Genomic DNA, 257,254 nt, shown 5'->3' with positions numbered 1-257,254 from the left:
AGCCTATTTCGAGAATGAATCATTTATACAGGTTGCACGCTGCGCTACAAATTTTAAATGTGTAGCATATCTCAGTGAACTTAAGTGACTTTGAACGTGTCTATCTATCTATCTATCTATCTATCTATCTATCTATCTATCTATCTATCTATCTATCTATCTATCCATCTATCTATTTATCTATCTATCTATCTATATATCTATCTATCTATCTATCTCTCTATCTATCTATCTATCTATCTATCTATCTATCTATCTATCTATCTATCTATCTATCTATCTATCTATCTATCTATCTATCGATCTATCTATCCGCACACTTCTTTTAGCTTTCAGGGCTGTTTCAATAATGGAATCTATACCAAATTTTCTATGGCAAAACATTACTGAATGACGAGCATTACTCCTAACATGAATGTCATGATACTTACATCATGTAATATTTGCATTCGTCGGGCCATTACTGTTGCTATCAGATTTTTCCTAATGCTGTTGTGTTAAATTACCTATGTCTTTTCTCGCCATTCCCAAATAGACATAAACTGTCGGGCACCAGTGGCACATACCTGCATACCTGTGGCCCATACCCACCCGTGGTATGCAGGTATGTGCTGTGGCACATACCCACCCCTTCCATATGGATAAGTACCACACGTGTCTGGAAATGAGGGTTTGAAGTAGTACGTGACGAGATTGTCACATTAGTCATGTCATGACCAGTGAGTCCTATTAGTCAAACAATTTTACCCTCCCATTCTGATTCTTGATTGTTATGTAAGGTTTAACGTCCCAAAACCATCTTATGATTGAGAGACGCCGTAGTGTAGAGCTCCGGAAATTTCTATCCCCTGAGTTTCTTCAACTTGCACCCATATCTGAGCAGACAGGCCTGCGGCAGATTCACCTCCATCGAAAATACAGCCGCCGCTGTCGGGAATGCGTCCCTCAACCTGTGGTTCAGTAGCTGAGTACCTTAGCCTCTAGACGACCACGGCGAGACCCCATATTTTTTCTGGTTCACCGCAATTTAAGGGGTAGTCCCGAGAGCACCCAGACGTAGATGGTTGGATAGATAGATAGATAGATAGATAGATAGATAGATAGATAGATAGATAGATAGATAGATAGATAAATAGATAGATAGATAGATAGATAGATAGATAGATAGATAGATAGATAGATAGATAGATAGATAGATAGATAGATAGATAGATAGATAGATAGATAGATAGATAGATAGATAGATAGATAGATAGATAGATAGATAGATAGATAGATAGATAGACGCTAAAAGTGTCTGCAGTACACCAAGAAACGCTTTGCATTTAAAGAAAGCGTGTGCACTAGGAAAGTCCTTCTTGTTGTATATTTGTGTTAGCCGTGTGTTTTTTTTTCATGCCTACCCTAATGAATAAACGTCCACCATTGGAATGGTGGATTCCACCATTCACCATGTTGGTGGATTATGGTGCTGGAAATGCTGGTGGCACGTGGTTTATGGTGCAGCGGAGGGTGGATGGCGCGCTCCAGCTGGCATTGCTGGAGCGCGAAGCAGCTCAGAACCACCGTGACGAGCTGCCACTGATGAAATAATAAATATATTTGTATGAAAACGATGTAGAAAGCACCCGTAGAAAAAGGTGCGACTGCGCACAATCGAACCAGCCACCTTCAGATATTCAACTGAGCACACTAACCACTGCGCCAGGCCGCCAGAAGGCAAGCGTGGTGTTAAATAGGTAGTCAACTGACAAACTTACTGTTTAACTTCAGTTCTGTTTGTCGCTTACTCGAGATGCAGGAGATCTGCACCTGCTACTAAAATTTGCGCATTTGATAAACACAAACACCTGCTGCCTGTAACAATTACCACTGCGATAATGGCAACAGCGCTATGTTTTTGTTACAATTTACAACTGAAAAAAAACTCAGTGAACTGAGGAGCAGGTACAGTTTATCTGCGGTTACTGCCAAGTTTAATATCTGCTTCTTGGTCCTTCCAAAGGGCGATATCTGTGCATGCTTTATTACGCTTCTATGCTCATTCGATAGAGACCCAACACAATTGATTGTAATGTTTTTCGCGCAACGCACAGCGCAGTCATGCCAGCGCACCACTGTTGCTCTGTCCTTGGGAACAACTACACAATGACTTGGTCAAAACGAATGAAATGTGCCAGAAACATTATGCTATCATATTGGTTCAGTAATCATACGAGTGGACGAGTCTGTGTTCTCGCACATAAGTCAGTGAAGTGCCGGCGAGTGCGACCGGCGGCTGTCGTTGAGGGGAGGCGTACATTTGGTGGAAGTGCTGCAAGCGCATCGCATCGATGTTTGTCGCTTCTTGCGCGGACGCCGTACACAATAAAAAGGCTTTATTAGGTTAAATGATGCTACAGCTGTGCTTTATTGTCATTTTTATTCATCAAAATCGTGTATTTTGAAACCCAGAAGCCCCTCTAACACTTGTACGGGCTCGGTTGGTAGGACTAACTTTTGGTGGAAATCATGGTGGTAGAACAGAAGGGAGAAAGTCAAATTCCCTGGGACTCGTCTCGACACATGTCGAAAGTGAAAGTCTATGCATATTCGCACGCACTTTGTTAACCTTAAAGTACGGCTCAAGCAATAGAGTGTGCAAGGATTGCCAGAGTTGCGCTTCCAGTGTGGTGACATCAAGTGACCGCTGTGTTGAAAAGGGCCATTGGGAACTGTAGCTCATTTATTTCTCGACAACTGCACGCGGATGTAAAACATTTATTGTCACTGTTAACAGTGACACCTCTAGTCTTCTAAACATCACAAAAAAGAAACACATCGCGGATATCAAACTGCTGTAAGTACTTGCGCTCAATATAAACATACTCACGACCACATATTCTATGCTCCACAAAAATTCAAGCATTGTTGACACCACAGGAACAAAAAAATAAACGTGCTAGAAAGTGTATTGAGCAGCGTTGGTTTCTTTCGATTGTAAACATATATCTCTGCGCATTCAAGATTGAAACACTACAAGTAAGCGATTTCACATACTGTCATGTGCTTTTTCATCATTCCACTATCATCCACCAAGCTTCCATCACACCAACGTCGCCCACCTTTCTCACCAAGCCTTCCACCAAACACGTTTTGCCTCGACAGCATCAGCTGGCATTTTTCACCGTCAGCACTATTGGCTCGCCATTACCACCACCATCGGCAACCATTTTTTCCACTCTAACCGTCATCAGCTGGCATTTTCCACCGCCCTCACCATCGGCTCGCCACCAACACCATGATATACTATCATTTTTTCCACTCTCACCGTCATCAGTCATTATGCCCACTACATTTTCCACCATATCCACCAATATTTCCACCATATCCACTATTCTTTCCACCATATCCACCAACGATTCTAGCAACCACCAACCCTAGATTTTCAATAGGGTAAGCTCTACCTAACCAATTAAGTATGAAACTCAACGTTCTCATTCTTCCTCGAATGAACAAAATATATTCTGCACGCTGTACCACACCTAAATGTAACCCTAGATTGAAGCATTTATATTTTGCTGAAATTGGCCTCGTTTTTTTTCTAAAAAATAACAAAAATGCGTGAAACACTAAATATAAAATAGACGCGCGCTGGACCTTCTGTTAGGTTCGGTGCTTGAGCCGAAAAGGGGAGCGGAACTCCGCGTACTGCGAACGAGTCCTTGAGGGGCTGCTAGCCTGTAGAAAGCCGTTGCAGCCAGGTACAATCAAGTATTGTACTAGAGATCCATTCCATGCCTCGATACTGCTTTGAACAACGACACTAATCAGGCGTAATTTTGGCGAAACTTAATGGCGCTTGCAATGCTGATTATACAATTTACCAACATTACATATTTACTCCTACAATACCGCCGTCACGTCGGGTTAACGTCTATTGTAGTCAAGCGCCATCTACTGAAGTTGTTTGATGTAGCAGTGCCCAGGGCTATCATCTTCGTGAGCACAAGCGCTACATGTCAGCCTACCTCTTCTGATGTCGTGAACACGGAAGTTGCTGTTGGTATCGTTACGCGAACTTAAACGGGCCATGCAACACTTTTTGAGCATGGTCATAAAACGCGACCGATTGGTATTAGAGGCTCCCGAAAATACGCGAGCCAAGTATTATAGCGCCGCATGTGGCCTTGAGTTCACAATAAATGATCAAAGTCACCTAGCTATGGCTTTCTCTTCTTTCGAGATGACGGAAGACGCTCAAAAATTGTGCGTAAAGGGCCATCTATCAGCCATTAGCTGATCTGAACATTGCACGCTCAGTCATTACAGGAATCGCCGCGGGAGGCCGCGACTTGTCCACGCATGTGCACGCGATCACACGGAAAAAGCCACGTATTCGAAAAAAAGCCAAATTTCTCAAGGTCACGAGGCGCACGTGACGTATTTTCTTTGCTTCTGCTTTCCGTCCCTGCTTAGCCTCCAGTGCCTTCGCCGGGACGAGAGAAAAGAGAACGCGATTGCAGCTTGTTACAATTCTTTGTAACACCGCTCGTACTGGATGAATTCTTAAAATTTTTGCAGGGTTGAATTCATGAGGCAATACACGTTGAAAAAACGTTGGACCCGTATTTTCATGTTAATCTGCAAATGTCATCGAAGGACGATCGTCTTGCGTCTGGAGTGATTGAACAAAACGTTTATTTGATGTTCTGCGCAAGAACATCGGTGAATTTTATTCTGGAGGCGCTGCGTTAGAGTGCCTCGAGCGTGCAGTGGAGGCGAACGAGCGCACCAAGTTACGTCACACGTGAGAGATGAGCGCTATCTGGTAGTTATCTTGGAAAGCGAAGCGCATGGCGTGCGCTCCCGTCTCGGAGGTGATAAGGTGTCGAATGCAAGACGATGGGTAGGTGCCAACACCGTGTCGTCTTAGCAAAGTGTCGGAAACACTTCCCTTTTCGTGCAAGCGTTACGTTGTCAGTGCCGCGTGATAAACGCTACAGTTCGTAGAATAACCCATGTATGCCTTTTCTGGTAAAAGATGCACATACAGAATATATACGTGTTGGTATGGTGCCTCAGATATGCGCGATAATTGCTTTTTAATTGGCAATCTTGCTTTTTAATTGGCAATCGTACAAGTATGAATGCTAAAGCTTGAGCAACAATGGTGGGCGCTGCGAATGGGGTCGGCCGTTTGAGATATCCGCTGATGCCATTTAAAGTACCCGGTACCGTTAAGGGTAGACAGACAAAGAGACAGACCGACAGACCGACCAAAATTTGTGCGTCGAAAGTCCCCAATATAGACTATCGTCTTTAAAAATGGAGTGACGTTCTCTCCATTTAGGGGGAAATGGCTATGTCCCCAACGTTTGTCTTTAAATGGAGAAACGTTGCTCTTTTTGCCACAAAGAAACATGTTTCTCCCCATGAGAATTAAGATGGCTGACCACAGGTTAGCGAAGCAAGTAGGAATTGCGAATGCATCAATTCTCGACTGATAAGGAGTACAGGGCGCTGACAATTACAAAAAACGGTCCCACCGAGCTTGATATCGAACGAAATAAATATAAAAACAAGCAGACGAATCTGCGGTGATGAAAACATCGTGAAACAGAGCGACGGAGCTAGTAGGTTTTGTTTAGCCAGAGAGACGACGTTCACTTTGAAAGACACGGAAACTGTGGAGTCCTCATTCGAAGAGTGCATGCTAGGCTTGCTGTATTATTTTCTCGCAGATTCACATAGTTTAGTGACGTTAGTCATGCGTTTACGGGGCTGCAGGCCACGAGATGTGCCTCCAAACCGTAGACTTGATCGCAGCGAAACCATTCCGACTCAGCAGTGCAGTTTCGATAGATAGATGTTGAACGTTATATAAGTAGCTGAAGGTACGAGAGCGTCACAGCCGTGCACGTTAAAGAACCCCAGGTGGTCGAAATTTCCGGAGCCCTCCACTACGGCGTCTCTCATAATCAAATGGTGGTTTTGGGACGTTAAACCCCACATATCAATCAAGCGTCACAGCCGTGAAATAGGCGGTAGCTGGCGCCATCTGGAGGTTCTGAAGAATGCTAAAAAAAGTTGCCTGCGGTGACATACGTTGACATACCCACACCCCCCGGCTCCCCAGCGGATAGTTGATTGGTGAGTTAGCTCATTCTTGGATTACTCCCTGACACCGCGGACGCCTAATATAGGCTGATGCACTGCATATTGCTACACAAGCACACAAGGACACATACATACATTAAAAGTGAATTCAATGAACAAGAGTACAATTACCAATTCCTCACAGCAGCACACACTTCGACGTGTTTACTCACACCACACTACGAAAGCTCACAAGCCTATACTGCAATGGATTTCGGCTGACCATAGTGGCACAAGTGACAAGTGAGCTTTAGTCAACTTTTTTTACGTCTCGTGGCCGTACCACCACATGTGCACACATAAATATGTTGTATCTGATTCTGAGACAATCGGAAGTTTATCAATGGTTGCACAATGATGACCAGAATAATTACTAGAGCTTATCAGGTTTTCGCGAAAACCATGACTGCAAGCCATGTATGGATGGTCAACGGCATCCCGAAGGCTGCGACATCTCTCAATCACTACCAGAGACGAAAAAGTGTGTTTTGAATAGGAGCTACTTCTGCTAACTCCAGCGTATTTCAGTGGCAATTTAAGTCTGTTGATCGGTTTTTGCTGCTCCCTTGGAGGGGATGGATGTAGACCACGCCGGGCGCCTGCCGGCACCAGCGGCGTCAGCGGCAGCCGCCTCCAGGAAGCGGATTGGACAAGCAAGCGACAGCGACAGTGAATATACTCATGCCTACTATCTCAGCAGTGATGACTTTTCAGATGACGGTTTCCAACCCGTGTGGAGCCTCGAAGCGAAGAGGAGAAATATGAGGACATCCTCATCCTCAAGTATTCAAACTGTAAGTGAAGCGCCAAAGTCGAACACTTATACCACCCTGTTTCTGCCTTCACTTCCTACCATCAGCATGAAACCCCTTAACAGACAGTCTGTGTCGAGGTCTCTGGAAGCGCTCGTGTCAATGAGATCACGAACATAAGAGGGAACGCCAGAAAGAATATACTGGCTGTTTACGTTTTGCACGCAAGTGCTTTGGGCGTTCTGCACAGTGTAACTGACCTGGACGGCAATCAGGTGCGCTCTCATGTTCCCTTGTGATGTGATGTAGTAACCGGCGTGATCTACGACATGGATATGGCTATTCGAAATAATGACTTACAATTTCTTGTCAAGTCAACAAATGATACTCCAATTGTTGATTTCACCCGGCTAGGCAAGTCTCGCTGTGTGAACATTGCGTTTAAGAGCACATTCCTCCCCTCTCATGTGAAGGTGGGATACTTCAGACATGCTGTGCGGCATTTCATTCGAAAGCCTCTGCAGTGCCGTAAACGCATGAAACTTGAACATGTGAGCAACGTCTGCGAGAATTCGCTGGTATGCCACCGCTGCGCTGAGCCCCATGCAGCGGATAAGTGCGTCGCTACTGTCAAGAAATGCTGAAATAGCAGTGAAACTCATGATGCCACATCGAAGGACTGCCCGCGTATTCAGAAGGAAATTGCCATTTCGAAGGAGAAGGTGCGCGATCACTCATCTCATCGAGAAGCCGCAGCTAAAGTCAGAAGGCATCGTTCACGTCGGCGTTGGTCTTCAAGGACACCCGCTACCTCCTCGATGCGTTTGTCAGCTCCCTCATCATTACCACCTTCTTTACCTCCCAGACCACATGCTCTGGGAAAGTCTGTAAAGGACAAAGCTAGTGAGCATACCCTCACTGTGACAGAGTGGCCTGCACTTCAAAGGGAAGCAGCATCAAGTCAACCGAAGGAGTTTCATGACGGCCAGCTCGCGATGCCGGTTCGAGATCTTTCCAACCAAGACAGGCAAGTGACTGCAATCGTGCAATCATTGATTGCCTCGATTCGCACGATACTGAGCAGCATACAATTTCCGTCTGCTAAGAGTGCACTGCAAATACTGGATGCAATGAATCCAGTGCTTGCTAACATCGTATAAGCACAATGGCTTAACAAAATCTCATCTTCCGCACTGAAGCTAAAAGTGCGTCGATTTTTGAATAGAATGCCAGAGGCATGAAGTCCCGTATCTCGGACTTTCGCCAATTTGTTCGGGCCAATCAATTCCCTATACTTGTCGTATGTGAACGAAACGTATCAATGCCTTATGGATTGTCCGGTTATGAAGCTTATTGTTCAGCCACTTGCGAAGAACGAAGAAAAGTAATTGTTTAAATCCGCACGAACTTGACTTATCTTTCACACTAAATAAGTTCAAATGACGACAATCAGTATGTGTGTCTTCGTGTAAAGAAGAATGCTGTTCGTTCACACTTATTGGTGGATATATATCTCCGTCATCGCGATTTGAATGCGACAGTTAAAGGCATTCTAATGTGGACCGATGGGCCTTGGATCATCACCGGTGACTTCAACACCCATCACATGCTTTGGGGAAGCACTAGGATGAATGCCAGGGGCAGGAATATTGTTACATTGACTTCAGACTACGACCTTTCCATCATGAACGATGGTACCCCAACATATCTGCAGGGTCTCACGTATGACAGTTCCCTTTACCTGACATTGGTGTCACGGTGCTTCTCTCACAAAGTTAAACGGTTTTGCGATATTGAGACTCATAGGAGTGATCACATACCCACCTACGTGAAGATCGATGGTATCAGAGAAAATGTCTCTTCTGGTGTCGTATTTGGCACTGACTGGTCGATGTTTACATTGCGTGTTGAAGACGCTCGCAAAAGAGGCCTTGCCTGCAGCCTGGAAACTACCATCGAGGAAGCTATGCAAGCGTCCAAATGTAAATTACCATTCTAGTCTAAAATAACACAGTTTGACATCGAACTAGAAAGATTACGAGCTATACGAAGGCGTGCTGAACGACGATAAAGACGCACAAGATCAATTTATGACCTGTGGGAAGCAAGACGGCTCCACAAAAAAGATTCAACGACGCATTTACAATCTGGAGAAAGAACGCTGGAAAGCGTTCTGCGAATCTCTAGACCCTCATAAACCGCTGTCTTATATCTGGAGAACAGTTCGTGGTCTTCGCTCCTCTCTGCAACAACGGTACCCTTTTAAAGCTTTGGCACTCCATCATGGAAAAACAGCACTCGAGGTGGCTGAAGAATTTTGCACGAGAGTTGCCGGGAATATTATGAACGAGAGAATCGACGCCGTGATCGTTCCTGAGGACATTCCATTCACCTTGGAAGAACTGGAAGGTGCGTTAGTCGCTTATAAGCACACGTCATCGTCAGGTCCTGATGGTATTACTTATGGTGCGTTGGGACACCTTGGACAAAAAGCCAGAAGAGAACTTTTAACATGCTTCAACAACTCCTGGCTCAGCGGCAGTGTTCCCCGAGAATGGAAAATAAGTCGAATAATACCACTTCTGAAATAGGGAAAATCACCATTGGACTTGACAGCGTATCGCCCTATTGACCTCGCAAGCTGCCTCGGAAGAGTGATGGAAAGAATGGTTCTATTTCGTCTCGAGAGAGAGAATAAACTTTATTGGGTATAAACTTTATTGGGTATAAACTTTATTGGGTGTTTCGAGTGGTACTTGGAATGATACACCAACTACCCTTCCTGCATGGCAGGCTTCCGTCGGGGCCGCTTTTCTATCGACTGTGTCCTTGGCTTACCGACATTTGTTCAGCAAGAAAAAAGTCGCAAGCGTATATCAGTGGCACTCTTTCTTGACGTAAAGGGTGCATATGGTGATGCAGCTCACGATGCCATCCTAACTTCTCTCACAGCAATGGGAATTGGTAGACGAATGTTTCAATGAATGAAAGATTATATAACTGGCCGGAATTTTTTTTGTGCAAACAGATGGGGGTGAAACTACTGAACATTACACCTACTGCGGAGTGCCTCAGGGAGATGTTTTAAGCCCCACATTGTTCAATGTTGCCCTCACTGGTCTGGCGAAGGTTCTGCCAAAGTCGGTGTGCCTATCCATATACGCCGATGATATTTGCCTATGGAGTGCTGCAGTTACTCGCCCTCAGGTGCGTGCACGAATACAGCGGGCAGCAACCCTCACAACAGCCTACCTTCAGAAACAAGGCGTGACTATATCAACTGTGAAGGGTGCGTTGATGGCGTTTATATGCAAACCAATCACGCCATACCCTGTTTACATCAATGGGCAGAGTGTCAAATATGGACGCACGCATCGTTTTCTGGGCATAATAATCAATAGAAGTCTTTCGTGGAGCCCGCATTGTGCGTACTTGGAGAAGAGACTGCTATCTATTGTGCATATAATCAAATTCATGTGCGGGAAAGCATGGCGAGCTTCTGTGGCCTCCATGCCACAGCTGTACAGGGCCCTATTTTTGGGTTTATTGCGCTACAGCTTGCCAGTACTGACTAACTTTTGCAAATCCAATACTCATTCATTGGAGAGTTGGCAGGGTCAGACGCTGTGTATCTGCCTAGGACTGCCCCGATGCGCTTCTGCTTATGCCACAATCGTGCTTGCCAAAGACCATCCGGTCAGGACATATAGAGCTGTGGATTGCCTCAGAGTGCACATTCGACATGCTAGCCGTGTCCCCGACAATCACTTGGCCCTTCTACCCTCCGAAAGACCACGTGCTACGTTTTCAGACGTCATAGCCAAGCATCTAAACAGCAATCCATTAGGATATACGCCAGCTACGAGAATTGCATGTCCTTTGTGGTGCCTCGACCAGCCGCAAGTACGTCTAGAAATTTCGGGTACCAAAAAGAAAAGCAATCACTCCAGAGTAGCATTGAAGCAAGCAACACTGCAATTATTCCATGAGTTTTACTTAGACCGAACGCAGGTATACACTGATAGGTCCGTCTCGTCCAGAAGATTATCAGGTGCCGCTTTAATTCCGGCTGCAGCAATAACAATCAAATTTAGGTTGTCGCATATGACTACATGTATATGGCAGCAGAGCTTGCTGCTATAAGGGCTGCTTAACAATATCTCGTTCAAAAGCGTCCAGGAAAATGGGTCATACTCTGTGATTCGAAGGCAGCACTTCAGAGTTTGCAGTTTGCCATGCGTAGGAGGAATCATGAACAATTGGTACATGGAATAAGACATTGCCATCATGAAGCTCTAGCACGAGGGCATGATATTATATATCAATGGCTGCCTGGACATATCGGTATAACCGGAAATTAATAAGCCGATGATGCAGCCCGCTCAGCCCATGAAGGAACCCGTGTGGTCCCGATTCCTGTATCAAGGACTGATGCAGCAAAACAACTTTACCTGCTGGCTCGAGATCTCACACGCACGTTCTGGTCGTCTACCAGCTTCCAAAGGTGTCACTAATATGAACTGGATTCTTCGCTCAAGATGCAGCTACCATCACAACTTTCCCGCTCCGATGCGACACTGTTATGCCGCCTTTAGTGGGGTGTTGCATTCACAAAGGTGTACTCCTTACGCATTGATATGGCAGACACCTCTAATTGCGACTACTGCGGAGCTGAAGAGACCATTGAAGAAGTCCTGTGCAGCTGCGCTTGCTACGACACACAGCGATGCCAGCTCCGGATGGTTTTGAATCAACTTGACTCTAGACCATTCTGTGTGCAGAAGATTCTGGCACCTTGGGCATCTGCCTCAGTTGCGCAGAAAGCGACTAAAGAACTCCTACTTAACTTAAAGACAACAAACCTGAGCGACCACCTGTAGACTGTGTGTGCTCCCCCTAGTGTGCTCGTGATTGTGTGTACTTTGTTATCTCTCTGCAACCTCTTTTCTCCCCTTCATACCTTCCCCAGTGCAGGATAGCAAACCGGATGTGCGTCTGGTTATCCTCCCTGCATTTTCTTGCGTCTTTATCTCTCTCTCTCTCTCTTCAAGCCTCCGAGAAGGCAAACGCTTGCCGCATGCTTGCCATTTGGAGACCACGTCTTTTTTTTATTCTACCACTTGTTACTCGGAGAGGGCGCAACATGCAGGCCAGACTTGGTCTCTGTCGTGGTAGGTGTTCTGTGGTTGCGTCGACTTTGTTTAGTTGTTTCGTGTTAACGTTTGCGTATATTCTTTTTATGGGCTTACCACAAGTGTGACCGTTAGCCATTGATACAGTACACCGCTAGCCCTTCAATGACAATGTTTTTGGGGGCGAAGCTCCTTAAGGCGTGGGTCTGTCCATCCCTTGTACGTATGTAGTAGTACGTAGCCACCAATGGCAAATACCCGCTCTAGAGTGGGTATGCGCCACAGGGAATGCAAGATGGGAGATGGCTGTTCTTCGAGTGTTTACTAGATGGATGCGCGGACGGATGGACCGATAGACTAGCAGACGGACGGACGAATGGATAGACGCGTGGACTTACGGATGGATGGATGAGATCACGCAGGGACGCGTGGACAGACGGACGGACGCTTGGATGGACCACGGATGGTCTCAAAGACGACGGAAGCAAGAATGAACGGGTCGGACGGAAGCACGGATGGGCTGACGGATGCTTCACCCCACACATCATTCACTCCGTGGATATGCTCAGATTTTTTTTTGATGCGGTAACGATCATCTTAGTGGTGTATACGTACGTTACAACGCGGGTAGTGCGAGAGAAATGAGAGATGTCCTCGCACCCGACGGTGTTCTTTCCTTTGTGGCTTTGAGTGTGACCCCACATCGACTTACGTGTACATAGAATGAGCGCCATATTCCTAGTTTCTGCAAGGGTGGAGGAAGTCCGTATTCATTATTTTTTTAGCAATGCGAATGAGCGGTTGGCAAACAGATACAATGTTATATACAGGAAACCACGCCTCCTTAAGACGATCAATTTGCAGCTGTAAGCTATTCGCGACTCCAAAAAATGCTCCATGTGCTGGCACCACTGAACAAAAAAAAACAAGTATGGCTACGCTTAACAGGGTCAACGCGGCACTTTCACTTGGCGCTGTGCTGAAGGTTCTTCACTGTGGCGTCGAATCGCGTTGCTTCGTCCAAGAAGAAAGGGTTCTGGCCACGGACCGCCTCATTCTCATCGGCATAAAGAATTTCATTGACTAAACAGCAAAAATAGTTGCGCGGTTGGCGCAAACACCCAGCCTCTTCGGCAAACCATATCAGACCTCCCTGAAAGGTGCTATAGCACTTTTGCACTGCGTTTCTACACCGCTACAAACAGGTCTTGACAGTTTTCAAGGTAACTACGCTGCGACTCGCGCGGTCGATTTTATGTGACCCAATGAGTTCCGTAGTCTCATCAAAAGCTGTATACGCATGCTGTTCCCTTGATTACTGAACAGAGCTGGGCCTTGGCCAGTGTATCTTGAGATGAGGATAATCGTAGTTTTGATTGTAATAGGAGCGCAGGAGCGCTTCTTTTTTTTCCTCCTCCAATTTTTGTTATTAGAGTTCTAATAAATAAGGTAGTGTGATTCCGAACATTCACATTTTCGTGTTGGCACTGGTTGATATTCAAAGCATATATATATATATATATATAAATATATAATGTGTGACGCTATGATGACTGGGCGACGTGGCCTGGCTCATACGCCATGTTTATTCGATTCTCACTTTTTCTCGGCTTCTACCAACTCCTAACCATCACTACCTTCTTACGTTACAAGATTTTCCCTCCCCCCGAAAGAATGCGCGCGTTGCATACTACAATGCATGATGAGCAAGCAGTCTTAGAACACACACACAAAAAATGTTCAAATGGGCTGTAGTTCGACGTCAGATTGAAGTTCCGTAAAGTCGCTCAAAGATTTCACAGGAGAGGGCAGCAATCTGGGGTTAGTACAGCTCTGGTGGGCGAGGCTAACCTGCGTTCTAGAAAACACAAGTACACCTTGGGCGTAGAAACTGATGAAATAGCTGCCATTATTGCGAGGAGTGGGCGCTGTTTGAAAGCGTTGCAGTAGATCGGTCTTCGGCGTCGTTGTTCTTTCTGCGTGCATGCTCGTTGTCGTAAACTAATGGCATGGTGTCTGAATCCTTGCGTGGTGGAACTGGTGACTCCTTGTTTTGTTAGGTGAATCCTGAGTTTTCGGAGCTGTAATCTTAGGCGCAGTATTGATCTTTTGAGCCAAATTCGTTTCTGGCGCCGATCCCTTATGCCAAGATGCCTCGCTTCTTGAATTTGTTTTAAGAGGCTTGCTTTGCGTCGTCGTCCATGTTGGTGTGTCCGTTTTAGTTCCTGGAGTTTGTGGAGTTGCCTGTGTTGAAATTGCTCGTCTTGTTGCGAAAGTTGGTCAGATGGGCATTTTTCAGGAACATTTGTCTGCTTTTCTTTGCATGGTGATGTGATCAGTAGATAGCTGGTAGTCGATACTGTACTGCTGGGCTTGTCTTGCGATGAAAGCATCGTGACAGACTGATGAGAAATCTCCCAAGATGGTTGTGAGTCATCATTGATTGTAAATGCTTCTGTCAGTTGACAATGCGCCGGCGTTGGTGAATTCGAAATTCCTGCAGTGCTTTGACTCACATGTGTATTATCACTTGACGATGAGAGCACAACAGACATGGCTTCGGGTGGTTCTGATGGCATATGTTCTTCTTTTTGCAGCGTGATTAGGCTGAGGATGTCTGTCAAACGACCCTCGTCTGGAACGTCAGGGTATGGGCTGGTATTGTGAGGATTCACCAGCTCGTCACGCGTACATTCTGTCGCACGTTCGAAACCGTCTGGGCCTTGTGGGTGATACAAAGCATCAAGGGATTCGGGTGGTTCAGTAAAATGTGAAGTGTTGTGGTGCAGTGAACACGTTGAAAATGCCGACTTCATTGCTCTTTGGAAAGCCATCTTTAGGTTTAGTCTTTTGGCGAAATGGTCTAGATTCCTTTCGGTATACGGAGGCTTTACCTTGTCTGTTGCGACGTGCAAGTTACCAGTCCGTGTCCGAATACGTGACGTTTTTTCGGAAGAGTCATATGATGGTGCAATGGTGGTATATTTTCTCTGAGGTCTCGTTTGGAAAATAGGCTTAGTGCGGGAAGACTTCGCGTAACTGTGATGGGTGAGTTTAAAAGCCTTCAAGTGATGAGGGATGGACAGATCTTCATCGTATTTGAACCAAACGATCATTTCTTGTTTGATCTTTTCCCATGACTCGATGTTTTGAAATATGTGGGTGAGGTAGAATTTGAAGGCCTCACCGGAGACATAGTTGGTAAAGTTGGCGACCATCTCCCGTTCCGACCAGTATGCAGCGGTAGCGTGGAGCTCGAACAGGTCAAACCAGTCCTGTACAGGTCCATCGTCCGCTGCTCCGGTGTACTTGGGGATGGGAAGGCCTGTCGATGGTTCTGTCATGATGCCGGTAACTGCATGGCCTGAGATCACCTCTTCTGTGGTCGATATTCAGTTGAGGCGTACTGCCGGTGGCTTTGTGAATGATGTGAGGTTGATGAGCGGTGGCCAGGTCTTCATCCTGCCGACTCGTGTGACGCTATGATGACTGGGCGACGTGGCCTGGCTCATACGCCATGTTTATTCGATTCTCACTTCATCCTCCTCGGCTTCTACCAACTCCTTACCATCACTACCTTCTTACGTTATATTTATATATATATATATATATATATATATATATATATATATATATATATATATATATATATATATATATATATATATATATATATATATATATATATATATATGGGATATGGCATAACGGGAGCGTTGTCAACAAGGATAAATATATTTATTTCCCAACAGTTTCGGGAGGGGTCCTCCCTTCATCAGGGGATGAGTTATACTGACATAAACTTCCAAACATCGTTGCTGCCGCGTCCCTCTCGCCTTGAAAGATGTTTGCGAGAATGAGAGGAAACTAAAAAAAGGAAAAAAGGGGGGGAGAAAAAAGACGAGAAAGAAAAAGAAAGAGAAGAAAGAAAGTAAAAAAGAGGAAGAACCACTGTCAGCACTGAAAACGAAACCAACTGTCCGTGTACGTCCACATACGGTTCTCATCACGCGCTGTTCAGTTCTCGACGTGTGTCGGGCCACCCAAGATTGTCGCCGCGGTGTCGGGAGGGTCCGTGAGGGCGTGCGTAAAGAAAGGGTTTCCCCGTAATGGGTTGGTCGGCGTGAGGCGTGCGTAAAGGAAGGGTTTCCCGTTAATGGGTCGATCGGCTCTTTACCTTTAATCTTCGTCCGTTTCCCTTCAATGGTCATCAAGTGGTAGGCGAACGTAAACACTTTGTATGTGCATGTGGAAAAAAGAAAAAAAGGAAGAAAAAAAAACAAAAACAAGGAAGGACAGTGTACACGCACGAGTCAGTCAGAAAAAAGCATGGTCTCTGGCTATCAATCTTTGTCACCAATTTTCTCCTGGCTTACTTCTCGGAGGCAGTTGAGTTTTCCGGGGTCCTCGTTGATTCCGGCTACTAATGTTTGAAATTTGAAAATAAAATATGCCTCACGCTGTTCGCACTCGCGTCTGTCTGAGAAACCGGACTGCAAAAGAGTTACGCTGATATTTTCAAAACTGTGGTTTGGCAGGCGCAGATGTCTAGATAAAGGTAGCTTCGGCAGTGAAGTGGCGTGGTACCACTGATTATTGAACCGTAGATGAAATGGCGTGTCTGTTTGGCCGATATATTCTTGTCCGCAGATGTTGCAATGTAGCATGTATATTACGTTACTGGAGTCACAATTAAGGCTTTCAGTTATGCAGAATTTGAAATCCGAGAAGTTCGCTTTGGATTCACATGTTGTGACCATCTGTGGGCATACCTTGCATCGAGCTTTTCCGCAGGGATGGCACCCTGATTGAAATTTGGGAGTGTTTGTTTTTGCTCTGACAAGAAGGTCCTTCAGATTTTTATCCCGGCGGTACACCACGTGAGGTGGCTTCGCGAAAATAGAAGTTAGTCGTTTGCTTTGCCTGATTATGTTGAAATGGCGGGAAAGTATGCTGTTGATTCGTGGCGCTGATGAGGAGTAAGTTAGTACAAGTTAGTACTAACTTACTACAGTTAGTACAGGAGTAAGTTAGTACAGTGATGAGGAGTAAGTTAGTACAGTTAGTACAGTTAGCACAGTGAAGAACCTTCTGCACAGCGCCAAGTGAAAGTGCCGCGTTGACCCTGTTAAGCGTAGCCATACTTGTTTTTTTGTCCAGTGCTGCCAGAACATAGACCATTTTTTGGAGTCGCGAATAGCTTACAGCTGCAAATTGATCGTCTTAAGGAGGCGTGGTTTCCTGTATATAACATTGTATCTGTTTGCCAACCGCTCATTCGCTTTGCTAAAAAAAACAATGAATACGGACTTCCTCCACCCTTGCAGAAACTAGGATTATGGCGCTCAATCTGTCTACAGGTAAGTCGATGTGGGGTCACACTCAAAGCCACAAAGGAAAGAACACCGTCGGGTGCGAGGACATCTCTTATTTCTCTCGCACTACCCGCGTTGTAACGTACGTATACACCACTAAGATGATCGTTACCGCATAAAAAAAAACTGAGCATATCCACGGAGTGAATGATCTGTGGGGTGAAGCATCCGTCAGCCCGTCCGTGCTTCCGTCCGACCCGTTCATTCTTGCTTCCGTCGTCTTTGAGACCATCCGTGGTCCATCCATGCGTTCGTCCGTCTGTCCACGCGTCCCTCCGTCATCCCGTCCATCCATCCATAAGTCCGCGCGTCTATCCATTCGTCCGTCCGTCTGCTAGTCTATCGGTCCATCTGTCCGCGCGTCCATCTAGTAAACACTCCAAGAACAGCCATCTCCCATCTTGCAATCCCTGTGGCGCATACAATCACTCTAGAGCGGGTAGGTGCCATCGGTGGCTACGTACTACTGCATACGTACAAGGGATGGACAGACCCACGCCTTAAGGAGCTTCGCCCCTAAAACATTGTCATTGAAGGGCTAGCGGTGTACTGTATCAATGGCTAACGGTCACACTTGTGGTTAACCCGTGAAAAGAATCAACCGTTTTTCATAAAGAAAAAACGATCTATAAAAAAACCGTCTTTCTTAAAGAAAAAACAAAATAAGGCGGCTGCCTTTCTTATATTCTGGCTGCCATGGTAAAAGGGTTGCCCGCCAAACGCAACTGCTCATCCAACGGCGGGAAAATTGACCTGAGGGTGACCAGCCGTACAGCTTGCCCGAAGCGTCGTTGTTTGGTGGTGTCATCCAGGCCACTGCCGATGACGCAATACGGCAATCTTCAATTATTCATGGGCATTTCATCCCTGGGATTACACAGACATACACACAACCACAGACACGGGAGGGCACCCTGCCCGCACTTGAGACACATCGAGTCTGAAAATTATCTAAAACCAACGTTCCTCAAGTATTATAATCAAACACAAAGCAGCAATCGAAGCGTTTCTTTGAGCTTATTTTACTCAATCTCCCGATTCCAACACGAGAATAATCTTCCGCTAAACTGCTTTCAAGGAAATAAACACCCAATCGATGCGCTATCTGTGGTATACTTGTGTGCCAGCCTTATTGATCCGTTGTAACCCACCAGGCCTCATACTCCTAAAATAAAGTCTTTCGGTTCACGCTGTCTTTTAGTGCCCAAAATTTGTGCCGCCAAAGCTGGTCGCCGATTTCCTTTGAGCAGACGAAAAAATAACTGTCGTGCTGCATCTGCATTAGGAACATCCGCATTACGCTTCCGCGAACGCATGTTCTAGTGATCCTGCGTAGATCAACTGCACATTCGGCCTGGCGGTTCCCGTCTTCATAAAAGCTACACAATGACTTCCGAACCAACAAACTCACTTTCTTTATTTCCACACTGAACACATGCGAAGAAAACCAAAATCAACAACAAAAACTTTCGCATGAATCCTGAAAAAACTCACAAGGAATATCCTTGCAGCTCCTCGCTCACTCAAAATTTGTTTCAAACGTTGTTCTTATTCGACAAACACTGTTAGGCGTGTCGTTATGCAACTGCACAGCGCTTACCTTTAAAAGCAAAACATACACTGCCTAAGAAATAAACAAAGCCTAGAACTTGTTACCTAAATGATAGCTCAAAGCCTAAATACATACAAAAGTTTCCAAAATCAAAACCATCTTAAACAGTCAAAACAGAACTTTAAAAGGAAAACAAACAAATTCACTAACGCGCCTTTTTAAACGCTTACCGCTGTCACTCAATTTTGAGATGAACGGGTGGTGGTCGAGCCCTGTGGGCCTTTCTTGGCGAACGGGGAGGAGACCCATTCACTTCGCCTCCAAGCCCCGCTAAGCTCCTCAGTGGTGACCTGCATTGTTCCCCTCGGTCACCTACTCCTTGCGAGCCAGCGACCTTGCACTCCCGTCTCCCAGCAAACGTGCCGTGGATAGAACTACGGAAGGCTGACTGCCCCATTCCTTCTGTATGCATTTTGGCACGCGCACCTCTGCGCAGCGCACTGGAACTCATAAATTCTGAAGAAAGACTAAGTAAATGAGCCGTGTTTTTTATTCAAAACCAGCGTTACAGTGCCTGCTGTCAGTTCTCCGACGCGGATGCCACGACAAGTTGACCTACCAAACCGTGAAACTTCACCACCTCTTAATACAAGAAGGCCACGACATGGTCTTTCAATGGTTACCTGGGCATGGTGGAATAAGCGGAAACGATTCTGCAGATCATGCTGCTCGCACGTCACATGAAGGAAGAAACAGCGCTCCAATTCCGCTTTCAAGAGCGGACGCGGCGAAGCAGATTCATCAACGAGCCTGCAGTCTCACACTGATTGAGTGGAACACACCAAGCATACGAGCTTGACCCTTCACTACAACTCCGGCCTCCACCCGGCCTACATCGAAGTGAAGCTTCGCTTCTCTATCGCCTTTGGCTTGGAGTTGCTTTCACGAAATCTAATACCACGGTAAAGGGAATAACTGACAGTGTGGCATGCGATGCCTTCGGCACCGATGAAAATATCGAACACCTGCTGTGCCACTGTCCTCGATTTGCCTCTGACAGACATACTTGCCAACGCAATGCGACAACTGGATGATCGGCCTCTTTCTGTGCAGGTGCTAGTAAAGCAACGTCCACATCCCTTGACAGCCCATAAGGCAGTGAAAGACCTGCTGTGTTTCTTGAGAAAGACGGGTTTGTGTGAACGCCTCTTGCTTACGGTTGAAATCTACACGCTGCCGTGAAATTACTGTTAGTCTCTCTTTTTTCTTTTCCCTCTCTTCCCTCTTTCTCATCTTTCTTGTCCCTTTCCCAATCCCCCAGGGTAGGGTAGCCAACCCAATGCTTTCTGGTTAACCTCCCTGCCTTCTCCCTTTTGTTGCTTTCTTCCTTGGCTAACGCACTCGTCTTTTTCTCTTCGTCCAGCAGCTCAGACGCATGCAAACCAACTTCAGCGCGGATAACAAAGACCTCATTTTACTTACTATGCCCCTTTTTTCTGTTTGCATGATTGCCCAGCGCGCTTTTCCTTTTCATCTGGTCGCTTGGACACAGGTGAAGCAATTCCGGCGCTGACAAAAAACGCCTAATTCTGTTAACTGCCCTCGAACGTTTACTAACTTTCTTCCAGCGGGCTGTGCTTGTTGTCGCACTCTTTGTTTTACGACGCCGCTTCCATCGACGCTTCTTCTTAAGGGGTCTTCCTGAGCTTGCTGCTTGCGCCTCTCGCTCTATAGCACTCTCGCTGGTTTCATTAGCTGTCTTGCCCACACCGTCTAAATTATTTGCGCACAAATCATCGTCTCTCTCACTCTTCAGACTGCCGGACGGCTTAACGCGTCTCGTAACACTGCAGCTGTTTCATTAAAAAAGCTTGCTCACATTCCAGGGAGCTGCCTACAACTACATTGTCCTCACCCAACTCTATTATAACTTCATCTCCTGAATTCACTCCGGTGTACTTCACAGGCGGGTCGAAATCCTTTTGGACACCGCATGCAAGAACCACCGTTGTGATGGTCTCACATGGACCAGGTTCACCTACCTAGAAGCTGTTCGCAACTACTCTACCCTGCGCTACTTCTGTACACTCTGCTCGCCCTACGTTGATGTTCTTGCCCAGCGGGTCGAAATTTCCTTGGACTCTGCGGGCAAGATTCCACATCGGGACACTCTCACGTTGTATCTGTACCAGGCTGTCTACAACTATCTTAGCTGTTTTAGTAGAATTCCCCTGACTCAGCACTTCACCACATTTACTATGGCCTTCGTTGGCCTCTCCTCTTATCGCCGCTTCTTTCGCAGCTGTCAACCTTGGTCCATACATGAACCTACTGCTACCCTCGTAGTTGCCAGCTTTTCCTTTGGCTCCGATTTGCACCGCACTGAACTGTTCCTCGCGCTTCTCTTGTGCTACCTGTACTGATTGACCACTCCTCTGCTTCTCATCTAACCTGCGTTCTAGTGTTTCACACTCGCGTTTGAACCTTTCCTTCTCCTCAGAAACTTCATGCATATTCTTCCCGTGTTCTTCCTCTCTTACTATCTGTTTCTGTATCCATCCGTGTTCCAATGAATACATATTCCCGAAATGCTCAATATCGGCCGTGTTACTTCTACTTTTGTGATATACCTCACGGAGTTTATATACAGACATATTGTCCTCGAATTCTAGAGCAAGATCCCAACACAGGTTTAGCAAGTTATCTCTCGTCAACCTCATCAGGTCGATGGCAACTAACTTTGCTTTGGCTCAGCTGTAAAAAACACAAACCCACCAGCGGTTCAATTCTGGGTCTGGAGAAATCGAAGCTAGGTGAATCCCACAGTGGAGACCGAAAGCATAAGCACACAAGTAAGCACAATGTGGCCAACCTCCCTCTCTACATTTTTCCTATTTCTTTTGCACTGATTTGCTCTCTTCAACTTCCCAAAGCTTTCCCGCAACGTACGCTTACAACACCCGCAAAACTCACGTACCTACTGAATTACATAAGCTTTTTTGCTTAGCCCCGCCGCAGTGGTCTAGTGGCTAAGGAACTCGGCTGCTGACCCGCAGGTCGCGGGTTCTAGTCCCGGCTGCGGCGGCTGCATTCTTGTTGGAGGTGGAAATGTTGTAGACCCGTGTGCTCAGATTTGAGTGCACGTTAAAGAACCCCAGGTGGTCGAAATTTCCGAAGCCCTTCATTACGGCGTTTCTCATTATCATCTGTTGGTTTTGGGACGTTAAACCCTACATATCAATCAATCATCAATCTTTCCTGCTTAATCTTCTTGCTCAGATAACCAGCAAGGGCTGCTCTGTACTCAAATAACAACCACAGAGCTAGGCAGCTGTTTGTTATAATCGTCTTTTTACGGGTATAGGCTAAAAGAGATACACTTCAAGCACAAAGCTATATAGGCACTGACTCGAATACGTGCGGTCGTGGTACGCTGTGTTGATCTGGCCGAATTCCAGGACTAGGTATTTCGACTGACCTCTGGTCCATGCTGCTCTCCGTCGCTGAATCTGATCGCACCGCTTCCATCCAGTTTTTGCGACCAGGTTTTGCGGCACCGGAGATCCGCGATCAAGATGTCGAGGCAGGAGGAGGTTGAACTTCGTAGAGAGGGTTTATTTACATTATTTGCATGGCACAGGCTCTCTGGCCCGAAGCTCTACATTGAAAGCTCTACATTGAAAAACGTTGTCTAGTAAACAAGCTCCGTGTACCACCTAAGCAGCCCGCAAGGGCTGAATAAATACAGTCTCGTCTCCCCAGATCCCTAGATCGGGAAGCGGTTCATACGGCACTGTCCGATAACATGTTCAGCACCACACATGCGTGTCATTATGCTGGCACCGCCCCCAACAAACACACATACACAAACCAAAAACGTGTATGGTCCCGTTGATGCTGCCTCTTCCGGCGAATCTTGCTTCCAACGAGTTTGGTGAAACGTGCTTGTCATCTCGCCACTCGCGCCGACCACCCAAGTTTTGTCGAACGGCGATCGCTCTCCAGGCGCCTCCGAGGGGCCATACCTGGACATCTGGTAGTGATATGAGCGTCGGCGGCTCATCAGTCAGAGACGCACAGCGTGGTGGTCGAACGTCCGTAATCGGTGGAGGCTCGACATTGTGGCTTTTACCGGGGCACGAAGACGCCATGTGTCGCATCTCTGCGCGGACCCGAAGGACAGCGATGCTCCGTAGAGTTATTTCAGCCACGCAGCGCCCGGTACATGAAAACAGCAGGGCATCTTGGTGCTGCTCTCTATCTCCACAAAATAAGGCGCTGCCTTTCTTGCATTCTGGCGGTCATGGTAAAAGGGTGGTCTGCCAAACGCAACAGTGGACTCAATTGGAATACGTGTCTCTGCTACCTCGATGACATTATTATATTTTATCAACGTTTGCTCAGCACCTGAGGCGCCTGGATGACGTCCTAACATGCCTCACCAGCGCGGGTCGGCAGCTCAGCACCAAGAAATGCCATTTCTCCACCAAATCTATCAAGGTTCTTGGTCATGTCATAAGCAAGGACGGAATTCGCCCTGACTCCAAAAATATCGCTGCCATCCATCGTTTCCCCATGCCCCAAAGGGCCTAAGGATTTGTAAAGTTTTCTCGGCCTCGCATCATATTTTGTTTCATACGAAATTTTGCTTCAATAGCTGCGCCACTTAACAAACTACTTGCTTCTGATGTACCCGTTGTGTGGTCCGAAGAATGTCAGTCGGCGTTTGACCTACTGAAGGAAGCCTTCACATCAGAGCCTATACTCTGCCAATCTGATGAGAGCACCCCGACACTCCTGCATACCGACGCCAGCGGTGGCAGTATAGGTGCTGTTTTCCTCCAACGCGATGACTATGCACAGGAAAGGGTCATCGCATACGCAAGCCGAGTGCTTACTGCTACTGAGAACAACTATACCATCACTGAGCAGGAGCGCCTCGCTTTGGTTTGGTCCGTACAGAAGTTCCGTCTTTATCTGTACGGCCGCCAATTCACCAACGTAACGGAGCACCCCGCCTTATGCTTGCTTTCTACATTGAAGATCTTTCCCGGACACTTGAGGCGTTAGATTTTACGCTTACAAGCGTATCAGTTAGAGATTATTTATAAATCTGGCAAAAAACATCAGACGCCTACGCTCTTGTTGCCCACTACCTATGGCTTTGCTCATCACTGCCGCTGCCATCTCCAACACCAGTTCAGAAGTGACTCCCACTTCTCTTGCCTTGCTCGCCTAGCTGTACCAACCACCCATCGACGACGACGAACCCTTCGATTTTCGCCAGCAGGCTGACCCGTGCTGTCGCCATATTACAGACCACCTCTGCAGGAGCAACGCGTCCACCCTATGCACAACTTCGTCGACAATTCGAGCAATTAAACCTTCAGGATGGTGTGCTGTATCGTCGCATTTATCATTCTGACGGTCAAAGCCAGGTACCTGTTCTGTCACGCTCTCTTCAGCATTATCTACTTAACGCCTTTCACGAAGATTTTTCTGCTAGCCACCTCGGCGTTTAGAAAACCTACGACCGCATTCTGAGCCGCCTATATTGGCCTGAACTTTCTACCAACATTGGGAGGTACGTGGGTTTCTGCTCTCCGTGCCAGCTTCGCAAACTTTCGACATCTCTTCCTGCGGGTAAATTATAGCCAACTAGGGGTCAGCGCATTATAGGGACCGAGGTTAGGTCCTCTATAAATATGCGTGTGGTGGCGAGCTAAAATAGAAGGAATCTGTTTAGGCCGATGGCGGGAGCAGAACTGAGCTCTATTTCCATTGAACCGCACAGCACTCTGCACGAGGAACGAAACACAGGGGCATTCACATACGTCTAAGCGCGCCAAAATAATATTTGGCTGATGATGATTATGATGGCCACTAGAAGGCTCCCCTCTTTGACGAGAAGCGAAGTGAAGCACTGGTTCCCAAGAAACAGTCTTAGCGGTCTGGCCATCGGGTTGAACCTGCGTTTCAGCGGTGGCGAAAAAGTTCAAAGCACATAGTTTTGCCTGTGTCGCTAGGTAGGCGGGTTTCACTCTGTCGATCGCCATGACCTCTTTACGACCATGCAGCTCGATGGTGACTGTTTTTTCTGTTCGGTTGAACATCTTCAATGGGCCGTCATACGGAGGCGCAGAGGGTTTGTTGTGGCCAAGTCTTTGCGTAAAGATACGTCAGTCAACGAAGCCTCGCGACTGCGGCAAGGACGCGGGCGTGAGAAAAAGAAACGGAGCTGTTCCACGTAACTGTCTGGGTCGGTTGTGTGACAGTACCTTGCGCTAAAAATTCCCCAGACATACGCAGCGTCGTACCATAGACCAACTCCGCAGCTGTGCAGCCGAGGTCTTCTTTGAAAGACGAGCGCATGCCAAACAGTACGAGAGGAAGGTATTCAGCCTAAGACGAGCGAGCATGGCGAGCCATCAAGGCGGCTTTAAGTTGACGGCGACGGTGTTCAATCATTCCATTCGCCGCTTGGTGGTATGCAGTGGTATGGATATGGTGGACTCCGAACAGGTCCGTGAGTTCGCGGAAGAGATCGCATTCAAATTGTCAGCCGCGATTGTTGGTTACGACGCTGGGGCATCCAAAACGTGAGATCCAGCCACTGACGAACGCTGAAGCCACGATGAATGCCAATATGTTGGCGAGAGGAAAAGCTTAGGGCCAGCCGGTATAATGGTCCACACAGATGAGGATGTCGCGAGCACTTCAACATGGTGGGAGTGGGCCACCGATGTCGATATGATTGTGATCAACCCAATCATCGGGTGGGCGAAAGGACTGACTTGGCGTTTGGTGTGTCGGGTCGCCTTGGAGCGTTGAGAGCGGAGGCATTCCCGAGCCCAATGCCGTACATCAGAGTTTACACTTGGCCACACAAAGCGGGTCGTATTGAGACGCTGAATAGCATGAACTCCTATGTGACTGGTGCCATGGAGCTTGTCGAATACGTTACGGCGATGTTGGAGAAAGACAAATGGTCGAGTTCGACCCTGTGACACGTCGCAAGTTATGGTGCCCGACGAAAATGGAAGGGGAATGCCACTCAGTGCCAGTGATGTGGTGGATGAGCGGATGTCCCGAAGTTAGACATTTGTTAGTTGTGCCGCGGTGATTTCTTCGTAGTAAAGTGTGGGCGCTGATATGGTATTGATACAGGAGAGAGAATCTGCGGCCGCGTTGACTGGGCCTTCAATGTATCGAACGTTCACGGCGAATTTGGAGATAAAGGTGAGGTGTGGTATTTCTCGAGCGGTATAAGTGTTATTATTTCCGCGAAAAGCGAATGTCAAAGGCTTGTGGTTCATGAGGACGTGAAAGTTTGAGCCCTCCATAGGTGTCGGAAACGACGAATGCCAAAGTATACCACCAACAGCTCACGACCAAATGTGCTATAGTGTGCTTCTATAGGCTTTAGTTTCTGTGAGAAAAATTCGAGTGGATACAAGGATGTGCCTTGCAGCTGCTGTAACACGGCGCCGACAGCCACACTAGATGCATCGGTGATAAGACGCATTGGTGCAACATGCAGATGATGCACCAGCGGTGGGCCGTCTGCCAGTGTGTTTTTGGTAGCATGGAAGGATGATTCGGCGTCAGGCGTCCATGTCGAGGAGGATGACGGCGCTTTGGTGGTCTTGAGTAGGTCGGGGAGCGGTATGAATATGTGGGCGATGTTGGGGAAAACCCGGCGGTGGCAGTTGAGCAGCCCAAAGAACTCGCGGAGTTTTCGGATAGATGTTGGGTGAGATAAGTCGCGTAGGTCTTTAGCATTTTTGTCCATCAGTCTAATGCCCTTGCTAGTCACACGATGTCCGAGAAACTCGGTGTCTTCGACACCAAAGGCCCACTTAGTGGGGATGATGAAAAGGCTGTGTTTCTGGACCCACCACGCCTCTACCTGCGCGCAGCTTATGCCTACCTCGAGCCGTGCGAGAGAACAGAACGAGTTCACGCCCCTGGGTTGTCGAACGCTGGCAGCCAGCACCGCTACGTTCAGCGCCTACGAATAAAGCGGCGAGTTCCGAACGGCCCCGTTGGCCACCTTCACGACGTTGCCTCGCGTCTCTTTTCTCGCCGCTACGTTGGTGACCCGAAGGACATGCCCTTCGACGAGCTACTGGCTGCCATGCTTCCGCTACTCAGCCCACCAGTGCCGCATTCCACCCGACCTTACCCCAGGCATGGTTCATGCGAATCGACGCCGTTCTCGTTGTGAACGGCGTCGCTGATCAGCCACTTAAGCACGCCTTCTTGCTTGACGCGCTTCCGGCAGAGTTTTGCCATCTTGCTGCCCAACCACAAGCCAGTGGCCATGGGATGTGCTCTGCACTGTACTGCTCGCCTGCTACGTACGGCCTCTCTGTTCCACCCGCTTCTGGGGTCCCGCGATTTTAAGTGTGCGCTGCGTCACAACCCGCCCTACCAACTGGTACGCAACCCTCTATTGACCATGACCTCACCACCCCCGCTACAACTCTTCCTACCTCATATCTGGTCGCAGGGACAACAAATCCTGCACATGACTACGACGATGAGGCAGCAGACGCTCCCACTTCGACTGACCTCATCACCGTAAGGTGCGTCCCCTTGGAGCCCGTGTACGCCCGTCTCACATGCCTGATGACTTCATGCCTTCTCCGACATCGACGGCACGCGACACCTCGGTGTGACCAGACTCTGTGACAGCTACCTTCCCGCATGCATCCGACTCTGGCGCAGACGTCGTTTCACCCGCTGTTTGCCACGCGATTACAGAGACATCCCCGCCCACGACGTCTGATGATGGTGCCCCATCGACCTTGCCAATCTGCGCATCTTGCCGGCGGCGTCTAGCATCATCCTCAACGAATCCCGCTGAGGAAGTTTGAGGCCCCCTGAAACCATGGCCGATATTGCAGGACGCGGCAAAAATGACTGACGTACCAGTGGACGACGTTCCTCGTCCACATATGGCAGAGCAGAACACGCATGTCACGCCTGATATGGAAGCAGCCATCAACAATGCAGACCTTAACACTAACCCTTGCACGCTGACAGCCACGGGTCTTTTAACGAGAACACATGCGCCATCCAATCCTTTGGCAGAGCCCACACTGACTGGGCTCCACAACCATTCCCTGGAGCCTTTGACGCCAGATGGCAACCACCAGACGCGTGTCCGCGACGCAGGCTCGTTATTGACAACAGCAACGATACCCGTTCCGGCTGCATGTCTACCACCCAAGACACGATATCGGCAAAGTCAACGCTCTACGCGTAAAACAGAGCAGTGATTTCTGAGCCATCCTGCTACGCAACCACGCGTTGCAGTCATAGCCCTCAAGACGACACAAGCGCCTAGTAGGTTTGTCTGACGCTATGTACAACCATTTGCCGATGGCATGACGTCCCACAGTGAACGTGGCTCCGTTATTCAGACACAGCGTTTTCGTGTCCGTCGACTCGACCACCCACGCCGGCACGAGAACCGAAATGAAACGCTGGTGTGAGTATTCTTTCGACGCCAACGTTCACACCTGCATGACCGACCCACAGCTTCTTTTCGACGGCCATGTCAGCACATGTGCGTGGTCGGGAACGTTGCCAAGGTTCTTACACTTCTGTAGTCAGTCGTCACGCATCTGCGTCGATTAACCCCACCGTTTCGCCCACGTCGCCAGCGTGGCCTCTTCGACACCTTCTCGCAGCTCCTCCTGCAGCTAAATTTGCCAGCAGCAATCTTTCCCGACACTGGGTGGGCTCTAAAGTGACCCCACCCGGTCATCATGGTGCCCGCTTGCCTGTGCCCGCAGGGTCTTGAAGTCTTCTTCAACCTCTGTACTTTCCCAGTTTTTCCCGCCAGAGACCTACTGTTGTCCGATAGCTCCTTTCCGTTGACGACCTGGACTGCTTACGGACCCCTTTCGTTCCATGATCCGGACAACTTTGTCCCCGCCATGGTGGCTGAGGATCTCGACTGCTGACTCGAAGGTCGCAGGATCGAATCCAGGCTGCAGCGGCTGCAGTTATGATGTAAGCAGAAATGTTGTAGGCCCGTGTGCTCAGATTTGGGTGCACGTTAAGAACCCCAGGTGGTCGAAATTTCCGCAGCCCTCCACTACAGCGTCTCTCATAATTGTATGGTGGTTTTTGGACGTTAAACACCACATATCAATCAACCGGACAATCTTGTACATACCCTCTCACAGCTTTCATTCGTGTTCAATTCTGCAGGGGGGATTAATCTGCAGTGCAATCATTATCGCCATTCATCATCATCATCATCACTTCGAGCCACCGCGTCGTGACCCTCGCGCAGCTCACTCCTAGCTCAAGCTGCGCGAGAAAACAGAACGAGTTCAGACGTTTGGCTCTCTGACAGTGGCAACCGACGCTGCTCTGCTTCTGCGCCTACAAATGAAACGGCGAGTTCGGCACGGCCCCGTCGGCCGCCTTTATGATGTTGTCTCACGTTCCCTTTCTCGCCGCTATATTGCCGTGTCCTACAACATATTTCGAGGTCGTCGGTGTCGATATTTATGTGCCCCTTGCTGTTACTGGCACTGGCGATGGATAGATATTGACTGCCCTAGATCATCTGACTTGCTACGCCGAGATAACTTCGGTAGTTACTGGTTCAGCATCAAAAGTTGTTGACTTAGTCCTTCAGGCCATAATTGTGCGTCATGGTGCACCTGGCGTAATTCTAAGCGACCGTAGAAAGGTGTTCTGATCATATATTTTAGAGGAAGTCCTGCGCATTTATCGCACTAAATATACATGTATACACACAAGACAACGTCCAGCTACCATATCCAAACAATCAGTCTAACCAAGAAATTTCATCGAATCCTTGCCGACATGATCACCGTGTACATTCAACCGATTCACAAAAAGTGGGTAAACTTGTACCGTTCCTTACTTTCGCTTACAACAGCGCCTCAGTACACAACCAGTTACTCACCGTTTTATCTCGTTTACAGACGTTCACCTACATTCTTTATCGACGTTTTCTTCTTCACCAGCAATGGCCCTCCGTCACCATCTTCAATTAAAGAATATATTTCTCGCCTTGTCCAGTGCCGCCAGTGCGGTCGTATGAACACGGAAGCTACGCAACAAGCAAGGAAGGCCGTCTACGACACCCCTCATCGTGTGGTATCATTTGGACAGGGTGACGAGGTGCTGCAGTCAACAGGATTTGAACCCATGAACTCTAGGCATGCGACGAAGATGCTGGCCACGCTTTCCGCTACACCACTGTCATATATACGAGAGGCTTTACAGAGGTGCATGTTATATCTCACACTTTCCTTTCACTGTGGTCTTGGTCCGCGGAGTGGTCGCTCTGGGAGCGCTAAAGGGGAGTTATACATTACAGTCATATATAGCCTCCGCGTTTGGCTCCTGCAACGCGTCGTTGCTACGCGTCCGTTCATTCGGCACGTTTCTAATAACACAAGTGTGATTTGGTCAACGCCTTGGCACACCGCGAGGTGGTGACCTTAGTCTAAGCGTCAGTCTCACTCATTGCATCCAACCATGCCAAAAACGTATAGAAGCTCCACATGCTGTGAAACCTGAGGAAGTACATCGCACGGGCACCTAGTGATTCCCGTTCGTAGAGTTCTCAGTGCTCCGTTTACCAAAGCTTCAATAGAGTCTTCTAGCAAGTTACGGCAATTGGGCACGCAAATATGGTGACGCAGTACGGTAGCGCTTCGTCTTTTCAGTGACAGCGCGTCTAATGGACGACAGGTCCCTAGATAACAATGCGTATGCTGACAGGCAACAACGAAGTGTGGCAACCCCACAGTAACTTTTTAAGAGCTTTTCTTTTGTTCGGATGCCTTCACTGGTAAAAGGACAAGGACCGGGAAAGGAGCAGTGCTCCGGTAATATTGTACCCTATTGGCATAGCGCAGTTCCGTAACATGATAAAATACCCAGTGTTTTTTTAACATCAAGAATATGGTGGAAAAATTGTTCACGTTTCTCGAAGCTCGAAACTTGTCCTGGTAATTTAATTTCGTTGCCACAAAATTTTGCTCCCTAGTTATGTGAGTTTCTAGTATGGCGCCGACTGAGCTGAAAGTTGCCAAAGAACAATTTTTTTTCAAAAGTTGCTTTGAATCGCACTCAATAAATAGCATTTCCAGCAAGGTAATGAGTGATCTAACTAAAAATAATGACGTACTTATGTATATCAATTCTTTCAGAGCTTTTCCTGTGAGCAATATTGAACAATGTTGCCAGGTTTAGGATTTTTTTCTGTAAACATGGCAAATTATCAAGACACAAAATATGTGGTGGTGACCAGTTTGACAAGCTATAAATAAAGATAATTTATGCACTGAAGTTTAGCAGACAGTCTAAATAAATTGTGAATTTCTTTTTTTGGGAAAAGCTCTGTACTCAGAATCAAAAAGCTTGCCTTGGTGGTCGGACAAAAATTATGCACAACATCTCATTTTAAGCCCTATGTACTACCTCAATATAGGTCAAGTTACTATAGGGTATTATTTTTTTAACTCGAGAAGAACTTTTTTGAAGTTATGTATCTCCACCAGCTTTAGCCCTACCTAACTCAAGCGGCATAAAGCACTAGCAAGGGCAATCTTCAACAGACTCCCACAGACCTGAGGTACACACAGCAAGCTTGATGCGGAGCAACTGAAATTGTAATGGGACTATCATCTGCATTCCATTGCCAACAGAGGTGAGCCACAATGAATGTCGCTAGAGTGTGGAGACCAGTAGCGTAGCAAAAAGGTATTTTATGCGGGAGGGTGGTGTGTGAGCGGAAGGCGACTTCGGTCATACTTTATGTATATTCTTGTGTGTTTGTATGTGTGCATGTAGGTATGCACATGCAGAACAAAGAAAATCATAACATATCTACAAAGTGAATGATGATGTGTGGGGCGAAGCTTCAAAAGGTTTAATCGGTAACTGTTAATCGGTCTGTCTGTCTGTCACTCACACTACCACGGCTTTAAGATAAAAAATACCTTGACTGTGGTGAGAGGGGGGGGGGGGGAGGGAAGCTAGGCAGCACCTCGTGCTGCCTTCCTGGCTGCGCCACTGGTGATGACTCTCAGATGAGCCATCAAGCCGTTAAAAAGTGTACAGTACACAGTTATCCCTTACGCACACCATAAACGCCACTATCGTCTTGGCTACCAGTTGTTAATTAAAGTTTTTTTCGCTTCTGAATTCATATGACAGGCATTGGGTCTCAGGGAGCAGGGTGCTCTCCTGAAAGCCAGAAAAATGAGAAACGGTTGTTTTACAATACCGTTTATCAATGTACTGCATCAATGCTTCTAGCATGCTATAAGACATACGTACTGAATACGACTAAATATTTTATAAAGTGTTTAAAACACACCTACTGCATGTGCGGAACTCCCCAGGAAAGTAGGATGTCTGACTTTATATCTATGAAGCTGCATGGCTCACCTGAAAGTCACAACACTGAACCCAGTTATTGTAGCACCCCTCCATTGGCAACGAAATGCAGATGATAACCCTGTCCCCATTTCAATTACTCTGTAGAGAGCACCAAATTCGCTCTTTTTATTCGAAGCCAGTGGGATTCCGCTGAAGATTGCCTTTGCGAGTGTGTCATGTCGCTTGAGTTAGGTGGTACAGATACATGTTTAAAAAATGTTTTTCGAAATTAAATATAATACCCTTTAGTATTTCAACCTATATTTCGCTTGTCTATAGAGCTTTAAAATGAAATTTAGTGCATATTTATAGTCCCACCACCAAGGCAAGTTTTTGATGCTGAATACCGAGGTTTTCTCAAAGTGACACTTACAATTTTTTTTCAGAATATCTGTGACAACATCAGTGCCTAAATTACTTTTAATTTGTAGCATGTTGACAGGCCACCAGCACATATTTTATTTGTGTCCTTGGAACTGGCCATGTTCCGGGAAAAAATCCCAATTGTGGCAGTTTTATTCAATATTTCTCGTGTGAAAAGCCCTCAAAGAACTGATATACATAATTAAGTAATTATTTTAAAGTTAGAGAACTTCATTAAGGCTTGTCAGAATTGCCTTTTTTCGAGTGCACTCCAAATACGTTTTTTTGAAAAAAAAATGTTTCACACATTGTACCTTACTTGGCGCCAACCAATAGGCTCTTTTAAAGAGGGGAGAAAATTGATGGCACCAAAAATTAATGAACCGGACGAGTTTCGCACTTCGAGAAATATGTGGACGTTTTATCAGCCATATTCGTGATGGTCAGAAAAACGTTGAATGATTTGGCATGGAATGACTCATTAGAGAAGGCATCTTCAGATAGGTAATACCATTATTTACGGCAGTAATTATGAAAATTAACACAATTATCTATTTAACAAGTGGTAATAGCTAGTCGAGTGGAATGGGCAAATTAGGCCCTTTCTATGAATAGTCCATAGCCAGTTTAAAAGTTAGGAAAAGCGGCCACTGGTAATCACCGCCGAGCGATGCATTCTGCTCAATTTAGCTGGCTAAACCAAAACCGAAGCACCAAACAGTGCGTCTACCATTCACTTCCACAATGTCCTCCATGGCGCCACTGTTTCTTTTAGATTAGGCGCTCAAAAAACACGCCCATCTGCCGTGCCAGTCTGAACTGAACTCGCTTGGACTGAGGTCAGTGCAACCAAGCGTTGAAAATGATATGCTTTCTGCAGTTATGGATAGATGTAGCGCGCTTTGGTTTCACTGGTAAATTTATGTTTCCAGTCTGCCTGACCCGCGAGTCGAATGCACTCCCTTCGCATCCCAAGCTTGCCAGTTTTCGCTCATGGCTACGCACCCATGGCGTTCGTTGTCTTATACGTATCTCGACAATGAATCATTGCGTGTGACAGCTTACGCACCTTTCGTGTGTGAATTCGCGGGTGCTGATCAAACGGAATCACGTGTATAAAAAGCAGAGCAAAAGCACGTTCAAGGTGTTTGTAAAAGTTGCAGAAATCTGAAATGCAGTGGCGTTGTCCACGTTCTGATTTTTAATTTTCAGACAGCGTAAATCGAACTGTTCTTGCTGCTGGGTTCGCGCTGCACGGAAGACGTGGTCGTGGAGCACAACGTTTTTGGGGGTAAGAATATCTGGGGTTTCGCGTCCCAGAACCCCGATTTGATTATAAGATGGTAGTTTAAGCAAATATGCGATAACTACGCACGAAAATTGATTTGTTTACGTTGTAGTCACGCGTCTTTCTTGCTGAGAACACGCACGAACGTTGTGCTCCATACGACATCTACTGTGCAGCGTGAACTTAACAAAAAGGCACAATCTAAATTATTAGAACAGTTCAGTGGACGCTGTCTGAAAATTATTTATTCAGAACATAAACGCCACCGCAATTGAGATTTCTTTATTGTGCAACAATTACAAACGCCATGAACGTGCATTTGCTCTGCTATTTCAGTGTGATTGCTTGATGCAAATTAAAACTCGTAAGGTGTGTATGCGGTCACACGCAATGCTTCATTGTCGAGATAAGCATACAACGAACGCCATGGGCGCGTGCGCGATAACGTAGCCACGATAGAAAGGTGGCGCAAACGGGATCCGAAGTGAATGCATTCAGCCCGCCGGTCATGCAGACTGGAAACAGAAATTTACTAGCAAAACCGACGTGCGCTACATCTATTGTTAACTGCAGCAAGCTTATCATGTTCAACGCCGGTTCGCGCTGACCTGAGTTCAAGCGAGCCGAGGGCACGCATCGAAGCGTTCGAGTTAAAGCTGCTGACGGCTGCATATTCAACCGGCGACAGCAACACTGACTCCGGCATTCTTTTCGAATTTCTCGCATTGAGATACATGCAGGTGCGTACGGCCATATCTAGTGCTTTAGATATAATATTATTAAACAAACGCGACATATTTTTAGTTTTGTGCTCACCGGATGCAAACGAGCAGCGCGTGGTAGAATAGGGGCTCGCTCGGGGTAGACACTTTCCCAACTATGCAACGCGCACCCGCGGGGTGTTCTGGGTTTGCTTGAATAAGTTCTATTAGATTTTTTAAAGTAATAGGGAGGGTGACCTGGAGAAGATTACTGCATCTACAGGGTCTAACAATGTTGTAAATATATCTTTGTATTCTAATGTTATCATCGGCTGCGCATCCTTCAGATGTGTTATAGTTGTTTTAAATTTTAAGTTCGTACTTTTGTGCCTATGTGCATTGCTTGCTACTTCCCATATTTTTATTGAGTGCTTCGGGAATAAATCAATTTTAGGGATATTAGCGCAGCGTCCACGTCGCATCTCTGCGAAACTCAAAAAGAGTAGGCGAACAGGTAGGGAGCATGATCCGCCCTGTTGCAAGCAAGCGTGGAGGCCATCGGGGCAGGGACGCGCTTCGGCTCGCCCATGCCTTCGCGACTAGCGGGATCCTCTACGCTGTGCCATACCTTCACACTAAAAAGCAAGAACGCGAAAGAATCGACGCCATTATTCGCAAAGCTACAAAGAGAGCTCTGGATCTCCCGGTTGCTACTTCCAAGCCCAAGGCTTTGGGTGTGCTCAACTGCAGCTAGGAGTTGCATGAGGTGCAGCTCACGAATCACTATACGCGGCTTATGCCCACGTTCCCCGGGCGCCGCCTGCTCAACCACTTTCACAACCAGATACATGCTTGCACTCCAAAGGAATAGAAGCATATTCCAGAACTTTGGCGCCAGATGCTCTGAGTCTCTCCACTCCCCACTGACACGGGCACGCACACGCATGAAAACAAGTGACAAGTGCAGGGCTCGGACGTTTGAAAGACAACCTGATTCCCGTCCTGGTATGTGCTACGTATACAAAGCAGTGCCGACGCCCAAGGAATTGTACGCGGCTGCTGTAGTTCACCAGAGAATGCACGTCAACAGGCTCTCCATCCAAGCACAAAATTCGGAGCGGGCTGATATAGAAGCGATAGGGCTTGCTGCTACGAAGCGCAATTCGAAGACAATAATAACGAATTCGAAAAAAGCACGTCCTCATCACCTAGCAGTGGAGATATCCCCCTTAGCTAGCCATATTCTAATACGGGCTGTCGCTGATCTATCCCCGAAACACGTGGTCCTGGCCATCGTGTGTTAGGAGGAAATGAGGCCGCTGACGGGGCCGCTCAAGCGCTTACCCACCGGGCTCCTCATCCCAGCTCTCATGGCTCGGAGGCCAATGGACCACTGCAGCAGTTGATAAAAATTATTTTTGGAGACTTCTTGGGGACCTCCGACGAAAATTTTTGGTCCTGTTTGTCAGTCTGTCTGTACATTTGTCTGTTTGTCCGCCCTAACGATACCTCAAACGGCACCAAACGGCCAACCCCATCGACTGCGCCCACCAATATTGCTCAAGGTTTAGCGTTCATAGCTGTGCGATTGTCAATTAAAAAGCAATTATTGCGAATATCTGAGGCGCCAACACAACGCTTCGATCTTTTGTATGTCTGCCTTTATACTAGAAGAGGCACACACAAGTAACTCTAAGGAATGTAGCGTTTAAGGACGCTGCGCTGACAGTGAAACGCTATGCTCAGAAAGTTGTTTCTAACGCTTTGCTACGACGTCACGATGGTGGCACATGCCCGTCGCTTTGCGTTCTACACCTTATCACCTCCGAGACTGGCGCGCATCTTTCTCCAACTTTTTGCGTGGCAGCGGCCTATTGTATAGACTGTAGCACCCTAGCTCCACCCCCCCCCCCCTTTTTTGCGCACGTCCATTTCTCTCTTCGCTTTCTTTCCCATCTTTCTTCCTCATTCCCCCTTCCCCTAGTGCAGGGTAGCAAACCGGATGCTCCATTTTCTGGTTAACCTCTCTGCCTTTCCCTCATTTTATTCTCTCTCTGCGCGGGCTGCACGCATTCATTTTCGAAGATAACGGCCAGATGGCGCTTGTGTCTAACGTGCCTCGATGCGCTCGTTCGCCTCCGCTACATGCTCGAGGCACTCTACCGCAGCACCTCCACAATACCATTCACCGATTTTTTTGCGCAGAACATCAAATAAACGTTTTGTTCACTCTCTCCAGACGCAAGACTATCGTCTTTCGACGACATTTGCGGTGTTACATGCAGATTTAAAACCAATTTTTTTTTTGTTATCGCTATACTCGCCTTTTCCCGGCTCCTGCAAAAGGACTGAGTGGAGAGGATGAGTGAACTTTAAAGCTTCTGCAGACAGGTACTCTATACTCCGTCCTGCAATTATCGAACACTTTGACCTGAACACGGATGGGCAGTGCCTACACTGTGGGCGACTTGTGACGCCTTCCTCGGGGTGTGGCCATGTGCGAAAAATCCCCACCTGCCCCATTTTTCTACTCCTTTCCAAGAGACATGGGAGACTACCCTCCTCAACTGTTCCTCGCTGGAGTCTCAATGGACTGTGGTGAGACGGGTGCAAGTCGGGGCCTCGTTATGTGGTGTACCGAACTAAGGAAGCCGACCACGCACTCTTAAAAAATTTAGTAAAAAAATCTCACAATCATGTCGCGTACGTCGTCAAACACTTCCTGCCAACAGTGGCACATACCAACGAACGGGTATGTGCCACTGGTATGCGGGTATGTGCCACAGGTGATTGACACTTAGTATCTACCCAGGAACGACGAGAACACACATGGGCAATTTTAACACGTGAGCGTTAAGCATTACCCAACATCGGTAACATCGACCCGACGAAAGCATAGAATAAATGTCAGTGTTGCAAAAAACCTGACATAGCAATAGGCAGCGTTGACCCCTCGACGAATGCAAATAATAAATTTCAGGGTCCCAGCAGGAACCGAACCCAAGCATTTTGCTTGGCAGTCAAGCATTCTACCACAGAGCTACGCCAGGTCTCTGAACTACTTTTCAAATAGACACTAATCTTCGTGAAACGTCCATAGTGATTGTAGTGCTGCCTACCCAATTTCATAAACGCAGCATATATACTCCTTTCATACAGCCGTCACGTGGGGTTAACGTCAATTGTTGTTAGTTGCCATGCACTGAAGCTGATTTATGTAGCAGTGTCAAGGCCAGCATTCTCGCGAGCATCAGCGCTGCTTATCAGTTTTTGGTGTTGTTAATACGCATTTTCCAGTTGGCATCGTTGCGCAAATGCAGAAAACTTGTTATATAAACATCTGCCACTCTTCAACATATGTCTGTGAGTGCTACATCTGTACGAATATTTAGCCTCATTTCATGACGTGTTGCTCAATAAAAAAGTTGCTCCAAGGTCACCTTGATTTATGATTCATATGTGGAGTTTAACGTCCCAAAACCACCATATGATTATGAGAGACGCCGTAGTGGAGGACTCCGGAAATTTCGACCACCTGGGGATCTCTAACGTGCACCCAAATCTGAGCACACGGGCCCACAACATTTCCGCCACCATCGGAAATGCAGCTGCCGCAGCCGGGATTTGATCCCGCGACCTGCGGATCAGCAGCCGAGTACCTTAGCCACTAGGCCACCATGGCGGGGCACCAAAATCACCTTCCCTCCACATGTTTCGCATAACATAAATTCCCAGGTACGTGGGATCGGCCGATTTTTTTTTAACGGAAATGAAACTGGAGCGGAATGGAATGTGTTGAACCAGGAGCTGAACCCGAAATGAACCCGTACCTTCTTTCGGTTCGACACCCCGGAAAATATCCACCGGAAGAAATATCATATTGTTCAAATTAAAATATGCGATCTCATAGTGTGAGTCTGGTACTTTTTGGTGCCAGCTCCAGGTGTCCCACTTTAGCAGTTTTTGGCCCTCCTAAGGCGGCTACTGCAAGTACAACTGCGACGTGACGATAACACCATTTTGTGGTTTAGTGCAGTACCCACAACGCGGCTGAAAGCCAATACGCGCACCTAGGCAACTACATAAGCCATTGATACCTTGTTGCTTACGCTGTTGCTGATAGTGATGATCAAATATGTCTCAACGCTTTGTGAAGGGTGGTCTTTAAAACCACTCACTCATTGCGCAATTCACATGTTATGTGTGGTGCGATTCTACGGTTCTACCACGCAATATTACATTATTTAACGCTACGCATAACTCGTCATCACACCTCAGAAAATTTTCTTTACTTTTCATAAAAGCAGTTTCATACACAGACTTTCAAGTAGAACACCTGACTGCCACGCAGAAGACCTGCGTTAGAATGCTAGTCAAACCACCGATTTTTGTTATTTGATGTTTTATTCTTGACAGTAATTGCAAATTTTCGCTCACAACCAACGATGCTCCCAACCAACTGCCCGCTGCCAGCGGCTGCCGCGTTCCACCCAGCGCACACTCGATCGTCGTTGTCCTCTTCCTTCTGTCATTGGCCGGCTCGCGGCGGCCGCTCCCATAAGCTTCAATACAAAAAAGAAAAAAAATATTGCAGAGATATAGATGCCAACGGGATGACATGAATATGAGACACGCCATGGCAGGAGAGTCTGGGCTAATTTTGAACTTCTGGGGTTCTTTAAGGTGCACCTTATTTAACGTTTCCGCTGAGACATTTTTGTATTTCGCCCCGTTGAAATGTGAAAGCCGCGGCCGGAAAGTGCGCCAGCGTACCCCATTCCATGATGGATAATACTTCCCGCTGGATTTTTAGAGTTAGCATAAAGATGCATATGCGCATCACATAAAACGTTAAGTACTCTAGTACAGCAGTATTATGTAGTTGCCACATGATTGGACGCGCCTTACTCAAGTCATAATTTTTCCCGAAGAAGAAAATGCGGTCACTGACAAGTCAAGGTAAAAGCGCACGAACATTTCAGGACCCGTACGCGTTCCTCGATAACACTCTTGACTTGGTCACCTTGAATTACTTGATTCACCTCGATTCACCTTGACTTGGTCAGTGACCGCACTTTTTCATCATAACGTTACTTCATCAGACGAACTCTCCTCAAACCCTTTAGCATATTATGCTTTCTGTTGTATAGCTCATTACGGTTATGTATGCAGCGACGCGCTGTTTTCGACACAAACGGCTGACTTACCCATTCACGATTCTTCTGCTTGTTCTACAATTGCACATTCCTTCTCGAGCGGGTTCTTATTGTACACCTGCTACAATGTAGCACCGACCACACGTGAGGTTCACCTACACGATATGCTTTTCTGGGGAGCCCGCAATTTACAATTCTTCGTTTTGCACTCTCGGGTGGCCTACTTTTTCAGTCCCTCACTTTTCCTGAAATAGACATGATTGCCATTTGAATCCACATGCTGCGGAAAAGAAATAGCCCTTTCCCGCACCTTGTGAGGCACTTTTCGTGTAACACTGAGTCATATAATATTGGCAGTGTAAGGGATTCCAGCAGGTTACGACGCCTTTGTGAAGTCTTTGGTTTGTGCACTTGTCTTTTATAAATTCTAGCATATTAACCGGCTGGAACCCTTCAGGCTGTCATCATGTTCAACTCACCCAAAAAATCCAACTGCTCAAGAGTGAAAAAAAAGACAAATGATTATGTGGTGCATTTACTGTGGAAAATCGTTCCTTGCCCGTATAACCGTGAACGCACATGTCACCTCGAGTGCATGCATACTTGTGCAACAAACAGTAGTGAAGAATAGAAGACACCAACTAACCGCGAAAACTAAGGTGGGGTTTTGTAAAATTAGCCCGAATTCTTTCCCCAGTATCTCGCCTAGAACTGGATGTGTGGCACACCACTGTCGAATGTCGGACAACTACTCGTCGGGGTTGACCGGTATCTACGACGTTATGCTGGTTATCGCTCCACACAGGATGGCTTACTCGCTACAACGTCATCCCATTCTCATGCGCTCGGTATTTCAGAAAACACGCAAAGCGCTTGTACATATACTCCATGGCTGCTAAAGAAACACAGATGTTATCATAATTCCTGGTCGTTTCGCATCACTGACGTTTCACATTGCTTTGGAGCACATCATTGCCCTCAATATTATTTTATTTTTTTATTTTCTTAAGCAAGTACATAATTGAGTTCTGAAGTGGTCCCGCTGCGTCGTGTTTTGTTTATTGTTTTTGTAATTGTTAGTAGTGGGACAACATGATGATAAAGATTTCCACGGCACTACTAATGTAGTCTATGAAACATATACAAAAACCGCGTAATGGCTGTCTCTATAACATTTCGTCTCGAATACTTTGCCCCACCAGATTCATCGTCTCACCTGCTTCATTTGTTTAACAAAACCGAAGTTTTCGAGGATCGACTCTCAAAAAATAAAAATAAATCACTCCTATTTGACACAATAATGGAGTTATATGTAACGATGTGTTTTGTGCTACAACATGAAAAATTTTAATATCTTCGAGATACGTCTCCATAGGTGGGCGAAAATTGTCGAGCTCTCTCACTCACTCATGAAATACTTCTTTCGCATAAGGATTCCTCAGACTCAGACTCACTGAAATTTCCAGAGCAGGACTCATTCGGACTCACATTCACGAAAATTTTCTTCCATCGGACTCATTTGGACTCAAGCTCACCAAAATATTCCTCACCCGGACTGACTAAAACTCAGAGTAACGGCTCAATCTCAGGCTGAGTGAGCCCGAGAGAGTCAACTCGTGAGTTCATTAGCCTAGGATTAGCTTTTTGGTCAATGTTTTCAATAATTTTAACACCAATATTTCACGTAATCGGTGATATATTAAGCGCCTTTTGATAGAGTACCTTGGAATGCGAGTTTTGAGTGGGTGCGAATGAGTAACGACATTTTTCTTAAAATAGATGACAACATACCATACATTTATCGAAAACTTTACTCGAAGAGTTGGCGAGGGGATGTCAATGCCCCCACCCCCACACGTAACACCTGTAATTAAGAAATGCCGAAGTGCTGTAAAAATGTTAGTGCTCAAGATTACGTGTTAGTAGACGTGAGTATAAACGTGAATTTAGGTAAGGCTGATAGTATTGCTTAAGACCAGTAGATATGAGTCTCGTGCCTTCTTTTTCCCCCAATTATAACGAGACAAGAAAAACTTGAGCTGGGAGGGTCACCTGACGTGTTTTCGACGAGCTTTAATGTCTCGCATTGTTTAAACTTCGCACGTGGTTTGAAGTGAATGATTCCTGTCAACATGGCACTTTCCTCCCCACGGTGTTTGCACGCCCATTGCGCCTGCATGCCCCTCCCTGCCCTCTCCTACGCTCCTCCCTCTCTCGCCTCACAACACCGACGATGCCAACGTCTGATAGTCTGCGCTTGTTCGCGCTCTCTTCTCTAGGCATCCTACCACGAGGCGTTTACCATCTCATTTTTCATGCGCGCGCCTTTCGCTCTTCTCCTATGCTTTCTCCCTCTCGCCTCACAAGGCCAACGCAGGCTGCGTCTGCTAGTGAGTTTCTTAATAAAAAACAAATGCTCGTGCTGCACAGCCGTAAACTGGCCATCCCGTATATATAGGCACTGGATATTGACCTCCAACATAGTGCCTAAAGGAGATTTCTGCTGTGCGTTGTTGAACGTTAAAAATGTGTACCGTGCGCGTTAACTAAAAGTGGACCGTGGATCTCTGTGTCCAATTGGAGTCTTCTGTCTCTCATTTCCCATTATCAGTGACTGGCATGTTCCAGTAGGAAACATTCGTCCATCACTGAGTGTTTTGCGCCTCTCTAGGTTTCTCTCCTGCGCAACGCCGCAATGACCACCACGGTCAACGCCACCACCAGTAAAGGCATTAGCGCCCACTGCTTCGCATGTACACATAGTTCCTTTTAGTGGGAGATAGTGTAATTTTTTAATGTGGGTGTGATGTTGGTATCATAATAAAAGTCATACACCACGTCAGCACTCATCGAACAAAGGTTAGCGCAGGGGCAGTAAAGTTATTGTGTCACGTGAGGCAGTTATTTACGTAATACATAAGGTTGTTATCGGAAAGGCGACCATTAAGCGTAATATTTATAATGAAATTCAGCCGATCGAGTTGGACAATTACCAGACCTGTAAAGGCATGAAGTGAAAATCGCAAGATTCATTTATGAAGCGAAAATTACATCCTTGCCTAATCCTGTGTAAGGCCACCCTTCCTTTTTTCTTACCTTTCCATCTCCCCTACTCCCGTCCCGCAGTGTGGACAAGCAAACCGGATTTTCAGTACGATTAGTTTGTCTTGTTTCGCCTCCCTTTCTGACATCACACCAACAAAAACCTGATTCAAGTTGGACAGTTCAGTGACTCAACACATCATAGCCATTCTGTCGTATCCCATCATGCGTGCAGTCTCACATTTTATGGGTAGGTAACCGCACTAGAATGAACCAAGAACGTCATATTTCTTGGTTCATTCTAGAGCGCGTACACCACGTTCAAAACGCAACGTATCTTATAAACATAGGTTCCGTGAACGTAATTTATTTATGGTACTTGGCCTCAACGTTGTTGTTGATAGCATCAGTTTTTGTTGTGAAGCAGGTGCACAGGGCAACCTGTTACTATCATTTTTAGCACAGAAGCCGTTTCTTCTCACCTGTCACAAGGGCTATGCACAAAAATTAGGGTTAGAGGTAAACAGCCACGTGCTTTCCACCATAGTAGAATCTTACCTTTCGTAGAGCCTTTCTTCTGGACCCGTATTCAGCAAAGTTATCCTACGTAAGTGTACTTCTTGATTGACCGGCGTTTGGGAACGCAACAATCGACAGTGGTCCGCATTGTGACGATGCCTTATCCGCGCCAATAACCAATCGCGAACTGCACTTACGTGGGACAAGTTCCGTTAATACGGGTTCAGGCATCATCTTGTGCGCTTCCTTGGCTCACCAGTTGAGAAACTCCGAAAACAGTGGACACTAAATCTTTCCGTAGCTCTATCTTAACCCAGACGACAACGAAGATTTTGTTGGTAGTTACATAAATACTCACGGCACAATTTATTAAACGCCACTTATTTTACACATCAGGGCACGCCCTACCACGCGAGACAATCTACGAACACAGCACCGCAGCTCAGGTCCGATCATGCTGCGCAAGGGCATCCCCCCCTCATAAAACACACATAGATATGTACACGAGCGGCCCCACAGGTCTCCACGTGTTGAATGCGAAACTAGCTATCTTAGACCGGGTGGGTGTTCCTTTACGTTGCTTTATTTAGAGCCTACTGGTTTTGTGTTCACAGAGACAGGAACGAAGCGCCTAGTAGCCTTGTCTATGTACAGGAGACTAGTAGTCATTATGAGCACCGCCGATCCCACTCGACAACATTGTTGAGCTGTAGAGGGGACAGCGCTCTTTAAGATTATGGTGTGGTACAACTTGATTATGAATTAGAACAAAAAAAAGTGTCCGTAAGCACTCTACTGGCACTCGAGTTAGATCACCAGGACTGTCGGAGAGTGTAAGGTTTTGGCGCCAATCGTAACACGTTTTTTTCGAAATCGACCAAAAAGCTTTCTCGTGAGGGCTAGCACACTACGCACATCTGCGTCAGACAGGCATCATCGTCCGTCTTCAAAGCAGAAATAATGCGTTCGATTTCTTTGGTAGGGCCAGTAAGTAACGTTTTCACAAATCAATGAAAGATAATGAAAATACGAGTGAGTTAAGCGGCTGATTGGGGGTGAAATTTTAGCCTAGAGTTCAAGCATCTTCTGCAGCAATGAAAATACAACACAGTACCACCTACTTTTCCAATCACGACCCCTGCCATCAGCTACACAAGACACGAATCTCTGGTTAAGCAAACTCTAGAATGTTGGATTGATTCTGGCTAATGTAACGTTCGTGGTGACAGGGAAATTTCGTGCTTTTGAAGAGCGGCAGATATCCTTCCACTTGCACTGCAGTTTGCTGGACTGGCGCGTGGGCTCACCTTAAAATGTGTGCCGTATGGCAAGCGCTCTACTAGTCCGAATGTTACAAATTGGATTTTCGCCTTGCTGACTTTCCTCATACATGACGAAAAATATTGAATGGAAGGAAGAGCTCTCTCGAGAAAAATAAACTTGCGGGCAAGTCTGTGGGATGAACTGCCGCATCTAGATAGTTTATTTTTACTTCTGTGGCGGCATCCTGTACAAGTGCTGCACGCTCTGAAATTTTGAGCGTATTCCTAAATTATATTTACGTAACCTCAAACGCTCTGCGTTTTATACAAAACAAGATTAAACAGCACTCTTTAGACTGGTTTATTGCGAGTAAACCCATAAAAAGGCGCTCAAGTCGCTACACATCTTTGTCAGAGGGCGTGAAGTGCAATGGCGCTGCGCACAAAAAAACAGAGGCCTTGTAAAGTGACGACTAAGCTACCTGATCCCTCACTATATTACAGCTACGTTGATGACTTGTTCGTACTGTGCTTGCATTACACGCGCTGTTTTTTGCTCGATAAGTATGTAGCCGTGAATAGCTGTCGTATATATCTTGCCAAGAAACTACCTAATTATCCTAAATTTTTGCTTTAGGCCACATAGAGAGAGAGTGAAGGATATTGTCTACTTTGTAATCTGATAATATTGGCGTTATTTTATTTCTGCCCGTTTTTTTCTTTCCAGTGGTATGTTTTAGAAACTCGAGTTTCGTTTCGTCAGCAAAACAAATAAATCCTGGCAGCTGCTTTGACGCGCGGAAACCATGCGGAAAAATCTTTCTGGCCCTGTCGAATATGCCCTTAGCCATATTTTATTCACTCTTACCTCTACAAGACGCATTTCGTTTCTTAAACTACACTGGCGACTGGCCTATGACCTCCTGTACCCAACCTAAGCTACCCATTTAGATACGTGCTGGCATGTTATGATTGTTCTCTTTTTTTATTATTTTCGTTCACAACAGCAGCGGAGCACTTTCTTGTCTTCATTCAGCCAAAGAGAGGGGCGTTTCGACGCACCACCATGTAACAAAATAAATAGACCGACAAGCACACCTTTGACTGGAACATTGTCAGGAAGAAGATAACAAGAAACAAGTGTTGAGTTAAATAGGCGCCAAGATTACTGTTTCTAGATGCTTAGAAAATTAGTTCGTTCTCTGGAGGGAAATGAGCGGCACATGCATCAGTAGACGTGTTTTTCTAGAAAGGGCCTAGAAAGCAGAAAAAATAAAACCACTTTGGTGAGTAAAGCATCAGGGGCATAGAATACCACTGCTGTAGCTGCGAGGTACCCCAAAGAAAGTTGAGAGCGATAAAGTTGCGTTTCGTTCTTATAACTGTCGAGAGCTTTTAGGCCTGCTCTGGTTATCTTTGGTAGTCAAAGTATTGTGCGTTTGCAAAACAAAACGTTTCGTGTAGAGGAGTCTGCGCAGGGTCTCCAGAGCAATATGTCCCTTGTCAGTTGATGGGACTTGCTGAAAATACCATGCCTGGTTTCAGCAGCGCTTGCGGTCTAGCGCTGGGTCACTTTCCACGACGATTAGGAACGCAGCCCACGCCGGGCACAAGTTGCTCGTCTGGCGTAAATTTTGTGGATGATGTTATTCTTTTCCAGAAATTTTAAGAACCACACCGCGCAGAAAAAAATCAACAAAAAGAAAATATTTCATTAACAAAAGTGGACTAGTATATAGACAAAGGTGCAACGCGTAAGTCGTTTCTCCTCAAACGCTGAAGTGTGGTTATTGGTGTTAAACAGGCAAGGTGTGCACGTTTTCTTTTTCTTTTGTGAAGTTGCTTTGAGGGAGAGATGCTGATCCTCAAAAGAGCCGAGTCGATGTGTTGGCACACTGTGGAGAGAGAACTCATCTGACGAGAAATCTTGGCTGATCAAATGCTGCCTTTGTGTCCAAGTTGGAAGACGTGCGGTGTCACTTAGCACTACGCGCACCAGAGAGCGATGTCTTTTTTTGTTTGCTTTTGTTTAGATACATGAGGAATCCGGGTGACGCTGCCTGTATCGCCAGCCACCCACAAGGAAATCGAAGGAGGCACTCCCCACCAGAGACGCTGGTTCTTGAGGTCTCGCGGTGCAGGTATCCACACACATTCGCACGCACATGCACTCCCTTCTTCGCATACACACTGGGACTGATCCTAGTTTCGAGGGTTAGTTTACGTACACGCACACAGACTGCGTAAAATAACTTTGTGGCTTCAAGGAGTGAGACACCGGCTCCGTGCCGATGGAGGGTTGGCGAGGCAGTCAGTCCGAGAGAGGGCGGGTGAACATATTTACAAGGGGGAACGAGTTCCAGGCAAGAGGCGCAGGCACATCTTGGTTGAGGTTTTCTGCGTCACACCCGGCACAGTCGCGATCACTTGGTGGCCATCCAAACATGGGTCAGTCACCCGAATAAAAAAAAATGAAAACAGGCACGGAGGTGTGGTGCTTGTTTTCTCCGGAGCTCCGATGCGACTGGGGAAGGGCCGTCCAGGACTTTGGGCCGGTGCTGTCTTTACCGTGGCTATCACACGTTCCCCGGTGATCCGAAAGCTCTGCATGCTGGCTGCCTTACTTGGGGGGCGCTTCGAAGAAAGCACGGACACTGCCTTCGCCATTCCGTGACTCGATGCGATGGAGGTCTGCTTTTTCGAGTTCCGCCCAGGAGGTCGTTGCGTTGCACAGCGAGAAAAAATACGCACTTCTTAACGCGGCCTTAACCGAATCTTCAGGCCGTGTTTCGACCGCGTCACCAGTTCCGCCACAAGGTGAATTTTATCCCTGAAGTCAACGGACTGGATGCAAAAGTTCCGCAGTACAGAACACAAGACCACCTTCTCCTCCATGAGGGCGAACTTCTGACCTGCGAGCAGAAAAATGGATGAGCCGTTCGCCTTACACATGTGCTTGCTGCTCGTGCACCATGAGACGCTCCAGAAAATTTGTTGCGTAGCTCGCCTTCGGTGTAGCGAAGTGGAAAAATGTTTGGCATGCGTTAACTGGGACACCGGGAAAATGGTAGAAAGATCTCAAAGACGTCGTAATAAAAAAGGCAAAAAACAATGCAACAATTTTTTTCTCACTCAGGAACTAGCAATATTATCGTATAATGACTCGCACAAATGCATTTCGAATCGTAAACATAATTGTTTGTACAATGTGATTGTGTGTGTTTCTCACTCAATATTTCATAGTAAGATCCATGAGCGTGTACTAACCAGCAGCTACAAGAATGCTTCCACTTGTAATAAAATTTACAACTCTAGTAAGAAATATTTTCATTACCAGAATACAAATAAGCTTGTCCCACTCACTCACTCACTCACTCCTTCACTCACTAAGACGATGAAATACACGACTTTTATGCATCTGTGGTCTAGCATTCTTCCAATTACACATCTCATGATAGTTGTGGTAGACTGCATTCACGAAAACGTAATAATCGATGCTTTCCGCTTTCCTGGAAGATAGAAACTATACATTTTCAAAACGAAATCTATTCATTTAGGTGTGGCGAAGGCTAGAAAAACGGTTGACTTTTATTGGATTATTCCGGAGCTTGAGTGCTCTGCTTTCAACTGAATGTACGAACATCGCAACCTAGATGCAATTACAGCGTAACTGTGGAAGCGAAAAACAACGAAAAACAAGGATCGCTTCCGCAACTATACGGAAGCAAAAAACAAGAGAATTTCTATCGTCGTTTTTCGCTTTCGCAGTTACGCTGTAACTACTTCTAGGTTGCGCTTCTCGTAGATTCAATTATGACCTACCAACTCGCGCAAGTTTTCATGCTTCGTAACTCTGGTTTCAGCTTTCTTCGGCCTCAAATCAGTACTTACCTATGCAGTTGCGCGGTCCGGCCGAGAACGGTACATAGGCGAATGGATGCCTTCCAACACAGTTCTCGGGCCGGAACCTGTCTGGGTCGAACACCTCTGGGTTGGGAAATATCTCCTTGTCTCGATGGAGCATGAATGTGAAGAGGAAACACGTCGTGCCCCGGGGGACCGTGTAGCCGTCTGGTGGGAAGCGAGCGAAAAGAAAATGAGCATACTACCTTCAGCCTGGGAACCCAATGTTTGCAATCGACGTCCATCGACTGATTGAGCTATGCGATACAAGCGGCAGCAACAGGCTCAAACTAAATTTGGCATACGCAGCAATCAATGTAGTCCTCTTTTTCAGATATCACGAGTAATTAAGTTCCACGTTGACAGCTTGCCTTTGATATATTGTGAAAGTAGATCGGTTATTTTCCTAAATAGCATGTTGGCATTTCGCTGGCATGGATCATAATCCTAGAAATCATGTATCAAGTAACGTTATGGAGTGAACTTTTGAACAACTGGCATCTCTGGTTGCTAACTTGTTACGGTGAGTTATAAACCAGCCCCTCTGACATAAACACTCGCTCCAGAAAGTGACCTCACAGCAATTCATGACGGCCGGAGCACACTAAAGGCATGGCATCTGAGTTTTAGTTGCGGTGCGCAACTAAAATCGCCTGGATCTCGAATAAGCGAGAGTGCATATTAACATCAAATGGCTACAAGCACAGCAGATTGGTAGGAAGTGATATTACAGTCACAATCTCGAAATGGGTATAGTGCATGTTTGCAACTGCGCACCTCACGCAATGAAATCTGATCAAACCATATTGGGCCCTGCTCTATATACATTGACGCTATTGTCTCCAATCACGCTGTGGGGGAAACTTTGTAGTTTGTATTGCGTACGTGGCCACGGTGTGACACAAGCCTGAACGTCCACACGTGGAATGCTGCTGCGCCGCACAGAGTTACTATGACTGTAGCACCAAACACAGCCCGGCCCGATCTGTCGAAGAGGCGGCGAAACCAGCACCGTTGAATTGCCCATTGCCCAGATGTCTCATTTTATTTCCGTTGGAGTTCCAAAACAACTTCTCTGGCTTTTATTTTACCATCACTCGAAGGTTGCCGACGACGAGAGCTAGAAGCACTTTATGCTAAACACTCGCGCCCCTGCACTCGGAGGCTACAAAATGTTGTTGCAGTTGCAGGGCATCGCTGAGACGTATGAAAATGCATAGCATTCATAAAACGAAAATTCACGAGTTTGGGTCTTCAGATACTTCAAGGTTTTACCAGGTGAACTCAAGGTCTTGTGCGTTCATTTATTTCCTTCTCTGTTATTGCTTTTCGCCATCAGCGATGACGGCTCAGTGCAGCTGGGATCTGCGTACCACGCACTACACTTAAACTTCAACGACGAACCCTATTTTTGCTCTTTAATTACGCAGGTACAAAAAGAGGTCATGTCTGTAAAGCCAACAGATATTTTTGATATAGATCCCCCTAGCACTGATTGGCGTCAAATAAAGTTGATGATCATTTTACTATTTATGATTTCAGAGGTTGCCTTCCAATTCTGTTGACCAATACCTTCGCGATTCGAGTGGCAGCACTTCGTAATGACATTTCCGGCTGATGGATCAGCTACCTAGGACCTGAAAATTGTGTACACGTAGCCCTGGTCGACCCACCTATGGATTCTTGTTTTGTGACAGGACCGAAAAATAAGTTAACAAGTTAAACCAGAAGACCTTAAAAGTCTTCAACGTAATATCTGCGAGGTTTTCGCAAGTGTCTCTTTTGATACCGCGATAGACGTTTAGTCTGTTTAAATAGTGCGCGGAAAATTCGTGAGCGTACAGACGTCTAAATATCACCTTATTAAATAGCAACCAAATGGCATTCCCCAATAATGTATTTGTTGGCAATTAAACTGATCGATTGTCTGCTTTTTGAACCATTCATTGCCAAAAATAAGGTATTGGCTTTCTATACACTCCGTCTAAGGAATCAAATTGCGTGTTGTTTTAAAGTCACTTTTGAAAAAGATAAAGAGGTAGTCCATAACCACCGTATTTTGTAAGAATACTGAAACTTCTCGCCGATATAACTATATCACACTATTTGAAAACCCTTTCGTGAGAATTTTCAGGTTGACAAATTATCTGAGACATTAAAATATTGAGAACACAAACGAGGAAATAATGCTTCTTTGAACCAGGATATGACTTTTACTTTTGTATTCAAAAATGAGCAAAAGAAAGCTGAAACTGAATATCAAAACTTCAGAGTCCAGTAGAACACTAGTCAGCCTCACGCACAATATTTTTGTATTAACAGAAGGTTTGTGATAACGCTGCGCCATTCGTGAAATGTAGCAGCTATTTCTTATTTAAACGAGAATTCGTGAGTGAAATGCTTCTGCACTATATTTTATAAAACGTGTAAATGTGCATTTAGGAACAATGGCCACTTAAATAGCACAAATTGGACTTCGTGTCATTCAAGTAAGAAGAAAAAAAGATCTACTTACTCACTACCACGTCTTCCATTAGTTCTCGTCCAATGAATGGCACTGATGGAAATAGTCGCTGTGATTCCTGAAAGGCGAAGAAAATCGGTGCGAAAATTACCCCTACGTGTTTGAATTTAGAAGGCGATCTGAGATTTAATGCAGCTTAGTTGTTACAAAATGCAAATAGAGATTTTCAAACAAATTGACTTTTGCTATCTTCCCTTTTATTGGCTTCCAAGTAGAAGGGAAGCGTCCAGAAACTGCGAAAAGAAAATTCTAAAATCATGAATTATGCCTGTAAACTTGGAGTTCAGTGCCTGTAAACTGCTTTCCTGTGGCAATGTGATGAGACTAAGTACACAAAGTTGTGCGTTAGAAATGAAAATAAATGCAGCTGTTTTTTACCCTTTTTGGCAGTGGTCACATTTATAGATATTAGATACTCATGAAAGCCTACTTTGTTTTTGCGTAGGAAAAATATAGCGATAATCTGCTTCAGTCACGCAGCGTTTGGCGTTGAAATTTCTACGCTGTCGATTACTATGGTTAGAACCACTGTTGGTCCCATTTCTGTAGTTTCTGACTCATCGAGTGTAGTAGGAACGTACGTTAAATATTGCATGTTAGGATGGTTAGACTTGCGGGATAGTCCGACAGAACAGCCGTGTTTCTCAATTTTGTGACTGACGATTTAGGAAAAGGTCTTGTTTACGTGCACGAGTCTTGCAACTCATAATAAAAGAGATTACAATCAATAATAAAAACTCAATAGTGCTTAAATAAACGCTGACTACAATGCCTAAGTGAAAAAACAAAATAAGCAAACAAATAAACGGGCAGGCACCTTCAGAGCACACTCGAGGTACTTCATTTCTTTGAGGTCGTCAGGTGTGATGGCACGTTCTCTATCCTCTCCGAAGATTGCATCCAGCTCCTCGTGAATCTTCTGCTGAACGTCCGTGTAGAGCCCAATAAGGTACATTGCCCACGAGATACCCATGGCCGTGGTGTCGTGGCCCTGACAAAACGAGAACAGAGCGAAGCGGAGAATGTCTACCACTGTACTTTTTTGTCAGTGCAAGCGTAGAATAAATAGTGTTCGGTATGTTATTCAACACCATCATAGCCCCTTCAGCCTGTAGTGCAGCGAATGTCATGGTATGTTAGAAATCGAGCACCGATTCGCCCGCTTCCAGCTCATCACGGAACGCATCTAAGGGATGCAAACCCTTACTAAAAATGAGGCAGAACTTTAGGAACGCTTTTGCTCATTTGTCAGCTCGCGGTCAGCACTTAGTTGTTATTAATAAGGTATACTCTCAAGAAAACAGTGCAGGTGGCTGCAAGAACTGCCTGTTAAGTTGGCTTCCCATATTATGCATACGAAAGGGCTGGTCAGACAAGGATTCAATTTGAACGGGACATTCAGTTCGCAGCAATCTGCACTTTTATATTGAGAATGTATTTCTTAATCGGGCTGTGTCAGGCGTCCGTCGGGATCCGTCCACCGCTCTCTCCTATAGCTACAGCTGCGGGCGCGCGCGCTTATCCTCCCCCCTAGCAACCGGAGCATGTGGTGCGAGAGAGTGTAGAAGAGGGTATAGTGGAGTGCTTCGCCGCTCCTTCTCTGACCCTTCACTCTCTCTCCTCTCTGCGCCCTACTTTCCCATCAGCAAGAACATTCGGAAATGTGTGCTCGAGACGCCGCTGTGAAACGCCAACGGCAAGCCGAGAACACTGTTTGCTTTGTTCACTTCATAGTATTTTTTAACCACGCGCGCTAGCTACTAGACCTGAAACGCATACCGCGTTTCTCGCGACAGAAAAACTCCACGTGCGGCGAACAGTGCTATTGGCTGCATGGTGCAAGAAAAAAAAAACTAAAACGTTATTCTAGTAACGCTTGGTTCTCACGTGCGAAATGCCGTTATGGACGCTACGCAATGCATTCGCATTTCTTCACGATTCCCTTCGGGGAGGTGGTGGCATCTTTCACGTACTATAAAACTTTGGAGTCTTTCGTTATTTGCACCAACAACGCCCGTGGGTCGGTCGGGGCAGAGAGGTACATCTCTTTTGTTTTCTTTTTCAAGTGAAGTGTTTCTTTTTTTTGGAATACCTATTTTAGGTGTAACAGATAACAGTTGAATAACTTTTGATGCAAGTTAGTGAAGACATGCATAGGAAGCCGTCTCAGTTGAATCGTTTCACCCAGGTCAGACGTCTGGGCGAGATATCTGAGCAATGGCTTCCTGTTTCGGTATAAGTGTGCCACAATAAAAAAAAAACAACCTAGGGGCCTTATTTTCTCCGTGAGTGAAGACCTGTAGTCATAGGATGGAATCTCAGCTACTTACCTCGACGAAGGCTCGTGACTGCTTCGGGTGCGTCATGCCATAAAGATTCGTATTAGTAACCTTTAACGCGGCACAGTTATTACCCATAGTTTTGCGCACTTGGTGATAAATGACAGCTCTACTGAAAATGTGGCCAACTTCCTGACGGGTACCTCAAACATGAAGGTGTCTACTTCTTCCCGGATATCCTCTTCTGTGAGGCTGCTATCCTGAATGTGATGGCTGAGCAGGAGGTCCAGGAAGGCCTGCCGCCGTTTTTGTCCGATCACTGGTTCTCCGATGGTAAGGCCGTCAATGACCTTCTGTTCAAGCAACTCAGCCTTTCTTTCGCGTATCACCTGCAATATTTGGGTTCTTCAGGCACAATGTATTTTGTCTGCATATTCACCATAATATACATAAATACTCTCTCATTTCCTATATACTTCGCACATTTGAGTCACATTTGTTTAGAATAATACAACAGAATATAACGACGAAAAATTCCGATGTCTTGTATTTTGGGATATGACATGCTGTTAACCTATCATCTGTCATATCTCATGAGGCTCTGTTTGGGCTCCGTTGTGTCAACAGTTCTGTGCTCTGATACAGCACGTTTGTCGTGTTGCAACACGTTTCTCGCGTTATTTCAGGAGCATTTCTGTTGTGACAGCACATCTCTGCTATTCTACAAGCGTTTCTTATAATTCGCTAGCTAATTTGTAACAACACACAGACTGCTGAATTCAGCTCTGTTCTCTCAAAAGAAAACGTTTGTCACGCAGCAAGAAGGTCCTTTGCGGGATAAAGAAGCTGTGGTAACTGCAAATAAATTTCGTTGTAACAGCAAGTTTAGGCATTTCGATGACATGTTATGTTGTCAATTTCGGCTGAGATAAGTTCATTACCAAAACAATCGAAGCCCTTCAGCACAAACAACAATTGCTGATACTTCAGCGACTACTGCAAAACATATCAGCCCGGTCGTCCTAACACAAGTCCATCACACAGACTACTCGCTTCAACATAATATGAGTACATGACAAAAAGAGAAGTACGTTTTAGAGATGTCATAATAGGTTGTGCTATCTCTGGAATTGGACGTGACACTAAAGCAATTAAACACGGATTCGTTTTTCATAGTGTTACGAAAAGATTATTTTTCACTTATATCAAAATGCGCCCAGCCTTGCTGGCATATTGTTACGGCATGTGGATGATAACTTAAACCTCGCTTGAAGTTGCACAGCACTCAGAACATACTTGTTGCGAACTGGATGCCAATATCTGGTTAACCTCCCGGCCTTCCTCTTCTCTCTCTCTTTCTCTCTCCTAATTGGCGCGTATTAATTATTTGGCGCTTATGACATGAATCATGTTACCGTCGGCGGGTGCCTAGTTCTTTCTCTCTGTACTTACCTTCCTTGTGAAGTTGTGCAGCTGCGCAAGGTTGTCTTTGAACTTCCTCCCGAACGAGGACATGTAGAAGACGTAGTTTGGCCATAGCCATGGCCTCATCACTCTCGCCATGAAGGTCTCGCCCACTCTTAAGAAAAAGAAGCACGGCGTAAAAGAAAGAGAAATCTGTGGTCACATCTCAAAGACGAGAACTGCACATCCTCTCCGCAACCGTAATCTCGTATATTTCTTTCGTTGTTCAGAACAAAAAAAAATAGATAGCCGAGCAGTAAAAAAGGTTGAAACATATTTTATCTCGCTAAACACGGGAAGTTGATGCAATCTGATTGAAACAGCAGCGTGAATGATTAAATAAGCTGTTCTGTCATGACCAATTGACGCTTGAAATACTGTCCCTGTTTAAATTCAAACTAGCTACGGGCGCTTGTTGGGGCAATGTCGAACAAAAAGATAAGTGGCTTACAGGGTTAACTCAATTTAAGGGATTACGTCGTAAATGCAACAAGAAAGGCTTGAATTTTATGAGCTAGTTTGACCCTCATTAGCGACTACTGCCAGACATAACTGCCGTACTGTACTCAGCAGTACAGTACGGCAGCATTTCTCTGTATGAGTGAGATTTTATTCACTAATAACGAATAACGTAATTCACTACTCCCAAGAGTAAAAAAATATAAAACGTTTTTTTTTTTTTCGCCACGAGCTTGGTCTCTTTTTAGTAACGTGCCACCCCTTCGCATTTAAAACTATTTAGCTGAATCAACCTTTTTGAGCATCATCTATGTGTCAACACGTATTGTTGCATCGAAGGGTGCTGAACAATGAGGTGCTGCAGCAATAGAGACGCACTGGTCCCATATATGTCGACTAAAGCTGATATATCGAATGCCATCTCAGTTATTATCTCTATTATGCTTGTGATTTGTGTTCCCAGACGAGCGCCGAAGTCTCTGTTGGTACTTGTTCACTGTTTATTCAAATACACACACTCACACTTTCACTCACTGTAGACGCACCCTTCTGTCATATTTACGCGCACAAAAAAAAGCAGAGCTCCAAATAATCACCTTCAGTTCTGCTGATAGTTCTGTGATATTGAAACAAACGCTGCATACATGCCAATAAAAGATGCTGAAGGAAGTGCTAGGCCTCGTGCACCGGTTCTACGCACGAAGGCAAGGAAATGAGGTCAGGTTTCCTTTCTTACATGCAAGAACCAGCATATGCGCTTCTGTTGGCTGTTTTCTCCCGGAAAATCATTATAGTTTTCTGAATCATAATTACTCCTTTTTTGTTCTCTATATTTTCAGAATATAACATTCGGAGAGATGACATACTTCCAATCTATGGTAACTGGAGAGACGTACCGTTATGCGACTCAGTCCTCCAGAATCCAGACTCCAGAATTTAGGCTACTCAGCCTCCAGCTGACTAGTCTAAATTGTAATTTCGTAAAACAAATGACACCGAGAAAACGGTGATCAAAATAAATTGGTAACACAGCTATTTGCTCACACGTCTACGATCACAACTACACATTGTCACAGTTAAGCCCCGTCGGATTCCTGCATACGTTACGAAATCGCTTCATATGAAGGTTTACTAACTTCAATTTTCTGTCACGATTTCACTCAGTGAACATAAGATAACCAAGTCTGCGGCACCCTAGAAAGGCTGAAAGAAGTAACTCTCACGTGTTCAATGCTTTATGAGGTTTTTGTTGCACAATTATTGTTTCCTTCCAACGTACGTGTTTTTTTTTCGATTACGCATATAGGCTGGCTCAATTTCCCGCAAGTTTACGTTAAAAAGAAAATACAAAGTGAAAACATGCAGCTAGTGCATTGAAATACTCACTCGTACAAGGAGCGAACGTAGTGAGAATTACTGTTTAATTGAGCATCAACCTTCACTCCCATTGCGGTCTCTGAAAAGAACGAAGACGAAAAGTCCGCATGTAATCGTTGCAACGATTAGAAAATGCGATCTACCACATAATGCAAACAAACAGCAGTTTGTTTTTTATCCGTTAAAAGAAAATGTTGTGGCGCTCTAGACTAATTTAAAATTTGGAACACTCCAGAAGGCTTCAAGGGCTTCTGCGCGTGCATTGTTTATTTTCTAGGATGTAGAGCTCTCGCATATAAAATCTAATGTGGCTTGTTGCGCTTTGTATGGGACACGTATTGCACAGATTACAATACGCTCTGCGTCGCGGTCTCTTCCTTTCAAGTAACTACGACACAAAATGTGACGGCGAGATTCAAAGATGGAATGATTTTTTTCAGGCCGTCAACCACTTACGCTCAAGAAACGTTCACACGGCCATCAGTACAGCCACAGGGACAGCACGTGTATATTTGAGGGTTATTTCTTTTTGTCATTTTTGTAGTAAAATACAAATGTCTTAGCGTTAAATTTCTGAAATATTCATGTCTGTATACAACATTACAATTGTCTCGTTTTAACAAGTCATAAGCGTGCTTTTGGGAACTTCAGATTATTTTACAACGTCAAGTGGTTATGCTATGTCGCTTCCCAAGTATTCACACGTTACACGTACGTTACACCTCAGACGCGTTCACATCTGTGCTTGTCTTCGGACTCCTCTTTTCTACTTTCATTTCTTCACAAAAGTGTATTTCTCACTGTGCACTCCTGTTTCTCTGAATTCCTGCATCAAAGGTCCTTGTGCACCCATTATGTTATTTGAGGTGGCCAAACCTATTTTGGAACCCTCCATTACAGCTTCTCTCATGACGACATCTCGCCGTTTTCGGATGCTAATACGACCTGTTATTTTAATGCGTTATGAAGCGTCAGAGCTTTTTAGGGGTTCTAAGAGTGAATTCATTGTTTCATTTTTATTCTTAGCTTTCAATGAAGAGTCAGCGATGCCTCCTCTGGAGCCGAAATTCTGTCTTTCAACCTCATATAGATACATAACACTATATACCTCCCGATTTTCTAATTACGTTTGTTGCATTCCATTTATTTCCATAGCTTCAATAGCTTCAACGTCGTCAATAGCTAATTTGAATTTAAAGGAAAAAGCAAACTATGGATTCATTTGACGCTCCTGCTGTCTTTTTAGTAGGAACGAGAAACGCGTTCAAACTGTGACTACAGCGACGATGGTCCAGCTCACCGCAGATGATGTCGAGCGTGCAGAGTGTGACCAGAGGAACAATGTCGATGTACTTTTTGTTCTGCTGCTCCTTGAGGTTTTTCACGAATATCACGGCCTGCTCATTGAATACTGGAATGAAGTCCTCCAGTATCCGAAAATGGAAGGCCGGCGTTAGCATCTTTCTTCTCCGCCGCCATTTGTTGCCTGAACTGGGAGACCACGAGGCACATCAGACAACCACACTTTCCGCACACATACGCCAGGTCTAATAAATTTCAACATTAAAAAAGGCGTTGTCTTCACTCTGGCTGAATGTAGGACCGACATTCTCAAGTCATGTATGATAACGTTCTGTTCAATATCTCCAGGGACACACAATTAGACTAATCGACTGCTGATTTTTGAAGCGTTGTTATGAGCTCGCCTATTTTGTTTAAACTAATCAATTTTGGATGTTGTAGCTCGATATAAACAGAGCACAAACAGACTTAGTGGTGTTTATTTTTTACACAGGCCCCACGCTCACGCCCTTTGCACGTGGTTCGAGAAACCGCAAATCATTAATCTATTCCAAATCTTTTTTTTTTTTCAGAAATCTGCGAGAGAAAAAAACGACTGTGCAGTAATATGCAATCTCAAATAGAGGATCAAAGAATCATTTGTACACTCACTCCTACTATGCATTACTGCTGAACACCATGAGAACGAACGACGCACCAGAAAACGAGACACAAACAACTTAGAAGGAAACACCAACTTTGTGTCTTCTTCTCTGGTGTTTTATTTCTTTTTTGCCCTGTTTCTCAATGAACTATTACCAACTTGTTACCTAACGCACCACGATCCCGAAATAGATGCTTTTTACGTTATTTCTTGCTACGGGCTTTCTTAAAGCTGCACCGTTAAAAGTGAGAAATTAAAAGCTCGATAAGTAAACCTAGTCAGCCAACTCAGGGATTCTCAGCTTTCGCTACCATGAGCTGGCGGACATTTTAAAGAAGCGCCTCTGGTATGGCTATTCTGCATGCGATTACACCATACAACCGTACTCTTCGTTTATTGCGACTTTCCCGAAGCGAACATCAAAAGAGCGCTAAGAGTGAGAATTATATAAGTTGAACCTAATATATATTTTATTTGTGAGTGTGTTATATAATTCATACTAGTTCGTTTATTATTTTGTTATTGCGTTTGAAGGTATGGAAGGAAAAAAGATTTCTCACCTTGTTAATAAACCTGTGCCCAACCAGGGGTGTAATAATGTGTAGTCAAAAGATTTATCTAAAACGGTATTACTACTTAAAATGACCTGGAAAAGTAGAAGTGAAAAAAAAATGCACGTTAGTGAATCTACTCGTGCAGAGCAGACAGCGACCAGCACAGTCGCCTTGAATGTTCTAAATGCACGCAACTCACCTCTACTGTTTCTGCTTTGAAGAAAGATACCACAGGCCTGAACCCCAGCCAGAACCTGAAGATTCTGTCTTTGTCGTGTATTTGCGCTAACCCGCACATGGTCTGCAGCAGCACTGCAAAAAAAAAAAAAAAAACAGAAGCAAAAGAGGTGCCATTAGAGCAACTGATGGGTGGAATAAACGTGCGCATTGAAATTCAAACTTTAGGTGACGACATTGAAACGGCTGCACTACGGAATAAGGGATAAAACATAACACATTTAAACTATGGGGAATCCTCGTGTCTCGTGGCAGTCTGAACAGATCGAGATTGCAAGAAAACGTAGCATTCGCTACAATCTTAATACAGGTAGTAGGTACATGTATTGCCTGCTAGCCCACAGTGTGGTTCACAATAAGTTAGCTCAAAGCACGTGCTTTATCTGTGCGAATATAAGTCTACAAGACGACGCAGCATAGACAATATCGTGTCTCTATTTTTGTGTATCGTTCATATCACCACAGTAAGCTCCTCTGACCTCGTCCCAGTATTCAGTGAGTTCTCGTCACTAATGCACTTGAAGAACGCCAAATGTATACTTCATGATGACAATGACCTGCTTGGATGTAATGCACGCTATCATGACTGTCTGCCTTGGTGTTTTTTTTTTTGTAAAATGCATCCTGTTTATTCGCCTTCTTGGGTGAACTCTCCTCAGATTCGTGTACACGGCAACCACGATTATTTTCTTCTAAATATCCAAAACGCTTCCGGAAAGTATAATAAATATTGTTAGTCTATTAACACAGCGGAAGGAATAAACTATTGCTGTATAGGAGACGTTTTCCGCTCGCCTAAAATGGCAGTGGCATTCAGCGTAAAAAATTTAACATTTTACAAAACTGAAGTGTACGACCTGCAGAGAACTGTGCTGCTTCTGACACAGTGCTTCAGGATGCCTTTCCATGCTGTTTGCGAACACATTTCAACTAAAAATCTTCCACAAGTTATCATCTTCTATGAAGAATCTCACTTTAACTATTGCACACTGCTCATGCATTACGAAAAACAACAGACTCCTTTTCGAGAACTCTTGGGAACGATATGCATTTACCTCCGTTCGTTCAGTCAAAACATGCAGGCATGCTTCATTCGGTTTCGTTCAGTGCCACATAACCTACGTGCAGGCAAAATCAATCGCCATTGGGAAGGGGAAAAAAAATCCTGCTCGTTTTACGCGAAAAAAAGTATTCATTCGAATTGTCGTGTTTCTTTCCTGGAAACAAAGCAAATGCTCTTACGCCAGGTCTAGCCTGCTTCTGTGAGAAAATATAAGCAATAAAAGACAGCGCCTGCCACGATGACAATTACGTTGTAATGCTCAGCAAGAGGTCGTGGGATTAATTAATCGCTACAACGTCTTAATTGAAAAATGGTAGGAAAACTTCAGTCTACATGCACCTAAGCAAAAGTTATACGTTCACAGTCGGCCGGCATTATCTCAGTGCACCTTATTCTATGTTCAGTAGGCAGAACACCGTGGCACCTATATAAGCCTCCACGATAGGTCCAAACGAATTTTCAATAGCGGCCGAAAATTGTGCATCATATTAAAGACTGGCCAAAATATGATATTGTTGCTGTGTGTCAACGCATAACAATCACATCATGTAAAACGTCATTGGACATTAGCATACGATCCGGGACTTGAGATATCGTGCTTTAGTGCGCTTAGATGCTGCCGTCCCCGACTTCTAGCAAATCTTGAAGCTTGTACAGGCATCGCATGCACATTTCAAGCTGAAGTTGCCGGAAGGAGAGCAAAGATGGTCGCAATCACTATGATATGATGTACGTCAGCGGAGCCATTATGCCTTAGCTATGCATCTGACAAGCCGAAATATGAACGTTAGTGATAAAATGAACATATACTTGGCTCCCTACTTGGCCCGAAAGCAGAGGAGCGAAGTGACAGCACTTACTGAGCAGTGTACAGTAGCGATCAAGCGAATACCAATCTTTGTCATTGTTCCAGTTAGCACTTGACTCGGATTGCTAACTAGGGAGCAGCGAGACGGCAGTCCGCGATATCCTCTCTTCGACGACTACTCGCCGATAGGTGCCCCGTCCGTGGACTTCTCTAACCGTCCCCTCTGGAGGAAGGAATCCTTCCTCCGTGCCGTCTCCCAATCTTTTACTTCTCTCTCTATCTTTACTTCTCTCCCTATCTCTTTTAATTCCTCTGCAACCATTCCCTTCTGAACTACTACATAGGTGTCGCTTTTTGCTGCAGGCGGTTGCAGTGTTCACTTTTCATTTTTTTTATTTAAAATCACTTCCACCCCTATGGAGCAGTAAACCAGGTGATTAGCCAGGCTGCTGTGAATTATTTCGGTGTATTATTTGTGTGCACTCTGTGTGAAAAGTAATCATAGTGTCTGTGAAGCAGCGATTTTTCTTTTTTGCCAACCTCGTGGGTCCAGTCGACACTGCTACTACTCCGTGCACATGCCACCTAGCGACTGCTCGCGACGTGAGCACGATGTATTACTTGCGTGTGCAACCAAGGGATGGCGCTAAGAGCACTGTTGGTAAAATTTTAAAAGATGAGCGGAGTTATCAGACGCAAAATGTAATGAGAATTGGTTATAATATACACATTGATTATTGGTTGCCGAGAATTGCCCCTCTTGTGAATTTCGTGGTCAACAAGCTGGGAACATTGCTGTGGCTGTGGAGCAGATAGTTACGCCACCGCGCTCTGAGCAGTAAACTTGTTTGTCTCAGTCGAAGCTGTTGCATCTCAACCACCGGAAAGACCTTTGCGCAAAGATCTTGTGCGAAAAACAAAATGTTTACGAATGTAGCACGTTTATGCCTTACAACATTTCAAGGAGCAAACATGCCGTACGGGTTACATCTAATCACATTTGATTTCTGGGTTACATACAGGCGTACCAGCCAGGGAGGGGGGAGGGCAAGGGGGGCACGAGCCCCCCACTTTCGACAGTGGTCTCTGTTAGTTGCACGCTCTCTCTCTCTCTCTCTCTCTCTCTCGATATATATATATATATATATATATATATATATATATATATATATATATATATATATATATATATATATATATATATATATATATATATATCAGCTGACGAGTGATTTAGGTTTGCCCCCCCCCCCCCCCCCCAAGCGAAAGAGTTGGTGCGCCCCTGGTTACATAACAGGAATCAGAGCTCCGTCTGATTCACCAGAGAAGTCGGCCTTGGAAGTCGGCCTTGTCTCATTGTCAAGGCGAAATCTTAACACGTTTCATCAAACGCTGTAATTAACCGTCGGCGCCTGCGGCTGCAACACTAGTGATGAAAAAAAAATCATCACATGATGACTCAGTGACTTTCACAGATAGCCTTTATTGGTGACCTCATCATAGCGACACACGTTGAACAACGTTGTGTGTCGCTATGATGACGTCACAGCGACACACAACGTCCACAACAACGTTAAAAACAATAAGTAAATTAGTATTGCCTCCAAGGTCGGGCAGCTGAAGCGTAGTCACTGATATTCCATAACATCATTCCGAATCTTGATCTCGGGTATAGAAGTACGCTCCAGTGGACTGCCAGAGATTCTCGGAGACTGCTTTGAAACTAGGAAAAGTATATACTCTTACGCTAGGAGTTGACAGCACTTTCAAAGTTTTTAAAGCGCAGGTGAGCGAAGTTGCGAAAATCAAGTTGGTAAATTTGTGCGCAGATGTAGTCAGCAGTGATATGAACTAGGATAGTGATCACTCAAAGTGAGAATACTTGTATACGTGGTTGTAAACCGATGAACGCTAAGATATACCTAGAAGTACTGCGTAGCACTTTAAGGGTCCGGCTTCTCGTCCATCCATTGATCTCTTGTGATGTGATCACGCAAACAATCAAGTGGTCAATACAAGTCTAAAACAAGACTAATATCATGCTTAAAATCTGGTTGAAGGAAATGAGCAAGGTCGCAAATACTTTAGTTAAACGAAATAGCTAATAAGTAATCACAATATTTACTTAAAATTGCTAAAACACTTCAAAAACATGCGACGGACACCCACACCACGCAAGAGAGGGCACCACTATCCCGACATGCACGTGATTTTTTCTGACCAGTGCTTCACCGGCACCTTCCACCTACGTCTGACGAGGGAAATAACCTGACGTAACTCGATGTACATGACCCGTTTCTCAACTGCCGTAAGTGGGCATTCGATAAAGCGCAGCGAAAAGTAGCGTCTATGTGGCACAACCAATTTGGGCATCCACCCAACAAATCTGTACCCTCATGCTGCGGAATAGCTACATGTTTACCTCCAACATCGACGTCATTGATGCTTTGGTAGACAAGCAGCAGCAACAATACAAATGGCAATCACCGGGTACTCGTGCTACGTACTTCCCCAGGTTTCGCTGTATTGAAGCGGCATTTAGTGCTGTATATAGAACTACACCAACCGATACATAAATGTGACGTTAGCCCGAAATTTTTGTAGATCGGGCCGCTTACGTAATTTGTATTGCATTGTCTTCCTCGCACCTTCAGGTGCGTTCGAAACAATGCAATGCGAATCATTAAGGACACTACACAGTGAGGCTGCTTTGTTCGTCACACTGATGTTCGCTACAACTTTTGCTGAAAGCATTTACGGACCTGGCCAACTGCAATGAACTAGAGGCAATCGCCCATATAAACAAGCTCGTAAGGCACATCAGCGAAGGTAGTCGTAGTTTGAAACGAAGAATAGTAGTTACGTACAAGTCTAAATTAAATGAATGCGGCTTCAAAAACACCCTCCTACCAACGAAAGCTGTACCTGCAAACTCTGCATCGGCCATGTGTCGCCGTATAAATTATTCGACAATGGCCGTCATTCTCATATTTTCATTACTGCGTGCTTCTGCCTGCCTTGAAAACCTCATTCAGTATGTTGCAGGAAAAGCTGCCCATGGTGATGGAGGTGGGCGTGGGACAACATTTTGATTGAAGGTGTTATGTAGCAGGTCACTTTACGCAGCAAGCAGCTGACCATTAAACTTTCCTGTGCTACTTGAAGGCAGGAAACCTATGATTGTGGAGACCCTCAATGTGCAGAGAACGAGTATAGGCGAACTGAGGTGCCATATTGTTATTCTTGTTATCCCCGCATGATGACAATAAACATTGAATGTAACCTTCCTTTCAAGTACATGCATATGTTCTAATATTTCAAGAGTTCATTTAATATATTAGTGCAAACGCTAGGTGCTATTAACTGATGGGTGCACTCAGAGCGTCTCCATTCTGTTTCTATATGTCTATGAGCAACGCTTCAACAGAGTTTGAATGCCTTGTCTGATACACTTCAAACGTCAAAATCATATAGTTGTCGTGGTGACGTCTCGCATCAAATGCACCTAAATCTTGGGAACAGACAACTGCGACCCATTTTGTTAAATACTATTGTTTACTTTTTTAACAAGTAGTTCTAGTAACAAACAGTCACATGACTAATTAAAAATCTCAGCAAGAGGTTCGCGAGGCAACAGAGTCGAATAGTAAGGCCATAATTGCAGGACGCTTTGAGTCCCGAATCAAAAGAACAAATCTACAGAGTTCCTTAAACATTCGCCTAAGACGACTCGAAGACGCAACCCATCTTCTCTCTCTTCTCAGACGATGTACTGATCTTCCAGCGCCCCCAAGAAGGCTTCCTGCACCTTGCATGGTCTCGCATCGCCTCCATGATTGGCCCACATTTGACAAAGCGATGATGTCATGCGATGCCGTCATCATGAGACGTCACGTTATTTGACGACATGATTACGTAAAAAATGCTGAGATGTGTGACGTCATCAAGGAATGTTGATTTTTCGAATTCTTAATGTCGACGCCACAGGTCAATTTTCTCGTTTCATGAGGGAAAGAGGCTTGTCACGAAACAGCATTGCGACTCCAAAGAGCTCCTGAACTGAGGTATTAGGGGCGTGTATATGAAATATTTATGCGTAACGTCTTCGCATCGCAAGTGCCACTGGAGTGCCTTTCGGGAAATGTTTTCCCTTTTTGATGCAGTTTACAACACCACAAATTGCTTCAATTGACGGACGCATGAAGACATCTTTGACCGTTTCTCAGTAATGCGTTTAAAAAGACGAAGTAATTGTCGCGGCTATCTTTCTTCGCTCTATACATAAATGCCGATTGGGTAAACTAAGTATGGGTGTTTTCAATGCTTTCGAACAATGGAAATAAATTTCAATGGGCTATAATTTTGAAATACAAGGGTTAATTATTGAATTAAATCTTGCAAGTAAAATACTATAGTCTAAGAAAATTTTTACCCACGACCTTGTATAATTTGATTCCAGACAATGTTTCTGGAAACTACGTGGAACGGTCTTGTGCTACGATCTTTCCTGTGGTCTTCATTGCGCACTATGAGGTAAAACTACACGTGATGAAAATTTTATAATAAATTTCCTGGAGAGTATCGGCAACTTAGTGATATATCTGATATCCAGTATTTGTCAACGTGCTTGAAAACCAACTGTTGGAACTGTTGCAATCGAGACCTCAACATGTTCACAGCATCAGGGAATAATAAGATTGGTTAAATATTATTTTGCAACATTTCTAGATTATTACATACACGCGGATAGAGTGTACCACAGCCGATGCTAGTAGTGCTTTGTTCAAAAATGTCATCATCATGATTTCGCAGTCATAAAAAAATTTGGCTAATCCTTGAAACAGATAGTATCCACCTTTCGGCTTTCAGAGGTTCAATTTGCCGTCATGTGCGCTGGAGCAAACTTAATTCCTGCCGGAGAGATGGCGTTACTATTTATGGTAGCAGCATAATCAGGTACCATAAGTATGGCAGAAAAAAAAAACAGAAAGAAAAAGGCATCCCGGTAGATCGGCAAGGAAAAGTGACCAAACGCAGCAAGTGGCAGCTTGATTTGTTTCCAAGTAATTGCAAGTATACTTGGAGTATTTCAGCGTGTGGAAAAGCACCTATGGCTCCTGTTTGTTGTGTGTTACTACATATATTTGTTAGATGTGAAGCAGCTCTTTTCCTAGCCTGTATAACGCTGTCCCTCCGTCCGCACCGCTCCTCCTCACCGCAGGTGTTAGAGCGGTGCCAAGTGGCTCACGCCCTCCTAGTAGTGCGCGGTGACGTCTCTCTCCCTTACCCGCCACGCGCTTGCCGCGTGTCAGCTATCTCTCGGTTCACTCTCTCCAGCGCTCGCCACGCTCGAGCCCACTTCTCACGTAAGCGTCATCTCACCCTCACCATCTTTCTCCATCTTTTGTCGAGAAGAAGCCGTGAGCCAGCGGGTGCGCGCGCTGCACCGACAACGTGGACAGCGCGATGCTGCTTCCTGCGCGATCGTGCCGACGGGTGGGACGCCGTCGCGGCATGCTTCCCGCTAGTGTGCGCGTACCTTCCCCGGCTGTCACCGACGTTGCACAGGTTAGCGTAGCTGATCGCGTTCGCGAATGGCGATGTCAACACCGAGCAGGCGCGAGCCAGAGATGCCGAACGCAAGCGTCTCGGCAGTGGAAGACCAGCGACACCGACGAGGTGCGAGCCAAGAACACCGATCGCGCTCGAGGATACAGACAGCGCACTAGTAACACTGACGAGACGCGAGCCAAGGAAGCCGAGTGCAAGCATCCCGCCTCCCACGTCTTTGCGTTTGAAACAAACGTTTAGTCGAGTAAACGCTACATTGAGTTCCGCTTCAAACCTTTCTTTCAGCACCCACGCCGACGCCCGTTACAACCGGGTCAAAGTCGTGTGCACCGCTACTCTTTCGCATCCCATCACGGTTCCCTTCAAGGAGATGGTTCATAGTTTTTATATAATGAGGCACGATTTTTCTCAGGCTTCTCTTTTTGGTGCAAACGACACCATTTTCAAAGCCATTGTAAGGTGCTTGTGTGCAGCTATGACGTTATGAACACCTACTACCAGCGTCTTAAACACTTTTATGCATACGGTAACTTCCCTGAAGAGTAAGCTTTTAACTCTGACGGTGACTTTTTTCACTGTGTTGAAAGCGAATGGGCAACCTGACAGTTTTCTTGAAGGCTTCTCGCTTCAAATTTTCCGTGGTCTACTGCTTGTGGCATGGCATAGCTATTTCACGCTTCTGTACGTGTATGCTATAATATACAAATAAGCAGTATTGTTATAAGATATAGTAGACGTGTTATTAATGGTCTTGCAAAAGGTAACTAAAGTGCATGCAAACGCAGCTGCCGGTAAGCGATTGCGGGTTTCACTGACAAGGTGTAAAGGAAAGAAAACGCTATTTCGTTCAAGAGAGAGAGAGAGAAAGAATTTATTTACCGAAAGGTAGAGAGGTCGGCCTGACCTATAGTTTGCTCTGGCCTGCTACTATAGACTGGGGAAGGGTGACTGGGGAATGAAAGAGTGATGAATGACGATGGTATGGTAGAGAGATGATATGTTCTTATTAAGCTGGGTAACTCTACAGACGTGCATCCAGTCCAGTGGCTTCTAAGAAAGCGATGACGGCTCGTATAACCACATATGTGCTGCTGGCATGAGGCCAAGGACCTAACACGACGTCATCGGTTAATGGTCGACTAATATATCGGCCAATCGAAGATATCAGTTGCTGACGTTCGCTTGCATATGCTGGACAGTCACAAAATATATGTTCGAGCGTTTCTGGCAACCGACAGTGGCCACAATTGGGATTTCGTTCAATATTTGCATGGAACACAAAGATGTATGTAATATGAAATTGTACTTTCGCAACCACAACAAAGTCCCGCAATTAAAGCTGGTAATTTGCCTGATACCAATTGACACAATACAGGAGCAGCTTCCACCATTTCAAGTAGATGCATTGGGATTCGATGGAGCTATTATCGAGGCCACGTCAATGGTAAGCTATTCACCGACCATCTTTACACCCATGAGCAAAAAAATGCTGCGCGTGGGCAGTCATGTATAACGTGTATTCACGAATTTGCCATTTCTCGAGGTGAGAAGGCAGCTAAAAATAAAACCGTTTACTTTTGGCTTATTAATTATCTATACATTCCAAATTGTGTCTATAATTATACCTACATTATGCTGCGTCATCCTGGAGAAAAAAAGAAACATTGCCACCTCCCTAAAAGAAATAATTTTATGGAAGTCTGCTATCCGCGACCCACAAAAAAGGATTTCCAAACGTGCGACTGATGCATTTCTTTGGCCGAGAGCCTGCGTTCAAAAAAAGGCAAGCGCATGAAGGTGAACAGTAAGCTATTCTGGCTAGAATTTGCCTAAAGCTTTACGATGTTTATAGTTATACGCCGTAAATACCTTTCGGTTTCGCTAACTCACGTCGGCTGCCAAGTTATTAGTTATGGTATTCATCAATCACGCCCCTTGTCTTAAAACCTGTAGATACTTACTGTAAGCTGGGATAATTACGAAACACGCTTTTTTTTCTGGCGTACTGGACTGATATATCAGGTACCTGTTCCTTAGAGCAAGACCTCTGGTCGTGCTAACAGCTGGCTTTTGTTACCACGACCGCGAGACTGCCTGTACTTTCATTGTAGCCTATATGCTGCGCCAGAAGGCTAAAATGGCAGCGCAGCAGGAGTACAACCTTTTCAAGCGAGTCGGCGATCCTGCATACCTTACTCAACTGTCACAATAGCGACTGTGAAAGTGTCCAACCGCGTCCAGTGACCATCATCCACGACCATGATAACCTCATCCGACTGTTAGTTTAGTGCTTCAAACAACTCCTCGAGCATAGTAAGCTCGTTTAAGCAATCAATTCTAAGTGCTACATGACACACTGCACAAAAAAGCGTTTAGAAATGTATTATCAGGCAATGTGTTAAAAGCGAGCGCATCTCATATTTTGAAGAAAGACAACAAAAAATATCGCTCTGTGGCATCTGTGTGGATCCATCCCAGTATACATTGTAACGCGGTAATGCTGACGACCATGGTCGCAAGGCACTCCTGAATTTTACGTATCGCTTTGGCCGTACGCAATGCAGCAAATGAAGATTAAGTGAAATTGCATACGTCTCGGGAACTAAGGTGCAGGATGTGGAGAGGAAACTGAACAATTCAACACAAATTACGGCAACCACGTAGACACGACGAAGAATACAACGGCTGGGGATTCTAGATAGCTATTCCACAGCTTCTTACGTGTCTGCAACAATATTAGAGAAGGATAAAATCTAACCGAGGTAACAGCATAACCCATAGCATCTACAACATTCCCACTGAACAATAGGTATCATGACTGCGTTCTTTTTCCCGCCATTCAAACATTTCTCAAACACTTACACTCGTTACGATAACTTAGCTATATGTATGGCGAAACCAAAGAAAGGTCACGTCACTTATCAATATAATGTTAAAATGCATTTTAATGCCTACCGGATAAGCCTAGAAACACACGACATAAAACTTGACATTCCTAATTCATGGTTGGCGAGTCATGGGGCAGGCTTTAACATGACTATGAGTGGTTCGGTAAAACTGACATAAAGGTTGACGCTTCTTTCAATGAACATACAATAAACGTTTCATTCATACTCTCCAGATACTTTAAAAGCTCTGATAAAAGCAGAAAAATATCTGCAGTACTGAATATGTAGTGACGCTCCATGTGACATCAGTTTAGGTCAAGATTTGTTGCTATTGTTCTTATTCGAATGCTTTCATTGCTTTCAGAATTCATAATACACGTGTGCTACACTTTTTTCGCACACACGTGTAATATGCACATCAAATTATTTTCCTTGCAAAAAATACATGCTCCCAAATTTCGGAATATGCTGTACTTCCCTTAATTATATTATGCCTCATGTCTACATCAATGAAACAGATGACCGGATGCAAGCATGTATGTCGACGGCTAACATCCTTAGCATGTATTTTATTGAACGAGCTGGGGCTGAGCTCAGTGCGTGCTTCGCGTCGCAATGCTAGAAATGCTAAAGCGGACATGAGCCATTTTCTCCATCCTGCTTAACGCATCATGCTATTGAGAAACATTGCCCGCCTTCTAAATCCGCCTAGTACGGCAATAATGGTAGTTGTGAAAGTTTATGGCCTTGTGTACGCGAGTGGTCCTTTGTTCTCTCGATTTTGATATATCGCCCAGGTGGCGTTAAGCTTCCCCTCTATCTCATCCTCCAAAAACAACTAGAATTAGACACCCTGAAATATGCCTGAGACTTTCGTCATATTGTACAGTTCATAACATTCAGGATGAACATTATGAAAGACCCAATGCTCTCATTAAAATTCGAGAATTTTCAATACATACCGCGCAGCGATCTTTCTGTGAAACGTTTAGTAAAAAGCAAAATATCGGTGACGTAATCTTTCGAATAGAAACTTCACCGCCATTGGATCTCCTCAAGTAGCCATGCAACATTATAGCAGCACGATTGTAATATGCTCCCATTCGTAGCCGAGGCTCCTGATAACATGTCAGCCTAACGATCAGCACAGCACACGGCCTGGCAGTTACAATTAACTATCAAAGTCAGCCATAAATCATGCGCTTTTTAGGAATGATGCTTCAGTCCAAAATTACCACATCGTAAACGCAATGTCCACGGCCTTTAGCGGATTTGAGTATCGTGAACTGCCTAGACACCGCAGCTGCTAAAGCTCTTCAAGGCAGTCGAGTCGTAAGGCAATATAGCTCCCTTTATGGGGTCATTTCATGTTTACTTGAAAGAGTGCTGCAGGGCCCCTTTAAGTGCATTGAAAGGGGCATTTTCTTATGGTGCTTTTATTCTTGTACTCAAAGATCCCATGGGGGCAACCACTGTTTTCCGATTCCCTACTTCAAACAGACGTGCCGAAATAGATTTACCATCTGAACCGCACACAATGGTTAGAAACGCTGCATTCTGCAATACATTACGCGTTTTGCACTGCATAAGCTTTTTCTTCATGAACCACTGTGGCAATTGCATCGTCAAGTGACACTATATTCCGCACGATAAGTTCACAAAGCACAAGTGGTAAAAAATGTTGAAAATTGTAGCGTCCTTTTATAAAGGGCGCGGAAAGCGACGGCAGGACGGTGTGCTTCAGTTTCTTCGACCTAGTCCCTATTGGTGCGCAAAGACATCGCAATCTTTCTCCACCAACAAATCCAATCATAACTCTTTTGATGCAGTACAATAACAGTGCAGGACAAGGCGTACACTGAGGTTTTTTTTTTCTATTTCAGAATACATTCCAGATATCTTACTTAGAACAGTTGCACTACAACCAGAAGAAAGTACAGTACGCGTTGGTGTGAGGAAACGAGTGCGCAAACAAACACACACGCACACACACACACACACACACACACACACACACACACACACACACACACACACACACACACACACACACACACACATATATATATATATATATATATATATATATATATATATATATATATATATATATATATATATATATATATATATATATATCTGACTAAATCATTTCTTAGAACCAATGTAAAGCAATATATTTACTCGAGACTGAAGTAGGAATTTGAATGCGGTTGGCTATCTACTAAATAATTTTTTTTGTACGATAGAAAACTAAATGATTATTTTTGTGAAACGTAACGTTTTTGGTCATTTAGTAGGTACACCGTACACAGCTCACAAGCCATGCTGAAGTGCAAGCGCCAAATTGGGCTGATGCGCTGTGTTAAGTGTATTGTACAATGGAAGTTGCCCCAAGAACGAATGCAATGTATGATGCATCTCAAACAAACGGAAAATTGGCAGATCCCGCATATGATAGGAATCGATATTATGCCAAGCGTGGGGAAGGATAGTGACTATGGTTCAATTTTTTACTCAGCGAGACTTTACAAAATGAGGATAAAGATATATTCAAATGTACGCACCGACATATGTAGAACAGTCACATATGTTTCACATAACCAGTTGTTTGCAGTTCCGTAACAATACCAAGAGAAACATGGGTATTACCAACACCAGAAGTGGTAAGTCGATATCTGCCGCTTGTAAGTACATGTGGGGATGGTAACCCTGTATAGTGCTACGTAGATTAATTCAGGTTGATAGCGCTTGACTGAATTGACTTCAACCGGCCGTGAATCGTGTGTTATAGGGGTACATATGTGGTGTTTAAAACATTAGATAGCCAGAACTGCAACCACTGTTCGCGTTTCAAGAACATTTCGGCAGCTTAAGGTTTCTTCCGAAGCAGTTCCAACACCTGGCATGTCTCTGTAATGGAATACTTTATTTCCACGCAAAATTATAGGGTTCAAATCCAGCTGGGGTGCTGATATTTTTTCTTTGCATTCGTGTGGTCATGCTGCCCATGTCTGTCTGTCTGTCTGTCTGTCTGTCTGTCTGTCTGTCTGTCTGTCTGTCTGTCTGTCTGTCTGTCTGTCTGTCTGTCTGTACATTTGTCTATTTGTACGACTTTAACGGTACCTGAAACGACACCAAACGATACCCCAAACGGCGGAGCCCATCCGCAGCGCCCACCAAATTGCTCAAGCATTAGCGTTCATACTTGTGCGATTGTCAATTCAAAAGCTATTATTGCGCATATCTGAGGCCCCCAAACAGCACGTCAATATTCTGTGTGTGTGTCTGGATACTAGAAAAGGCATACATAAGCAATTCTAAGAACCGTAGCGTTTATCGCGCTGCACTGATAATGCAAAGCTTGCACGAAAAGGCAAGTATTTCCAACGCTTTTCTAAGACGACACAGTGGCGGGATCTACCCGTCATCTTGCGTTCTACACCTTCTCGCCTCCAAGACGGGCGCGAACGCCGCGCGTTTCGTTTTCCAAGATAACTGCAAGATAGCGCTCATGTCTCACGTGTGACGTGATTCGATGCGCTCTTTCGCCTTCGCTACACGCTCGGGGCACTCTGACGCAGCACCTCCAGAATACCATTCACCAATTTTCTTGCGCAGAACATCAAATAAACGTTTTGTTCGCTCTCTCCAGATGCAACGCTATCGTCTTTCGAGAACATTTGTTTATTTATTGATTTCTTACATACTGCTGACCTGTTTACCAGGTCTTAAGCAGGAATGCCGTGTTTGTACTAAACAGAAATGTTTAGTACAAAAAACGTAATTGACATCACACAGCATACTGGCAGTGGTTACAATTCAACACCATTGTATTAATTTACAAAAAAATAAAGAAAAACACTACAACAATGGCATAGCTTTGGTGACTGAAACGTACTAAAAAATGGAAGCATTGCGTAACTCTGGGCTGCATGACTGTACAAAAAAAAAAAACTTTTTGTGGTTATTTAGAGCATGTAAAAATAAATCAACTGTTGGACACCGTACAGCATCGGGTGATAGGCAATTGCACTCACGGCTAGTTCTTGGAAAAAATTAATATCTTAACGTGCCTGTGCTGTTTACGTAATCTAAAACTTTCTTTGAATGATGTGAGTGCACAGCATATTCACTTATTTGTCTAATGTGCACTGTTTTGTTATTACGAATTTCGTTGTGGAAAATGAGGTAAAAAAGCTTTGTAGTGTAACATACGGAGATGGGGCCATTTTTTTAGAAGAGCATGTATTCGCCGGCATACGCAAACCGATCGACTAAGCCGACCAAGTAAGAAGTTAAGGTAATGCCAGTGGAATAGCGAAAAAAAAAAGAAGGAATAGCTTTTGAAGTACGGAGGGCATGGTAGGCTATTGCTCGAGCACGAAGAAAGATGTCGAGTTGTCGCGAATTTCTGATGGCTTGCTTATTAATTTGCTGAGCACCGGTTATCGAACATTTGTAGATATGTTCTTGTACGTTTTCTGACCACAAAAAGTGTAGAATTATTCATTGCTTTTTGATCAGCGGTGTCGTGGATCGGTGAATGGGGCTGCAACTCGCGCAACAAGAGACAAAAGACAAAAGAAAAACAAAAAATCTCCGGCAGATACACCAAAATTTGTCAGTAGTTAAGCTTAAAAAATATTTATACGTATTTTGAATCAATGTCATGAGAACAGAATGAGCGATTTCGATTCATTTGCCACTTGCGCAATTCTTGACGCCCTATTTGTCAGTGTATTTAAGTGCTAGTTCACACGACCGTATGGAAGTCGGAAGTTGATATACAAGTTCATGTAGAGATAAATATTACAACATGGTGGTACAGGTTTAGCACTGCGCTACCTCTCTGGAACACGTGAATAGTCAATACCAACGTGACGGAGTGGTCCACAGGACTTTATTTCCCGAATCTATCTGGTGATATATATGCTTCGTAGATGTACTTAGCCATGTAAACGTTCTGCGCAATCTTCCTCTCCCCGCCGAAGCTATTTGGGAGAACACTTATTAGTTAAGATACAGGCGCTGTATTGGGCGATGAAGATATCGGAGCTAGTGGAGCGAGCTAAACATGGGGAACAATTATGCGGCAGCAAAGGGATGATTGTTATAGGATTACTCTACATACACTAATATTTCTAATAAACAATGATGCACAATTGCAATGCAACACGTTTTTGTCAATCAAGCCACGAAGTCTGCGTGGTTTATAACACTTCCCAGTATTATAAATAATTTTCTTTGCAATAACTCTATCCGCCACTTGTACCAGTGAGTAGCGTCCATTGCTGTTGACCCGGAACTTGCGGGTACGATCCCGACCGCGGTGGTGGCATCTTGGTGGAAGCGAAATGTTAGACGCCCGGGTGAGCTTGACATCAGTGCACGGTAAAGAACTCCAGAAGGTCAAAATTCCGGGAGCCCGAAGTGAACTCTCTCTCTCCACACGCAAGACTATAGTCTTTCGACGACATTTGCAGTGAAACATGCTGATACGGGGCCAAGTTTTTTGTGTGTTTGGATCACTTGTTTAATTAAACCCTTTTAACTAACTGACTTAAGAACGAGCAAAGATGGGTCAAAAAGTTGATAGAAAAACTTATAGATTGGTTTACAGAACATCAGGTTAGAAAGTGCTGAAGCTAGTATCCGTTAATTATTATTGTTTTTCTACTAACTACGAATGCCCGTGAAATACAAAAAAGATGTGCAGAGACTACGTACAGTGGGAATCGGTGATATGCGAAGCACGATTGAGATAGTTTGATATGTCTCTTTAAAGTGAGCACAACGTTACGATGCGGACGTAAATTATGCCGTACATGATTTCCATGTCATGAATAAATGACGACCAAGTTAAATGACGTGTCATTTACCTTTGTCGTCTATTCACGTCCCGTAATACCAAATTTGGTATATGTGAAGCTAGCGAAACGACCGCGAGCGCACCACGAGCGTGGCGTGTATTCATTCATTCATTCATTCATTCATTCATTCATTCATTCATTCATTCATTCATTGTTTATTCAAACAAAAAAAAGATTGCCTAGGTTGAAGATATTAAACGCAGATCTGTCTACGCTCCCTCCACCCATACATTTGCTGAGGTGAAGTGAAACAAAAGACACAATTTTTTTCTTACTTTAAATGAGTGGACACAAATATCAAATTAAAAAAGCATAACAGATGTCGAAACATAAGATTTAAAATAACGCGTTACATGACAGGAATGTCATGATTTATACGTTATGGTCTGTCACTTACATTCGCCATGCAGTCCTGTCATATCATGCCAGTTTTGCAACACATGTGAACAAAAGCACCGCAAGAGCAGCAAGACCATGAATTGTAAATCATCACAGTCGGCATAAATTTCATAATTTGCATGCTATGATGATTAGTCACTTATGCTCGTCATACAGTTATGTTATGCCATACCAATTTTGGTATAGATAGCATTATCAAAGCGGCCAGGAGAGCTAAGAGTCACAGATAGATAGATAGATAGATAGATAGATAGATAGATAGATAGATAGATAGATAGATAGATAGATAGATAGATAGATAGATAGATAGATAGATAGATAGATAGATAGACAGACAGACAGACAGACAGACAGACAGACAGACAGATAGATAGATAGATAGATAGATAGATAGATAGATAGATAGATAGATAGATAGATAGATAGATAGATAGATAGATAGATAGATAGATAGATAGATAGATAGATAGACAGACAGACAGACAGACAGACAGACAGACAGACAGACAGACAGACAGACAGACAGACAGACAGATAGATAGATAGATAGATAGATAGATAGATAGATAGATAGATAGATAGATAGATAGATAGATAGATAGATAGGCTCAATGTCTCCGAAGTACGTTGAGAAATGCTTTGCATTTAAAAAATACCACGTGACAAACCCACTGGCGCGCCTACGGGCGCCGTGATCTTGGTGCTCTCTACAAACTATACGCTTCCTCCGCACCGGTTCATGACTGTGGTAAGTGGTCACAGTGGTTATCGCTTTGGTAGCTTATAGCGAAACATGTTCATTGCAAAACCACCACTATCATTGCGGCCTTGTCGAGACAGTACAATAGGTCAAATGGTATGGTCGTTGTACGCGGAGTACGGAGCATTATCATCATCGTGCGCACTCATGCACAATGATTCTAGTGACTACAGTGCTCGGCCGCTGATGGGGCTTGTTAAGTGGTATTTTTTTTTTCATTTCGCGGGTATTTGCAGTTAGCAGAATAACACTAAAAATTAACAGATATAAAGGTACAAACTGTCCAATTGGACGCAATGCGAAGTGATGAATAACTTTCTCATTCGAAGTTCTGGCCCTTTTTCGTTGCTTAAAAAGTTAATTCATGAAAGTGATGTAATCAGACAATCAATCAGAACCCGAAGAATATTCTCACTCCAGGCAACAGTCAGTCACATGCAGTTGATCGCGTCTTCATTGCGCGTGTTGGCATATTTCTAAATTCTGACCAAAATAACTGGGCCACCTAGTTTAATACTCTCATTCGTATATTTTTCGAACAAACTTATCATCACGCAAGCGAATATAATAAAATGATAAAACGTATTTCCACTGCAAATTTTGCAGCGTACTATCGCCTACCAACGCCATTTTCCGAATCCTTGCGAAATGGGCAGGCAGGGTATTAACAACGAACAATTTTACATCAGTCAATAATCTATACCTAATGCATCCATGGTACGTGATGTATTCAATGCTTACTCGTTTCACATAATTCTTCGTCCTTATGCGCAAAAAACATCTTGTCAGACATGCGTCCTCAAATTCTAGTGAACTGTGATACTAATCGGCTTTCTTTCTTCGTTCTGAAGTCATGTTACACCTGAAGAGGATTTAGGAGCGCAGCAGAAGAACGAGAAGGAGCGCAGATATGGAGCCCTGAAAAATAACGGTGTTATAAGTAAATAAAAGTGACTTAAACAAACTATACGTTGTTTACTACACTGATTTTCATTATTCCAGGAAAGCTGAGAAGTGGCAAATGACGGAGTAGCATACAGTTAAGGGCCAATTTCTATCAATGAGATTTGGCAACCTTAATGCAACAGTGCCCACAGTGATAGGCTGCTGACCCAAAGGTCGTGGGTTCGATGGCGGTCGCAGCGGCCTGCTAATGATGGAGGCGTAATGGTAGAGGCTTGTGTACTGTGCAATGCCAGTGGACGCTAAAAGAAATCAGATGATCAAAATTTCCGGAGCCCTTCAATATGGCGTCTCTCATAAGCATAGGGTGGTTTTGTGACGATATATCAATAATCTATCGTTATAATCAAAGCAATTTACGATAGCCTGGCGTGACACTATAATAAAGTTCCAAATTTTATAACGTTGCTGTAAACTTCAGACTGACCAACGCAGTCTGTCAGTGGCTACGACATCCTACTGTTAATCACGAGATCGAGCTCCGATATAGCTGTTTTCGAAGGGGGCTGAAGGATTAAAAAAAATAACTTGATTTATAGGCACGTCGAAGAACGCCAAACTTAGAAAAAAAAAAAAACAAAGATCCCCACAGTGCTGTCGCTTGAAGCCTGTGATAATAGGCCGAATACCTGTTTTTTTTTTTTTTTGATATCCCGGCCAGTATTCAGCTTTCATCACTATTAACCGTGCACCATCACTAAAAACGTGATCGAGCGGTACGTTACCATCAGGACGTGAAATGCAACTTCTGTCACGTCACATGGCGGGAAAAAAAGCGACAAAAATGAAGCGAAACTAATCTCGGTGTGAGCCGTCCGCACTGTCCAGGCGTTGCGGCAGACGTGCAGTGTCGGCGCAGGTTAAGCGACTTGTCCTCGCCTCAGGGCCGCAGGGCGTTGTCTTCGGGACGCGTGGCTGCATCAGTGCCAGCGTCGGCCAGCATGTGTGCCGCCCCCTGCACCGCAGAGCATTCCGGCCTGCATGGAGCATACGCCGCTGCAGAGCCGCGCCGTGCGCTTCCTAGAGCAAGGGGCCCCATTTCCAGCGGACCTGCTTCCCGGGTTCTATTTCGGGAGGCAGGAAGGACAGTTACGTGGCCCCATGGCAGCGGGGAGCCTTCCAACGCAGGAGGAAAAAAGCGCGCGCACGTAACACTGACCTCGGGGAAAGAAAGGGAAAGCGGGTCCAAGGAAAACGGGCCATCGCGCGGGCCAGACAAGCGCCAGATTCCATCGGCCGCTTTTCTTTTTCGTGCTTTCTTTCGGCTCCCGCGCCGAAGGAGCAGCGGCTTCCGGGCGCCCCGCTGCTGCGTCCACCGCGGAGAGCGCCCGGTAGTACCCACTTCCTCTGACCTTTTGCGCGACCGCAGCGCCATGTGCGCGCGCACGTGCCACGCCAGTGGAAGCACCGCGCTTGGCCACGCACTCGTCGTCACCGATGCAGCAGGCTGTCTTCAAGGCAGCCCAGCTGGCCGATATCTCGCCGACGGAACTCCGTGTGTGCCAGTGGCCGCTCCTATTCTACGGTACAGCACGGTAAAGACCCCCGGTGGTCGAAATTTCCGGAGCCCTCCACTACGGCGTCTTTCATAATCATATGGTGGTTTCCTGACGATAAACCCCACATATCAACCAATCAATTCTATGGTACAGCACGTTCCCAAAGTGCAATACGAAACCCAGTGGATTCTGACTCAATTTCTAAGCCTACATTAGGAAGTAAAGAGTCCCTGGCTCTAAAAAAAAACCTTTTGAAACTCTGCTTTTTACTTAAACTTATTATTGCACTGAACATTATGTGGTGTACCAATACCGAGTAGCATGCCAGCAGTTACAGACGACGGCAAAAATCAGTGTTTGTACAATGAAGAATCTTTCTCTCTCCCTAAGGTACAAAACGAAGTCCTACAGTGTTACCAAAGTATCTATGCTAGGCTTGACAAAAGGCATTCTAGTACTGTGTAGACAGTTTTTTTTTTCACATAGCTGGTTATCCTACTGAAGCGCAGAAATATCAGCCACAGCAATAATAATAATAATAATAATAATAATAATAATAATAATAATAATAATAATAATAATAATAATAATAATATTATTATTATTATTATTATTATTATTATTATTATTATTATTATTATTATTATTATTATTATTATTATTATTATTATTATTATTATTATTATTATTATTATTACTATTATTATTATTATTATTATTATTATTATTATTATTATTGCATGAAAGAACCATGAGAAATGTTCAAATAGACATTCATGATGTCCCCCACCCCTCGATGCATTGCTTCACGCTATATAATAATGCACAAAAGTTTTGTTTTCTATTTGCATTTTCAGAAAAAAACTACGACACCGAAATTGATTATTTACAATACTTTGTTGGATGAGTTCAATCACAGAATATCAAAAAGATGTGAAGGACACACAAAGACACTATGCGCGATGCTGGCTTCCAAGCTACCACATCACAAAGGATGGGGGGTTTCGAGGTAATGAAGAAAGCACTGGCAGGCTCACCTCATAGAAGAAGGTTACACCGAAACTACAATCAATCGTTGAGGTTTGTCGACTTCAGCAACTCTTGTAATGCGTGAATACATGCTGCATGCTGTGTGAGCATGCAGCATGTACTACTGTGTTGAAATAGAATGAGAACTTTTTCGTTGTAGGCATTTTTAAGTATACAAGAACGAAAACGTTGCTCTGTTGGTCGTCCAACGTACACGCTTGGATGAGAAATAGTGCACTCTTAAAAGTAAAAAAAAAATGTTGCGTTCTGCCCAGCAACACTTCAAGAAAAAGAAATAATAGAAAATTGCTAGGTAGTGTTGTGCGAAGCTTATACGATACACCCAACTCAGAACTTTAACATACTTAGCCACTCGTCATTCACGTATTAATACTGAGACGTTGTAAAGCTTGCAAAACTATTACGTGGGTATGACTCCAAAATTCTTTTCTAAGTATTCAGACGCTAAGGATATTTTCTGAGCTCACATAAACAACAGAATTCGCTCCACATAACCTTCAGACTCATCCATCATACATATATGCCGTAAAAGATCTCACGAATACGCAGCTTAAAAATGTTTAAATCCAATTTTGCTGCGCAGTTATGGAACACCGAATTTCGTATGTAATTTCCATTTACCTAATATTAGTGTTGTACGCATTACCAATACCATTCCCGAAAAAAAATTAACAGACGTTACTTTTGCCGTTACTTCTCAATAAGTTCTGAAACATGTGTCTTTGCTGCAGAAACAAACTATAAAAACTTGTTCAATCTGAAATTGATGTTTGAAACTTAGCTACTAACACAAACAAGGATAATGCCCCAAATGTCTGTTGAACGAAAATTATTTGTAGAAACGTACAAGACCTTAGCTATATTTTAGAAGTTTAAAGATGCCTGTAGAGATGGCTTCTGATTGTGTGGCGCTGGGTGTAGTCATTTTGGAGCCTTAATATGAGATTCGATTATAAACGCCATGCGCTAAGAAAACGTCACGGGACTTGTGAGAAATTTACGGCAATTGGCCATTCCTGGCCCGAACGGCACCTTCGGTGGAGCTCGTCGAAATCGGAAAGGGTGGTTTGGCCTCCGAAATGGCCCACCGGCCGTCAGTGGGCAATCGCGGAGGCCTCCATTCGTGATATATATATATATATATATATATATATATATATATATATATATATATATATATATATATATATATATATATATATATATATATATAAGGAAAAGAAGCGTAGACCTAAGGGCTCCTTTTTCCGTGTTTTGACACAATATTAATGAGTTCTAACAGACAGTAATGCCAAGGAATGTAACGGGAAGTCATTAGAACCAATGAAACGTAAATAAGAAGAAAGAAAAGTGGGTGAAAAAATAACCAGCCGTGAGCAGGAATCGAACCTACGACCTTCGAATAACGCGTTCGATGCTCTAACCACTGAGCTTGGTTAGGTTCATTCACGAGGGTCTCGTACTGGCAGACTTAGTGTGATTAGGTTGTATACGAGGGACTATTGATCAGCTTCCCGCTCGTAATAAGTTCACGTGCTACGTGACGCCACACATGCGCATAAAAGAGTGTTTCACACTCGCCGCTTGGCTTATAGATGGCGCTGGCTGACACTCCTACTTCTAAATTCACATATAAACCCCAAAAAAGTGGATGGAGGGAAGGCCGCTGTGATAGCTCAGTGGTTAGAGCCACGGTGTAAGAAGTAGCTTAGGTGAGCGAGCGCGCTCGCTGGGCGCGCCGCGGTAAGGTTCTGCTTCCAGATAGCGCCAACAGATGGCGCGCGAAACTAATGCCCTTTAGGGTGCCTTGATGCCCGCGCGCTCGCGCGCATCGAGGCACTCTAATGCCCTTTGGCTCTGCCTCCCGCATGCCGTGCGCTTGCGTCCCGTTCGCGGTGTAGGACCGCTCTGCCGAGGGCAACCGAAGCGCTGTCAAGGACCTACGAGCGGTTTTTACGTATTATGAGGCCTAGTCGTTGACTTATTGTTCACAATGGGTTGCCCAGGAACGATTGGCGATGTGCGGTTCACTTTGGCTGGAGACTGCATATAACTGATTAATTTTTCTTAATAACGTAAACCGAGGCCTGAGCAGTACGTTGGAATCGACATTAAGCTATGGCATCATGGAACAGGTTCTGGTGCGACCACGCTTTGTCGCAATCGCATGATTACACAACTTAACGTTTTTTTTTTGTTTTTTTTTAGTGACGTATGTGCTGTTTTTTCATCAGCTGTACCTGGCGCCACTGGTTCAAAAGCCAGGGGCATCTCTCCTTGCTATTCCGCTTATATTGCCGCGAAAGCTTTGTACTGTTTGTTTTGTACGTGTTCCTCTGACCTATGGTGCAACGCACCTCGGGGGATAGGCCATGGATCGTTCGCGTTGAAAGTTACCGCCACAAGACTTTATCACTTTTGTGCGCGATACGAGATGTCCTAAAAGTAACTACAAGAAACTGGAACAGTGTCTTCGACATTGTTCCACATTCTTGTCGTTACTTGCGGGCGCTTATCTCGAAAGTTTTTTACGGCTTTTAAATTGAGCACGGCCTAAAGCACCAAGCACTCTGTTCTTCGACGACCGCCGTGCACGTTTGTTGCTGTCGCCGGCCCCGAGTTGTACGGTTCTTAGTTGGCGCTAGTCCGCCTAATGAACACTTTCTTTTAGAAGCGTTTTGGTTCTCTTCCTGACCGTCGGACTGCCGTCATCACTACGTGACAATACGTAGCATAACTTCACATCAGGACACATATACCATTTATTTACTGACTTTTAGAATTTTCAGACATGAAATCGATCACACAAGAGGACACACAATATGTCCGATAAAAGAAGTTCATGAAACGCATATAAGCAAAGAAAGTCGCATTGAGTCCGTGTAGCGGTCGTGCTCACACAAGCTTTGCCATTTTTCGCAAGTCGTGGCTCTTTTTTTCATGTCTATTCTTCAATTGCCTACAGTACTGACGCATACGTAGGCAGATATAGTAGTGTAGCAACTTCGCAAGCATTTCTTCTTTGTGCGTACCGCAAGGAAATGTGAAGTGGAAATTCTCCAACACGGCATCAGTAGTTTTGTCGTATGCATCCCTGTCCCCTGCATACTTGGCAAACTGTTCCTCGGTGTACTTGAAAAAGTCAAAGAGGTGCATATTTGGATGCGTGAGCCAGCCCCGGGTTTTACAGTTCACGAGATCAGCTTCGGGCACGCTTGCGAGACCTTGTTTTCCTTGAAGAGCGTTCTTGCAAATGGAACAGGTTGTTCCATTGCGAAGTTTTCTGGACACAAAACCTGTAACGTAGTAGACAATGCACTCAACTACTGTTGCGTCTGTGTCAGGGTCGTCGAAATCGAAGACATCATCGCACTCCCAGCTTCCTTCGTCGATGAGCCCGTCAAGCTTTCGCTTTAGTTCATCCAACTTTCCTGTGCGTTGCGCGGCAGAACCTTTATATATTTCCCTGATATCAGACAAAGTCACAACGGCTGCTTGTCTTTTATCAGGCAGCGTGCAATTCCCAAACTTTGGTGGTTTTACCAAAGAATATAAGCTGAGCATACGGTACAGCTGTAGGAACGTGGGAAACGTCGGGTGCTCATTTTGCCCACCAGCTTGCCTGATTATTCCAAAGAAGCGCTCCAGCGGGTCTTGGTTCATCTTCGCCGTCAATACATACTTGAAGTCACAGTCCTTCAGCAGGTAAATTGACAGCTCCCGCACTGATTTCAGGGTTACGCGTAGGCCTTCTGCAGTCGACTGCGTCAGAAAAAGGTCCTTATGAATTTCCCCGCTCACGACCTGTTGCTCCCATGAGTCCAGCCACGCGGATGCAGATTCTAAAACACAAAAATCTCTGCCTTCTAGTTTTAAGCCTTCTGCTGGAAAACGTCGGTTTAAAGCGTCAAACAGGTCATTTAAAAAAAGTGTGAACTCGACCGTCGGCTCAACATTGGTCAGACGAGACGCGCCTCTCTTTGCATAGAAAAGAATACCTTTGGCTACGGAGTTGCTAAATATCTGCGTGGCAAGCTTCACCCTCATCCTCAGCATTTTGGAAGGGTTGATGTGGTTGAATGTTATTTTAGGGCACACCTTTAGCTCTGCTTTGTTCTCGTTGTCTGCAACGTACAGGGCATCGTAGCACGACCATTTTATCAGTTTGCCGTCTTTTTTAAGAACCTTCTTGTCCAGTAGCCTGTTTCTGATGCACTTGAAAATGTGAGGCGTATCAGACAGCACATAAACATTTCTAGAGCTGTCCATTGGGTGCTCAAAGGAATTACGGACGTGGCCAAGTGCACCAGTAATGCCGAGCTGCTTCCACATCGCGCGATTGGTGGATGCACCATCACACACTACTCCGTCTACGAACAAGCCGGCTTTTTCTAGGTGCACGATGCACTGGATCAGGAGTTGCGAAAGCAGCGTCCCCTTAGTTGGTCCTTTTGACGCAAACACGGCTACTGGCTGTAGGTAGGTTTCACCAAACGGAGCAAATGCAAAGACGAGGCCATGATCTGCGAGTTCCTTGCTCTGATTATTTTTCTCTCCTTGATCAACAAGGCCAGTGTACGTCATTGTCTGCGAGTTGACAGCCATTTCCTTTCTTACTTGAATTTCGTCCAAGATCAGGATTCCCCGCCGCTGGAATGCGGTCTTTCCGGCAACTTTTATCTTGAGGGCTTTGAAGAAGTTGTCGTCGAAACCGCACTTCGGACCAACCATGCTTATGTACTTTCGCACTGTGGTAACGCACGGCAAAGGCAGTATATCGTTGTTTCTCAAGAAAGAGTAGGTGGCCGGGCTCCGTATGTGCAGCAAGAGGCACAACAAGATCCAATCGTCTGTGTATCGCCTGCTTGTTTTTGATGCGCACCTTGCGACTGATACACATTCTTCTATCAAAAGAAGCTGTGCTGGCGGTATATCAAATCCCTTTAGCTTCTCCTTGATATCTTGCTCCTGCAAATCTGTTAGCTCTTTCATCGCTGCTTGCAACTGCTCCAATAACAGCTTGTTGCGCTTGGCCAGTCGTGCTCGTGACCGCTGAACAGCTGATCGTGCATGCCGCAAAGCAGAAAGCTTCTGTTGTTGGGTGGGCACCACCGATAACCTGAAACGCTTGAGAGGTATTCCCTGCTTGGCTCGCGCAGCTCGGCGATCAGCATGTATTCTAAGGGTGTCAACGAGGCCCGAACACAGGCGACAGATAGCACCTCCAGGTGTCACCAAGAGACATTTGTTGTGTCTCCAGCTTTTTTGACAGTCCACAAAGGCACATTCAGGGGACACATCAGGGAAGTCCTTTAAACTAGGCCCTCCCCTACACACATCTATGCCGTCAACAACTTTGAGCATGGATTCAACTTCAAGGGCAGATGTGGCGAAGGGACTTACCCCTATTGCAGCAGAGTCGATCAACTTGTCTAAGATGTAGACTTGGACTTCCATGTTGCTTTTGACATGCAGAGCCTTCCTGTTAAACAGCACCGACGATCCGTCGCTTGTCCTATGCGCAACCGCAGCGTCAATAAACACGACGTCCCTCACTCCAGCTAAGTTGATGAGATGCGCCGCCCATGATGGCTGTGGCAGGCTAACGCAAGATACTGCACTGAAAAGCCGTTCGAACACTGAGTCACATGAGTTACTCTCACCAGTCTTAGTCACACAACAGCTGTCGTCAGACGACGTTTCCATATTGTCCGCTGGGGAGACTTCTATGTGGCTAGCTGTCGTTGGCAAGTTGCTGCTATTGTTGTTACAGCTACTCACCGAAGCAGCCACAGGAAGCGCTAGCCGTTTCACTTGCTTTCGAGGGCTTTTAATCTTTCTGGACAGGTAGCTTGGCGCCCCTTCGAAAATTGACGGCACAGCGTCTTTTGAAAGGCCCGCTCTTCTTGTTCCAGACATCAGCACATGGCCGTCAATTCCCGCAGACCACGTCTTCAGGATAAAACGGGAAGCGAAATGCTTCTCACAAACGCGATCCGTTCTTTGGAGCACGCGGTCCTTACGAGGAATGGCTCGTCTCCATGCTTCCAGTCTTGCTTCATCGTTCGGCGGCTTGAAAAGCGAGAACTTTTCTTTGCAAGACTTGTAACCGGTGTTACAAAACGGTACGAAGCACTTTCCCATTATGCAGGCTCATGAAAAAGTTCGAAGGTTGGGAGCTACCTGGCAGACAAATGAACAATGCTTTGACAACACCCGGCGAGCAGCAACAACGTGCCGTGAACAAAGCTGCAAACGGCTAGTGCTGTCTGAGAGCGCGAAGCGAGTGAGCGGGCACAAGTTTCTAGCGCCCTCTCTTGACGAGCGGAGAAAGGAGAACTCTAAGCGTGCCGCAGTGGCCCTCGCCCAGCGCGCGCCGTTCAATCACCTAAGCTACTACTTCTTACACCGTGGTTAGAGCATCGAACGCGGCTTTATTCGAAGGTTGTAAGTTCGATTCCTGCTCACGGCTGGTTATATTTTCATCCACTTTTCTTTCTTATTATTTACGTTCCATAGGTTCTAATAACTTTCTCTTACATTCCTTGGAATTACTGCCTGTTAGATCTCATTTATATATATATATATATATATATATATATATATATATATATATATATATATATATATATATATATATATATGGTTGGGAGGGGCAACTTGCACGTTTGTGACACCAGATGAGCAACCTAAAATCATTGTCACGTGCCTCACCAACGCCGGCGCGCGCGGGCAGGCTGTCTACGCGAGAAAGGCCCATTCTGACAGCGTGCTTGTACTAGCAAGTAGATGTGCTAATATTGTAGTAGTAAAGAAATGCTTTGATTAGTCTCATTCGCTTAGAAGCCTGAAAGCCACCCACAACGCTGCATTCCAAATTTCTCAAAATATCGTTTTACCTTTTGGTCGTCGCACAAATAAAGTTCTCACTGCTGCGTGGAAATCAATAACCTGAAGTGCAGCTGACATTACACTGAGAAAGAAGCATTATTTTTTTTCCAAGACAGAGTTGACAAGTATTACCAACTTTGTAGCAACTGTTATGTAGCAACTGTAATAAAATGTCGCATATTGAGTCATTTTTCAGAAGTACTTTTCTTTGTTTTACCAATTTTCAGACAATGTTACTTTACTATTTCTTGCACATACATTCCATACACAAAATTCTTCTTTTTAATAGTGGTGTGTTATATCTTCATGCACTTTCGAGAACGACGAGTAATGAAATTGGTCCCGTGTTGCATATATTCGATATTTTTGTATCGTAAATTAAGCACTTAGAAAGAAAACAAGGTTGCTTTTCGGGCTGCTCGGTGGCAAGTGGGTATAATATTTAGAATACTCAACCGAATGTAAAATATCAATTTTCGTATTCATGTCGATCTCTCATGGAATCACCCATTTGCGATAACAATGCACGGTTAGGAGATAAACGGTGGATATGCTTGTCATGTGGCTATAGCTCCCTGTAACCGTGGTTAGCCATCGTGTTCGTGTTTTGAGTCTTTTATTCCGGTCGTGGGGTCAGGCCAATCACCCATGATGTCCGAAAATCCGATGACACAGACTCGATCGGCAGTGCACCTGTAAACTTGTCGAAGTTGCCTGCTGCGTCCTGGATGGCCCAGGCTTCTACGAATAGCTGTTTGTAGTGTTTGGCCTCCAAGTCAGCCACGCGGGAGTTGTCAGATTCGATCCGGTGGTTGTTCACCTCGCTGTGCTCAGCCAGAGTGTTCTTTTTTCACTAAAACTTCCGGACGTCGTTTTCATGTGGCCGCATTCCCCCGGGGAAGGTTCCCCTGCTGCTTCCCCCCCTTTGAAGAGCCACAATTAGCACGTAGTATGGAGTAAACCAGATGATGCGCTTTCCCTTCTGACCTTTTAGACACGGAAAAGCGCAAGTGACAGCAGTCCACTTGCTACCATCCATTTCCAAGAAACCACCATGTCCGTACATGCTCCCATAACAGATTCCAAGACTTTCTCTAAGCTTTTTGTGGAGATGGCTGATCCCTCCTCCCACAGAGTCGGTGCGTCTTAAAAGGGCCCTGCAACACTTTTTGAGCTTGATCAGAAAGTGCTGACGATCGGTAGTACAGGCTCCCGACAACACGCGAGTCAAATATTATAGCACAGCACGCGGCCTCGAATTCACAACAAATTATCAAACTCAGGTTAAAATTGCTTTCTCTTCTCTAGACAAATCACAGAATAAGCCTAAAAATCACACGTAGTAAGCCCATCTATCAGCCATTGGCTGATTGGAACATGGCGCGCTCGGTCGTTACAGAGATTGCCACGGGAGACCGCGACTTGTCCATGTGCGCGCACAGGATCACACTGAAAAAGCCACGCATTCGATAAAAAAAAAAGTGCTCTAGATCACCAAGCGCGGGTGACGTTTTTCTTGTCACCTGCCATCCCTCCCTGCTTATCTTCAGCGTTTTCGTCGGGACAAGAGAAGAGAGAATGCAATCGCAGCACGCGACGGATCTTTGTAACTCTACTCGCACTGGACGGATTTTAAAAATTTTTGCTCTGTTTGATTCGTGGGGCAATAAGCTTTTCAAGAGATTTCATTCCATGGTTACTTGAAAAAGTGTTTCAGGCCCCTTGAAGAAATTTCCGCAGGCAATTTCCACAAAAAGTGATTCCGCACGTCCTTTCTTCGCCCAGACCTGGTAAACAGACAGCAGTCCAACGCTGCCACAAAGGAATTTGTTGGGACGAGATCTACGGAAATGGCACCTACAAAAGAAAAAGTAACAGCTAACGTGACACGATACGTTACCAAAAATGGTAACGTAAATACGTTAGCCGTTACAGTTCCGAAATGGTAAATAGTACGTTACCAAGTTGCCTAAAAAGTAACGCGTTACCGGTAACGGCGTTACTTGTAACACGTTAGCGCCAACACAACCTAATATCAACCATAGTATCACGATATCAACCATTCGGAGGGCCTAAACAACAACCATTTTCACTACAGTGAGTTGAACTTACCGTTGTAGCTACCCCAATAAATAAACGTTGAACCAATATATAATATTTCAACGCTCATAACGATGAGGTTTAAAGTGGAGACAAACAAAAGTTGGAAAACACAGGTGTGATGCCACCACGAAGGCTGATACCGAAGCAAACTTCTACGCGCTGTTGTATATTTACCTCGCAATTTATCATGCGGGAAGAACTTGTGTGATCTGCAGCGGAATACAAGGCAACGTCCAGGCTGATGACACCACCAACTATGGACATGCCACGACAGAAATCATCGAGATTTCCTTCTCAAGAAAAGACGCGGTAACACTCGTATTGGCACACGCTTTACGTCTCCAGTGGTTCCTCTGGACAGACGCTAGTCCCCAGTATGAGTCTCTTTACACGATCGATCCATCGTGCTACTTGGATATGCGGCAAGACCTCTGCAGACAAGATGAAACATGCTTACACCCTATCAGATTAAACGTGGCGTACACTAACTACGTTAAGAGCAAGTTTATACTATCGGACTCACCGCTGTGGGTTCAGTGTAACGTCTCAGAAGATCTGAATCGTGTTCTCTGCGAATGCAGGCTTTAAGCCTCAGAGAAAGAGAGAGAGAGTCTCTGAAGGCAGCCTTACGTCTTTAATAAGACTTTAACATCTAGTGGCAATAGAGTCTGACCCCGTGGCGAACCGCACCTCTGAGTTACGTGCCACAAAAGTGCTGTTGACTTTCTTGCAGGCCACGATACTGAACAAAACTTTGTAAATAATGCAGTCTACTTGTGTGTGGGTTTATGTGTTGTGCATTTATCAGTGCATGTTTCGCAATCGTCACACAGCACCTGGAGTAGCGTATCAGACGAATACCAAAGCAAACATACCAATATGTGGGGTTTTACGTCGCAAAACCCCGACATGATTATAAGAGAGGCCGTAGTGGAGGGCTCCAGAAATTTCGACCATATGATGTGTTCATTACCGTGCACTATCATAGCACAATACGCGGGCCTCTTTATTTTGCCTCCATCAAAAATGGGACCACCGCGGCCGAAATCGGACCCGCGACCTTCGGGTCTGCAGCCGAGCACCTTAGACACTCATACACTGCGGTGGACACCCTCAAAGTGAACAACAGCAGATTTCCCTTAAAATATTTCTCTCTCTCTCTCTTTCTCTTTGCTGCTGCTTTGCATATATCAAAGGTCAATTTATGACCAGGCGTGATCAAAACGTCATTGGTCGAACTCAAGTTTTTGAGCATGCATCATTCGGTCTATTAGTTTCTTTTTCATTTCTTTTTATGGTACACCTGGGTGGACCGGCCAGTACCTCGGTGGGGCATCACAATCTCCTGATAAATCTTTACCCAAATACAAAGTGGGTGACACAAACAAATACATAAAGGCAGAGATTATATCTTTCTCCCTAGGGCGCAATTATTTTCCAAGAAACCTTCCGGCAGTTACTTGTGCCATTGCGACACGAGGAAGCCAAAACTTGGTGTAGATACGACAAGTAGACAAGCTTCTTCTTTTTCTGTTGTTTAGTCGTAAAAATTATGCCTAGAAAGATGTGTCTTCTGCGCACATGAATCTGTTGTTAAGGCTTCACGTATAATGCCTCATGAATAAGAATAAGAACACAATTGAGAAACAACCTCAGAATGTTTACATGCTATGTTTCACCCCGCGGGACAGCTTAGCGCACTTAAGTACTTCAGTATTGAGGATACTTCTCCCGCCGTATTGTGACTAGAGACAGCAATTATCAAACTTTGTATTTAGCACTAAAGCACCGTGAACTCTTAGCCAGGGCAATACGTGGACGGTTATTATGTCCACAGGGAAGCACCTGACATTGGTATTGCTTACACAGAGTTGATGAGCTGTAAGGAGGATCCGTGAAGCGGGAAGAACCATACCAGCACGCGGCTTTATATGGCAGGAAAGAAAAGTTAGCGCCTGTATTTCTTGAGAACTAATAACGCGTAACTTTTTTCTGTTAAACCAGCCTCCGTTATTACCTCAACCTTTTACAAATAGCCATAGATTTGTACAAGTGCACATCAGAAAATATCGCTGGCCACGCACTTACTGTTGTACAATGCAGCTTGCCTTCGTTTGTAATATTGGGATTAGATGGAAGCGGATCTGCACGTAAACGTATCTGATTCCGTCCTAGGTACTGCGTAACGAATTAAATAATATACCTGTAACATATTGAAAGGACAGTGGAAAGTAGGTTAGCACGAGAGGTGACATCAAAGACAATTTTACTTAAAAGAATGTGGTATAATCAACTTTCTTTCGTTCGTCACTGTATCTGTCAGCCTCATTTACCAATCGGTTCACCCCCATGATCGGGTGAAATAAGCTCTTCGAAAAAGTTTCTCTCAACGAAGTTTTATATGTGTGGTGCCTGGATATCATGGTTACTATGCTACCTCAATATGGACAAACACAATACTCTACATTGACACAATGAAGAAACCTCAGCGCAACAGACCGTAGGAGCCTCATCTTACAGTGACCGTTTTCTAACTGTGTGGCACCGTGCCTATTCTACGATGAAAATCTACCATGTACCTCAACTGGCAATTCCGCTTTCCGTACACAACGTGGAACACACCATCCGATCGCAATTTACACAGCCAATCAGTAGATCATTGGGAAAGGTATTAGGCCATGCCGTAAAGTTCGTTTAAAGTAGAGTGACTTTAAAGCCATTTTCGATAGTTGATTTGTCTTCTTACTCCTTTCATGCATAGCCATTGTTAGTCCAACCATTGCGAAAATTTTCTTGCTCAATTGCGAAAGTATCTTTCTTCAATAAAATCTGCTGCAAATTCATCTGCGCCTAAGTGACAAAACTACGGCGAATGCCACCAGCCATAATTTTTTTTCTGTACGAAGGGCATGGATTAAGGATAAACGCAACATCCCTTCAGTGTCTTGTGGTGTGAAGCTCGACTTCAAGAGCAAACGTCTTTGCTTTGGTCTGATTGTTTTTAAGATACCTCCCGGCCTTTCATTTTTTTTTTCTCTTTTCCCTCTCGCTTCCTTGAATCCGTCAATAAAACCCCTGCGTTTATAACAGTACTGGCCAATTCTCAGCCAACACTGGCTGAATAGACTCGAGCACCGCGTCAATAAATGTACGCCAATCACGCGCAGTGTTCTTCTGTATCTTGCTCTCGTGTATCTTGCTCGCGTGTATCTGCATCTTGCTCACGTATAATTTTGTGCAAAGTTCAAGTGCTGTGCAAGGCAGAAAGTACCACCCTGTATGCCTTGATGCGGACTTTAACCACCCTGAAGAGGTATAGGTATTGCCTTCAAGGTTGCCAGATTCGGCCACTTTCCACCGAATTGGCAACTTTTCGAAGCTGCTGGGGATGAAAAAAATTTTCAATAGCTACTTCTGGGCTAGCTTTGCTATAGCTAAGATTTTGTGAAAACTGCATAAAAATATGCGAAGCCCTTATAGTGTGGCAACATCAGCACATATTTTGGCCAGCCTATCACCACAGCGCTTGAAATAATTTCAAGCGTGTCCATCATGGTTCTAAACTGAAACGGGTGCTTTCATTTTAGCCAATGTATCCAGAAATTTTCAATAGGGCAGCTTGAGCTGCAGCGATGGCTAGGTACTTACAAAAGTGAGGTATAAACATGTCAAATCAATGGTTGTTTTTGGACGAAGCTATGCAGTCACAAACATCTGTATGGAAAATACCCTATCAGCGTTTTCCAGAGAGGGCAATGATGCGGCTTGTCGCGCCAGTATCAAACTTAGTAACCCAGTGAGTTTTCTCAGTGAAAACCCCGACCCAAACTTACCTTCAAAATAGGATGTTTAATGGTATGCTACAGTTTTCATTCCGATCATCCTAACAGATTCATTTTTGATGTGTGCAGCTCTGACAACCTCAGAACAATCTCGAGCTCTAGCAGTGTTCCGCACATAAGCACCGCCGCATTTAAAACCCCTAAAATTAGTGTGGGTTCCAGGTAACTGCCGATTACATTTAAATAAACTGGCAGATGCCTTGGCACGGGCATCACTTGATGGACCATTAATTTCGGTACTTCCAGAGTTGGAATACTTAGCAGCTGTTAGACATAGAAAATTTGCTCTTTTTACAGATGGGATGGAATATATCACAAAATGGACAGATTATCATTACCTCAAATATCCATGTAATTCTTGGTGCAGTCCGTCGGAAAACTTGAAGTTATTATCCCCGAATTCTGGTGCCGTGTTTGCCAATTAAATTTTTATACACAAAGAGCTGGTCTGACGCTCTCCCTTCTTTGTCCGTTCTGCGAAGAATCATAAACTATTAAACATTATTTTTGTCTCATATTGTAACTACACAGTAATTAGAGAAAGACTTCTAGCTATTCCGTTTGCGAAGCTAGATTTAAGTTTAACTACAGAAACTTTTCTAAATTTTGGTGCCTTCGTTTTGGGAATTGCCACAGAGATGTATTCGATGCGGTGTGTAATTTCATTCAAGACACTAAACGTATTTCAACCTAAGGCCCTCTTTAACAAATACTCGAAAAAACGGATCGTGAAGTAATTTTCGAAACGTGAATAAATATGAGACATACACCCAAAATTCATCGAGTTTGGCAAACTCGGCTGTCTGGTCGGCTCCCAAAATCAAGGTATAGTTATTTTATTATTGATTGTTTTATTGTTGTCGTTTTTTCTTACTCTAAATCTTTGGTTGTTTTAATATTCTGTCTTCCTTCTAAATTTTTTTTTCAAGCAGTAGTGCAGTTATTGTCCATAGGATATTATATGTTTTTTTGGCCGATCCCCCAGGTCGGGTATATGGCATGGATTCTAGGCTACAAACAAACAAACAAATAAATTCCTTATGAAAGGAGGTAACTAGTGTAGACACGGCCATAAGAGAAGGGAATCGGCGTAAGTGCAGCCTTTATCTTTTCTCTTCTGTCCTTGCCTGAACATATTAGATTTTTCATGATATCTAGCACTCCCGCATTTTTTTCTGGGAGGGGGGACGTTAAACGCCACATATCAATCAGTCTCCTCACATTTTCGTCCTTTTCTGTACATGGAGGTTCTAGCAAACTGTAAGAAAATATCCAGCTGGTGGTCACCGTAAGACACGCCTATGTGAACAAGCTTGTGCTAGCTAACTTCCCTTCATGGTTATCGTGAACGACATGCTCTTTTGAATCATCTAATGAGTTTTGGCTCGCATATGAGAGAACCTGATAATAATAGATGGGCGCGCTTCGTGATAATCGTGAGCAACGCCGCTGTCTAGCTCTTTTTTTTTCTGTGACGTGGTGGTCACGAGGCTTTTCAAGGGTTATGATATCTTTTATAGGAAATCAAAGAGTCTCTATCGTCAAGCGGCACCTAAGTGCTACTGAAGCAGTCACTTACTTCCCTTAGAGAGAACTTGAAGCATCTATGGTACGTCCAGCTTGGTATAACCAAAATCACTTTTATCTGCAACGCTCCGCTCGATGGCAACCACGTTCAAATAAAAGGCACTTCGGTGGTTTTACAAAGCAAAGGTGGGATGACCACGTACTCCCGAAGCATCACCATTCTTTCTGCCTGCCTTTATTTTTTACCAGAACTTAAACAATTTCTCCTTTAGAATGGCTAATGTCACCTCAATGCCGGCACTGCATCGGCGTATCATCCGTTTACTTTAGCCAGTCATGAGCGAAAAAGCACTCTGTGGCGCTCCATCAGCACCACTGACCCTTTCCAGTTATTTGATGCCGTTGCTACGACTGTATAAGCTTCCGTTAACAAAAACTATGGGAAAACCGAACATTATCGTTTATTGCGCTGATATGCCCAAGTGCTTTACGCAGCGGTCATCACCTTAGCTCTTTCACGCACAGAACTGATTTTTGGCGTAAAATATAGTTTTCTTTAAAAATGACAATCTGTTGCAGAAAGTGATATTCTCGAAAGTAACGAAAAATTGGCACTTTTAGCTCAAACGTTATGACGTGGTCAACTTAACTGACCACCATGCAGTATGGGTCTACTGGTCACTATCGGGGAAAGTACAGTTCTTTGTTTCTAGAGTCTTTAGCGTTACCTTCTCATACGACATGCTCTCCTGCGCTATCGAGATTGCAGGAACAGCGCATACTTGGATATCTAGAAAAATATACCGGGTCCACCATCTAGCGCGCCTTGCGGACGACGGCAGCCAGAAGAAAGAAAACATCACATGTCACACTGGAGCCCAAACGATGTAGCGTTATCTCTGGCAGGTTGCCGGAAGTTATGATTTGATTGATTGATATGTGGGGTTTAACGTCCCAAAACCACCATATGATTATGAGAGACGCCGTAGTGGAGGGCTCCGAAAATTTCGACCACCTGGGGTTCTTTAACGTGCACCCAAATCTGAGCACCCAAATCTGAAAAATGCAGCCGCTGCAGCCGGGATTCGAACCCGCGACCTGCGGGTCAGTAGCCGAGTACCTCAGCCACTACACCACCACCGCGGCGAGGCAGGTTGCCGGAAGTTATAAAATATGTGAAATTTAACATCTCAAATGCGGGGCTCGCGTGTTTTAAGATGAAGAAATGAATAAAACGTGCTTACTTAGGGTAACCATCGTAATGGAAAGAGTTTACTCGCTATAGAACGTGCTTTCACCGGTCCGACTCTCACGTACCTTCAAGTGGGAACAGAAGGCGGAAACACTCGTATACCATGATCTTTGTGCACGCGATGTAACCTTAGCAGACAAAATCATCATGGTATCCACACAAACCCATCCGTCCGTCATAGCCTAACATTGATTAACTACATGAAGCCATACCAATCACCTTTCAGTTTAGTGTATTAAAAAAATAATTTTGAAAAGACATGCGCCTTACACATGGCGTTGAAGGCCACAATAAAACCTATTAGAAGTATTAAAAAGGTCATTCACATCTGAATTGAACTTAATCTCACTCGTCACCTCAGATCTTGCATGCAATCATTACTCATCGTAGTACCTCAACGGCTGAGCTGTTGCGTTGCTACGCTCGTGGGCGCAGATTTGCTTCCTAGTCCCAGAGGCCGCATGTCTATGGGCGCAAAATGCAAACACTTAGGTGCATCTCAAAGAACTGAAGTAGTGGAAGTTTTTCGAGAGTCCACTATTATGGTGCACTCTGCAATCACATCACTGTTTTAGCATCCACAAAACGTCGAAATGGCCACGTCTCTGCTCTCTGTCTCTGTTTCTGCTGCTCTGATGTTTTTCTATTTTGACGTTTTGTGGTTTTTGTAGGTAAATAAGTATGTACCAACTTGCCCAACGAGCAACTTTCCTGTAAGCATGTAAAACCTCAAAATAGTCTGTCCCCCTGTACATCGCGCGCGCGTCTGCGGGGCTGCGTGCGTACGTACAACTGGTGCTGCGTGCACAACATGAGACACATTCTTCATTATTGGAAGTTGCAAAAGCAAAGCCACTGTAGGCATGTTAAAAGTAGACCACAAGGCTGTTACACCATACCATTGTACTTTCATCACATCTCTTCTTGCGCGTCTCCACTGCTTTGGGTAACTTTCTGTGTTTCACCACTCCATAACTGTAGAAAAAGAAAAGGGGCACCCGCTTAGTATACGTGACCAGCGGCACGACTGGCAGCCTGCGCCGCCCCCGCTGTGCTCCTGCGGGCGTTTCGGAGTGGCTTGGCGGTCGTCTCGCTAGGTGCAGCTCATCAGCCGGCACATCGGGCACGCTGTCAGGGTAGACAGGCCGCATCTCATTCGCGGAAGGGCCGCCACACCAGCCCCGCTCGTGGTCGTTCCCAATCCTTCAGGTCCATCAGACCCGGACAGGCCGCGGTCTCAAGAGGCGCGGCCATGGCAAACAGCTGGCCTATTTGGGTCGAGACCGAAGTGCTATTTTTAACGCGAATGCCACGCAAGGCCCCCGGAAAGCGACTTCTCTATTGATTGCTTTATCTGCCCTGGTGAGCCGTGCAAAACTGCTCGGAGTCAATTCCAGTTCCGCCAGGAGCAGCCTACATCCTTCTCTCAAGTGCACCGTCGTCCTTTCAAACGCGACACACGGTACCATCCTTTCAGTGCACTCATCTCTCTGGGCAGCATTTTCATGGCGACGATGAAACGCACGGACAGGTGCTGCAGCATCTTTCGCAATCACACTTTGCTGTCACCTGCTCGACGCCGCTTCGATTGATAGTTACGAGCACGAAGCCTGCATATGACAACAAGTGGGTGTCGAAGTGAAAAAAAAAACTGACAAGCATTTTGATGTAGGCGTGCGTATGTAACTGAACAGAATGCCACAGCCGAACAGCAATTCATTGCTATCATTTTTTTAGGTATTTATATTTTCTAAAATGTCAAGTCAGATGTACCAGTATGAACGAATAGTGCCTACTATAGATACAGAGCTATGAGTGAAAGAGGTCACGCGAACGTCACAACATAAAAAGAGAACAGACGCAAATGTGAGTTCCCGTTCTGCGTTCTGGTCGTTAACAAAGTTTGTTTTGTACATAATAAGCCCACAAACTTGGGCTCACAAGTCCGAATTCGCTATATTTTATACGCAACTAATCAAGGTTGATTTCGAGAAAGGATTAATAGAGCTAAGTGAACTACAAATGTAAGTTTCATTCAATACCTGTGGAACGTCAATCTTATAAGTGCACCCGTTTCTTGTCGGTATAAAGTAAAACGCGCTTTAGAACTAGATAATATGTGAATATATTACATAAACTGACTAAAGCACACTAATTATTCGTTTGCTATAGATTTGATTGATTGATATGTGGGGTTTAACGTCCCAAAACCACCATATGATTATTAGAGACGCCGTAGTGAAGGACTCCGGAAATTTCGACCACCTGGGGTTCTTTAACCTGAACCCAAATCTGAGCACACGGGCCTACAACATTTCCGCTTCCATCGGAAATGCAGCCGCCGCAGCCGAGACTCGATCCCGCGACCTGCGGGTCAGCAGCCGAGTACCCTAGCCGAGTACCACTGCGGCGGGGCTCATTTGCTTAAGAGAGACACCTAACTACACACAGTATACTGTCATAGAAGGTGACACGGCTAGCTACAATACCCACGCACATAATAATTTCGAGTGCTTTTAGCGTCGAGACCACTATATCTTCGTAAGCACGCCACAGAGAGGAGAAAAAACCGAAAGAATTTCGACCTCCTGGAGTTCTTTAACAAGCCCTCATGGTTAAGTACACGGGTGTCCGTGTATATCGCCTCCAGTGAAGCGTCATGGCCGGTAATTGAACTCGCGTCTCAGAGCTTAGCAGAGTAGGCCCACATGCATTGACTTCATTGTTAGTACAAAAGGCGACATTGAAACATGTGAAACCTTGCACAGCGGATATTTCATAGGAAACACTGCTCTTCAAGTTACATCATTGGAAAGTTGTGAATTCATCAGGAGTTAACTGAGCTAGCACTTTAGGACCGACAAAATCGATCGTATACGGGTTTACGGGTTCATGAAATATTCACCGTTGAGACGATGACGTTAAGTATGACCGTCTCATTCAGACAGGCTTCAGGGCATCATTTCGGGTAGTCGGAGGAAAGCAACAAGTCGTGTGCGGCTGACACGAAGGTATGATCTGCATTCCTTCGTTGTGGAGAAGCGATGTGTACCTGACGTTCACAAGCACACGTACTTGTTAAGGTATATCGATGACGGAGGCGAGACCTTTTGGGTCAACCTCCGGGAGCCCTGCTCTCGGAATTCTCATCGCCTGTGTCCGTCCCGTGAAAACCAAAGAGAGGGGAAGTACGCAGTTTGTCTCAAAAAGGCTCCAGGCCCTAGGAAAGAATAATGCCGACTAGCAAAGGCTTTGTGAGCCCGGGGACAAGCGCCCATCGAATTTCCGCATCGCAGGAGCTAGTTTCCTCTTGTTAGAAATTCTGATTTTTGTTCCCAGCTTTCGCTTCTCTACTTTTTCTTTTCACTAATTGTTTTTCATGCACCACATTGCGACCGCATGGAGCTTGCTTTAATCTTTGACCGGTATTCTTCGATCTTGCTTTATTCTTTCACAACGCTGTTTGTGAAACTCACGCTTCATGTTGTCTTAATCGTTTTCTTTTTTCTGAGCGCCATGCTCACATACGTCCACTAACTAAACGCATTAAATTACATGCAGAGTCATATGAGACTCTCGTGACTGTAAAATCACGTTAGAATGCTTGATCTCAGAAACAAGCTTTAATATTGTGGTGAAGTAGTGGGCCAGACTTGCGTCTCGCTAAAGGTATTACTTCAGGTCATCTACTTTCAAAAAATGCCCCGCCTTGGTGGTCTAGTGGCTAAGGTACTCGGCTGCTGACCAGCTGGTCGCTGGATCAAATCCCGGCTGCGGCGGCTGCATTTCCGATGGAGGCGGAAATGCTGTAGGCCCGTGTGCTCAGATTTGGGTGCACGTTAAAGAACCCCAGGTGGTCGAAATTTCTGGAGCCCTCCACTACGGCATCTCTCATAATCATATGGTGGTTTTGGGACGTTAAACCCCACATATCATCATCATTTACTTTTAAAACCTTTTCCCATGATGTAGCTGTGTGCTAGGAAACCAACGAATTCGACTTCTCATTGAGCCACATGAACGTCCAAGAACCAGCGTTTATAATCCATCCAGCCGCCCTCTCTTTTTGAAATGCATTGACCAAACGCAGTGCTTCTGTTAACAGAGAGGCATGCATACGAATGCATTCATCACCAAACAGCGCAATATATTATCTCTCTTGTTCTTTTGTTTCCTGGGTTTCGCGTACTCCGACGAACAAGGAATTGAGGTCAGAGTCATGGCTCGATATCCAAGACCATGCAGTGGCGTAGCACACGACATTCAGTGATCACGGAGAATCCCGTTATGTGGGCGGGCCCGGCTTTTCTTCTCCCTCTTTTGGCCCACTCCACCTGGCGAAACCTCGACCTTCCTTGCAAGTAGTACGCGAAAAATAATACAATAATAACAAACCACACCGGGGTCTTTTCGGTCGCTAGGCGTTTCGCTGTGACCTCTCCCATTTACTGACCTCCGACATCTCGCCAACGAGTGAGGCTGTGCCACTTCGCTTTCGAGATGCACTTCGTTGCCCGCCCGTCTTGTGTCTCGAACAAAGAGCCAAGGAAACAAAAAAGAGGGACGTCAGTCTCTCTTTAACCATGGCACTTGGCTCCTTTTCCAACGCAGTCGCAGGCGGCTCGCCCACTTTTCGTGAGTGTGCAAGCGTTTGGTCTACGTAAACGCGATATGTCTGAGCTTCTACTCTGCACATTTTAGTCACTGTTGAATTTAACGCCGCTGTGTAGTGGTTTCTTCCCAGCGGGGAACCCCGCCCTTCTATATATTTCAAAAAATACGCTATGAGGGCATTCGATAGGCGTGCAAAGTAGCGCAACTTCCTCTAAAAACTCACAAAACACACAGAAAGTCAATATACTGAGAACATTAATTTGTCTGTTTCGTAAGTCTTCCCTTTAAGTGCGGAGCACTTTAGGGGACTGGCTTGTAGTCGATCTATACACCTCTTGTGGTGAGACCACGCACGCAATAAAACACTCAATTCAGGTCATAACGAGACTAGAAATACTAATACCTAGGTTTAATTGAAATAACGATGTCTAAGATATTGTAATTACCATAAATAAGCATGACGTTGTGATCTTACCGCTCGCGCAGTAAAACGTTCAATTCAGGCCATAACAAGAGTAGCAATTGTCAAACCTTGGTTTAAATGAAGTGACATTGTCTAAAATAATATACCTAACAGAAATAAGCATTCCAAAAGCTTAATGTCGCTAAAACGTTTCAGACACCTCGGACTGAAGTCGGCGTGGTGCTATCGCCTGGTCGAACGAAGGAATTCGCCTCCCCTTGTGTCGGCACGGCGTCGCCTAATGGCCACATCTGATAGGGAAAACAACCTGGCAGAATTTGTTGCAGACGACGCGTGTCTCGATTGATTGATTGATATTTAGGGTTTAACGTCCCAAAACCCCCTATGATAATGAAAGACGCCGTAGTGGAGGGCTCCGGCAATTTCGACCACCTGGGGTTCTTTAACGTGCACCCAAATCTGAGCACACGGGCGTACAACATTTCCGCCTCTATCAGAATTGCAGCCGCCACAGCCGGGATTCAATCGCAGGACCAGCGGGTCAGCAGCCGAGTACCTTAGCCACTATACTACCGCGGCGGGGCGTATCTCAACTGCTATAACAAGCAGAAAGTTGACAAAGAGGAGCAATAATTCGCGCACATGTTGCACGCCAAGTTCGTGAATCTACCTAACAAGGTTCTACTTGTGCCACGTAAGCCTTATACGTGCTCATCCCAAATATTGGTGTCATTGACGCTTCGATAAAAGGACTACTGGGAACTTCCTGAACGGCAATCACAGGTTGCTGCGCGGCGCACTTGCTCAGGTTTCACAGCAGTAGAGCTGCCATAAGTTTTTTTTTCCTTAACCCACACTCTCGTGGTTGGCTTGTTTGGTGTCGCGGTTTCCTGATTCCATCTAAATGGGATGACTTTCATTTCCTACCATCCTTCTTGGTTCGAAATCAGTTTTTAAGTGAGGACAACAAAGCAACGAAGATGCAGTGAGAAGACGCAGATGTAGGAAACAGCTATTGTAACTAAGGAGTACTAAGCCAGACTAAGTAAAGTATTCGCAAGTCAAAGCACCGACTGTGAAACTTGACAACTACTGATCATACAAAAGTTCTAAAAGAGCAACATGCAGGTCACCGAAAGCCAGCTCACCCTAGAACAGATCAACAACTGTGGAGAGGGTGCAATGTGATAAGATCACAACTCGCTGGATCAGACGGCACGTTTTTATTGAAACAACGCGATGTTTACTGTAATCAAACTTCCGGAAATTGATAGCGGGCAACATTGAATACACGGATGTATGCTAAATAATTGTCAGATTCACTACGAAGACAACCAAGTACCACTTCGTTGCTTCCACTTTCGGCTGGAGAACTTCATACGATTTCTTTCTGTAAATTAACCGTAACACTCTTTGTTCACTGTTGGTGTTTGTCTTTGACTATTCGTGATATAAGTAAATCATCCTGTTAAATACATACTGCACATTGCCCGCGAGATTGCTGTCCATTGATGATTTCCCTCCCTCCGGGATAACAAGCAGCATTCTTTTGACTTGGCGGCCTCCAAGCACATGGTCAGAATAGCTTAACTTTACAATAGCATCAACCCCTGGTGGTCATTCCGACCAGCTGGTATGATGATCGGTTGGACAGTTTTTACCACCATGGCTGATGAAGTAGACACATAAATTTTAATGGCTACCGAGTCGGCGTGGCATCATCGTTAACGGAAGCACGGACCGAGCAGCTGGCTTCGCGCTAAGAGTTATAGGTCCGCCGTTTTCCTTGACGAGGCCTAATTAAGCTAGTCAGCCAGCTCACCTATAGTTTCATGCCACAATGCTCTAGAGCAAGGGTCGGCAACCTTTTGATGTGAAGGGCCAAGTAGCATCATTGAAGCCGAGATGGCGGGGGCCGCACGGTATATTGAGTTTGGCAGGAGCGGGGGGGGGGGGGGGGACGACGCTTTGGAGACATTTAGAAAATCACGACTGATTGACGAAACTGTTTTAAACTCGAATAGGAATACATGAATGATGTCTATTCAGCACACAAATCACACCATTCAAATTAACAAGCGTAAGTTACAAGGGAAAACCCCATTCGAGGTCAAAACCACCTTGGCGGCTCTCAAATAAGAAGAGACAAGGGAAGGGTTCCAACGTCGGGCCGGTGGCCGCCCAGTACTTCCTCGCAAAAGCATGCGGCCCGCAGGCCCGAGTTGTCAACCCCTGCTCTGAATCAAGCAAAGGGATTCCACGGAATGCACCAATTCGTGCCTCTGTACACATGCCTTCGGCTACTGCTGGTCCACCTCGACGCTACGCAGTCGTAGTGCATCGCTTGAGATTAGTCATCGTTTAGCGAGTTTCACTTCTAGAATTTCAACCAGATTTACGCGCAAAAACTAGGATATCATTATGAGGGACTGAGCTAGCACAATCGCTTACAACTGCTAACCGCAGAATCTGCGAAATTGGTCGTATATTTCTCAAAATGCAGCCGCACAAAGCGTACTGCTGAGGTTCTCCAGGGTTCACCTTCTCGATCATCTTCGCAGGTGTTCAGAGAAGTGCTCACGACTGTTTCTTCGGGGGTGCGGAAAATCACATGCGTTTGTGTCACTCATTAGCGCGCGTGGCGACGCCGTGTTTTACACCATGGTGCAAGCTGGCGCCGCCTGCTGTCACTTGGCTGCGAGAAAGTGGAATGGCCCTTACCTGGCCAATCCCAGCTTCCCAGGGCGGCTATAAAGCGAGCGAGCGGCATCGGGCCGAGACGCCTAGCCCGGGCTGGAGAACGCCGCCGGTAATGCAGGAAGTGAGCAGCCGCAATCGCACACACACACACATCCTCCAGGACGGCGCACGGAACAGGCACAGCGATGATCAGTGTTTCCTGCTTCCAGGCGCAGCAGGAAATCCAACGACAACCACCGCCTCCGATTAGGAACCCAACGAAAAGCGGCGCCATCGAGGAAAACGTTAGCCTGCTGGCGCGTTTATCTCGCGCTGAAATTCTTGGCGTCGATCTCATAAGCCAAAAATAAACAAAAAAATGCGAGAAGATTAGTGCAGGTCAAAGGTCACGCAATCTGACCGGGCGCAGACAGAAGAACTGCAGAGTGTCATGCAGGGTAAAAAAAAAAGCGGAACCGGAAGAATGGCCATTTATAAAAGCCATGTTTCGCCTTTGGAAGATTCGGTCTCCGCAAACGCGGGACGTCAGCCGGAATGCTCGGGTGCTAGACTTTGCATCTGAAGCAGTGGTGCTGTTTTTTTTTTCCACGGAATAAAAGTTAATAAAGAGTTACTTGTTTGACTTTCATGCATCTACTTTACGTGAAGAAGACAGCCGGAAAATAAACTAAGTATACAGACCTGCACGCTCCTTGAAGCGTTCTTAAACCACGCTGAGTTGAAAGACGTGAGAGTAGTTTCTTTCTCACCTTCACTGCACTTCCTACATGGGCTATCTCCTCCTCGCCACTTAATTCTTCCTAAAGCACATGATATGTCAGCTCTAAGCGTCGAGCTAGTGAGAATTTCGCGCTTTTAGGCTACACGCACTGCCGCCTCCGGTTGCGCAGTCAAAAAGGCAGAAAACGAAGTGAAATCAGTTCATCGCGTCCGATGGTCAGGTGATAGAAGAAAGAACAGGTGGGTGACTGCAAGGCAAAGCGGAGTAGGAGACAACTGAGAAGAGATATCCCTCACATATCGGCCAATGAAAAGCCTAATTCATCCTGACGTCACATGAGCGAACTGTTGAGGTCACATATTGTGCCGCAAAGACGAGAAACGCCGAGAGAAAATGACGTGCTCGCTTTTTGTATATTCAGAGGTTGTTTAGGGGCTCTTTATTTTACGAGAATAACCTCAATTATTTAAAAAAAAACACGCATTTCGTACGAAGAAAACGAAACCGACATTGAGTACTTGGGCATTTCGAGCGGATCACCGTATTTTGCATTTATACGCGTGAACTTTCGTAATTTGACTTTCACGTTCTTCAATCGATGGTGTTGAGGGACACAACTACTGATCGCAATAACAATAAAAAGTCACAGCTTTGCCGCAAAGGCGAAGCAATGAACGCGATAGCAACCAATGGGAAGGTCACGTGCAGAATAGAATGCAGACCGAAACGTGCCCCACGTTTCTCACACACAAATGGCGCACAAAACGTACTCACAGGTACAGGTGCACGCACATATTCATGTCATTTGTTACTTCGCAGTGTCTGAAAAGAGTGTTTTTCGCAAACGGAGACTACAATGACTGCAGTGACCTGTGTGTGCTTGGTAACTACAACAGAATCGTTCCAGGTAAAGCCCGAGGCCAGTCACGACAAACGATTCTCCCTACTGTGAGATAAGGTGCGCGAGAGAGCGTCGCCCCCTCCTCTAAACGGGAACAGTAAGCGTGGATGATTAGAGCGTGCGCCACCGCGGGATGTCGCGACGCGCGCTCATTGCGCCATATTGCTGGTAATGCTAAAAACACGATAATTCTCCCCCCCCCCCGAGATGCCCATCAGCAGCGGTAAGTGGTAGATATAAATAGCTTGGCGTTTGAACGGTGAAGGACGTGCTCCTCGATGGCGCAGTGGTTAACGTTTCACACTCATGTTGCAGAGGACCCAAGTTCAATTCAGCGTGCTGGAGTCCTGGATTTTTCTCTCTTGCATCTTCATATGTATAGATGCGTATATATATACGGTGAGTGACGGCTACACCGAAATCAGCATCGATGCCGGCGGCAAAATCCAGCTAAGAGTGCCCATATAATTTTCATCGAAATAATATGTGGAGTTTACGTCCCCAAACCACCATATGATTGTGAGAGACGCTGTAGTGGAGAGCTACGATATGTGTGTGTGTGGCGTCATCTCAAGGTGACAAGAACGGCGTTCTGCCTTTACTGAATGGGAAGCGGTCGAAAAAAAATCATACCTGAAGAAGATAGCTAGTTATTAGAAACGACCTTCAGTTATTTGCAGCAGAAACAAACTAGGACATTCTGGTAAAATTGTAGTATCACAGTGCAAAGCATGCGGCTTCCAAGAGCGATTGAAGCCCGCTCATAGGATACACATGGGGCTCAAGTGCTAAATATTAAACACCCTAGGAAGCCACAGGTTTGCAACATTACATTGAAATATAACCAGTACGTCTCAGTGGGTCTCCGCTACGCATAACCGGGAGTTGTTTTTGGTACCTGGCTTTTTTCGTCAGATATGATTTTTGTCTGGTATTTACCAATCAGTTTCGAGCAGCCGCTGCAGTAGTCGACAGAGACAGCACTAAATGGACATGTTCCTGAATCCCGGTCAAGTTTATCCCTCATCTTCCTGGTCATGCTTTCCATTCGGGCAGTGTAAATCGACTTCATCCCTTGGATTATTGACTTTGATGTCTTCTTCGTGAAGGCGCAGTTTTGAAAGAAAAAATGTTGAACGTTCTTCATGTCTCGCAGCACTCGTTAAAATCAAATTAAGGCCACAGGCGGGAACCTACGCTGCTTGGCTTTATTGTCGTGGCGTATCATCGCGCTGTACAGAACATTTGAAGGTTCGAACGTATCCTATGTGGTACCAAAGAGCGTTAAAATAAAGCATTCGACGCTTTCATTGTTATTGTCTTACAGAAGAGTTCTGATTGACTAGTCGCGTGTGAAACCTGTATGCATTTTGTAAAATACGCGTATCTTCTTCTTTCAACTAGTTTTACACTATCCGAACCGTCAACTTAATAGTTACTTGCTTCAAAGTTTTTCTCGACGCATCTCTAGCACGCTCAAGAATTGAGTGGGGAGTCGAGAACGTTGAGTGCTTCACAAGAACTTATAAACTGTGCGTATAGCCTACCCGGCACTGCGACTCTACTACTGTGGCTGAAAGATTATTATGGTAATTTTCGACGTTTACAATGCAGTACAACATTATCTTCTGAATCACATCACAATTCAATAAAATGATACGTTTATTCGACATTGATACCCATTTTTCTCTGAATATGTATACAACAGCAATACTTATTACCTGGCTCCACACATGTCCTGGTGGTTTATGCAGTCCACGAGAGAACACTCTTATCGGCAGTAGAGAAGTAAGCCGATGTAAAGTGTGATGAGGCAACGTATGAGGCGTAGTTCAGTAAGTAGAGCACGCGTCTTTTTTTAAAGGCACTAAGTATATATTAAGACGTAGACGCAAGCACGTTATGGTCTAAAGAAAAAAAAAACAGCGTGGAATTGACGTGGTAGACGCTGCAAAAACTGAAGCTAGTACTTCGGGAAATGCAGCTCGCCATAGCCTCCCGCTTTTGAGTGGAATTTCGCTCGGACATATACTTGAGATTTTTATTCTGCTAGGCACTGAATTTTTCTCCAGCCTCGACCTACGGTCTGGTTATTGACAAGTACCTATGCACGAAGCATGCAAACTTTTAAAAACTGCCTTTGCAACACCAGACGTGCTGTATGAATTCAATGTCCTGCCATTCGGTTTATGTAATGCCCCTGCCATGTTTGAACGCATGATTGACGCAGTTCTACGCGGCAGTTCTACGCGGCCGGAAATATGATATCTAGATGACATAGTCATTTTCTCCTCTTCTTTTCATCAGCATCTTTATCGTTTGGAGAAAGTTTTTACGTGTATTTCAATTGCTGGACTTTAGCTAAACACAAAAATGCCATTTCGCAAACAACAGCATCAAGGTGTTGTGCCACCTTTTCAGCAAAGATGGCGTTCGGCCAGATCTTGACAAGATGTGATACACTTCCCTCGGCCAGATAATGAAAAACAACTACGAAGTTCTGGGGCCTGGCATCCTACTTCCGCCGTTTCGTAGGTCATTTTGCTGCCATAGCGTCGCCACTGCACAAGCTGCTGACATCAGGATCTACCTTCGCTTGGAACGACGACTGCGAACGCGCCCTTCAAGCCCTCAAGCATGATATAACATCTGGCCCTGTTCTGTGTCACCTCGACGAGAACGCACCTACATGTCTGCACACTGACGCAAGCGGCCATGGCATTAATGCAGTTCTTCTACAGCGGGATGCCACTTCACGACAAAGAGTTATTGCGTATGCAAGTCGTGATCTTACGGCTGCTGAACAGAACTACTTCATAACTGAGCAGGAATACCTCGCTGTCGTTTGTGCAATACAAATATTTCGACCATATATATCTTTACGGACGCCACTTCACAGTTATTACAGACCATCACGCCTTATGCTGGCTATCGTCTCTGCGAAACTTGTGTGGTCCCCTCGTTTGTTCGGCGCTCCACCTACAATGAGTACAATTTTGACGTCATCTACAGGTGCGGCAAAAGACACCAAGATGCAGACGCCTAGATGCAGATGGCAATTTAAGCTCGATGACAATGTGCCCCATCGTTACGTTTACACTGCTGATGGATACCACTGGGTACCAGTACTTCCGCATTCTCCACATCACCAAGTCCTCGAAGCCTTTCTCGACGACCCATGTGCAAGCCACTTGGAGTTTCACAAAACACAAAGCCGCATCAGGAAACGTTTCTTCTGGCCTGGCGTCTCTACCTACATGGCCAAGTACGTTGCATCTTGCCATCTGTGTGAACGATGGAAGCGACCAACTTCTCGTCCTGCTGGCCTTCTGCAACCCATCCCGTGTCCCGAGGCACCTTTCGCCATCGTTGGCAAAGACCTACTTGGACCTCTCCCCATGACGCCAGCAGGCAACCGTTAGATTGTGACTGCTATCGATCACCTGACACGGTATGCAGAGACTGCTGCACTACGCACAAGTTCTGCTTCAGACGTCGCGGACTTCTTTCTGAATGCCATTGTACTGCGTCACGGTGCACCTCGCGTATTCCTGAGTTATCGTGGCAAGGCGTTCCTGTTCACCATAATTGAAAACCTGGTCACAGCCTGTGGCACAGTACATAAGACGACGTTAGCCTACCAACCCCAAAGTAATGGGCTGACAGAGAGATTTCATCGGACACTAACAGACCTGCTATCGATGTATATCGCACCAAACCACGACAACTGAGATACAATTTTGCTTTTTGTGACGTTTGCCCATAACACAGCTGTTCAAAAAACTACTGGCTACTCTTCTTTCTACCTCACGTACGGCCGTTCACTGACATTCCCCATCGACATCTCTTTTCTAAATGTTCCAACTGACACCTCGGCAACCGTATCAGAACAGTTCATCTCAAGGCTCGAGGAATGTTGGCAACGAGCTCACCTTAATACAGAAGCCAATCAGCAAGATCGCAAGCAGCGCTATGACAGCTTTCCTCACGACGTCTCCTTCAGTCCGGGGGAAGTGTTGCTTTCGACACCCATTCGTACTCCAGGACTGTGCGGCAAGTTTCAGTCACGCTTCATTGGACCATATACAGTCAATGAACAAACGTCACCAGTGAACTGTTGTGTCACTCCCACCGACCTTTCTGCGGATTGTCGCTGTCGTGGTTCGGAGGCTGTCCACGTACCACGTCTGAAGCCATTCATTCGACGTTCCGCAAGGCGCGTCCGAGCTAGCCGCTCAAGCGTGGGGGAAAACTAAGTGTGAATATTAGTCACACACGTCATCTTATGATATGTACGCACTCATCATCATCAGTCTGACCTGTGTTGGGGGCAGAGGCTCGGGAGTTAAAAAAGTGTCTTGCAGCCAAAACGTTGCCTTACCATATATATATATATAAATATATATATATATATATATATATATATATATATATATATATATATATATTATTCGTGAAATATGGACGAGGACATTTTGTTGAGGACCGCTTTTTGAGGTGGCACGTATCAGGGAGTGAACGTTTAGGCAGACTGAGCAAGTCGAAACGAAGCCTTCAACATGCATTTGGCTGTGTTCGTCGGTGAGATAGTCCCTGAGAGCCACAATTTCAAGGTTGTGCACCAAGTTCTCGTTCAGAGCAGCTGCGGCATTTATGCCAGCACTTTTAACGTCAAGCCAGCCCCGTCTGTCGTTCACCCGAATATTGCGTGCGTATCGAGATTTCTTTTAGCCTTCACCCCGCTTTTGAATAAAGGTGAAAAAAGGTGTCTTGCTTTTTTACTGAAACCTATTTGGAAGGAGTGCAGATAGGCGGGCTACTTAGTATATATTCGGTTGAACTATTTCGAAACGCAAACAAACAGCACAGAGAGCGGGACACAAGCAAGCGAAGGCTGAAACTGTCATTTTATCACCAAAAAAAATTTACGCAAGGAAAATGCTACAGAGATGGAAGAAAGATTAACTAAAGCGCTTTTTCGCTGAACAAAATCTCGCTATTTAAATGTGATGTGGATGATTATATCACACAGGCATCACTGATTTTTTTTTCTGAAAAGAAAAGCTTGAGAAATTTGCTCACTATTTTAGTTACGAATAAAATTTAACTGAATTAACCTTTCTCTTCACACACATATTCCTGTCGCCAAAAATTTTACTTGTATATATTTCTTGCTTGAATGAATGGCAGTTTTAGCCAGCGCTTGTTTTTCTCGCTACTCTGTACTATTCGTTTGTACTTTTGAACATTTGCAAGGAATATTCGAAAGGCTAATTATTTATTTCGAGTACCTTTCGGTACATTTTTTATTTAAGTTGTATTCGATCTCAACTATTATACTTTGACAACTTTCTAAGATATATACTGGGATGAAATAAAAATTGAATTGAAATGATATATTGGCCACTTCCCGTGAGGCAGAAAATAATATTAATTTTGTTACAGTCTAATCTCGTTATTAATTTATAGCCGTTTGTTTGGTTTTTGGTTTTTGTTTGTTTGTTTGTTCGTTACGTTGTCTGAGTAAACTGGAGAGGTGATGAATGAGGCGCAGGGATAGGGAGACACACTTTGGATCTTACTGCGTCGATCCAGGCACCTTATACTGCGATATTGTGAAACACAGACTACTGAATATTCATCAATATATTTATTTATTTATTTGTAAAAAAAGATATGGGAAGGTAGGCTACGTTAGAGCCAGGTACATACATGCTAATTGTAAATAAAATACAGTCTGAGTACGTTCCTTGGATGGTATAATCACTTCGGGAAAATCAACAACAGTCCGTTCGTTAGGGATTATTGTCGATGTTATGCAGTAAGCATCCCTGTTGTGGGGCATACGTTATTTCGTAATCGTTAATTCAATATTGGTTGTGGTTTAGTGGACAGTGTTTAACTTAGCTCTAATGAAGTATAAATTGCCTATTCGGCCCACACCCCGACAGACCAGGGATGAAAGAAAAGGTGAGGAGCCAGGCGCGAATAAGTATTCTACTTACTAACCGACACAAGGAAACACGTTAGAGAGATTAGGTAAATAAGAAAAATGCGGAGAAAGAGAGACATACAGAAACAAGACACATGAACACTCACAGTAGAGTACTACACTCAGCAGTGCTAATCAGAGTTACAGTCATGAACCTGCAGACACTCATGTAGGTTAACGCGGAAATCGATTATCGGTCTGGTGAAACGCTCGACGACTGGTGCTGCCTTGACAGCCATCTGAACGGATGGGAGATAGCTTGCTTTATCTACTAGAGAGAGTCTATAGTACTGGGCCTAGAGCTCCCAGTACATTCAGTGCACACGGAGCAGTTTCTCTTCTCAGGTTTGACAGGATCATTCAAATGGAATCCATGAGGTGGCGCAACATTGGCCCAACTTGACGGTCAGCTTCTGAACGGCCGTAATAGTAGGCACAGTGAACAGCACGTGCTCATCCTCTTCGTGAAGCTGTCAACTCACAGGGGCCATCCATTTTTTTTTACAAAAGAACTCTCTCATTACACGTTCGATAGCTATCGAGCCCTTTTGCGGCTTTACGAGATGGCGTATGACCTACAGGAGAAGACCTGTTTTCCTTTGAGCCACCACCTTCTTTAACAACGTTCTATGACGACGAAGGCTACGCCATGCAGTTCCAGAAGTTTTGCTGTGTGACGAAGCGCACCTGGGAATTTGTTTTAGAGCCTGTAAATCCGTCATTTATATCAGAGCCGAGATTGGGCACCATGGCTATCATTACAACAGTGCTGATTTGGAACAGTAGCGTGGCAAGTGTTTGCAGCGTGATGTTCAGGGCACCAGGAACAAAATAGTGAATATATAGACTATTACCTCCAAGACATCTGGGGCACCGTAGTCTTGAATTGTTAAGCCGATGTTTTCTTGTTCTTGTATATCATGATGTGAATTAATACCACGATGAAACATCGTATGCACCAACCCAACCTTTTTAGTGTGAATGCATCTACCGTATCACTGTTCGTTTAGTTTTTAGGATGAAAAAACGCAAAGGTTAACAACCCATTATGGCTGTCCTTAAAGTCATCCGTAAAATAGTCTATTGTGGCAAACACCATTGACATCTCAGACAGTGAAGCACTGAGAGCATTGAAGTAGCCTTGATAGGAATAGACGAACGGTGGGTCGCAAGTGACCTTCTTTGGCATAAGGTGATGAACAGTATCCTCTGCAAAATCGACTTCAAGCAGCACGTGTTACACACTGATGACCAACCCTGTGTTTGCTGGCTTGATAATAGTTGTCATCGTCGTGTTGTAAATTACCAAAGCAATATGATAAATTACACTGCTGTGGCAGCATTGCCTTTGCGAGGAAGAGATGGATTTTTATGCCACCTAGCACCATGATTCGGCGCAATCTATTGAGTGCACATACGAGAATAGTACGAACTGCGTGGACATTTTTCTGCGTATTTGCCATGGCATCCTTAAACTTCTTACACTGTCGACTTCCCAGGCAAACGAATAGTGCTTGCCTGTTCTGCATTCGAAGATTGCTTGGGGGCTCCTTGGACACGATGATGAGGGGAAGCGGTCTGCGTTATCATGCCTCCAGATGAATGTACCTTACCCTGAGTATACAGCTTGGTGTCTTCGGTTTAAATGAGCAAGCTTGCCCCCTACCAGCTGAGGTCAGCCACGATGATTTCTCGCAGTACGGACCTCGATGAAGCTCCGTATCGAGGACCGCAAAACTGAAGACCAGGTTCCCAGGAATTTCCTAAGATATTGCCCAGAACATAGAGAACTAGCCTGGTGCCTTATATTCAGAAGACACACTTCATCTTCCAGTGAAACAATATCTTTACTACCTTGGACAGTTGCCAGCAGACACGTAGGGGGCCAAGCTAGCACAAAACTTTGACAGTACCGCGTAGTGGTTCTATATAGATAAAAGGTCGTCAAAGTCCACTGTTAATGTTACTTGCATTAGTACGTAGTAGTATCTGAAATATTGTTGTACTTTAAACTGTCAGTGGTTTAACGTAAAATTACAGCACAATTGCAGTGCCTCACTTCCCGGTAACCATAGTCCATAAATTAGAAGTTTCGTAGTGCAGCAGGATCGTAGACAGAATTTTTTTTTTTTGGGTAGTGGTATTGGGGCAAGGCCGAATTGTTCGAAAGAGTTTTCATGGCAAAACGGAAAAAAATGTTGCCGTCGGAGAATATGGCCGACTGGACGAGTCTCGGGAGGGGGAGGGATGGGTTCTCCCTTGCCTACGTGCCTGTAGTTCAGTACGCCACTCTGTAAGGAAGGTTTTTCTGGCTAAACCGCTGTGATTCTCGATTATTACAAAACAATAAATATGCGGATGAAATGGTCATTTTCTTCGAAAGCAAGAATAAACTATGGTGATCTTTCGTTGTGTACACTGTAGTGAAACCTTGATAACGCCCTGAATATACGAGTTATGTCATGTTTTAGCCTAAATTAGGGTGCAACGTTAGTCTTTCTCTTTACTGTAAGGTGTTAGGACATGTTGGCATCTTTATATAGAACCAGCTAATTCTTTAATTAACAATGCAACACAAATGATTCTAGAGACATGAAAGCATCCATTAACATCACGCTAAAGTTCAGCTCATATAAATTACGCAAACAATCAGCAGTAAGGTCTTGTCATAAGGCGAAAACACTGGAACACGACATGCTTACACATATGTGGCATAACTACAATAAAGACAAGCACGCATAAAGCACTCAGTGTATTTACATGATAGCGCATTACGGAGTTCCAAGGAAGTTGTCTGCCTAGTGTAAGAAGAAATTTGTGGTGATGTGAAGTATTTGAACAGCGAATGTCACTAGAGCCTACATTTGCGTTGTTATACGGTGTCAATAGCTTGTTAGGTTGTCCTTGAAGGCACTGGGGAAAGTCATATCATTGTCTTCTAATTAAAGTTAGCACAGACGTCCTAGCGTAGGGCTGTTTCTTTCCAATGTCATCTCAAAAACAATGAAACTTCACAGGACGTCTTGCAGCGTTATGTCCAGTGCAAGAACCAGGGGCCCGAATAAAAACATCTACAAATGAGTCATCTAGTGCTGTTTCTTTGCTTAGTGGATAAAGGATAAAATATATTTATCAATGAAACTTTCAATGTACCTAGTACAGACGTACACAAGCTGACGTCTACGTATACAGTGACCTTGAGTGAGCTTCTATTATCGCAGAAAAGCGTGCACTCCCAAATCTCGGAAGCATGAGCGGATCCAGTTGATGTGACATTTCTTTGATCATTTAGGGAGGAAAGTAGGCCACAACTCAGACCCTCAAGCGATGCTCTACTGCACGCTCATTCACCTCCGCATTGCTTGCCTCAGTGAAACCAGATAGAGAGACAAAGAACTCTAATGAGGTCCTGAGGGACTAGCTATGAAGGACCCGCTGAGCCCTCGGCACGCGACTGGCAGCTCCGATGTCGATATCGCGACGCCATGTCTTTCCGCTCTTACAGGGGCCTTCAGGATAGCCGTTGACTGATTATTCAGTGCAGAGAGACCTCTTCTTACTGCTGTAAGCGTGTGTAAACGCCAACCTGCACCATAGTCCAACCGGTAGCAAGACTCGCGCTTGCTGTATTAGCGATGGCGTCTAACCAGTACTGTTCATAAATACATGACGTGTACCACAACGCAGGACCCTGCCAGAGCTTGTCCGCTAGAGTGCTCAATGCCTCCTCACAATTCGGGCACTGTAGGTCGATATCACTGTTAATGCAGCTTAGCAAGCCTCAAGAGGCACATGACCTAGTCTGAAGCATCCCAGGCGTGATCGCTTGAGCTTTGCTTATATTTGGGTGTGGGGGCGGGAAGCGTTTGCATTACTCTCTATAGTGCAAAACAATCTCATGAAAGGATAACAAAGGACCTCGGGAATTTAGGTAATTTCAAGACACACGGAAAAAATAGTGTGCCCACACGCGCGCACTGATTTATCTAAAATAAATTGAAATCCAAGACAATTTCCTTCAGTAGTTCATCAAAGTAATGGACAGTCTATTGCATCCTCACCCAGCTAAATTCAGTGAGATAAAGAATCGTCTGAGTGTGTCGATTGCAGCAGCTGCCATACTTGAGATTATGGCTAACTAAAGCGGCTACATACAAGATGATTTTCGGACCAGAGACTCCGCAATGTTGCCATAGGAGCTTCTGGAACAATTAATACAAAGCTAGTTTTATGAAAAATTATGATTGCTCAACGTACAGATGATGACAGAGAATTGCAACTTAAAGCTGGTCAAACTGTCGGGTGAGATTATGGTGGAAGTAAAAAGACAGGCTTCAATTTTCTGGAGTTCAACGGAGATGTCAACACCTCATCAAAAGAATAATGAAACCCATTCCGCATCGAAGAGTGCCTAAAATTGCTCACTGCATCAGTTTACTACGAAACGTGTATATGTGATTTTGTTAGCCACTTTACGGACTCAAAATTAGGCACGCTTTCAAGGCTAGCTCACATTTAAATATACTAAGACCTCAACCTTAGTATGAAATACACTGAAGTGGAAACTTCGTAATAATTTTACCCACCTGAGGATCTTTAACGAAGATGGAATTCACTGTCTACATATGCGCAGAACAGTGGCGTAGCCAGGGGGGGGGGGGTCGGGGGGTTCAACTTTCCTCTCGCCATTTACCCATCTTTTCTTTTCGTCACGTTGCGCTGACATGATTTAGAAATTAAACGGTGCTACTATCACAATATGATTCCTAGGTGATCTTACAGTGAATAATGTGTGCAAGACATGTGCGCGTTTTTTTGTTGGCAAAGAGCTTCCTTCTGATATTTGGAATACACCAGCCTGGAATGAACTGGCGCTCTTTGGCCATCAAATAAAAAACACCATATATCATCATAATCATCACCAGCCTGGAAAGCATTTATTACCTGTGAGGAGCGAACTTCACTCAGCGCTTATTAACTGAGGAAAAACTGTAGTCAGCGCATGGTTTCCATGGCGTAGCAAACGTCGCCTATTCTCGTCGTCCTGCAACTCTTAGAGTCTTGGCCCGCGTTCAACACATCAAGACCAATGTCGTTGTCAGGAATCGCGGTTTCCGTGCATGCATCATGCTCCAATCAGTTTTCAGTTCTTTCTGCATACAAGTGGTATTCAGGCAGTGCAGAACTACAGCTGGGAACTGTTTCTTCAGCTGCTGTACATTTTTCACCAGTTGTCGAGTGTGCACAGGAAGCAGCGTCGCCTTTCGAGAAATATTCATCAAGCACTACTTTACGGCGTTTTAGCACGGCCATCTAGTCTCATAGAGGGGCGCTGATTGACACCGAACACGAACTACATAGCAATACGCATAGGCAGCGTATTTAAAGGGGCTGACTTGAGATTGCTAAGAAGCGACGTGCTCAGCCAATTATGGGCAGTGACATTGAATGCGAGAAACGAGTGCTTTGGCGAGAATACATGCTGGCTGGCAACGTTCCACCTTAAACAATAGCGCTCATTTCTCCCTAGCAGAAATATTCGCGGATATGCATCTCCTCCACCTCCCTTCAAGTGCCGGTAGGGTCATGCTCGCGCAGTATCTTAGTCTGCGCTTGAAACGTCTTGCGCCTCTAGAGAAGGCTGGTAGTATCTGTTGCGTAGCGATATCATACCACAAACATGAATGAATGCGAAGGAATTGACGCCAGCAGTGAAATTCCCGCGACTCACATCAGATTGCCCGAAACAGGCAACCAACAGGCACGAATGGGGCACATTACAGCGTGAGTAAACTCGTGTTGCATGCTCTGGAAGTTCTCGTTGGAGTTGACACGTTCTAAGAAATTGATTATGGTGAACTATGATCTCAAGAAGACCGGAGTTCATCCCTTCACAACTAGTGAACCGATCACTCGAGATTTTGTGTGGTACGAGGCTTCTCCTGTTCCCGACGGCGTACGTAAATTCTGCGAACATCACTGCACCTGCTAGTTGAAACAGTGTATACATGGAATATCTATGATGCAGGATGAATCTGTTGACGTAAAGGAAAATGTCTGCTGCACGATTGCAAACAACGGAAGACACCTTACCGCAGTGACATCGTTTCAGAGAGACTTTTATATACATGTACACAGTCTGGTCAAACTACCGCTGATAGTAACGTCACCGCGAAAAGCTGATGCCTGCCCCCCTCCCCCCCCTTCGCTGGGGTGAGTGTGAATGCCCCTGCCTGCCCCCCCTCCCCCGAAATTTTTTCGCCAAGGCATAGGAAGAAAAATGGCCATCTCAAGGAGGTGCTCTCCCCGAAATCAAAACGCCTATAGTGTGTGTGTGTTTTTTTTCAACATCTCTTCGTTATATTTGTAACATCAATACGAGTAGTCTGCTCTTCATATTGGGATGTAAAGAGACACAATCCTTTCAAGCAATCTTCCCTTCACAGCGAAAAGTAGAAATGCTGAATAGCGGCATCTGGCAGGAAAAAGTCTATAACGAATGTCAAGGAATACACGTGGATATGACTCGCCTACGGGTATTCTGTCATCCGTACGGACTAAAGAGTTTCGATTTTTTGCATTTTTTATTTTTGTCTGTCACAAACTATGCAAGTTCGGGAATATCCATTATTTTTATTTTCGCGCTGTCGTAAATCTTTTACTGCAAGTAAGCTATCCGGTGCTGTACAAATCAAGAAGCGAGCGGCGAGGCACGGGAGAGTGTCCGTCAGCGCGCGTGTCCATTTCGGAGCGCGTCGTTGGACGAGACTCCGCCACGTTGCGAATGTCCGAACGGGAACGCGCCGCCGGACAAGGTCGAAGACATGCCTGGCGCAGAGCGGCTTCTAAACTCACTTCCGACGGAGCGGCTTCAACTTCCTGCTGCCGACGTGTCAACCGAACGGTGCGGCGAGCTTTTGTTTAATTCTTCGCAAGGACGATGCTCCCCCGAAAGAAGGTGAAAAACCGGTCTCCGTTATTAATACCGCCTCCTTGTATCCGGATCCCGATTTAGCCGTGCCCTCGCCCGTCCTTCTCTCCGCTGTGCCGGCGCGCAGCAGAACGCGCAGTCTAGACGCCCGTCTTCCATCCATTGTCCGCACTGCCCTCCCGTATGTTTCAGTGCGCGCGCCCGTGCGCCGTGTTGTGCGAAACGCTCGCATTCCGCATGCCCAGCACACGTTCCGCAGCTGGTTCCCCTATTTGCCACTTCGCCTCCACGGGCGCTCCGTGCCACCGGCCGCGGAGCATGTGGCGCAGGCTTTTCCGCTACTGCTTTCGGGGAAAAGAGCCTCCTCGGCCCATTCAAAAAAAGAAAAAGAAAAGATTGCGTTTAGTCGCTCACTTTCTATCTACCGCACCCGCCTTTCAATTATCGATTGTCCGAATCTAAATTGCTGGATCACAGCACGACAAAACAAAAAAGCTCAGCGATCGTCGCATGCATCTCTAAAAGGCCACATCTTGTAAAGAATAACGCAGGCCATCCACAATACCTCCATTCTGCGTTGATTTGAACTAAAGCCCAATCAAGCAATAAATCAGTCAAGTCTCACTGTCGCCTTTCCACTTACATTATCGGCATGATTAATTTCGCCCTTATATATAATTTCATCCCTCAGCGCGGCTTTTCCCCACCCTTTTTATTTGTGGTAATTGAAGTTAGTCCTTGTCATCATGCTTCTAATTAATGCAGTTATCAGTAGTAAAGAAATATGTTGCAACAACACCCAGAAAGCACAGTTCAGGGCACGGGAAATGTGCTCCTAGCATACGCACGAACCGAAGTATTTTTGTCTGTCAGACAGTGAGAACATACATACATACATACATACATACATACATACATACATACATACATACATACATACATACATACATACATACATACATACATACATACATACATACATACATACACACATACATACATACATACATACATACATACATACATACATACGTACGTACGTACGTACGTACGTACATACATACATAAATACATACATACGCACGCTTCAGCGAAAACGCCACACTTATCTGATAATATTTGAGGCCACTGCCTGTAACGTTTCCTTAGCGTTTGTCTTCCCCCATTCTAAGGTTATGTAGTCATTCAATCAGCAATTTAGCGCAACGCTTTATTCCGTCGTATAACACAAGCTACCTCGCTTTTGAAGTCGGGAGATATCGCTCCGGAAAGCCTTCTCGGCTACCTTTTCAGCCACCATATAGTGGGTATTTATAAGGCACTGCATCACTTGGATTTAAACATCATAACACGGTGTTCTTCATCTTCATCGTTTTTTTTTTTTATTTTGTGGGGAGGGGAGCATCCCTTGAGTTTGTTCTGCGCCCCATGCCATGTTTTCCAGGCGAAGTAACAGCGTGTGAATTAATACCTCGCAAGTTGTGTAGGGGCAAAAATAAAACTATTCGTATGGTACTGTATCATGGAATTTCTTTATTATTGACATGGCATAATCGAGTGATTTCGTCTTATTCTACTGCAACTACCCAACCTTCCTATTAGCATAAACTGGTTCGCCTGGTAAGAAGGAGGCAGGATAACCATTCACGTGCCCTATTTTTCTCGTTTGTATAGCTCTAGGGCTGTTTCCCAACAACTTGGTGGACGACTTGCGTTGACCCTAAGCCGAGAATTCAAGCATATATGTTCGGTTCTGTTTGAACCACTTTGCTCTGGACAGGTTGAGGTTTATGAAAAGGAGTTATTCATTAAAGAGACAATAACGCTTCTGCGTTTTAAAAGTTGCGACAGTTGTGTTAATTTATTGGCGATTACACCACACCGTACTATTTTTTTGTAACAAGCATTACTAATTTTCAAAAAAGTAGCGAAAGATCTCGTTTGAATGAAACATTACGTGACACGACTGTATGACGAACATAAATTACAAGTGGTAATATGGAAATTGTCACATATCACGCGCAACATGACTTGCATGGTATGCTCACTGAACGACTTTTCCGGCATTCTTTATGTCGACGTAAGACATATCTCTATTTTTCCAAAACTACTCGCTTGTTACATTTTTATTGGCAAAATTAGTAGTAAACTCTGTACCATTAGCATTGGTAAGAAAGAAAACTGCACAAACTACAACACCAGCATACCAAACTAAATTTCCGTTCATTCATGCTAGACAGGAATAAGTTTAAACTAGACAAATTAAAAAATATAATATTTTAACGCTGAGACTAAAATACTGCTCTCAGTGACATTGCTCAGTGTCCTCGTTAGCACAGACGCTTTGTTGTCCTCGCCAACGATTAAGATGTCATTGCACTGCATTTCAAGAAAGGTGTTGCTGACGCGCCCACCCAAAAAGTCTTTAAAGTGCAGAAGCTCTCAACAAACAGCAAAGAACGCTTCCCCTAAAGTATACACTATACACCTTCTGATAGGGGGACACATTACTCAAGAGGCTTCTGATGTCGTGTGCTGTGGTGCCTCAACACGATTGGCAAGATAACCAGCCTAATACAAGGACATAACTAGAGGTTCCTATACTCTTTTCCCAGTTGAGAGCACAGGTGTGAGCCCACGCGTGAATAGAACTCTAGTTGAAACAGTTTTGGAACTGAGTACAGAAAAACTGGCAGATCCCACGCATTCTGGTAATTGATGTAATGCGAAGAAGCCAGCAAGAACAAAATCATGCTGTACACAAAATTCATGTCATAATTTACACATTATTACACGTATTTATGTTTGTCATACAGTAAAGTTGCATAATATCAATTTTAACGTATATCAAGCCGGCGAACTGACCGTGAGCTCACCATGATTGTGGCATGCAAGTCAGACTGTACATAACATGAATGTCGTAATTGTCCTATTACCACTTGTCACGCATGCTCGTCATACAGTCAAATCTCGCGAAACCAATTATGGTGTGTATCAGGCTAGCGAAACGGCCGCGAGTGTGCCACGAGCGTGGCATGCAATTAATGTTGCACATGAAATGCCATGCATTTCATAATACCACTTCTGATTTATGTTCTACACACCCATAACTAACTTTGGTTTGTGTCAAGCTAAGGAAACGGCCATGAGCATGGCAAGCAAGTCATGCTGTAGCTGACATAAATCTCATGGTTTTCATATTGCCCCCAGTCAATGATATTAGTCAAACATGTGTCTCGTGATACCAATTTCGTTATATACCAAGATAACGAAAGGGCCGCAAGAGCACCAAGTCCATAACATGCAAACCATGTCTTTCGTAGCAGATAAGTCGTGATTTTATTAATATGACTTATTATTTATGTTTGTCATTCAGTCATGTTATGCCATGCGAATTTAGGTATACGTCCCACTAACAATATGGTCAGGAGAGTTAAATGTCGTAGGCGGCTAAGATAGATAGATAGATAGATAGATAGATAGATAGATAGATAGATAGATAGATAGATAGATAGATAGATAGATAGATATATAGATAGATAGATAGATAGATAGATAGATAGAGAGATAGATAGATAGATAGATAGATAGATAGATAGATAGATAGATAGATAGATAGATAGATAGATAGATAGATAGATAGATAGATAGATAGATAGATAGATAGATAGATAGATAGATAGATAGATAGACACGTTCAAAGTCATCGGAGTTCACTAAGAATGCTTCGCATAAAAAAAAAATAACGCAGTTGCGTAAGGCTTAGGCACAGCGTAGCTGGCCGCCACTAAGCTGGTCCTGACATGACTATCAGTCCCGAGAAGTTGGGGTGGCGCCACCTGGCGGGCGGCCTGAGTGACGTCACGACACGGACAAGGGTGCCCGCCTCGGCGTGCCTACATTAATGATGCGCTTGCTTCGTGCGCTGTTGCGCTATTTGCATTTGATTTTTGCTTGTCTCAAGCTGCAGATGAATGTCGAAAACAGAATAGGTAATGTTGCTAATGAAACGATAAAATGTTTATTTTTGCTTTTGTATGCACAATCGTGCGCTCGGTAGTGTGAAAGGGGTGAAAAGGTCTGTGTCAAGCTGCTAACCTCTATGCCTGGCCATGGCAGTCACATTCTGATGAGTCCGAAAGCAAGAACACGCTTTTACTTAGGTACAATGAACTCACTGGCGCATAATCATGTGATTTTGAGACACAAGGCACCAAATTTACATTAGGAGGTTGAGTTCTTCATGAGTGATCCCTTTAGGAGATATCAGGGTTTACCCTCCTCTAGAGTTATTTGTATTGGATGATCTATGAACGGTGCTTCCTTTGGTGTGCCAAGCCCCGCGCTCGCATGAAATATCGAGTCAAGAAAAATATCTCGAATGCGCTTGCCCTAGAACACCACCGCCGCTGTTGTGTGTGTTTTTCTCGCGTACTCGTCCATTCAACTTGTTCTAAAGTTTTTATATATCTCTGACAAGAGCTTTGGAGCTTCGTTTCGCCAAAATTATTGAGGTAAAGTGCGGTTCAGTTTAGACGCTGAAGGTCTTATTGCTATCAGATTTTGTCTTCGTGAAGATTCGTAGTAACGATGCTGTCGCGCTCGTAACTACCAATTAAGACCTCATAAATTAATTTTCCTTGCAATTCATTACCTTTAGGTGGACATGACGTGCGAGACCATGTCGCCTTATCGAAGGAAAGTTTGCTAAAATATTACTTGGACCCCGCTGAGTGCGCCATTGAAAGAGTTCATTTCGACTTTGTGGCGTTTGTGTTGGAATTGTTGCTATCAGTGGCGCTCCCACGAGAATTGAAGCTCACCATTTGTGACGTAGAGGTAGATGGGCCCACTATTACACCCAAATCAGGGTATACGACTACATAATATCTAGCGACTCTTGAGAAGAGAGCTGTATATGTGATTCGAGTAAACGGACATATCTAAAGGTTTCCTAAATGGTTGTGTGTGCGGCTGTATTATTATTTTTTCGAATATGTTGAGTGAGTGCTTATGACAGTCAGATTCAGGTAATGTCTCCAGTTGGAGCAAGCGTAATTCTGTCAAATCATTTAGATGATTCGCAGATACAGGTGTAACGTGAAGTGAAAACGCCCTGATTTCACTTGGCATACTTTGGTTCACATATGTTTTAACCTGGGCGTTTATGCCTAGTAATCACGTTAGCACCACACGGCTTTTATTTCTAGCACCCATTTTCTGGTACACGCGACCGCAACAACAGCGTCTTGCTGTCCTGAATCACCATTTTCACAGTAAATCTTACGTTCTCACGGGAGTCTTCCTATTCTAAGGTGAATTACTAAAACATTCTACAGCTTGGATAAATTTTACTAGTTGCGAGACCTTCCACCTTGTACCTAGAGAGATTTTCGCCACGAAATTAGCAGTAATCGCCAACGTATTGCTAAACTGCGGTTACACGGCGGGCGCAGACAAAGGCGACAAGCGGCGGCGGAGTAGGTGAGCGCTTGCCGTGACGTCACATCGCCGCGACCGCAGCGACGCCAGTGTTCGTACTCGGGGCTGATAGGCACACGTACGTACACAACAATACACGAAGTGTTCAAGTGATTATATTGTAAATCGCGATTATCGGCTAGGTACTATCTGGGTTCAACAGGGAATCACTTCGTATACACTGCACCAAAGGCCTTAATTAATTAAATTTTTTTGTTGTCTGTGCTTACTTCTATATCGTTCTTTCGAGCGTTTCGTTTATTTATCTCTATTCCTTTTCCTGTATTTTTTTCGATTCCTTCGTCCTCTTTAACTTCTATGTCTCCCTTCGTCTTTCTATCTCTTTCTCCCTCTCCCTATATTTTCTTTGTTTTTGTGTAAATCTGTCTTCGTGTTTTTTTCTTGTCTTTTTCTGTCTCTTTCTTTCTCTATTTTGACATCTTTATTCTATTGATTCCTTTTCTTTATGTATACTTCTGTGTTTCTATCGATCTATTTCCTTCTTTTTGCCTTTCGCTGCGTCTTCCTTCGCTCATCCGATTCATGACATCCCCCGCGGGAAAATTCGGCGCAGTAGGAGACGCGGTGAACAGACGTGTTCGAGCAGTGCAACAAAATATGAAGAAAGTGACAAATAAATTGAGGAAAAAAAGGCGTGATAATGATTATTCCTGTCTACACTACGAAAGGAACAAACTGTGGGAGTAACAGCCCTGCTATAAAAGTGAATGAAAATAGAATTTGAACATTACAGAAACTGCTCCCCTCTGAATCTAAAATTCCTGCATTGGCTTATAGATATGCTTTGATGTTAGAGAATGCGCAGCGCCTCCTCTCACTAACAGTTTTGTACAGGGATGGCTGCAGCCTGTCACCATTTAACAGGGATGCCAGATATATTTATGTATTAGGTCGAGTGCAAGTACCGTGGAAAGCATGGCAATACATGCACTTTCTTCATCAAAAATGATTTTTGAAGGTCTAGTTGGTGCTTGATAGATGAAAATTTTAGAACGCGACAAAGACACGGAACGATGGCGCCTGTCTCGTATCTGACCTTCTCGAGTTGTGTGTACGGCTTTTTTTGTTTTCCGTCATGAAAAGTAATTTAACATTCATTGAAGTGAATGAAAGTTCAGTTTTATAGTTAAGATCGTCAACACCACTGCTGACCAATGAGACACGCCTAAATAAGAATTCTAAACTGGCCAAGTTTTGACCACCTGGTGTTCTTTAACGTAAACCAAAGTATTTGAGCGTTCTGCGCGTTGTTCTTATAGAAATAAGGCCACTGACAATGAGCCTGAGTCTCTGAACACGAGCTTATCAGGCGCAACGCGAGCGTAGGCCACCGCGGCGTCTTTAGTTTATCCGCTTCAAGCCAATCTGTCAGCCTGCGGTGCGTTCTGCTTGTATACGCGATAGACGGTTGACTTCAAAGCATTAAAACTTAACAAACTTGTGCGGTAATAGGAACGGCATGAAATGTCAGAAGCGTGCTCATTGCATGTAGCCTGTTTAGCTCATGCAGGGCGACCATACGTGCATGTGATTTCTTCTCGTGCTACCTTTTTTTGATTTTTTGATTTTTATGTGCCACTCACGCTTCTTCATTTTTGCTACAGTGAGTAGAGATTTGTTCACATTTTATGCGCGAGATCCGCGTTATGCTTCTCTTTCATTTTCATTTGTAGTAGGTATACTCGAATGCGATATAGCCCTTGTTGCCAAAAATGAAAATAGCGGCAATGAGGCAAATAGTACGTAGTCCTCACAGACATCAAATATCGAAAGCGATTCTTTTCTTTTTCGGCACGTCAAGCGCTTTCCACACAGATGAGAATGTTACCGTAGAGGCAAGCATGCACTCCACTTAAATTTGTATCCCAGATCTTGGTTTCTTTGGGTTACATGGTCTAACTGTCTGTACTGGCTTATCCCATCACCGACTGCAGATAACGCCGCCATAGGATTCGGACTACTTGACCTAGTTTCTTAGATGGCCACGATATCAGTGTATTCAAGCTCTGCCTCATATCCCTTGCGTCACTATTTGTAAAGACCCACCGACTAAGAAACCTAACGAGAAAACTTCTTCAAAAAATTTTTAGAATTGTTCTTGACTACTTTCTAACGTCAACATTCGGAAAGCTCACAGGGTCCCCCGATGCATTCGTCCAAGACAACCTGAAGGTGCAATTAATTTTTGTTTTGTTTTTTTCTCAGTCATTGCTTTTATTTTCCCTTCCCCCTCCCCCGTTGTCCGAAAACGTTTTGCACTTAACTTGTTGTTTTACTCGCTCCACGATAGGTGGAATAGCGAGAGTTTCGCATCACACCTCGTTTAATTGAACTGAGTTGAAGTTTATTTGTCCTGAATTCTTAGAGATTAGGAAACAGAGGCTAAAGTCTGGCTATGTAGTCTGGCAAGAGGCCTGTGCTGCTGAATAGTTTCGCACGCACGCGTCTGGAGATTCCGCTATAAGACAAATGTTTACTGATATTACGTAAAAGTAGTGAAAATTGGCATAATATTGTTACATAGCATGAAACAAAACTTCAGAAAAGAACTTCATCTCATAGGAGAAATATGTACATAAGATGTGAGAAATTGAACAGAAACTTCAGTAAGCATACTCAATATCATGGTGAGTTGACATAGACTTCATAATAGTGTTAGAAGGCACGTAGTTGGAAGCGATTATGTTGTGTAAACTATTTAACATTGTAGGTATTTGATATTTGACGTGTTGTTTGCCATAATTTGTCCTCAAAGTCGGACTTTTCCGGCGTTGCTGACAAATGTTATAAGTATTCTCAGGCGTGTTCTGATGACCCTGGTGCTTGTTTTGTTTATACCATTGCAGAAGTTTGATGTAAGATGTTTTTGTTATTTACAGCAATGTACTGTCTTTAAAAATGTTAGCGCCATGGTATTGCTCGAATGCTGGTAAAAAAGTTTTTTTTTTCGGAGAAGTCGTATCCTTATGTTTTGTGTGGTACTATATCATACCAAGATACAGTACGTGCTTTAGGAATAGTAATGTGCATATTACCATTTTATTTGTAACAATTTCGTTACTCTCGGCTAAGCTTGTATAAACGTCCAAAGGCTTTATTGAGTTCTACGGTGAGTTTTTTTTTTTTCACAAGTGTATTCCATGTCAAGCCTCCAGTAAACGCACCTAGAAACTTCACATTTGTGACCTGCCTTCTCTCTCTGCCCTGAAATAAAACAGTCGGGCGGTAGTTACGGGGCTTATTAGGCACGACGAATATACTGTATTTCGTTTCACTGACATTTGTTTGCAATTTATTTGAACCAAAAATAACCAGACAATTTTTGTAGTAATGAAGCGCACAAACTTGGGTAAGCTGGTAGGACGTAACTCAATATACGAACAGCGCAACCTTGAAGTAGTTACAGCGTACCTACGAAAGCGAAAAACAAGGATAGAAAAGATCGTTGACTTTTAACAATGATTTAATAGCGTAGGGGTGTACATACATAGGTGTAAAAAATATCGGCATGATTAGAAGGGTGCCGTTAACAACCAATGCGATGCGATATCAGCAAAATTCTTGTCTCTTGATGATTGATCTAAAAACGAATATGCAACTTCAAATGATCGAGATACGCAATCTCTTTTTGCAGGTAGTGGTTAACCTCATTTCAAGCTCTAGAATGGATGTGCCGCTCATCAATATGTTAGTGTCGTCTGCATACATTAACCTGAAAGAACATGGGGTATCACTTAGGTAGTTTGTATAAATTCGGAACAATGGAGAGCCAAGTATTGGCCCTTGCGGTGCTTCTCTTGTCATGTTTATGCAATGGGACGTGCTGCATATGCAAATGTATTGATGGCACTTTCTTAAATGGCACTTCATTAACTCAACAATCACACACCACGTACGTCGTACTAAGTTTACAGCTTGCTACGTTATGTCATATCAAATAAAGTGCCATCCTAAGTTTATAAACAAATCGAGCAAGTACGTACACCCTATGTTTGGCGTTTTATTAGTTCATGTTTAATGCATCATTGAACTACTTCACAAAATGTATTTATTATTCCTTCAAAAATACACAGAGCCTTGTCGATCACGCTCTACTTGTTAAATATTTCTTACGAACGTGTTCTTATTGCATTCTCAGATATAATATAAAAAAACAGAACGAACGGAAATTAGCCTGTAGTTGCTGAATTGTATAAATACTGTGCATACATTCGATAATATCAGGCAGTTAAAAAAACGCCAGTTTCGAATATTTAGTTTAATAAATAAACAATGATTGGAACTAATATATTAGCTATGTATGTTAGTTGCCTTGATAGTGTTAACTAGTTGCTGCTTTATTCTTGATCTGGGTTAATAATTGTTCTATTTTTGTGGGATTGGGTAGAGAAACACGAAGTTTGTAAGCCTGTATTCTTTTAATGTAATAAAAGGAACTATATTGCTGTCGTTTCTTGTATTCGGCACTTGTCGCAAAATACCCATTCATATTATGCGCAGCATCACTGTCAGAAAAGACACTTGTATCAGTCTCAATGCATATTGATTGGGCTTGTTTTTTACCTGACATTAGATTCTTACTTGGTCTCACATGTTCCTAGACTCAATCTTTTTGTTTTAGTTTTCGCAAATAACCTTTCATAATATGTTCTCCTCACGCATTTTAAGTCGCCGGTAAACTTAGCTTGATAGTTTTGAAACTCCAACCACCCCTCCAAGTTTATCTACTGAACTAAAGCAAGGTACATTTCATAATTTGTTTGAATTGTTTTCAGTAGCCTTCCAACAATCCACAGCTTTCTTGTACGTTTGTGTTTCCCATTTCACAAGGTAATTTAGTTTTTTTTTATTCCTACACGCTCTAGATTCGTCAAGAAATACTTTATATGTTGTATTAGGGTTTCTGTGCTCAAACACGCATGCACAATTGATTGACTAATTATGTTAGCGAAAAGCATCGAAGCCTGCCGCTGTGATGCAGCGAGATAGAGCTTGCACTGTGATTTTGCGTTTGACTTGCGTATTTGGCAGCAAACAAAAGAAATAGGTTAGTAGGTGCTCGCCTACATCAATTGTTAGTAGTCCAGCAATACAGTCTCTTGAATGAATGTTAGTTACATATGTTGAGTGAAGTAGCACATTTCTCTGTTAGTCTTATGGCTTCCTTACTGGATGCCGACAATGCGGCAACTTGGTGCATGCCCACAATGTGACAGTCGGGCTTAACTTGACTGTACCAACATCGGAGCGGCCTGCTGCGCGGTGAGTCGTGCCAATCAGAGCTTCATATAGAGTTTCACATTCATCTATTCGAAGAAGTGCATAATTTTAACAAATTATTTAGCTGACATGTCTCTTGATATATTTATAGACCTCCCTAATTATTACAGAAGCAATCGATAATCAACTTAAAAAAAGCACATGCTTCGTGTAGTCACATAAACCCAGTTTGTGGCGCATTGGTGGTCGTCACATAACTAAAACTAATAATTTCGTTAATACACTGACATGCAATGATTGCTATGAATTTTCATTGAAAAGCACAGAAAAAACTATTTAGTGCCTAATTGACTGTTTAAAAAGGTCCTGCAACACTTTTTAGCGTGGCAAGAAAACGCTGCCAATCGGCAGTAGAGGCTCCTGAAAACACGCTAGCCAAATTTTATATTGAAACACGTCGCCTGGAATTCAAAATAAATTATCAAAGTCAGCTAAAAATTGCTTTCTCCTCCCTCGACAAACAACGGAAGACGCTCGAAAATTACTCTTAGAATGCCCATCTATAAGCCATTGGCTGATTTGAACATGGCGCGCTCGGTCGTTATACAGATCACTGGGTGATGCCGTCACTTGTCCACGCGTTTAAGCGCGATTGCACTGAGAAAGCCACGTATTCGAAGAAAAAAAAAGTGCTGAAAGTCACGAGGAGTGCGTGACGTTGTTTTGTTTGCCCCTCCCTTCCCTCCCTGCTTAGCTTCCAGCGCTTTCGTCGGGACGAGAAAACAGAGAATGCGACTGCAGCGTGTGACAAATCTTTGTAACTCCACTCGTACTGGATAGATTCTTAAAATTTTTGCGGCGTTGAATTTCTGAGGCAATAAGCTCTTCCAGTGAGTTAATTTCATGGTTACTCAAAAAAGTGTTTCAGGGCCCCCTTAACATAAATTGCTAGGTTGCCACAGGTACGCTTGACCACAAACTACTATTGTATGAGTAATCATGGAAATGCGGTGAGTTCTCAGAATCTGTTGGCCATGTTTCTGTGTACAGTAAAACATAAAAGACGTGGGTGACCAAGGCATAGAAGTCACTGAGTTATTGCTCGTTATTTCTAATGCTATGCGTGTTTAGTTGTAATATTAGAAGCCATTTAGAAGCACATAGAATAGTTTCGTTAAAAGGGGCGACATTGTACTAGCGGCATGCTTCAGAACTGTCCATTATCTATGGGACTGTCTACAAGTACACCTTTAAGAGACCACACCTTACGCTGCTCGGTTCATCCTATTACTATCAATGCATGGATACTTTAGCAATCATGAGTTTTCATCTTTCCTTGCACACAGTTTGTCTCCTGCAGTCCACACAAATTTCTATCGGAATTCCTTCTTCATTCACTTTGCGGCACCAAGTAGCTTTTGCCATAGCTGGTTAACTGTTCCTTCAATTAAACTCTAGGGCGATGACCGCAAGCCAAATGTCAATGCGAAAATTTTCAATTTATTTGCTTTGCTGATTAAGGCATTTGTCTTTGTTTCACAGGTGAAGTGGACAATTATGTTTGATTCGTCGTGCTGAGCAGTAAGCTCACAATGAGAAACATCAATATAGCCCTTCATTACTTCCTCCTGTATGATTGCGCTAATTTGTTTCATTATAGCGACTAGTGCGCCCTCAAGTTATATGCCCTTCATCTCAACATTGCAGGAACGCTGGTGCTTTTCCACATCTTCTAGTTTGTGAGCTTCATATCTTGAGCATAAAGTTGACCATTTTTTCTTCAGTCTTTCCTGTAACTGCTTCGAGATTTCACCAATGGCCTGCCGTTTTTCTTTAGAGCCCCTGATTTCTAACCTAAGCTCACACCTAAAAACTCCGAAGTCATTGGTCGTACCACGCACTCTTTTGGTCATTGCAGCAATAAACCAACAGCAAGCCAACGGCAGCGGTTATAGAAACAAGACAAGTAGAAAGTCGTTCGGCAGTATTGCTTCCGTGATCGGTACATTTTTCACCAATGTTAGGTGATGTGATCGTAGCATGACGACATCATTTCACGTCACATAATCCCATTGACACTATCATGTAATGTAGTTTTTTTGTGACATCATGTGTTGATGATTTTTGGCATCCCGTGGTTTTGAAGCCGCCGATGCCGGCGATCAATTTTTGCGTTTGATGAGGCATCTAAAGTTTTCGTCTATAGAAAGAAAAACAGGTTGACAAGGAGCGGGTTTGAGCTAGTTGGCACTCCATGATCAACTACCTGCGCAAAATTTATTGCACAAAAGACCTTGCGCCGGTCCATGTGCGTTTTGCCATTTGTCTAAGAAATTTCGCGTCTAAGAAGTTTTGCGTAAGATGTAGTTGATCATGAAAAAAAAAGTTTCGCCGCAAGGGCGAAGTAATGAGGGCAATAGCAACAACGTGGGAATGATATACAAAGTTAAGCTAGCAGCTCTTTTGGATCCAGTCTTGCGTAACTCTACGAAGTGCTGGTGTAAGGGAAAACAGCCGCTCCAGGGAGGAAGCAGCTCTCTTGCTATCTGTCCTCTCAACGTGAAGTATACGAGGTTGCAGCACAGGACGTGAATGGGTTTACTTGCTGTGCATTGAGATAGCACGCGCACCGGTGCTCGCAACCGCGCCCTATTGATCAAGGTTCGCAGTTGCTGCTCAAGCGATGCCACCTACCCTCTTGGCCATTTCTTCACCAGGGCCCCATCATGCGCCTTCGCTTAACCAAATTACGGGCAGGAGATTTACTCTCTGTTTGGGGAACCATCGTGGGCAGGGCTCGCACGCTGGGTGATGTGATGGCATGCGTGCGACAGAGCTAGCCGGCTCACTTCATCCCTGATTGTCCCGCGTTCGTTTCTGGTGCTCTCGCTTTTACTTCGTGCGTGGAACTGGCATACGGTGCGCGGGGTGATGTTATCAATAAGTACTTTATACGGAACATGAAGGTGACGGCAGAAAACTCACCGAGGCTGTCCGCGTCATTACTATCACAACAAAAGATTGGGGTGCAGCGCGTGCGCAGTAGTTGACATCTGATAAATGCAAAGCATCACGTGAGTCGATGCACCACGAGGCGCCAACGCAGATCGAAGTGATGAGGCGCCCCGTTCGTGGAGGAATCTAAACATGTCAAGCATGTTGCCGTTTTTTGGCGACTCGAGATTTGATTTGACTAAAGTCTCCAAAAGCGGGTTCCAGGACCTAAAATCTAAAGTTAAAGTCTCCATGAACAAGAATCAGCGCCGACTAGGGAGGGTCTATTGTGGTGATCGGTGCACTGTAGTCTGGAAATCCCATACTTAATGAAGCGTCCCAACAAAAGAGAGAGAATGACCGTTGCTTGAATACTTTCAGCCCCCATATGACGTAAGAGTACTTTCTTTATAAAGACCAGTCTCCCGCCGAAAATAGACACAATTTTGTTTCTGTTCTTCAACGTGTATTTGCTCGAATATTAGTACAGGGGCTAGTCAAGATATTTTACGCTGGAAAACACACACACACACACGCACACACGCACGCACACACGCACGCACGCACGCACGCACACACACACACACACACACACACACACACACACACAGAAACGAAAACCCCTAGATTCAGTGACTTCGTTAATTCAAGACACGTGGTTCTTGACTAGCCCCTACTGTTAGAAACTTCAATGCTATATTCAGAAGAACAGCACGGTATTTCAGGAACACTCAAAATCCATACTATGCATGAGTTCTCGTTGTGTTTCGTGATTCATGACCGAACTCCAGCTGTACATATCTGGCGAAGTAGGAAGCATCCTGAGTTCATGAAGCAATCTAAATGAGAAAGCAGTAATGTACGTTTAAAGAAGCATTTACGAATAGACTGTGACGTCTACTGGATTACTTTGAGGCTTTTGTCTGAAACCTGATTTGCAGATCATTATGATAACGGCTTCCCGAGACGACCAAAATGCCGCCCCAAAATGTTAGCCATCGCAATATAGCCACATTTTGCAACGTGATACTGTATGACAAATGATGATACAGTATACATGGTCATAACGGAGAATTTTCAGCAAGAAGGGCACAAACTGGCTAGTAAGATAAAGACAGTCTCGTCGGTTCTACACGGGCACGAGCCGCACGTTGATTTTGTCTTAGTTCCACTTTGATCTGCTCCGTGGGCACGCCATGATTTTTTGCACCAACAGTTGTGTCATGACAGTAATGTTCAAAAGTGAAGACTTCCGGGCACGACGCAAAAATGTAGCGACCAAGTTAATTTCACTATATATTTTATAAAAACATGTTCGTTGCTCTGCGAGACTTTCTGAAGAGGACAGGGAAACAATAACAGTCGCGACTAATGACATCAGAATAATTTGCTTCTTTTTGGCGTGAATGGTGTATTTCAAAAAGTCTTAGGTGGTGTCAACAGCTACCCAAGGTGTTATATATATCTGAGTCAAGAACGCAGATATTGTTCCCGATCTGTCCAATCTAGACCACGCACCCTTTTATTTTTGTCACGTGAGTCCTCCACAGCTGATTGGTTATTTGGTCGCTGCATTCCTGCCGGTGGGTGGCGCAACGGATATGCCGCAGTTGTCGGGGCAGTGGAAACTAGCTACAAAAGAGGCAGTAATCGAGAAAAAGCATATTCTCCCCAAAATATTCGGACTTGTACGAGCAGACTAATCCTCCTCCATCCCTTTTTGCATTTCAGACATAATTGAACGCATAATTTGGTTTATTTTTTAGATTGGCATAACAGAATGTATGTTTTACCATTATCAAGCTGGGGGAATGCTTATTCGAATTGTTATTGCAAATATCGCGTTCTTGAAAACTTAGATTCAATGTTAAACACTGAACTTATTGTGTTATTCACAGTAGAAATGTTATTTTGCTTTTCCATTTTGTCCAAGTATTGACATCATGCCATCGTGTACGATGTATGGCTGTGGTGCTTTTCCGGACCTGTTGTGCCTCGAATGAATATTGTTATATCCTTTCGTCGGCACTCGTTCATTTCCAAACTGGCCATAGCGAATGAAACATTCATTCATTCATTCATTCATTCATTCATTCATCCATTCATCCATTCATTCATTCATTCCTTCATTCAACTTCGCCAAGACTGTACTGTAGGATGTATATACAAATATTTTCACTAAGGTGTGTGCTCAATAGTGGCTTTGCTCCGGACGGAGAGTAACTTGATTAACTGATAAAGGAGCCAAAGAAAGCGTCAGTGGTCTTTTTAAAAAAATTGTAGATTTGTAACCACATGAGCCCAAACCCAGCGTGTGATAGATCACTAAATCAAGCTTAACACTTCTATTAGGACACCACGCGGCAACCTTCGGTTTTGTACTGTTGGCAATGGAGTGATCTTCCTTAATCCCCGAGTGCAGGGCAGCCAGCCGGGAGTTTCTGCAGTCAAGCTCCCTGCCTTCTTCTTTTCTGTTTCCTTCCTTTCTCGCTCGAGTGAGACAAGTAATGGCTGTTGATGAACTGGTGCAAATCGTTATTTTCTGACGTCTACACTCTTGCCACCATTTATCGCAATGCACATGAGCTGGTTTATGTTTCAACTTACCGGTGTAAACGAAGCTCAGCTAAGAATATAATACGAGCGGGTTAGTTTTCTCCGTTACTTTTCATGAACCCCCCTCCCCCCCACACACACACGCATGCACGCACGCACGCACACAAAGCTCGCAATGACACCGACTGCAAATTAGTTGCCGCCATTTTTATGCTTACTCGTGCAAACATGTGATCTCGCAGTAAACAGAAAAGAACAACTGCCTCGAACAGTGCGCACACGGATTCAGTAGCATCGCAAAAAAAAAACAGCACCAAGCACAAACGCGTGTAAGTGCTCTAATCTAACGAAGGCACATACGAGAGACATCGCTCGCGGGTAAAAGTAGGAATTAACTTGATGCCCTGAATATTATCTTCACACCCATACTCTCCACAAAAAAACACACATTTCACAAAACAGATTGATTGATATGTGGGGTTTAACGTCCCAAAACCACTATATGATTATGAGAGACGCCGTAGTGGAGGGCTCCGGAAATTTTGACCACCTGGGGTTCTTTAACGTGCACCCAAATCTGAGTACACGGGCCTACAACATTTCCGCCTCCATCAGAAATGCAGCCGCCACAGCCGGGATTCGAACCCGCGACCTGCGGGTCAGCAGCCGAGTACCTTAGCCACTAGACCACCGTGGCGGGGCAAAAATAATAACCAGCCGTGAGCAGGAATCGAACCTACGACCTTCGAATAACGGTTTTCACAAAACAGCATGCTTAGAAGATTGACAGTTACAGCAAAGGTAAAGTCAATCCATATCTGGTCGTTCAGATCGTATTCTCGACAAACACTGCCCAGGATAACTCGATAGCTCGCGCCACAACAACTTCTTAATGTCGCAGTAGAGAAAGACTAACGGACTAACGAAGTAACGTAGCTACAACACATAAACAATCTTTGTATTTTACCTGAAGCAATATCTTCTGTTGGAACAGATTAGGTTTTAATTGAAGCGCTGGAGAAGTGGCATCCGTGTTTCGTGCGAAAAACGACGCAGATTAGGGACATCTGCAAATATTGTATCAAAGTACCACCAGTTAAGATGTCTTCCTAGAGGCGCTACGCGGGGAGGTTGAAGTATTTTCATGATATGTGGAGTTTAGCGTCCAAAAAGTTTGAGTATTTTGAACTATAAAGATTTGATGGCAGCTCATTTCATCAGTTACATAAATGCGATATATAAAGCGTGAATTTTCGTACCACGTTCACGCATGTTCTAGGTAACAAGATAATTTCACGCAAGAAAAAAAAGTGAGAGAGATACCAATGTTCCCTAACGTTGGACAACAATTGCCCCACGGTATATGATGCAATGATATGCACATATGCTACGACATGAGTCAGCCGACGTCACAGGCTTGGCCGAACACTGTCACATCGGCTAACTTCACGAAAGTTGCACCCAGAATTTTCGCTTCCACCCCCTTAACGTTTGAGCTGTTCCGAGACAAGGAATAGAGTAATAGAGAAAAAAATATCTCTGCCATTCATCACGAAGTAAGCAGGTGTTATTTCATAGCTTATGTAATCATAAGGTCCCTGAATTTTCCAAATATCAAAACTCTCCACCTCTTTGTAGTTTTAGGCGTGCCGAAAAATTTGCGGGAAAAGTGACACGAAAACATATGGTTGTAGTATATTACAGTCAATTTGTGCAGTAATTCAAGTAACTTGCGCATGAACACTGCACAAATAAACTGACCTTCATTATTATAAAGTTTTATACCTGGAGAGCTTCAAAACTGGAAAACTTAGGAACAATTTTGATCATTTGATATTTGTCAGACAAATTTCATTGCTATTTGCAGCTACTTCGTGATGCAACAGAAGCCGCCTTCCGCAGAAAGCGAGAAATGCCTTCCACTGTCATTCATTCAAGGATGCATAACCAAGAGCTTAGTAACTGCTCATTGTGATAAATTCCTGTTGCACAAACCTATAAACGTAGGCAGGACGTGTTTTTTTTAATAGATCAAAAGAGGACTTCAGGTATGTAGGATGGCTGCAGAATTCAATGCATGAGGGGCTCGGAAATCTGCTTGACGAACTACTTTTCTACTCCGTGTTGCAGTTTCATTCTAGATAAGATTCACACATATTCCCACAGAAGAAGCAACACCGTCCGGAATCGTGCCGTCAGCTGCCAGACGGGTAGCCCAATATTAATGGGACTGCGGTCGCAGAACGACAGTTAGGGTTCCTTCGAGACTTATGCGATGCTGCGATACCTATAGAATTGTGAGTGCCTTTATAAAGCTGCTGCTTCAGTTGCCACACTTACAGTATGGCCACTACTTTTCACTGTGAACTAACATACGCCGGTAGCGAACGGCTATTTTGGCAGAAGTTGATAAAAGAGCATGTTGGCCCGCATCAACGTTCGTACGTAGTCTAGGTCGGTTCTGGCTTCCTGCTGCTTCCGCGCAGGATCTGATCTTTCGAAACGCTAAGCTCATAAGTTTGTTGCGGCTGCGACTTCAAAATATTTTTTTTCTTCGTTGATTCTCATCTCCCTCCACTTCAGCATCTTTTGTACCATCACTAAATGTGAGCGAGGTGTAGCAAGCAAAAAGATAGACGAAAAGAAATAAACTCAACAGCGAAAGTTCGCGTGGTACTTTTTCCTCCATCCGTGTGCGTTGAGGGAAAATCTCCAGGCCCTTTATATTGCCGACGTCGCAAGTTCGTGAGTTGTGTGTCGGAAACGAAGCTTGGTCACCTCCCTTCTCCTCTTGGCCTACTTGTACGCGCACGTTGCTGGCGCCGGCCAGCTGGTAAGCTGTGTATTTGTATACACTGCTTGGTCCTAATTCTTCGCGCTCTGAAAATAATTCGTGGCCACCGCAAATGGGTAGTTCTCTTATTGAGCGCACTTACGCTTTTTCGACCTTCTCAAACGCAGACTTAAACCCATCGCGAGCATTTTATGGGTGACAAACTTTCAATTTCGCCTATTTCCGCTTTATCAGTTTTGCGGTTTTCTTGCTCAAATCATAGTGCGACGATATAGTAGGCTGATTAACTTAGACTACTCCACCATTGAGCACTGCTTTAAACATTTCGTGGCATTGTTCGAATTATCAATATTACTACATAAATAAGTGTAGCTTGCGTGGTGTCATTGCGTCATTGTATTAGTAAAAGAAACATAGCCATTCGTTGTGACACTGTGCACATAGCCGCTTAATGAATGGTTTGTTTAATAAAAGGACAAAATGAAAGCAAACGAGAAATGGAAGCTCGCGTTGACGAATATTTCAATGTATATGTGAAGCTGCAATGCGAACGAGAATGAGACTCGTGAAGGACACTTTATTAAGGAAAGACTCGTGTTTGACGTCAAAGTATAGCACCCTCGAAAGAAACTTTACCGTCGTTGTTTACAGCTACCACATCTAGCAGGACGACCTATTTGACGCATTTCGCTTGCAGTTTCTCGCACTTTGTCTTTAGTTTTATGTTTAGGTTGGTCCGTGTTTCCTCACCTCTTGTTTCTGCTAGCATGTATTGGCAGCAGATATTCATGATATTTTTTAAAAGGGTACCGGACACGCGTTCACTTGAGAGCTTACCTATCTTGAGTGGCACTACTACAAACTTCTAATAAAACTGCGCGTGACAAAACAGTCAAAGCATGGTACTGAAACAACGGCGAGTGGCGCAATATACACATTGAAATTAGTAGCTTTATTCAAAATCTATATGCAGCAACTCGTCTGATAAAATATTCGTTGCACTCTCTGATATTGATAAAAAGTAATCGTTTGCTCCGAAATCAACTCAATAATCTCCTCAAGCTCAGCCACCCCGAAATTCTCCATCAGTTATCATTCTGAGTAGCTCAGCAGTAACGGCTACATTAGAGCAAATGAGGTAAACCTAAAATCAACTTCGGCCTTAAATTTATCTTCACATATGATATTCATTCACATCTAGCATGTTCATATAGCATAGTGGCTAGTGAATCTGCAGTACCTCAGAGTGTATGAAAATTCTGAATTGAAAAAATTTTCCATCAGACAAAATTGTGACTGCTGATAGGGGGGGGGGGACTATTGGATATTTCCGAAGATATTTGACACCAAAATGACACAAAATGTCAAGCCCCGCCACGGTGGTCTAGTGGCTAAGGTACTCGGCTGCTGACCCGCAGGTCGCGGGTTCAAATCCCGGCTGCGGCGGCTGCATTTCCGATAAAGGCGGAAATGTCGTAGGCCCGTTTGCTCAGATTTGGGTGCACGTTAAAGAACCCCAGGTGGTCAAAATTTCCAGAGTCCTCCACTGCGGCGTCTCTCATAATCATATGGTGGTTTTGGGACCTTAAACCCCACAAATCAATCAACACAAAAATTCAAGGCAGCTATCGCTACCTCATGTAACCTTGAAATAGTTTATCCATACGTCATGATTACTTCTTGCACTTTTGAATTCCTCGTTCAACACGCTATGTGAAAGCGAAGCGCGAGACCTGGTCAAATCTCGCGCTTGGCTTTATTGGCGTGACCCCCGTAAATAGAGTCCAACGACACTTACCGAATGCTCAAAGCGCTGAATTAAGGGATAGGACAACAAGTTTTCCCAATCACTTTAAAAGAAGCGTCAAAGTTGAGCTATATCTGACATTAATGAACTCCATAGCGGAATCGAAAATACTCTGGTGGCGCAGAAGAATAAAAAATCTGTTTAAGTAGAACGACAAATAGGGAATTATAAAACCACTGACCAATTCAATAATGGCAAAAAACAATTGATTTTCCAAACAGGACCAAAGTGCGCATGCACTGGAATTCAAAGCTTCAAGTGTCATGAAACGCATCTAAGTTTCAATCAGGAAAAGTCATCTGTATGCGTAAGGAATGTTCCGTAGTTGTCGTTACGTAAGACGTGGCAAGTGGCAAATGAGAAAGGGGTAGGAACGGAATAGTGCGACGAACCGCAAAGCTCGGACCCACTACTGCGACAGCTGGAAGCCTCGTGGTGAACTCGAAATTGCATCCTCGTTACGTCACATCACTCACAACCATTCAAAGAGCAAGCCTCGACGGTTACCAAATGCGGCAGAAAAGACTGCTATGCGTAATGCTTATCTTATCGACATGATCTCGCTTCCCCGCAGCCGTGTCCTCACCGGAGCGTCAAGAGCGCTTTGCGTTACTTCTCTCATAAAGCAGCTAAGCTGCTCCACCTTGTTGCCAGATTGGCCACCGCGTGCCTCTTTCCGCGACGGGAAGCTTGAGCGCCGAGATGCCAGCAGCTATAAGGCCGATGGAACGGCCTTAGGCGGCCAGCGTTACATGGCCGTAGCTATACTCAGCCGCCGCATGGCCCTTTCGTTTCTTTTTTCCGCCCTCTCTGCGTGGCCTACATTCTACGAAAAGGAAACCTCCGGGCGAACGCTTAGCGACAGAAACTCTTAGCAGGAAGCGCACTGAAACAACAATAATGACAAGAGAGTGAGAAAAAAAAAGAAAACGAAAGGACACAATCAACACCGCACGTTGCTTCCAGCGGAACAACATCGGTGAAATAGTTTCTGTGCAGCGGAGGTGAAAGCGCGAATTCGCTGAGGAGGAGAGTGGTACGGCCAGTGATGGAACGATGCGCGTCGGATGCTATGGGGATAGAATCGAGGAAAAGGAGCCGGGAAGCGGGGCTTAGGGAACATTAAGGCCTTGTGCAAAGAGAACGGCAATTTAGAACAGCCACCTCGAATATATACCTTGGTTTTTCCCTTTGAGGGACAAAAATGTGGCGTTGCCGGAAGCGTTGCCAATAACCACTGAAAACAAGAATCATTAACGACTAATGGATTTCCAAGTGAGGCTATCGCAAATTTATATCACCTGCAAGCATGAAATGTAATCGCTATGAGTACTTCATTTACACAGTTTTTGGGGCGGTCGGTTCCTGAATAAACAACGACGTTTCCGCTTTACTTGTTATTGCCAACAATAGACAACAACAATAATTCGCAAGAACTAGTATTTACTTATTTGAGGACCTAAACTGCCCTGTTATTATCTATTACATATCATTCCGAAACAGCAGTAATGGGACACAGCCAATTGTAGGTGCGGCAGAATCATGGCACATAAAGCCATCAGAAATATGTGGTGAACCAATAGAGACAAAGTTCTAAAGCACTGTCTATTATTTACTGAAACCTTTCGGCACCGAAGTTTTCAAAACCAAGGTAAAAAGTTTTGCGTGTGATGGTATTTTTGTGCAACAGTTTCTTTCTCTTGTATGCCAATACCAAGAAGTACGATATTTTTTGCTCCAGACCTTTCTGGCGGAAATGATTCATTCTATGATGTTCCGTCAAAAAATACGTTCGACTATTCTACAAGATCAACAATAACAACAGAATACTCAGAAATATAGACCAATGTAGCTGTTCTGTAATAGAGGTCTAAGATGTAACAATAAATAATTATTACATCAAAAAGTAAAACAAAAGTAACATAGCTGAAGGGCATACCCTATGTTGTGTAATTATGCCACTGTGGCCGCCACGATTGCGTAGCAGGTGCTTCGTCATGGCGCACCCACATTTACTTCCATGTCGAATAATCGCACCCAATGAAGCAGTATTGTTACTCTGTGACAACTTGTACCCAGTGTGACAATATCACGCCTTGAGCGCTCTAGCTTTACCACGTAGAAATATTTGACAGCACACCGGTACCCCCCGAAAATTGCAGACTTGTCTATCCAATTTTATGAGCAACGCAATGACTGAGAAAACTGACTAAATACTAAAGAAACATTCTTAAGCGTACAATATTCGAGCTGGCTTCTGCATTTCCTCAGAATTATCCCTGGCGCAGCGTACTCTATTCGCCTACTCTCGCACACAGCTACTGCACTTCAGGCATTGCGCTGTGTCTCCTTACGGCAGACAGAAATTAGGAGCGTTCCTTTCTTTCTTTAAGAACCACTACCACCACTGCTAGTGCACTTCAGTTGACCTCCCACGTTTTGCGTTGCTCTTCAACTCAGCTGGCCTACAGACTCTCCTCGCTTGACAGCGTTCGCTGGAGTGGAGAAAAAGCAGCGCAGGTCTAACACGCAGCGCAGGTTCGTTCCACTGCCCTCCCTGGAGAAACGAAAAGAGCGCGGTGGAGGGGAGCGCTTCTAGACGTCAAGAGGCGGCCATTCCTCTAGCGCCTCACGAGCTTTTCTCTTTGGCCTGGCCAGCCTAGCGAAACACCGCCAAGGAAGAGAAAGAAACGCAGCACTGCAGTCGCTGGGAAACGCAGCGCTCCATAAGGCCGAGGAACTCGTTTCGGCCTGAGAGTCGTGAACGCTCTGCAGTGCGCTGTCTGCTCTGTCCTTGCAGCTACTCCACGCAGCGGGCATGGCAGATAAAGGCTGATTTTTATTGTTTGTGTTGTCGCTCTTCGCCTCACAGAAGTGTTTCACGCGGGGCCGCTTCCTGCTTTTCTTCTCCGCGAGAGCGGATCCCGTGCGGCTGGCCGACCGTCATGCGTATGACCCGAAGGCAACTGGGTGGCTGCCGCCGAAATCGGGACACCGCGGGTATCCGCGAGGAAGTGAGCGCCGCTGTCCGCTTTTTTTGGAACCGACGGATCCCGGCGCGCGGCTCCGCGCGCCGGCCTTCTTTTGCACTTTTTTTGGTGGCGCGCTCCTGGCGCACGTGACTCGCTGGGGACAAGTGAAAGTGAGGCGCGTTTTCGTAGGCGGCACCGGAAACTGATCGCGCGGCCTTAGCGTTGCTCGATGCACTGCATGCGCTGCATGAACGGCACTGCTGCCGTTCACGCAGGCATGCACGCACCGGGGAATAGTAGCAAATCGCGGGAAGCCCCCGCGCTTGATTTCTTTTTCGAGCACAAATTGAACCAGGCACCAATGGGGGCTTCTCACACGCGTCCACGTGCACACACTCCCGGTTCATGCACATAAGCATTTCACGTCTCAGCACTTACGTATATGCGGCGCAAGAAGGTGCCTGTACTTTTTGAGCTCGTACAGCACGTCCAAGTTGCCGAGGATTGGGTGCGCTGCCGTGGGCCCCGGAATCTTTGAAATGAGCTCGGCGATGCGTCGACGCCGCGCGATGTGCACAGCCACGGGCACGATACACGAGAGCAGTAAGGTTAGGGACCACAGGACTCGGTGCGACGAGAAGGGCAGAAAGCCTGTCAAGGTCATGGGAAACAGGGTGGCTTCACCGCCCGCCGACATGGTTGGCAGTGTCCGCCGGCCGAGGAGATCGTCCGCTCAGGCCGGCTCGTTGCTGAAGAGGTGGGCCGCTGCGCTAGTCCGGGAGCACCCAGCGGACGCACATGGTCGTCGGCCGGGAGTGACGCGCCGCTCGCGTCCTGTGCCAACGGGGGTGGCCGTCACATGGGCGCCGAGTGGTCGTCGTCGCGGGGTCCTAGCAGGCGTATGGGCAGCCGAGGGCAGAAGCAGCGGCGGCGCGGGGGCGCCGGCCTCCGGGGCCATGCTCTCGGCGTCGGCATTGCATTGGCTCCTCCAAGCCGATAAGGCATGCGGCCCCAGGAAGTGGAGCGGTTCCTGTGCGTGTCCCAGGCCCCCCAGACAACGTTGCACGACTACACCACCAGCACCCCGAGGAAACGCACCGGGGACCGTACTAAAAGCATTGATGTAATCCCCGCAAACGGGAGCACTGTCTGTTCGAGACGACCGCCTGCCACGTGACCGCGCCTGGGCCAATGGGGCCAACCGGGCGTGACGTCACCGCGAGGACCTCTCTGTGGAGGGCTTCCTCGTTGACTCTCCTCGCCGGCGTCCTGTTAGAACGCTGCACTACGAGGGGCATAGAGAGAGAGAGGGCAAAAATTCAACATGGTGTTGCGAAGAGGGGAGGGGAAGCCTGCAGGGGGGTGTACTTTGTCTGTTTTGGCCCTTTTACTCTTGGTTTCTTCTTGGGCAGCTGGGAAGTGCCCAAAAATAGAAAGTTGGCAACTGCGAGTTTCTTTCCTCAGGCTATAGGCCAGCGTGATTATCCTTCTCTTGTTTCCTCTTGGCTCACTCTTTCTTCTTCCTTTCGTCTGTTCCCTTTTCTTTTCTGCTCAACCTCTGCGCTTATCCGGCCCTTTACGTTCTTCGTTTATTGGTTGTGAAAACCAGTCGTCTGTTCTACGACGTTCTGCACCTCCATAAGCTGAGTCCTCCAGTGTGAATATTATTCGCTCCCTTGCCACCGAGCTGTCTCTCTGCTCTGGGGATCACTTTCATAGGGGCTTGGAGTAGCTGACCCGCACGTGACAGGGTAGTTGGGACGTCTACGAACCCTAGTATTACAGGGCATTGTTTTTTTTTTTGCCAGAGTTGTCGGCATGGGTCATTGGTGCATTGTATCCTTGCAATGCCTCCGTCAAACGAGCCTCTCTATTCTCACTCTCGCCGAGTCAGAGTCTGCGCAGATGCTGCGTCCTTCCCAGATTTTTCATGGTTGTTTGTTTTTAAAGCGGAGGCCGGTCCACGCGGCTCTCCGGCGTGCTTCGCTCCGGACGTCTGAGCTCGTTTTCCTTTCTTATCTACTGCGTAACGCTGTTATCGCAAAATCCTTTGCGCAACTCGGGTGCTCTTATCTCATTTGTGCCGCATGCCACTGAAAAAGTTTGTATGTATTTAAGCACCAAAAACTACCTGCCTGCCGGGAGCGAGAAAGCATACGGGTGAAGAAAAGGCGTTGCCACTGGAAGACGAGCGCTGATGAGCATGTAGCAACTCTCAGATTCGGAATGCAGATTCGCGTGATGGTCGCTATTGTAGTCGCTGGCATGTCGCAATTACATGCAAGGGCAGCTTAAGTCTGCCTCATGAATGCATGTGCGGTATCTGTAGCAACAAATAAGCATGAAAAATTGCATTTATTTACAAGCTTGACTCGTCTGTTTTCAACAACAGAAAGCTTTTTTCATACTTGCTTTTGTTCTCTTACTAGAGCAGATGGATTCTTCAGCCTTACGTAATGGCTGCCAAACATTGAAGAAGCGTGACAAAAAACAAACGATGCCAATTCTCCGAGAAAATAAAACTTTCGAGATGTACTTTACAGAATGCAATACAGCATATAGTCTTGACCTAAATATGAATAACGGATGTCCTAAGTGTCTCCTAGCTGGAAGTAACGCGCAAAGAAATCATTTATCGACAAGACCTACACATCAGAGCAGGTGAAACATCCTACCGTTTTCTTGCTCGTCAGTAATTATTTAGCTGTTTTTGGCAAGGAAACATTTTTTGCACCTGTCACCTTACCTAAGCAATGTTCCCATTCTAATGTCACACGCAAAACTCATCTTTCACTCAAGCACCGTGAAACTGCATGAGAAATAAATAAATAGGAGATTAAGGATGGGGTGGATCACAGTCGGCAAGCATTCTCAAAACATGAATGGTAATCTGCCACTAACCCTCAAGAGGAAGGTATATAACAGCTGCATCTTGCTAGTAATGCCGCGCCCACGTCTGTGTAGAGCACGCGAGGAGCCGGTTATCGCTCTGCGGGGCAAAACCTCGAGGTAATTTCGGGCTATGAAGTGCTGTATCAGAAGCATGTGCGGCCTAGCTCTCAGGCTGATCAAATCAGAGCCCGAAACTGCCTCGAGATTTCACCCCACTGAGCGAAAACCGGCTCCTTGCTGGCTCTACACAGACGTGGCCGCGGCTGTACTTGCCAACGGAGAAAAAACCTGCATGCTTACAAACAGGGTTCAGCTTACATTGAGGACGACACAAACAGGGATCAAAAGGAAAATGATAGGTGTAACCTTAAGAGACAAGAAGAGAGCAGAGTGGGGGAGAGAAGAAACCGAAGTTAAAGATATCATAGTCGAAAGAAAAAAGCAATGGGCATGGGCCGGACACGTAGCGCGTAGGCAGGATAACCGCTGGTCATTAAGGGTAACCGACTGAATTCCCAGAGAAGGCAAACGCACGAAGAGGAGAAAAAAAAACTCAGGTGGGCCGATGAGATTAAAAAGTTCGCGGGTAAAACGTCGTCACGGAAAGCACAAGAACGGGTTGATTGGCGGATTATGGGAGAGGCCTTTGCCCTGCAGTGGGCATAGTCAGGCTGATAATGATGATGATGAATCACTCAATGACATAAACGCCTCACGAAGGACTTGAACCTTAGCTAAATTTTCAGAGGTTTTTGCTATTTATACGCATCGTTGTGCTGCTGGCAACTACTATAGTCACACCGTCAATATATGACCACCAGTAAGCCATGTTTAACGCAAGATCTTTAAGCTCTTCTCGGATATTCACTGTGGCTTCCCAATTGCCACCTAACCATCTTGTATACCATCTGAATTACTTCTTGCTCGAGTGAATTGGTGCAGCTCGCATTACACAGCTAAACCACTTCCTTAGTTTCATTAGATGGTCGTGGAAAATACGCAGGTAATTTATTTATCTTAAGACCGAGTTAATTGTTCGTTTGGATATGCATATGATTGTCAAGACTGCTAGCAGCATAGCTCAAGTAAATCTAGCCATTTTCTTTCACATTTCCGCAAGGCTCTCGACTGGCGCCCATACATTGCCACAGAAACGAGCAATGTGTGATGCATTGTAGTTTTACATCTCGCATCTTTGCCGTTAACAGTCTTTTGTAGTCTATCCCATTGCCAGCTTTACAAATAGCATATTTTATTGTATTTTGTACCACTGCCATCTGCATGTCTTCTGGATCCGAGGAAAACGTAGAGTTGTACAATATGATGTCTTTATGTATCTGAATGCCCTGAGCTTGAGCTGTTGAAATTTAGTTTTCTTGACATCTGGGAAGGAGATAAGCCTTTTTCTTTTATTGCTTTCATAATGAGTGTTTTCAATTCTGGTAAGCTTCTGCTACTGACGTGCACTTAATGATGTAGTGCCACCTGCATACCTTTAGTTGGTTATGTTTTTCTCTTCCACCAGCGGATTTGCCTCTGCATTCCTTTGAGGACTTTACTTATTTCCCCTGTAGCTACTCGTAGGATGTCGGACACCTGTGGGCTATTATTGCATATTACGATGCCATCCTGATGTTTCGGCTTCTGTACAGTTCTCTGTACATCCGATTTTTGCCTATGCACAAGTTTGCCTTCGCAGCTTTTTACAGCCTGGTCGATTCACTTCATGTTATACTTTCTGATGTCGGATACCTTGCGCCTATTTATCAACTTCGAAAGCTGTACTAGCTCTATATGATCTGTTGCATTTGAGGTTTTCATGGTTTGTCATCTCCTAATTAGATTTTTCGTGTCCTGAAATGGTTGGTCAGTGTCCTGTCTGGTGACTGTACCTTCAAATTCTGTTGTACACTCTTTGATGATACTAGTAAGATTATCGTTCATTGTGTCAATGCTAACGCCGGTTACCGCGTTTTGAGCATAGAATCTATTCTGAAGTGAAACTCTGAATTCATGTAATTTCCCTCTCACGCTCATTAATTAGCTTCTTGCGTATCATGCCTTTAAATCTAGGTGAATATGAGCTTTTACCATTCTATGGTCGTTGCATCGGATCTTGCTAACTACTTTTGCATCCTGTACAATGCCTGGTTGTGCACACAGAATAAAGTCAATTTCATTTTTAGTTTCGCAATTAGCACTTCGCCACGTCCACTTATGGTTAGCCCGTTTTCTGAAGAAGGTATTCAAGATACGTAAATTATTAAATTTTTTTGAACTCTACTTATAAGTTTTTGTGGCATTTCTAGAGCCGATGCCATATTCTCCCACTGCATGGTTTCCGGCCTGTTTCTTGCCTATTTCGGCATTAGAAGTGTGAGCAAGGTATACGTAAATTGGCAGCGTAACTTCCATAGAAGCCCATGTAACCAGTAGTGAGAAGCTCGTTGCCACCATCACCGTCTACGTATGAAGGGGACAACTGACAGCAAAAAAAAATAAAAAAAATAAAATATGTGGTTCCAACTGGAAGCGGTAGCGACGTCATGCCCTACAAGGCACTAAATTGAAATGTTTCCTTATTGCTGACGTTTTATGTGGGGATTTACACATGCAATTTTATTGCGCCTTACGGCTCGCTAAATATGTGCGTGAGAGAAAAGAAAGAACCACAAAAAATATTTATGAAGCATAGTCCTTTATTAGCCACATGATGTTTGCAATATACACCGAAAACTTCGCAGGTGCAGTTGTGACACAGCTGTTTACAGCAGTTCGAAAAGTAACGTTGCTCAATCGTGAAAACACACTGCAGCGAGACAGCAGCTTTGACAATATCGCTTGGGCAGCCGGAGAGTACAGCGCCTCGTTGTTTAGCGTGTCGCATTCACCGTAACCAAAGGAGAGGGCGCATCGGCCGTGTGCCAGCAAAGGCAGTAGGCAGTCACAGGAGCGGCTATCTACACATTCTGTGAGCTATTTCAGCTCTTAAATGTCCAGCCAGTAAACAGCACATAAGTATATAAACTACGCAAAAGTAAGCGATGGCTCGTCGACCAGGAAGCGAAATAAACATAAGCTCTGACAGCAGATTGCCTGTATACGTCCCTATTTATGGCATTCGACCATAGAATGACGAAACGAGCGATTTGGCCAAGTGTCAAATAAACCGTAAAGTAAATTTATAATTGAATTTATATAATAAATTACGACTATTTTTTAAAAGTTATATTGGGTTTTCGGCTTTGGTTATTTGCCAACCCTTCCCACCTAGCCGCGCTTCAATTGTCGTCGGGCGTTGATGCCTATGGCAATAGGTTTTCGACACTTTTCGTTCCAAGTTTAGCGACCCATATAGCTTGACCATGATGTGAACTCCCACGAGCTAAAAAATTCAGAATCGTTCACGTGCTCGTGTGCCTCCTGGAGAGGTTGTCATTTGTACTTACATGTGTAAATTGCGTTGCATGCACTTTTTTTTTCGCGCACAATTACGAACATTAAAATGAAACTTTTCCTGTACGTTCATGCATGCTTCAAAAGTTTAAAGGTGCGTCACGCCAACGTCACAATGATTGCGCGACCAAATTTATCCCGCTGCGATCAGTTTCAAGTATTAACAAATGGTGTCTTTTCTCGAAAAGACATTTTCGGGCAATCAACGACTGCTCGATTCTTTCCTTTCTTTTTTCAGTCTCACGACTACAGTCGCAAACATTTGACCAATCAGCGGCACAGGGGCAGGATGTCCGCTTATAGTAATCAGGTGATTGCCTGGTATTAACGACATCGAACATGAGGTATTTACATAAGGTGACCGTCTGGTCACACTCGTCGTTATGATCAGCACTCGCCTTAACCAAATCTTAGCTGCCTTTCGACAATGATCACCTAACTTTTGTTATTTACCAGTTTTGATACTCCTTTAAGAGGCAAGTTACCCCGCATCTTAGCCCACTGAGACAACACGGAACAAAACTTAGAGGATGCCTGAGTTTCTCCTGCAAGAGTAGAACTGGATGGCGTAATTTTTCCCTGTGTGCATTGCCATCCACCGTGCCGCAAAAAAATAGAATATTTGTGCACGTAACATGGGCTGTTTCAAACTATTTTAGAATGCCTACTGTCCATCGTGCTGGACCAGTGACTAAGGTGCTTCGCTTTTGACCCGACGGTCGCAGGTTTGATCCCGAGGGCGTTATGGTGGAGGCAAAATGGTAGAGACCCGTGTACTGTGAAATGGCAGTGCAAAATGAAAACCACCAGATGGTCGAAATTTCCGGAGCCCTCCACTACGGCACCTCTCATAAACCTATCTTAGTTTTGGAGGTAAAACCCGAGATTTATAATTCAAAAAACGCCTACTGCTGGTACAGTAGCGAAGTGCTGACTACGCCATAATTCTTACTTCTGCTAATTGGAAAAGTACCCACTAAGCGTCCATAAGTTGTCATGCGCACTTGCGCATGGCATTTTTGCAAAGTGTTCTATGAACACTTTCCAATGGGTAGGCAGCTTTACACCACCCTCTCGTTGTGCAATTCGCATGCTTTGAGGCCTGGGTGGCTCTACGTTCCGCAATATTACATGTGTTGAGCAGACAACTCCCATCAAGTAATAATATAATGTTATTATTATTCATAATAACAAAATAATCTTTGTACCACTTCGGTTCAAACACAGCACTATGGTTATGAGAGACGCCGTGGTGGAGCACTCCGTAAATCTCCACCGCCAGGGGCCTTTACGTGCACCTAATCTAAATGCACGTGCCTTAGCGTTTTAGCATGTTCCTTCCACTACGTGAAATTCTTATATAATATTTTTGTTAATACCAAAAAAAGGGCGTGGCTCTGCAGTATAGCTCTTGCTGGGTCTCTCTCAGACTGAAGTTTCTTTTTATTTTATTTGATTATTTTCATATATCCTAAATTTTCCCTTACGCAGAACGCCATCTTTTAACGCCCTGGTATTAGAAAGCTCATTCCTCAGAAAGTCTTATGTCAGTATCGGTTGTAAGCGGGAAATCAACGTTGTACCTAAGAGAAAATTCGAGATAGACGCAAATCGTTATGTTAAGGGTCTTAGGTTTGAGTGCGTATAACACCGAGCCTTTCTTCGTGGCAGGCAGGTGTTGGACTACCGAGCCACACGTTTGCCTCTATTTCTTTGTGAAAATAATGCTATACGAATGAATTGCGAGGAGTTTCTTTGGTGCATGTAATAGTGCGTGGCAGAGGCGTAGAATCGCGCCAGGCATCAAAGCATGCGAATTCCACAACTAGTGGGTAGTTGAAAGGCCCTAGCTTCACAAATCACTTAGATATAGTTAACCCTCATCAGCAGCAAAGGCATCAACAAAGAGAGCAGACGCGCGGGACCACGTGTTGCCTTACGGACGCGTGGTGAGTACTTCGAGAATTTGCGAAAGGCAGAATTATGGTGTAGTAGGCGCTTCACAACAATACACTTGCGGTGAGCATTCTTGGGCAGCGTGAAACGCACTATGTAACTCGCAATGGTCTTGTCCTTCTAGAGTGGTATGTGACGAGAAGTGACGCTAGGCAAGTGATTTAAAAGGTGACGCACCGGGGACCTTATCGTGCTATAGAGCTCTGCTTTTGAGGCGAAGGCCGAGCGTCCTTTAAATTTTCGGCCGCAGCCAATGACGTTGCCGCCAGAGACAACGGAACTTACGCGGAACGAACACTTTAACCTTGTCGCGTTAAAACAGACGCTTCCTGCATGCTAGCGTAAACTATAGAAACCAATACCAAAGCAAGATTTAACTTCCGAACTTTGCTGTAGACTAAACCAAATGAATTATACAAGCAGCAATATCCAGTGAAGCGGCCAAAAGAGTTATAAACGGCTATCTGTTTTGTCTAAAACCCCAAGAAGTTATGTGCGCCATGTCGTATGATGAGGTATTCTCTCAAATGGAAGAAGAAAACCACTAGAATAATAAAAAAACACCCTTCTGCCAAAGACAAAAAAAAGAAAGATAAACACACCTAAGCCTTTTTGTTTCATATTCTGAAATTGCACAGGAAGCCCCGATACGCTACATTTAAAGTAGTGTCAAGGAGTAAAACAAAAATATACTCGAAACCTGCGAGAACGACATTCTTGTGACTACAAAATATCTTTGTCCCCTGCAAACGCCCATAAAATTCAATGTATCTTGCATCTTCCTATAACGAAATGCTGCTAAACTGCAATCCCGCAACAACGAAAACTGATGAGAGGTTTGTCTGCATATCGGATCCTACAAAATCAGCAGCTCCAGAGTATGGTCCAATATATGTACTTTCTTCGCCGCTCTATCATAGACAAAAATTTACGTAAAGAGCAGACACTCCCGTTTATGGCCCTCCAGCTAATCTACTGCACTGCTTTTAGTGCCACGAGCGGCTGGTTGCCCCGCCGTGGTGGTCTAGTGGCTAAGCTACTCGGCTGCTGACCCGCAGGGTGCGGGTTCGAATCCCGGCTGCGGCGGCTGCATTTCCGATGGAGGCGGAAATGTTGTAGGCCCGTGTGCTCAGGTTTGGGTGCACGTTAACCTGACGTGCACGTTTGGGTGCACGTCAGGTTGGGTGCACCCAAACCTGAGCACACGGGCCTACAACATTTCCGCCTCCATCGGAAATGCAGCCGCCGCAGCCGGGATTCGAACCCGCACCCTGCGGGTCAGCAGCCGAGTAGCTTAGCCACTAGACCACCACGGCGGGGCAACCAGCCGCTCGTGGCACTAAAAGCAGTGCAGTAGATTAGCTGGAGGGCCATAAACGGGAGTGTCTGCTCTTTACGTAAATTTTTGTCTATGATAGAGCGGCGAAGAAAGTACATATATTGGACCATACTCTGGAGCTGCTGCTACAAAATCAGCAGCTCCAGAGTATGGTCCAATATATGTACTTTCTTCGCCGCTCTATCATAGACAAAAATTTACGTAAAGAGCAGACACTCCCGTTTATGGCCCTCCAGCTAATCTACTGCACTGCTTTTAGTGCCACGAGCGGCTGGTTGCCCCGCCGTGGTGGTCTAGTGGCTAAGCTACTCGGCTGCTGACCCGCAGGGTGCGGGTTCGAATCCCGGCTGCGGCGGCTGCATTTCCGATGGAGGCGGAAATGTTGTAGGCCCGTGTGCTCAGGTTTGGGTGCACGTTAACCTGACGTGCACGTTTGGGTGCACGTCAGGTTGGGTGCACTCTTTACGAAAATATATTTAGCTATGGCTAATTGCGTAATGTGCAACCCCGTTGCGCTTGCGCAGTCGCCTCCATCTCTCTTGATAAAATTGGCGTGGTGCTGGAAACACATGCATGTGCCGGACTTACTTGTTTAGACTGGTTTTTAGTAGTGAAGCTGTTCAGCGAATCGATACTGTTTCTCCCCGTGCTTCACACTGTTATCATCATAAACGAGTATTCACCACGAAAACTGGATAAATCACAGTAAACACACCTGCCACTAAAAATAAATAAGGCAACAGTTAATTCCTAAATCGGGGGATCCTTAAAGTTCGCCTTTAAGAGCTGAACGCGATAGGGATATACAGTTCCTAGTGAGAACTTTTACCACTTGGTGCATAATTTTATGTCACAATGTTGATAATGATATGTGGGGTTTAACGTCCCAAAACCACCATATGATTATGAGATACGCCGTAGTGGAGGACTCCAGAAATTTTGATCTCCTGGGGTTCCTTAACATGCGCTCAAATCTGAGCACACGGGCCTACACCATTTCCGCCTCCATCGGAAATGCAGCCGCCGACGCTGGGATTCAAACCCGTGACCAGCGGGTCAGCAGCCGAGTACCTTAGCCACTATAGACCACCACGGCTGGGCTACTTCATAATGTTACTCGAGAAGTTTAAATTGTTTACAATGGAATCAAAAAATGGAAAGTGGCTTGTGTCAGTGAAGCTTTCGCACGTGGCTGCACTCTCTGTAAAGGGTAGTATGCCTAAACAACGAGCAATTATGCACGTGATATGTTTTATAGAACTTGCGATGCACTCACTACGTGGTCTTAAGGGATTATGCGCAGTAACTTGCATGCCTTTAGTAATGGGTGATCAGCTTTAAACTACAAAGTCGTTATGATAATCATATGTTCTTACACCTAGTCACCTGTACCACGCAATATTACTGCGATATTGTGTGTTTCATTGTATTGTGAATGTATACAGGGAGCATGTGTTTTAAAGTTTGAAAGTTATTTCCACTGCATTTCTAAGCAGAGGAAGTTATTTCCACTATAGTTCCAAGCAGATACGTAGCTGGGTGGTAGAACACCTACTTTCCATGGGAACCACCTGGGTTTGATCCTGACACGGACCGAGAAAGATTTATTATATTATTTGCATCTTGCTTCAATTTTTCCGTCACGATCAAGATGATTTTTCGCTCACATCCAAGGATGCCGCCGCCGTAATTTCTGCGAAATGAGCTCTTTAACGCTCTCCCGTTAATATTAACAAATATCTGCTAAGCGAGAGTGACGAGCCGAAGACCCCGAGTACGTACATATACAATGAGAAAATACTAGAGGGGAAGGCAGCAGGGCTGCGAGAAGACGATGGAAGGCCTAAATTGACGACGACGTGACCGTGTCACGTCTGTGACTATCTGCGCTTCAAGTCGAACCTATCTGCGTTGAGAATCAACTTGCAAACCACCTAGCATCAAACATTTAAGGCCTTGAAACAACGTAGAAGCGACCAAGCTAATCTTCAGAATCGTCCAGTTTAGCCATTTCTAGGCTTGCACTGCTCAGTGCATGCTTCGCAATTTTTTTTAATGTTACGGGCACTTTAGGGGCATGAAAAGCCACGTGTGTTTTAGCCATCTTAGCATAGTCATTTACATTAAGGGGGTGGCAAAAAGAATATAAGTTCAAAAAGAAGAAAATGAGGAAGGCTGTGTTAGGAGGAAGGCCGTATCATATGTTGCGATCATATGCTGCCATCTCATGTCATCACTCAGTATCACTCTCTCAGAAGAATGCATAACCTAGATGGTCATGTATAGAACAGGCGGATAGGAAAGAGATGTGAACGTTAAGAGGAAGTGAGAGTGTAAAGTATAATGTAATTATGTAGCCTTGTGTGATGTCACGCGCGCAAAACCATGTATGGCATAGCCATGTATGGTATGGGATAGTAGAGGTGCGATAAGGCAAATGAGGTTCGGAGAAAAGAAAGGAAGTGGAGAAAGGGCAAGGCATTGAACAGCTATGTGTAGCTTCCCCCCTGTGAAGCAATACATACCTATGACCTTATAGCATAAAAAGGGCAGGAAGGGGAAGGGGGAAGACAGAAGCTTGCGATAAAAAATGTGGCTGATCTCTTTTTTTAGGAATCGGTATAAAACAAAAGTGAAACGTACCTCTACAGAGGTAGTTGAGCGTTTATTGTCCATTGTTTCACCCCAAGGGAGAAGGCATGAATGTGACCGAAACAAATTGCAAAGTCACGTTAAAAATGGTGAACGGCTCGAAACTTACAGCGCACACCTTAAGCAGAAAGCACGCCCGAAATGAGCATACAGTGGGCGAGTGCTGACTAACAATTGCCGTAGCTCGACACTTGTAGCACACTGTTCAACCAGAAAGATGAAAAAAAGTAACACAGACGCTTACACAGGACAAACGCGAACAACTGTCAATTCTTACTTCTTGGTATGTGAGCAGCATGCTCCTTTTGTAAACGCGGCTGCGGCAGCGAGCGAAGTGACCTTTGTGCTCTCCCAAATCAAGAGTCTGACAAACGCGTACGCAGGAGAACCACGCGGCGTTCAGGCAGCTCTCATTGGAGCGCGAGAAGGGAGGGCATTCAGAGCGCGCCCAACGCAAGCTAGTCACGCCATCTGGCTACTGATGGCGCAAACACACTGAAGTTGCGGAGCTCTGAGAACAACTGAATGTATATGTCGTGCATAATTAGCTTGCCGTTAACAAACTCTACAATTGTACGTTTCGTGGCGCTGCTTGCTACAAATCGAGAAGTTGCTGGTTCGACGCCCAGCGACAGAAGTTTTCCTTCCCGTTTTTTCTTGTTTGCAATCTATTAGCATATATTTCACATCATGTCCATGACAGAAATCCATTAGTAGAGCTGTGGTGAGTCACGGAATAAAACACTTTCGTGTTAAAAATCCATACGCAGGGCTTGAATGCTCAAGCTGACGTTTCGACAAGTGGCCTTGTCTTCTTCAAGGCTAAAACTCTTACAGTTCTAACATTGAGTGATTAATTGATTGATATATAGGGTTTAAGGTTCCAAAGTCACCATAATAATATGAGAGATGCCGAAGTAGAGAACTTCGGGAATTACGAGCACCTGGGGTTCTTTAACGTGCACTATATCTGAGAACACAGGCCTACAGCGTCCTCGCCTAGATCGAAAATGCAACCACTGCAGCCGGGACTCAATCCCGCGACCTGCGGATCAGCAGCCGAGCACCTTTGCCAGTAGACTACTGCCGTGGAGCTCCAGTTCTAAACTTGAAGAAGACAAATTTCAAATCTAGTCTTGAAGGAGGCAACTCAATTTATCGAAATGTCGGCAAATGGACTTGTCACCTATACCGTAGCTATGTGTAGCAGTGAGAGTGACGAAGAACAATGTGATGTGTTAGCAGGTAGGAAAGGCTGAAGCACAGCATAGATGTACATAGTATAACAAGCTGTGAGAAAGAGATGAGGAGGAGGGCGATGCCACGAGCTGTGCCTTTTCCTCAGTCTTTGCGCCACTAGGGCCTACCTGCACCAATTCTCGAAAAACACTCCGAAGAAAGAAATCCGCCTCTATTCAGCCGCATCGTCATCGCCCTGCTAACTTGACTTATGCTTCTGATAGCTGCTGCCTCACTGGACGGTGCCTCACGTCACCTCACCAATGATAAGCGTAACGTCCTTGTACCCCCAGTAAACCACTTCACAACCTTTGTAGTTTGTATAAGGCGCATGGTAGGATAAGCTAAGAAATTGTAGAGGCCAATAAAGTTGCTACATAAGAAAATATGGGCGTAAGTAAGCTATGATACTGTATCCAGTATCATAGCCAGACATATATTTTCAGCGGAGAGGAATTGATTTGCAGCATTTTTATGTATGTTCGGGCGTGTATATATACACCTGCCAAATCGACAATCTTGGGAGGGAGTCCAGCCTCTCCCCACTTCAACCCCCCTCCCGCACCCCAGATGCTTCAGCGACTGTCTATGAGTGCCATGCAGTTCATTGCTCTGTTGTGGTAGCTTTGCCTTGGTTTACTATGATTTTGTTTTGCGCACGTGTTCTTAGTTCAGTGTATGCATACTACTGAAACATCACATTTTTTCTCCATTACCTTCACTATTTTGGTATATACCGCAATGCTATAGTGATTAGGGTGTTTGGATGTCGACCCGAAGGTGGCGGGCTCGAGTCCGGCTGCAGCGGTCGCATTTCGATGAGACGAATTGCTAGAGGCCCATGTGCTGTGCGATGTTAGCACACGTTAAAAAAACGCCACAGGGTGAAGATTTCTGGAGCCCTCCACTATGGTGTCTCTCGTAATCGGTGTATATATACCGGACCTTGCGAAAATAAAACACTCACTTGAAAGTAACAATGTATTGCCTGTCTGCTTGCTTCGTCTTCGTGGGGTTCCGCTTTTTTCACTCTGTTATATAAATAGCCCAACAGTATGTTTTCACAAACGATCAGCTCCTTTCGTGCGCAGCAGTCATCATACTTTAATGTTATTGCCACCATGTCTGCGTCATTACACAAAGCCGCAATTGTTATCACAAATGAAACATTGTTTGTTCTTTGGTATCAACTTTAGTTGTCTGTTGCTAATATGCAGTTCGTAAGTCCAGGACTCTTATCCAGAGTAAATATGATCGCGGTGGAGCCGGTCAAGTCAGGATCTTTCAGTGATGTCTGTATATTGTGATCTTGACATGTAACTTCATATGCTTATAGTCTACTGCTATGGCTGTGTGTAGTTTATCACACTATTGTTCTGGTTTTCTTCGAGTGAGCACGGTTAATAATTGCGAAATTCTTGGCAAAACCAGCTTTTGTATTATTACTCATGATTGATAATGACTACGACGGTATTCGAAGGCTAAATTGAGCAGAATGCTATTGCATTGTTTATTTTAAATCGCGTAACACACTCACACTCTAGTTCGGTGTTCACTGGTTTTCGCATGGGAAACATCTTGACAGTATTTTAGCAGTGAAAATTCAAACATGGAAAAACATTTGCCAGAACAATGAATCAATAGAGCAGTGAGGTTATACAGTGGGATTCTGTTAAAAAAAGAATATACTACCGCTAACTTAACATCAATGTGAGGAGCGATCGATCTAAACGTGTGATATCCATTGGAATTGCAAAAAACTTGGACAAAATGTGGCAGCAGAGTAGTTGAATTGCAAGATATCTCAGTTCCATGTGGCTTGTATTACACTCTACACGAGGTAAAATATTTTTGTCACCTTTAGGCGCAGTTTCGGTGGGCAAGTACAGTACTTACTGTTTTTTTTTTCTTCACGCACAGAATGCGTCTTTCTCAAACTACTTCATGCCTTTTTCAGTTGCTACGGCAGATTGTTTCTCGAGGAACCAAGAAAGCACGACATCCGATGTGGTAATGCGCAAAACAAAGGTTAGCATGACCTCGCCTATCGGCGTAAATTACATTCAACGAGGAGAAAAAAAAAAAACAGTCGACCATTCAATGTTCGAATGTTTGCGGCTGTGGTTCTTCCTGCACAAAGTGCGTGATGCCTGAATATGAGAGCTTTGCATGCCCTCAGGAATGCCTCAATCACGTCCTATGTTGCAGTAACGTATTTTTTTTGCACTGCCTAATCGTATGTATTCTCACCGCGCCAGCCAGAGATTACTGGTAAGTAAGGGCCCCTCACCCCTCAACTCGGGAGGTGAGGAGCTTGACCACGCGCCCCTCTTTTCGCATCGGTTCTTCCGCTCGCGTGTTCCCTAGTGGCCAGTGCCGCCAGTAGCGTCCGTGAAAATGAACTTGACGCCGGCGCACACTGAGGCTGCCGCGTCTGCCTGACCTGGTTCGTCCGCAAGCGGTGTACCGATTCGGCCGCCTGGACGCTTTCTCCCGCGGAAAGAGCCCTTCGGCCCGTACCGCGGCTGGCGGCCCGCTGGAATCTGGAGCGTGACGCCAGGCCGGACAGGAAGTGGTCGGCTGAGGAGCTTGGCAGCCCTGACTCCCAAGGAACGCCCTTGCGAGTGCCGTCGGCGTCGTCGCTTGAGGGAGGGAGTCGCCGCTTCCGATACTCCGCTTTTTTTTTTCTAACCATGACGTCATTCGCGAAAAGAACGAAAGAACCAACTGTGCGTCAATTTCTGCGTGACTCCATGCACGTTGGTGGCCGGACGCTTGGTGTGACTCAGCCTAGCAGTTTTGAATAGCCTGGCGTATCTGGTCTATCCACATGCCGCAGTCAGTTTAAGTATGGCGCGATATGCCTGGAATAGTTTGTATACGCGTAGGAGACCTTTGTAGAAAATCGGATATGCCGAAGATTGCGTCAACAGCATACGCCGAGTTCCCGTCAGTAGGGTTGGGAGTGGCGTATAGGTGTAATCATGTTACGTAAGAAAATGTTTGCTTATTTGGCTTGAATGGATGTTACACTTTCAATAATCATGACCTACTCGGCTTTGAATTTTAATCCTCTTTTAATTTTTAAAAGGGCAAACCCTATCATTACACGTGCATCAAACACATGAACAAACAACACCTGGTAAATATAGGTGACGCAGGTCTAAATTCACAGTATACATTGTTGCACCGATTCTCAATTTTATGTCGCGTCTATATATGTGATCTGTATTACTTTTTCTAAGCTCTCTGTGCATCTCTGCATATACGAAATATTATCGTGCATTATGCATCACAAAAGCTGCCAGATACAGTAATATATTGCTGCGATGATGTCTTTCATTTCATTATATGTATTATTTGGCCACCTGTTTATAGCGGTGTCCTGGTTGTAATATGATACATCGTAGGTTCTAAACCGGCATACCGGTTTCTTTTTTTTACCTCATCTTTTAGTCTGAATTAAGGAAAACATTATTTTATTGCTGACACGATGACGTCAACACGAAACAGCTGAACACGGTGGCACAAATGGGATGTACACTACTTGGAAGCTTCTGTAAACATTGATCGTGGTAGCTGTCCTTGCTCTTAACTCCCATAAAGAAGCTTCAAAGCCTGGTTCTGGTAGTGAATATATGAACGTTCAGGGTGCATATTCACCATCGATGCTGGCCGACTGTCAGCGGTGCATCGTCTGCACGTTACTAGTGAGTGTAGACTCTCCTTATTGAAGCGAAGTAATAGAAAAATTATGAAGCAAACTGAAAGTGGCATCAGCGGAACAGATGAATGGGCTGTTAGAAGTATTCGTTAACTACTGTAGTGCCAAACTGCTCGAGAACAACATATGATGCAACTTGTTCTACTGTCAGTAACGTCCACATTGGTGTTAAATTTTGGTTGTCATGTCCTGGGCTAACGTAATTGTAAGGCATCGCTGATTTTCAACTCACTCGTTTAGGCGGGGCAATCAGGACAGCGTTTCGCCTTCTGACGATCGTATGAGTGTCGTACACATTTACGCCTTTAGTCATGCTATAGCATTCCTGCTGAAGTTATGCGTGTGTACCACGCCTATGTGTACCACTCCTACGACCACACCTATAACCATATTTGCGCTGCTGACATTAGGCCACAACCTCATCGGTTATTCGTCTGTCTTATAAAATTGTGCAACCCAGGAGGTCTGCTTCTGATGTTCTCGTGCGTACGATTGACAGGCTTAAGGTAGCTGACAAGTGCTTAAGGTAACTGACACTGACTGCTATCGGGACATGTGTCACTGCCGCCGATCAAGCAGGCATATATGTCTTGTGGAGGCCACACCAAGATAAAGCCGGCGAATTACACATTTTGATATGTCGCTTCAATTTGTGTGGCATACAGAAACTTCATTTCTGAATTCCATTAACTAAGTCGCCTGTTCTATCGTTCTGGCTTGCTCCAATGATTTAACGAGGAGTCACTCAATACGAGACGAAGCAAGACGTTAATATCTGTTAGTAAAAACGCAATGAACCCTTCCAGGACATTCAAAGCTATATTTTAGTTTCAGCATCAGACTCTTCATTCACAATTACACCACAGCGAGCAGGTATTCTCTGGTATGCTACATGACGTTAATTTTTCGTAGCAATGCCAAGCAGCTGTGAAGTTTTTATTGATAAAGTATGATACGGATACGGGCCTTGTCTCATGACGCAATCGATGGTATGAGGAGCAAGCAGCTTCGGCATCGCAAAATATCGTTCATCTTCGAGTGGGCTCTGCGGAAATTAATCGTATTGTCTCGCGAATTGCAGCAACTTCCGCGACACTTGATGAGCTCTTGTGATATAATCTTATGGTCGTCAGGAAGATGACACAAGATGCGGAAGAAACACATGACATAGCAGGTCCTTCGGTGTATACGTGTGCCGCACCACCGTAAATTCTATAAAAGTTAAGAAGGGTAAGTTTTTTGAGGCCAATAGATGGTGCAAGGAACTTCGAAATCCTAGGGAATTACAAGAGCTATATGTGACAAGGTATCCCAGAAACACACGAGGCAGAGAATCTTAGTGGTATGGTGTTCTCGTGCCGTGATGTTTCTCTTAAATAACCGCAGCCTGGTTGGGTGGCAGGGAGTGCCGATAGGGAACATCGCTTGTGTCGAGTCAGTGGGCGAATATGGACTCCAAGAGCCTCTCATGGCATATATACATTGACGGGGCAATCCAGAGCTTTCTCGATAGTTGCATTGGTCGATGTGCAGTCCACGGTCACCGTCACATCGGCATTGTGAGACGCCTGACAGTTATTAGGCGACTTCTGTCCAATGGTAGTTGCTTTGGATGCTGAAATCTAGGAATCTGTTCCACTCGCATAGGAATAGACCACAGTCTCAAGACTTCAAGCACAATACGGAATCTTACTATCCCTTTTAATGTTTCGCACTTATTCCTGGGTGAAGCAAAGAGGTAGATTTGGTATCACTGAGCTGTTTATGATTGGAATCTTGTCAATGAAGCAATTCCTGGTTTAACTCGTCAGAAGACTGGGCGTAATCCTCTGAAGGAATATCTTCATCTGTAACTTACGGCCAAATGCACCGACATTAGACATAGTGCAATACGGAACCGGTAGGGTGATGGCAACTTCTGCTTTCCTAGGAGAGAAAAAAAAAAAGCTCAACAGCATGTTACACTTTCTTTAAGTGCGACAGGTAGGACCTATATGGCCCACGCATTTCCGGTAATGTTGAGGTACCCTTTTCTCCGTGACTAAAAAGAACATTCGCATAATCTACATATCATTTTCTTCGAAATTCGCTGCTCTTTTTATATAGGCAGATAAATAAAAATATGTTTGATGTCAGTATTTTTGTACATTTTTGCCACAAAGACCTCACGTTTGAGTTAATTGGCATCTACGAAAATTTGTAACACAAAAATTGCAAAGTCCATACCTTCAATTTTGCTACAGTAGCTGTAGATATTTAGTCAGAATACAAAAAAAATATAATGAACGGGTTGTCTCGGAATACATAGGAAATACTGGTACCCAAGTAATGAAAAAAGATAATCACATTCAAAGCTAGAAAATGACTTAAAATCAACTACGCTTTGTCACAAACACTGCATAGTCTGCGCGATACAGCTGATATATTAATCGTGCCGCTCGATGTTAGTACTGCTCCTCGGCAAAAGCAAACGCGGTGGGCGTACCAGATCTTCGCCGCGGGCGTCTGTCAATGAAACTGATTGACGCGTGAACTCGGATACAAACTCGTTAATTCTGCGAAGGCCCGAGTTGAACTCGTGACTGTGATGATTTCGATGTGACTGTCAATCGTTTGATGCGCTGAACGCTAAGCGGAAGCTTCTTTGCATATAAAATAATTTGGTGAGCTTACACTACTTGTGCAAGGCTGGAGCCATAGAGGAGCTCATGATAATCTTGCATCATGCAGCTTTTTAAGTTGGTCGTCTACTCATGTGCGTGGTCGGCCTCGAAGTGAAGACCGCATCATCTCTGTCTTAATTTTTATTCTACTAATTGACTGATTGCTTAACGAAGACTAAACTGATGTGTTTTGTCTTATTTATTAAGGTTTCAATTAAAACGCAATCATTTCGAGCGCAATTAGCAAGGCCATGATAAGTATGGAAGTGTTAAACGTAATCCTGATTAGCAGGATACGAACTTGCATCATATTAGTAAGAGATAGTGAGCGTGCTTTTACTTGGCGTGCTCATAATTAACGTCACGTTAATTAGTTTAACTTAGCTCATCAACTAGCATGCTTTAGTCAGCCTGGTCGTAGCTTTACATGTCTTCATTGACACGGTCTTCTTAAGATGTGGCGTAATTACCTCGGCCTTATCACGACTTGGCGTAATCAGCTTGGTCATAGCATGTCCTGGCCTAACTAGCAAAGTTTACCGTCCAGCCAAATAGCTGATTATCCGACAGCACGTGCTCGCGTGCTAGCGGGTGATGACTACAAAGAGGACGCTCACCGGCTGAGCAGCGCGCTGGAATGTACAGGCTGACCATGATGATAACCACGTGGCCTCAAGTTTAGCTGCCGTCACGATGTTGTAAGATGCTCGGCTGGTATTGATCTCGGAAGCCGCCAAGCTGTTTTTCTAAAACAGACTAATTGCAGGCCATAAAAGTTTCAAAATAAGTTCAAACGCATGTGCCTGTAAAAATAATCATCGCGAAAAGTTTCGTAACACGTTTATTGCTTGGATGCACTTCTGCACTCAATCAAACGACAAACAAATGAAAGATGGTGCTTGTGGTTTGAGAACACCGCCCAATTTAGTCGACCATCCTTTACGCGATGACTGGTTTCATCGTAACCAATGAAACGCAGCGCGCTGAGAGGTGGCTTTGACTTTTTCGTACTGGTTGGCTCATTCATTAGGGGGTGTCGCCAGAACTCGGAAAGATCACGAGTTTCGCGAAAACTGGGCGAAACTTGGCCGATACTGCATAGCATTCCGGAAAATATTTTTCTAGGTAGCATTGGTACGGCTCGTGGCACACCACGCTGTCACATTTCGATTTCGCCAGCCGAGAGGGTAAGGGTAAGTCTTATACCATCTTTGCTTACGTTTCTGCCCTCTTCACAAACTAAACGCCGCACGCAACAGACAGATTTGCGCTGACCCTTACCCTCTTGCTTGTGTAATCATGCGAAAAACAATAAAACTTAGTAGCCGTATATCACGGAGCCCTGGCGGGCTCGAAAAATTATTCCAAGTGAGACTGCATCAAGTGAAATTGTGTATACAGTTTCGCTGCTTTCAATGCTCCCATTTTTTTTTTCATAACAAACATGTCAACTAACTGCAGTGTGTAAAAAGTTGATTACATTTTTTTTGTTAATTCAGCTGCTCACTGCGATAATTATCATATCACTTTGGGTCCTCGTGGCCACACAACCTTTCGGAGAAGTTGCCTTTGCGTGCTTTCCAGCGCCTAATGTAAAAAAAATCGATAAAGAATAACCTTGAACACTCGGTATACTACACCCTTTACACAGAAGAAAAACGATTCACGTTCACGGTGCTACTTGTTGCACCTGCACAGCTTGCACACACCCGCGTTCACTTTAGCGCACACAATTGAAAGCTGTAATGATTGATATGTGGTGTTTAACGTCGCAAAACCACCATATGATTATGAGAGACGCCGTAGTGGAGGGCTGCGGAAATTTCGACCACCTGGGGTTCTTCAACGTGCACCCAGATTTGAGCACACGGGCCTACAACATCTCCGCCTCCATAGGAAATGCAGCCGCCGCAGCCGGGATTCGATCCTGCTACCTGCGAGTCAGCAGCCGAGTACCTTAGCCACTAGACCACCGCGGCGGGGAATTGACTCCTTTAATGAACTATGCACACAGTGCAACATCAATGCCGACACGCTTTGCACTTTTTTTTTAACGTAGTGACTAATGTTATGAAGGTAGGGAAAGACAACAACCTCCTTTCTTCCATGCGCCACACGGTCAATAGCATTACAGTTATTTTTCTTTGGTCTCTTTTGCAAGCTGCCTGAAGCAATTGGTAACCCGTGGCGGAAAACGTGCAACTTGGATAACAAACCTTTTTTAATGAAGTGCTAGTGGGGCTTTAATAAAACAAAAGGCCATTATTAAAACACAGTTTGATAATAACCCATTTCACCAGCTTCGAAAAGGCAGGTAAATATGGAAAGAGGAATTTTTTGCCTCTCAGCTCGTAACACCCACAGATCGAGTAAAGACCTGGGAGATCCGTTGACTGGTGCTCTATATTTAAAAGGAGAGGTCTGAGAAACTCATTAAAACATAGCGAACAACCGATGTCACATCGATTAGCAAACCAGAGTCAGAGTCTAATGAAACCAGGAAGCCCATTTGTCGTCGAAGTTTTTGGTTAAATTCAGGGCATTAAAGAAGGAAGTTCAGACTATTTGCCTTCTATTGCTTCCTGAGGGAGGCGGGGGGGGGGGAGTTCTTAGTGTTTTATAACGCAAATACTGCCTTTCAACCTTTTCTCTCTCACAAATATATGTTACCTTTCCAAGAGCGTGCAGTGACGAACAATTGTTTTTGTATTTACATTCATTTTAGCTGTATTATAATATACCTTCTCGTGCATTCAAGTGACCCAGTGTCGGTAAAGGTCATATTTTCACAAATTAAAAAAATTCAATAAAATCGCCAGTTTTTTTGTTGTTTACTTGCAGATTGAAGCAACAATTGAACTGGAAATTTAGGCTTACGCCTGGCAAACATAATCTGTGAACGGCCGTTTAGCTCACCAGCAATGAGAGCTATTCTTGTTTCTTTTCTTAGCACGTCCGGTCGAGTGATTTCCACCACTTTTTCGAACATTCAAAAAGGTGATCTATAAAACACAAAATCTGTATGAATGTGGTGTTTCTGGTTTGAAGTTAACAGCTGTGTTACATGCACGTGATATTGGAGCGTAAGTTTATTTCAGATAGGGGTCAATTAAATCCACTAGTAAAAAATAAAGGTAATTGAATTTTTTTGAAACAATTAAAAGATTGTTACTCGTGAGCAGCTGGGAGTGTCGCAGAACCTGGTGGTAGAGATTTCAAGCACGTACTGCTTTCTATTTGACCTCTGAGATCCGATCTGGTGGTGCGACGAAACACACAAAGTATACCCAAGGCGTCAAAACAGCCAGGACACATGAATCCCGCAGGGCGAGTGCCGCTACCAGACATTTAAGTCAAGCATTAGGGTCACTTTCAACTTGTTAATTTTTAAAGATTCTTGATGTTTTGATGTATGCTGGAATAAAAAGAGAAATTTTAGAGCGTATTTTCACACCAGCGAATCCCCAACGTCGTGCACTGCACCAAAGGAGGTGCAAAATGTAATCTAAATGATGCATTGCAGACAGAAAAAAAATTCCAATCGCCCCTACGAATACCATTGCTTGTCTCTACCTCTAGCAGCCTCTGAGCATAATAGGCACGATTTTGTTCAAGCGGGTTTCCCACACAGATTCTTGTTTCCATAGCGGAGAAATGCTTCAGAGAACTGTGACCTGGCCATGGTCTGATTCAAAGCATGGAAAGGGGAAAAAAACAATGGCTGGCAGTCAAGCCTAACGTACGAAACATTTCACGAAAGCTAAAGCAAGTTGCTCGCAAGCACGACGAGAGTGTAGTGTACTCAGCTTCAATAAAGCTGAAATGGCTTCGTAAGGGACTGAACCAGGACGACGCTAACAAGTGGCGAAAAGCTAAATGAGAAGTTTGACTCTGAACTAAATTTATTGAATAGTCCGTTGGCATGGTTTACCACATTCCTCTGACATGCAACAACAGCTACATTGGAGAAACAGGCCTGAACACCAGACTGCAAGAACACCACTCTGCGTGCGGACAGATCAGTGGGTCACGAAACTTAGCCTCGCATTGAAGAAAGAGCGGATGCAGAGTGTTGTTTGAACAGACCAAGGTTTTGTTTCGCACGAGCAAACAGCAGAAGAGGGAAATACAGTTGAGGCCTACAGCATGTCCTCTGGAGAATTAGGCACATGCGTAAGTACTCTAATTTTGTCGCTAACAAGAGTAGAAATGGCGCCCCGCCACGGTGGTCTAGTGGCTAAGGTACTCGGCTGCTGACCCGCAGGTCGCGGGTTCGATTCCCGGCTGCGGCGGCTGCATTTTCGATGAAAGCGGAAATGTTGTAGGCCCGTGTGCTCAGATTTGGGTGCACGTTAAAGAACCCCAGGTGGTCAAAATTTCCGGAGCCCTCCACTACGGCGTCTCTCATAATCAAATGGTGGTTTTGGGACGTTAAACCCCACAAATCAATCAATCAAGAGTAGAAATGGAATTCCTAAGCGGCAGGCTCTAGCCTTTGCAAATGCGGGCGAGCTGACAAGCGCTGCGCAGCACTGACGCGCGCACCATGTAGTGCACTTATCTAGTTTCATTTATGAAACTTTCATGTTCACTCTCCCCCTTCACTTGTTCTCTTTCTTTATTTCGCGGGGCGGGCCCATTGCAAGTGGCACCGCATGAAAGATTGAAAGTTTTTAGTTTGCACCCGCCAGTCCTGGTTGTATTTTTTTTTTTGTGCTCTGTTAGTGCACCCCCACTCCCTTTTGCGCTCATGCAGCGCAATATTCGGCAAGATATGTCTGTACTTGATTGTGTGAGTGTCCTATGCCCACCCACCCGTCTTATGGCTAAGGTCTATAGTGGTCTAGTGCCTAAGGCAGTCGCCATCTGACCCGCAGGTGGCGGGATCGAATCCGACGGCCGCGGCGGTCACGTTTTCGATCGAGGTGAAAATGCTTGACGCCCGTGTGCTTAGATTCAGGTGCGCGTTAAAGAACTACAGGGTGTCGAAATTTCCGGAGCCCTCCACTACGGTGTGTTTTATAATCATAGGATGGTTGTGGAACGTTAAACATCTACAATTATTATTATTACTTGCATTAGCTTACTATCTTTTCCTTTTCGGGCAGTTATCTGGGCAGCCTCTCTACTGGCTTGTTTCATAAATTTCTAGTAACGTGATTGGCTATAGACCGTACCAGTGTTGCCTGTACAGGTACGTCGTTCAATAAGGATTCGATTCTTAAGAGCCAGCATGCAACACGGTCGTCTGGTCCCTTATTGTAGCATAATCTTGTGTCATTTCTCATGTGTTACAGCTTCAACATCGGCTTCTTGATCAATGTTGGATCAATATACAGAGTGTTTTGGTTTGCGCTAACGCAGGAAACGATCTGCGAAACGTTGGACATTCTCTAGACGTTCCCCTTAGTTGGAAGAAATTTTTTTAAACACTGCTACAAGGCAATGTTCAGCGGAGTTGTATGCTCTAAGACTGTGAGTGCTTGAAATTATCGACACTGCATGAAATAGGGGAGCCATTGTCAACTGTCTTCCTTCTGTTAGGGGAAGCAAATTAGTTTTGCATTTCCTTTTTTTTTACCAAACTTTCTCTCTTTTTCCTATCGGATGGACAAAAGCAGCAAATCATGCAGCCTGTTACTTTAGTTGACATTAGTTACAGCGAGGCTCTCTTTCTCTCTCTCTCCATGAACAAGTGTTGCTGCAGCCACTATGCAATGTATGGATGCAGGACAGATACTTTGCGCGCCTTCATGAAGCGACCGAGCCCTGTGTGACGCAACACCTGCGATCTTCTAAAGTGTGCCAATTCATCCGAGCCGCCGCGAATCGGAAAAAGCTGTGGCACTGTGCCACGCTCAGCGTTTTGAACCGTTAGAGGGCAGCACGGCGAGGCGCACTCCTGGTCGACGCAAGTATTACATTGGGACTCTGGAAAGAACACAGAGCGGCCCGGGCGGTTACAGCCGAAGAGAGGTGAATTAATCGCATGCCCGCGGCGGAGTAGCGCGTTTATCTTTCGCCTAAAAACGTTCTTTCCACGATTACGCCCTCAGCTCTGCGGCCGAGGCACGCGTACCGCGTGCGCAGGAAGACGAAATGCCGAACGAAAGCGAGAAGGAAGCGAGGAGTGAAGGGGGCGAAAGGAAGAAAGAAAAAAAAATGAAGTAAACGACTGCGGTTGCCGAAAGTGCCGCGCACATCGGATCGGCCAGGTAAGGACCGCTTCCTGCATTCGGCGCTGCACGCCGGGTCGACACGAGGAAAGTTGCCGCCACCGGACCCCCGCGTGCCACCCAAAGTGGGCGGCGCGCCGATGTCACAAGACCACTTCCTCATGCTGCAAGTGTGACGAAAGTCGTGGTGCAGGAAACGCGACCCCCCTTCCCCCCTTGGCTACCCTCTCTTCTTCCTCCGCTCAAGATCCGATTAAACACTCCTGCTCGCGCGCACACACATCTGTTGCCGAGCAACCTCTCTTTCCCCACCCCCGAAACCCAATGTGTGTTTGGTAGAAGGCGCGATTGCCCTTATTTCTTTTACCGGTATGCTTACTAAATTTGTTGAGCCGGAGCTAAAAAAGAAAAAAAAACAGGGGCAAGATCCATGTGCACGCATAGACATGCTGCTCCCGCGCCCTTCCCGGCGTAACAAGCAAATTTCTATGAACGGGGCGCGATGCACAAAGAGAAAGACATACAAAAGTGAGAGTGCAGCTAACGAAAGTAGAGAGGGAATAACCTTCGAAGCCTTACTTCCTTTTTCTTTCTTTTTTCTTCCGCAAGGCTCTTGCTTTTGCTTCTAATAGAAGACTACAAGCCACCTCAAATGAGCATGCCGCCGAAAGAAACATTGCTGACTCCTCCTAGTTAGTCGCCTACTTCACAGCATAATGATTTGTTCTCGGTGTATATACGTTAAATATATTTTTAAACTATAACATACTTAGTTTACCTGCAATAGGGTGAATGAATATTTTATTCGAATATTATTGTTATTTTTCAAATTTTTAACCTCCTCACCTTCGCAGCATTCTTCACTGCTTTTGCCTTTGTGAGCCAACGCATTTTTTTATAATTGAAAAAGAGGGGGAAAGGGCTGTTTGGCATGATTTGGAGGTAGTTTGTGGCAAAGGAAAGGGCAGACTTTGGGCAGAGTTGGCGATACTTCCAATATAGTGTTTCTTTGCTGAAGGTATTCATCTTATATAGCTTGGTTTTGAAACACGCGAGATACACAGGTAAATAATGCTACGCGGTGCGTGTTACGTGAAAATTGGCGGATCCAGCGCTTCGTTTCCAGTATTACCGCACAGATTATAGCGGTTATTTCTTCATCTGGACTAATAAAGCAGATATATTCAAAGGGCTTTATCGCACTTGCTTGAAGACTTCGAGAGACTGCATAAGATTGCAATGGCTTTCAACTTTCCGGTGGCTCAAGAATTTGCATTCATACTATAGAATTCCTCTTATGTTTACTCGCTCTACATGAATTTCTTGGTCTTTCTATTTTGAAATAATCGTGAGTAGTCTGCACGAATACAACATGCAATAAATTAAAAAAATGATTAAGACCATGGTTGGTATGTGGGGTTTAACGTCCCAAAACCACCATATGATTATGAGAGACGCCGTAGTTGAGGATCCGGAAATTTCGACCACCTGGGGTTCTTTATCGTGCTTCCAAATAATATTAGGGCCTTGAGCGAGGATGGAAAGAAAACTAGCTTTTCCAGTTAAATTACCCCCCTGAAAAAAAAACTTTAAAATGCGTCTAGGTACACAGACTACAAGCACAGACAAAATTCATCAAGATTATATGAGCATACCCTTCACAACTTTATCTTATTTTAATAGCGCTCAACCAACTGAGGGAAACTTTTGTTTTGTCCCGTTCTTTTAATTTTCGGTACACGCAGAATCTCCGCAACGTGACATCACTGGTGCCTCAACGTCGCATTCTTGTGCGTGTCCTGACAGAAAAGAAAAAAAAAGGAAAAGAAAGGGCAACAGGAAACAAGGGAGACCAGAATGTGAGGATGCTACTTTCTCGCCAGACATGTTGACTTACGTCAGCTTTCGCCCTACCCGTATTCGAGAGGAAACCGGTGCAATCAGTCGGCGGCGTACACGGGGGACGGCCGCGCAATAATAGGGAAGCCGGTGAACAATATCCGATAACGGGCAAGCGGGCCGCTGTTACTGCGCTTAGCATTGAACTCGATTCAGTTCAAGACCGGCCACGTGATGAGCACGCCGCGGAGCGCTCGCGATTGCATGGGTGCTGTGGTCAGCAAGGCGCTGACCGGTCAACACGCTTAGCGCGAGAAGGCTGCGTGACCAGATGGGGAACAACCGCGGCGGAGACGAACGCGTCCATCGTGCACTGTATTTCAATGAGGAGACCGCGATAGGCAGAACTTGCGGGTTACCGAGGGGGCACCTGCTAAGTCCACTCTCGAACAAAAGAAAAAAAAAAGGAGAGAAGACGTTGCGCGTGTGCCTCGTGGAAGGACGTGTTTACAAGGGTGCCATTTGCACTTTGCCAACGTGTCAAGCACCCGTTCCTCGCTCTTACGGCTTCTTCCGATATGCCTCCCCACAGACGCGGTGGCCGGGTGTAAAAAGAAGCGCGGGCAACCAGAGAGGGGAGACGCGACTGGAAAAATACCGCGAGAACGTGCGAAAGCGCCGCTGACCCACATAGCCGAGAATCGGAACCGACGGCAGAACGCGGAAGTGCATGACCTCCATATGATGTCAGCTGAGGCACCACCACCGCCGCCGCACGTATGTGCGCGACGTTGCTTCTGCTAACCAGTGGTGAGCTGGGGAACGGTGCCGGACACTCAAACCGCGGGACCCGCTGCGCCGAACTCATCGCGTTGACGGACAGCGAGGCCACCACTTAGGGCACGCAGTTTTCGCGAGGGTGACCCACCGGTGAATGTCGCTGCTAGCGGCACGTGCATCAAAGGAGGAAGAGGAGGATAAGAGTCCTTTCTCGTGGATATGCGTGGGCTACATGTTCTCTTTTCATCGTTCATACATACTGACCGCATCCTTTCACACTTCTCAAGCTTGATGTAGAAGAAGAGATTGCCCGGAATATACTTCTCGGATATGGAGTAGTCAGATGTCAGATGCTTGCGGAGATGTGCACAATTACTCGTACCTGCCATTTTGTTTCGAGAATATTAACACGACTTTGATCTAGGCAACTAGACCAATAGATGGCCGCGTATGACAAAAAAAAAACGAGAAGAGGGAAGAGACGAATCCCAATTGCAGTATCTCTACATACTACTAGATGACGTGAAACTTCAAGGTGCATCATCAATACGGAAGCCCACCCACGACATTACATCTGCATCGCTGTGCCGAGGTAAAAACAGGCTTTTGCCATAAAAAAAAGCAAAAGGAGTCCAATGTGGAAGCAGGTACGTGCAGATGTAGATTTTATTATTAGGTGCATAGACCCTTAGCCTAAGAGATTTATGGCCTACGCCTTCGAGCTTCTGTGAGGTACAACAGTGAAAAAGTTTTACTGGTCTTCTTGATACACATCGACCTATATGAACGCTTCTGACGAACTGAATGCTGAAAGCGGACTTGTGCGTGAATGTTATGGCAAAAAGTACGTTTTCTCTCCTCCTCCTCGCCAGTCTGCCTCCTTTTCCAAACGCAAGATTGCCAACAGGGTTCTACCAGCTTGATCTCGCCGCCATTGCCTCATGTACCTCTCTTTCACCGTGTAATAAGTAATAAATACTATAAAAAATTTCCCGATTGACTGATTCTCCAGTAGAGGTGAAAATCGTAGACTTGAAAAGCGATTACAGACATGCCTTTGCGGCCATGTGAACTGAATAGATTTATTATGAGCTCCAAGACAACAGCCTCTGGCGTAAGTCGTAACTGAAAAGTGCGCTGCGTTATGATATGTTCTTACAAAACTCGCCGCAGAAAGGCTGTGTATACTTGTAGGAGTTTATTTTATGTTGTTTGTGAACTTGTTTAGGGTTCAATAAAGTGGAAGGCTAAGCCAGTTGGTAAAACATAATGTGGAAATATATGAGCGCACAAGGTAGAAGGAAAAACACTTGACAGGAAAGACGCTCACTCACAACTAAACTTTTATTAGACAACATTCATTGCACGAGAACACAAACGCACGGGCGCAACCAACTATCAATTTAAGGTTCCACCCCCCTCCCCTCTCCCCCCAAAAAAGAAGGTATACGTTTATCTACTTGAACAGCTCAAAAAAGATACCTCTTTTTCCCTTATTGCTACTGAAGGAACACTTATACACGTGCTTGCGTTCGCCCTAATCTGTTCTGCTTCCATGATTTTTCTGGTCAGTTTGTGTTTTGATTTGCCCAGAATTCTCGTGCTGCCAAACTGCGGTTTGCACCCACAATCCCTGCAGTGCGTTGACAAGTACGTGCCACCTGCGAGAACCTTCAAGGACGTTGCATGTTCTTGGAGTCGATCATTTAAACAACGACCCGTCTGGCCGATGTACACTGATCCGCAGCTCAAGGGGAGTATGTACTCAACCCCTGAGATACACAGTGCAAACAGCATGGCATGTTTTTTTAGTGCAATCGCTCTTGTTCACCCTCCCACGATTTCCTATCACGGGGCACAGTTTTGCCAGTTTGCAGGGAGCCGTGAAAACAACGCGTACTTCGTGCTTGCACCCAATCTTCATCAAGGAGTGCGAAATTTTGTGCACATACGGCATAGCTACAACCGTAATTGTTGGCCTTGTTTCCGCCATGTTGGTGGCACCTAACCTCTTTAACTTCTTTAACATGGTACTGCCTACTGCAACAAGCAAGCTGTCCGGGTAGCCCTAACTGAGTAGGCGTCTTGCTTGATTCCGCAAACTGCGTTCCATATTATGTGGACATGATCTGCTGAGTTATGAACTAAGGCAGGAATTAGCTATCACCGTTTTCACTAGCTTGCTGGGAGAAGAGTCAAAGGGTAACAGGCCCTTCTTTGACCGCGGGGAAAATTCCCAGCAAACGTGACCAACTGCACTAAAATCAATGTTAAGATCTAAAAACTCCAAAGCCTCTCTGGCTGGTTGTTCATGTGTGAATGACAATTAACTTGTGTATTGTTTAAAACAATCCAAAATGTTGGTTACTACTTAAGTGGGTGAACAGTTATCCTCTATGTTTAACATAGAGGATAACATAGGCCCAACTATGCTATCGCGAAGCTCAAGAATCCACCATTATTATTATTATTATTATTATTATTATTATTATTATTATTATTATTATATTATTATTATTATTATTATTATTATTATTATTATTATTATTATTATTATTATTATTATTATTATTATTATTATTATTATTATTATTATTATTATTATTATTATTATTATTATTATTATTATTATTATGTGGTTGTTGTTTTTGTTGTTGTTTTACTTTTGCATGCGCCTACACAAAGACCTCACGCTTGCTCCTGCACACGTCAAATAAATTATTGATTGGCCATTTGAGTATAGTTATTATTATTAATTTATTCAGCTGCAAAAGTTCACAATCAATTTCTGTGGGGACATCGTAAGTCTGTACCGGTCGAATACTTACATACGACATATCTCGTTCTGTTGGTGATAAGTTTTACTCGTCATTTGAGCTAACGCTTTCTGTGTCAATCATAAAACCGAACTCATTAGGGGACAAGTCCCCTAGATTTGCTTTGAAACGAGGTGATCGCACTGGCCTACACCCTGACTTGTCCACCACTGACCAGTCATTGATCAGCGACAATGTCGATGTCTTTAACTATGTAAACGCCTCCATGAGTGGCATCACTAATCCTATAATTTATTTTAAAAAAAACGCTGTCCTACTATTTAAGTTCAGGAAGCACACTTTTGAGCAAAATAATCCCAACCATGGAAGTGTGGGCCAAATCTGGCGTCTGCGCCATCTAGCGGTGAGCCGTCTTTCATTGAGAGCCCTGCGCTGCCGAGGGACTCAGTGCGGTCAGACGAACACTGTCCAATACGAGACACTCGCCCCTTTAAAAGGAACTGCTGTTTTCGTTCTAGGATCTTTTCAATTTTCGTCATGGTCATCACTTTACTGCAGATATCCGCGCATATAATGCTGCTTTTGAAGCTTCTTCGCAGTGTCATAACCAGCCCCGAACTTCTCGGTTGTATTACTTTTTTTTTGTAGTTCCGCGTAAGCTAACCAGGGACCGTAGACATTTCGTTGTACCGGCTCACCTCTGCAGCCACTCAACTGTCCACGGGACGCAAAGTCTTTAAAATGCCTACTTTATTGAGCTAGAGTGTTTTCATAAACCGCGGTCATTGGCATAATCAGGGAGTGACGCACCATGTACGTGAAAGTCCTCGTAATTTCTGGCATTGGGTACAAACTACACGAGCGAGTTTTTTCGGTTTGCTAACATGCACTGTGGAATGAGTAAGTGGTGATGGTAAGGTAAGGAAGGAACAATACGAGATAGAAGGTTAACAAAAAATTGGCAGATCACACGTACAGTGGGAATCGATGATATGCAAAGCAGTAATGAGGAAGGTTCATATGTCATGTTTTAATGAGCACAACATTAGCAGGCTAACGTAAAGTATGCCGTACAAGACTTCCATGTCATGATTAATATTTCTGGACGTGTCATTTACCTTCGTCGTCTATTCACCATCACAGTATAACAAATTTGGTATATTTGGGGCAGGCGAAACCACCACGAGCATGATGAGCATAGCATGTAGTCAAGTTTTACATGACAAGCATGTCATGAATATCATGTCATCAATAACATCGTCCATCCACGTCAGGTAATACCAAATTTGGTATATGTTGAGCAATCGAAACGGTCGCCGGTGAACAACGAGCGTAGCATGTAGTCATGTCGTTACATGGCCCACATCTCATGATTATCATGTTTGCACCAGTCACGTGCCTTCTTCATCCAATCACGTCCCGTCAAAATTTGGTATATGTGAAGCTAGCGAAACGGCCGCGAGCGCATCATCGAATGTGGCATGTAGTCATGTTCTTACATGATACGCATATCAATATTATTTTGTTCGCACCAGTCATTTATTTTCGTCATTCATCATTGACGTCACGTAACACCAAATTCGGTATATGCAAAGCTTGGGAAACGACCGCGAGAGCATTATGAGCGTGACATGTATTCATGTTTTTGCATGACACACATGTCAGGATTTTCACATGAGGGCCAGTCACTTAAGTTCGCCGTGCAGTTATGTCATACCATACCAGTTTTTCAGCCTGTAATGTGAACGAAACCACCGCAAGAGCAGCCAGATCATGAAATATAAATCATGACATTCATGCCATACATGTCATAATTTTTTGTTATGACTAGTAAATTATGCTCGCCAAATAGTTATGTTATGCCATACCAATTTTGGTATCGATTCCATTATCGAAACGGCCAGGAAAGCTGGCCGTTTCTCAGGTGGCTAGATCGATCGATCGATCGATCGATAGATAGATAGATAGATAGATAGATAGATAGATAGATAGATAGATAGATAGATAGATAGATAGATACTCTCCAAGTCACCAAAGTTTTCTAAGAAACGTTTCGCATTTAAAGATCATTAGGAAAATAAAAACAATGCACTTACCCTCAAGCACATAAGTGTTATAGTCGTTCAGCAAGGTTGGTTGACACCAGAAATTTTAGCAGCGCCTTCGTTGCTTTCTTGTTGGAAGCTCGAAAGTCACGGCACTCTAAATGTAATTGTTCCTAAAGCGGCTGGTCACCGAGAAGTGCTAACGCGGCTGAGAGCTGTTGTCTCTGGCATCTGTATCATGGGCGATGACGCAGCACGTGCGCAGTGGTATCTTCGTAGAAACAAGTCACCACTGAAAGCACTGTCAACCATTCTGATTTAGTACGCAAGGAATGTCGTTTGTGAATGACACGCTAAGCTACACGTTGCACAGAACTGTTGTTTCGGATAGGGATAGTCCGGAAGCAAGTTGAAGTGACGGTTCCAGACGAGAAAGGTGGGTATGCAGGAAATCACACGTATACTCCTCATTGAATACGTTACATCACGCGTGAGCGAGTGAATTTTTGATGCAAATATAGAGCACAAAATGCTACGGGAACACACTGGCCTCTGTCTGCTTGGCCCCTCCTTTTAGATCAAAAACCCCCTGTGACAGCCCCCCCCCCCCCCCCGACCCACTTTTCCCGAAACAAAACTGATACCTTCGCAATCGCTTGTGGTCACTATTCTTTTTTCTGAGCTTTACGCTTTTGCAGCATCACATCACACGATACATAGGTAATTATCCTCTTTGTTTTTCAGATTGCCGTTTGCTTTGTTGTAGTTAGGCTGCTTTTACCATTCTGCGCCTTCATTGCTTGTGTTGTGTAAACTTATGTTGCCCTGTTCGCCTGACGTTTTGGTTTTACATATTCATATTGTTGTATTTTCTTGTGTAGACTGCTTTCAGTATGTCATTTATTATTCGTATGTTGTTTTGCAGGCACCAGTACGATTACATATACCGTTATTGCATGTTATATCAGATAATAATAATAATAATAATAATAATAATAATAATAATAATAATAATAATAATAATAATAATAATAATAATAACGTCCCAAAACCACCATATGATTATGAGAGACGCTGTTGTGGAGGGCTCCGGAAATTTCGACCACCTGGGGTTCTTTAACGTGCACCCAAATCTGAGCACACGGGCCTACAACATTTCCGCCTCCATCGGAAATGCAGCCGCCGCAGCCGGGATTCGAACCCGTGACCTGCGGGTGAGTAGCCGAGTACCTTGGCCACTGGACCACCGTGGCGGGGCAAATACAAAATCTCTATAATGTCGACTTTCTTGATATTATTGTTTTTCACAGTCCACTGCTGCTGTTTTTATCTCTGCTTTGCACTGCCTTGAGAAAGTTTTTAACAAGGTACACATTTTTCGCTTTTCTGTTTTTCAGCAATCCTTCTACACAGTTGCGTAAGTTCCCCTTTAATTTTCACTGCCATTTCACAGTTCTCGACTTGCCTTTTATTCTTTCCATTTTAGAGCTGATTTCTTTTTGTCTGTGTTTCTCGCTCTTTTTATTTGATTAATTTATTTATAAAATTTTTCTGTGGATTGAATTTTATTTTTATTGTTTATTTTTGTGTGCGCCTGCTCTGTGATTTCATGGTTGTTCCAGGGCACGATAAATAAATATTTATAATAATAATAATAATAATAATAATAATAATAATAATAATAATAATAATATTATTATTATTATTATTATTATTATTATTATTATTATTATTCTTATTATTATTATTATTATTATTATTATTATTATTATTATTATTATTATTATTATTATTATTATTATTATTATTATTATTATTATTATTATTATTATTATTATTATTATTATTATTATTATTATTATTATTAATGGTCAAACGTCCTCCTTGTACAAAGTAATTTGCGGGGTACGCCCCTCAAATGTCGGTGTTATGTGCAATCATATTTTAAATTTAGGTTAACGTTGTTTTGCCATTTGCCGTTCTTCTTTTCACCTCCATGCTAAAGCCCTTTTATATCAGAAAGATCACATACTCAGCAACATTGAAAATAAGCTGCCTAGAATAAATATATGTAACGCATGAGACACGGCGTCAGTCAGAACACCAGTTTACTCTGATCTTCGTCTTCCTCATCTTTTTTTCCCCCATTCACCCGTGAAGCGTCACATATATTTGTCGACTATGCTGAGGCCTTTGAATATATTAACCATACTATACTATTAGGAAAGCTTGACAGCTATGACATCGGGAATTTAAAAATAGGCATTCCGCAAGGCAGTATTCTAAGTCACCCGCTCTTTAATCATCATCATCATCTTCATCAACCTGACTACGTCCCCTGCAGGACAAAGACCTCTCCCATGTTCCGCCAGTCAACTCTGTCCTGTGGTTGCTACTGCCAATTTATACCCGCAAACTTCTCAATCTCATATGCCCACCTAACCTTCTGTCTCCCCCTAACCCGCTTGCCTTTTCTGGGAATCCAGTTAGTTAGCCTTAATGACCAGCAATTATCCTGTCTACGTGCTACATGCCCGGCCCATGTCCATTTCCTCTTCTTGATTTCAACTATGATATCCTTAACCCCCGTTTGTTACCTAATCCACCCTGCTCTCTTCTTGTCTCTTAAGGTTACACCTACCATTTTTCCTTATATTGCTCGCTGCGTCGTCCTCAATTTGAGCTGAACCCTCTTTGTAAGTCTCCAGGTTTTTGCTCCGTAGCTAAGTACCGGCAAGATGCAGCTGTTATATACCTTCCTCTTGAGGGAAAGTGGCAATCTACCTGTCATGATTTGAGAGTGCTCAGTTGCCAAATGTTCTCCACCCCACTCTTATTCTTCTAGTTACTTCAATCTCGTGGTTCGGCTCCGTGGTTATTACTTGCCCTAAGTAGACATAGTCTTTTACAACTTGAAGTGTACTATTACCTATCTCGAAGCGCTGCTCTCTTGCGAGGTTGTTGTACATTACTTTCGTTCTCTGCAGATTTATCTTAAGACCCACCTTTATGCTCTCCTTGTCTTACTCCGTAATTATGAGTTGCAATTCGTCCCCTCCGTTACTTAGCAGTGCATGTCATTGGCGAATCGCAGCTTACAATGGTACTCTCTATTAACTCTTATCCCTAGCTGTTCCCATTTTAGGCCTCTGAAAACCTCCTGTATTGATTGATTGATTTGTGGGGTTTAACGTCCCAAAACCACCATTTGATTATGAGAGACGCCGTAGTGGAGGGCTCCGGAAATTTTGACCACCTGGGGTTCTTTAACGTGCACCCAAATCTGAGTACACGGGCCTACATTTCCGCCTCCATCGGAAATGCAGCCGCCGCAGCCGGGAATCGAACCCGCGACCTGCGGGTCAGGAGCCGAGTACCTTATCCACTAGACCACCGCGGTGGGGCTCTGAATACCTCCTGTAAGCACGCGGTAAATAGCATTGGGTAGATTGTATCCCCCTGCCTTACGCCCTTCTTGATTGGTGTTCTGTTGCTTTTTTATGAGGCAATATGGTAGCAGTTGATCCCCTGTAGATTTCTTTCAGGGTGTTCATACATACTTCATCAACGCCCTAATTCCACAGTTTCAGCATGACGGCTGATATTTCTGTTGAATCAAACGCCTTCTCGTAATCTATGAAGGCTATGTATAGTGGTTGGTTGTATTCTGAGCATTTCTTTATTACCTTATTGATAGGGTGATTGTGGTCGATTGTTGAGTAGCCTGTTCGAAATCGCGCTTGTTCCTTTGGTTGATTGAATTCTAATATTTTCTTTACTCTGTTAGCAATTACTTTTGTAAATAGCTTGTATACAGCGGAGAGCAAGCTGATCGGCCTGTAATTCTTCAAGTCCTTGTCATCTCCTTTCTTATGTATTAAGATGATGTTAGCATTCTTCCATTACTCTGGTACTCTTCGCATCAGGAGGCACCTCGTAAACAGGGTGGCTAGCTTTTCTAACACAATCTGCTGTTTATATATATATATATATATATATATATATATATATATATATATATATTTATATATATATATATATATATATATATATATATATATATATATATATATATATATATATATATATATATATATATATATATATATATATATATATATACTTAGTTGTATCACAAGAATCCTCAATAGCAATAACATCTACCAACATCCATAAAACACTATTATTCGATCGCTTCATATATTTGCAACACACATCAATTACGCACACCTTGTATGGCGTACCACAACTGAATGCACCGTCAGAAATATACACTTACTACAAAACGAATAATGCGTATTATAGCAAATGCAATGTACCAACGTCAGTACAGCATTTCCATGCAGTACTGCATTTCCAGTATCTTTTCCTTTCACAATAGTGTCCTACTTTCTGTACGTAACTACAATATAAATACAGAAAATAGCGTATAATCAGACTAGCCTGTCTGCATGAAAACACAGCAACATATACTACCTGTTACAGGAAGTATGATCTATACCTTAATCACGAACAAATTATGAAATACAAATGAATAAAAAATTACCAAGATTGCTTTCTTCATTGAAAATGCTGGTTTTATGACCTCAAACGTAACACAGCCTCAACGGGTTGCACTTATTGTGTCACTCTATTTATTTATTTATTTATTTCTAGAAGTTACCACTGCCTTTGCGAAGTGTGTGCTTGAACATGTAGTAAGATCGCATTGTCTGAAAAAGGCGGTTTTTTCACCCACACCTATATTTATGTACTGTAATTTATATTGTATTTTTGTTTAATTGTATGACTACTCAATTCAACTGTGTTACTTATGCTACCTGCGCCAGTTGCTGCCACCCAGAGAACTGGAATCAAAAGCTTCTCCAGCTACTGAAAGCAGCTTTTTTCTTGGCGCCTACCATTGTATAGCAGGGTTTCCGATGTAAACAAATAACGAATGAATGAATAAATGAATGAATGAATGAATGAATGAATGAATGAATGAATGAATGAATGAAAGTCATCTGCAGCATTAGGCATTTCCAGGAGTATCACTCCAACCGTAAATCTAGTAAATTTGATATATATACCAGTTTGCTATCGCTCACTCAGTTCCGAAAATATATTGCTCGTAGACAATCAGTTTCTTGTGTACACACAATTTATCATCGCACTCTCACTTTCCATTTTCTTTGAAAATGAGGCCTAATTTTTGTCTGCATATTCTAGATTTTTTACCTTGTTTTTGGAAATAATAAAACTTAAACTTGAATTCTTGATCATAATAAGCTTTGATTGTCTTCAGCTTTGGACAATATTTCACACTATTTACCATACAAAGGCTAATGTGCAAGAAAATTAGCTTCACGGAAAGTATAGTTCTGACGCTTTTTTTCTATCTCTTCCCCTCCCCCTTAAAACAAGAATGAGAAAAGTAAAAGAAAACAAGATCAGGTGGTTGGTGTGCACATCCAAGGCACACACGGGTGCGCCTAGTTAACTGTCATGGTCATCTCGAGTAAGGAATGCATTATGTTACCGCTACGAAAGAAGATCTTACCATAACGGACACAACAAAAACGAAGCTATTGTTCTCAGCTTTCGATAACACATCAAAAATTGATGGTCTTTTGTAAACGAGGAATGAACATACGATCAGGTTGGAATAATATAAATATTTATAAAACAACCAATGTAGCAGGTCTATGATGTGAACGTTAAACAAAAAGACAAAACGCTATGACAACATAGCTTCCATAACGTTAAGAAACGTTAAGCATAGTATGGTGAAGAACACTGGGACGTTACATGGAGGTATGGTACAGAATTTACAGTAAGTCAAGTCATTATCTGGGCAGTTATGTCAGTTGTCAGAGACAAACTGTCAAACTTTAAGATGATGCGAGGAAATAAAAAATACATCGAAAAGTTGATTTTGTTTCAACGCGACCAGAAGCTTCATCTAAAAGGTGTGAAAATTATCCTTATAGTCTTAAATATAGTCAAAAATGAAAAGGCAGCTTTTTTTCGAGTAAAATAAAATATAAACAGTTTGCCTCTTTTGCCACTGCTGCTATGTTAGTATGTTGGGACCTTTATTGAGTGAACACAAATGGATAGTCAATTACAATTTATATCAAAAAGATGAAGTGAACGGGCTTACGCTGAATCTATCTATCTATCTATCTATCTATCTATCTATCTATCTATCTATCTATCTATCTATCTATCTATCTATCTATCTATCTATCTATCTATCTATCTATCTATCTATCTATCTATCTATCTGCTTATGTTTGGGTGCTCTTGTGGTCACCGCCGAAATGTTTGGGTGCTCGTATGTTTGGGTGCTCTTGTGGTCACCGCCGAAATTGTCATTTTCGTTTACTGCACAACTGTCGGGGAATAATATGATATGACCTGGCACTATATAACTTCATTCCTGTGGTTAGTCAGTGTTAAAGAATACTGCTAGTATAAAACACCATCCTGAGACATTCAAGTAGTAACAGGTGGCCCTGAAAAACAGTATCCATGAAGGCTGAAAAATTGGCCACGATTCCACAACAGCCATCCAGTTAAGTATAAAAAGTAGTTTGACTAATTAGTTCTAGTTAGTAAGTGTGGACTTTTTTCGAATAAGAAAACAATTCAGACGCTTTCTTTAAAGAAAGCAAAGACCACATCAACCTGGTTTAACTTCTCTAGAACGTGACCAATACTGTGAATTATACCGGAAGACTGTCGTTATCGGTAAAGAACTGGTTTACATCATTGACTAAGATGTCTTGGCCAGTAATTTTTTAATGCTTGCGCCACAATTTCATTTCTTTGTGCAGGAATTACACATGCAGAGCGGCAGTCTGTAGTAAGGGGAAGGAAGTCAAAAAGTCAAATGCGGTTCCTTGAAGTGAAGGAATAGTTCGCAAGAAAATGGAAGCTCTTGTCAATGACTATATTTTATTAGGAGTGAGGCTCCTTAGGCCTGCACCCCGCCGTCGCCATCCCCACCGTCGAAGCTCCCCTGCACTGGGCAAGCGTGGTGGGCAAAACAACAGGTGCGCAGCTCCCGGCGCGGCGGCAGATGAATCGCGCTGCACCGCGCGTGCCGCACCCTCACTTGCACAGTGGTTACCGCCACCGAGTGCAGCAGACGCTCTAGCCACCCTACTGCCTTGATAAAAGCCAGCAGCAAGATCAGGCGCATAGTAGTTGGCGTCCCATTTCCCAGAGGGCTTCGCTCATCGGTTGAATTCGAATACGCAATGACTGCTAGTTCTTGGTAAAGCTTTGTAAATATAAAGTTTGCGTGCATAGAGTTGTATCAGATGCCGAGAGACAGCGGTAAGGAGAGACTGGTGGTACTTGGGTCCCTGGTGGATATTTGTAGTAAGCAGATGTTGGTGATGAAAGTGTTGGGCAATAGAAACTTTTCGTACAACAGGATGATGTGTGTTGTAAATCATTCCACGTTATAATGTTTTTGATTCCATGGTGTTTTGATTTAAGATGACACTTGTGGGGTATATGAAGGTGACTTAACGGTAAATTTTACAATTCTGCGAACTAATCGACAAATTTGTATAAGCGATATGCTAATCGATTGTGCTTCTCTAAAATTAGGTGGAAGTTGGTTGACCAGGAATTCTCGCGAAAGGACGCTGTTTAATAAAACGCATGGGACGTTCAAAAATGTGTGAACGCCTCAAATTTAAAATGAAAAACCAACTTTCAGTTTATAAAAGCCAATGCCTGACATTAAAAAAAGCTTAAAGTTGTCATTAGTTGAGAGTTTTTGGACGAAGAAAAGGTGACAGCTTATCACAGCACTCATAAGATGAAGGCACATTGATTTAAGGCTAAGTAAAACACGTACTTGGAAGTCTACTGGCTTAAGTTTGTCCTAAATTGGCGTAAAATTGGCTGGTACACTTACTTCAGAGCTTACATCACATATATTAGAGAAATTGGTAGCGATATGACGCGTTTATATTGAGTGACTGCGGATATCACTCGTTAGATTTGAAGTTTTGATGTGACCTTTCTTTACGTGGGCACGTTACGTCAAGTATTTACGCCGACGGCACAGCCGTGTACAGGAGCGATGAAATTTTGTAACATGTATTTATTTTCTCCAAGTTGTATTTTCTTCGATAATGAAGCATGTTTTACGGCAGGATTATTGAGGAAAGAATTCGAAAAGAGTACGCATCTTTCTTCATACTTCTTTCAGACTCCTTCATTACCATTTCTTTCCCGAGGGTCGGGTAGCATACCAGTTATTCCGAGCTGTCTAACTTTCCTACCTTCTCTCCTGCTTTTTTTCTTGCAGAAGCGTGAATGTCTGCCCTAGCTTTACCACTTTACATCACATGGCGTAATACTTTACATCTCCGCTAAATTTATTACTCATGCAGCTTAGTTGTACTCGATGCAGTGCTTCTACCAATGCAGAAAATACTTGGGAAAGCGAATGCGTGTAAAAAAAAAAGAAAATCTTCTTTGTCGTGAGTTTGGTATTTGCTTTTTTGAGGGTGCTACCTTATCTTCGGCTCTATTTCCGTAAACGCACACCGGCGAATAGCACACACTTTATTGAGGGGCGGGTGGGGGGGGGGGGTGGGGGGGCAGATTGAGCATGGCTTAAATAAAGAAGTCTATATCACGCAAGAGCCGCGAATTCCCTTCTCACTTTCACATTAAAAAAAAAAGCTTGCAGCGTCATTGCAAGGAACACTGGAGGGTCAACTTTTGGTATGGAGGCGTGGTTTAAAACCGACTTAGTATTAGGAGTATGAAGCATATTCGAGCTATGAACTTTCCCCTTATCAGGCCCGCGCACTCACATACGCACTCTGCAAATGCACACTAGCGCGTTCGTGGCTGAGTTTCGAAAGCAATACGCAAAGTTACGAAAATATAAAAAAGCAAAATCCGACGATCCGAAAGTAATTACAGCCGACTTTGAACAGCCTGCGGCAGCGATGAAGTACGCCGCAGGCTGAGCGAAAAGCACGCATATACGTAGATGCCGCAAATGGTCTCGCGAGACCCTGGATGGATGGACGAGTATGCACAAATGGTGGAAGAGGAAGGGGCGAAGACCGGCAGCGGCGAGGAAGCGAGGAAACGTCAGGAATTCTTTTTTTTTTTTCTCACCGATGAGAGACCTTCGCCAAGACATTGGACCGCGAACCAGCGTGAAGGCGAGGATGGTGAGGTGGAAGCGGAGGAGAGACCGACGACCTCAATTCCTTCGGCCTAGTTTCCTAGATTTCGTCTCGCGCCCACATCTGCCTGTCGGAGAAAGTGCGGGAGCAGCTGGTTGTTCCAGGGCGAGGGCCAAGAATGCGGCTGTGCGTGCTGGCTGCTGCTGCCAACAGCGCTTGACAAGAGCGCTGGAAGGTCCTCCCAACCCCGACGCCTTCTTTCTTTCTTCCGAGACGGCGTCTGCACGTCCCCATCGCGAGAAATGCGGGGGTCTCCCTCTCATCGCGCTTGCCGCGATGTCGCACGGATACTCCGATAGCATCAGGCAGCTGGCCGCACGGCTCATTTGTTTCAGCGCGTAACCAGAGGTTCCGGCGCAGCGGCCTTTTTCGCAACCGCTGGCGCAGATGCACGGGCAGGGCAAGGACGTTCTTCGGTCACTATTTGAGGGGTCGGTTAAAGATTCCGACAGCGATAAGAAGCGTGTCAGTATAACGTTTCGCTTCCAGTAGACATTTCTCCGTTCTATGCTCTGGCTGTTCTGCCACGCTCACTCGCGAGTTTACCTAGGACATTACATCGCTCTCTAATGTTGACACCAGGACAACCCCCGATGCTCGAGCTGTAACCTTTGTCGTAGTACGGCTCAACACGCCAACCACTCATCACTAATATGCCTCATGGTTTTGTACTACTACTTCTGGCCGCTCGTCCAATATTTCACACTTATCCCCTCCTTCCGCTATACTTCCGCTATCTACAGCTCCTGCATCTACTACCAAACAAAAATAAAGACTACGCGAAGGTGAAAGCCATCTTGGTTTTGTTCTCAATTAATGTAATGGTCCTCCCCCACCTCCCGTCGAAAGCATTCTGCATCCAACGTGGTTTTTCATTGCCGTTAAGATTGGAGGCATCGCACGCTTTCTGTGCGCATGTCAATTGAATTTAACGCGGTAGCGTTAAAGGGCAAGTTTTTCAGAAATTCTTTCGTCAACTTCTGCATCCCTTCTGGGAGCAATAAATTAGTGCTTTCTGCATATAGGCGTGTGCAAAAAAAAAAACATAAAGGAAAGGGAGGGAAACCCGCCGCTTTCCTATAGCTGTTCATAAACGAAAGCTCGAGATAGGTGCAAATATCTAAATAAAATCGTTCGGTTCAAGTAGGAATTCCATGTGGCAGTAGTAAGTGGTACAGGCCTTCTAAGTGGCAAGCAGACGTTCTACGACCAGTGCACGAAACTGTTCCGCGAAAGAAACCGTGTAAAAATGTCTTGTAGTGTGAGGAATGCTTTTAACACTTGTAATATTCCGTAGCAGAAGCTTGGAACCATGACCTACGTTAAGGCGTGTCAATTGCATAACGAGTTGGTGCCTTCAAAAGCTATTGATTACGAAGCGTTAATCATCATCAGCAAGAATTGAGTGGTAGTCCTTGCGGTAAATCTTCAGGCAAATTGGAACAGTCAATGTTACGTGCACAGACGTTCCTTTCCTTGCGGCATGGTAGAAGAGTGGACCGAAAGCCAGGCTAGCATTTAGGAAGGCAGTGCGCACGAGGCCAGATTACGCTATTTCTTTCAGCTTTTGAATAAGTTCAAGCACCTCCGTTTTTTTGCACCCCATCCGTGATAAACCCGCCAATAACCAAGCGACAACATCATGTGATGATTATGTCATCCTTTGACGTAATAGTCTGTGACGTCACATTGGCGTCACACACTGTCGTCACATGATGAAGGTCTTTTGAATCGTGTCGACGCACACGCCGCAGGACACCCCATCGGTCAATTTTTGCATTTGGTGATGCGCCTATAAGGTTTCCGCCTTTAGAATAAAATGTCGAGTCTTTCCCCAACGGCGAAATGGGGTCAAACGACGCTTGGGGTCTATTTGGCGGAGCTACTACAGTTGAAACTCGATGTAACAAAATGATGATATTCGCATTATTTAGTTAGATCGGTAAATTCTTAACCTTGCCCCGCCACGGTGGTCTAGTGGCTAAGGTACTCGGCTGCTGACCCACAGGTGGCGGGATTTAATCCCGGCTGCGGCGGCTGCATTTTCGATGGAGGTGGAAATGCTGTAAGCCCGCGTGCACAGATTTGGTTCACGTTAAAGAACCCCAGGTGGTCGAAATTTCCAGAGCCCTCCACTACGGCGTCTCTCATAAGCACATGGTGGTTTTGTTACGTTAAATAACACATATGAAATAAATTCCTAACCTTAATATGAGAGTTTTCCTACCCTTTGGAATAATAACTCGTGAAATCCAAAACCAACCATGACATTCTACTTGCCGCTTTTACATGCTTGCGCGCGTGAATGTGGTCCGTACATGAAGCTTTCTTTGTGTATATGTGATGCAGGCCCGGTATAACTACACCAGGGGTTTCAAACTCATCTCTGGCAGCGGGACTCAGTCCAAGAATTCAGTCCTGCAAGGGCCGGGACAGGGAAGAAGGTAAAAAACATAATAGGGGGGGGGGGTAGTTCATAAACGTTGTCTACAAAAGTTATCACTAAAGAGGAAACCTCCATATCTCAAACGCGGGATATTTCTGCAGATATAGGACCAGAACATCACGCAACAAGATTTCGATACCACTCACAAAAATGAGCAAAACCTGGACGCTGAATCTGAAATATAGTTTTCTTTCATGGTTATGTGTGGAGATATAGTTAGTGGTCACACGGGGTGCCTCACGCAAACGTGTGCTATAGAACAGTCGCGCCCGTGTAGTTCACGCACGTGCTCACTATAAAAATTATATATATATATATATATATATATATATATATATATATATATATATATATATATATATATATATATATATATATATATATATATATATATATATATATATATATATATATATATATGGGACGAACATAGCCATGCACGGGCCGCACACGGCCTGTGGGCCACGTGTATGAGCCCTTGATATAGACGGTCACGTGAAGCTATAGCAAACTGTCGATAGTCAAAAACCAAAATAAAAAAAACGGGGAGAGCTCTAAGGCAGCCATTGTGCGAGGAAGCCAAGCAAGAAAGTTGGGAGAAGACGATCTGTTCCATCTCTCTCGTAAAACTACGAAATAGCGAGAACTGCCACCGTGGTGTTCCTCTGGGAGAATTTGCAGTGACAATAAAGCACCACCACCCTTGTAGCCATATCGTCCGAAAGAGTGACATGGAGTCTTGAAGGCATTATTATGTTCATGGGCGAGGCGTGCAACCAGTTGAGCCTTATCGAAATGAAACCAGGGGCGTCACTAAGAGGAGTAGACTTTTTAACACGATGATGATACATGCCCGCAGAATAAAATACATGCCCGCAGAATAAAACTCGGTAATGCCGAAATTAGAAAGATAATACCTACATGTAAATCGTTTATTTGAGAAAGAGCTCCGTTGAATCGGTTTTGTTAGAAAGTTAGTTTAAATATTTAAATATAACATTGGGTTTTTGGGTACCCGCCACGGAATCGACATTTTGTCGTTAGATCGACAACTCTGTGAAATCGGGCTCCGATAGATCAAGTTTTAACTGCGCTTTCTTCGTAATTATTTTTGTTTGTCTTTCTTTTTTCTCCGTCTGAAACGAAACGGCTCCAAGTCGTTCTAGGCGCGGAAACGCTGTAGGCCCGTGGGCGCAGATTTGGGTGCACGATAAAGAACCCCAAATGGTCGAAATTTCCGGAGCCCTCTACTAAGGCGTCTCTCATAATCCAGTGCGTTCGTTCTTGCTTCCGTCCGTCCGCACGACCATTCGTGCGTCAATCTATGCGCCCATCCTTGCGTCCGTCCATGAGTCCGTCCATCCGTTGGTCCGTCTGTTCATGCGTCCATTCGCCCGTCCGTTCTTCTGGTAGTCTATCAGCTCGTCCGTCCGTGTGTCCATCTAGTGAACACTCCTAGTACCACCATCTCCCATCCCGTAACCCTTATGGCACAAACGCACTCTAGAGTGGGTACGTGGCACCGGTGGCTACGTACATACATACATACATACATACATACATACATACATACATACATACATACATACATACATACATACATACATACATACATACATACATACATACATACATACATACATACATACATATGGAAGAGTGACAGACCCACGGCATAAGGAGCTTCGCCCCTAAAAAATGGCCGCGTATTTGCATGCTTGGCTGCAAATGTCGTTGAAGGACGATAGTCTTCTGGTGGCTGCACTATACGAATTCTGGTCTCATCCACAGCCATAGATGTTTCGCTTTGCCTCAGACAAAACCTCTTTTATGTTGAAGAAGCCACATTTGGCTGGCATTGATAAAAAGACGAGGCACTTCGTGAGATATGGGCGCCATTTGGAAGTGGTGTAGCGAAATATAAACTTGTGCAGAAGCCAGGGCCAATGCCAGATGGCGGCACGGTATCGTCGGCAGAGGTCTTTTTTTCGCCCATAACGCTACATTTTAAGCGCACGCTAATAAAAAGTACGTTCTTTAAAGTTACTCATATATGTATTTTCTAGTAAAGGAACATACTTATCTACTTATATTGCAATTCAAATATGCGTAATACTTGCTTTTTGATTGAGAGTGTTCGCATGAATGAACGAAGCCACCAATTCAAGATTACAGAGCTTTCATCAAGTGCCTAATCTTTGTCTGTCAGATGACGCAATCATCTGGCCTTACCCCGCCGCGGTGGTCTAGTGGCTAAGGTACTCGGCTGCTGACCCGCAGGTCGCGGGTTCGATTCCCGGCTGCGGCGGCTGCACTTCCGATGGAGGCGGAAATGTTAGAGGCCCGTGTACTCAGATTTGGGTGCACGTTAAAGAACCCCAGGTGGTCGAAATTTCCGGAGCCCTCCACTACGGCGTCTCTCATAATCGAATGGTGGTTTTGGGACGTTAAACCCCACAAATCAATCAATCATCTGGCCAGACAGACAGACAGACAGACAGACAGACAGACAGGCAGACAGACAGACAGGCGGATGAACGGACGAACGGACGGACAGACAGACAGACACAAAAATTTCTGCATTCACTTATCCCAAGAAAAACTATTGTCTTTAATATACTGTGTCTAATATGACCTATACCACCTGTTGTACTGCGGGCGAATAACGCACCGTTGCATTTTATGGTGATGACTGAGCTCTGTATTTAACTGTCTATGACTAGGATTGGTCTGTGTCCACGAGTACTTTGTTCCCGCTTTGCTCGTTTTACTTTGTTAAAATGGTTAATTGGAAGATAAGAAAAGTAGGATGTTGTTTACTTGCATTTACGTTTATTTATTTTCCAAATTGTCGTCTTGGTCATTTTTTTAAATCACGAACTCTACGCTCCATTCATATATTTTATTCAGATGGGCATTTGATCCATTTTAAATGTACAGGTAGCTTTTGTTTTAGCGTACTTCCACTAATTCCAGAAACAATTATGGCGATATGCAAGAAACAACTTTGTTTATTGGGAGTTTTTTTTAATTCGCCTCTAAATAAACTAGTTCTCCCTTTCATTCATACATTTTATTAGAATTAAATGTTTTAGCCTTGCACTATCTGCCGCCAACGCCCCGAATCAGCCCAAGTCATTAGCACCCTATGACGTCGTGTCAGCAATAAAGACCAGCAGTTTGTTTTCTACACTTGTAAATGCTTCCTCTGAATGCATCGACCAAGTCAAGCTGCACGGTTCACTGTTTATGTAGGTGAGTGCGCGCGTATTTCCACGCCTTAACGCTTCCGGTCGCCGTCACATGCGGAAGAGTTACGTGAGTCACGGTGGTATGACGTCATATATGGCGTCGTGCCACAGCCAAAACTTGAAAGAAAGGGACAGGTTTTGCCTAGCATCGCGTATATAGGTATCACTAATATAATGGTTGGTCTGTGTCATAAGGGGGAGGGTTATGCTTTGCGGATCTTATTTTCGCAGCAGCACTGCTGCCAGAGTAACAGCGATGTGTCACTCTATCAATGATTTCATTCGTGGCGTTTCTGCTCTGGTAACGTAAATATTTCACATGCGACGAGAGGAAGTGTAGCTACTGTGCTTTTTATGGTGCGAAAACGCGCTGAGCGCGCCTCTCCTCCTCGAACTGACAGACCGCTCGCCTTGCTGGAGCAGCGGCTACGGTGCTCGGCTGCTGACCCAAAGGTCGCGGGTTCGATACCGGCTGCGGCAGTCGCATTTCGACGGAGGCGAAACAGTTGAGGTCCGTGTACTGTTTGATGTCAGTGTACGTTAAAGAACACCAGATAGTCAAAGATTCCGGAGCCCGGTCGCGGTGGTCTACAGTGGTCATGTCGCTCGACTGTTAACCCGGGAGTCGCGGGATTGAATCCCGGTTGTGGCGGCTGCATTTCCGATGGAGGTGGAAATGTTGTAGGCCCATGTGTTCAGATTTGGGTGCGCGTTAAAGAACCCCAGGTGGTCGAAATTTCTGGAGCCCTCCACTACGGCGTCTCTCATAATCGAATCGTGGTTTTGGGACGTAAAACTCCAGATATTAGACTACGGTGTCTCTCATTATCACATGTTGGTGTAGGGACGTAAAAGATCAGATATGATTAGCTCGACACTCCGTTGCGGCTCCGCTTGCTTTTCGCACGGCTCAAATAATATGTGGCCCGAGCACACTATCTTGCCGGTAACCGCTTACTCAGCAAGAAACTGCCAATTATTCTCCAGATTTACATCGACTTTGTGTAGAAAGCGGATGTAAATTTGGAGAATAATTGGTATTCTGTAAATATGGAGAATAACTTAAAGGCATGGTCATAGCCTTGCCTTTAAAGGGCCCCTAAATCACTCTGAGTTCGAAGACAAGAGAGTGGTTTCTCTCTGTCCTTAACTACCTTTCCTACAGGTGCTATTGCCTCCTCCCACATATTTATTTACTAAACACGCGGACAAAATCAGCACGAAGAGTCGTGCCTATCAGCACTTGGAGCTTTCCAACTTCGCATTGTTATCTCCGCTGACACATTTGAAAACACACAGAACGAAGGGAAATCAGTTGATAAAATCAGTTGATTGCGCATGTTAATCAACCGGAATGTGGTAAAAGTGTGCGACTACGTGGCGAAGCGTGGTAGGAAAACCGTTCAATCCTGATGTCACTCACATATTAACCAATCGAGAGCTCATTTCTCCTGACATAACGTGGACGAAAGATGACAAGAGAACTGACAGGAAAGAATAATGCACTAGTTTATTTATACTCTAGTAGAACTCACTCTACTATGTATTCCCTTCAATGGTCATCAAGTGGTAGGCAGACGTAAACACTAGTATGTGCATGTGGAAAAAGGGAAACGGACGAAGATTAAGGGTAAAGAGCCGACCGACCCATTAACGGAAAACCCTTCCTTTACGCACGCCGCACGCCGACCGGCCCATTACGGGGAAACCCTTTCTTTACGCACGCGGTCATGGACCCTCGCGGCACCGCGGCGACAATCTTGGGTGGCCCGACACACGTCCAGAACTGAACAGCACGTGATAAGAACCGTATGTGGACGTACACGGACTGTTGGTTTCGTTCTCAGTGTTGACAGTGGTTCTCCCTCTTTTTTACTTTCTTTCTTTTCTTTCTTTTTCTTTTACGTCTTTTTTCTCCCCCTTTTTTGTTTTTTTTTGTTTTTTTGTTTGTTTTCCTCTTTTTGGTTCCCTCTCACTCTCGCAAACATCTTTCAAGGCGAGAGGGACGCGGCAGCAATGAAGTTTGGAAGTTCATGTCAGTATAACTCATCCCCTGATGAAGGGAGGACCCCTCCCGAAACTGTTGGGAAATAAATATATTTATCCTTGTTGACAACGCTCCAGTTGTTCCATATCCCATACCTCCACGAAGACTAACTGGCCCAATGAATAATTACTCCCACTATATATATATATATATATATATATATATATATATATATATATATATATATATATATATATATATATATATATATATATATATATATTTATATATATATATATATATATATATATATATATATATATATATATATACATATATATATATATATATATATATACATATATATATATATATATATATATATAAAGAGAGAGAGAGAGAAAGAGAGAAAGAGAGAGAGAGAGAGACCTAGCTTCACCCGCTCATGATCAACTTAGGGGCTGAAGTGGGAATTTTTCTCTTTTGTTTAGGTTTGGGGGGGATATTTGAATGCCGGTCACACTAGTTGTCCCTTGGTCCACACCAGTTGTCGAATTTCTGCCACCAAACATTATGGCGTATACTTCATCGACCGTGGCACGCATGATGTGCCGTCTAGCTGTGTATATAAAAAGACCCTTCTAACGTCGTGCTTGCACTTACAAAATCGATGCGCAAATTTTGTAGTGGTAAAGAAATGTATTCCTGGTGGAATTGCGGAAAGAAATATTGATCTATACCCATTTTCTGTTCACTTTAGCCTATATATTGCCACAAGAATTGCGAGCGTTTATGCGAGGGTGCGCACGATCGGCCTCGCTCGCATTGGAGTCTAATAACGAGAAACTTGGGTGCAGTAGGAAAATTTGTATTCAAAACAAAGTTCACAAGTCTCATCAGTTGTGTAGCAATTATTGTGTAGCAATTAAAAATATAACCTGGCATTTTATGACATTTTTCGGAAATAGTTTCCTTAGCTCTACAAGTGTGAAACAATGTTAATCCACTGTCAGTTGCACCTTCATTTAATACACAAAATGTCTTTTTGTTTGTAATGGTAGTATTCGGGTGTCACATTGTCGTGAACCTTGCGCTTTTGCCTCCACATCCCCCCACCACACACACACCATGGTCAAATTATAGGGGTCATGAAACTTAGAACGAAAACGGGTGAAAACTTATTACCCAGGTATCAACACCCGCCTACGATTGAAGCGCGACTAACTGAGGAGGGGCAAAGTTACCAAAACAAAAGACTAAATATAATTTTTGCAAATAGTGATAATTTTATATATATAAGAGTTTCGTATCAATTTACCGTTTACCTGACACCTTGCTAAACGGTTTATTTCTTCAATTTTTCGTCGAACACCATAATTGTGGGGTGTATCCAGCTCAGTATAGGTGATCAGCTATCAGACATGGTGTTTATTTCGGCGCATTGCTGGTTCAACGAGGCATATCATTCACTTTTTCGTGAGGGTTTCGTTATATCTTACATAGATCATTTATTTGCCGATGTGCTTCACTGGCGTGACATATCCGAGGCGAATTACTCACAGAATGTGTAAATAGCCGCTCCTGTGACTGCCGACGGCCTTTGCTGGTGCACGACCAGCGTGCCCTCGCCTTTGGTGACAGTGAACGCGGAAAGCTAAGCAACGAGGCGACGTACTCTACAGTTGAAAAAGCGTTTTCCACGTTTGGGCGACGTAGGTTTGCGAACGATTATGCTACTGTGCACGTGAACAGTTGTATCGCATTTCATCTGCGAATTTTCCGGTGTATGTTGCAAGTGCACGATTTCGCTTAAAAGCAACTTTGCTTCTTCAATATTTCTTGCTGGTGTTTGTTTGCTCTTGCGCACGCAATAAGCGAGTCGTAAGGCGGATTGAAACCACGTATTTATCACGGCACAAAAAAAGATAAGCAATCAGGAAAAAAATGTAGGGCAAATGCATGACATCCCTACCGCGTCCAGTGGTGACGTCATATTTTATTTTTTGTTCGCTTCCCTAATTCCCCCATGCTGAGTCGCGTACCGGATGTCGGTCTGGTTAACCTCCCTGCCTTTCCCCTTTTGTTGCTTCTTTCCTAGTTGGCCCCCCCATACGTTGATGGTGACGGTGGCGCCAACTACTGGATAAATGTGCTTCTATGGAAGGGACGCTATCAGTTTACGCATAGCTTGCACCCACTTTGTTCATAATGGCATGTAACTCGTCCACCATGCAAAGCTGAGGGTTCATATGAGGTAGGACAATCCAAAAGAAAGTTTTGCAAAAAAAATTGATTTTGAGGTGTTCGTGTGGCTTCACTGGGACTAGCAATGATAAAAGCAGAATGAGTGAGAAAAGCAGTGTGCAAACGAGAAATCTTGATTGAATTACAACATTGTAAGAGTGCCTTCTTCTAGATTTTCGCTGAACAAACATTACCCCTCTATGTCCGATATTTTTTTTAAATGTTCAAAATTTTCTGCCTCAAAATTGATGCAAAAAAAAAAGAAAATACAGTTTTTTCTCCCACTACTTGTTGGTATGTGCATAAAATATAAAATACATTTAATAAACGTTTATTTCCATCTGTGGTCAATGCAAACATGAATCCGCCATTTGCGATGACCACGAATAGGAGCCAACGGCGGTTATAACTGCCTTGTAGCAACCTATAACCATGGTTAGCCGTAACCATACTTAGCTTAACGGTGGTAAAGGCAAGTCGTGTGACAGTGGTATGAATGGGCTTTGGTAGCGAGTAAAATACGTGATCAATAATGACCTCTTCTTGAATGCGTACTATATATATATATATATATATATATATATATATATATATATATATATATATATATATATATATATATAATAATATATAAGGGGAAGAAGTGTATACCTAAGGTCTCGTTTTTCCGTATTTTGGCACAATAATAATGAGATCTAACAGACAGTAATGCCAAGGAATGTACAGGGGAAGTTATTAGAACCAATGAAATGTAAATAGGAAGAAAGAAAATTGGGTGAAAAAATAACTAGCCGTGAGCAGGAATCGAACTTACGACCTTCGAATAACGCGTTGGATGCTCTAACCACAGAGCTACCACAGCGGCCTTCGTCGTCGCTTGGCTTATAGATGGCGCTGACTGACACTCCTACTTCTAAATTCACATATAAACCCAAAAAAGTGGATGGAAGGAAGGCCGCTGTGGTAGCTCAGTGGTTAGAGCATCGAACGCGTTATTCGAAGGTCGTAGGTTCGATTCCTGTTCACGGCTGGTTATTTTTTCACCCACTTTCCTTTCTTCTTATTTACATTCCATTGGTTCTAATAACTTCCCCTGTACATTCCTTGGCATTACTGTCTGTTAGATCTCACACACACATATATATATACCAAGAAGTGGAGGACGGGTAAAACGAATACTTTTCATTTTTCCTACGTTTCAGCCGGGGACCGGCCTTCATCAGTTTTCCCTGATGAAGGCCGGTCCCCGGCTGAAACGTAGGAAAAATGGAAAGTTTTCGTTTTGCCCGTCCTCCACTTTTTGGTATTTTTCCACTGGATCCAAAGACACCGTCTTTTTCACACACACACACACACACACATATTTAAATAAATATATATATATATATATATATATATATATTTATATATATATATATATATATATATATATATATATATATATATATATATATATTGGATTGGAAGAGATTGGATATAAGGATTGGAAGATTGTTAAGGTGATTCCCGTATTTAAGTCCGGTGACAGGCACTCGCCCCGTAATTATCGACCCAATTCACCTACATGCATCTCTTGCAAACTACTTGAACATATCGTGGCTTCTCATATCTACGATCACCTTGAATCACACAACTTCTTCTTCTCCAATCAGCATGGCTTTAGAAAAGGCTACTCATGTGACGCCCAGTTATTCTAATTCACGACTGACCTTCACTTTAATATGAAAGCTAACGAACAAACCGATTGCCTCTTCCTTGATTTCGCCAAGGCATTCGATACTGTCCCTCATTGTCGGTTACTCTCTAAATTGGCCGCACTCCGTATTGATTCATTATTCCTGTTCTGGCTACAAAGCTTCCTCTCTTCGCGTGAGAAACTTACGATGATCAACGACATTTCATCTAACCTTTGCGACGTCACATTCGGTGTTCCCCAAGGCAGTGTAATAGGTCCGTTACTTTTTCTAATTTACATTAATTATTTGCCCGATAACTTTTCATCCACAGTTAGGTTGTTCGCCGACGATTGCGCCATATACCGCAATACTAAATGTTTTAATGATCATTCCGCTCTCCAAAATGACCTTGACCTAACCTTCCGGTGGTGCGAAACTTGGCAGATGTCCCTTAACGCCTCTAAATGCAAGTTAATCTCGTTCACCCGAAAGCATACCAATTCAACATTTCACTATAAGATTAATAACAGCGTTGTGTCAGCTACACCATCTCACAAATATTTAGGCGTTCACCTTACATAGGATCTATCCTGAACTACGCATAAAGCAGCTGTCTCATCGAAAGCATCTCAATCTCTCGGATATCTCCGCAGAAACTTGCGCAACGCTCCTTCTAACATACGCGCATTATCATATATTACTTATGTTCGCCTACAGCTAGAGCATGCATCATCCACATGGTCACCATATCAAGATTACTTGGTACATATGTTGGAAGCCGTCCAGAATAGGGCAGCGAGATTCATCTCCGGAAACTACGCCTATCATTCAAGTATAACCCTAATAAAACAAGACCTTGAACTTCAGTCACTAGAAATACGCCGCAACATTGCTCTTTTATGTCTGTTTCATAGGTACATATATAGCAACGAAATTCACTGTTTGCCACTTTATTCTCCTGCGCGCACATCCCAGTGCATTCACAATGCACGTAGTTTTATGCGCATTCATGGTCACACGCAGGCATTTAACTTATCATCACTACCTCGAGCCATTGCATATTGTAACGGTCTTCCGGATCATGTTGTATCTATTTGTAACCATGAAATTTTTCGTGACAACCTGATTTTGTTGCACTCTAGTATTGTATAACGCTGTTGCACCTTGATTTTTTTAATCTTTTATATATGTATACATTTTTTCCTCTGCTTTTCTCCTTTATTGTTATTTTGTTTGTATACTTACGCCCCCCTTACTCAATGCCCTTCAGTGGGCCTGTAAGGTACTTTGAATAAATAAATAAATGAATATATATATATATATATATATATATATATATATATATATATATATATATATACTGCGAGTAATAGCCAGTTACTCTTCGTAAATGTATGGGATATGGCCCAACGGGAGCGTTCACAATAAGGATAAATATATTTATTTCCCAACAGTTTCGGGAGGGGTCCTCCCTTCGTCATGGGATGAGTTATGCTAACAAGAAAGTTCGAACTTCGTTGCTGCCGCGTCCCTCTCGCCTTGAAAGATGTTTGCGAAAGTGAGAGAGAACTAAAAAAAGAAAAAAGGAAAAAACCCACTGTGAACGCTGAGCACGAAACCCGACTGTGCACATCCAAATGTCGCTGTAAGCCCACATTCAGTTCTGATCCCGTGCTGGTCAGTCCGTGCTGGCCAAAAGCGGATTTGGACGCTCCCACATATATATATATATATATATATATATATATATATATATATATATATATATATGGTGGGGTTAAATTCAATGGATCCGGTGGGAATTGTGGTAGAAAAACAGGTCGACAAACGTGCGAAAACACAAGTTTACTAACGTTTCGGTAGATGGGCCTGCCTTCGTCAGACAGTCTTACGACGGCAGACTCTGCCGAAGGTTATATATATGTATACATATATATATATGTATACATATATATATATATATATATATATATATATATATATATATACATATATATATATATATATATATATATATATATTCATGTGTGTGTGTGTGTGCAAAGTTCTCAAAAATTAGGAATATTCGATATTTGTTTGATGCCTTCAGAATTACAACTTCTGTTGCCACGTGTATCTTGAGATGACAAAGAAAAACGTTTAGTACCATAATAAAAAGGTAACCTACTAACATTTTATTAATGAAGTTCAGCAGTTATGTGAATTGAGGTAATTCAAATCCTTCTTGCGAAAAAAACCAATGCAGCTCTGAGATTTTGTAAAAGCGGCCTCTATTATTATTATCGAGGTAAGAAAATTCAACCAAATTCAGCGGCGAGAGACGCTGAATTCGGTTGAATTTCATAGCGCAGAATTGTAAAACAATCGCACCATCAACATTCTATTCTGCTTGCATCTTCTAATCATAGCAGACAATAATTTAGTGGTATATGGATGACATAGCATGATATTGGCACCTGTTGCGTGAAGTGATTGCTGGCACTTATCAGATATACAAGGCCCTCGTGACGCGCGTTTTGAGGAGTCTTGTTTTTCATTTTTCACTTGTTTAGTTTTATTTTTTCTCTATTTTTAGCAACAAAATAATAACCACGCTCTTCTTGGGAGTTAAGGTTAAAGCGAGGGCATGGAGAAGGGTGCTAAATTCAAGGCTTAGCATGTGAGGCTGAATTGTCCATTTCCAAGGGGGGCAACTAGTGATTACACGGCATCAGGCGACACTAAACAAACAAGGCAAGAGGAGGCACCATCCTGAGTGCCGTGGTTCACATCCAGGAATGCAAGTGCTGCGACCTTGGGCAGGCAGTGATTAATGACATAAGAGCTAGTTTTAAGCGGGGGCCGAGCAGATTAACTATAGATGCTGCGGACAGCGGGATGCTGTAAGAGCTCCTTTATTCACGTGACTGAAGATTTCCTTGCGTGATAGAGGGCGTCACGTCACTGGACACTCTGGTATTAAACATGAAGGAACAGCCGCTTAGCTCCTCAAAGGAATCTAGGTCACGTTCTTTTCTGCGTCTGCTGGCTTCATGCCTCCCGTACGGCTCTGTACGGCGACGGCGACGCCCTCTCGCCTGCTGAAAGTGAAATGATGGGCAATTTTCTTTTTCTTTGGCACCCGCTGTTTTATGGCTTCTCACTGTGGTGCGGCCGTAACTCAGATTTTCAGCAACTGATCCAAAGAAGCCTTGGACGGCACCATGCCCACAGGGGATATTGAGTCATGCCATCCGGATTCATTTTCACCGTATTGGTTTCCTTCACGCTCCCTTAACTCTGTATAATCGAGTTCCATCGCATTCCATCGATAATGAAGTGCGGTTAGGAATCAAACTCACGACCTCATTCTCAGCAGGTGAACGACATGGGCACAACGCAATCTCTGGTGGCATGTCTTAGGAAGATACTGAGCGAGCTACGAACTCAGTCTCCTCTTTCGTCGACTGTTCGTTCCATTCTTCACATCATCGTATTTGGTTTATTGCCTTTTCAGAGTTGTCATGTTTCGCCTGTTTGATGTTAAACGGTTTCAGAAATAGAATGGTCACGTTATCTAAAGCACCAACATTTAAAAATATGTATACTATGTGAAGGACATGCGTCTTATGCCTACTTATGTGTTGGGTCTAATTACACTGAGGGCTTCTAATGGATTCTGATATCTACCAGAATACTTACTGTTTAGCTGAATTCTGCGCCGGCGTTTTTAACATTCATGAGGAAGTTTAGGTGGTATAACGCGGGTGACGGTGACACAAGGCTACGTACAGCCCGTGTCACCTTGTGTACGTCATAATGTTACTGTCATGCCGCTGATTTCCCAGCACACCCAATACGTAACAAGGGAGCCTCACGCTTGGGCACTTAGGTTATGTAGTGACGTATATCGCAAACTTCAGGGAAGTAGCTCGCTGTCTGTGCGAGCGTGTGTCCGTGCGAACTAGCGCTCTTGAAGCTGTGTACGTCCGGTGCGTATACGCAATACGCAACACCTTGCTTTTGAGGACACACTCGACGGAAAGGAAACACAGATATGCTACTCAACAGCGCGGCCGCAGCAAAGAAATAAAAATCATAATAAAATGAAAGAACTCAGGTGACACACTTTTCTACAAGCGAGTCGCGCTGGTGTGTTGACATGATGCGCATATTATAAGGTGTGTACATAACGAAGCTTGCGGAAGAAATGTAAAGCAGGCTTTATTTACATAAACATGGTCGCTAGGAACTTGCTTTTCCAGGCGGTCTTTTCGCTTTTATGGAAGTACACGCTAGAACCCCACGACAAGAGGAAGTGTCCCTCTTCGCCCAGTGTTAAGCTTCTTGAGCAAGATCGTTATGCCTTTCCCGGGTGTGATGGGACGCATCAGCTAGCACGAGTAATATGTTTCATTAGTATTCGCATAATAAATACAGCGTCTCCTGTGCCTGCGGTGAATAACACCCAAGTTTGACAGCTGTTGCAGTAGCGCATCTCCTGTCAGGGAGGAAAGTTTCCAGCTCCGAAGTTATTTCTTTGTTTTCCTTTTTTTTCCTCACGCTCCTTGCGTGCGTGTTCTTTAAACATCACTCAGATGTAAGCTGGCTGAAATGGCGGGAAAGAGGTTATTTTTGCGCACTCAGCGACCGAGGCGATGAGAAGTATGACATGCCGTGGGTTCCCAGCGAGACGATTACCAATGGGCCGTATGCGACGCACGGCCAAGCCGCACCCTATGCAAGCACGCTCTTCCTTGCTGGGTGAACTCCGCCGACGGATTATCTTCCGTTCGCTTGCCTGTTCCTCCTCTTGCATACGGAATTCTTCCGCGCTTTCTTTTTCTTCGTTATTCGGCACGCATTATTCCTCGATAAAGTGCGAATGTTACCGACAGTAGAAATGCTGAAAGCCGGTCAGCTCTTTGATGCGCTTAAGAAGCCGAATCTGAGGGCAGGGTCGTACCGTAGGTCGACTGATCCGTCATCAGCAACCGCTAGGAATGAGTTTAAAAAGAAAACAAAGGTAATAAAAGGGCACGTACGCCTCTGGGGGTTGAAAAAAAAGTTCACTTTTCTTCCTGCTGCTTTGCACGAACGCGTGCGAAATAGTAATAGGCGACGACATTGCCTCAGCCTGAGGGGTCGCGTGCATATATAGTTCGCCCTGTATCGTTGACCGCCTTTACTGGAAGGCACGCTCACGATGTTAGTGCGCTCAGACACAGAGAGACCACTTTAGAGCCGTCTGCCGGCACTTCGAGAAAAGTGCGAGCCCTTGCAGTGACAATGTTTCTTCTTTCGTGAAGTTATTTACTGCGGTCACGTATAGTGCCCCTCAAATATGGCTTGGTTAACTCGGCAACTATACGGCAAGATTATAAACGACGCGTTTCCGGCATCGCTATAGCTTTGTGAACAGGAGAAGTAAGTGAAAAGTTAGGTTGCTGCGCTGTTTTACGCCAAGGGCTACAGTGGTGGCGTAGATAAGGTATAATCGCGGGGCTTTAACAAACCTCTGGCGTTCACGAGGCTACGCTTTCTTGACCGAAACACTTGCTCGTAAAACGCTGAAACGCATTGAAGCTCGCATTTTTCAAACACGACAGTCAACTGGTTCCTGCAGCTAACACTAAGGTGATAGGCGAAAGTAGATGTTCTATGAGGCGCTATGAGTTAACTTGATTTTAGTCCAAGTACTGTTATTTAATTGCTGAAGTATACGTTATTTTAATGAACGTTAAAATGAAAGACACATTATAAGAAAAGCCGGTAGGCAGAAAACCGGTCGTGTTCCACATTTAATGTGTCATGTCTTTGCGAGCATGCCAGTATTTGATGCTTGCTGCATCGATTCTTGATATTGTAAAATGCCTTCCTGCACGCCACTTTCTTGAGCATTGCTTGAGTTATTATTGGCATGTTCGTTTCCATCGATGCACAGTGTCCCGGAAGCCACTGGAAAATGATGTCATGTCCTTTGTTTTTTAGTGGCTGATAATTTTTTTCTTAATTCGTGTACTAGTTTGTCTTGTGCGTTACGATGAAAGGTAACGACAGATACTGCAGGGCTGACTTGGAGTCTGTGAACATGCCCCAATTTATTTTTGACTATAGTTGAATAAGTCAAACTGCACTGCGTGATGCCGCAAGCTCCATAGCAGTCGATATAAATCTATGAGCCGTTCTGAATTGGTAGGTTTTGACTTTTTCGGGGGATTCAACAGCTCCATTCGGACTATGGTGATCCAAAACAACTGTCATCTGCCACCTCTGGTTCGCAGTGTCATTCGCGAGGGACTTTGATTATGGAATCGGAATGGCAGACAGTGCAACCTGTAACTACTGCGGCGGCGAGAAAATCATTGCAACGGTCCTTTGTGATTATCCTCATTACAGTTTCCAGAGACAATAACGTTCTTCAACGATAACCTACGACTACAGATGACCAGCCACTTTCTGAGCAGTGAATTTTGGCGTGCTGGAAAGTTCGAGCTTTCAACCCCCCAAAAAAAGTTACGAGGGTGCTGCTGAAATTTCTGCGGTCAACTGGACTCGCTAAACGACCATGACGCTCCCGTGCTTGAGTGTGTGCGTACCTTCTCAAGGCGATAGTCTTTTGTGATATTTCAGCGCCGGAATTTTGTTCTATCTGTCTGTTAGCCTGTTCTTAGCACGATTTGGCCACCTGACGATACTTTGAAGTTTCTCCCAACGCCGAGCCATCTTGATCTGGTGACTGTGTTAATACTTTCGAACATTGTCGATCAAAAAGCAAATAGTACGTATATCTCAGGCCCAACATCAATGTGTAAGTATTATGTACTGTGTGTTTTTTAACAGAAAACACATAGATGCGTAATTCTGAAGACCATAGCGTTTCTTACGCTGCGCAGACGGTGGAACACTTAAAAAAAGTGGGTGTATTGTTTCCTGAGCTCCGCAAAGACGATGCGGTGCTGCCGCCTACCAGTGTCTCTGCGTTCCACACAAGCTTTCGTTGCTTTCATTTTCTGGCATTTATTTTTTCCTATTTTCCCTTCTATCAATTCCTCTTTTCTGTTTCCCTCCTTACATTTTCATTACCCTTTACCCGTTCCCCAGTGTAGTGTTGCAAACCTGGAAATTATCTTCTGGTTAACCTCCTTGCCTTTGTCTTATTCTTTCTTTCTGTTTATTGTGATGTGTGGCGACTCCTCTGGATTCACTTCAATTACTTTTAATTCTTACTTAAGTCCCCATATACAGTCTTGGGTAACACTTAGGTCACTGGATTTATTCTTGATGTGCAATTTATTCTCTGTATTCACCGTTGATTGACCCTAATTTACGTTGATTCACTGTTGATTCATTTCAATATACATTGATTCACACTTACCTCCTTTGATTCATTTCTATTATTATTATTAGTAAAGCTCTTTATTCAGTAACATACAGTGCACGTAAAAAGTTGATATAATACAGAAAGAGGTCCCAAAGTAAAAACTGTCAGGAGGACCTTCTGTGAATTCATGTATAAAAATATAGAACAAAGATTGGCAACTAAGGAAAAAACATTTATTTTTATTTGCAGTCTCTGTATTCTTGATCTACCTTATGTTAATTCACTCGAGTAACTTAACTTATTTTTGGTTAACCTTTGTCACCTAATGTTGATTCACACATCGGTCGTTCAATCTATTTTTATTCGTGCTTTGTTATCTCTTGGTTCTCTTTCTTCATTCCTGATTCACATTTTTCTTTAACTTGATTCACACATAACATAACCCACTTGATTTATTCTTGGTCCATCCTTTCCTCTATTTTCTCTGTTTTCTTCCTTCCTCCCGAAAGAGTGAGCAGGCGTTGTGTCCCTCCAAGTGGCAGTTGCCAGCTTGCTCTCTCCCTCTTTTCTGTGTGTCCTTGTGTATACATGTATGCAAATCAAATAAATAATAAATAAATAACTGAACAAGTTACTTGATTCACTGTTCAATTGCACACCAGTCACTTGATTCATTTTTGGTTCGCACTTCATTCACTCTTAATTAATCCTAATGTACACTGATTTATTTTACATTGGCGTTATATTCACTTTGCGTTCACGTTAATTGGTACTCCAAATAATTTCGTGTCATTACATGTGTATTTAGTGCCACAGCAATTTTTGGTACCACATGTATTCACGACACCGCTGGACACTGGATTTCGCAACCAATGAACTACATAAAGATTTCCCCGGAATAATTGATGAGAATAATAGGGCAAGTGCTGACCGATGCATTTCGAACGATACGTAGTGGACGGAATCACCTGATATCGTTTCGGTTAACTGCAAGCAGAGCAAAATCACCGCTTAATTTTAGTGCGTTAGATCATTAAGTAACTCTACTGATGTTGAGGTTTCACTTTTCGCTGTCATGTAGACTAAGGCATTCATTGTAGATACTATCTTATGGATGGGTTTCAGTGCGACCATGCTGTTTTTGTAACATAGCCGTTGCGTATTTTTCGCAGCTGAATGAAAGCTGCTGCATTACACTATACATAGAAAAACGGTTGTTTTGGCACACTAAACACTTGACGAGCTTGGTAACTTCATGTGAAGACATGCAAAAACATGAAAATATTTCACATCCCGAGATGCGTACCCCTGCGTCGGCCATAAAATTATTGATCGAGCCTCTTTATACATAAAGCTATGGCATAAAGCTATGCGCATAAAGCTATGGCAACTTCTTCACTTATCTGTCAAAAAAGAAACACTGAAAGTATTTGGCAAGTCCTGGAAGCAGGCTGAAAAGCAGTGGCTATAGAAAATGCATCGGAGTTCAGGAACACAAAGCGGCCAAAACCACGAAGCGAAAATTTTCCTTGTCGTCAGTCTCTAGACTCAAGCAGACAGAAAGATTCTAAATACCTTCACATCCCTATTGTTTCGTCACCTCCACAATGCATGTGTGCAGCATAAAAATTGCCCAAATTTCTATCGTACCAATGATTCTACCTTAAAGCGTTTTTGTGACTTCAAGTCATGGCCTCTTACGTTTACGCACAAAAAATAACCTCTCACAGTGTATTTGTTTGTAGGATAAAATTTCAGCTAATGCTAGTTCAAAACAAATGACTTAGAAACGGCTGGCCAGCGCACTCGGAGAAGAAATAAAAATCGAGAATAGCGTCCCGCCTAAAGCATAAAGTCGACAGTTTACACCTTAAAGCATAACCAGGACAGTGTGGTGGAAACATCTTAACTAAAGATAATGGGGGGAAAGTGAATGAGTAATATAAAAAAAATATTGCTGTAGTGTTCATGTTACTGCAGGTGAGGTTAGTGCGGTAGTAAACGATAATAACTTATCCGCCTATGTTTCTTGTTAACAAACTCTGAGTGAGTTATTTACAAGTATATTCATTTATCTTTTATACAAAAGCTGTTAGAATGTGCGACACCCCCTTCAGGTTTATTCACGGTCATTCATCCGTTCAAAACACACACACACACACACACAAACAGAGAGAGAGAGAGAGAGGAGGAATTCATCTGTTGGTTTTGGGAACGAAAGTGCTGTCAGGAAGAACTGAATTGATCCTTAGCACATTGCATGTCGCACTTGTATCAAGTTGCTGAAGCACTCTCCCCTATTCCCGAGCTCAAACGCTGATGCTGGAATGTAGACCAATACTTTTTTACAGTGCAGGGAAAAGGAGAAAACAAGAGTAAATAACACCCGTTTGTGGATCTTTGTTGCATTCGGTTTGGTATGCACTGCTTGGGTGAAAGGCATGCATTAAAAAAGGAATTCGCAACATAAAAATTACATGCCCTGCCATGATGGTGTAGTGGCTATGGTACTCGGCTGCTGACCCGCAGGTCGTGGGATCGAATCCTGGCTGCGGCGGTGGAATTTCCGATGGAGGCGGGAATGTTGTAGGCCCGTGTGCTCTGATTTGGGTGCTTGTTAAAGAACCCCAGGTGGTCCAAATCTCCGGAGCCCTCTACTACAGCGTCTCTGATAATCATATGGTGGTTTTGGGACGTTAAACCCCACATATCAATCAATCATGGAAATTACACTACTATTGTGAACTGCCATGCGAAGCTGTCCGAGGTGTCTGGCCTCCAGCTGTTTCAGTTAGCTCTGCAATTTTAGTTTTCACTTTAGTGGGACACCTAAAGCGTTCTTGCGCTATAATTTAGGCCCAGTAAACACTAGGCAGTCAATTCAGGCAAAGTGAATGACGTAATATATTAGTGGAGTATTTCGGGGTCCATAATCTACCAAATGCATACACCATGAATCAGTCCTGGTAAAAACAAACAAACAAAAAAGTTTTGTGAGCTCTTGCGTTGATACGGTGGTCTACTCGGGTTAAGGTACTCGGCTGCTGACCCGCAGGGCGCGGGTTCAAATCCCGGCTGCGGCGGCTGCATTTCCGATGGAGGCGGAAATGTTGTAGGCCCGTGTGCTCAAATTTGGGTGCACGTTAAAGAACCCCAGGTGGTCTAAATTTCCGGAGCCCTCCACTACGGCGTCTCTCATAATCATATAGTGGTTTTGGGACGTTAAACCCCAAATATCAATCAATCAATCTTGCGTTGATAGTAACGTTTCGCAAAGCTTTTAAATGCTGTTGAAGAAGAAGCACTGTGAATTTGTGTGTTGGCGAGGGTTCAAGGTAACCACCTTTATTACGACTTCGCAACAGATTTGAAGGCCTGGAATTTATTGATTTGCAATGCCTTAATGTGGCATATTTATTCAGAACGAAACGCCAGCATTCGTGTTGTGCTTGCGATTCGTCTTGTGGGACCATTCGTGTTGAGGTTGCCAACTTGCCACCTTCTTCCACCCCCCACCCCCCTCTTCCACCAGCCTTCCGATGGCGCAACCGTATTATCTGGGCGTGCGAGCGCATGCCCGAGTATCGTGTCGTCCGGAAGGAAAGTTATGGCGGCCGCGCACGACACCCGCAGCCATATTGTGTGGCGGCGCGGTGTGCGCCTTCTCGCGGGTGCGGCGGCAGGCAGCTCCGGGGAGACCTTGCCTGCGTGTTCGGCGGTGGCGGCGGCAGCCTGTACTTCCCGTCGGGGCTCTTTAATTTGGCCCTAGCGCGCACTCAAGCCACCCACCCCGCATGCCGCCGGAGGCCACGGCAGCTTCGGCTCGCTGTGTGTGTGCACTGCCTTTCGAGCCATAGCGCTGGCTTCCTGATAGCGGCGAGCGCTTATCGGCGGAGGCGAGAGTTCTCCGATGGCCGGCGAGGGGGCTTGGCCCCCTTCCTCGTTGTCCCCGAGGCACGTAGGCCCCGCCTGACCCACTTCGGCGTCTCTACCCGGAGCTAAGTTTAGGCGCTGCTCGCCACCGAGTCTCGTGCGCTCTCGCTTGGTGGACGGTCTTTTCGGCGCGCTTATCCGGTTTGGTTTGTTTCCTAGCTTGTTCTGAATGAATGAATACGAACTGCGCCGGGGCCGCCGAGAGCAAAACAGAAAAAGAACGTCGCCGGGAGAGAGAAAGGCTCGCGCGGTAGAAAGAACTTGCCGCCCCAGTGTCGGCCACGCGCTCAGCACCCCTTGGATCCCCGCATCCGCGCTCCGCTCAGCGGCGTGCCTCTGAAACAAAGTTGTAAACTTGGCCAGCTGACTCCGGGGTCAGCTAGCCGTCCAAGAAAGGGCCTCGCAGGGCGCGCCGCTGCTCGGTGTGCGGGCGCTTCGGTTCGCCGGGGATGGGCTGGAGCAACGAAGCGGCGGCGCCTCCACTCTGCCGCCAAGAAGGAACTAATTGTGACATTGAGGACACGCACCTTACCGCCGCACGCGCTGTAAGATACGGCGAAGCCATTCAGGCGAGCTGTGTACAAGAGCAGCGGCTCCACTGGGCCCTAATTTAACTGAGTAAATCACAGGGGAAACATTGTCAAGAGCAATAGGGCTACGCGATACACTTTCAATAGAATTTCATCTCATGAGTAACTATAGAGAACTGGTGAGCGGCGTGGGAAATGCAATGCCACACCGCATGGGTTAGCGGTTACCATACTACAGCTTATTTAACTCTATGTATATAACTTTAATATAGTACACATTTCTTTGGTACACTGAAAACTTCCACGGTGCGTTCAACTTATTGTTGGAGCTCTGACTGCACCGCTAAGAGCATCTGAAGCGCCTGCACCAATAAAGATCAATTTAAAGTCAGCTGAGTTTATAGCACAACCTGGCTTGCCGCGTGGGCCCCCTCACAAGTGCGCACCTTGGAGAGTGTGTCCTTAACAGGATGTGCCCCAAGCCTCACTGAGCTCTGGCAAAGTAATTTTTTTTTGGAGGGTGAAGGCGAGGGAGTCATTTCAGTGTGTGGTGGTCGTGTCAAAGCGGGACGTAAATCAAATTAGACTATACAACAGGAATATTTTGGTACATTGTATGATACTCGGCGTGAGCGACCACTTTTATGCGAAAGCTTTACTTCGTTCATTGTGTGACCCTGACGTCATCATGAGCCCTTGGCAGGAAAACTGCACACTAACTACAAAAGTTCTAATTAAAAAAAAGAAGACATGGTGCCGGTCTGCCCGTCTCCCTCACCACCACTGCGTGGCCGATACATTGTGTCACCACAACAGCAGGCATTATTAATACGCTCGTGCCTGTCCAAGTTCCGCTGTACAAGTTTGTCCGGCAAGCAGTCCACCAGATAGCGCCACCTATAACACAAAATGTAAAGCAAGCGGCTGCGGAACGAGCTCGATGAGTTGCAGAGACTGTGGCGAGGTGTCGTGCACTTCCCCGTGTATCTGGACAACGCGAAAGGGCAACGCGAAACCAAGTAGAGTTTGCTGACTATTTCCTGGAGTACATCACACTATTTTTGTGTCCTTTTCATAGTGAAGCCCCTTGGGGCCGAGCCTTGTGATCTTCCACGTCCGTAACGCTTCATAAAACTGAAACCGAAACTGAACACTTGCACAACGAAAAACGATGCATCTGTGTAGAAATCCGACTTCATTTTATGTAATCATAACCAGTAATTAATTAGTAATTTATATATTTATATATTTTGTTACCTACTGTCGATGTTACGAGGCCTTATTTAAATAAATAATTATTTAATAATTATTACCTATTTCTTTTAATAAATAATTATTTATTTTGTTACCTACTGTCAGCCTACCACGAAGGCCTTAGGCTGGATTGAGGCATAAATAACACAAGTTCGGAACAAGAAAAAAGTAAACAAGGAGTACACGAAGGGAAATAGTGACATCGACAAATATGCAAAAACAACGAGATCAAACAAACTTTGTGACAGTAAGCACTCGCAAAACTCAAACCACCCATATTACAATAAGCCACAGAGCATAAAGCCCATACAAACACCGATCCCATACTCACATAGCACACGAAAAAGTGTCAGCATTCATTAGAACATCGCGAAACAAGGAAATACATGACGTCACATTACGCCCCGCCAAGCGCAGTAGCGTATGTGTACATAAGACAAGCATGTGATAGCACAATACATGATCACTTGCGCCTTCGGTCCGTCCATCTTTGCGTGCCACCGTCCATCCGTACGCCCATCCTTTTGTCTGTCCCTTCCACTAGTCGGCGACATCCACGAAAACATTATGGACCTTACCACCTAACCTAACCCACTTGTCATCATTCACTTCGTGGACATGCATGGATTGTTTCATTGACTACTGATCAGTCATGTTTAGTTAACTAACTTGTGCAGCTATATTGAGGAAAAGTTCCAAAAACAAAGTTGTATATCAATTTGCAAAATGTCCCATGCGGTAGTTTAGAATTTCCTATCTATTATAGGGCCAGTAAACGATCCCAACGTCCAAAAATTGTTATGAAGAGAGATATCTGCACTTCACTTTTGTGAACATGCTGCCACAAGAATTTCGTGAATACATGCTATATTAAGGACGTTAGCGGGGTTAGAACATCGCTTTCAACTGGTTTCGAATTTCGCGTGGTTTCGCCACTCTTTCCCCTCAGAGGGAGGGGAAGGCGCAGCCCATTGTCGTGATTACGCCATCTTCGGCAATGTGACACGACGTCTGCTATTGCCGTCATCGGCGAACTCGGTCAGTAGCAAACCACTTCCACTTGCTGAAATTTCTGGCTGTTTATTGTTCACCCGGTGCCAATGTTTCTCCGCCGCCCAGTTGCTCGATTCGCAGCCGACAACGATTTGTAACGAAACTGCGTTCCGAAACCCGGACATGCAGTGGGACCGATTTTACGGGAGTTAGCACACTGTCGTGCCCTCTGGGAGCCACAACAGCAAACACAAAAACTCATTCAATACTAAGTATGCTGATCAAAAGGTGGTCACTCCCAAAAACAGGGCCAGTGACTGTCCAAATTTCGATACATGGAGCGTACGGTGAGTTTCGAAACTCGTATGATTAAACAACTCTGTTGTAGCTGGGGGAGAGGCATACCATGGGAGCAGTAATTGTCGTTGACTTTGCTACTGCTTAAGACCTAGCTGGTTTAGACCAATCGGCAAGTTGCGTCCAGCGTCGACGATCGCAGAGTTGACGTCACTGCTCTTGGAAGGAGGTTCGTCAGGCGAAGAAAAGATGCGCGGGAAATGTTTTTTTTTTTTTTGAAATGAAGGCTCTGCGTGGCGCGCAGCTCTTTAGTATTCAGAAAAACGTGATCGCTGAGGTCTACTCTGCGAATTTTCGAGCTTGTTTGGGGGGTGTAAAAAAAGTTGGAGCCTGTTGACAGGCCCTTTAAGTACGCTTCTCTACTTATCATAAAAGCCTACGAAAAAAAAAATGCCAGTCAGGTGCCTGTTTCCGCACCGTATCGCTGTGCACCCTAACGTACCAACAGTGACGAGAGACAGAATCTGCTGTCGCGGAGTCCCATCCGTGGCCGCCGCTTGTTGCGTCGCGCGTTTCTTGAAAACTAGAAAATATCGCTTGTTGCCCGGAAGCCAGCGTCGACCCCTGGTCCTCGCTTCGGTTGCAATTTGCTCTCGATGCTTGTTATTTGCATGCACACAAAGGGGTCGACTTTACACGTTATAACCCGATAGCGTTAAAGACTTTGTATTGCCGAAATTCCGGCGTCGGCGTCGTTGGTTGTGAGTGCAAAATTCACCAAACTCACCATTCACCAAATTCACCAAACTCACCATTTTGAGTTGACAAGTGCAACGCTTAAATTTCTGCTCGTCTACTAAGAGGTACATGGCTAAGTACCACGCAAGAACCTCAAATTTGAATTGAATGTCGTCTTCTCGTCTACTCTTCTTGCGGGAGCCATGCTGTAAGAGGTGGTGATGACGTATGACACCTAGTGTAGCGTAAAGATGCAGTGCTGCGCAACAAAGAGCGTCCGGTGTCCTCTTAGTCCGCCGCATAGAGCGTCGAGTGAGGACACCAAGCCTCTGCAGTACAGCGTAAACTGCACAAAAAGAAGGACGTCGCGTCTTGCACACGCACCGGGACGTGGGGAACTTGTGATCATCCTGGCCCAGTATAGCAGAACACAGGGACGAGGTTTAGCTTCCGAAGCATACACAGAATAAATGACAAGGCGCTAAGCTCACCTCCTCACATCATGGTTGCGCGCCGCGCTTCAAAATAGTTATTTCTACATTGTAAGGAACCAGTGTGAAAAGTTCAGACTGTTCAATGCTCTCTCTGGGGTTTTAACAAGTTCCAGTGCTTAACTAAAATTCTCTATGTGCCCAGAGGAGGAGCCATTTCAGAATATTTATTACAATATTACTAATGACTCATATTAATGTATGCAATCGATTCTAACAGTTTCAATACCTTGCTTTGGCGACGTTGTAGTACGGACATGCGTACAGGCGTGGTATGGTGTCTATGAATGTGATGCACTGCGAAATGTAAAATGAAAGTATAAGAGCGCGGCCTCAAGAAGACTTGTTCTCAACAAGGTCACGTAAAGAATGATCACTGTGTTTCTCAGACTTTACAGACAACAAAAGCAAAACGAACGAAGAAAAAAAAGCCTGCATGTCCTCTTCAGCACGGCAGTACACTGAGACGGCTGAGAATTTGGGCGAAAACCGCGGATCGTCTTTACAACAGTTGTTCCTGTAATGAGGAGTGAAGTAGGCAGCTTTCTGTGCACTTTTACATGCTATTTTCTTGCCACATTTCTCACTTCCTGTTGACTAGTGGTCATCACCACTCGGGCAATCCTCGCATGTCACTAAGTGAGGTAGTACAATTGCCGCCTTCGTATTCATTGCCGCGGATTGGCTGCCGTTGGCTCCTTTTGGGAACTAATTATTATAGCTTGTGTATTCACAATAATTCTGTCCTTTACTACCCTTTTACAGTAACATGCTGTGGTAGCTTAGAGACTCTGGTAATGTGCTGCAAAGCTTGTGAACGCACGTCCGATTCCTACGGCGGCCGTATTTCCATGCGGACTATATGAAGAGAACCCCCATATACTTGAATATAGCGGAACGTTGAGAACCCTAGGTGGTCAAAAATCTTTCAGCTTCATCACTATGCAGCGTGCATCATAATCATATCGTGATGTGTGCGCAGAACACCCCGAAAACCATTATTATTGTCTCCCACGAAAGCTCATAGCCTTCGCGGTTATCTCGTTATTATTCTCGTCGCTATCATTTCTGGCGAGTCACCGAGTGCCGGCTAATCAGGACGGTTTTATTTCGGTAGCAATTATATGGACACTCCCGGCTCAATTTTGGTGCTGGCATCGCTGTCATTCACCGTATACGTATATGTATCTCTAAATATGTGAGTGCATGAAAGTAAAATAAACCACAAAAAGACTCCGGCGTACGGAGTCGAACTAGGGACATCTGAACCGTGAGTGCGAGACGTTAACCACGGAGCCACGGAGAAGCACATGCTTCAATGTTCAAACGGAAAAATATTTACATCTACCACTTACCGCCGGTGATGGGCATCTCGAGGGGAACTATCGTGTTTTGAACATTACCAGCTAGATGGCGCAACGAGCGCGTGTCGCCACTTCGTCACGACGCGGTGGCGCGCGCTCTCATCTCCCACGCGTGCTTTGCGCCGCGGAGAGGGGCAGGGTGGACGCTCACTCGCACGCCCTCATCTCGCGGTGGGGAGGATCGTACGTCTTGGCTGGCCTTGGGCTTTAATTGGAACAATTCTGTTGCAGTTACCAGGCGCACAATGTTCACTGCAATCGATGCACAGTCTCTGTTTGCGAAAAGGGTGCGCTTTTCAGACACAGTGAAGTAACAACTGAGACGCTTATTCGCGTTCACCTGTACCTAGGAGCAAATTTCGTGCGTCATTTGTGCGTAAAAAATGCAGGGAACGTTTCGATCTGCTTTGCATTCTGCGTTTGACTTTCCAATCTGTTACTGTCGCGGTATTTAGAGCTGCAAAGTTGTGACTTGTCTTGACGTAACAGTGCTTTTGTTGAGTACGTTGTTTGGTAGGGCCTAACAGAATGTAGTGTTGAACGTTCCATCTGTGACAGATTAGCTGCTTATGTTTTTTTTGCTATCACCATCCTATCAGCAGCTAAAGAACCCTCATAATAACAACTTCTCGGGTTCTGCCTGATAAAGCCAGGATATAATTGTGAGGCCCAAAGTAGTGAGGACTCCGAAAATTTTAACCACCTGTAGGGCTTCTTGCGTGCACCTAAATTTGAGTACTCGAACATCGAGCATTTCGCCTCCGTGAAGCATACGACCATCACAGTTGGGATGGTACACGCGGAGACCGGATCACCTGACGAGCGCCGTAAGTATCCCAACGGCAGCTGCGCGTCATCGATGTCAGGCTCGCATGCGATTAGTAGATGCGAAGCAGCTCTTTGACTAGCCTGTGTAAAGCTGTCTCTCCGTCCACACCACTCACCCACCGCAGATGTTGGAGCGGTGCCAAGTAGCTCGCGCCCTCCTAGCAGTGGGCGGTGACGTTTCTCTTTCTCGGCTTCCACGCGCTCTCCGCGTGCCAACTCCTTCGCGTCCCCCTCTTTACCACTCGCAACGCTCGAGCCCACTCCTCACGTAGGCAGCATCTCAACCACGCCACCTCTCTCCATCTGTCAGTGAGAAGAAGCCGCGAGCCAGCATGTGCTCGTGCTGCGCGCGCATCTCGCGGCGCCGTCAATGTGGACAGGCGGGATGTCGTCGCGGCATGCTTTTCACTAATGTGCGCATTCCTTACCAGCTGTCGCCGGCGTTGCGAGGGATAGCGAAGCCGATCACGTTCGCGGATGGCGACGTCAGCACTGACAAGGTGCGAGCCAGGGAAGCCGAACGCAAGCTTTGGCGCTGGAAGACCAGCTACACCGACGAGGTGGCAGTCAAGAACACTGATGGCGTTGGAGAATACACACGGCGCGCGAGCCAAAGAAGCCGAGTGCAAATGTCTTCAACGCGTCCCGCCTCCCGTGTCTGTGTTTCAAACAAACGTTTACTCCAGTAAACGCTACACTGAGTTCCGCTGCTTCGAACCGTTATTCCAGCACCCGCATAGACGCCCGTTTCAACCGGGTCAACGCCGTGCGCATCGCTGTCGCTTCGCATCCCGTCAGGGTTCCCTTCGGATAGATGGTCCATAGTTTTTTTCAAACTCGAACGTTGACTTTATGGTTTCATCTAGTATTATGGTTTAACATGCAATAGGTACTTGAGGCAGCGTTTAATCTATTCACGGAAGTCTCAATTCCCTAAAGTTTTTTTTTTGCTGAATCACATGTGAGTTTTGTGACGCAACTGCGTCGAAACTTTCCTGCTACAAACTACTCCCTCTTTGCTTGTTGTGAAATTGACACAGAATATTACGCGCCGAATGTCTCTTCTTCCCCCCCCCCCCAAAATGCTTCCTTAACACTACGCGTTTGCGCTCAGCAGGTTCCTTGTAGAGTTGCTGTGAAATTGTGATGGTTCTGGTATGAACTTCGGTGGCTGTACTTAAGCTGTATTCCGATACATTGTGCGTAGGCAATGCCTTTATCGAAGATTGTTTTCCCTGATTGGTTTAATGTTTTAATTCTCAGCCAATTTCACTGTTTCTTCATTTCCTGTTCTTTTATGCCTAATATATTGTCACGAGGTTGTGATACACGCAGCACTTGAGAGGAAGCACGCAGGAGTCAGGGCGGTCTCAGGCGAACTGTTTATTGGGCGAACTTGTGCCCAGCAAAACAGGGCCAAACACAACTCACAGCAACAGCGGCGTGAACAGTCGTCAGCCGACAGGAAAAAAAAAAGACTCCCGAGTGGCGCACTGCGCCGGCTTTTATACACGCGTCGTAACGCGTTCCAGAGCGGCATACAAGACAAACGCGGCCCGCGTTGCGCTCAACAGAAAGTGACAGCGGCCTCCCTCGCAAACCAAAAGAACCACACGTGTCAGTCTTTTATACACGCGTCATAACGCGTTCCAGAGTGGCATACAAGATAAACGCGGCCTGCGTTGCGCTTAACAGAAAGTGATAGCGGCTTTCTTCGTAAACCAAAAGAACCGCACGTGTCACTACCCCCCTCTGAAAAAGCATCGTCCCGATGCTAAAGACAGAACATAAGAGAGAGTACATGCAATAAATTACATTAACAATGCGTCACAGCTAATCAGCGCGCGTAATAAGGTTTAAGTCGCACCACGTGTACGACTTCGGGTCGTGCACGGCGTCGTTGGGATGACGTTAAGCCATCGGGCACGACCTCATAGTCCAGTTCACCACGACGTCGGACTACCTTGTAGGGTCCAAAGTAGCGTCGCAGGAGCTTCTCAGACAATCCCCGTCATCGTATCGGCGTCCAGACCCAGACAAGGTCGCCGGGTTGGTATTCGGTGTGGTGTCGTCGAAGGTTGTAGTGGCGCCTGTCGACCGTCTGTTGGCTCTTGATACGCAGGCGGGCTAGCTGTCGAGCTTCTTCAGCGCGATCCAGGTAGCTGGCGACGTCGAGGTCTTCTTCGTCGGTGCCGACCGGTAGCATGGCGTCAAGCGTCGTTGTTGGGCTCCGTCCGTAGACGAGCTTGTATGGAGCAAACCGCGTCGTTTCCTGCACGGCCGTGTTGTACGCGAAGGTTACATACGGGAGTATGGCGTCCGACGTCTTGTGCTCGACGTCCACGTACATGGCCAGCATGTCGGCGATGGTCTTATTTAGACGCTCGGTGAGGCCATTCGTCTGTGGGTGGTACGCGGTGGTTCGGCGGTGGCTTGACTGACTGTACCTCAAGGTCGCTTGCGTTAGGTCAGCCGTAAAGGCCGTACCTCTGTCGGTGATGAGGACCTCGGGGGCTCCGTGGCGGAGGACGATGTTCTCAATGAAGAACTTGGCGACCTCGGCGGCAGTGCCCTTGGGCAAGGCCCTTGTTTTGGCATAGCGGGTGAGGTAGTCAGTCGCTACGACAATCCATTTGTTGCCAGAAGTTGACGTCGGGAACGGCCCCAGTAAGTCCATGCCGATTTGTTGGAATGGCCGTTGAGGTGGTTCGACGGGTTGCAGAAGTCCGGCTGGCCTAGTTGTCGGCTTCTTGCGTCGCTGACAGTCTCTGCATGTTTTTACGTAGTGGGCGACGTCGGCAGTGAGGCGAGGCCAATAGTACTTCTCTTGTATTCGTGACAGTGTGCGGGAAACACCAAGATGTCCGGCTGTCGGGTCGTCGTGTAATGCTTCCAGAACCTCTGGACGTAACGCTGAAGGCACCACGAGGAGGTGGTCGGCGCGGAGCGGCGAGAAGTTCTTCTTCAGGAGGACGTTGTTTCGCAGGAAAAACGAAGCCAGTCCTCGGCGGAATACTTTCGGCACGTCGGCGGTCTTGCCTTGCAAGTCGTCCATGAGGATCTTGAGCTCTGGGTCAGCTCGTTGGCGTTCCGCGAAGTCGTCGGTACTTATGGGTCCCAGGAAAGAGTCGTCGTCCTGGTCATCCTGGGGCGGCGGATCGACAGGGGCGCGAGACAAGCAGTCGGCGTCGGAGTGCTTTCGTCCGCTCCTGTAGACGACGGTGATGTCAAATTCTTGTAGTCTGAGACTCCACCGTGCGAGGCGCCCTGATGGATCCTTCAAGTTAGCTAGCCAACACAAGGCGTGGTGGTCACTCACGACTTTGAAAGGCCTGCCGTACAGGTAGGGGCGGAACTTTGATGTAGCCCAGATGATGGCAAGGCATTCCTTTTCTGTCGTGGAATAATTGGCTTCTGCCTTCGAAAGTGACCGGCTAGCGTAACTGATGACCCTTTCAAGTCCGTCGGTCCTCTACACGATCACGGCGCCGAGCCCTGTGCTGCTTGCGTCCGTGTGAATTTTGGTGTCAGCTTCTTCGTCGAAGTGCGCCAGTATTGGCGGCGTTTGCAGGCGTCGCTTTAATTCTTGAAATGCCTCGACTTGCGGCGTTTCCCATTTGAAGTCGACGTCGGCCTTCGTGAGGTAAGTCAGTGGCTCGGCGATCCGCGAAAAGTTCTTCACGAAGCGCCTGTAATAAGCGCAGAGGCCAAGAAATCGGCGTACTGCTTTCTTGTCGGTGGGTGCAGGAAAGTCGGTGATCGCAGCTGTTTTCTGTGGATCAGGGAGCACTCCCGACTTGCTGATAACGTGGCCAAGGAACAATAGTTCCTCGTAGGCGAAGCGGCACTTTTCTGGCTTCAGGGTAAGTCCCGAGGCTTTGATTACCCGAAGAACAGCTTCAAGGCGCCGGAGGTGCTCGTCGAAGTTGGAAGAAAATACGACTACGTCGTCCAAGTAGACGAGGCAAGTCTGCCACTTCAAGCCTGCGAGTACTGTGTCCATAACCCGTTGGAACGTCGCAGGCGCCGAGCGAAGACCAAAGGGCATGACCTTAAACTCTAATAGGCCGTCTGGTGTTATGAAGGCAGTCTTCTCTCGGTCTCTCTCGTCTACTTCGACTTGCCAGTAGCCGGTTTTGAGATCCATCGACGAAAAATACTTGGCGTTGTAGAGTCTGTCCAGAGCATTGTCTATCCGTGGGAGGGGATACACGTCTTTCTTCGTGATCTTGTTCAGGCGACGATAATCGACGCAAAAACGTAGGGTTCCGTCCTTCTTCTTCTCCAACACCACGGGTGATGCCCACGGACTCGTAGACGGCTGAATGATGTCGTCACGCAGCATTTCGTCGACTTGTTGCTTGATGGCCTCGCGTTCCCGTGCAGAAACTCGGTAGGGGCTCTGACGGAGCGGACGGGCATATTCGTCGGTTATGATGCGATGTTTCGCGAGAGGGGTCTGACGAAGCCTCGATGACGACGAGAAGCAGTCCTTGTATTGGTGGAGTAAGGCTTTGAGCTCCTTTTGTTGCTGCCTGGAAAGGCTTTGATTGACGTCGAAGGCGGGCGCGGACACTGCTGTCGACGTTGCGGCTCCCTGAGAATCGGTGAGGGCGAAGGCATTGCTCGCTTCCACAAATTCGCTTAGATGTGCTACCGTCGTGCCCCTATTCAAGTGCCTATATTCGTTGCTGAAGTTCGTCACCATTACCTTGGCTTCGCCGTTATGAAGCTTGGCTATGCCTCTTGCGACGCACATCTGACGGTTTAGGAGCAGGTGTTGGTCGCCTTCGATGACACCTTGTAAGTTGGTAGACGCTTTGGTGCCGACGGAAATGATGACGCTCGACAGTGGCGGGATGGTTACCTGCTCTTCTGTCACATTCAAGGCATTGTGAGCGACGTTGCAGTCTGACGCCGTTGCATTATCCGTGGACAGCGTGATTGACCTGGATCTTAGGTCGATGACTGCGCCTTGCTGGTCCAGGAAATCCATGCCTAAAATGACGTCTCGCGAGCATTGCTGCAGGACCACAAAATTCACAGAATACGTCTGGCTGTGAATCGTGACTCTTGCCGTGCAGGTTCCAGTCGGTGTTATAAGGTGGCCCCCTGCTGTTCGGATATCCGGTCCTTCCCATGCAGTCTTTACCTTCTTGAGCTTAGCGGCGAAGAGACCACTGATGATAGAGTAGTCGGCACCGGTATCGACTAGGGCGGTGACGCTGTGGCCGTCGATGATCACGTCGAGGTCGGTGGTTCGCCGTCTGGCGTTCCGGTTAGGTCGGGGCGTCGGATCACGGCTGCGTCGGCTTGGTCCGGTGCTGCTATGTCACGTCGGCGGCGAGGCTTTGACGTAAAGACTCTGCTCAGGCGGCGTACTGCGACTACGTCGGGAAAGTTCGTGCGTCGTGGTCGTCGTCATCGGCAGCGGCGGCGGCGGCGGAGGAGGATCTTCGGCATTGCGTCGTGCAGCAACCGCACCTCCATCGGTTGCTGCCTTTAGTTTCCCGGGTAGGGGCTTGGGGATCGGCCCCGGTTAGGGCCGGTGTACTGGCGGCGATCCGGGGAGACGTAGCGGCCAGGCGAAGGTGAACGGGATGGTCGTCGTTGTTGCCACTGCGATCCGGCGATGTAGTCGGCGATGTCGCGAGGTCGCTCACCTGGGCGCGGACGCGGCGCGTTCACGTCGAAGCCACGCAGTCCCATCTCACGGTACTGGCAGTAGCGGTAGGTGTGCCCGGCTTCGCCGCAGTGGTAGCATAGTGGGCGGTGGTTCGGGGTGCGCCAAACGTCAGTTTTCCTCGGCGAGCGCTGGATTACTGGCGAGCGGGAAGGCGTCGGGGGTGGCGGCAGTGGCTGGCGACGAAACTGCGGAGACGTTGGGTCCTGGTGTTGGCGAGGAGCGGCGACAGGTCGTCGTGCAGTAGCGGCGTAGGTCATCGCCTCCGGTTGGGGCTGTGGCCGTTCAGGAACGCTCAGTGAGCGCTGTAGTTCCTCGCGGACTACGTCTTCGAGAGAGGCGACTTGGGGCTGAGACGATGGCAACATGCGGCGCAGTTCTTCACGAACAATAGCGCGTATGGTCTCGCGCAGGTCGTCGGGGCAGAGTCCTCGGACTTCTGCGACGTCTGGCGACATGCGCCGATCGTATTGGCGGGTCCGCATTTCAAGAGTCTTCTCGATGGTGGTAGCCTCGGAGAGGAACTCTTGTACCGTCTTTGGCGGGTTTCTGATCAGTCCGGCGAAGAGCTCCTGCTTCACTCCTCGCATAAGCAGGCGAACCTTCTTGTCCTCAGACATGTCGGCGTCGGCGTGGCGGAAAAGTCGCGTCATCTCCTCCGTGAAGATCGTTACGTTTTCGTTGGGGAGCTGCACCCGAGTTTCAAGCAGTGATGCGGCTCTTTCCTTCCGCACGACGCTTGCAAAGGTGCGCAGGAAAGCAACGCAGAAGTCGTCCCAGGTTCGAAGCGTTGACTCGCGGTTCTCGAACCAAGTCCTTGCGGCGTCTTCCAGGTAAAAATACACATGACGAAGCTTGTCGTCCGGGTCCCACTTATTGAGGGCTGCGACGCGGTCGTAAATGTCAAGCCAGCTTTCCGGGTCTTCGTAGGTTGATCCGCGGAAGGTAGGCGGCTCTTTGGGCTGGTTGACGACCACGGTTGCCGAAGACCTTGCTTCCGTCATCGTGGATGCCGGCTTCGTAGCAGCCTTTGTTTTCTTGTCCTTGTCGGGGAGCGGCAGGTATTCGGGCGGTAGTCCTTGTTGTCTTCGGCTCACTCGAACGACCGGGTCGGCGTCGTCCTCTTGGCGGCTTGGGCTTGGCTCACGGCTGGACGGGGGCGTACGGTACATGGACCGAGAAGCACCTCCACCAGATGTCACGAGGTTGTGATACAAGCAGCACTTGAGAGGAAGCACGCAGGAGTCAGGGCGGTGTCAGGCGAACTGTTTATTGGGCGAACTTGTGCCCAGCAAAACAGGGCCAAACACAACTCACAGCAACAGCGGCGTGAACAGTCGTCGGCCGACGGGAAAAAAAAAGACTCCCCAGTGGCGCACTGCGCTGGCTTTTATACACGCGTCGTAACGCGTTCCAGAGCGGCATACAAGACAAACGCGGCCCGCGTTGCGCTCAACAGAAAGTGACAGCGGCCTCCCTCGCAAACCAAAAGAACCGCACGTGTCAATATTGATAAGAAATGAGCGCATCAACTTTCTGTGCATGATTACTAATAATCTATCTTGATTGAATTTTAAGTGCACCGTCCGAATGCCCCGTCCAGTGATTCGTGATTTCAGTGGACTAAAAAATAGCGCATCGTTCTGTCAAATTCTCGTTACGGCTGTCTATGTTGCTCTTGATTGCCCCCTTCCCGTCCCCTTATCGCCCCACAAAAAAGTTTTGCCAACACCTTATTAGGTTGTTTGCCTGATATCTATGGCCACAGGCAATAAAATATTGCATTATCAACAGTAACCTCGGCAGTCTTGTGGAGTTCCTTTCGAATTCTGTCTCTCTCTTTTTACACATGAAAGTGTTTTATGGCGGCGTCCACCATGGCTCACTGACGTATTTACGTCCCATATATGACGTTTTGAAATATATATTAACAGGTTGCAAAGAAAAAAAAAACGACAAGGTAAGATTGTCTCACGCGGCGTCGAACCAGCAATCTCTCAATTCGCAGTGCGCGGCGCCGACCACTATACCACGTTAGCGAGGATGTGAACGGCAAGTCATTTCTAGAACCCATAAACCGTTTGGGGGTCCTCAGAGCTCCGAAACTTTTGCGATTTTAGTTATTAGAAGCGATATGGCGCGACGGGCTTGGGTTGGGTGTGCTCTAAAGGTCGCCGCCCCAACGGAGCGTGGTTTCTCCTGCGCCCACGCTTGTCAGACTCGTGATTCGGGAGGGAATGAAGGTCAATTCGCTCGCTGCCAGGGCTGCGTTTACGAAAGGAGGGTGCTGCTGACAAACGACGAAATAAGAATATTGACTGGTTCTGCACGCTGTCTTGTGTATACTTGTGCGCTCGCTTCGTGCGTCTTTCTGTCTGTTTAAACAGCGCGACGTGTCGAGCTGTGACAGTGGATAGTCCACGCTCGTCATGTGTATGCTGATTTCGCGCGTGATTTCTGCTTGAGGTGTGCGTTGAAAATTTCAAGCTGCTTGCCGTTATTCACGCGACTTCGGAATTGGTTGCTGTTGCTGGAACAATGCACAGTAAACGCTCAACTAACTCTGGAAAGACACGTTTCCCTTTCGTGTTATAGCGATTCCTAGATAGGGGGATCAGCCACGTTTTTTTTATTAGTAAGCGTTGTTTTTATTAGTCAATAGTCTCCCCTAATGATATGCTAGATTTAGTCAAAGGTTTGTATCTAGATTCACAACGTATGAATGTTTCGGTGAATGCATTCCCAGGTGTTGGTCAAACCACCTCTAAGGTAACGATGGAGAGGTTGCCCGCCCCCTAGTCGTGCTGATATTTGGAAAGGCATGACAATATGTCAGACCTTTTATTCCAACAACCTCTGCCCTAATATGACTTCCCTTGACTATCGAAAATTGTGATGCGACAAGAAAGGACAAATTACTAAGAAAGTCATTTACAACGCAGAGTTATCACTCGCAAGCTACATGCTCTTGATACTTAGATATTTGCTATTCCCGTTATACCTAAATACGATGAAGGGGCGATTTCAACTTTCATATAAAGTAATTATCAAAGCGTTGAGAATGATCGTCAATGAGAGAGATCCTGAAAAAATTACGAGGTAGGTTAGGCTGAATTCCCAAAGATGAAAGGCGCACACCTTCTACTCTTGATACATAATCTGACCTTCCGCTTCACTTACTCATTGTTTCCCGTCTTCGTGCATGCATATGTGCGTGCGTCTGTCTTATGTTTACCTAAAAATAAAAAAAAAACGTGTTGTTGATATTTTGTAGAAGCGATTTTATTTGTATTACTATTTACAGTCCCCGAGAACTTCTTTATTAAATCAGTAGTGCAACAGTTTAAAACTTTCCTGTCTTTTTTCCAAGCATAATGTGGTAGGAGTTGTGACGTTATCGTGTCCCACTTAGGCGTTGTTCAACATTGAATGAACAACATTCATTTGGGCCACTCAGGCCAGCAATTCCAGCGTGGAACATCAACAGAAACAGATTGCATAAAATGCCCTACCCACAACACTAACACTTGAAGAAGTGATGAAACCCTATAACAAGTAAAAATGTTTTTCAGACAACATCATTCTTCTCGCGTTCACAATTCTTCATCTGTAGTGCTTTCTACTATACTGTTACAACTTTGCTTAAATAACGCTTAATTTCGCCGACAATGTGTAAAAAGCGTGAAAATAGCGGGATGATAAAGACAACGAGAATGTTGAACAAATTACCGCCGCAATAATTGCAAAACGTTTTGCGGACAAAAAAAAAAGTACTTTCAGCGTGCGGTAGTGGAGCAGCGCGCCATCTATTTGCCACCGACCTTAATAACTCATTTCATGTGTGCAGCTCCTCGCAACAGTGCAGAGGTGGCGCCACATTATCTTTAATAAATATGCCCCTCGTTTTCGTTTATCAGCTGAACTGATTATACCTTGCAGCTTACAAATTTCTCTTCCACATAAAATAAAGCCAACAGCAGCGAGTACTACGAAAGTCTCTATGCAAAGCTTAGTGTTATACAAGGGTACTTGAACTATGCAGCACCAAAAAAAAAAACATTACAAAATGCAGTGATAATAGAGTACATTTACCTGTAATTTGGTGAACCATAGGTTCCTTGAGAACTAATATATTGATCTTAATAATAAAAAAAAAGAGACTAGAAAGAGAAATAGAAAGATGACGCACAGTAGGTTTCATAATTATTTTGCTCGATTATCACGCGGATGAAGCAGTTCAGGATATCTCTTGGGAAGTAAACCTCTAGGCTTCATCACGATACAATTCAGGCAGATGGTGAGCGTTGATTATTGTGCCACAATCCATCGGTAAACTTCTGCGGGATGATTCGTTGCAAAGGGCACGGCCGGCGGGGGCTCTTTCTTTTATTGAGATGATTAGATAGGAGAGGTTGTTGCCGTTATTGTGGTACTGGCTACTCCTTCTCAATTAGCAGACAATATGTCCAATAAAATAATAGGGAAAAAATATTCAATACAGTATAGCCCAAGATGTGAAAATACAGCACAGCCGAAATCCACATGGCCGTTTATTAAAGAAATGATTGGGTTCATATTGACACAAGTACTGTGGCACAAGTTTGGAGCTCAAATAAGAAGAGTCAGTTCACATGTAGGCATTCTAACTGTGCGGCCTGGCATACCGAATACCGCGAATGAAAAATCGAAGTGAGCCTGAGAATTTATCAAAAGTCTTATTCTCAAAGAATCCTAAATGCGGTGCTCGCAGTCAACGCGTTGTTTCAGTTGACTGCAGAAAGAGGTTTTTGCACAAACATTCACCAAGCAAACAAAATAAAACAAGTGCCGAATTTTCATGATTGTAAGTCAACTCAAACATAGGTGAACCGCCTCCTAAACTGCACAGCAAAACAAAAGAAGATAAACGTGGTTGATCTCTCCGTAATAAGAATCAGTACAACACAAAAGTGAAACGTCTCATTACAGACGCAGTTGAATGTTTACTGTACATTCAATTAGGCTAGTTTGCACAATATCTACTGGTGTTTGGCTGCTATATCACTATTTTATCAAGGTGCAGCCACGTTGATGGTTGGTGATATATCCTTAACTCTAGATCTAACGTCCATGATCAACCATTGAACAAACCCATGTGGTAGCTGTTGTAGGTAATTGTGAGAGCGTAATCAGAAAAGGTGGTGCAACAGCCAGAAGAACGTCGCTGATTTAACGCAGAACTTGGGCTAAGGTCACCATCGCAAGCAATGTAAAAGAGTTACATATAGACGGAAATTAGACGGAAACACCACGCCCGTTGTCTTCCATGCAGCCTGGCCGTGATTTTTTCTTGGGGTGAAAGTAAACGCGATGTCACAGCCTGCCGAGGGAGTTGTGCGTCACACAAGTATTTTATTTTTGTCAACGACTGAACACACCGTGACGAGCGGACCTTAGCCCAAGCGTTAGCGCCGACAGACGCACAGAAACGCCGCGTTTCAGGCGCCAAGCGTGGAGGCCACAATCATGGTGCATTACCTAATTTTACCACCCCCAGACCGCGACACCACTCCACCGACCACGGTCACTGTGACAATGAAGTGTGACATACTGAAATGATGTTTGTAAAGCCTCCAGAGTGTGTGACCGTGACGCCGTGGATAGCGTGCCATCTGTTATCGCAGACCGAGAGGTCATGGGTTAGTCTACCAGTGACAGAACACATGTTTTTTCCTTACCCAGCTGATCACATTCTTTTTTGACTTCGTTGATGCGAAAGAAAGTTGTCACTGAAGTCTCCGTGGACCACGTCATAGAACACTTTCATATTTAAAAAAGAAACACGCAGAGCGCAATTCATAAAGAAAATTTATCTACGTAGTCGCTCGACTAAACGTGCTCACGGATCATCATGGAGCAGGCCCTCTTCACGAACACTGATTCCCAGGACCTACTGGTTTTGAAGCGTTTCCCCGGCCTTCCGGTGTCCGATTCGAATACGCGGGCTTCTTGTGTGAAAGTTTGCCATACCACCAAAAGAAAACCGATCAGTGTGCAAAAGTGGCTTCATTGCAATACTATAAAACTATGCAGTGAAGAAAGCTTCGCGGACGCGCGAAGATTATTTATAGAAAAATTTTCGGAAATCATTGCGGAGGGTGCAGATTGTACATGAGAAAGTATTGTACATGTTAAGGTAGGACTAATTATGAAATGGAAGCGCACAACGTAGAAGCAGACGGAAAGACAGGGACAAGCGCTAACTACCAACTGAAAGTTTATTCGGAAAAAATATGAAATATATACTAAAAGATGATACAGTGTCAAGGCACATACGATAACACCAAAGCACAGACCAAAAATGGCAACACCGATAGAATATCTTAGTGCGTCAGCCCTACCTTACCATCGCTTACTGTGCTTTACATTGATTAGTTAACTTCTACGGCATCTGCTAATGTTTAAAAACGCTAGCTCCTTATCGGACAAAGCGATCGATGGTTTGCTGACGCAAGCCCCGTGTTCCGCTATGTGTGCTGCTTCAATTATAAGCCTTGTGCGCTCATCTTTGTGCTTTTGGAGAACTACTGTCTTATCAAATTGTACTTCACAGCCACATCTAGTGACATGCTGGGCAAGAAAACCATCATTGCCGCTACGAACATTGCACGCATGCTCACGCAACCTGTCGTTGAGGCATCTTCCAGTCTGCCCAATGTAACAGGCACCGCACGAAAGTATGATCATGTAAACTACGTCACTAATGCAGTTGACAAAACGGTTCCTGTGCTTTGTTTTACACCGCTGTTCCCTGTGTCTAGCGCCACATGTCAGTCTAGCCAGCTGAGAAAGCTTGTGTGGTGCAGAGGAAACTACACGCACTCCCATGCGCTGCCCCACCTTTTTCAGGCGGTGGGTAACCTGATGCATGTAAGGGACAACAGCTACTCTTTCTCTTTCTTTTTCGTGGGTCCTGTTGTCACGTCCTACTGCACCATGTCCCTGGCCATCTTTAGCTCTCCGTTTTCTACGGATACTTTCGGCCACGGACACCAAGACCGCCTCAGGATACCCAGCTGACTTAAGCCTAGCCACCTGATTGTGGAAGCTGGCCTCCATTGAATGCATACAGGACCGGTCAAGTGCATTAGTGAAACACGTACTCACTATGCCTCTTCTTACAAGTTTGCTATGAGCCGACGTGTACGGCAGAAGCGGTTTTCCCGCGCGTGGCTGGAATTCCCAGCAGGTATGTTCAGCCCTAAACGTGAGCCTGAGATCAAGAAACCTGATTGACGAGTTTTCCGGCATTTCATGGGTCAATACAAGTGGACCAAGGTATTTCTTAAAGAGAGACAACACATTATTGGCATGAGACACAAAACCTCGAGGATCACACTTCACTATGACTAAAAAATCATCAACAAATCGAAACACTTTCTTCGCTGCAGTGCTCACTAATTCTTGATTAACGGCCCTGTCCATTTTCGCCAACAACAAATCACTCAAAATTGGGGCCAGACACGACCCAATCGACACGCCTTGTTTCTGAAGATACACGTTGTCATTCCACTCTACATATGTGGAGTTGAGATACATGCCCAATAGGGAAAACCGCTTCTGCCGTACACGTCGGCTCATAGCAAACTTGTAAGAAGAGGCATAGTGAGTACGTGTTTCACTAATGCACTTGACCGGTCCTGTATGCATTCAATGGAGGCCAGCTTCCACAATCAGGTGGCTAGGCTTAAGTCAGCTGGGTATCCTGAGGCGGTCTTGGTGTCCGTGGCCGAAAGTATCCGTAGAAAACGGAGAGCTAAAGATGGCCAGGGACATGGTGCAGTAGGACGTGACAACAGGACCCACGAAAAAGAAAGAGAAAGAGTAGCTGTTGTCCCTTACATGCATCAGGTTACCCACCGCCTGAAAAAGGTGGGGCAGCGCATGGGAGTGCGTGTAGTTTCCTCTGCACCACACAAGCTTTCTCAGCTGGCTAGACTGACATGTGGCGCTAGACACAGGGAACAGCGGTGTAAAACAAAGCACAGGAACCGTTTTGTCAACTGCATTAGTGACGTAGTTTACATGATCATACTTTCGTGCGGTGCCTGTTACATTGGGCAGACTGGAAGATGCCTCAACGACAGGTTGCGTGAGCATGCGTGCAATGTTCGTAGCGGCAATGATGGTTTTCTTGCCCAGCATGTCACTAGATGTGGCTGTGAAGTACAATTTGATAAGACAGTAGTTCTCCAAAAGCACAAAGATGAGCGCACAAGGCTTATAATTGAAGCAGCACACATAGCGGAACACGGGGCTTGCGTCAGCAAACCATCGATCGCTTTGTCCGATAAGGAGCTAGCGTTTTTAAACATTAGCAGATGCCGTAGAAGTTAACTAATCAATGTAAAGCACAGTAAGCGATGGTAAGGTAGGGCTGACGCACTAAGATATTCTATCGGTGTTGCCATTTTTGGTCTGTGCTTTGGTGTTATCGTATGTGCCTTGACACTGTATCATCTTTTAGTATATATTTCAAATTTTTCCGAATAAACTTTCAGTTGGTAGTTAGCGCTTGTCCCTGTCTTTCCGTCTGCTTCTACGTTGTGCGCTTCCATTTCATAATTAGTCATGTATCACCAACTCGCCCAATCAACCATTTTGACAAGTTAAGGTAGGAGCCAGAACGCAGTTTTGTAACCATACCACGGCGTTCCTGATTTCTCGTTTTGAACCACCGTAACTGACGCTACTAGTTGCTGTTTTGATCCTAAATCCTTTCGCCTCCCTCGCTTTCAAATTATAAATTTAGATAAAATCGGTCAGCCAACAGTCGTGTAAATATGGTGGGGTCCCGATGTTATTTATTGGTTGTGGGCCTTTTAAAGTTCTATGGTACACTAGAAAAGGCTTCGTAAACGGGTTCTTGGAGAGCACTTGCGCACTTTTTCCCACACGTTGTGGCCCAGGCTCCCTCGCATTCGAATTGAGCAGCTGCTGTTTCAGAGTAATCGCGAAAATCAAACTGTAATAGATAGATTGAATGATAAGTGCCTGGGGTTTGGTTGCTCCTTCAACAGCAGCAAAAAACAGATAATAACGAAAACAATAATAATAACAATAAAGAAAAGAAGAAAATTAGGTAAAAGTTAAGCGTATAGGCTAGTATGTGGAACCAATACTTCATCTCAACTGTGTAATGAGAATAAGTGAATTTGAGCTTATAATGACGAGAATTTATTTATTGGTACACCAAACTAAGTACAATTATTTGTCTCTTTATGTGTGAACTCCTTACGATCATTTACTCGAGTGACGTACCTTGCTGCACGGCCGGCGTATTTTGATTGTGTTCGAACTACGTACATTTACATATTGCGCCAAAATGCGCTCCTGACTACAGGCCATTGACCTATTCCATTTTTTTTTCATTGATAACAGAGATCTATTGTCCACATTTTTCAAAATACATTAGCAATACTGCAGAACACAGCTATATATCGCCTTGGTAAATGTAGTAGTAATGATTTCCTCCCTTTTTAAGCGAGTATTTGGATGTCTCTCTGATTCGTCCATGAGCAATGAAAACGCACTGCAGGAAAGCCAACTTGTCTACACATCTGCTGTAGCGATCAAGCTATGCCTTGACTCAGCGGGTCATTCGCCACGCCGGACCAGTGCCCAAAAAGATAGTCTTGCCACGGCTGGACGGAGGAAGCAACAGGGGCCGACTACACGAGACGGCGCCCTCTGATTGACAGCGGCGCCAACTGCGTGGAATGTTGCCAAAGAGGGTTATGGAACCGCTGCTCTATCTCCCGCCTGGGCCACGCATCACGTTGGCGCGTTAACCAGTAGACGACGACGGCGCTGGTCAAGGGCTCTCCCCAGAGGATTCAACGAACGTGGCAGCTCTCGAAAGGGCGCGCTAAAATCTTCCCGTAGAAACGCAGCGCGAGGCCGGCACCAAAGGGGTCGAGGCGCCCGTGGGTCTTCCGCTCTCCCCCTCCCTGTTCTACGGCAGCGCTGCGACTAGTGGCAAGGGTGTGTGTGTATGTGCAAGCCAGAGTTATGCCTCTATGAACATACATTACGGGCGGTACTTCACTGAGAGGAACTTCCACATCACCATTGGTCCGCATTGTTTTGTGTAGTGATCCCCAACTTAGGGACCTAGGGAACGGGGGTCAACAAAAAGGGCGTGCAGCGCCTCGCCCATCTCTCTCTCTTCTGTCTTCATCTCGACAACTCACTGTAACGATGTAAATAAATCCGTTAAGTTTGCTCAAAGCTCTCCCCTAGTCTTTGGCTCGACGGAGCGATGGCGACCGGCCCCGCTACCCGCTGACTGCGGTCGCCACGACGCGCAACACTGCGTACACTATAGACGAGAGCACGTCTATCTCGCACCCAGGCGCCTTCGGCGGTATACTCTCGCTCCCAGAGACGCCATAATTTGTTGGGAACTGCCAAGGCGTGCCTCGCTTGCATGGCAAGCAGTGGCTCTGGGACTTTAAAAAGCGAAAACGCACCTGTTCAGGCTGCTCCCGCTTATAAAATGCAATCTGGGTACAACTGGGCTGTCATCTGATGCGACAACAACCAGTGCAAGAGGAAGAGATTGCTGAGCACTGCCTGTGAAGTTCACAGCGTATCGCGGGAATGGTGCCGGTGTGGTGTTTTGTGATTGTGCAAATTGCCGTCCACAACAAAAAACGCTGAGCTCCACCTCCTTAGAATATAATCGCAATCCACGTGAAAAACTACGAGCCCCGTAAGGAAAAAAAATAGAAGGAAAAAAACGGCGGGGATGTTAAACAGCCTATAGACAGCCGGATTGCTACCCTGCGCATGATAGGGGAATGGGGGAGACTAAAGATAGAGAGCAGAGAGGGAAGAGAGAAACACAGCACGTTCGGCAGGACACGCGCGCACTCTCAGTCATAGTCCAGTCTTGTCTTTCGCGGTGTGTGGCATTGCTGTTACAGCCGCTTGTTCAAGTCCGTGCCATGCAGAAACTTCAACAGAGCTTTTGACGCCTTTTGTTGCAATGTCTTCTCTTGGGCACTTAACCGAATAGTGTCCACAGACATTTGACTGTTGTCGATGCGCGCAAGAACGGACGCCAGTGACTGTCTCTGGATGTCATACAACGGGCAGTCGCACAGGATGTGGTGCTGCGTCTCTTCGCAATGACAGGCATCGCAGAGAGCGTTGTTGGCCGTTTCTTTGACAGAGGAATAAGAATTTGTAAATGCCACTCCTAGCTATAAGCGGTGAAAAAGGGTGGCTTCTCTTCAGTCGAGTCCAGTGTGCATGCGGAGAGCCATCAAAGAGGCAGGGTGATGTTGACGATTCGTCTCGTTGCTTGCTGGGCACCATAGTGAAAACGTGATTTCACGCGCAAGTCGTCAAAGAATACTGGCTGCATCGTTTTGCGAAAGTGTTAAGGCTTCTTCTCGTGTTCCTTCAAGAGCTGCCAGCGCGGCAGTATCGGCATGTTCGTTCCCTATGACGCCGCAGTGACTTGGCGGCCACTGAAACGTCACATGATGTCTTTTCTCGTGTGAAGTGTGGAGAAGGCATCGAATTTCGAAAATGGGCTGTTCGTACGGCCCACGACACAGTGCTGAGAGCGCCGATTGTAGGGCAGCCCTTGAGTCGCTGAAAATCGACCATTGTATAGGTGGTTCCCGATTGACCACACAAAGTGCAGCGCGCAAAGCAGCTAGTTTCGCTGCTGTAGATGCCGTGGAGTGGTCAGTCCTAAAGCTGATGGTAACCCCTCTTGCTGGGACAACTACTGCACCTGACGAATACTGGTGGTTCGTGGAGCCATCCGTATATAAATGTACACTGTCTGAATATTTCTCGTGTAAAAGAAGAAGATACAGCTCTTTCAGCACGGGCGATGAAAGCTCAGATGTACTCCGGATCCCTGGTATACTAAGATGCACTGTGGGTCGAATAAGTCACCAAGGGGGTATCGATGGGTTAGATGCAGGAGTGAAGCCCGACGGAAATTTCTCGTTGTATTTCACAATCATTTTAGCGAACGATGCTTCACGCCTCTCTGAAGGCAACAGTGCAAGGTGATGACAGAGAGCACGTGCAAAGTGCCTGATGTGCGTTCTGAGGATTTCTAAACACTGTGAGTTTGTATCGGATAGTCACCACCAATTGCAATTGTTGCCTCTGTTGACGTACATCTGGCCAGACCAAGGCACACTCTCAGTGCTTGAAGTTGTACTGCCTGTAGAACGTGAACATTGGTATTGCAGGTATTTCTAAGCACGGGCAAGCTAAATCTCAGGAAACCGAGAAACAATGCTCTGTAGAGTTCCATCATTGCGTCTATTGACATCCCCCACGTTTTTCCGGCCAGGAACTTGAACAATTGGGAAATAGCGGTCAGGCGCTTCTTCATATAGGCCACATGAAGAATCCAACAGAGGTCCCTATCAATAATGATGCCCAGAAACCGGTGGGTTCTGGCGTAATAAATCGGTCGTCCGCAGATTGAGATGACATAAGGGGTCATTGCTTTGCGAGTGAAGGCCACCAGCGCACATTTTTTTGGTGATATGCTGATACCTTGTTTTAACAAGTAGTTGGCAATCAAAGTTGCTGCTCCTTGAAGCCGAGAGCGTATCTGAGGATGTGTGACTGCCGAAGTCCAGACACAGATGTCGTCTGCGTATATTGAGATTTTAATGGTACTTGGCAAGTATTCAGCAAGGCCAATTAGTGCAAGATTGAATAGCGTCGGGGTAAGAGCTCCGCCTTGAGAAACACCCCTGGAAGTATAGCGTCGCATAGTTGGGCCATCTTCTGTTAACACAAAGAATGACCTTGCAGCCAGGTAACTCAAAATCCCCCAAAAGACTCGACCACCAAGGCCAACCACTGCAAGAGCACCCAAAATGGCTTCATGTAGTACATCTTCATACGCGCCTTTCACATCTAGAAACAAAGCTGTAGATAGTGTTGTGCCACAGACATGTTTCTCGTTCGGGAGCACGTCTCACAAGATCGAGCCCTGTTTCGACGAACTGTCTCCCCCCCCCTTCCCAGCGCCGCCTTCCGTGCAGAAGAACCGTGCAGTTCCGGGGATAACGTCGCTTCCTCCGCCGAACCACTTTGCAGTTCCGGGTATGGCTACGTCTCCCCCTCCTAGCCCGAGAACTGGTCTGAAAGAATGGACCAAAGATGCTATTTAAGGCCTAGCCGGCCCCATGTTAGGAGATTTTGCCCCAGCCGACGTTGTCGTGCTGGCCGGCTCTGTACAAACAACAACCTGCTACAGTAAACGCTACTTTTGTTACTGTTTTCAAAACGGATTGCCTCCCTGTTTCGCCTTCGGGCTAAGGCTTCAGCGAAGTCCGCTCGACGGCTCACCGCTCTTCGCCACCGCTACCATCGCGACAGAGCAAATTCATAACAATAGTCACTTACGGGATCTTTCGTGCTGAGCGTACGAAACTAGATCAACGACATTGAATATGGAGAGTGGTCGCGTCGGAAACCAGCCATGAAATTCGGATACATCTTGTACTATCCAAAATACTACCCCGGGCGGCCTAGTATCATCCATTCTATTATCTTCCCTGCACAGCTAGCCAGTGCTCTTGGGTGGTATGAGGTGAGTTCGAGAAGGAATTTGCCCTGCTTCAAGATGAGCAAGAAGCGGCTTACTTTCCAGTCGTGAAGAACATTGCCATCTTGCCACGAGATGTTGTAAAGGCTCAACACTTCTCTCCTTGCACCTTCCCCAAGGTTGCACAAGGCTCGGTAAGGAATACCATCTGGGCTCAGAGATGTTGAACGCCTGCAGAGAGCTAGTGGCGCCTTGAGCTCCTTCATTGTGAAAGGGAGGTCCATGTGGTAGTCACAGGAACGGGGGACATCACCTCTCACTGGAGAATCTGGGCAAGTGGCTTGGTTGGTATTCTGCACACAGAAATCTTCTGCGACATCAATGTCTCTCCTCCCTTTTATTAGCGCGAGCGCTTTGAATAGAAAACGCTGTTTCGTAGGGTGACGCAGACGTTACACCGTTTTCCAAATGTGTGAGAGTGGCTTGCAAAGGTCTAGTGACTGGCAAAATGTTGTTCATCGTTCCGACGCTAATCTATCCATGCGACGCCGAATCTTCTTTTGCATCCTCCTGGCTGCCGTAAAATCGTGAATTGATTTTGTACGCCGATGCCAACGCTCCGCCCGGCGTCTAAGTGCTCGTAGTCGCTCCAACTCTATGTCAAAGTCGTTTCATGTGGAAGATATCGTCACCGTGCGAGTGGTGTTTTTAATTGTGCTCTTAATTGTTTGCTCTAACCCAGATCGTAGGCCATCACTGCAAGAATCTTCCATGTCAGATTTGAAGTTGGTCCATTGGACTGCTCGAATGGTAGTCCGTGGACCGCAACTACACAAGCCTTTCATGTTAAAGTAGATTGGAATGTGATCACTTCCTCGTGTCTCAACTTCTGGAAACCACTTGACGTAACTTGCGAGGGAGTTGGAGACAAAAGCAAGGTCGAGACAGCTGCCGTATGTCACCCCTCGAATAAAATTGTGGCTACCGTCGTTCAGGAGAGTAAGGCCATAATTTTAGGCGATGTTTGCTAACCTGCGTCCTCTTGCATTTGTCCGCGTACTTGATTTGATTGATTTGTGGGGTTTAACGTCCCAAAACCACCATATGATTATGAGAGACGCCGTAGTGGAGGGCTCCGGAAATTTCAACCACCTGGGGCTCTTCAACGTGCACCCAAATCTGAGCACACGGGCCTACAACATTTCCGCCTCCATCAAAAATGCAGCCGCCGCAGCCGGGATTTCAACCCGCGACCTGCGGGTCAGCAGCCGATTACCTTAGCCACTAGACCACCGCGGCGGGGCTGTCCGCGTACTTCCGCATGCGTGATGGTCAGCATTGAAATCACCTATGATGACGCATGGTGCAGGACACACTCTCAAAATGTGCGCTAATCTCCTGGAATCGTGATTATTCGACGGCGATATATTAACGCCTATGAGAGTAATCATGAGTTTGTTCTTTTTCACAGTGATGCAGACATACTAATTGCCGTGGTGAGGTGCAACTGGTTGCACAACAAACATCAGTTCATGACGAGCAAAGGCGATGGTTTTTCTGCATGCACTGTTTATTAAAGACATGACAGCTTAGTACCCCGAAAGTCTCATTGGTTTCGACAAATCGGGTTCACAAATGACGATGAGTGGAAACAGGTTGCTAAACACAAACTGACGAAAATCTGAAAGGCGTGATTTTAGTCATCTTGCAATCTATTGGATAACGGATGCAGCCTTGACTTCTTTACGAAATAATGAGGTGTGAGTAGCCATCTTCCTAGTTGAGAAATTCAAGCACTGGGCTTAGGGCGTCCAAGACTCCATGTGCGCTTCGAGCTGATGCTGTCTTCATGTGGAATAATATCGCTCGGATGGTTTCTATGAGGTAGCGCAGCACTGAGATCATTTAACAATCTGCTTTAGGCAAATCTTCCATGACTGGAGACGGCTCTGGTGTGGCCGCAACCTGCTGAAGTTCCTTGGCAGAAGAGCGGGTCGGGAGCGAGGGCCGTTCCTCCCGAGAAGGAGGCTTCTCCGCTTCTTTCGTAGAAGTGGTGGGTCCTTTCGCGGCACTACTGGGTAGAACCGCTGAAGAGTGGGAACTAGCATCTCGGGAATGTGCCTTCTTTGAAGACTTTCTATGATGCTGACGTCGACGCCGACGCCGGACTACTTCGGCTGCCTCTCTGTGTGTCGAGTTGTTTCGGGCCATTTGTCTGAGAACCGTGCGGTCCTTTGGGATTCGAGGACGGTCTTTCGACGAAGCAGCGTGAGGACCGCTGCAGTTGTCGCAATTCAGAGTAGTCGCCCGACAGGCGTCTTCGGCATGTGGTTCAGCGCAACGGGGACACAGTCGTGAGTTGGAGCATACGCCCTTGACGTGTCCTAGCCTGAAGCACTGATGACATTGAAGTGGCTTTTGGATGAATGGTTGAACCGGATGTCAAAAATGTCCAACTTTAACGTGGTACGGTATGCAATCTCCCTTGAAAAACACTTTTTGGCAGCGCGTATTTCCAAGGCGCCGCACTTGCGTGATTACAGTTCTCTCGTTTGCAGGCTTAATGAGGGTAGGCAAGTCAACATTAGGAATGTCAATGTCGATGTTATAAATTACACCGGCAATCGATTTATTATCTATAGGTATGAAAGGGCGCATTTTAATGCCGCCTAGCTCAGTCATTTGCTGCAGCTGTCCTAGCGCACTCACATCGTGAACGTCTATGGCGCGAATATTCTTCCTTGGGTTTGCTCTTACGTCCTTAATTTTATCTGGACCGCATATTCCGGCATGAAGGATCTTCCAGCATGCAGATGATGACGTGTGGCCAGCGCGCAGGCCTTTACTGTACAGTCACTGTGCTTGCAGGAGCGATGTATTCGCAGTCCTTCTCTTCGCCCTTTTACCCCGGACAGGTATAAAGCTGTCATTGTATGGGTCGTCTTCCGAAATAGAATACAAATCAGTGTCTTCTGTTTCACTGGGGGAGCTAGCTCGCTTCCTTATGGTTGACGGGTGTGAGGACCTCTGACCAGGCGGGCCTCTGGCATGCTCCGTGGCCATCACGGCAAGACGGGGAGGCGAGGCACCTCAAAAAACCGATGGTTTCACTTAAAAATACAGAGCGCAGAAACAAGCGTTCTTCTAAACAGACACTTCCTACGAACCCAGTAAAGTGTACGAGTAAGTATACGTATTGCGTTTATTCAAGCGCAACTCCAGCTGTTACAATTTACAGCAGCGATTCGCATGCAGTATGCCTGTAGTATGGGGCACAAAACTATTGTCGTACTCTTTCGCAGGCCGCATGTCAATAATTGGATATACGTATTACGACTCACGTGTGGATGCACGCACCGCGCATGTTTAGTACAACTGTATCAGCCAACAATCGCGATGCAAAGAGACGGGAATGGCGCGAAAATCGTGGCTTTCGACTCGGTCGAACTGTGACATGCCTTGACTATACCTAGGTGAATCTATATGTGTTTTCAGCCGGCGTCACCGTAGCATTTTAAAATATTGTTCTGGTTGGCACTTTTGCACCGCCTGTGTGTTCCGAGTGCCCGGCAGGACTGGAAATTAATACACATGTGGTGCATGAGCGTAAGTAGGAGCCAGATTCTAGCGATAAGTTGACGCTGGCTTACAGTACAAATTCTGCCTTGTCACTGCCAAAGCACGCCACAGTTAACCCTTTCCGCTGTTTGAGTTTCTTTCAGTCGGAAAATACGTACCTGATGAAGTTGCTTCCAGAGTCTGCACTGCACGTGCTGCGTACATTCCGTGCTGTTAAGGAAGGTCTCCTCGACGTTTCACACGAAATCAGCACAAAATTCCAGCAAAAGAACAGCACGAAACATGCTTACAGCCAGACTCGGGTTGTGAAGTTTCGCGTTTGATTTGCAGAGCGTCCGCTCACGTGTCAGTTGAGGGCGTCGCTTCGCCGCGCTTGCAACAGATGGCGCCACGCGCTTTTCAATATGGCAGCAAACATTGAGCTCGGTGTGTTCTGGTGTATATAGTGGAGCACTACAATTCTCATTCCCAGTTTGAGCGATAAGAACAATAGGAACTACAACTCCACACTGCCCTGAAGAACATTAAATACCTGCATTGCCTCCCGCACGAGGTTTGTAATCGAATATGGTTCTATACAATCAGGTGTTCTCACTGTCGGGCACCCTCTCAGATAATGAGCGCTTCAAGGTGGTTGACGGTGATTCGCGAGTACCATACGAGTCTTGGTCAACCAGCTCGAGTGCTCGGAACATGCAAGTACACCTTGATATATGGCAAGCTACCTAACTTCAAAACTGTGGACGGCAAATCGGGCCATCTGATGCCCGAACATCCACCCAAGCTGATAGCCACGTGCGATCATGTTTGTGTGTGAATGACGGATGATCTGTCCCTTGATGCCGGGCTGACGCTACTGTAAACAGGCGCCGCATGCGCAGAACAACATGAACGGCTGTCGCTCTTCGCTGGGTAGACCTCCGGGCATCGGAGGTTACTCGTAACCATTCGCAGGGCTCAAGGTAGGTGTCTTGCCGTTGTCCTCATTCGGAATCAAGCACTTCACGATCGCAGAGGATCTGACCATCCACCACAGAAGGCAATGAAAGTGTGAAGTCGTTCGTGAAAGTGTGTGTGCGTATAATCAGTGGCAATATGACCCAAAATAAAGGTTTTGCAACCTAACAAAATGCATTTTCCTTAAAAATCAACGCATGCCTAAAGCGATCTTAAAGGAGCAATCGAATCCCATAGTTAGTAGTTCTTGGGTTTGTTGTGTGCTCATTGGTTTTAGACTTCGATTTGATTCAGTTTCCATTTCAGAATGCTTCGCGTTCAACCATGGGTCTTTAAAAAGGGGGTTTTCATTTTTGCCTTTAGTCCCTGTAAGCGTATACCAATTAATTTTAAAAAAGAAACTACAACAACCAGTTCGTGGGCATTCCTTTACCCGCTTAGTTTTTCCTGTTTTACTTACGAGTTCATCAAATACGCGTTAATATATTCATTTGGCGAGAGTCTTCATAGTTATTCAAAAGTGCAGCGCGAATGAAACAGTACTAGAAGAAACGCGCAACGACATCATATGCACTGTAATGACGCCTTTGATATGCTTTTGCGTTTCTTTTTATAATATTTTATTCGTGCTGTGCTGTCAAATAACTATATAGGCTGCCGAAGGCGCACATGTACGTAATGTCTAATTAAGCTCCTAATGTTTTTTGTGTGCTTCTATATAACTATCATTGCGGATATCCAGAAATTGTGAAATGGTAACGCACTCTGATACAAAAATCTCCATGAAAAATGAAACAATAAAGAGTTCACGACTTACGTAACCTTGAATCCAAATCTGTGGAGAAGAATGCCTCCGCTACTCCCAGAAAATTCCAGCTTGATGTGAAGCCACCGGGAAAGGGGTACAAACGGCTGAAGTTATATTTAAAGAGGACCTTTTTCACATAAAGCGCTGCCAACCAAATAATCAACCCTGCCGCCGCGAGAAGAAATACGTATTCGATCATGGTTAAAAACGTGTAATATGCTGGGGATGGTGACGAGCGACTCTGGAACGTATACCTCAAGCGAAGCAGTAATTACGGGACTGTTTTCGACGCAAGTGCGCCAAGCTTGCCGCGTAATATGGTCCTCTTCATAATCTTAGAGCTGTCCGCCTCAGAGAACACAAACCGGGTGGCCCGCACTGATTACAGTGACTTAGAATGTTGACAAGGCCTTATCGGATTGCTGCGCGCCGCAACTTCTTGGCCTGAAACGAAGGCCGTAGATGTACGACGTATTGCGTTCGTATATTCTTTTCTTTTCCTCGCGTATCTCGTCGCTGTGCAAGTGGCTTCCGTGAAGGGGATTTCTCGTATGAACTAGCAGCTTTACGATTTTCATAGAGCATTAGAAAGCGTCGCATAACTTATATCCCGTGAAAGCGAATAAATAGAGATGTGGCATGTAAGAGACTACGAGTGGCATGAAAAGTCAACCGGATCGTTAACATTGAATATTACTGCATACTTCCTACAGTCCAGGACAGCCCAAGAAGTCCAGAATGGCCCCGCTCAGATGACCGAAGCGCGAAAGTCGAAGACCTCTGATACTGAAGAGATACCCCCACTACAGCGCACATGCGCTCGTCAATCTTCTCCGAAAGTGAGCTCACCGGCCATCATACATAATACGACAATCTGGAGGGTGTGCCCATTGGCATAAGCTTGTGTGAATCTACATTTGAAAATGATATGCCACCGGCTTATAACGCTATCGCTGATTTGAGAACGTCTGCGTACATGCACACGCTTCTCACAGTAATATACTATGATGGTCGTCCACCACATTGCAAAACAATGCATCAAATGACAGGTGTTTTTCTTTCCTTGTGAATGAAGAAGAACCTACACGGAGAGTATTCACGCACACGCCCTCAGCGCCAAGGCTGCCATATATGGCTTGGTGCACGCAGCAATGTGACTTCACAGAAAATGTGAACATGCGCTTTTTGGCTGAGGAGTATTGCAATAAAAATGGGGGGGGGGGGTGCTCCGTTTTTTAAGTTTCAAGTGCTTGAAGGAATGAGCTAGCCAACCACCACTTTGTGGTAACGTGGAATGTGCCGAAAAAAAAAAGATTTTAATCCACTGTTGAGTCAAAAATTTTTCTCACGGAAAGACCTGAACAGAACACATGGAGCGTGTAAAACGATAAGTTCTTCAGCACAGCAAAACTATGTGCGCAGCTTAATTGGGGAACAAAGTATATGAGATGAACCAGCGTAAGCGTCCAGTTGTAACTCCACCACAACAGGACGCCCATGACAAAGCTGAGAGAAAAGGGAAGGGGTTCGCAAGGACTGGAGTTCGGTGTCTTTCTCATACTGCACCATAGGCAAAGTGATTCACTGTCATGTTTTTATTCAATAAGAAAGCCTGACATCAAAGTGTCTCGTCGAAAGCCAGTGGCCCGGTTCGCCTGTGTATTATTTCAGCTCTGTTAGATCACGTAATCGAACGGCCGAACTTGAGTCAGCAAAGCGTAAAATGATTAAATTCTTTTATATTTTGTGTGTTGTCCTCGCCATGGTGCATGGTTTATGGTACGCAGCTGCTGACCCGGCGGTCGCGGAATCGAACCCCGGCTGCGGCGGCTGCATTTTCGATGGATGCGAAAATACTGTAGGCCCGTGTGCTCAGACTTGGGTGCGCGTTAAAGAACCCCAGGTGGTCAAAATTTCCGAAGCCCTCCACTATGGCGTCTCTCATAATCATAAGGTGGTTTTGGGACGCTAAACCCCACATATCATTTTGTGTATTGTTTGCCTTCGGCAACTGCACCGGCCACAGTGGCCTGGTGATTACGGTGTTCTACTGCTGAACCTAAGGCCGCAGATCAAATCGCGACCGCCGCGGTCACATTTCTGATGAAGGCGAGAATGCTTGAGGCCCGTGAACTTAAATACAGGAGCACGTTGAACAACACCAGGTGGTCGAAATTTCCGAAGCTCTCCACTACGCCATCTCTCATAATCATATCGCGGTTTCGGAATGTTAAACACCAACAATTAGTGTTGATATTGTTTTTAATAGCATAATTATTATTCCATGATAGGCTGCCATCATTTCGGGTTATGCTATGTATGTGCTCGTCTACAGCGTAATATGACTAAAACCGCGAATGTGTCAATCTCAAAATTACTGCTGGTTGAAGAGTGTCGCGTGACGACGCAAAAAAAAAGCAAAACAGGAAGTTACAGGAACAGCAAGAGAGTGCTTCATTTCTCAATGAATAAAAGATGGCTGCCTTCCGATCGTTTTGACACAGGCTACTTGCATCTGCCGGCGATAATGGATTTGTTGGCCCTAATAAGTATATTATCTTTAGTGCAGCACTGTCAAGTCAAGTCGAATGATTATGACATCCCTCCATTAAGTATTTTTCGCTGAAGATACTGTTTATCTAACGACCTGCTACAAGTTGCCACTGCGAGGTGCCCAAGAGAAAGCGGACAGATGGAACACGCTTACGGAACAGTCATCCGCCGGTGTTTCACATACTGTCCGCTGGCTCAGCTGAGCTTAACTCGCTCCTCTACTACGCGATCTTACTCGGGGAGACAAGGTAATCGTGCGAGAACAGGCTATGCTATTCTTTACCGAAGGTACGAAGGTCTTGTGCAAGCAAGCGCATTGTTACGACGTGACGGTGTCCGACCGAAACGGGCCGTGCTGCCATCGCTACTTTATCGACCCTGTTCATGTTTGCAAACAAACCACGCGCGCGTCCTATTGGTGTTCTCGCGACGCTGTCGGTTGTATATACAAGTTCCGCCTTACTGGCTTCCGTTTCAAGTGAGGATTCCAGTACAAGCACGCGGTATGCACCACATCGCTGATGTTTTCTTGCGTTGTGTGCGTAACCGGTTGCACCTCAGCCCTGCCCGACGAGCATGATCAGAGGATATTTTATCTTTTATTGCTGCATTTTTCATAGAGCAAAGATGTCAGCCATAGTGTCGTCTCTGTGGCACTTTCACATGTGTGTTTAGCGGGACCCCTGGAACCAGTACCATGGTCTGCTACCTAAAACGTTTAGGATTATCTTGTCCGTTCACGCAGGTGCACTGCTGCTCTTTGGTTTCCCACTTGACGTCTGCTTTCTTGCAAAGTGCGCCTTTTTTGGCGATGCTGGCACTGCTCAAGCTTCTGACTCATGTTGCCTTGAAGGCGGTATCAAAGTAGAGGTCGCATAGTTTGGATGGTTATGGTCAGATGAAGGCTGACCTTGAGCGCCGCAAAAAAAAACACACAGTGGTGGGCGCAGAATACAAAACACAACGCGCAGTGTGCTGTGTCACGTTTCACCACCCCCCTGATTTTCCTTGTTACTGCCCTTAATACATTTTAACTAACAATGTAAAGCTAACCTTCAACAGACATAATCAAAGGAAATGCTTCATCGGGATTACTTACGTAAATACCTATGTCGGCTAGTGGGAAGTTCCATTTTGAAGCTTTCGATTTTAAAATGTTCAGTTCCATATTCCATAATTGGCACCAGGTGAATATGTTATTTAGATTGGTCTGAAGCGATGTGACATCGTCTCCGTAGTTTTTTTTTTGATAAATTACACAGTCACCTGCGAATAATCATTTTATTGATGAGACGTTAGTTGGCAGGTCATGAAAATTAGGAATAGTAAAGGGCTCAACACAGAGCCTCCGGGAACACCCAAGAGCATCGGCTGGACGGGGGAACAAACATTGTAAACAGAAACAAACTGTGTTCGGTTAGGAAGAAAGGCTCGAATAGCTAAGCACCTTAGGATCTAAATATAAATGTTTCAGCTCAAGCAGTAGTCACTGATGACAAATTTTATCGACTTTTTAGAATAATGTAAAAAAGAGCACAGTAAATCCAGAATCGAGTGGAATATGCAGGTCGCTAGAAAAGAATAAGAGCTGCGTTTCACAGAAAAAATTCTTGTAGAAGCCATGCTGAGGGTTTGTGAAAAGCTGGTTAGACTCGAGCAAACAATAAGGTGAGTGAAAATGACATGCTCAAGTATTTTGCATGGGACAGATGTGAGCGATATTGAACGGAAATTTCGTAGATTGTGTGTTTCCCTTGATTTGTGAATATGTACTATCTTACGAACAATCCAGTCCTCCGGAAGGCCACAGTGCTTTAAAGATTGCGGGAAAATGCATGACAGTGTAACAGAGAGGTAATAAATAGTGTTTTTAAGAATTTCCTATTGAACCATCCACTCCAGATAATGATGAGTGTTTAAGCGTTCTATTTACCGCACAAATACCTTCCGAGGCAATGAAAATAGCGTCCATGGGTAGATAATGGTGTGATGGCAAGGTGACAATGTTATTGATGGTCACCTGTATGGTCACCTAGTTAGTATTATTGGCTTGTTAAGAAAATGCAGCGGATTTCAGCTTGTGGTTGATTACGTTGCGTATAAAATTGAGGATCTGACAGAATAGAATGTATTTAGGCTGTATCGCCCTTCTTGTCCATGCTACACAGGCTGTTTCCAAACAGTTATGTCCTCACTATTGAAACCGTGCGCGAACAATGCTTGCAGGTCATGCGACGCAGAGTTCAGGCAATAGCAATATGCTTGTTTTACTGGTGTTGTCTTTTAGCGCCAACATTTAGTGAGCGTTACGTACCATCTATTGGTATATAGCCCTGCCTTTTTTACTCTTATTAGCAATAAAGTGACGTATCAAACACCGCCGCGGATTTTCCTCGATGACTTTGACGGTTTTTGTACCCACTTTTATAGCAGAGTGATTGTGGAAATCAACTGTTTGTATTTCAAACAGAGTTATGTGTATTAACTCTGGCATCATAATTGCAGAGAGTCTCAAGAATCTAGAGAAAAAAAGGTTGTTGTACTTCAAGCTTCTTGTTAAAAAATAACAAAACGGAATAAAATATCTTTGGCAGTTTTCGTATGACAGTTGTTTAAATGTGTTCTAGTTTCAACACCAATCAGCAACTCTCGGCAACTTAGTACATTCGTCGTAAATAGAGCTTGCGTCATGCCAAAACATAGCTGGTGTTCTGTGAATAATGTCGTCGTGTCAGTGGCTTATCACTCGACAAACGTATGCGCATCGAGCCAAATCATTTTAATCCATTGCATACCGCAACCAATCCAGTTGCGCAAGTAAATATTGTTACAAGACTACATCACGCTGAAGAATCAAGACAGACAGCGAGAAAGACGACGTGATTCTGGGATGTGGGGCACGCTCTCGCTTGCCATCTCAGCTTAGGCTTGGCGTCGTGCATATATATCTTAGCTGTAACCTCGTTTCTCTGTGTGCCCTCCCGTAACATTTTGGTGAAGGTGCGGGGTAGCAAAGCACGCCGGAGCTTCGCAGCGGACGCCAAGTTGCAGCTTCTAACATGTATACCGACAGATATGCTGCGCCAACAGCCATGCCTCGTGCGTCACGGCGCCCACCTCACCTGTGGTCATTGTGACCACTCCACCCCGCGATCCTGGCAACTTTTCGGGCACTGACGGTGAAGACGTCAATGAGTGGCTTCAGCTCTACGAGCTCGTGAATGAAAATCACAGATGGGATGCAATCGTGATGCTGGCAAACCTTATCTTTTACTTGAAAGATACGGCCAAGGCGTGGTTCAGCAACAACGCAGAAGAGCTCACCAGCTGGGACGTCTGTAAGACGAAGTTTCGCGAGTTGTTCGGCCAATCTGCCGGGTGCAGGCAGGCCGCTAAGAAAGAGCTTGGTAACCATGTCCAGACATCCACGGATGGTACCTGGCCTATATTCAAGATGTCTTGACCCTCTGCCGTAAAGCCGATAACACCATGACCGAAGCCGACAAGGTCGCACACGTACTCAATTGCATCGCTGATGATGCCTTTAGCTTTCTTGTATTTAAAGGCTGTTCGACAGTTCAAGACGTCATTAAGGAGTGCCGACGCTTCCAAGAGGCTAAAAGTCGTCGCATTGCCCATTACTTCACCCGTCCTCCTAACACCGCAGCAACATCAACTTGTGAGGACCTCCGTTTTGAGGCCCAGTACAATCCACCCTCTGCTGACATTACGAGGGTCGTTCGACGCGAAATCCAAGCGATGTCACCAGCACCCTTGAGGGTCTTGACGCCGAATGATCCTCAGCCCACCATATCCCTCATACAGAGCGTTGTGCGCCAAGAATCGGCAAATGTGGGCCTCCAGACAATTTGTTCTGTGCACTGACCCGATCTCCATTCACCTACCTTGAACACACGTCAGCACTACCGGCGTCCTGCTCCTGCTCCACGTAACCCAGATCCAAACGCATGGAGGACGCCTGACGACAGGCCAATTTTCTTCTGTTGCGAACGAGTGGGACACAATTCGCGTCATTGCCGAAGCACGTGGACCTCGCCCTTGCGCAAAAGCCCAAACTTCACAACCTTCGACGCATCAGCCCGCCCTTCTGGCCAAGAACCAACCCGCCGTGATGACTCAGCTCATTACGACATGACCGCCACGACCAATGCCCATTACAGCCGCTCGCCTTCTCCACGACGTAGATTCTCGCGGTCTCCTCCGCCACCCCATTCCCCATCCCCGTCCTTCGCCCGACGGTTTCCTTGGGGAAACTAACTGGTGCAGCTCCTGGAGGTGACGCTGCTGCTACGACTTGCCCTACAATTCCTCTGTTGACCTTCTCGACCAACCAGACCTTGATTAATGTAAAATTGGATGATTTATCTGTTAAAGCTTTAGTCTACAGTGGCGCCCAAATTGCTGTTATGAGCTCGCACATTCGTGACCGCTTAAAGAAAGTCTTGACTCCAGCCCCTTCACGCTGTGTACGTGTTGCTGATGGCAGTGCAACTGCCGTCGTTGGTGTCTGCACAGCACGTGTTACTATAGCCGGCCTTCAAACGTCCGCCCCCTTCACTGTTCTCACCAACTGCACCAAAGATGTTATCTCCGGTCTAGACTTTTTATCCGCCCATTCGGCCCTCATTGACTGTTCAGCTAGCATGGTGCAACTTGACCTGCCCTGTACGAGTGATATGCCCAGTCCGCCCCAAGTTCGTCTCTGCTCTCTTGAACATGTCCGTTTGTCACCGCAAACAGTTACCTGCATTGCCGTAACAGCGTCGCCACCTGTACCCGATAGAGACAACGTGTTCGCGCCCGTTAGATCCGTACTTCTGACTCGCAGTGTTACTTTTCCGCACACTATTATTACTTACGGGAAAACCGTGCTTGCATCCCTTTGCTGAACTTTGCTCTGTGTCCGCAAGTGCTTCAGTGTGGAATAGCCCTCGCCACGCTGACACCCTCTGATGATTGCGTCATCTCAGCTTTGTACCCCAATGGTGTGCGTCGCCCCAACTGCACGCAAGCCTGTTCTTCGACAGAGAAACCATCTTCTAATGTGGAAAACATGATCGTGGTGCACATTTTGCCGCATCAAACTGCCATGCTCCGTCACGTCTTGGAATCGCACTTGGACGTATTCGACTTCTCTGACCGTCCGCTAGGTCAAACCAGCATTGTGAAGCACCGTATTAACTCCGGCGATGCATCTCCGGTACATCAATGGCCGTACCGCGTTTCTCCTGAAGAGCGTCACATCATTCAAAAGGAAGCCGAGAAGATGCTCGACAAAGACATGGTTGAGCCATCTTCCAGTCCATGGGTTTCCCCTGTTGTTCTTTTAAAGAAAAAGGACAACAGTTGGCGATTCTGTGTCGACTACCAACATCTGAGCCGGATCACTAAGAAACACGTCTACCCGTAACCACGCATTGACGACGCCCTGGATTGCCTTCATGGCGCTAAGTATTTTTCCTCCAACTACCTTCGCTCAGAGTACTGGCAAATGGCTGTCGACGACATGGACCGCGAGAAGACTGCTTTTGTGACCCCTGATGGTCTTTACCAATTTTAGGTTGTTCGGATTATGAAATGCTCCAGCCACCTTCGAACGAATGATGGACACTCTCTTGCCCGGGTTCAAGTGGTCAATTTGCCTATGTTACCTCGACAACGTCATTGTGTTTTCCCCGACCTTTGAAACACACCTTGACCACCTTACCTCCATCCTTTCTGTTTTTGAAAATGCAGGACTGCAACTGAACTCATCGAAGTTCCACTTCGAACGCCAGCAAATAACCATGTTGGGCCATCTTATGGACTCCTCTGGCGTGCGCCCTGATCCTGATAAAGTTCGAGCTGTGCAAAACTTCCCCGTCCCGAAGAAGACTAAGGAATTCCGCAGCTTTTTAGGTCGTGTTATGCCTGCGAGTCCACACCGAACGTCCATGCCTCTGAAAAAGGCAATCTGTGTCAAGGCCAGCACGCGAGCCCGCCTGACGCGAACAACTCAACGGCGTCATCACGTGGCGGTGCCTTTCTGTCGCACACGCACAGCGAGCCCGTCGAAGCAATCGGCCCCTTCCTGTCTGGCGAGTCTGACGCAATGCGTGGCGACGTCACTCGTCCTTGGGTACAGCCACGTGCAGCGCAGCGGCTCCAGATTCGATGAGAATGACGCGGCCCAGCGGCGACCCCATTGGAGGATTCTGACCTCACGACCAGAGGCGCTTCTGGTTGGACATTTGGTTACTCAAATAATCCACCCGGTGCATATAAAAAAAGCCCTGCGGCGCGTCACGAGCAGTAGACCTAGGTGTTAGATAGGAGAGCTCGGCTCTTCGGGTCTGTAAGCTGTCGGCCCCAGTGCCGAATTTGTAACGCCTCTGTATATATGCTGTACATAAACCTTGTTTAACTCACCGTCGTCTCGTCGGCTCGTCTATCAGCTCTGCGCAGAAGCAGTCGCGAGCTGAGAAACATACGCTACCGAACGGCTCGTGACCTTCCCGGCGGAGTTCGAAGCAGTGACGCCTTCGGGACCGTGTTGGCGTCGCTGTCTTTCGTAACAGTGGAGTCAGCGGCGAGATTCGTGGCGCCCTTCGTAACGTCGTCGGAGGCGCGCTTCGCAACAGTTGTTGGCACCAGCAGGATCAGACGGCGTCAGCGACATCTATGCGATGAGTGCCTGATGTTTTCCCATCAGTTCACTAGACTACTCTAGCTCACGTTTTAATAGTTTAGAGAAGGGCTGTGTGAAGCATTAGAGTGAGCGTTGATCGTTTCAAGCAAAGTCAGAGTGCTTTGAAACCAAAGTTAATGTGGAGGGGGTAAACACAGGAGTAATCAAAATTGCTTGCGCGTCTTGCTAGTAGAGTTATAGTGGGTACGGCAAGTAAATTCTTAACAGAGGCAAACAGCAAGAGGCTAGTGTGGACGATGGAGAACCTTAAAGTGAAGGAACTCATCGAAATTTGTGAGGAACTCGGCATTACTTTGGGCCGTGCGAAACAAAAGCAAGCGATCCTTGTGATCATGAATGATGAAGGAGTGTCGGCTAAGGAAGTCGATGAGGCCGTGGCGGATATCAAAGCACGCCGCGAGGAGGCTGAAAGGCGAGAACGCCGTGAGGAGGCCGACAGACAGGAGCGCCTTGAGTTGAAACGAATAGAATTGGCAATCCTACAGTGTTCGCAGGTGCCTAGCGTAGCTTCTGCGACAGTTCAGGTCAGCGGTCAGAGATTTCGCGACCAACTGCCACCGTTCGTAGTAGGCGAGGACATGGCGAAGTATCTCGTCAAGTTTGAACACGTCTGTGAGCGAAATGCTTTAGAGTGGTCTCTTTGAGCACGGAACCTGTTAGCTCTTCTTCCCGGCGAAGTGTCCGACGTGATAATTTGCTTGTCGAGGGAAGCGTTTGAGAGCTATGACGAGGTTAAGGAAGTGCTCTTGAGACGTTATAAGTTGTCACCCGAGGATTTCAGGCAAAGGTTCCGGTATGCTAAAAAGGAGAATGAGTCACACGTTGACTTCGCGTTTCGTCTTAAAGCCGATTTAATTGAATGGCTCAAGGGCGAAGGCGTTTATGACGATCGCGATAAAGTGGTAGAATGCATTGCATTGGAGCAGTTCTACTGCTGCATCGAGGAGGATGTCAAGCTTTGGCTGCAGGACAAACTTGGTGAAGTGCAACTGAACAAGGCAGCAGAGTTAGCTGAGGAGTATTATACTCGCCGAAAATTGCATAGCTGGGCAGTGCGCGTTGAAAAGGATGAAAGGAAAGAGGGCTTTTCGAAGAAACCTGATCAACGAAAGCCGCGAATCTGTTACAACTGCAGAAAGGAAGGGCACATCGCGATAAACTGTAAGAAAAAGTTTGCAACTATCCGACAATCGGAAAACAAACGGAAGCCGTGAATCTGCTACAACTGCAAAAAGGAAGGGCACATCGCAATAAACTGTAAGCAAAAGTTTGCTTTTGCAACAGTCCGAGAATCGGAATAGAACATGCGGTTGTTAGAGCCGTATCTCCAAGAAATTAGTGTGAATGGGAAAACGTGTCGAGCACTTCGAGACTCAGCGGCAACCATGGACGTTGTCCATCCTTCATTGGTTTCTCCGGATGACTTTACAGGAGAATGCGCGTGGATTAGGCAAGTCACCGAGGAGCAGAGTGCTTGCTTACCAATCGCTACGGTTGTCATTGTAGGCCCGTTCGGTAAACTTCGCACCGAAGCCGCTTCCCGATCGTTTTCCTTATCTTTTCTCTAACAACTCAGAGCAGCTTCTCAAAGAGCAGGGTAAATCTTTCTTCCCCAACTTAGCGTACATGGCCCTCACGCGATTGCAAGCGCGGAAGCTTTCGCGGGAGCTTGATCTTGTTCAATGCGGTGAAACAAGTTCAAAAGCAGCAGATCTGTGTGACCTTCGCGGCGAGTCGACGGAACCTTAGACACAAAATTCTCCGTGTGAGTCATTTGAGCAGTCACTCGAGTGGCCCGTCGCCGAAGCAACCGGCGCGGTTTCCGTAGCAGGGGGAGACGACATGGCGTCATTGAGTCAGAGCGAGAGGGGTGCAACGCTCTCGCCTGTAGCGGAAGTTGGAGTAAGCTGTTGAGGGTTGACAGAGAAACGCTCATTCGAGAGCAGCGTGAGGACCTCTCGATTAAAGCGCTAATGGAAAGCGTAAACTTGGGAAAAAAGAAAAAGAATGTTTCTTTTTTTGATAAAGCTGGCCTCCTGTATCGGAGCTACACAAATGCGCAAGGTCGCAAGTATGAGCAGCTCTTGGTGCCACAAAAGTATCGTCGCCAACTATTGGAACTGGCGCATGAAAACGCATGGGCAGGGCATCTCGGCATAAAAAAGACCAAGGCTAGAGTTTCCCTTGAGTTTTATTGGCCGAAATGCTGGAAGGATATCGAAGACTTTGTACGCTCATGCGACACTTGTACGAGAGCGGGGAAATCTACGGACAAGTGGAAGGCACCCATGAAGCTTTCTGATACCAATTATGAAGCGAAATTAAAAAGGCGGCCGAACAAAATTTACCACAGTAACTTGATGAAACCATACGTTCAACGTCAAGCGGTCGTAAATCTGCTGTTGAATGCTTCAGAGGAAGAGGGGGAAGAAATTTTGAGTTCTAGTGATGTAATCGAAAGAAGATCGGAGGTAATCATGGAGCAGTTGAACCTAGAGCCTAGGTTAAGTGAAGTCCAGAAGGAGGACCTGAGAAGGATTGTTTCCGAGTTTGTATTCGTGTTTTCGGACCGTCCCGGAAACACGACGGTGATCGAACATGATATCGAGCTAACTTGTGAGGAGCCAATCCCTAGCAAGCCGTATCGTTGTTCCCCTCTGCAACGTCGCAAGTATGAGCCGCTCTTGGTACCGCATAGGTATCGTCGCCTAAAAGTGGCCGGTTACTGAGATGGAGCGTGATACTCCAACAGCGCAACTTGGATGTTCGCTAAAGAAAGGGGAAAGCTAAACGCTAATGCAGACGCATTGAGTCGTGCGTTTAGTTAGTACCTTCTCCACCTTTCGGTTTCTCGCTGGCGATTCGGGGCAAAACTTTGTCCGCATCACGGCCTTAGCTGAGCGCTCTCGTCCAGAGTGAGCTCAAGGAGCCCACTTTATGTTCTATTCTATTTTGTTACGTTGTTGTACGTGTAAAAAAATGAGTTCTCATTTTAAGAGTCTTCTGTATGTGCCTCTTGATGTAGAGGGAACGAAATTCTGATAGACACGTAGCTAGGTATATGTTGTATTATACTTTGTCTGGTGTTCTCTCGGGTGACCGAGGGCACTTGATTGTGTCGTGTGTTTTCTGTTGTCGAACCGTTCTTGACAAGTTGCAGAGTCATCGACAAGTGCTGAGACCAAAGATGGTCAGATGAGACGAGCGAAGCTGGCCTACGAGTTGTGGCGACAAGCCAGTGGAGCTGGGATCCGTCCTCAAGAATGTAATGTGTTCCCGGAACGGAGTCTGGAGCTGCATTCTCACCATGGCCCTGGAGGCGAACCTGGAGGGACCTGGCGAACGAGCGCGCCTGACATCCGAGCCACGTGGAAGCAGCTCGTCTTTCCGGCGCATTGTCTGGCGTGGGGAGTGCTGTTATGCCTGCGAGTCCACAGCGAACGTCCATGCCTCTGAAAAGGGCAATCTGTGTCAAGGCCAGCACGCGAGCCCGCCTGACGCGAACGACTCAACGGCGTCATCACGCGGTGGTGCCTTTCTGTCGCACACGCACAGCGAGCCCGTCGAAGCAATCGGCGCCTTCTTGTCTGGCGAGTCTGACGCAATGCGTGGCGACGTCACTCGTCCTTGGGTGCAGCCACGTGCAGCGGAGCGGCTCCAGATTCGATGAGAATGACGCGGCCCAGCGGCGACACCATTGGAGGATTCTGACCTCACGACCAGCGGCGCTTCTGGTTGGACATTTGGTTACTCAAATAATCCACCCGGTACATATAAAAAAAGCCCTGCGCCGCGTCGCGAGCAGTAGACCTATGTGTTAGAGAGGAGAGTTTGGCTCTTCGGGTCTCTAAGCTGTTGGCCCCAGTGCCGAATTCGTAAGGCCTCTGTATATATGCTGTACATAAACCTTGTTTAACTCACCGTCGTCTCGTCCGCTCGTCTATCAGCTCTGCACAGAAGCAGTCGTTAGCTGAGAAACATACGCTGCCAAACGGCTGGTGACCTTCCCGGCGGAGTTCGAAGCAGTGGCGCCTTCGGGACCGGGTTGGCGTCGCCGTCTTTCGTAACAGTGGAGTCAGCGGCGAGATTCCTGGCGCCCTTCGTAACGTCGTCGGAGGCGCGCTTCGTAACAGTCTATGTTCTTACTTCCGACGTTTTGTAAACACTTTTGCGGACGTGGCCCGACCTCCTACGGGCTTGCTGAAGAAGGATGTTCTATTCTCTTGGGGCGCTGCGCAGGCTTCGGCGTTTTCCAATGTCATCGCGTTGCTCACAACACCACCTATTCTGGCCTATTTTGACATGTCTGCCCCAACAGAAGTCCGCACTGATGTCAGTGGCCATGGAATCGGTACTGTTTTGGTCCGGCATCAAACCAGCTGTGCCCGCGTTATCGCATATGCCAGCCGTCTGCCCTCTGTGGCCGAGCGGAACTACTCTATTACTGAACGGGAATGCCTTGCTATAGTTTGAGCGGTTGGCGAATTTCGGCCCTACTTACATGGTCGTCGTTTCACCGTCACAACTGATCACCACGCCCTCTGCTGGCTCTCGTCGTTAAAGGATCCCACTGGGCGTCTTGGTCGCTGGGCACTACGGCTCCAAGAATATGACTACTCAAAGTCTTACAAATCTGGCCGTTTACACCATGACGCTGACTGCTTGTCCCGCCATCCAGTGGACCCTCCTAAGACTAGATGAAGCGCCACCATGTGTGCTCTCCCTCTCTCTGCTTTGAGCAACATACATGATGAACAGCGCCGGGATCTCGTCTTGCGTGACATTATTGAAAAACTGAACTCTCCAACGCCCCAGACGTCTACTCGATTGTTCGTACGTTAACACGGCACCTTGTACCGCTACAATGGCAACACAAATGAGCACGAACTGCTCCTTGTGGTGGCTTCCCACCTACGTTCGAGTGTTATCGCCCAGCTCCATGACGCCCCCCTCCCGCCAGTCACCTTGGTGTCTCTCGGACTTACGACCGCGTTCAGCGTCGATTTTCCTGGCCCAGGCTTTATAACTCCGTGCACCGTTACGTTGTCGCATGCGACCAGTGCCAACATCGGAAAAGAAACCCTGAGTCCTGCCGGACTCCTCCAGCCACTTGATCTTCCTATTGACCCTTTCTTTCGAGTTGGTCGTGATCTCCCAGGCCCTTTCCCTCAGTCTATCTCAGGAAACAAATGGATAGCTGTCGCTACGGATCTTACAACCCGGTACGCCATCACGCGGGCTTTTCCAGCCAGCTGTGCCACAGATGTTGCCGATTTCCTTCTGTACGATGTCATCCTCCATCATGGTGCTCCATGCCAACTCTTCACAGATCGTGGACGCTATTTTCTCACCGAGTTATTGACGACTTGCTTCGCTCTTGCGAAACCAAAGATAAATTTACGACAGCCTACCATCCACAAACTAATGGGCGTACCGAACGATTCAAACTGACTTTAACTGACATGCGCTCCATGCACGTCTCTTCTAACCACCTAGACTGGGATGTGGCATTGTCATTGGTCACATTTGCATACAATTCCTCACGCCATGATACCGCTGGGTTTTCACCATTCTATTTGTTATTTGGCCGCGACCCAACTCTACCTTTCGACATCATCTTTCCGACAGCTGTCAATTCGCCGACTGAATTACCAGAGCTCGCAAAGCACGAGAAGTCGCTCGGAAGCGCACCTTAGTATCGCAAGAGCAACAGAAGCAACTTTACGACGCACATCATCGTGACGTCTCCTTTGCCCCGGGTTCCCTTGTGTTGTTGTGGACACCTACTCGGCATGTTGGTCTCTCTGGGAAGCTGCTTTCTTGGTACTCAGGACCCTACCGCGTCTTGCGCCAGGTGACTGACGTTTCCTACGAGATAGCCCCGCTGAAGTCGTCATCTCCCCTCACTCCATTGTCTACAGACATGTCATGTCTCCCGACTTAAGCTCTACCACTCCGCAACACCATAGAAAGCACCGAGACGGTGCTTCTGTACCCGGGGGTCATGTTACAAGACTACATCACGCTGAAGAATCAAGACAGACAGTGAGAAATACGGCGTGATTCTGGGATGTGGGGCACGCTCTCGCTTGCCATCTCAGCTTAGGCTTGGTATCGTGCAAATATATCTTAGCTGTAACCTAGTTTCTCTGTGTGCCCTCCCGTACCAATATTTTTGGCGTACGTGCAATAATGATTCACACGCATGTGCGAATAAACGGGAACCCTGGGAATTGTAGGTTTATTTCCAAAAGAAAACAAGTATCCGCATTTGTGGACGCAAGGGTGACCATCCTTCTTCGTCGTACATGGAAATGCGCTTGCTAACGGGTCTCTTTCAAAGAAATAGTTACTATTATCATCAGTATTTAACATAATCAACGCCTCCATCATAAGTTCAACTCGCTCACGCTTAATATCATCAACATGAATATCTTCATAAATGCTCACGTGGTCGCCTGCTGACGATTGATTGAACTCTTTCCCCATCATCATTCATAACGCTATCATCAACGGGTTCATCCACAAGTTCAACAATATCATCGTCATATAGCTATGACCATTAAAAATTCATTAGCTTGTTCACGTGTTCTAATTCAACGCGTTCGTCATTATTTTTATCGGTCTTGACCATCATTATACAATTGTGTCCATAGTTACGTTCAAATAGAATACTCTGATCAACAGCAGTAACATTGCTCAAGCGTCCTTCACTAGTTGATGGTTCTGCCTCGACATGATAATTATCGGTGCTCTCGAAATTAAAACATTTGCTCTTTGTTAACTTGAAAATTACGACATGCGTGTTGTCGTGACTCAATTGATGTCCCGAATGAAGCAGTTAAATTCTAAATATAACTTCCAAAACGCGTATTTAGCTATATTACAAATACATAGCGCTTGTGCAGAGCCACATAGCCGCAAAACGGTCCTACTGAGCATGCGGCGTTCTCTCAAGTTCTTACATGAACTTGGCATGCCTGGCGCCCAGAAACATTGAAGCCACAGCGATATCTCTACTTACAAAATTTTGATCCCTCAGAATGCAATGAAACTCACACTAAAACAAAGTGAGTCGGGCACTTTGTCAAATACAGCCAAATAATTCAAAATCGATTACTAACTGAAACTTTACTCATCAAAATTCGCAGCATATGAACGAAGGGAATGACTGATGAGTGAGTGAAGCAGGGGGATCGTTCGGTGTTACTGTAAATCACCCGGGACAATGACCACTCACGCTTGTAAATGAGCGCTAAGTAGTGCACTGCTATATAAATGTTTATAGGTCTCAACTGGTATGTTTTCTTGAGTTATGCATTTCATTTTACCTTCAATATTCCTGCTTTGTGGCATCGGATCTAGCCCATTGTTGGCAAAGACGAGGTCTGAGCCCGTTCTCTTGGTTGTTGTGGCCTCGCCGCGATGGTCTAGTGGCTAAGGTACTCAGCTGCTGACCCGCAGGTCGCGGGTTCGAACCCCAGCTGCGGCGGCTGCATTTTGGATGGAGGCAAAAATGCTGTAGGCCTGTGTGCTCATATTCGGGTGTGCGTTAAAGAATCCCAGGTGGTGCAAATTTCCGGATCCCTCCACCATGACGTCTCTCATAATCATATGGGGGCTTTGGGACGTTAAATTACACATATTAATAAATTAGAAAAAAATGTGTTGTCTCGAACGCGCTTGTTATTCATAGTCATCATTCTCATCTTCAGCGGCGACTACGGCCCACAACGCCAACGCTAATGCCAACGGACAAGCCTCGACCATAATCGGCTTCCTTCCTGAAAAGCGTAGCCATACAGGTGACAAAAAGAGAACGCCATTGTTCTTTGTGCATGTACCACAGTTTGTTCGCAGAAAAAGACGCATGAAACGCCGAAGTTATGCCAGCATTTAAAATTGAGTTTTCAGGCAAAGCATTGGCTAGCCTGATCCCACTTCACTGGTATATTTGTCCACATAAATTAACTCTACAAGATACAAAAGGTTATGCAAGTCGAGGTGACCAATCTAAGGGACTGAGCAGTGTTACGAGCGGCTGTATTTTTCCATGGGCAGAACCATATTGAGCCAACTACGTAATGAAGTCAAGGTATGCGTAAAGAGACCATTTGTATTTTAGGTAAAGCGTTGTAACTCTGAGCCACAAAAAGGCTGAAACTAGAAAATTAAACAGCTTGCCGCTGGAGGAAGCGAGGCCCACAACCTCCGCACACTGGGGTTGTGATGCACAACCACTTGCCCTACTATGGCAGCTATTCTGTGTCTATTTCCTTCAGTACTTGTGTGGGCGTACGGTAGAGTGACATGTAGAAGTTTAACCGTGGAACTCCTGTAGGCTATTGCGACCGCTGTTAGAGTTACTATATATCGATCGTTCTATACAGTGACTGTGACGGACGGGGGCCTGCTATGGCTGCAGAGCGACTGAAAGAGATTATGACTGGCTAGATGCTGTTCCGCATGCGAACCACTCGATAGGTATCAGTGTATCTACATTTCGCACTGTCTGATTGGTGAGATCTGAAAATTCCATGGATCAGGCTACCTGGATGTCGTGAATTGCTTTGGTGGAGCCAAAGACGTATGACGGGCTTCGTATGATCAGTGGTTTCAATAAAAACCAGTCACTCAGTTGATGCCATCTCGTGTATAGTGCGACTAGTTCAGCGATAAATGCCGGTGGTTCTTTGGGTATACACAGTGGCACGTGCGTACTGTTTCTTGCATACTCAATATCGATCTTCGTAGCTATGCAGCTTCCAAATGTATTTGTTATTGTTATTATGATTGAATTATACTAAGGTTTAACATCCCAAAGCCACCATATGATGATGAGAGACGCCGTAGTGGAGGGCTCCGGAAATTTCTACCATCCGGGTTTTTTTAACGGGCATGCAAATTTGAGCAAGCACGCCTACAGCATTTCCGCCTCCATCGAAAATTCAGCCACCGGAGCCGTTATTACTATATTGTTTTTTTGAGAATTAACCATAAAGCATAAAAGAAACGTCTGCGTTGAAGGCACATGTTAGCTTCACTGTATACCTACAGTTCGGTGTTTCTCCCCGGGATAAAATGGGTAGTAAAGAGATGAACTCGTGTATAAAATAATCTAGAACGTAGGTCCTATCAAGATTTTGCGAGAACGCAGCAAAGGGAGAACTTTGGACAACCCATCATGGTTGAACTATGGCAGTGCCAGATTGCCCACTATAG

General features: G+C 45.2%; 2 protein-coding genes across 3 annotated transcripts; both read right to left on the bottom strand.

Moving 5' to 3' along the window:
* Nucleotides 1–43,791: 43,791 nt before the first annotated feature.
* LOC119161240 (cytochrome P450 4c3) lies at nucleotides 43,792–239,064 on the bottom strand. 2 transcript variants are annotated; one of them, XM_075879663.1, is made up of 11 exons: nucleotides 238,780–239,064; nucleotides 59,428–59,540; nucleotides 59,235–59,320; nucleotides 58,030–58,220; nucleotides 56,739–56,808; nucleotides 54,882–55,008; nucleotides 53,633–53,818; nucleotides 51,968–52,141; nucleotides 51,142–51,208; nucleotides 48,615–48,794; nucleotides 43,792–47,635 (listed from the first exon to the last, which is right to left on the bottom strand). In XM_075879663.1, the coding sequence occupies exons 1-11, from the start codon at nucleotides 238,967–238,969 to the stop codon at nucleotides 47,478–47,480; spliced, it is 1,542 nt and encodes a 513-aa protein (XP_075735778.1). In that variant the 5' UTR covers nucleotides 238,970–239,064; the 3' UTR covers nucleotides 43,792–47,477. The 2 variants fall into 2 exon arrangements, with proteins under 2 accessions (XP_075735778.1, XP_037269511.1); XM_037413614.2 differs by lacking the exon at nucleotides 238,780–239,064 and adding an exon at nucleotides 142,521–143,267.
* Nucleotides 83,084–86,725, bottom strand: LOC142776285 (uncharacterized). The gene has a single exon (XM_075879662.1). The coding sequence runs from the start codon at nucleotides 86,481–86,483 to the stop codon at nucleotides 83,235–83,237; it is 3,249 nt and encodes a 1,082-aa protein (XP_075735777.1). The 5' UTR covers nucleotides 86,484–86,725; the 3' UTR covers nucleotides 83,084–83,234.
* Nucleotides 239,065–257,254: the final 18,190 nt, after the last annotated feature.

This window comes from Rhipicephalus microplus, chromosome X, assembly GCF_043290135.1.
Source record: "Rhipicephalus microplus isolate Deutch F79 chromosome X, USDA_Rmic, whole genome shotgun sequence".
NCBI lineage: Eukaryota > Metazoa > Arthropoda > Arachnida > Ixodida > Ixodidae > Rhipicephalus > Rhipicephalus microplus.
The sequence above is the reverse complement of the archived record's forward strand: the minus strand, read 5'-3'. Positions and strand labels throughout refer to the sequence as shown.

Coding starts and splice junctions, on each gene's coding strand:
- LOC142776285 (XM_075879662.1), bottom strand. CDS start 86,483: ATGGGAAAGTGCTTCGTACCGTTTTGTAACACCGGTTACAAGTCTTGC.
- LOC119161240 (XM_037413614.2), bottom strand. CDS start 142,779: ATGTCGGCGGGCGGTGAAGCCACCCTGTTTCCCATGACCTTGACAGGC. Junction 55,009..56,738: donor TACGTTCGCTCCTTGTACGA/GTGAGTATTTCA, acceptor CTTTTTCTTAAG/AGTGGGCGAGACCTTCATGG. Junction 47,636..48,614: donor CGGACCGCGCAACTGCATAG/GTAAGTACTGAT, acceptor TTCTGCTCGCAG/GTCAGAAGTTCGCCCTCATG.